The sequence below is a fragment of the Struthio camelus genome, chromosome 5, assembly GCF_040807025.1.
Source record: "Struthio camelus isolate bStrCam1 chromosome 5, bStrCam1.hap1, whole genome shotgun sequence".
Taxonomy (NCBI): domain Eukaryota; kingdom Metazoa; phylum Chordata; class Aves; order Struthioniformes; family Struthionidae; genus Struthio; species Struthio camelus.
The window spans coordinates 38746404-39012257 of NC_090946.1; the positions used below are offsets into that span (position 1 = coordinate 38746404).

The 265854-nt window shown below is 38.4% G+C and overlaps 3 protein-coding genes and 1 long non-coding RNA gene across 16 annotated transcripts; 1 reads left to right on the forward strand and 3 right to left on the reverse strand.

Moving 5' to 3' along the window:
- Window positions 1-18438: 18438 nt before the first annotated feature.
- On the reverse strand, window positions 18439-146182 carry FUT8 (fucosyltransferase 8). 10 transcript variants are annotated; one of them, XM_068945607.1, is made up of 14 exons: window positions 145881-146037; window positions 125324-125400; window positions 116706-116828; window positions 105244-105336; window positions 98023-98067; window positions 87855-88280; window positions 75939-76054; window positions 75653-75818; window positions 65910-66024; window positions 52381-52618; window positions 33996-34242; window positions 32513-32689; window positions 25191-25341; window positions 18439-19391 (listed from the first exon to the last, which is right to left on the reverse strand). In XM_068945607.1, exons 6-14 carry the CDS (start codon window positions 88055-88057, stop codon window positions 19074-19076), a joined length of 1731 nt encoding a protein of 576 aa, XP_068801708.1. In that variant the 5' UTR covers window positions 88058-88280; window positions 98023-98067; window positions 105244-105336; window positions 116706-116828; window positions 125324-125400; window positions 145881-146037; the 3' UTR covers window positions 18439-19073. The 10 variants fall into 10 exon arrangements, with proteins under 10 accessions (XP_068801708.1, XP_068801705.1, XP_068801706.1 ...); XM_068945604.1 differs by lacking the exon at window positions 98023-98067 and adding an exon at window positions 118078-118137; XM_068945605.1 differs by lacking the exon at window positions 98023-98067 and adding an exon at window positions 118025-118137.
- A 1580-nt stretch (window positions 146183-147762) lies between these two features.
- Window positions 147763-162619, reverse strand: LOC138067470 (uncharacterized). 2 transcript variants are annotated; one of them, XR_011141453.1, is made up of 4 exons: window positions 162497-162619; window positions 155707-156363; window positions 151110-155111; window positions 147763-150807 (listed from the first exon to the last, which is right to left on the reverse strand). It is a non-coding gene; the product is annotated as an uncharacterized lncRNA (long non-coding RNA). The 2 variants fall into 2 exon arrangements; XR_011141452.1 differs by having other exon boundaries at window positions 147763-155111.
- Window positions 162620-235899: 73280 nt separating this feature from the next.
- C1QTNF4 (C1q and TNF related 4) lies at window positions 235900-255121 on the forward strand. Of its 3 annotated transcripts, none has more exons than XM_068945613.1 (2): window positions 235900-236010; window positions 253598-255121. In XM_068945613.1, exon 2 carries the CDS (start codon window positions 253603-253605, stop codon window positions 254704-254706), a length of 1104 nt encoding a protein of 367 aa, XP_068801714.1. In that variant the 5' UTR covers window positions 235900-236010; window positions 253598-253602; the 3' UTR covers window positions 254707-255121. The 3 variants fall into 3 exon arrangements, with proteins under 3 accessions (XP_068801714.1, XP_068801712.1, XP_068801713.1); XM_068945611.1 differs by lacking the exon at window positions 235900-236010 and adding an exon at window positions 236187-236359; XM_068945612.1 differs by lacking the exon at window positions 235900-236010 and adding an exon at window positions 251241-251304.
- Window positions 255122-256650: 1529 nt separating this feature from the next.
- On the reverse strand, window positions 256651-261333 carry FAM180B (family with sequence similarity 180 member B). The gene is made up of 3 exons (XM_009682796.2): window positions 260487-261333; window positions 258234-258313; window positions 256651-257603 (listed from the first exon to the last, which is right to left on the reverse strand). Exons 1-3 carry the CDS (start codon window positions 260551-260553, stop codon window positions 257160-257162), a joined length of 591 nt encoding a protein of 196 aa, XP_009681091.1. The 5' UTR covers window positions 260554-261333; the 3' UTR covers window positions 256651-257159.
- Between the last annotated feature and the right edge of the window lie 4521 nt (window positions 261334-265854).

Below are 265854 nucleotides of genomic sequence, written 5' to 3' on the forward strand. Positions count from 1 at the left end.
TTTCTTTCATAACTAAATTAAGGCAGGAGTTCAATGTTCATTCTTACTTCATAGCTAATAAGGTCTGTTTTCACTAGGAGTAACAAATATTCAAAGTCATTCAGAGGCCTTATCAGAATATGTAAGTTTTCAACTCTTAGCATATGCCTACAGCACAGATGATAGAAAGAACTCCAGCTTTTCGGTGTGACAGTTATATAGGCACCTGGTGTAATAAATATGCTTTTGGTCAAGAAAACTGTCCAATAAAATTCTCTCTGTTCTGAAACTTCATATTTTATGCTCATCAAATGCATTTTATTTGAAGTTTCTTTGTGTGAACCAAAAGCTTTTTGATACATGGATATATTTTTGGTGTGTGCATCTATGCCGTTCCCAATGCACTGAAGGCAAGCTTCTAGGTGTTCTCACAATAGAAAGTAAAAAAAGCCTATACTCAGTGAGTTCTATGAACACACATGGATATCATATACAGTCTTTTCCACTTCCCTTAAATAATCTCACAAATGCCATTATCACCTATTACCAATATGTACCTATTTTAGTTATCTGCTGAAAAAAAAAAAAAACATTCTGCATTTTCTACATATACTACTTGGCAATTGCTCTGGCTGCTACTACAGGAAAAAGAAGCATACCAGGCAAAGATTTTCAAATCAAATCCAAAGTCTTATGTTTAAGTGAAAATTGCCTAAACAGTAAATTGCATGCTAAAGAGCTCTCTATTTCTTTTGCATCATCAGCTGCAGTTTTAGCTGAAAGTGGACATGGAAAAGCATAGTTAGTGCTGGAACATTTACTCTGACTAAAATAGTGAGCTGAGTGCATATGTTAATACCACTGAAGAAGCAAAATTTGTGAAGTGGAAGAAAAGCAGCAGCCCCATGAGTCTCTCTTTAGACAATGATTTAAGAGCTTAGATTTCCTGGCTGTAGAAGGCAAAAATATGGTACGTGAAATGTCAAGACTGCTTAAATCTCTTCTCTCAAAGACATAATGTTCAGTGCACAGTACAGAAGGAAATTTAGGGCTATAGTCTTGTGGTCAGGAATATCAGTAAGCATAAAATCCATTGCAGTTCCACATCATTCAGCTTTACTTAGAAGCAACCTAAGGTAGATCTACGTACATGTAAAGTGTGATCAGGCTATGCAAACTCTCACACTAAAGCTGGCTATAAAAAAATTATATACAATTTCTGCGCTTGCCTGGCCTCTTTTCATGACCATGGGTAGACACTTGGTAGACACATCATTTCTTACTACCTGGCTATTTTCCAGGACTGTATCGGGGAATTCATTATGCAAGTCTTCATCAGCAAAAATTTCTTGCTGGCTGGCTGACATCAAAAGGAGCTTTAACAGCAAGGTAAATCTCCTAGGTGACCTTTTTGAAACACACAGACGTACAAGGAGCTGCTGTGCTTGCAGAGCAGGAACAAGCCACTGTTGTTGTTCTCACCAACTATCCTATCATTATTCAGCAACTTTTACAGCTTGGTTTTGAAGGCCTCAGACATTTTGACATTTTCTTATAGCTACACAGGGAGGCCTAGATACTTATTTCTGGGTAAGGAAAGATATTCTTTTTGCTTTACAAAATGTTGTGCTAAAATTTTTCCTGCATACCCAACAGACCGAGTAGGTTGTTTTCCTTACTCCTTTCCTCTTAAAAAAAGATATATAGACACAGGGAGAGAATTTGAAAAATCTATGAAGAAAAATTAACTTACATTTTTTTCTGCAGTTTTTTTTATGAGACATAATGAAAAGAAAAATAGTACTCCTTTCCTCTCATTTCCAGTGCTTAATCAGCTTCAGGTACCAGTCTGAATGCTTAAAGCAGTATCTTCATGTTCTTTACTATTATCAGTTTTGCAGAACCAATCCAGCCTTAAGAGAAAAATGTTACTCTTTATAAGCCTGTTCAACATCATCAGAACACTTTAAAAATACTTCTCAAATTATACTACTTGATGTCTCACATTAACAGAATTAGCACATAGGGGTAAAGGAAGTCTTAAAAAAATAGTGATGCACGGGTGAATTCAGGGTAGCATTTTGGCTAGCAAATCCTTCTTACTGAAAATAATACATCAGTCAGGAAGAAGCAGTTGTGATTCTTACCTCTGAAATGGAGCCATCACTTTACCCACAGGCTGACCCAAGTTCATATGCACTCTTTGAAAAATAAACTTGGAATTCTGCACTGATATTTTTTGAAATAGGGAAAGACAGAGGCCATAGTATTCAAATTAGCAGACAGAATCGCAGAACAATTGAGGTTGGCAGGGATCTCTGGTGATTGGATCTAATCCAATCACCCTGCTCAAGTAGCACCAAATAGAGCAGGTTGCTCAAAACTGTATCCAGTTAGGTTTTGAAGATCTCCAAGGATTGAGATTTTACAACCTCTGTGGGCAACCTGTTCCAATGTGTCACCAGCCTCACAGTAAAAAAGTTTTTTCTTATGTTTAAATGGAATTTCTTGTATTTCAATGTGTCATTTTCCTCCTGTCCTGTCACTGGCTTCCACTGAGAAGAGTCTGGACCATTGTCTTTACTCCCTACCATCAGATATTCAGACACATTGGTAAGATCTCTCCTTAGCCTTCTCTTCTCTAGCCTGAATGGTCCCAGCTCTCTCAGCCTTTCCCTATATGTCAGATGCTCCAGTCCCTTAATCATCTTAGTGGCCCTTCACTGCACTCACTCCAGTATGTCTGCATCTTTCTTGCAGTGGGGAGCCCACGGGACCCAGCACTCCAGATTGCGTTTCACCAGCGCTGAGTAGAGGGGAAGGATCACCACCCTCAGCCTGCTGGCAACCCTCTTCCTAATGCAGCCCAGGATACTGTTTGCCTTCTTTGCCACAAGAGCACACTGCTGGCTCATGGTCAGCTTGTTGTCCACCAGAACCCTCAGGTCCTTCTCTGCAAAGCTGCTTCACCTCCATTCAATCCCCAGCCTGTACTGGTGCATGGGGTTATTCCTCCCCAGGTACAGGACTTGGCATTACTTGCTCTTTCCCTTTGCTGGACTTCATGAGGTTTCTATCAGCCCATTTCTCTAGCCTGTTGATATCCCTTTGACTGGCAGCACAAGCATCTGATGCAACAACCACTCCTTCCAGTTTTGTATAGTCTGCAAACTTGCTGATGGTGGACTCTGTCCCATCATCCACGTAATTAATGAAGAAGTTAAAGAGAAATGGCCCTACTATGAACCCTAGGGGTACGCCACTAGCGACCGGCCCCCAGCTGGACTTTGTGCCACTGATCACAATACTTCGAGTCCAGCAGTTCTGCCAGTTTTCAGTCCACCTCACCATTCACAAATCTGATCTGTACTTCATTCTTTTTTCTATGAGGATTTTATGGGAGACAGCACTGAAAGCCTTACTAAAGTCAAGATAAACAACATCCACTGCTCTCCCCTCTTCTACTGAGCCAGTCATCCTATCGTAGAAAGCTATTAGGTTCGTCAAGCATGATTTCCCCTTGGTTAATCCATGGTGAGTACTCCCAATCACTTTCTTGTCCTTAATGTGTTTGGAAATAGTTTCCAGGATCATTTGCTATATCACCTTCTTAGGGATTGAGGTGAGGCTGACCAGTCTGTAGCTCCCCAGGTCATCCTTCTTGCCCTTCCTGAAGACAAGAGTGACATTTACTTTCTTACAGTCCTCAGGAACTCTCCCAATTGCTATGACCTTTCAAAGATAATCAAGAGTGGCTTTGCAATGATCTTGACCAGCCCCCTCAGCACTCATAGGTGCATCCTGTCCAGTCGCATGGACAGGATTGTCGCATGGACAATTTGTTTAAATGTTCCTTAACCTAATGCTCCTCCACCAAAAGTAAGTCTTCCCCTTCAGACTTTACCAATGGTCTCAGGGACCAGTGAGAGAGACTGGTCTCAGGGACCATACTTACAATTTAAAGTAAAGAAGGTATGACTTCACAAATTCTGTCAGAGGTGGTTGAGGATACCAGTACTGATCTAGCTGCCGAGATTAACCTTCAGTGTGGGCCTTGCTAATTCTGTCCTGCTTATGCCAAATGCATCTGAATGATAATATCCAATGATCACTCAAACATAGTCTCAGTTAATAATCTGGGATACGTTCATTGCAAAATCATTTGAGTGGATCAGAGCAAAGAAGGGCAATTCATTAGCGCTTTCATCTCTCGGATCTTCTAGATTGAGGAGATCACCATCACAAATTAAAGCTTCAGGGTTTAATAGTACAGGGAGCACTATCATGCTCAAATTGTATTACTTCGGTGGGCTCCTCAGTTATGCTTTGCAGAAGAGCACCACTAAAAGGAAGAGCAGAATCTTGTCTCTGTCAGGAAAGCAGTATACTTGTATTTTGCAGGAACTTTGTAAGTAAAAATTAAATTGGTATTTAAAAACTTGAGAGAAAGGAAGTGTGTATCAGAACTCAGATCCCTTCTGTATGACAAAGTGGAGAATAGCCTTTGCCTCATGAAAGAAAGATCCCAAAGATCCCTTGTGGAGGTCCTTCTGTTCTGTAGCAGGATTTTTTCTTTACCTTCTCAGAATAATCATAATTCATGGTGTTCAAATAGTGAGCATCCAGGCAATCAGAATCAGGGATAATGGAGCAGGCTTCAAATTTTTATCTCATAAGGGACCCACCACCAAGACATAACCAGATCAAAAACGATAGGTAACTAACGAAAAGAAATGATTTTATTCTATCCTGCCTTATCTTCTGAAGAGTCAGAGGTGAATAAAGTACAAACGTGGAGAAAGATTATACTTCAATTGAAAATAAAGCATCAATGAATAGGCTTAACTACTCCCTTAGACTTTATTTTATAGAGAGATAGCTGTCACAAATAAACAGCCTTGAGAAATCTTCCACTTTTGGAACAGAACATTAACTTAAGGTTCCTTCACAGGACATAACACTGTCTGCCAAGTTCATCTGCTAAGATGTTTTTCTTTCCGGGAAAAGAAAAACCAAAACCTCCCCCAGGATTATGATATGTTAATTAACCTATCATTTCCAGAATATAATGGCTTGCTGGCAGAGAAGCCAAAATTGTGAACTGATTGCAATAAAACTCCCCGTTCTAAATGGCAAGTATCTTTAATTAGCATTTAAGCTCCATAGATAGCCATATTTTCAACAATATGGATGGTCCAAACAGCTTTCATCAGTTTTGACAGCAGTTAGGAGTCAAAAAAAGAAAAAAAAGCTATACATTAATCTTAGTCTTCAAGACCTATTTCCAAAACAGCAGCAGCAAGGAAGCTGTTGAAGGTGGAGTCAGTTTAACAGTTAGTAATTCTTTTCAAGTGCATCTACAGTTAGGACTTCAGTGTTGTATAGACATGTTTAATCGAGGGTTAAACTGGATTACGGTTAAATTAGGCTATGCTGAGTTTCACGTTACTAGATTGCTAGGTTACTGATTGCTAGACTGCTGTTGGTACTCTCACTGATGTGTTAAAACTGAATCTGAATTATGTACATGCTGCGCTGCTGTCACTGTAGCAGTATAGGGAGTAGACCATTGAGATATAGACATGTATGATGATCAGGACTTCTCTTACAGCTTTCCCAGCTTCCAGCACTTATGAACTACAGCACAGTGAAAGCAAAACTCAATTAATTCATAATTGTCCAGCAATAACGACTATGTTTTCTTTTTCTCCGAACATCTGCCAGGAAATGTCTTCATCTTCACTGAACATTAGTCAAACACCTGCTTCTCTGAGTTGAGATGCTGTGGGGAATTATTCTCCAATAGGGGGCTTAATACGTGCTGAAAAGGGGATCAGTATCTGTGTTTTCATTAAGGAGGAAGAATGTAATAATAGAAGAAAACAGCTATCACCTCTTGGAAGCTGAAAAGTAAACATAAATTTCTCTTTGAAACTAAATGAGATTAACCACATCAAGCCATTTCAAACTAAGGATCAGGAACCAATGACAATTTTTTTTTTATCTATCGGAAAGAAAGTGCAGTGTTTCAACTTTGGCTGCTTCCCTCGTTTTTTTCAGCTATTATTTTTTGAGATGTCCAGTTCAAGATTTGCTTTTCCCATTTCTGATTTATAAATGCTATTTTGCTTTTATAAGAAATTGCCAATTGTTCAGATTGAAGATAGGTTAAATGCACATGATCAAATTTTCCAAAAAAAACCCCATTTTGATTAACTAAAAACTTATAAAATTATTAATGTCAATGAGTGATGGCACAGCATGAACTCAACCATAGGTTTCTTATGCTTCACATATTTTAAGGCTTGTATTACACACTGGCAGGTTGAAAGCTCAGAGTCAGCCTTGCAGCTGCTCTAATCTAAATGATGTCAGGGCAAAGTCAAAAAGAGATCAGTACCTGATTGCATTCTTTTTAGGGAGTAACACTTAGGTCAATTACTATTAGCCTCCATTTAGAAGATATATTCTCAAATTAGGCTCATTTCCCAGTTATTAAAGCTTTATCAGTGTCAGTTTCTAGGGACCAATATGGCTCCTGGAAAATGGAAGAATGAAGAGAGAAATACAGTACGCATAAATGATAATATAGTTGAATAAATAATACTTGAGGTGTGAGGAAAGTAGTGAATCAATTTCTATATGAGAGAGTGTGTGATAAATTCAGTAAAGGAATTAACAAGCTGTAATGGACTGTTGATGCCTTATATACCTGCATGAATAGCTCAGCATATATGGAAGTTACACATATTTCATGTCATAAATCCCAATTTATTTTTGCCACTTCTACTGTCCATAAACTAATAATTTACTTCAGCCATATTTACTTGCAGTCACCAGTGCTACATGCACTCTCTGGTATTTTATGCTTAAAAGCAGGGATGGTTAAGTGCTTGACCTCTCTATTTCCCTTCTCTTCCTTTATCTTCATTCTTCACTTGGGTGAGTCAGCTGAACTCTAGAGATCTCTTGATAACACATGCAAAAATCCAAGACAATCATTAAACATAGTGTTAGACTTCAACTAACAACAGGAAATACTATATTCTCTAAGCTTAGTTTTCCGTTATCAGACTATGATTCTATCATCATGCACCCACAAACTACTGGTACAAATTCCATAGGAGAGAGAAATACCTTGGATTTCTTCTCTAACCAGAAGAATATACAGATCTGTCTTGGATGTGAGGATTTTATTGCTCAGTTGCATTTAGCACATCTCCACATAAAGATGAAGCTCCTTTTTGCCTCCAAGGAATTAAATTTGCAAAGAGATAATGGTCTTAATCTCACTAATATGCATTGTTTAGTTCTGCTAAGTCAGAGAATGAATTCTGGACAACTTCACCCAGTAATAAGACTATATGTCAATAATAGCTACAGCTGACGATAACTAGATGCAAACTAGACTGTAGTATTACTAGGATCACTGCAGCTAGTCTAAGTAATGCCTGAAATTAAATTTTATGTCTAGTCAAAATTCTTGAGACCTGCAGTTCATGTCTCCTTAGCATCTCAAGATAGCATTATTTCTTCTACTAATGAAGAAGGAAAAATAATAAAGTTTTCAAGTAAATAAGTGAGTGGGCTCCAAGTTCTGGCAGGATCAAAACGTAGCACTAAATGCTATAGGTATCACACAAACCAAAAAGACCAAGACTAAATGATAATGAGCATCTACCACTTACATTGGCATCTAGACATCCACAGTGGTCACCATTCTTTGTGAATACCTGGGCAAGAAGGGAACAAATGCTAATGTGGGCAACTTGAGTTTTCTCATAAAAGTGCTCATTCTGCTCTAACAATGGTCACCCAAAATAAAAAGCCTAAAAGCAAAATAGACAGAGTGTTCTATATATATTTTTTTATATGTGTGTGTGTGTGTGTGTGTGTGTGTGTGTGTGTTTGTGTGTGTGTGTGTGTGTGTGTGTGTGTGTGTGTGTGCGTGTGTGTGTGTGTGTGTGTGTACACATTCTAGAACTACCTAAGATGGATAAATCACCTTAAGTTAGAGACAGGAAAAAAGAGAAGAAAACAAGAGTAACAACATGAATTTGGGAATTATATATGTGGCAAAAATGACTGTGCTCGTTATTCCATCTCTTAACCTAGGCCATGAGAGAAAGAACTGACAGTGGACAGGCCTGCTTTTGACCTAGGTCCTCACAAATAGCAGCTGTAAGAGCTAGCACAGATCAAGAGTGCAGTAGCTAATAAGTAAAACATCCATGACACTGAGCATGACCACAGGTTGAAGAATACATACATAAGACAATTGTCTGAAAAGAGCAGGTGCGTACCTCTCTTAATATTAAGCTCTTAGTAAATAAAAAGCGCATACCTGTAAGGTAACCGAAGTTTTCCAGATGTGCTGCCCCTGTGTGCTGTGAGGCTGGGCACACCGTCCTGCACCTGAGGCCTGAGAACTGAGACCCTTCAGTTCATAAGCACATTTCAGCCATCCTTACGCACAGTGTAAAACATTCTACTCTCATTCCTTCTCCGCTATGGACTTCATGAGGTATAAAGAAACCTGTAGCAAAGGTGAAAGTCAGCAAAAGTGGAATACATACAGGAACGTGCTACAGAGGAAAAGCTGTTTTACAGAGGCAATTAAATTCTCTCTTTCTTCAAGCGCTTATTCCTATTCAATTGTCATTTTCTCCCAAGCAGTAAATTAACGAGGTAAGAAATGAGTGCTTTTTCTGTTCTGATTGAATGAATGACTAACCAGAAAACACTCCCAGAACAATAGCTGTTCAAAATGCTTTGCAAAAAGCCTATAGAGAAGTCTATGTTACTGCCTTGTATGTGTCAATGAGAGAAGCTGGTGAAACATTTGGAATATGCTGAGACGATGGCCACCATCAGTGTCTTTAATCATTCACAGCACTACAGTCTGTTGTGTATTTAAATATGTACTTTGAAAAGTTCTGGTGTAAACTGCCATACCGTTAGTCTCTCAACAGAGACAAATATTTCTGAAGGGCTTAATTCAAAAGCAGTTAAAGATTAGGGCCATCCTGACACCTAAGATGTGTATATTTATCGTTGTTTTTTAGGAGCTTTGGTTATGATTTAATGGAAATTTTATCATGATGAAACACAACGTGTATGTGCGAGTGTGTCAGGGGTTCTGAGACAAGAACTTCCAAAATCTATTCTAGCTGTTTCAGTCATAGAAAGCATACATGTTACAGAATGATGCAGAAAAGCAACATACGCACAAAAAACATGGCAAAGGTCAAGCTCTTTTAAAAATCTCACGACACGGTATAAAGACTGAAGATACTGCCCTTTCAAGAACAGAAGGTACCAACTGCTGGCAAGCACACACTAAGTAAATCCTGGGAGAGACCCAAAGCTCTCAATGAAAACTACAGCCATTATCTTCAGCAGCTGTAATTAAAAAAAGAAAAAAAAATAGTTCCTTTAATCTTTATTTCCTTATCTAATTTTTCTTTGTAGATTTCTTCCTACTGCTTATATTAACATTTTAATGAGCATGGTCTGTCTAGGTCAGAAATACATGGAAAAGCAATGTTACTAAGTACAGGAAAAAAGGCTTATAGTGTGAATTTAACACTTTATCTTCAGTCAAAAATTCACAGATATCGAGCTAAATAATGCTTCTGCTGAAAATATGGATCGCTGAGCTAGGGAATTTCCATTTGTGATTCCAGGAGAAAAGGCTTCTGCAATTGCAAGCACACTAGAAATACTTAACTTCAGTACTGACATGGTAATCTGATGATGCACGCATCAGTTCCGGAGCATTCATTTTTCTATATAACAGGTAAAAGCATCTGGGAATTAAGAAAACTCTTGTTTGCTTATGTAGCATACTGTTCTTATATTGCCTTATACAAACACAGTCTTGAACAGGTGCTAGGAATTCTGAAGAACCGTAAGACAGCAGTAACATAAAATTAATATATTCTCTTACAAAATATTCATAAATAGAGAACATGGGTACAATGTACTGTTCTGATGCACACTTTAAAAAATAAATCTTCTTTACACAGAAATTCTGAAGACCCTAGAGAAGAGACTGTTCCCGAATTCAGTCTGAGGCTTTTTATCTATTTTTTTTCTTAAGTTAAGTGATTTTGAGAGTATCGCCAAAGCGATTTGCTTGGCTGCTTGGAGGGTCTCAACTATCCTTTGAATCATTCTGTAATACTATAGGTTTCATTCTCTATTATTCAGTCACTGAGAATGTGCCACAGCAGTGACAGAGCTCAAACTGAACCAATGTGGAAACTGGTTGTTAGACATAGACAGTGTTCTTTAATAAACACTTCCCACCTAAAATGGACAATGATTATAGAAATCATTTCATGGTCAGCTCTGTAATAACAGTGATGCTCCTTGCACTTCCTGTAACTGAAATTAAAATAATTGACAAATCAACACACTGCCTTATGCATAGATAGCTGTTCCTAATCTTTCTGTGTATATTTATTTAAAGTTCTATCATTCATATTATATATCACCCACCAGTGGTTATTAGAAAACTTCAAGTAGCAAAAATGTTCAATGCTATAAGAGAACTTATTAAGTCCAGATCAAATGTTTCTTGTTCATATACTATGCACAAAAATTCTTAGCTGGTACCTAAGTTCTTTTCACATTTCATTTCATATTGTTAAGATTAAAAATATCTTGCAATAAAATTTCTGATAGGCATTCTGCACTTTCAAGAGTCTGTCCAGTTCAACAGATAGTAATTAATTCTGATTCCTCAGAAAAATGCCACAACTCAGATGAGCTAGCTAAACCAACAGGGGAAAAATATTATAAACCTGTGTATTTCTTACTCAGGTATCCAGAGGAATCTTCATGAAGTTCTCAAGAATTTAATGGAATTTCTATTTTTTATTATGTTTGTGTTAGGCCTGAATGATCTAATACCTTTGGAATGGCTTTATTCCTTTTAGGAACCTTTTTATCTGTTATTTATTTTTTCAGGATGAAGTGCTTACTTCTGTACAATAACAAAACAAATTCGTTGCTGCTGAAAGCTTAAAATTCAAAAATTGGGTATGTAGAAGATAAAAGTTGATGAAAAGATTAGATGTGTTGATAACTTAATTGCATCGTTTTCTGTTTTCATTTCTGGAACATATGCAAGTTTTTAAGAGGTCAAGACACAGAGACAGGGATGAAACCAGCTAGAAACAAAGAAATTAAGTTGGTACCAATGGTAGAGAAATTGCTGGGGGAGAGATTGCATAATTGAAGAGATTAGTGAATGTTGCTGTGCCTTGTACACAAGTTTGTTTTTGACCCTCAGCTCCAGGGTCTTCCAAGCACGGACAGCACTATTGCCCTGTGTCCCTGCAGCTGCAAAAAAGAAATTCCAAAATAAAGCGCAGCAGGATAAAACAAACTTAGATATAATAGTGGTTATGTTGGCAGGAAAGGAATATATCACATAGAATTTAGCCCAAATTACCTTTTGTCATGTCCATATGTCTACTGTCAAAGAAGTCGCCACTCTTTCTCAGATAGCAACAAGAGCCAGAAATACTACCTGGGCTGCTCAACAGATTTCATCTCTCTCTATTGAACACACAACTGTCCACAACAGTGTATGCATCTGCTTCTCCACAGAATCTTATTAAAACAATGTGTTATCATGAGAATGAAAGAGGGCTTGAGTAAGCTCTAGCTAGCTCAACAAATGGTGACAAAAACCTATTGTTTACATGGTTCCTACATTGACTCTCCTATATAAAATTTTAATAGCACAGAAATGAAGGACATAAATACATGGTCACTTCCAAAACTGTCACTGACTGAGGTTTACCAATCCAATCAGCAGTGGCATAAATTAACCTGTTTCAATTCACACTGAAATGGACTTAGCATACACGGTGTCAGTTACACTTAGTATACCTGGTGTCAGTCACTAAGTCCCAAGAGAAGAAATGAGAGCAAATTATATAAGTCAATTTCTTAAACCACTGTGCCATTTCAGAAGCAAACTATACTAACTGTAACTATACTACCAGTAACAAAGGTCACCAGCATGTAGAAAGGAACTAAGAATACTTCTTGAGTTTTATTTTGGACATTTGGGTTGGTTTTTTTTTAAGAATTTCTTTTCATACACATATGATGGCAAATAGGTAATATACATACCTAAATAAAATATTAATTCAACAGAAATAAAAGCAAACACTACAAAATCAAATTGACTTAGCATTATAGATGAGATGTTTAACCTATTTTATAGCTACAATTGTTATTCATATTACTGCACTCTCTAGGGACCCTAGTGAATGACCAGGATCCCACTGTGACAAGTGTGGTGGAAACGCACACAAACAGGGAAACTCCTGGATCATATATTTATAATTTAAACAAGGGATAAAAGGAACGAGTAACAACACTCAGGAGTATGAGAAGACGAAATAATATGAATCAACATAATAAAGAGTAGTCGTAACATATCAGCAGTACAAGAGAAATATGTTTTGAGTCTGTAGAGACAACCCAGATTTTTTTTTTTACCTTTAGAAAACGTTCTTTATGTCCTATAAAAACAAAATAAAAATTCAAGCAGAAGAATCCATGAATCCTAAAGGTTCATTAGTGTTAGCCTCTGTATAATCTCTAGTAACATACAGATTTAAAAGTGGTCAACACAGCATAACAAGATTTGTCTAGTTTTACAGAATAATTGAAATTTAGTCATAAGCAAAGATCATTTAAAAAAATGTTTGTGCACAATGAGCTCCCTCCATGGCAAGAAAGGACTGCTTGTCAGTTTAAGCCCACAAATCTTAATTTATTCCTTTCATATAAAAGCTTTATTCTCAAGTGAAATCAAACAAAATTTTATAGATGTTACAAAGTAATCACAGAGGTTTAACATTATGAAATCGTCAGTTCATTCTCCAGCAATAAGCGGAAATAATGAGGCAAACTGTACTCCCATCAAGTAGTCAACTTGTTTCCAGCATTTTGGTTGGACGTAATGGATGCCAGCCAGCTTCCTTCTCATTCACGAACAAGGAAGTAGGTTGTCCTGCTTTTTGGTCTCCTTCCATTCCTCCACCTTGGTTGCCACTGTTTGGAAAGATATCAGCAAACATACCTGGCTTCTTGAATAGACAGATCTTTTGCAGACAGGATAGCAGTCTGTATATTCAGCTGATTCCAAAAGCTGGATATGCAATATTATTGACGCTCTACTTGTAGGAGAGTAACACTGTGAAAATTACATAGATCTATTATATCAGAAAACTTGCAAGGAAAGAGAGCAGGAAGTCTGAAGCCAAGCTAAAAAAAAAGGGATTCTAAGAATGACAAAACTGAAGAGAAGAAAATTACCTTTGCTTACTATCTTATAGCCTCCAAAAAAATGACTCTACACTCACTTCGTCCCTAGCATCATTAAGCTGTTAACGATTAGCTAAGAACGGACAGGCAATGCTGTGGAAGTGTATCTTTTATCTAGCCAAGAAACTTGTCACAGGGTGAATAGTGAGTTTTATTAAACAAGGAACGCCTGCCTATACACTGTAAGCCTTCTAAACACTTACTGGGCACATTTGGTTATGGTACTTTCTCCTTGAAACTTAGAATATACCAGTCTGTGAAAACTGGGAAAAGGAAGTTGGAAAAAACTTTCAAGAAATATAAATACATGTGTTACTATGAAAAATCGAATACGGTCACCTGCTCCTTGCTCTTCCTAGTCAGGTAATGACTACTAGCATTAGCAAGGGAATTGAAATATACTAATCAGAAAGATTTGAAGAAGGTTCATATAACCATGGTAGATCAGGCTCACATGCCAGTAGGCAGCAGAGCTAATGCAAGAGCATACAAATGGCATAACCTTCAGGAAGTATCCATCTATTCCACTACAATGCTGCAACTAGTGAATGCCTTTAGGACAACTAGAGAGATGAGGTAAGGTTCTATACGCTTCTTGAAGAAAATGTAGGATAGTTGGGACTTTCTTTTCGCCATGCTCAAGAAAACCCCTCATAAAGATACTAAAATAATATAAGAAGGCTGTTAGTCTGTAAAAATTGGAAAAAGAAACATTACACTCAACTGAAAGTAAAATCAGTACACATATGTGTCAGCAATTGTATAACATGGTCAGGATAGTCCAGTGGAGATGGCTCCTTCCCTAAGCAGTGTCTCCTAAGAGCCTGGAGTTAATACCAAACAATGCTAAAGACACTCTGGTGCAAACAATTGGCACGTCTTTGTATTAATCCAGACTTGACTAAATTGAAGTAGTAATAGCAATGTGTTGACAAGTAAGTTGAGTCAAAGGAAATAAATATACAAACTAGAAGAAGATTCCACTGAACAGCAATCACCACCACTTCTATATGGCACCAGAAGGGGTGAAGACCAGCACTTTTTACTGCAAACACAACTATGGAAGGGATTCTCAGATTCCTGTCGTAGTGCTCGAAGACACCTGCCTCTAATACTTTGATTCTGAAATAATCCTGAATACACTGAATGTAACCAGGATAAGACTTTATCAACATAGAGTACACCTAATGCAGGCAAACAGACAAGCAAATTTTTTGCAGGCTTGGAAATTTTATACTACCCTCTTAGTTGTATCATGCTGTGTGGTCACATTTCATGCCTTCTGAAAGGGAGCAGGATACTATGAAGACTAACCTAATCTGTTTGCAGTTCATACAGTTAAGTGCAACTTTCTTCTCTTTGGTCACACTTCCTGTAAAGCTGCAGGTACATTCAGGGGACTGTCACGTAAGTCTGCATTCTGCAATAAGCATTCTAGCGGTTTTGAGAGAAATGGAATTTTTGTGCATTTTTAAACGTAATTTTAATTCAACACAACAGGTATCCTGAGCAAAGCTTATGCCTTGGAGAACCTGTCCCAAGCCTCCATCACCCAAATAAGGAATGAATCTGTAACAGAGTAACAGACAATGGCTAATATGACCAGCATGACTTACAAAAATGACTAGGACTAGGACTAGGCTAAATCAAAAGAAGGGTTGCAAATTTTAAGCACTTCTGGCATGGAGCAAAATGATTTTGCTGGCAGAAGTCCTTAAGTCCACTATTTTCTTTGTTTCAAAGCCAGCACTGAGTGTGAAAGATTTATTTGTATCCTATGGCTTTATAAACTGATATAGTAACTTAAATTAAAAATGTCTTCTTAGTAGACTCTCTCCTTCCTATCTCCTAAACTGAGCAAATGATTTTTATCTGGACTCTTCAAACACTTGCAAGATCAAATTTTGGAGAAAAATTTCAGGTTGTGAATGTCTTTCCATAAGAAAGATATCAGCAGTTTTCTTTTTTGAAAAATTAGTAAAGGAGAAAGTTTTCTTCTGGTACTTGCAGGTTTCCTTGAAATTGGGGCACAGGACGGAGAGACAAACCCTTCTTTGAAGATAGTATTTTAAAATGCCGAAATAAAACATCTTTTTTCATGAACAAATCCTTACAACTCTACAGTTCACCAGGATATAAGTTAGGATGTTGGCAGAGGCGGCTAGGCATGCAACTGACTGTCAGCCGGACTGAAAATGCAGAACAGAACTCAGGTTGGTGTAATTACAGCAGCAGTAAACTGAGCAAGATCCCTGTCTCCAGGTGTGCCAGTGTCACAGAAGACTAGTTAACGCGGAATAAATTTTTTAGCCCCTTTGATGAGAAGAAAGCAGAATATTCAGTTTAGAGAGACTACACCTACCTGGAAAATAAGTTATTACAGAAAATATAACAACAATATGTGAAATAGCAAAAAAAAGAAAGAGTACTGTTAGATTGTTTTTTTATATAAACACAACACACACACACACATGCACAAATGCTTCTTAAAGAGGAACGATTTAAGTAAGCATTAGCTTGTTTAAGAGAGTACCGGGTAGTCTTTTTGCTTTATGGACATGTCAGACTTGGTTTGATATCAGGGAAAAATGACACTTGATTGTTGAAGAACTACAAAGTGAATGGAACAAACAAGATGCATAATTGTTTGCAAGCATTTTGGCTGCTATCTTAATGAGTTAACAACTTTCAAACAATCAACTTTCTTTCAGATATCTATCTGACAAATAACTTTTTTTCTGTTATTTCTTTTTTCTATAAGCTACAATAAAAATTCAGGGGTCTCATTGTCCATTACCCACATATCCTTGCGTACTATCAGGATTTCATGGTATTTGAGAATCAAGTCTCTAATATCATTTTGTTTAATATAAAACAAATTCTTTTTTATGTTCCAAGGTCCCAGGATTCCAAGAGCTAACTAATTGGGGTACTTTTAAAGGAGACAGATCTCTAGAGAAAGGTGCATCTATCAAGCCTATTGCTAAGTGTCTTCTGAGAAATACTGCATTATAAGCACTAGAGGATCATATGACCCAGGGGGACAAGGCACCTACAGTAATACGTTTCTTAATTGTTAATAACAATTTTATTATTTCATACTATTTAAACATTATTTTCTCAAACATAAGTAGGTACTTACAATATGTAAGAGGCGGCACGTTTACCTTGCCAAATACTTTGTCAGCTTTCTACTTTGTTGTCCAATTGCTAAATTACATGGCTCTTTCTTCTATAGCATCAGTTTTCAGTTCTCTGGTGGCTACATCAGAAGATCTGCTCTTGACATTGGGCTTGTCTTAGACGTTCCGTTATTTATCATATTCAGTGACATTTTCCATCAACTTACCTGTCTATCGGAGGAATTTTCATATGTTAATTTATGAATATTATTTCTGCATCATTCTCAAAGAAATGACCTGGAACTGAGGAGGTCTGAAGCTGTAAGTTAAGACCTTTGAAAACAAAACATGTATATATCTACCAAATCTAAAAATATCAATAAATATTGTAATATTTGTGGCAAAATAATTAAAAATTAATTTACTCAATGATAAAACGCACTACACTAATCTTTAAAGATCTCTTTTTTAATTTAAAAAACAAAGTACCAAAATAGCTTTATATATTTAACTCAAATTTAAGAAAAAAACATTATGCAGCCTACAGTTGTGCCTTTGATATACCCTAAGTTAGTGGAAAGTTAGTGGAAAATCTATCATAATCACTTAGATAAGAGATAAATGGTTTCCTCTGCATTTCCAAAAATATCTGCCAAAAAACTCAACACTTTAGTCACATAGTCACATATTCTTCAGCATTTTTCTGTCACTCTTATCTATTTTGCCTCTATCAATTTTTCTTTTAAAATATTTGGTTTCTATGTTCATTTTTACTTAGATTTCTATTTGATACCAGTAACATATTTTTTCCTTTTCTTTACATTAGTTTTCACCTTTGATTTTGTTATTCATTTGCAACATGCAAAAGAGTTTTTCAGATGAGGAAAATACATGTAACTGGAAGTGATCTGCTGGATCAGTCCTCCAAATGATGTCACAGAGAATTACTCAATTAATTCCTATATATGCTGATCAAGTTCCATCTTACAACAGCTATTTCAATTAGACGACTCAGGAACTTCACACCCCTCAGGGAATTCCTCGTACTATTCAGCCTAAAAGTTATTCATGGTCAACTGTATGTATTAGTTCTTATGTCAACATTGTCATCTATCTATTTATAAGTATATCTAAATATTATTTTAGCTTTTGTTTTGTTAAGGTCAACAAGCCATGCTTTTTTAATCTCTTCTCATGTGGCATTTTCTCCATTGCCTGAACATTTTCTGCACTTTCACTATTCCAGATCAGATTGCACTAGAGACTTTGCAATGCTATTAATATTTTTTCTCTATTTGGAAATAATCTCTTAATACCTTGTACATATATCTATAAAGCCCAATATCTACAAATTTGTTCCTAAAATTAAATTAGCCTAAAATTAGGTTTTTAAATTGTCACCTTTCTTAAGGCAACAGAGAGCAGAGTAGTAACAGATTTCAAAACACTAATACTAATTACTAATAGTTTTATGTCATGCATAAAAATTCACCCTTGTGCAGATTTTATTGGAACCTACTATCTTCTGGATAAATTGTTAGATTCTGTGAGTACTAAGGCAGTGAAACAGCATCTACTCGCTATTCTGAAATCACATCTTGATTGACAAGTTTTATAAATAGGATAACCTGGAATATCTTACTTCAAAGCAACTACATTCAACGCCAGAACGATAAATGGCTATCTATATTGCCCATAAAAAAAAAGGCTTTCAGAAGAGAAACAGAGACAGTAAAGAATAGTGCTAAAGAGTAAACATAAGAAATTGAGCCACTGAAGTCACCCTGGTGAAACCCATTGTCTGCAGAACAGAGACAACACTGTACCACTGGCAGTTGTTGCACTACATAGTGTTTAAAAATGCGATGAAACTCCAGCTACTTTTTTTTTTTTTTTTTTTAATCAAAGGCAATGTCCAGAAACATTCAGTACTAAAGAAGTTGTTTATGGCATTGTTTTACAAAAGTTCCTAACAGACAATGACTATTTTATTGTTGGATGTATCCTTTATTTTATTAATGATGATGTGTAGTAATCAATGGAATGCTAAAAATAAACTTTTAAAGAAAGAAATCTAGTCTGAAACTTGAATCTGTTGTTTGAAGCAAGTTCAGTGGTCATGGTAACGCCTGTTAAACTCTTGCCCATTAGTGAAACAGGCATGGCTCTCCTAAAAAGGTCACAAATCTTTCAAATATAGGCACCATGTTTTAAATTTTGCACATACAAAATATGCTCATGTCACTCATATTACACAATGCGGCAGTGTCTTAAGTCTGAGAATTATTGTCAATTAATGGCAGAGAAAAGAGCCCAAAGCTCATGTAAGACTAATGATTGGGACAAATCTTGAAAAGAGACAAATAGTATAAAACAACAGTTTTCCTGTTGTATGTGGTTTTGTGTGTGCATGTGTGAGAGTGCATATAACAAAAAAATGTTTAAGAGCAAGTTCAAATAATAGCCCATCCATTTGTTCGCAGGTTCTTATCCAGCTTCAGTACTAAACACCTTCATTTTAACTACATGTTAAAATGTAAATTCAAATCCCAAATAAACCATTCGTTAGTAGGTTGACTGGATTGAACCAATTGGAATTGTGAGTCTCCTCTTTTTGTTCTACTTGTCAGCCTCTGGGTATGTAGGGTATTTGACTGTCTCAATTTTCTCCTTAACTTTATAGGACGGGTACAGGCCTGTTCTTCCTAATTTCCTATTGATGCCTTTTGAATAACCATCCCAGTGGTTTCCAGCTACTCCAATTACATCTCCAGGTTCCATAGGAATTTCATCAGCAGTTCGTGGATGGTGAGCATAAATAGCAATCTGGTTGTGGGCGTTCTGTCCCCCAAAATAGTAGATATCATCCAAAGAATGGAAATACGCCGAGGCATCTGGATGCAATGTCTGCATAATTTCATAGGCAACTCGACACACCTTGGAAATAAAAACAAAAAAGTCGTCATAAATATTGTGCGCACCTCTAATATGGGCAAGAACTCAACAACCAATGTGCAAGAACTCAATTCCACAGAAGGATCAAGTTTTGGAATGTCCAGTTTCTTAAAAAGGTGATAGTAAAGTATTTGAAAATACTTTATATTTGCTAATCAGAAATATACAGTTTTTATTAGGACTCTTGAGATCAAATTTGGCAAATAAATAATTGTCTGCTTCTCAAGAAAAATTGAAAATACCCATATGAGCACTAACAGTCTTGCCTTTTTAAAAAGAAAGTTTTGTAGCCAATCAAATGTAAAAGTAACGTTTATTTTACTTCTTGTTTTTGAAAGATTTCTTTGCAATAGAAATTTTTTTTCTTTTCTTTTCTTTTTTTTTTAAGGAGCTCAATTTTTCACGCTCCAGGAGCACAGGCCTTTAGAATACTATTACTATTAGACCAGTGATAAAATACAACTGTTGGCAGTGTGGAAGACAACTGAATGAAACCGAATTCCAACAAGACAGTAACAACGTTAGTAAGCAGAAAGATCCATTTAAGTGGTATTGTTCACCTCCACGCTTCCAGATTACATTTTATGAAGGGACTTTTCTTTGGACTGAAAAAAAAATTCTCACTAGCAGAATCCTCAGAGTTGCCAGAAACACAAAGGCTGCAGTTACATTCTTTCAACAAGTTAGCTAGAAAGCTCTTCCCAGTAAGGTGTCCGCTTTGGCCACTGTGATCTTTCTGACTTCCAGTATGAATTACTATCTCTCTCTCTCTCTCTCTAATTCTGCATAAACAAATATAGAAAGCTCTTGAAAGAGCTACAGCAAACAACAATACAGCAGATTTCTTCATTAGCAACATCAAACACTAAAGCACATTTCTCAAGGATATCTTCATTCTGCAGGTTCTACATACTCCATGTTGACAGCTTCTAATCCATGAAAATTAACCATGATGTCCATGGAAGTGGGAGATGGGGTTTTCTTAGCAATAGAACAAGGCTTTGGCACTCATAATCAGAAGAGGTAAAGATCATCTCAAATCAATATGGCAGAGGGAGCTATGATTTCATCTAAATGAAGACTGAAGAGACAGAAAGTCTCTTGTTTTAACATACAATCTTTATTCTGCTTCAGAGAGATGATTTGTGTGTGCAGCCACCACATGGCCTTTCTATACATCTCAATTACCGCAATATTGCTGAAACACAGTGCCAAGGTAGGTTGTTCCTCTGAGTCCACACCACTTGGTAGGCCTACTTATTTTATTAGCAGTATTTTGATGAAATCCCTATTCTTCAGCTCTTATCAGTATTCATTTAGTTTCAGTACCATAACTGAAACTATTCATTTAGTTTCAGTACCATAACTGAGAATCAGTATAGGAGACTTCCTAAAGGGTCTGATCCTGTTCACACACACTATCATTTTCTCTTAACACCCCTGTAATGAAGATTTTAACTCCGTTTCCTAAGGAAAAGAATCTGGAAAAAAAAAGTCAGCATACAACTGATTAACGTGAAAGTCCAAAATCACATTGGGAATAAGTTAGACTACATTTTCATCCTTACTTTTTCTTCATACAGGTTGGGCAAAGGGTGGTCATTAATAGCCTGAATTTTGCTCATCTTCAAGCTAAAGTAACTATCAAACTATTCCACTGATGATAATATAGCCTCGCACACTGACAGTAGTTCAAATGTTAGAAGACCAGATCAAGATTTAAAGCCGCAAAAGAGAAAAGACTCCTAACAGTGGAAACAAAGGCTTATAACAGATCTCAGAAAAGCGTTACAAAAGAAAACACTGGAGCTCTGCATTGGTTCATGAGTAGCAAAATTCTTGCTAAATGATTTTTGAGGGAGTTTGCACTACTTAAGCACAAGAAATTGGCCAGAATAAATGAAGTAGATGGCTAGATCAAATTCAGTCTCAGCTACTGAGAGTTACAGCCCATCTAATACAGGTTTTCCTAGATTTTAGAATAATTCTCTGCAGTTCTGGAAAGCCAAACATGTCATTCAGCAAATATCTCTATTGTCAAATACAGGGAGACACAGAATGAGAACAAAGCTCAAGGATACTATGCATCCTAAGGTTACAGAGTTAAAAACTGATGTGTGGTGGGAGGGGTGGGGGGAGAAGAAGGGAGGGAAGAGCAGGACCTGGGGCCAAAACCGAGTCTGAATTTCTGGTGCTGAAAGAGCAGACTGTAGCACGTGCTTCAGTAACAGCAGTCCTCTTCAGCTCAACTGCTCTTCCAGTTTCTTCTCTAGCAAAAAAACAGAATGCCAAGAAGCTAAGCTGATGCCACCTGATGAAGGTGACTGTTACGGTAACACTGATATCATGGACTCAGTCAGTGGTCACTGATAAAGTCGATTATGCCAGATTTGGGTTTTTTCAAATATCTGATTCACAGAGCCAACCCCTGCATTGATGGGGCACCAAAAACTTTTTCCTAAGGCTTGAGATTTTAAGATTTTGAAGCAAAATTACAATTTATAATCTTATTCACTAAAAATCATCCCTTCTGATTCTCCAGTTTTTCCTCTGTGCCTCTTGAAGATCTGAAGATTCCAGCTGGAGAAAGAAACCTGAAGAAAAGTTTGCATGCCCAAAATCTTACACAATTTTTCCAAGTAGTTGGTCCAGTAAAAGATATTACCTTTACCTTCAGATCTTGTCCCTTTTTAAAAACATCATAGCTACAGCAAAGTAACATTCTATTCAAGAAATTATTCAGAGTATTGTTTTATATGAAAGGCAATACAATTACAGAGTGGACACTCCAAACATGCACAATAGGAAAAGGTGTTACTTAAGTTATGTACTTTCAAAAACCGCACTGCATATTACTTGTTAAAAATCAAGTATTTTGTAAGTAAAACTTACTAATACTTAACATTCCCATTCTTAATGTCTAAATCTCTTAAATTCCCAGCCTTTTTTACTATAGCAGATGTATTTAAAGAGGCACCCAAGGAAAATGGAATAAAACTAAAAGAATGACCATTAAGCCATAATGATACAAAGAAAGAATTAAGTTCTTAAAGGCATGAATAGATAACTGCATTATTTTGTCACTGTTCTTGAGATCAAGTTCTGCGTTCATCATTTTACAGAAGGCACACCTAACCACTTAAAACATCTGCTGCCAAAGAATAAAAATGACTCCTCATAGGATATGTTCTGCTAATTATGCAGGCATACACACTAAGCTGTTAATCTTATGTCAGTAAGCTTCAGAACAGCAGAGTCAACATAACCCACGGAGCTGTTAGTTACAGCAAGGCAGCCATTCTGATTTTTCAGCATCTCGGCTGATTTCTCACATGACTTCATTAGAAGCTGGACAGAATAAACAGTTTATTAAACATTTTTCTAAAAATCTATGGACTACAGTATTGGTCTGCAATCCCAGGACAATTGCATTTTGTGGAGGACCATTTCATTAAGTTTAGGCAGAACCTTCAGAAAGGGGCAGTGCAAACTACGTTGTTTGAAGAAGTGCAAAGGAGCCTAATAGCCAGTAAAACTTCCTGGCTCGTAGAGGAAACGTACCTGCTACTATACTTGTGTATGGAACGCAGTCCTATACAACACTGAATTGAGTTTATTAGATTACACAGATTAAAAGACCCAAAAGCAATAAAGCTCTTCCGGTCTAAATTAAGAAAACCCACTGGTTCTGCAGCAAGAATCTCAACATCCTACTTGTAAACGTAAAGCTACACTACAGTGGAATACAAAAGCATCAATACTGAAGAAAAAGTCTAAGTGTCTAACCTTATCAAGCAGCATCTCAGGAAAGACAGAGATATTTGACAGATTTGCATAGGACAAAATGGCAATGGTTCTGTCTTTTACTGTCTTTTATTACAGTACTTTAGCAGCAGTATCATAGTCTTTCATAGCTGAAGATGTACTATTCAATATCAGATAAATATTCCTTTACAAATGAACACGAAGAACAATTTTCTCAAGCTGGCCCTACTTTGAACATGGGATCGTACCAGAGGAACTCCAGATGTCCCATCAACCCCTATCACCATACCTATGCCACTATATAGTCTTCTTTTGAAATTAGTTCAACACTTAGAATAGAAGCGGAAGGTGTCAGTTCCACTGTACAGTATCTTATACTCCATGCAAACCATTTGTATCTATATTTAAATATAAAGGTTTCATCTACGTTTGTTTGTACCCACTGTTTCATTGAAAGGAAAAATTCACCATTTTTTAAACAGAGATATTTAACTACAGTATAGCACAGACTGTCATAGATTTCTTACTAAGAAAAGTTTTTACCCACAAGTGCATAACTCTTCATTCAAGACAGGAACTGTCTATACACCGATATGTGTATGGCACATAAGTGGCCCTAGGTCTTGGCTGATGATCACCTCTTTCACTGTGACATACATTCAGTGAATGTACTTCAGCTGGATCAAACATATAAATGTGGAACGCTCCTCACCCACTTTTCTCAGTGAGGACTCGTACTTTGGAGTTTTTCATGTCATGGTCTGAAGTAGCTTATATTAATTACCTGCTAAATATGCTATAAAAAGGTATTTTCTTCATAGAATTTGCTGGATGGTGAAAAATGTGCCCACAAACATAATTCAGATGCAAGAGGCTTTTCTATACTTTTTCCTGTTATTGCTGTCTTCTTGCCACAGTAACGTGATTAAGAATTCTGTCTGTCAAAGTCAATATGTTACTGTATCAGCCACATATTAGTATTAATATCATGTTTATTATCTAATTGTCATTAAAGTGTGGAAGCCAATCCACATTTGTAGAGAATACTTCTTTTTGAAGTGACTTTTACTTTCAGTTTTAGGCATATATTTTGACTATTGCCACATATGCTCTTAAGTGACACTGCTGGTTAGGAAAGAATTCGATTACAGGCAGTGCCTTGCGGTCATATATAATTAATAGTGCAATTATAGATGACCACAAAGCCACCGTCTGTAATTAAGCTCTTTCTTAATCAGCAATGCCACTTAAGAGCATATGTGACAACAGTAGGCTAAAAAGTCTTCATTCTTTGTTTGATTTCAGTCATCTTCTGACAAACCTGAATTCGGTGGATTATCATATGAGTCAGAAAATGCTGCTTTTCCAATATTTTTTTTAATCCTGCATTAAACAGCTTTTTGTGATACATGAAATCAAATGCAGAAGTATGATGTAACAGAGAAGAAAATGCCAATTACATGATCCAGTCTTCCACTGGGCTCCAGCAAACTTCAGCAAGCCACTCAAGAAAAGAAGCTTATAGCATATAATTATCCGCAACAAGAAGTCTCTGTGGATTACAGTGGTTAGAATTTGCATTTACTGTGCTGCCACTGGATTGCTAGAAAAGTAATTGAGGAGAAACTGAATGTCTCCTTTCTTTACTCTTTTCCATTACATTTCCTGTAATCAACTGAGGCAACAGCAGACATGTTTAAGCTGTAGTAGAGTGCAACAACGTATAGCAATAGATGGATGCAAGTTATATATTAACTTCATACAAATTAAGAAGTGTTAAACACATTCAAAATTATTTTTACTTTCTTAAGTGCCTTAACTAAGCTAATTACCTAAGCTAAGTAATCAACCAGTGCCGAGTGTCATATAAGCGCTCACGTTGCATACAGACTCTTTAATTCTTCCACAAAATTGTCATGACAGAGCACCAAGAATAAGACAGTAGGAGCATGACCACCACTGAGATTTAGAAGAACTGAGATTTATACTCTATAATGTATGTATATTGCAATTTACCTGTGAAGAAAATGTACAGACCAGGAAGTCTGCTTGAGACAAAAAATGGATATCCAGAATAACACCTCTTAGGGAGTTTTCAGTATATCGATTATGAAGTCCTGCTGACCAAGATATGGAGTTATCACTGATAAATTCATAATTTGGATACCTGTGAAAATACAATAGACTGTTAACAGCAAGGTCTTATTTTCTTATTTTTAAGAGGAAACAATCTTTGCTGCAAAGTAAGTCTGTTAGTTTGTTTTAAGTGATTCTCTCCTTTACAGGGTATACACTATAATTTTGCTGAACACTCCATAATGCTACTGCTGCCTCCATACATGCTGCATCTTTATCCAGAGAAGCGAACAACACCTTAAGTCCGTCTGAGATCTTACACTGTAAGATACCATTACCATATCCTGCTAATGCTACTGATTTTAAACAAAAGATACTCAAATACTTTGGCTTCCTCTACTGCTAAAAAGAATGTGGGACTGCATCTTTACTAGGCTTCATTTTTCTTTATTCTCATATTTTCAATTAGATACCAATTATGACATTGCACAAAGAAATCAGTAGCCCATAGAGGGACCTATTAAATTAAAGAAATAAAAGAAAAGAAATTGGTTGCCCTTTACAGTTATTAATGCTGTGTGGAGAACAGATTTTTCAGTTTATTAGTCAAAAGGAAATAAAAGAAATGTAAAACTTCATGCAAAAATTTTTTTAGTACATTATAAACAAATTGAAGTATTTTAAATCAAAATCCAAAACTTTGAGGTTTACGTTAAAATAAAATTGACAGTTTCTAAAATGCAACAACGGTTTTGAAAGCAGAAAGTTTTTTTAAATGTTAAAAAACACTGTTCTCTCAACATTTTTTCCCCTTTACTGGGGAACTGACTGAAATAGTCTGGAAAAAGTAGTGCGAATTTACTACAAAAATTTCATTCAGTCCCCAGCAAAAATAAGCTTTACATGAAAAATTTCAGTTAGCCATAACAACAATTATAATTACATTGCTATTACACGTTAATTACAGTTTATTCATGAAGTATAATGAGTGTGACTAAACTGCCAGTCACAAAATTTTAACTACAAGGCTAATTATTTAATAATTTAAATAAGATGTATTCGGCAAATTTATAACTTTGTAGCAATTATAAAGCAATATATGCATAGCATAGTAATGGAGTTATTATTACATTTGTATGAATTAATCATTCTTAGTGTCTAAAAAAAGAAAAAATCATAATACAGGGCAGGTCTTAATGCTGAAGTAACAACTATCACTGTAGAGCTAACAAGATTTTTCAAAGCCCAGTAGCCCTGTACCGAACATCTTTCAAAATAAGGAAGTTTGCATTCAGAGTTCTTGGAAAGATACTGAAGTTAGCACATGCTTGTATACAACAAGCTAGTACGAGCATATTATGTACATGGGACAGACCTATAAGTACGGCAACCTCTTGTAAGAATATGCCTAATTTATTCCATGTTAATGTAACTGGAAAAATTGTCTTTAGAAGTCAAACAGGCAAATAGAGTAGGCTTTTCCATCTGACATTAACCAGCCATGACTACCACATCAGGAAAATTCATTTCAAAAGCAAATCAAAAAGCTTTATGCAAAACCTCACATCTGGGATTAAACGACACAAGAAAGAATTAGAATTTATCTTCAGCGTGATTTTATTAGAATTTCATGTTCCTGAGAGAAATATCTGCTCTAACACAAAAATGAATACATCTGTGCTAAATTTCCCAGAGGTAACAAGACAAATTTAAAGGGTGCATCTGATCATGAACGTCAGGGGAAGTTCAAGCCACAGGGAAAAAAAATAAAATAAAAGAACACCCCCCCACACACAGACACACGGAGAAGGTAACAATATTATTCATTAAGAATAACTGATAATACCTTTTCTGAGAAGTTATAGTGGTGCAGATCAAGAAAATTTTTCTCTAGTATGAAATCTATCACAATGATCATTTTCTTTCTTATCTTCTCTTTGTGGCTAACGTTTTCTGTCAATATTTAATCAGTTCTCAAAATACAACACATGACAATACAATATTTTTCATACCTTCCATTTCTGTTTCTGTTGTGCGAACCATATTAGTATGCTTTTTTCTTTTAAAAAAAAAAAAAAGTAGCATAGACTACAATGGAAGTTTGTCATATTCCACTGTAAACACTAGCTGAGGTACAATGATAGGCAACGGGTCCTCTTTTAGTAGACCTACACTGAGGTAGCCAACGTGACAAATATGTAGTAGAAGATGCCATTGCTAAGGACAGTGAATACAGTATGCTCCTCAGAAAGTTCTTGGCGTCAGGAAAATTGTTAGAATTAATCACTTCCTTCAGATTTCTAAAGCAGAATCCACGTGCCAAGTAGAGATAAAATATTCTTTCTTGAAGCATTTGATTTCCTAGTAGTAAAAGGTCTCTCCAATACCTTCAGAAATGAAGGACAAAAAAGTCTAATATTGGATCTAGTACCAAAGCTCACCCAATATCACATTCCTGACAACACCATAAGAAACAAGATGCACAAAGCTATTCTTCCCATAAAGTAGGTAGGTGTAGCATCAAAGAATTCAAAATATATTCATTTTCATAGGAAAATTTGAGAATTATGAGTAATGTTTCCACGAATCCCAGAGCACTCCCTATACCAGTGAAAATAATTTTAAAATTATTTTTTAAAAGCACTCCATCATTTCTTTCAATTTCTTTCAAATTTGAGGTTCACTAAACCCCGGAATTATCTATTCATGCATTTGGAAACTTCTCCTTCCTCCACTTATTCAGAAAACACTCTTCAAGATACTTTTCAATCTGGTCTTAACTTCCATTTCATAAAGTAGATCTTAAACCATCTGACAGTTTTAGAAATGATCAGTTCTTCACCTCAGTGATCCCAGCTGAGCACTTACATACTCACTTGATTATGTTTTTAAACAAGCACTTTAATCTCCCTTCCCTCTCCTCCCCCAATATTATATTCATGCTGGGGAAAGGAGGTTTCCGTTAAACATGAGTATAACGGCAGCCATATTCAGTGAGAGCAAAGAGACTTCCATTCCAATATCTTGTCTCCAACACTGGCTACAAAGAGATGCATAAAGAAAAATACAATAATAGGCCAAGCCTATACTTCTTCCAAGCTCTACCATACGTGGCCCAGGGACTTCCTGCATCAGGTGAGGTTTACTTCTCCTTTCCACTCAGTACAGTGCTTTAGATTCTATTTAAAACTATCCTTTATCATGATGACTATAGAAAAATAAGAGAAACTAAACTGCTAAAGCTCCATGGTTAGCTATTGCTTCCTTTTATTCCCTTTTCTGTCTGTATTTATATGATTACTGTAATACTTACCTTGTAAGGTTTTTTTTTTTTTTTCTTTCAATAGACCTTGTGGAGGTCTATTACTAGGATACCTGAATGCTGCGATAAATGAGTAAAAAATAAGAGTTCATATTCTTACTAATAGAACCATCTAAATACCATATTCTGTAGGGTCCCTTCCATCTTTCTAAAGAAATTGCCCACACATCCTCTTTTCTAACAACAGGAAAGGACCAGACTGCAAAGATAAAATAGAATAAAACAGAATAAAAAGAATGGAAACTGGTATAATAATGTTTTTTTTTTTCAGTCATCTAAAAATAATATCCAATTCTTGTTTAGCTCCCTAATAGATACTTGAAAGCTATGCTGAAAGCCAGGCAAGATATTTCTCTAGGAAAGGGAGGGGGAAGAAAGGAAACCAGAGAAAGGGGGGGGGGGGGGGAATTGTTCTTTAGTAATGTTTCCTTCCTTAATCACCAGTCTCAGATAAAGATAGAAACCAAAACAAGACTATTTCAAGTTTCAGTTGGTTTCAGAGGCCCATCAGCTGACTATTTTAACACATTATAGCTAAACTGGGCAGCAGTGCAAACCAAGGCAAGCCCCAGGTCCCTATGCTCAACTTAAGAGGATTGGGGACCTATCCAGAATAAGCAATGCAAGTTTTCTTCCCTCAGAAATCAGATCGTGAGCATGCATATATGCAAATGCACGTACAAACGGAGCAGGAAATAACATGTTTGTTCAGGTCTTGCTCCAACAATGCATAAGCTGCTCAACAGGCCCAATAACTTTGAACCACTCCTGGATCCTAAAGATTAGGCAAGACTATCACTACTTTCCCCGACCACACACACAAGCCAAAAAGCTACATCTATTACATAAGGAGAAAAGATGTCTAACTTGCTATTGTGAAAGTAAAGGAACAACAATGAAATACAGTGAAAAAGCCTTCAAAGCATTGGGAAAAAATGAAACTCATGAGGGAGGGAATAACTGTATAAACTGAAAAAGCAAAGCATAGATGACATTACAGGTGAACAGCCTGAAGGGAGGATTTTAGTTTATTGAATTTTAATGCTTATATAGTAGATAAAGAGATCTAAAAAGATTCTTATATAAAACAGACAGGTATTAAATAGGCTTCCTTAAGAATCCATGTGCGTGCCCAGCTGCATTATTTTGAATGGTTCTATCTTGAGAGGGAAGACGTTGTCAATAACATCATAAACTAAAAACATGTAAACTAGAAAATTCAAAACACTGGATGATTTAATGACTGCTTCAAGCACAACGAAAAAACAGTTTATAGCGTTCCTAACAGGTAATGTGTCCTCTGGCTTACCAAAAGTTGCCAAGCGCTTTATCCCATAACCATTATAGCTATTGAACTCTCAACCCTCCTCCTGTCTAATCACATTGTTCTATATTATCCTAATTCTGAAAACATACCATAGTTCTTTTTGGTTTTTTGGGGGGGTGAAAAGTGGGGGATGGAAGGGAATCACTCGCACTCCTACAAACTGATACTACGGACTCCGCTGTCTTTAATACCGTACTTGCAGTTGATAGGCCTCTGTGACAGCAAAGGAAGTTTCTGAAACTTAAATCAAAATATTATTATTTCCATGGCTGTAAGTAGTTTTGATACACTTCTCTTAATTAAAATGATACATCTATATTCAGCTTTATGTTAGTTTACTTCTAAAACTTCATGATCATTATTCAAATGCCAGCATTGTTTCACAGCCACGCATACTTGTACGAAGGGAGATTAATATCTAGTAGCTACTAATACTACTGCAGCCATTAATGAATGCAATAAAAGCCATTGCAGTATAGTGCAACAATTGTTTCTATTAAAGTTTGACAGTGCAGTATAACTAGAAGCTTAAACGTTTTTGGCAAAGCGTAATTTGCAGTTCTCTTTACAAGAAGAGGAAGAAAAGATGCCTCATTCCTAAAGTCTCATCACAGATGTCCTTAGATACTGAAACATCAAAGTGTCTCTCGCCTTTTAGGAGATCACAGGAAGCCTCAGATGCCTTCTACTCCACTGCAAGTTGACAGTTGCATGCAAGCAACTTAGAAAAAGTGTTTCACTGTAAACTACGACACACTAAAAACTTAGGAACAACATATCAAAAAAACTTCACGACTAACAGACTCTAGACTTTTATTAAAAAATGTAGAAAGGAAATGCTATATTAATGGGCTACATATTTTCACAAATAAATGTAAATAAAATTGTGATTTGGAATACACCTTTAACTGCCTCAGAAACTGTAACGCTTGATAAAATTCAGTAGCAATTGCGTTGCTACAGAGGACTTAGAAGAATTGGGTCCCTGTGTTTATACACCTAGTGTATCTGGTTATTGACAAAGTTAAAGAATACAATGCTAAGGTTTCAGATTTGAACACAAATAAAGAAAAAATACGTTCCTGAGATTGTTGAAACAATATCAAATTCTATTATGCTAAAGCAGTAAATAAAATTATTTAGGACAATGTCAATGAATTAAATTTTATCACCCCAATTTGGTATTACCTGTCTTTTCAATGCTCAGATTTGCACTTTTAATGGTATGTTATCATAACTTTTTCTGCTACTGTTCTTGTCTCTACACATACAAAAAAGGAAGGATTACATTGCCATCATCTGGAGTTGTATATGTTGGTTTAGTTTTTTCAAAAACTACGTAATTTTAAACAGCAGGCCTTTACAGATATGAAAGAAAAATAGAATAGCAAAATTGAACTACATAGATTCACAAAGCTGTAATAAAATTCCTCTACTACAAAATAAGACTTTTTGCTTACCTTGCATATGTCAAAGAAATTCTGTAATCCAGTATGTTATCTTAGATGCTTTTCCAAGCGTGTCTACTAAGAGTAAAACAGCTTGAAATTTGCCATTTTTGAGTAACCTTGATTTTAAAAAGTCTTAATTTCCTTGCCTAAAGGAAAAAATATTCTTTTGCTCAAGGGAGATAAAATTTTGGAAATATAGATAGATAAATAAATGCTACTCCAAAGAAAAACATGCTAGCTTGTACTCAGTAACACTTATGTTTAACTTCAATATATCTGAAGTACTTTCACTAGTTTCGACAGTGAAGGCAATAAGCATTTGTGACATTTGTTACATCTGTGACACCAATTATAATCTAAGAAGGATACAGGTAAATAAGAAACATTATTCTTCCAGGTTTTGCTATCTCAGTGACCCTTTGCTAAACACGTGACTTAATGAGTTTGTACAAGAAAATACTGGTCATGTTTGGAGTAAATGGATGCATACTGCACATTTCCAGGTTTGAACAGTTATACGATTTTTTAGTTTAGCTGCAGCTAGGATTAAGTTCTCACTGCCACATGCTGCAGTGCTAGAAGACAACAAAGATCAAAAGAGGGTTAAAGACAATGTTACAGACTGATAATCCCAGATACATTTAAGGACAAACTCTACATTTATTCCACTGGTAGGGTGAAAAAATGGCCTAAGTAGTCAATACAGAAGTCTTTCTGAAAGAGTCATCAGAAGTTTTTTCAAACGGTTTGTGAATACTTGCCAGAGAAATTATTACAAAGAGGTATGATTTGGACAGGTAAAACTTCTTACTACTTTAAGCAGTTTTAAAAATATTCCTAAATAGTTTCTTTTTAATTTGCATGTTCTATAACAAGTTAGTTGGATTTGTTATAATTATTTTTCCTTCCTTTTTAAAGCATTAGTTTATTTTTAAATAGTCAAAGACTCAACTCTTCTTAAAGTTTTAGCTTTAAGTTTAGGAAAGCACACCTGGAAAAAAAGTCAGCCAAGAGAAAACCAAAATCCCTGGAAGCTGAAATGCAATCTTATATAAGTGAAAGATAACAAAAATAACTACACTAAGATTAACACCCACAACAGTGAGAGATTGTAAACCTAACCAGAAGGAACTAACTGCAACATAAACGTAACTCATCTTACTTGGATTTTGCCTCTTGCAACAGTGAAGGGTCATCTGTAGCCAAATACACTCTTTTTTTGTCAACATGCATTCTGCGGGCAAGAAGTTCAAATCGTTCTTCAACGTGTACCATATATTCTTCAATGGGATGAAATGCTGCTTCTGTTCCTACTTTGTCTGTCCTTCGGACGTGAACACTGAAAAACAGCAGAAGCTAAGAAATCAATTTATAAACATGACAGATATGTTAGCAACCAAAATTTTAAATTTAAACTTCATGCCTGCACTTCCAGAACGCATATTAAATTGAACGCTCAGGTAAAAAAGAAGGATTAGAAATCAGTGACATCCACCTGGATATACCAACTTAAGGAATTATTAACTGGAAAATCTGAAACTCACGTGCAACTATTTTTAATGATATGAAATTAGCTGTTAGTCTGTTCTTGAAAACAATGTAATCATATAATTATCTTGCAAGGAAAGCAAAGGGTAACCAAGAAAAGAATAAGGAGTTTTAATTATAGCATATAGGGTACTCCTTCTAGGCAGGAGGCTATGTAATTGGCATGGCTAGATAATGCTTTTTCAATATAGTTCAAAAGCAAAATAAGAGTATTCTCATCATGGGTATATTGGGGCACCACTTAGAAGGCATGATTTGAATGACGGTGGTAAAGACATATCTTCCCCTAGATGCTTGAAACCTAGCAAGTCTTCAAACCTGCCAGTAGTGAAGTGGCCTAGGGGGTCTATGGTCAGAAGCCAGTAAAAGAGCTAAGATTTGCACAGAGCTACTACGTACTCCTTGAACAAGGCACACTAAGGACTAAAGGAAATTTGTGATGAAAGGAAGCAACATGTGCAGGCAGCAGCAAACATTTTTCATGTTACACCTTTCTTCCACAAGCTGCTCTTCATTGCCCATAGGTGCTTTCCTTCTCCCCATAACTCCAAATACAGTCCTTTCCAATCCTTGGCTGCTGCTACTATACACTAAGAAACAACAATAGTGAAACCATCAGCAGGGGAGGACAAGGCACATACCACGTTCAGGTGTGGCCAACAATAACATTGGATATGGATTCTGGTATGTAAAATGTAGGCTTAGCATTTTTTCCTCAAATATAAAGGCTATAGACACTTGAAAAGAATATACAGACATAAAAGTTTCTAGCATATAAATTGTAAAGAAATTATACACTGAAATTCTGTATTACATTTTTAGATATGGAATGAAACTTAAACAAACCTTCCATTGAGCCTCCATTTATATATCTCTGCATAGCTATATGTACACATGCATGCTTTAAAGAAGTACTTGTGATCAACTTGCGTTATGCACAATTAAAAAATAAAAACTTCATTTAGAAAGCACCCTCCATCCCCGCGAAATGCTTGAGGTTCTTGGAGTACTATCATAGAACAGTTTCTCATAAAAGGAAACACCATACACACACATATTAAAGCACAAGCATTTAAAAATAAAAATTAAATACCTACCCAATCACTGGATGTTTAAAACCAAGTTTTCTCGTGGCTTCCTCTATTTCTTTTTCTAACCATGGCTGTGGACGAATCAAGTATTTGACAAACTGGGAGACCCACCACACTGCAGGATCCCCGTGGACACGAATTAGCCGATCAGCCAGGTCTTCGGGGATAGCCAACGGTAAGTAAGGGGGCCGTGGGTGTAAACTGTCAACAATGGGAAGTTCCACCACCTGGACATCTTTATCATTAGCCTCACCTGTGGTAAAATAAATACCAGGATGAGTCAAGTGGTTTATTTTAGTAATAAACTTCGCAATTTGTATGTAACATTTCAAATATATCAGCTAAACAGTACCTTCAAGTCCAAAGAGACTACCTAACTCCCCACTCCACTTTTTTAAAGCGTCATTTAAAATCATAGTTTTAGACTAAAATTCTGTATGAACTGTATCTAACAATTTATCCCACTAGAACAAAGTTGAAGGTCCTTGAATTCTTAGTAGCTGGCAATTAGTAAAATGTGTTCCTTTTAATGTACTAAAATCCTTTTCATACATCACTACACCATTAGCATGTGCTCAGGTTTACTCAGACATAACTTGTTATAAAAAAAGATGCATGAAATTCAATTGCTTGCTTAAAAATAAACAGAGAAACATTTTAAGGGATAAGAAACTTAAAAATAACTATACAGTCCTGCTAGGTTTTTTTTGTATGGGAGTATTTTTCATTTATCTCCTTTTTTTTTTTTTTTTTTAAAACTATGATACTACATTACAGTACATCTTTGCATTTCATACATTACTAGAACCATTGAATTAGCTACTGTATTGACAGAAGGACAGAGAGAGAAAATTCCTGTCTTGAAGAACTTAAACTCTGAAGGCAAGCAGCAAACCAGCAGCACTGTACAGCTATGTGATTTACTTACAGGTAAGAATTCATCTGTTCTGTATCAACTAACCAAAGTAGAATACACAGATATTTTAGATAGAACTTTCTTTCAAAGCTCAATAGCCACTAACCATTCTTTTAAATTAGAGTTTTTACAAATTACACAAACATGTCTGCAGAACTGATGATTCAAGGTTATTTTCATATGATGAAACTAATAATGATGATCAATGATGATGAAATAATGATCATAAATGAGAATATAAGACAATGCATCACATTTTAACAAAACCCAAGGTTCCAGATAAGACTTCTGGTTTGCTCATTTGCTCTAAAAGGATATTTTCCAGTGAAGACAGCTATTTCTCTGGTTAGTGCTCACCAGCCAGGAAAGAAAACATATAATTGTCAATGACTAAGGAAACCTACTGGCTGACAAAACCAACTCAGTGCAAGGATAGCAGGTCTTAAGAACGATTACAAAACCCCAATTTTTGAACTCTTTTGTATGCACCGAAAATCTCTTCAGTATATTTGTCAAAAGGCCTAGAAATAGGACAATCACACAACTAAGACATACATTGCCAGAATGTTTCTCTAACACTGGAGAGTTTGGCAAAACTAGTAGTCAAAACTCAGCAGTTACTGTTCAAGATACAGGTATTTAAATAAGGATCTTGTTTGTTATGGTCCGGTATATTTTCAACTAATTTTTAAAAGACTTGGAAAATTTGTCCGGAGACATGCATCTGTATCTTAATATTTCAGCACTGTGCTATATTAACACCATTATAAAGGGATCCGTTACAAGAATTTCCCATAAAACCTGTACTGCAGGTACGGATGATATTATTCAATTCAAGAAAGCTATTCATAATTTAATCAACTGTAATGTCATTCTTACAGGAAAAGAATAGCTACGAATCTAGTAAAAATACTGAATCTAGTAAAAATACTGAGTGTTTACATTTTCTTATAATAAGATAGATAACATTATATCAGTATGTCTTCAGAAAGCTGCAATAAAGAACTGACTTGGCATCAAAGAAACCAAAAGCGTTGACAGATTTTCTCAAAATTAAGTCTGGGACTTTGCCAACAGTTTCTTTTCTTTTTGGTAAGACAAGTGGTTCAAAAACTTTTGTTTGTAGCACACCCGCAATCCTCTAGAAGCAGAATATAGAATAGCACACAAGACAACCTGAAGCTTGCTTAATAAAATGAAGATATCCCCATAAAATTAATGATGTGCATATTCAGACAAGGGCTTCTCCTCAAATACCTGTCTGAGACATATCAGCGTAATCAGCTCTCATGTAGCATGAACGTCTATTTGTGATTATTTTCCTTTTGTCTTGCACTCAAAAATACCATATACTGACTGATTTGAAGCAGAAAAGTTAAAGCACATCCTGTTTGCCCTCCACCCAGACATACCACATGACTGCTGAATTTACAAGTAGGAGGTGAAACACTTTATGATGTCTGCTTGCTTGATTAGTTGCCTTAAAATAACTACAACTGAGATAATGTTACCCAGTCTGCGACTCTTACAAGGAATCAGAAGGCTGGCACACCTTTATTCTGTTAACACTATATTTTTTTCTTGCCTCTGCACTACAATGCAAAAGGAAAGAGGGGATGCGTGTATTTTCATGTGGTGGGAAGATCCTTGAACCTCTTTTATCTCCACCTGGTACAGATATCTGCACTTAATCTATAAACGATGTACATATTTTCCAGTATTCCTGTTTCTCCTTCCTTCTTCTAGCTACACCTGTTGGCTGATACTGGACTAGTCCTTTAAAGTTACACTGTTCATCAGCTATGACATACACAGCTAAGTTTTTATACTGCTTATAGCAGAAAGCAATCTAAGTAAAACAAACTGTCAAAAATTTCACATCTAATTCAATGGTGCATTTTTTTCTAAATGTTAGAACTATTAAAATTCTTTGGAGAAAATCTCACTTAAGTACTCATGACATCACATTTAGTAGTCAACTCGCTGACTAAGGAATGAGTATTGGTGGTACCAGTGCTATTTATCTTCTGGAAACAGTTCTGCCAATACTGTTGGTTTTACCTAGAGAATATGAGACTGAAAACTGATCTTGGTCTCTTGCAGCATTCTAGAGAAAACTTTCAGTGTTTGTTGAAAGATTGCTAGCAGGTAATTTCTTTTTATTTTTCTTTTTTTTTCTTTTTTTAATAAATCTAGAACTGATCTTCTCCAATTTTCAACAGGCATAATTTAAAAAAATTCCATGGAAATTTTAAACAACAGAGAATATTGTTTTAGTTTACCAAAGAAACAGAGATGCAGATATAAAGAATTAACGATACAATGAATAACCAAACCTTACCCAGACTGACAGGCAAATATATATGTCAAAAAATATTAAGCCACATTCTTGACTGACACAAATTGTAGCTGTTCTACTAAATACAGTGAAGTTGGATTAAATGTACAGAATAATCTGTTTATCCACACATTTCCACAGAAGTTTTTTTAAGCTATGTAGTCTCCAAATTTAAAAATTTTAATTTTTAAAAATTTTAATTTTTTTTCTACTTAAATAGAAAACTGAAAAGATATACTGCCAATTTGAAGCCTCACTCCAGCTGAGTGGACAATTCCAAATTCAATCACAAAAACATGGCACAGGTAGGAATTCTCTCAAGGCTCTTCATTGTCTTGCTAGCTACTGCAAATGTATTGCAAACACAACAGGTTCATGCTTCATTGGATTTCAATATTTCAATGCTTTCCTTTGCAGAGCAGATAGAAGAATAACTAATGGAAACTCTGTATTATGCTATTTATGAAATGGCAACTACTTCAGAAGAAAAAAAAAGTACAATTTTATCTGTTCTGTACTACAGACTTCACCTCCTACAGCTATTTCTAGGGCATTTCCAAATATCATTACGGTAGTCACCAGTAAGGACTTCATGGCATGGCTGAATTACAAAACGGAATTAAAATGAAATTAAGAATTCGATTTTTCTTTTAAAGTAGTCAGTCAACATAAAAGAGAACTTAAACGAGTTCATCCCCTTGCATTTCTATGTCATTTTTCTCTAAAATTGTGCTTTGTACGTTTTTAATATGTCTTTGAAATTGAATCTGCATTATTTACTCACAGCGGATAGAAAGGTACAGCATGTTGACACAACCTTTGCTTTCTTAGGAAACTCAGCTAAAGAAATTCTCTGCTGAGGACATCATTCTACGAGCCCCTTCCTCACCCTCCAAGGGGGGAAAAAAAGAGACAGTATTCTTACTTCTGTTCCGGCACAATGCTGACCTCCCAAGCTTTTAAATTACCAAAATGTCTTGTAAGCACAAGTTCCATGGATTTTCAATAGGATTTACTTTCCCACATCATTTTGGCACTTTGAAAATCCTACCCGTAATCAAAAATGCAAAGATAACTAGAGACCTTCCCTGTGCTAGCAAGTAATACAATTTCAATGCATATTCTCTCTCTCCGACATAATGAAAACAGGAATTGAGGATGTGGATTTCTGCCTTTGAAATAGTTGTCTCAAACAAAACTACAGCAGCAGCACCTATACTGCCTGCCTTTTTAATAAGCTCAGATCAGCTGCATTATACTTTAGTAGCTAGTTTTTTGTTTCACTCTTTGAAAAACTCTCGTCACTTAAACACTAGAAGCTTTTTATGGCCATTGATATATATTGAGATATCATTTTCAGAGAAAATTAAAATATAAAGATTCCCCCCTCCTCAATCATTTAGATACCCAGCATATCAACTTAAAAGTTTACAGATGAAGCATTTGATTCCATAAATGGATTGCATACAATAGCCAGTGAAGGCATTTTCTGTGGAATATCAAAGTAGAATTCAAGAAGCTTACGAGTAATTGATTTTTCTTTTTACGCTTAGATAGTCAAACGGCTCTTAAACAACATCCCATTTCACCCAAACAGCCTGTATGAAGACTGGAACCTGTTTAAGAGCTCAAGCTCCCTGACTGTAAAAAAATATCATAAAATATATTTGCAAAGGCAAGTACTGATTTATAAACACAAAGTTCTGTCTGCTGTGTTATCTAGGCTTAGTCATTCCTCCAAACAGTAATCTGAGTTGACCATTTAAAAGCAAGATCTTATATAGGCATACCTAAAAATGTTTTTGGAAAAATATATAAAAGAGAACTTCACAGCAGTACTTCAGAAAAACTAATTTCAGACTTAGCTTGAAACAAATACACTGAAAACAATTCTCTCTTTCAGTCTAATGTTAGTTACTATATATCTGAAAATACTTCCTTTGCCTTGTCTTTTTCTGGAATAGAAGATAAACGGTTTATTTTTAAAATAGTCCTTCACAGCTGCAGGAACTTACCAAAAACTGATCTGCCTGCCAGTGCTGACTGGACATATGCACAAGTCAGTAACAGCTATGTCTAAGCATGCAAAGACCACCACCGCCTCAAGGAGGCTGACGTTTTAGGAGGCCTGTAAGTTTTCAGCAGGTCAGGAGAGAGGACCTTAGTATTTGGACTTGGCTGGTCCAGACTTCTAGCTGCTGAGGACTCCCTATTTAGACAAGACATTTTTATCTTTCTGAGTAAGTGATTTATAACCCCAGCTCCCAATCTTGTCTTGTTCTGCATTTAAACACTTGAAACGTTGGCCAAGGGCATATCTTCAAATAAATTAGTAAAAATGCTTTCATGTGCGAGTCCAGATGGAACACAACCCTCAAGGTACACAGACAAAAAAGAGGCTTTGGTTAGTCATAAATAAAAGAGCAGAGAATAAAAAAGTACTACGCAACTTGCAATTCACAGCAGGGAGGCACACATCATCTGAATGGGGCGGGTGAACGAAACTGAAAGACAGAGGGGTACATTGTACTTCATATGGTCTACTAACATCAAAGAGGGAAAAATAACTGTGCAACTCTCCGGCAGTACTGTGAAAGGAAAATTTTCTGGTCTTAAGTCATAGAGTGTATGCTCATTTTCAAGTGGTCTACCGTTTGAGGACAGAATTTCATTTTTCAAAGAAAATAAGAGAAAAATTTAATGCCAGAAAAAATACGAAGAAATAAAATTCACATAAAAATATAACATTTTTCTCCTTAACTATTACAGTAACATAGTATTATATTAGTTTCCACACTATCAGAAACTTTTTAAAAAAATATTGCTTCTTATCGCAATGAAGGACGCGTACAAAAAACCAACCATGTCTTTGAGATACGTCTTAAAACATATGCAGTAGCAGAGGAAGGAAAATCAGCTCTAATGATTTCTCTGCTAAACATGTTAAATGGCATTCACAAAAATGTGATGTCAGAAATATGAGACCCTCACACAGGTTAGGTTTTTTTCTTAGAATATTAAATGTTTATTGTTTCATATGATATTTTAACAAAATAAATGTGCATCTTCCAATGTAGGTAGAAGATAAAAGTAATAACATACAGGTTTTCAAATTTCTTAGCTGTTCAGAACACTGGGAAGAAGTCAGTGTGCTGAGCACCTAAAGACTGAGAAACAGAAATAAAAAATGTAAGAAATGACTGCAGTCTTCAAAGTCTTGGCAGAATTTTCAATTATTTTACACGATAAAGAACAGTATTCAGCACCATTTCCCTATTTAGTTGATTCTTCACGTCTAACAAGAATATACAGCAATAAAAGCATCTTTTCAGTATTAAAAGTATGACATTCTGAGTATATACAAGAAACAGATCTTGAGTAATTAGCTAACATTTTAGGGGCTTTTTATTCATTACTCAAATGCAAAAAAGAATCCTTTTGAATTTCACCAAGTTATACTGAAATGAATGAAATCTCCAGCTTTGTATATAGAACAAATAAAAAAGAATAAGTTCATATAAAATGATATATTCCCAAGTATCAGAATGATTCTCCACAGTGAGAAGTGGGCGTTGCTCTGAGATGCCCTTCTCCCACCTGGAAACGGTAGTAACAGTTTTCCAGACACAGGTCTTGACCAAAGACCTAAAGGCATTTCCCCGTAGGGTTTGGGTGAAATATTTTCAGCACTTGAATCTGATCCCACAGCTGCCAGTTTGGATTACCCTTATTTAAAGATTACTTAGACATGAGCAATACTACATTAATATAACCATAATGTAACAGTGCTGACATCGTATTGGTTAGTATAATACATTAGAGAATAATTTAAAAAGTGAATATAGGTGATAATTTCTCCAAAATCTGAGAAGCTTTCAGTTTGGATTGAAGTTCATGCAAAATTCATTCATTCACCAGAGAATATTTGAAACTTGAAGGACTGTTAAGATCCAACACATTTCTAAAATAATTTTACCCTCAGGTTGCCCTGCTGTCCCTTGATATTCAAAAACATACGATTTTTTTTTGTTTGAACACAAAAAACACTTACATTCTTCCCTAGTATAATGCTACAGTACTACTGGTCAGGTATAGTACGGTTATCTTAAATCCAATGAACTGTGATATTAGGCCCGTATGTAGCTTTTTTGCTAATGGAACAATTCTTAGGATAGTGATAGTTGTTCAAGGAACTTCTGAAGTTTGTAATGGAAAGATCACATTTGTTTGCCTGTCTATGACTTATAACCCTAAGTGCAATGCTGGCCATAAAATTTGCTAAAAATTGATCCTCAAGTCTTAAAAGTTTTCCAAAACTGACAAACTATGAAGCAGAGAAGTACATAAAGTGAATTTTAGCATGAAAAAATAATGCTGGACAATGACTAAAGGCTGCAGCAACAAAGACCACTGAGGATGAAAAAAAAAAAAAAAAACCCACCCCAAAAGCCAAGCACTGTACTGTAGTACAGGTTGCAACAACTGGAAAGGGTATCTATAATAAAAAAAAAAAAAAAACTTTCTATCTTTTCTCCTTTAAATGGTGTATTATAATCTTGAAATTTTTACTATGTTCATATCTACAAAACTGACATGGAGAAGACTTCACTGAGACAACATTATCTTCCCAGAAGTGGTAAGAAATTCACACCCTAGGAACATCTTGATATCTACTTTTCAGTTTTTGCAGTTGTTTTCATTTTTGAAGTGGCATGACATTTTTAACAGAGGGGAAAATATATGTAAAGCTGACACACAAATACATAATAGGATAAGACTTAAAGGACAAGTAGAGTAACATCGAGTTAATTATGAATTGTTAAGGAGATGACTAATACCTGTATGCTGATATTCAGAACGTTTAAATTAACATTGTAACATCTTCCAAGTATTTTCTCACCGTGACACTTCTGCTCATTTTCCCTAGAGTCCCAATAGTTTCCTCAAGCTCTCAACTCTATTGGGAGTTTCCCTAAAAGTTCTCTGAAGCCTGATCAACGAAAGGTTTCTTTTTTATTCTCATTCTCGCTTCCGCATCAGGCACAGAATTCACTTTTGCACGTATCTTCACTTCTCTGTAATGTCTGCAATGAACGGCAGGCTACTAAACAGCAAAATGGGACTACAACGGTCAATAATTTTGCTGTCTACTGTATTTAAAAATTAAGCCAAGAGTTAAACGTCTTCATTCTGATTTCACTAGGCACATAGTTACTCATCCTACTGATATCTTCCACAGTTTCCCTCTCATTTGTCTTAATTTTGATTGCAAGATTTTACAGTCTTATTTTACTATCGGCCTGGAAAATACCTGGCTCAACAAAGCTTTCAGGATCTTCGGTAACACAAACTGTAACACGATTGTAACCCAAGTTTTCAGATAATGACCTGTATTATATAAATTGAGCTTCCTTACTTTACACTTCTTTTTTCAACCATCCCATTGTCATGGGATTGTCAGGTATGACAACAGGACAATAGCTTTTTTTTTTTTTTTTTTTTTTGGACTGTCACATTTTCACAACAGGGACAATGCTATAAAAATGTAAAAATAACTAAAAAAAAATTCACAAATTGTGATTTGTGCTAGAATTTAACTTATTTGGAGGCTAAAAGGAAGCCTTGCATCTTCATATTTGCTCCATAGGCAGATGATCTACCTAAATAAAGTCTTATTTAACAGTTCTCATTTTGTCACAACTGACTGAGTTCCATTACGTTACCAGGTATTTTCAATACACAATTTCAATATATCTTCAGTGTTCCAAGTAACTTTTTTTTTTTAATGTCAAGAACTAACCTTTCTAGAAACTGTTTTCTGTGAAAACAAAATTAAATGTGAATTGGTGCATAGCAGCAAAGAGCTACAAACTTATCTACCCATGTTTTCACAACTAGATCAAAATAGTCTTTTAAATTGCTTGGAAAGCAATAGAAAAGCATGGTGTTCAGCTTCTCCGAGACCCTAAAAGCATCAAATTGTGTTTTGTAAAGGACATACATATCATAAAAAGCAGCACTAAATACTGAACCACAATGATTTAAAGAACAGAACAAAACAAAACATTGAATGCCTAACTGTAACTTAAGAAGTGATAAAACTGAAAATGGCTGGCACAAAGTACTTTTATGTGGACTGCTGGTGATAATGTTGGCATAAACATATTTTGAATTTTTAAAAAGGCAGTTTATTTTACCACAACAACATTTTATCTCTCACAACATATGATTTCTACCAGGAAGGAATGTAATTGCTTTGGGAATATACTCAATTCTTTGCCTCATTACCCTTGCTTGGGATGTTATCTTAAACATTCGTTGATCATCACACTGAAACGTGTGATTTTGAATTTAGCTCTATCAGTTTCATTTTTACCTCTGACTATTATATCCTCGGATTATTTTTCACTCAAATACTTCTAATCAAAACAGGGTCTCAAAATGTCCCAAAGCACCTCAACTTTAAATAGTCTGCTTTTAACCATTATGAAAGATCTTTTTTCAAAATTTATAAACTAACCTAACTCTTGTTAGGAGATCTGCAGCCACCTTAGTGACTTTACGTCTACTCAACAACACAAATCTCTCTCTCTCTCTGACTCTCCCCCGCACCCATCTGTCTATATAAAGTGTTTTCCTTCACTCTAAGATTTCACTTCTAATTTTGTCTTAGAATTTGCCTCTTTTATTTGACTAACACTTCTGTTCATAAAATTAAGCACTGGTCTGATATTTACTGGGCAGAGGTATTTTGCACGTTTCGTGACTGCATGTAAAATTAAAAGCAATAATAAGCTATACATATTTGTAAACTAGATATTAGTAAATATCCTATTTATTTACATTAAAACTACTTAGTTTACAAATACGTATAGCTTATTATTGCTTTTAATTTTACATGCAGTCACGAAACGTGCAAAATACCTATTTATTTACATTAAAACTACTTTAACAGATACCTTGAAGAGGAAAAGGCCAGAAAAGAGATATTAGTAAGCGTAAACTCATCTGTCAGAAGGAAACTTATGATCTGAAAGAAAGCTCATAGGCCTTCGCTGAACTGACCCGAAAACAGCTAACTCTACATGAACGAGTATGGCAACCTCAGCATACATAATTAGATACTGGCTGTTCTCTTCTGCAGAAAGACAGCACTGAATTTCAAAAAAATCTCCAAAAACCTGTAATTACTGGAAGTTCACTGGAAACATGAAGAGACATGTACGCCAGACCTACAGTAAGGACAGCTGGGATCACTGTGTTCTCAGGATGCCTTGTTTTCCTGTATATCAACAATAAAGATTCACTATTATTACCAGCAACCAATCTCAGACTTTTGGTTGTGTTAACATACAGTGTTCTCTATCCTGTGCACCCTTTGTACTACTATGACACTGCATATGGACTGGAGATGAGAGTGAAGAAGTGTTGCTGTCAGGTTACAAATTCCAAAAGCTGCTGAACGTCTTCTGCTGTGCCTACTTATGCCCAAGTATTAGGTTCCAAAATCAGTACTGACTTTCCAGAGACTGCCCAGTGGGTAAAACCATTCCCTCCCCCACTTTGCCTCCAAGAAGCATATACACATTAGAATATCTGTTTAGAGTGAACCACTAAAGACATGCAGATAACCAGTTTGATGCAGTCTCATATCCACTTACACTGATCTACTTTTGCACTGCCACCAAAAGGGGGCGATCCTGCTCTTCCCACGCTCCATATAGTCTCATCCTCCCTTGTGCTGGGCTAGCGGTTGTGCCACACGGTTAGCTGTATCTGGGAGCTCATTTTGGCTCCCTCCTAGCCCCTCACATAAACAGTATCGGTTCTCTTTGGGGCTACTTGAGCCTTTAGCACAGATACAAGAGGGTGATAACAATATGTGGGCTTTATCTTCTCAGCCCCTATGAGCATCTAACACCAGTCAACACAATTCAGTGAAGTATCTCCTTGCTCTCTTTAATTATACCTTCTTATTAATGGCCTCCTCTTGCTCAAAAATGTAAAAAACATATGTATATATTAAATATATATTTTTTAATGTGACACCTTATTTTCCCTTCTGTTGTTCTACTGTTCCAATCTCCAGAGGCAAAGAGATTGGCAAAGGACTGTTTAAAATGAGTGATGCTACTGCAGCAGACCTAGCGTTTGTGCAGGGCAGAGCTACTCAGCTCCTGATGGCTCTATTCAACCTTCCTCATCCTAGCCTGTCTACTGTGTTTAGTTACCCAACTTCTACCGGCTAACTGAAATCACAGTAACTGTATATAGCACATATGCAAATTTTTAATAGACTGAAAAGAACATAATCCACAGTTTTTAAGAACGTATATGATCTTGATGAAAAAAAAGACTAACTGATGGAGAATCTACCATATCCGTGAATAAATTATTCTAGTGGTCAGCCAATCTTTCTGCAAAAAGTATCCTATTTCCACTGTGAACAGTCCAGTCACATGTCTTCATCTAAAAGCAGATTTTTTTTCCCCTCAAATAAATGCCTATAAAATGTGATGGGACTAGCTTTTTAACTTGCTTCTACGCTAAACTGAATGATGTTCTTTAATCTTGTACTATAATGCAGATTTCCCGGCCCTGAGTTAGCGTAGTTCTTCCTGAAAATCCAACGTGTATTTACCAACATGTATTCTGAACACTGAGTAACAAAACTTGACACTGAGCTGCAGCTTGGCCATTGCTGTACAAAGTTAAGAATAACTACTACTTTGTTATCAGTATCCCTCCATTTACACATATCAAAGACCACGCTTGCTTTCTAAGGCTACTATATCATTCTGAAAACTCACGCTTTCCTTCATTGCAACAGAATTCTCAGGTCCTTTTTGCTTTCTAAAATATTTTTCCCATGTTCACTTACTCAGAATGACTTCATATAGAGCATTTTACAAAAACAAAACAAAAGACACACCACATAATAACAACGCTTCAGCATAAAAAACCTGCACTACCTCAGTAGCTTGCTTTCAAGATTAGCTTTGCTGAAACAAAGGGAAAATAGAAGACAAACTGCTTCTCTTCTCTCTCAAATCACCATTCTCTAGTGCGCCTCACACTTAACGTTAATTCATCCATACTTGAATTAAAATGTTAGTAATAAAAGTCAGTATCTAAAAAAAAGATATAAAAAATAAAAATAGAAGTGGATCAATTTCTACAAGGTTCTATCAAGAACAGTGAGCTATGGGAGCAAAATATAATTCATACAATTGTAAAGGGAAATTAATTAAAGTATGTAAGTTAAAATGGTTTTTTTAACATCAATACTAAATATCCAAATGAATTATGTAAAAGAAGAGCTACTGTCAAGGAAGATGTGGTACAGAGAATGAAATTTTTTTTATTTATTACAATTAATTCTGCAGAATTGTTTTTTGTTGTTTGAGGTTGTAATTTTCACTTAGTCCTTTTGATTACTTTGTTTGATTGGCTTTAATAAATTAAAAATTAACTTTGTGTACACGCAGAATCCTGCGTCTGGGATTATACAGATAAACACATTAGTTAATTTATATTTTAAGATCATAGTTCAATGAATACTTAAAAGCTGGCACTACCACCAAAAGGAACAGCTTCTGCCTTTTTTTTCCCCTCCAGCAGTGCTGCCTTAAAGCACTCATTCATCAAACCATAGCTAGCGGTAGCAAAGTCAACCTCAAAATGTAACTACAGGAAACTGTTTCAGATTTCCTTTTCCAAGTCATCTTTTATCTTAATGGTTTGCAGACCTTCTGGAAAGAAGCATATAGTATTATTTCAAACACAAGTGTCTTCTTTAGCTCTACATCCCTTCGCTCCCCACTATGTAATACAGATATGACTTGAAATTGCATATTAGTCTGTTCTGTCTTGTGATCTGTTTTCTTTTGCCATTTAGTCTTTGGTTTCAGTATTTCAATTTAGTTATTTTATAGCCTTCCTTAAACATATTAAAAATTTGCCTACTGAAAGATTGACATATCAGGATGTCGCAAATCAGCAAGTGAAAATGAAAAAAAGAGGACAAGCCTTTTTAGCGTGCTGCAATGATAATAGAACATTATGATCCGACAATTAAAAATATTCATGTCCAATATAACTAGTGATTTTCAGAAGAATTAATTAAAAGTTTAATAATAAATACATCTTCATAAGATCTCTGTATAGGTTACCTCTTATTACCAGAAGATCCTACATATATTACTTACAACAACCTCTACCCAAATCATTCACAAATATTTTGGCTACAGATAGCAATAAAAAAAGAGCTGCAAGTAAGTTACAATTGCAGGTACTGTATAATTTTAAAATGAAAAAGAACATACATACAACCATCTCTTATTAAGACAATTTTTTCCCTTCTAGATTGACAATACACAAGTGTTTAAGAGAAATGAAGGAAAAAGTAAGATTGTTCTAGGAAGCAAAATAGCTAATATATTTGGAAAAACCTGCCATACATTCCTAATTTTTTCACATAGCTGAGGCTAGAAAAGCTAAACTTTACTTACAGGAATAGCATGTCAAATGCAAAAGAATAATTCCTGTCAGAGATGACAAGGGCTGAGATGACCTCCAAGTTCTCCGTACATATGGAACAATAAGTATTAGTTAACCTTTTACTATCAGAGTAACGTTAGCTTGCTTATTAAAATTCATCCTACATCCCAAATTTCAAAAAATATGCTAATTTTTCTGAAATACACAGGCAAGCTCTTATGAATAACTAGGAAAGGATTGCACCCATAATATTTTTAAAAGAAAATGTTACAGTCACATAAGCCCTTCAGTTCTTTGCAGAACATTTACTATCTAAATTGTTTTGCTCAAGATAGATTTCAGAACATTAAAACTTTAAATGCTAGTTCAACTTAAACAAAAAGGGTCAAGCAGAGGCAATTCAATAAACAAAGATAAAAGTCGGTATTTAAACAATTTTTTTGCCATGACAGGAAAAAGTACAATTTACTAATTAATCTGTGCAGCGTCTGCAAATCACTTGAAAATAATTCCATGAAATAAGGTAATTTTCAGACCTTTTGGCCTATTTCTGTAATTCATACTGATATCCCGATACAAGTATTCATTTGTATGAATATTTTTGATCTATAATTAAAAAACTACTGCTGCAAAGCACCCATATATACACCATAGTGTGTACACCATGTAAGAGATGCATTTTATAAGTGGAAATTCATAAATTTCAATGCATTTTTATACATTTATTTTTAAAAATTAGAAGTTTTAAAACTGATTTCAGAATTCCTTTGGAAAACTATTAAAGGTGTGGTTTTGCAGACAAACTTTTTTTTTCTAAGTTAAGAATTTCAGACTTATTTGTATCTAGAGAAGGAGAGGCAACAAAAGAAAAATGAAAGCAAAATCCACATAAATTTGTGGAGACATAAAATACATTCAGAAATCCTTGGCAAGAGGGATCGTCTTTCAAATTTACCAGCAATTATGGATCCAGTGAAGATCCATACCAAAGCTAAACTGGAGGTAGTAAAACAGATCAATTGTCAGCAGTGATTGTGCCATTTTACAAGGTTAGAATTCAACAGTCTATAAGTGTGAGTGGTTAGCCAGTAGGCATCCTAGAAAGACTGTCTTTCATAGCTGAATATTTTATATCTCTAGAACCTCAAAATTCAAAGTGATGGCATTCACTAGGTAGAACAGATCTGATTATGTCAAGAAATTTTATGCATTTAGCCTTCGAACTATTTTTCCTGATGTAGAGACTAATTAAAAAAACATCCATAGGGAACTAAAAGGAATCATTATTTGTACTGTCACAGGAAATGAAAATCTGTGAAAATAGATCATTAGATATAAGATTCAAACTTAGGAATGAAAAAATATGGCCTTTTTTAAGCCACGTGTGCATAAGTGCTCCAAAACTGTGATTTACAGCTTATTATACCAAAGGCAAGGCACATAAAACTGCCTATAACTAAATTGCGCAGTACTTCTCAGTTGAAAGCACTATTTCAGTTGCTAACTTTACCAAGTGCGAGTAAAACTTCAGTTGAAGTTTTCGATGTCAGGTTTCTGTTTCGGCCTAGTTATTTTTAGAAAACATTCAACCATTTCTGAGAACAAGTTTTTCAAAAAATCCCACATTCACAAGAAAAGCTAGAATTTTCAATAGGAAGTTTTCTAGCATCTTGAAGATTTGAAGAACTGACCTAAAATATAAATGCTGTTTTAGTGAGTAAACACTGGTATTTGGCTAAATTAAATTATGTCCAAGCACCAGTTCGTAAATTTGTGCTTATATTTTAATAGTTAAATTCCCTAAGATTCCACATGCACTGGGTATGCAGAGTGTCATGTTGAGAAGATTATTCTCTGCAACTTAAGCTTTTGATATGTGCTTATTGCCAAGTATTTTGAGAGGGAGGTAAGATTCACCTGCATAAATGAAGTTGCATATGAACGATCAAAATCTAAGTTAACTACTGAGCCTCAGTAGGAATTTCTCTTTGACACAGCTTACCCCTTACCTGCCTACTGTTCTTGTATTTTCACTGACTTGCAAAGCAACTGGTTCTGGTCATTGCCAGCTTATTAAGATAAAAAATCAGGTTATTATTAGCCATAATCAGCACAACACTTCCCACAGTTGAATTTAAGTTTGCCCACATCATACACTCATAGGAGGTCATCTACTTCAACCTCCTGCTCAAAGCAAGGTCAGCTATGGGATCAGAATGGATTGCTCAGGGCTTCATCCACTTGAAGCTCGAAAACTTCCAATAGCGGAGACTGCACAACTTCTCTGGGCAACCTGTAGGGCTGTCCTCATGGTGAAAAATATTTATTTTGAATCAGTATTGGTTTTGGTGAGATATCTAAAACAAGGACTCAAAAACATTCTTTGAAGTCCACAGAAGACAAAAGACTAGCTTATTGAATTATAGATGTGTGATTGCTTTTGCAAGGCAAGCACTGTGTATTTATTCTATTGTAAATTATGGCTCCTAATAACGTTTTGCCCTTCCCCACCTTCCTCAGAGTCTGGTAAGGTTGTTAGTTACTAGTTAATACACTTGAACCATTTAAGAAGCCACAAAGAGCTCATTGCAAGAATATTTTGAAGCGGAGAATTATTTGTAAAACCTATTCCACAGAGACAGTAGTGGAAACTATGGGATCTGGTTGACACGTATACATGTCAGATCAAGGAAATCTCTGCAGCACTTAATCCTGGTTGACTGAACTGGATTGAAATAGGCTTTGGGCTGAATTACCCACTGCACAGGCAGTTTCTATCAGCCCAGGATCTAAAACTTCAATTTACTAATCCAAACAGACTGTATACTGCCTCAATGATACTTGGATAGTAGTGGTCTGAGAATGTCATGCTGTAGCTCCCATAATCATAGAGAGAAAAATTGTACATTACAAAAACATCTCATCAAAAAGTATCTCTTACTCAGGGGTGTGATCTACACAATAGTCTATTGAAAACCTCTAAACATTTTTGTAGATATCTCAATGAAATCCAAGTTCCTGCTAAATAAGTCCTTCAGGTACTTATTATTCCACATACAAAAGAGATTGACCAAGTCTTGTACCGCTCTAATTTCTGACCTCCCCAACAAGTAGAATATCTTGAGAATACTCCTCCTTCAATATTTCTGTACTGAGTTCAACTATGAACAAGCAGTTTCAGAAATAAAATTGAAACTACCTGGGAAAACCATCATCTCATCATTACTGTACACATATAAGCGTAAAATATAATAACAAAAATTCTTGTTTTCCTAGCTGAGATAATATTTCCTTTCTAGGATAATCCCACATGCTAATAACCAAAATATGTATCTGTGCAATAATCTGAAGTGCAGCACAGTACTCTTTTCCAACTCTAAATTGTTTTTGTCCATCATCTAGCTTAGCCCATTCTCTACCCATTATTAGCTTATATGGGCTATAATTGCCAACTTTTTTTGTTTGAGAATCTACATTTATTGATGAAGGCTGAGGTCCTATTCACCTAGGTCAATTCAGCTAGGTCAATTCACCTAGTTTTGGGTAAGGTCAGTTGTATTCTTTTTGATCAAATAAGGGCTCAATAGCCGACACTCTCAAATATTTGTGTCTTCCCTGCATTTATTCTAACATTTATGAACTCCTATTTCAATACTCAAATTACAGACTTAGAAAAAATAATAGGTATGATTAACAAGAGAGGGAGAGTCAATAACATCTATCAAATATTCTAACAAGCTGACAACTGTTCACAGAAAAACATCTGTGCAAAAACTTAATTCAAAATTCCTACAAGCATTTATCATAAATTTAGATGAAAATGTTAGCATATTGCCAATTATCTCCAGTTCTGCTGTATACCTACTCAATTTAGACAAATATCTGAAAAACATCTCAAATATATAAGGAAAAACTATTAAAAAATGCTAGGTTTACAATTGCGTTAATAACTCTTTAAAATGTTGATTGTGAGATTCCCATCAAAATGAATACTCTGTTTACTTTGAGACAACTAAGCTAGCTGATCCTTCTGAACACGGATACCCTTTTAGTTTTTGTAGTAAAATTGCTCAGTATAGTACAAGAATGGATCGACTTACTGATCTACAAATAGAAAGTCATTTAATGTTGCCACTGTTTTTATTTGAAAATTCAACTTGAAATTGAAATCAATTTAGTTTGTATTAAAATTATTTCAACACTGCATGATTTTGTTGGTGGCTGGATGCCTATTGGATACTATTTTCTTTGCATTTCTTTTGCTTTTTATTTCAAACATACTTTGGTATGTCAATGATTATCAACCATAGCCTCCACTTGCTACTCTCTTTATCCTCCCACAAAAACTGGATTCACATCTGGCACATAACAGAGTCTGAAAGACTGCTGAAGGATCATACTTGAAAACTCAAAGTTTTTGTATTAAGATCTAGTAGTAGTAGTAGAAGAGTTTTCTTAATAAGGATATTAGTGCTCCTGTACAACGAATAAATAAAATTTAAAGGATGCTTACGCATACAATTCCAGTCGTAGTTATCATGCTCCACATAAAATTAAAGAAAGAGGTACCCAAATAGCTCTAACATGAGAGAAACTGCAGAAAATAAAGAACACTTATTTGGGCTCTTAAGTCTTACCTGACCAGTGTCCAGTGGTCGTACCTGATCTGTCAGTACATGTCTCACTTACAGGCCTAAAAACAGTTTCCCAGCCGCCAGTAGCATAGCGCCAATTCTGAGACTCCAAAATGAGTGTTCGCTGAGTGCCGTAAGCGATCATAAAGCAGTAGACTACATGATGAAGTTGACAACCATAGCCACAGCCTTTGTTGATATTACACACAAGTTTCTTAGCTTTGCTGCAGTCCTTGGGGTTCTGTAAGTATGGACAAAAAAGCAAAGTTGAGGAGAAGATATACACAAAGGCATACTTTTTCGTGAAAATACTGACAAAATGTCATAAATCACACAAGTCATCCTGCTATAATGCATCTCATATTAAAATGAATGAGCAAGCTTCAGGTCAATGAAAATTTTATGTGAATTCTTCACAGCAAACATAAGCAGCTATTGAACATACTTCACTAACCTAATGTAAAATAAAATACCTTCTTCAAGATTTTAAATTACTTTCTCATTTGTAAATCTGTCAGAATAACCTAACATTTGGACTCACGGCTCATATTTAATCAACATGATCCTCAGTGCTGGAATGCTCTTTCTTGATTTTTCCTTGGGCTTTCTTCCAAGTTTTTTAGTTCTCTTTCAATGAGCATCCATGACAAAAAATTTTTTTTGCCTGTTTACAGAATAAAACAGACACTTCCCAGACTAACTAACTTACCACATACCAAATGCAGAATATAATATACATGGCTGAACAGACTGATAAAAAACAGTGTTTTAACTTGAACACACTCTCAGTGCAATAATATTCTATAATTCTACAATCCAACTCCTTAGAGAATAAAGGAAGTAAATGTGTTTATGATGGGAACGCTAAATATGTTGAAAGTTATAAAATATTAAAAAATTTTTAGGTATGTGAACAACACAAAAACACAATCTACACAAGGTTTTTTTTCCATAAAATACAGTACTTTGCTGTGTACATTCACACTTGCATGTCTCCAGACATCACTTCCGCATTCTCAACAAGTTTTTTAATAAAATCTCTCATATGAGTAGTTAGTTTCAGGCTAGGCTACAAGACTAGTGATATCTGAGCGTCAAGATAAATTCAGTTCCTCTCATACCCTAACATCTTTCAATTGAATTTTCTGCAATTCAAAATTTGCGATAAATCAGGTCCTTCCAAAGTCAAATGACCACGTTCTGGAAAACTGATAATCCAAATGCTTTGAGTTCTAAAAATAGTTAGTAAAAATTTAAATTATTAATTTAAATTTGTTCGTTCATTTCTGTAAAAGAGGGTAGAATAGTTCACATCTGAAAGAAAATAAACCGTGCGAGTTCAGTATTTGAATACAACTTTTTTCATTTTAAGGAAAAAACATCTGATTCAGAATCTAATCAGCTATGAAAATAAATAAATAAATAAATTGTCCAGTCCTAACTTTTGTTCCTTATATCAGTACTCTTGCTATCAAAAAAGCAATGGTTAACTTGGAAACTAATTCTAATTAGTAACTTCGAGACTATCATAAACCTATTTTCCACAGTTTTTCAGCAGAGGAAGGGGTTTTTTTTTTTTTTTCCCAATATTGCATGCAAGTTCCTAGAGAACAAATTTCATGTCAAAATGTCTCCTCCCTACCTAAATTTACAGACATATTTACATCACGCAATGAAGTGCAATGATGATAGGTACAAATAAAAACCATTCTCTGCTGATAACTCTCACAGCGTAGAAAATCCCTAAATTCTGCCATCATTTCTCTACAACAAAACTACCTACGAAATAAGAATCAGAGAAGAATAGAGGTGCCACAAATCCCTAAAAGCACTTTCCTGTAAGATTTATAAAGGACATTAGCATTATCTTAATTGTCTAGCAAAGCGAAAATACAAGCTAATAGCCAGTATTTCAGTAAGCCAAAAATGTGAAAGACCTCACTGTATTTCAACTCATAAGTTGGATATGTCCATATAACCTGCTCATGCTCTAAGGTAAATATACAAACAGAGCTGAAGAAGATAAACTTCAACATTTATTGAAAGATTATTTTATTTAAAATATCATTGTAAATCATTCTTCTGTTATCCAGTCGTTACTTGTACCTTTACTAAGCATGCTCTTTTTTGTATGTAATGGCTAGAGCAGATAACCATATACACTGCTGCATTGTTATGTTGCTGTTTTTAAACTGAAATATCAAGGCTAAGAAAAATTATAGGCAACTTCTTTCTGTCATTTAGAAAGTTGTCACAAATGGCAAGAGAGAACAGAGTCACATACAAAGAGATATGAAAATATTTATCTTGTATTACTTTATCTGTTTTATTCTTGAAAGATACATCTAGATGTTTTAAGGGCTACTTATAAAAAAATCGTATTTTATACAGAGTATCTCAGAAGGCTTTTAGTACCACTGTGTAACATACTCTAACTGGACTGTAAACCTAAGGCCTATTTTGGCCAGAAGTAAACTATTAGCAAAATGTATTCGTCAAAATACAGGACACAAGTCTGTCACTAAGTATTAACTGGCTTACATCGGTTTTTATTTCATGTTTTAAAAGGATATAATGACTTTGCAAGATGCTTTTTTTCAGATGTAAAAAAATCTTGACTTCACAATTTTTTTTGCACAAAGAGTGCAACAGGAACATTAGCGATGTTAGCAGGACCATAAAGCATGTTATTAAGACTAGCTTCCTCTCTCTTCCACATAGCAAAAATTCTTACCGAAAGTAACTTTTTCGTAACTATTTAGAAAGGGATAATCTCAGAAAATTTTTAGAAAATATTGATAGTTAATGTTTCCTACAGTCTTTCTGTTACTTTCAAATGCCTGTTTCCTATTGAAAATGAAAACATTTAATCAATTACATATTTGAAATGGTGTAAACTTTGTATAAGGTGTACCTTTCCAAGTGTGTTGCATCTAAAAGCAATTTTCATATAACAGCTTATTCGCATTATTATAGAAATAGAATAGGAATCACAAAAAAACATAATTTGATACCACAACTACCCGCCAATGTTAAAACCCAAGTCCATTACACCAGCCTTAATTAGGGACTTAAGCAAAAACTACATGCATTAATATTAGTTGGCAATTTGACTAGAAAGCTAGCAATTTCTTTACTGAACTCAGAAGATGCCAAGCTTCCCCTCCAAATGATTGTGATTTTCCAAATTATTATACTTCTAATTTAAGCTTAAATCCTGCACTGACTTAAAATTTAATTTGAAATCTTAAAAAACAACTTATACAAAGAAAGTAGAGATACTTAGACATATTGCAGTCTCAACTGGAATTTTCTGAAAAAGAAGAATTAGTAACCATCAAGAAGGAGGAGAAAAAATTACAGTCACGCTGCATGCATTACTGCAGATTGTACATTCATAAACTGAAATCACCAGTGAAAGTGATGAAGGCAAAGGTATTGCTTGATAAAGGATAACAACAAATCCAGCCAAGACTGACAGCAGATCTTTCCTCCTAGCATAAAGTCACAGACAAGGATTATAACTCTGACTTGAAAGAGCAATGCACTCTGTTCCCATCCCTAATTACACTACTCATCACAAGCTTTCATATCCAGTTTACTTGTTTACATATGGAAGAGCCGGAGGGAAAGGGCCTTCAAGATTTTCGAGTCCTGTAATATAACAGCTGCATTTAAAAAAAAAAAAAGAAAAAGAAAAAGAAAAAGAGGGAAAAAAAAGAAAAAGAGAAAATAAAGAAAAGATTTAAACGTGTAGGTGAAAATAGATTATCAAGCCATTGCAGAGATTATTTATCCTTCAGAATTATTTATATGAGCATCACAACTGAAATAGTAACAAAATTTCAGGAATGTAAAAGGGTTAAAATGACATATGCTTGTGAAAGACAATTTTACATGACCTCTAAAGTGAATTCCTGTAACTGGCAAAAAGGAACTGGTGGTCTGTCATCACCAATGACACAGGAACACACTTCTTACAGAAGTGTGCTCTTACAGAATCCGGGGTTTCCACTAAAGAGATACAGTTGAACTCTCACCCATCTAAATGCAATATCCTATTACTCTCTACCTCGTGAGCATCAGTAGATTCCAGCTGCTATTTTCCCTAAGAAGTTGTACAGTCCTATAGTCTGCACATGACCCCTCTCTTCTAAGGGAGAAGGAAAGCAGCATATCCAGGTTTTCTCTGCAAGAAATCCATCTCCCTAATTCTTCCTTAGTACTTGACAACCTTTGTATAAGGTATGTGGACCACAAACATGTAATTAAGCTGACAACAGTGCAGCTGACATCTCTTTTTCTGTTGAAGATGGAAAATCACATTGTAGACTTATAAAACCACATTAGTAAACAGAGAGAAATAGTCATGATTACTCTTAGATTTAATTAACATTCACCAGTTTGCCTGTTTCAAGGAATATCCTTGAATGGCTTCTTTCGAATAATTGACTTAGGCAGTTACTTTCTCTTCACAATAATTATTTAGAATTGTTCTTCCACATCCGTTTAAAAACTATTTTAACTAAGACACACCAAACAGAAACAACTGGCCTTTAAATAAAATTATTTACAAGTTACTTCTAGTTACCTGTGGTTCACCAAAGGAACGCTGACAATATAAATCTTCACAAACAACTAATGAGGCTGAAGCAGATTCCATGCTATTGTGACTGACTGCTCCAACTACTTATGCCTTGTTAAATTTAACCTTAAAGTTAATTCTGCAAGAGCAGCATAGTAATAGAGTCTTGTCTTCAAGTATCTCCTCTTCAGAAGAGAATAGAAGAGAATAGACTGTTGTTCTCTACTTACTTTCTTCAGGGTACTCAAGATTTTATATAGACCTTTCTGTATCATATCCCCTTCTCAGTTCTCTTATTCAGATTGAAGTCTTGACCTATTTCGTCTTTGTTCTCACAGATATCAGGTTCATATATTTCATCATCCACATTACTTTCAAGTTTTCTTGTTTTTTATATCCTTCCTGACATTTAGGCACTAGAACTGCACATCATATGCTTGATGCAGATGCACCAGGGCTTTGTACAGCAGCCCACTGTTGTAACTTTCCATTCAGTTGTTTAAATAATGTTGAGCACTGAAATGGTGTTTTCATAAAATTAGCTGTGGTAACTACAAGAGCTTGTTACTCAATAGTATCATTGCATGCATGAAGGTGTATTAAGGACTGTCTTCCCCCATGTACATTTCTTGAAATTCAGTGCATGTGACTGTAATCTGCTATTTTATTATCCAGTCAGAGATAACACGACTGGGATATGAGCTAATATTTTGAAATTCTTCTGCAATTGTCTCGCAATTGTTTAGCAGAAAGTTGCTAGTATTAGAGTCAGATATGTTGAAATAAACAGTATGAAATGCAATAATTTTTGTCTTACTTTTCTAGCTCTAATTTAAACAAAAAAAGGAGAGAGATTGAAATTCTGGGGAGATTACTATAAACTAGGATTGTCTTGTAAAAAAAAACTGAAAATCTGCAAAAAGTTTTGAGGGAAATTATAAAGTTTACAGTAGTGCACATTTGTTTTTCCCCTATACAAGCAGCAATATTTTAAATGGTATAGTCAGCAAGATGTAAATATTGATATATAAACATATAAATGTTGATAACAGACCATATTGCTAGTCACAGAACTCTACATATTCAACAAATGACTAAATAGGTCTAACCCTCTCTAATAAATTATTTCTACCATGAATTCAGTTTCATTTCTTATTCCTACTGGGTGATTGAGTACTCTTGAGTAAAAAGAAAAGATACTACACTAAGAAGTCGGTAAGTCACAATATTTTCTTAATATAATATCTGGCTCCAAAACTAAAGTTCATGATATTTTAAACTCAGATTACTAGCATACAGCAATAGCAAGTGATAACTCAACACAAATAAAATAAAATCCAAATTGCTAGACATATGATAATCTAAAATACATAGACTACATCTCTACTAGCAAATGAAACGTGCCCAAGACTTACTCTAACTGGCACAGAAAAACCTGCATCTATGCTATTAAACTCCCGTAACCTCTTAAAATAGGGTGGCCACAAACAGTGCATTTATGAAAAGGGCCTTGTGCTAACTCTCAAACAGTGCCAAAGAACTGTTTGGGAGAAAACCATTTGGCATGAGTCAAAAGCATGCCAAGAACACTTCTCACAGCTTAAGAGCATATTACATTTCAGTGATTGGGAAAATACCCAGCCATTGTTTGGCTAGAATAAAAATAACATTAGGACAATTTCCAGGTCCCCGTCTTCCACTAGTATGGTAGAGGTAACGGTCTCTCAGTGGCTGAAGGACCCTTCTTCTTCAGGGTTTTTGGATCACAACATTCACAGAGTCAGCAAGATCAGAGGGGAAAGGTTTCAGAAGTGCTGCTTCGATGACATTGTTTCCAAATGTGTGTGAATCGTCAAAAAACACAACAAACTAGCTGCTTAACATGCATTTTACTGTAAGAGAAACGACTGTGTTGTCTGTTAATATTAAAAAGTTTAGAGCAATGTCTTCTCATCCTATGAATCAGGAGAAATTAATCAGAGCAGAGTGGGCAGGCAGTCTGCTACAAATTATAAGGTAACCTGACACACCTGATATAATGTTCATTAACAGAAGTGCTCATTTTTGCATTTTCAGTAAATACTTTATTCCTTGATGCTACACAGACTTTTGGAGAACACAGTCCTGCCCAAATTGGGGTTTTGGTGGAAAACCCCAATTTTTGATGAGAATGATGCCAAGGAAAGATGCTTGTCATCCTAGATACCACAAATTCATTTCTCAGTTCTCTATTCCCCTTTCTTTGTTCTGTCACTTTTAATGGGTCCTTTTCCTACTCAATCCACTTCAATCTTATCTGCCTCTAATGTTAATACCTATAACTCTCACTTACCCTGCTCCAGGAAGCAATTTCACCTTGACTACATCCCAGCATGCAGACGGACTAACTGCTCTATGCTACTCAAGCATCTACAAGTTCTAGAGAAAACTTTATACAGACATCAGCAGTGATCATACTTAGTAAAGTGGTTATTACCCTAATAATGGTATTAGTATACTATTAGTATATTAGTATATATACTAATGGTATTAGTATTCTAGTATACTTTTAGGCACTGAATTACTAAATAGTTACAGAAGATGACCCAATACATGTCTCAAGATATGCTCAAAAGTTAAATATTAATCACATTTTCTCATAATAATATAACTGCAGAAAGTATTCTGTCCCTTTCTAAACCTTCTCAAAATGTCAGAAAAATGGGCTTACCATCTGATGACTATTTTCTCATTTATTCTTTTGTTTTATCTTAGGCCCTTTTATTTTGCCAAAAGATTAACTTTTTAAAATGCTTAGCCTCATCCACATGCCTAATTTCTTGTTTTATTTTCATTTTTAATCTAACAGGGAAGACTACTCATCTAGTGCTGTGTAATTAATTCAGCAATCTGTCAAAAATGGGAAAAGAACTGGAAAACACAGATGAGCTTATAGTATCAAATAGTAAAGATTGCCCGATATACAGTGAAAGAAACTATTTACAAAAAAAACGTGGTAAGTGCCAAGGAGATGTGCAATGAAAAAAATAATCCACAGACTACTCACTGAACAAAATGCTGGATTACAGATAAAATCAAATTTAAATTTAAATCTACCAAAGAATTCCAGGTGATAATTTAAAGCTATTAAAATATATAGTCATGAAATAAAATGAAAGATATACATTTGAAATTACAAACATTCCTGAGACTCTATTGCAAATATAACTAAATCCCTCACTGAGTGTTTTTCAGCAGGGATATAGGGCAAGGAGGACTGGGCGTGATCCTCCAACTACAGTTACCAGTCCCAGAGTTCCTGGGAAATTTTAAGTGCAGCTCAGACTTTTGAACCTGAAGTCAGCCAAATACAGAAACCCTTCTTGACAAAAAAAAAAAAAAAAAAAAAAAAGGTGTTTTTTAAGAGAGTTAAATTATTTATCAACTATTTAAAGGATATAATTTTCTATCTACAAACTTCATCTCAAGCTAATTCAAGTAATTTCTGTAAGTACCAGAACTACAGAAAATAAGTTTCCTGTAACTTTTCAGCTCATGAATCCTTTCTGTGTGTATTCTTTGGTACCTAAAAAAATGCAAATTCTCCAGCTGATGCACTATTTCGTGCCTCTACTTCCCTACTTACTCATCTAGAAAAATCAGCATTAAAGAAAAGCTAAACTGCAGATGCTGAAGGAAAGATTGTAGCATGGTAACAACAACCAGCTGCTACATGCTACATTCATTAAGCCCTACTAGTCTGGCAGTAGACCTGAACCTGAGACAGAATCTATTCATTGTTCCATTTAGTGACTTCCTCTTAAGATATAGACAACCACATGACTGTCATCAATTCTACTGATCCCTTCAACTCTATTGACTTCTAATGGAGCTTACTCATTTGTAGGTAAATATAAGAGCATATGTAGGTCAAATGATAAATTTATCCAAATAAAGTTGATGACTGCATCTAGTATTAAAGACAACCAGCAGATACAGCCAATACGTGTTAATACTATGAATTCATAACCTAAAATCTGTAGTGCAGTTGCAGTCCTATCTAGATAATCAAGTAGCACTTGTGGTCAGGAATGCATCTCAATTAAGCTTAAGGATATTGCCTTCTTCAACAATCTGTCTTGCTAGCATAAATCATGCCTGTACCATAACAACATAAGATTAATAAAACGTGCTATGCTTGGATCTACATCTTAACTCACTCAGAAAGTAGAACTGGCATAGATCATACTTTACGTGTTGAGGAAGTGAATTATATATATATTTGCAGGATTATAAGTATTTGCAGTAAATGCCAGAAAGCTTTCAAATAAACTTGAGGATGCTGAGTCTATCACAGAAAACTACAGTGCTACAGGGTCCACCCATCACAGAAATCAACTGTTCTCCCAGAACAGTGCCCTCACTCACAAAGTGCTCAAGTCCTTCAGTTAGAGTCCCCCATCTCCATAAAACAATTTAAAGCGCTGATGGAGAATTTTCTAAGTGACTCCACTTTGGAATCTACTTTTGCCTTTGGTTCAAATTAGTTTGAATTTATCAAACTAATAGAGCACACTACAACTGCCATTAAGTGGAATAACTGGGAAAAGATATAATGCTTAGATTTGAATTACTGAAGGATATAACCTTATACTTTTCAAGATTGCCAGTTGTAAAGGGCATATCTCTGCATGTATAATGGCAAAGTGCCCAGAGCCTTTTTTTTTTTTTTTAGCATGAGTGCTTTTACTAAAAATACACATTGTTAGCTTTAATGGGAGAGAAAGAGAGAGAGGACTTAATATCCTTTTTAAGGCAGAAAAAAATATGTTAGGCATTAAGTCATCACAAATACTAGAAAATCTGGAAACCTCAGAATAAAATATTCTAAGCAACTTTCTTTTCTTTGCATATCTAACATTATACACATCCCCATGCAAATAGTATGACTATGGCAAACCCAACTACTATAACTGATGACATTGCTGCGTACTGAGCAACCATTTCCATCTTTTTTTTTCCTGAAAATCTGAGACAAAAATATTTTTCTGTAGCTGAAAGACAGCATACTGAATCACAAGCTTCCTTAAATGAATAAGCAAATAAAAGAAATCACTGTAATTTAGTCACTCTACCCCACTTTTAGAACATACAGTACCATAGCACCCTCGTCTAACAATTTAAATATCAAATTTCTCTTGCAAATTTCTCTTCCAATTGTTTGATGACTAACGTTTCTGAAAATAAGGTCTTCTGCTTAAATATAAGCTCCTACTTTTTAAAGCATTGCCTCTTACTACAGAGAACTAGCTAAATGTTGCCTCATTAAATCACATTTATGGTAATGCCATCCAAACGAAGCAGCAGTCATCACTATTCACAATCATTCAACTAAATGATTTCCCTAGATGTCCTAAAATAATGCAGCTGTCACTATTCAACATGCCCCAGTAAGAAAACTATACTGTACTATTATTCTTCAACAAAAATAATGCTATTAATATGTTCCATATAGTTCTGGAATTGAGTGCGTGTAGGGGGGAGGGGGGTTGTTGTTTTGCTTTTGTATACATTTTTATTAGTAATAGAGGTGCATATCTGTAGTTTCAGACCACATATCATTATGTTATGTTATGCTACATACTCCCAATCAGCACTATACTTTTCAAAATCCTGAAATCCACATGTGTATTTTTAAACATAATCACTTGAAAACAGGTCAACTTGTCTTCAAGACATGTAGTCAAAGACATATTCCAATTTAGGATGATTACTTGCAACAGTCATTCAGGACAGGAGGCATTTCAGTCTTTACAATAATCATGGAGGGTCTCCAAAACCCTATGTGTAGCTCAGGGCACAGACATGTAGGCAAGAATTTCCACCCTTCTGTTTCTTTCAGACAAAGGAATAAGAGTACAAGGGAAAGAGAGGTGACAGTAATTGTACATGTGAATGTCCCATCTCAAAGACTGTAACTACTCATAAGGAACAATATTTTCCAGCTTTGAAGAGCAGGCTATGTCTAAACTCCAACTCTGGATAATTCTAAGACGTGTTGCACACATTCAGAGTCACCTCACCTTGGGGTTTGAGTCGGTTATATGAACAACGACAGCAGTATAGGCTTGGACGTAAGTCATCATTCCTAACCATATTTAGGCACTAAAACATCCTCTTCTCTTAAGATGACATTTTAGCTTTTTCCTACAGTGTAATTTTTGTAATTTTCATATAAAATTATTTCTATCTTTTAGTAAACAACCTTCAAAGAAATAAAGTAGGCATGGAGTAAGAGCCAAAGTATAGTTAAATCCAGACTATAAAAGTAGTAAGAAATGACAAGTAAACACAGAAGTGGCCTCTAGTTGGCTCAGTAGGACTACTACTTTCATATATCAAGCCTGGAAAAAAAAAAATATTAAAAGGTAAAGCAGTTGCATTAAATATCTAACAAATTACTTTAATTAGTCAAGTCTGGAGAAGATCATCACGGATTGCAGAAGAAACTAACCAAAGTAAGCATGAACCATATGACAAGTGGAATGTTGCAATGATAACTAAATTTAAAAGATGTATAGTGGAAGAAAAAAGGTTCAAGATTCAAAATTCAGCTGAATTAAAAATCTTGGGTATCATTTTCAATAGCTTCATAATAACATGCATTCAAGGGAGACCTATTATTAGCTAAACAAAACCTCAGGCAGGCTGCATAAAAATAAGATAAGAAAAAAACATACATTGGTGCTCTTCTAAAAATCAATAGTTCATTGTCACCTGTCCACTAGTGAATGCCCACTTCTAACGGCCTAGTGAAGAATTAGTGTTCATGGAAAACACCAGGAAGAATAAAATACAGATATTATAAAAATTTGCACATGAAGAGTGATTGAGAAGATTAGATATGCTTACCCTGAAAAAGAGACAAATAAAAAGAAATATAGCAAGTATATGAAAGAAAGAACAGTTTAGCGGGAGAAGGCTCACTCACCACACGTTTCTATTTCACATTTTAGTATAACATCAACTGAGCATTCAATACAGCTGAAATGCTTCAATTTCTAAACTGAAAGACAGATATAGAACAAATAGGATAATAACATTTGTTCACAAAATATCCAATTACTTTTTCAAGTGTGTTGCTGCTGTTAAAGCCAAGGATTTAGTGATATTTTTGAGGAACTGAAGAGTTACATTGCTAAAAACATCAATATTTATCAAAGCTAGAGCTACAGTTTTTGGAAAATGTGTATCACCATTCCTTGATTTAAACCTCAAGGACAATTACTAAGGAAGCACATGGCCCTTCTATATAGTTTCTAGATCCTTACATCAGAAACAGAGGGCTAATATATTCAATGGAATTTGGATCTGATGCATAGTGGCAATATAGCTTTCCTAATTTTCATCACCTAGCAGTCAACTCTCAATTACTTCACTACTGGTTTTTAAAAAACAAAAAAACAAAAAAAAACCACACACTTCGTGAAAAGCTTTAACTAACTGCGCTACTAACAGGAAATATTATTTAAGACTCTATACGTGTTGTGAATTGGCACTGGTTTCTTTTTTAACATTGTTTTTACATTCTTATTAAATGAGAATAAATGACCTCCATAGACTGGAAGCGCCTTTGTCATAGACTGTACACATCTAAATCAATTTTAGGAGAAGTTAACTGTGTTCCTAGCTCCTTGCTCAATGAGTAAATTTATTTCATTTTCACTAGAAAACAGTGCGTTTATTTAATGTTTCAGTTTTGGGCTTCCATGCTCTAAGATTTCCATTACTTCTGTTATTCATTTTATGTACGTGGAGATCCCAATCTTGAATTTAGGCCCTGAACACAAAATGGAAAGATGATCATTCTCCTGAAAAGTACATGCTTGGATAATAAAGACAGCAAATGGATACAGAAGAGAAAGAGAAATACAAGGTACAGAAAGATCATATTTAGCAGCATGAAAAGTAGTTAGTAGTTACAGTACCACATTGCTAAACAGTGACATCAAAAACAGAGGAATGAAGAACAGCTCTGAAGGAGGAGCTGAAGGAAGACAATAAAGTGATACCTCCTGCGTTACCTGCACAGAGTTTTTTCCATGAGCATTTTTTTTTTTAATTTAACAAACAACAAATCTGGATCTTAGTCACAGAGAAGGAGGTTCCAACAGTTGAGCATGAAATGTGAAATGATGAAAATCTGGTGAAAAGATTTAGCTGTTTACACAGACAGAAAAAGTTAGACAGTCGGGATGCTAAACAGAAAGGAGAAGTGAGGTGCATACATATCAGAAAGAACAAACTGTATACAAATACAATGGGCTGCATTAAATATATTTTTGATCACTATATAAATAGCTGCATGCATTCATGTATGAATGTAAGTCCCAAAGTGTTCATATCATATTTTGTTTCAAATTTTACACATACATGCACACACTTTTTATTTTCATATATCAAGGACTTATGCCCTCACACATATGCACACATGTGATCTCACATAGTGGTTGAAACTCTAGGACTGGATAACATACTATACAAACAGGTCAATCTTGCATATCGTATTTTTCAAAAGGACTTTCATATATTTAGCAGGGTAGTTATGCATTTTGATAGTCTAAAGAATCAAAAATATAAAACAGAGATTTGTCTATCTTTTAGAAATACAGAACCCACACAGCAAAGTACAGTCCAAAAGAAATCATGAATCCATAAACAAGTAAAAGAGATATTTTTCCCTAGTTACAATTAAAACTGTAAATAGCCTTGAAATACTATTGTTCCACAAAGACATAAAATCATGTTTGAAATAAACATCCTTATTTCTTTTGCATGCAATTCATTTATCTCTAAATAGTCACTTTAAAATATCACTTAATTTTTCTATTACAAGGGCATAGTTTAGTGCTATACCAATTTTTTTAATGCTTCCCTTTATTTAAAAGGTCTTCTGCACCCTTCTTACCTGAAGGTAAGTTATTCTCCTCTGCACCAGATCTGTTAGATCTTTGGCCTCTTTTTCTCGCCAATCTCCTGCTCCATCTGTTTGACTGAGGTAGTACAAGTCGGTCATTATTGACCTATAAACAACAGTGGGAAACAGTCTTAATATTACTAAATTAGGACGTTGGATGAAAGAAAAATGAAATAAACATTTCCGTTACCCTGATCCAATTAAAAAATTTAAAAAGTTACAGGGACACCCTCACCATGCTAATCTGAACACTGATACATCTCAGCATCAGTATAGCCTAATAGCTTCTCCATGTCATCTCCTACCCGACAATCCAAACAACAGCCAAGAAAGATCGTGTCCTCCATTTACCATATGTTCCCTACCCATAAGTAATTATAGTGTTAAACAGAAGATGGGTTAGAAAAGCTCTTAAGCCAACTATAAAGCATTTGTTTCCGGCATGTGCTAGGGAAACCAAAAAAAAAAGAGAGAGAATTAGTTCCATGCTAAATGTGTGATCCAATGGCCCAAGGAGAGAGGAAGTCTTACAGTGATTCCTACAGTAGCTTCTATTTTAATGTAATGTTACTTGGCCTCTTAGGATCATCTTACTATTCCCGTACAGAATATAATATTACACACTATTCCTTCTATTTTTGTTAGTGAAAATTAACTATACGTTAATATAACTATAACTAACTATATTTAACTATATTTTAATATAAAGTATTAAATGTTATCTTCTACAGCATACAGCTCCTTTTGACTCTAGACATAGGTAAGCGTTCTGCCTGCTCAGAAAGACTGCATACATGCTACTAATGCACAATAGTTTAAAAAAACAAACAAACAAACATACTGAGACAGACCCTTGGCTCTATTACAAGTCTAGACTACAGACAGGACTTTCAGGACCTATCAGCTGTTATATTGAGGTCATCTAATACACTAGGGATCCTCTCCTTAGGATGACCACAGTTCAGTGGCCAAATCAGAAAATAAAGGAATCTTTGTCATGAGAAGAAAACTGGTATATGACATTTATGCCACGGGACTAGTCAGGAATTTTGTGAAAATCATTAGTTTAGCCCAAAAAGTACCACTCAAAAAAACAGAATTTTTTTATATCTGTGGCTTTGGCAGGAAAACAGAAAACTAGAGGCAAAACATTCAAAATATCTGTGAAAATATTAATGTCTCTACCACAAGTAATAGGCAGCCCAATTTGGAATTAGTAATTCCAGAGCTGATTTCATAAGCCTGAGAATACTTAAGGTTGATAAAAATTTCTCCATAATGATAAAGTTAGTGTAGTGTTTCAAACTTATAACTACTTTCAATGACAGAACATGGAACTGGTGAATATTGAGCTAAGTCAAATGGGGACAGAGCTGTCTTTATCAGCAGAGCTATCGGATAACTCTCCTTTTCGCACTAATAACTGGATTTATGCATCTGTGTCCTTCCATTCTCCTACAATTCTTCTGTTTTCCAGATGCATACTTCATATAGGATGAACAGTGATACTGACTAATTATGCCATCTACTGTTGTTGCATTAAACATTAAACCTAAACCCTTCTGCAGCGGTAATGTTCCTCTGATAGCAATCAGTAGTGCCAAATTTACATTCTATTCTCATAACACATGCACTAGATTTTCTTTTACCAGGTAAACTTAGGTTGAAATATCCTGCTCTGGCGTCATATGATCAAACAAACAATTAGACGTATCACTGGCTAACTAGCTTCGAATCACTAACTATTAAAGATGTGTGTACTCAAAGTAACATATAAACACAGTTTAGGGACAATTAGAACAAAACTAATTACGCAGTAGTTCTAGTATAACGGATTGCATATAAATAACTGAACAGATTTGACTTTTCTTAAAGCAGTGTTTTCCAATTTATGAAAAGCATTACAGGCTTGTAGGCAAACAAAAAAGAAAACAAATGCATGAAACATTCAACTGCTACTGAGCTCTGTACTGAATGAAGTCTTAGTCCCCAAAATATGTTGATCTAGTCTTTAAATGTTTTAGAATGAAAATTTTTCCACTATTAACTAGAATGCAGAAACTGTCATCATAAATCAGAATCACTTTGTAGTCTCACTATGGTAGTGTTGATGCTGAGCTACACCATTTCATTAGCATCCTTCAAATAATTAACCAGTGCATGAAGGTTTATACTCAGTCTAAAATTGGTAATTTTTTACACTGATTCAGCAGTTTACTTAAGGACATACTCAAATTAATGCATGGAAGTAAACCCACTGAAATCAGACTTCTTACAAAGAATCTTAGGCATATACTTAGACTTTTTTTTTTAAAACCGTGGTTAAGGATTCTCTTTTGTCATGCTTTCTTGAAAGATAATGCATCCATGCATGAAACCTACAGGCCAAAATAAAAAATAGTATGGAAAGAAATCATTGAGGCCATGTAGCTTAATTATCCTTTATCCGTGGTGGGCAAAAATCCATTTTATCTAAATGCAATTTGTTTTAATTATAACTATTTTAAAACAGATTGATTGAAGGCAATGACATAATACAGTACACAACTTATGTCATACAAGTTAATTACAGTATCCAAAAACGGACATTTATGAAACACATTCAAGTATTCTCTTTGATACCCAAGTTCAAATCAGAGTCAAATCTTACCAATAAATCAGGAAAATAACAAATAATCTTATTTTATTTTAAATTTGAGCTGTAATGGAATCCTACTTAACTGTTTTAAAAATATCGTAACACATCCCAGAATACATTTGCAGATCTCATATCTCTGGAGAGGACGAAAAACTCAGTATTGATACGTAACAGACTCTTTCAGTCAAAGTATCATTGAAACAGCTACAAAACATTCACAGAGAAAGTATAATTATTATAGTGTCAAGTAGAAAACAAAGCTCGGCTTTCAAACAATACTGCTCACCCTCAGCCAGAAGAACTAATCTGAATTATGGATAAAAGTAAATTGGCAGATGAAGCATATAGGAAATCAAACTGGAAACCTGCCAAACATAAATGCTATATCTACTAAACCAAATTCCTCCTTTATAATCATCGCACAAGTTACTAAAATAGAAGATAACTGAAAAGAAACCAAGGCACTCATCTGTTCCATTTCAAGAGAACATTTGAGTTCAAGAGAACAACAACAGTGTTCATATCCTTGCAAAAAAAAAATGCACTGATAAAGATAACATATTGCAAATACACTGAGGCTACAATTCTTCAACAGATTAAGCCAATTCAAATCAGTGCTGTTGTACTCTTATTCCCCGGTTCCCAATAAACCTCTCCGCAGCACTGCTACTGGCGTTCACGTCAGACTACAGTGAGCTGGTTCAACAAGCTAAACTGACAGAAAATTAACCCCTCCACATTCCTAAAAAAAAAAAAAAAAACAAAAAAAAAACCATACTTCTAATTCAGCTTCCTGAACCAGCTCACTACAGGATCAGATGAATTTCTGAAACAACAGAACATGAGGGTGACAACATATTGTTACAGTCAAAGAAAAGGAACTACTGAAGTCCTGGGATTCACTTAGACTATCATGGAACTGTGCCCCTGATCTGCTGCCATGGAAGCTACAGTTCACTGCAATTTTCTGTAGAATCTGAATTTCTATTACCTCAAAACTTTATTTATCAGTACAGAGAAGTGAATTTTACAGAATAGTTTACTCTATGCGTATTTTACCATAATTGCTAGGTTTGGAGAAGGATGGGATTACGTATTGTCCTCATGGCTCAAGTGAGAAGGCCTAAGCCAAGAGGTAAGTGTACATGTACAGACACACCAACCTAGCATGCAATGCATCCGTTACTACAGTTTTCAGTAACACTGAAAATGAGTATTGCACAACTACAAGTATTGCGTCTAGACTTTTTCTATCCCATCCCAAGAGAAAAATAAAAATATTCAAAGGCTTTGAATTCAGCTTTTTTTGCCTTATTTGCTAGGCAGGCAAACCACCCTGAATCATACTGGTGGACACTAAAGATGATGCTTATTGAATGCACAGTCATGATACAGTGACCAAAAGACAGTGAATATTGTCCTGAGATCATGAAAGTTTATGTATGCTTTTGCTAGCATACTTTATAAATACTAATTACATTCCTGATAAGTCCTTTAGTCTGCACTGACATTGGAGAGGACTGTTCTTCATTTAGCATGAGTCGCAGACTTCTAAAGAAATGAAGGATGTTATTCAAAAATTGCTGAACTTTATTGAAAGTTCTCTTTTTCCCTAATCAATAATCCATGATATTGGACACACACTGGAGTCCCAAAGGTCTATTATAATACCCTTGCATGGGAAGGAGTTTTAACACGCTGTACTGACCATTGCTGGTGATACCATGAACCTGGGAAAGTGGCCTTGACTTCAAAAGTAGACATTGTTCACATGAAGAGCTGCAAAGCAATTTCCCATATGCAGTGAATGTACCAGTTATAAATGGATGTAAATACAGGTGCTAAATTTTAAGTGCAGGCTTCATCTGTTTTAGTCCTAGGGAGGAATATTAAGAACAAAACCAAAACAAAAAAACAGGCAAAACATAACACACAGGCATATGTGAGCCTTCCATTTTCCCCTTTGTGATCTTAGGCATTTTAATGTTGCCACATCATGGCACGGATGCATGAGACCAGAGGTCGAGGGGGAGGGGTTCCTGTAATACATGTGAGATCTGTTACATTTTTCCTTTGTTGAAAATAAAACAGGTATCTGCAGATCAAAGCACAGTCCTAAAAGTTTGCTAATACACAGAAGTAAAGGTAAGGACAACACAGAAGAGTCTCTGTGCCCTCAGCAAACAAACTGCAGCAGCAAATATCTCACTAGCAATAATTGCTAACTAAGGCGGAGCGGGGGGAAAATCACCTCTTTTCCATTGTAGCATGCAAAGACCACAGGCATATTTAAACATTTTTTTTCAAATGCTCTCTTTCACTGGCCTCGGAAAGGTATTTTCTGTACCCTTTTACTTTAGAGAGATATATTTCTATCAAGTATTGGCATACAATAACTCAGCAGTTAAGCCATTTCCCTATTTGTTATCAAAATGAATTTTAGGCAACAGGTTTTTTCCCATTTTTGGCTGTGGTGACCATGACTAAAGCAAGGCAGAGGGTAAGTTAAATAATCAGCTCTTACAGATTAACTATACATCTTTTCCATCTTTCTTGAGGTAGAAGCAACAATGAGTGAGTCCTTACACAGTCTAAGTGACTTAATGTTTTAAGGAAAGGCAGCTTTGCTCAATACTGAAACATGTCTAATAATTCCTGTGAAATCTTATGAATTAATTCAAGAGAATTCAGAAAGTATCTACAATCTTTTTTTAAAAAAATTAACTCTTGTAAAACTTCGAACTAAATCAGGAACTGAAAAATTGGCAGGTGTTATCCCACAGAAATGATAACAGGCTAGTAGTAGATTTAACATGCATTCATTGTGGAGACCTCTTTCTTTGAATGCTCTGGCTAGGAAAAGTGCATTCTTTTAAGTTTACAGCTGTTAGGGTTTTTTTCAGTGTGGCAGACCATCATGACATCTTATTAATACAGATTTCAAAGACACTGATACCAAAGACCAGAGACAGCCTCCATGTGGAGAGCTAAAGTAGACAGACTGGTCATCCATGAGCCTAAGATAGCTAAGTGCAGACAAGAAATGAGCCTGAGCAGGACTATTAGGAGGCTACTGTGGGTGGTAAAACACTACAAGGGCAGATGAAGCAACTGATTTGAAAAGAGCAGAAGGAATTACAGATATTTAGTAAGTCAAACTTAGTCTTTCACTGAGCTACTGATGAACAATATTAATTTGCTGTTGCTGCTTTTGTTTTAATAAAAACAATTTGATCATAAATCAAATCTTGGACTTGCTCTTGGAAGCATTTTGCTCTTGAAAAGTTGAATGGAGGACAAAATCTTGTTCTGTATTTTATCTGCATTTGCTTTTCACAAAAAGGAGGCATTTTTAGCACCATTTTTGAAGATTAGTCTAGACATTTATTCCAGCCATGTGATAAAAATGACACTTAAATCGCCTAGAAACTTAATATCAACACATAAAACTCAAAGAAAAAAAAAGTTACATGTTCTACTAAATTGAAAGGAAATAATGCAGAAACATGCCCAAACACTACGCATCAAACGTTGGCCAGCTACCACAAAAACCCTGATGACAGCTGTTCAACAGAAGGAGGAGAAGGAACAAAACTAGCACGCGGAACAACCACTTCACAAATAACAGAATGCCAACAAAGGAAACAACCAGGACAGTTAGAGGATTAATCTGTTCCTTTTGGCTCACTGTCTCAAATAGTTTTTCCACAATTAAGATGAAGCTACTCTCAACGACCGTCTTCCCTTCCGCCACCACAAAAAGAACACAGTTAGATATTCCATAATGCAGGAAACTGTACTGGGCCACATTGCTTCTGAAAAAGAATTAGTAGTCAACTATTCAACAAAAACAACAATTGCCAAAACCTGCACCCTCAGAGTGAAAATCTAGACAATCTATATAATACAACTACGAAATAGTAACTAAGGCATCAGACGAGAAAGCATCCATAGTAATAGGAGAACATTTGCACAACAGCACTAAGGTTAACAAAGAACTCTTGATACTTCTTACCTGGAGTGTCAGAAACCGTCCATCATCTCTAAAAGAACAAGTCTCCTATATAACACAACAGGCTTTCTTTACAAACAAAAAAAAACATTAGCCACTTCCTTTCAATGGCCATCTTGTCATAAGATCGTTGCTAACTCTTTTATAAACTTTCCCACATAATAAAGGCTGAATCCTCAAACTGCCCTGAGTACTTACAGGTAACAATAAACTTTCTAATCCAAATATTAGATAATAATAAATGTATCTGAAATATATAAATACATGTTTGTTGTGTATTTACATATATTGTGTGTTTGTGTGTGTGTGTATATATAATATAAAATCACCTTCACATACAATGTTTTCTTTATGTAAGATAAACAGGTAACATCGTTTTAGACTTAGCAATCAACCAAAAACTACTCATCAACTTAATAAATCCTCTACTTCCAAAAAAAAAAAAAAAAAAAAGAGCAAAAACTAAGAAAAACAAAAACTAATTAGCAGAGTGAGTGACTATATTTGATTTGCTCATTCTAAACGTATGTTATGTTCCTTTCATGAAGGAGGGGGAGAAAGATGAACCATGTGCAAGAAGAAAGAGAGTGTTCCTTCCCTTGGGAGCTACCGTGCATCCTAAGGAACATCCCAGAGATAGCAAGGCACCACAGGCCGCAGCACATCCACACAGATCCGCACACATCCACACCGGGAACTTGAAGCTCATGCGAGAAGATAGAGAATACAGTGAAAGGAGCAGACAGCCAGGCCTCATAGGTGAAAGAATGAACCTCCCAGGGACCAGAGGCAACCAAGAGCAGCATTCTGCAACACAAATCTTTTTATTGCCTGAAGCCAACATTTCAAGTACACCAAGAACACAGGCAGAATATTGTAGAAACATTTTTGGATCTGTTTTCTCTTGCACAGCTGCTTTGAATTTCCATATTTTAAAAAAATTAGTCTACATTTTACTTCAGTAAAAACTAGCTTTCAGTTCTTTGGTTTTAGTTAAAAGACTTTTGGCGTTCTTTGGGGATGTCAACAGAGGAAGGTCCACATAGATCTACTTCAAAGGTTTAGCAGATGCAAGGTCATTCTGCTTTTGATACCCACCTTATCAATCTAAAGACTACTTTCATTCAACAAGAAAATTAAAAAAAAAAAAAAAGATTGTCAGCGTGAACAAATCTATCGCATACAAACTTATTACGGTACAAAAGAAAATCACACTGGTTTCGGACTCCTACAGTGGGATTCATCTCAACTTCAGAGGTCTACAATGTAGACGCGCAGATTGGATTTAATCACATGAACTTCTTAAAAGACTCAGTGAAAAGAAGTATGCATTCCTGCCATCGGCTTCATTTCATCCTGAGGTAGAAACAGCACCGAGCATAAGGCTGTCAGACAGAAATATGAGTAACTTGTAAGTTGGGCTCAATGCATTAATATTCACTGCTGTTGAAAAGGAAGCAAGGAAGGAAAGGAAGAAGAAAAGGGTGAATCCTGGGAAGCACAGAGATAAACATAATCTGGAATTAAACACACAGCGACATTAATCCATATTTCACTGCGACAATTGGCAAATGTGATCTAGGAGATATAAACAGAAGAGGAATATGTACGAAAGTGATTTTGTCCCTGTATAGGACATCCGTGAGTCTGATGCTAGGCTACACGTTCCAGTTCTGGTAGTGACCATTTTCAAAGGTGTAACAAGAAACAATGATTAGAAGTTGAGTTCAAGAAACCCAAACAGAAGTAACTTCATAGGCAAGAAAATATTTTTGAGTGGAGGTAACCATTGAAAAAAAATATCTGGGGAAGTGAAAGCTTCTCTATCAGTTAACAGTTCAAAAGAAGACCTGAGGTTTTTCAAAAAATTGCCAAATACAACTATTAGTTGTTAAGCCATTTAGCCATGTATTTGGCCAATAGCCAAATACAACTTTTACTTCAATCAAACGTACATTATTGCACTCAACAGAGAGATGACTGGATGAGGCATGGTGGCCTGTTTTATATAGGCAATAACTCTGCACCATTAAATGGTCCCTTCTCACTTTAGAGTTCATCAATCTGCAACAATCTGATTAAAGAATTTGAAGATTAATTTACAAAAGTAAATGGACTAAATTCTTTGCCCACACTAATAATTCCAATTCATATTATTTTTAAACTTTTTTAAAAAATAGTATTTTCCTTCTACAACTACATCATCTTCAAAGACTCATGCATTACTACTGATGTTCATGCACGAAGATCTCAGCTTTGTTGGGAAAAAGACACTTGATTACTGTGGTAAATTCAGTTAATTCAACAATTTTCTTTCGACTGTTTACTAATGAGACAGTAATGGCCATTGCAATCCTTTTGGGAACATAGTATTTTAAATAAAGTAGGCTTACAGAGAGATTTAACTGAATTTACAATATTTCCTTGATTTTGTTCTGCATGTACAAAACTAATACTGAATGTTTCAATTTAACACAAAAGGTGCTTCAGCAATGGGGAGGCCAGAAGATCAACATCAGCTGAAAATATAATTCAAATGTCTTTCAACAACATAATGATGACAATGTAATTAAAAGTAATTTGTATCTGATATATTCTGTTGAGCTTTAATTAGGAAGAGAAACGACTCTCTTTAGAATGACAGTTAATCCAGAAACTAAGATATTCCCCAGGTTTAGAGTACTTCCAATTATACAGTACCCTGATGATCAATACAACTTATGCTCTAGTATTTATGAAAGGCACAATTAGATCCCTAAAATAAGTATTTTGAAGGCTTTGTTATATATAAAACATCTCTATACCCACATACATAGACAGACACAATTGAAAAGCAACAACTGTCACCCCCCCCAAAAAAGGACAAGTTAGAAGATCCTACCTTCAGTTCTAGAGACATAAACTGAATATATACTCTATGTCCTATAAAATATAAATTATAAGTTTATGTCCATGCCTTAGTCATGATAATATAAATTACTGTTGTGTGGAATAAAATAAGAGATTTAAGCAATATGTCAGTAGTCTACTTAAATCAATGTATGATTTCTACAACAAAAATGCACTAGCAACTAATATACGTACCTTTCCTGATGACCCAAATCAGACAGAAATTCATCAACACGTCTTTGCAGTTCACTTCCTTCTAGATTTTTCAACTTCTTTAATTCACTTTGCAGGAAAAACCAAAGCTCCTTAGCCCCATTTTCAATCCTCCTCCTCAGTATTTCATGGTCTTTTCCCAGGCCTCCTGTTAAAAAAAGATAAAAGAATCAGCATTTGTAGCTGGGCCTGTTTGCTAAGAAACTAATACATTTGTGATACGGAATACCAAAATTTTTTTAAAAGAAAAAACAAATTATCTACCAACCATCTCCTGTCCGCTTCTTATAGTTTTCTATCTGTTCTTTGGCCTTTAAAAGTTGCTCTTCTAAAGCATGTACCTTTCCTGCAGCTGGTCCCTGATCAATAGGACCATCTGGTATCCTAGAGCAGAGGAAAGAAAGAAATTACATAATGTATAAATGATATTTGCCTCCTTTTTGAAAGTAATTACTGGTAAATTATTAGCATTAGGAGTACAGTTCTCTTCATTTTGTTCCATAGCGATTTGCTGATACTTGTGAAAGTAATGTTTGTAGCAGCTTAACTCCTTTCCTGTGAGAAACAGAGGAATCATAACCATTTCCTGGACTGACTGGCACACAGACGTAACCTAATTCAGGAATATGCCCGCACACGTTCGAGCTATTTCTTATATTCTCACATGAAATACACTCTGGTCTTGAATGCTGGTTGTGTATTCGTAGAGGACCAGAGCTCCAGCACTAGAATTCTACTTTTTAGTTGATGTTGTCTTACATACAGGCACCAGATGGTTTTAGCGTATGTTCTGGACTCAGCACAAGGAGCTAGCTTGTTAAATGCCCCATCATTGTAATTTTTTTTATGACAGCTCTGGGGATCTAAACAGCTGATGACCCAAAATAACATGAGCAAATGTAACGTCCATGTGTGAAATCTCAGGTGTATGAGCACAGAAGAAACATGAATCCTGAAAATCATGAGCCAACAGATCAGCCCCAAGTGTATTGCTGAGGTTCGGTCACCATCTCAACTTGAATCCACAAATTAATAAACTGAGATTATTTAAGTGTAGAAATGAAATGCCATTTTCCATTTGTCTTAGGAATTAAAAGTTAATGGAAGGAAAATAAAAAATCCTGTCATCTACGTAGAAGTGACACTTCTGGTTGATCCAAGAATTAAAAATTATGCCACCTTTTGTAAGATTTTTTGTAAGAACTGATCCCAAAATGGAAAAGAGGAAGTCGAATGTAATGAAGTTTCTAGGATTATAAAGAATACAGAATTCTTGCAGAATATGAAGGTGATTCTTCATTCATTACGATCATAATGGCATAAAAAGGAAAGGACATCCTCTGTACGCCCTCCTCCCCGCACACAAAATTTCAAGGCATAATATAGGAAGATCCTTGTCAGAACAAAGATGATTCCATCACAGCGAAAACAGTGGTTAGAAGGAGTATGTTTATACTACAGCAGAAACTACATCTCAGGAGGACGCTTAGAAGGCCATAGTTGACTTTCATGTTTCAGATTTTAATAATTTAATAGCAACATATGTATAGGAACTGATGGGAAAAAAGACCATTTTCACCAGGGAATTTGAAGGGGATAAACACCTGACATGAGCACCAGAAAGGCATTTCACTTGAAGGACAGTTATTAAAGCCCCTTTCTTCAAGAAGGGAGAGAGAGGGAGATGGAAGAGGAAGCTATGCAACAGGAAAAAACATTACCTGACAGAAATTTAACAGAGTCGAAACTCCTTACTAAAAGCAACTTCGGGACAATTAAATTAGTGCAAAATATTTGTTTGGGTTCTAAAACTCTCACTATTCTACCACGGTAAAGAGAAAGAAAGGATCATCAGCTGCTCATATATGTTTTTTTATCCACTGGGGGAGGGGGGGGTTTAACCATGACAAAACTGGGTGAAACACTACAATTTTAAATATGTGCATTCCCAAAATATACTCGTCCTTGTGTGGACAAATAAAGACCACAAATTTGTGAACCTAAGCATACAACAATTATATGCTAAGAAATTATACTGAGATATAGTACTGTCTTTCCACACAGAAGATAATACAAATCAATCTTTGAAAGAAATGCATCAAAAAATATCTAAGCTCCTGCAGTGGTTTAAAATCACAAGTTCAAAATATAATATTTGTGATCTGCGAACCTGTTTTCACTATGTGGATTGTGAGAAGACAACTAAATACAAAATTACCATACAGTTTCTAGGAAAAATGGAATGGCTTATCTTGTATGAACCCTATTCTCTAAAAGCAGAATTTGTGAAGGACAATAAGGTTAAAAGGTATGAAATCATTACTACGAGAAATCCCAGGAGAGCCTACACATCCACCGGACATAAGGAAGTCTGCTAAAGAAGTAATTATACAATTCTGCAGAAAGATGGTTGTGCATAATATGAAAGAAGCACATTAACTCCAATCATCTGATATAGTCAAGATTTATTTTAAAAAAGGTGCACACTATTTAACATTCAACTTGCTTTGGTGTAATTAGGTTGTTACATAAAAGGAAGGGAGAAAAATTTTCCTAAGCTAGTTGTTTGGACTTTTGAAAACTGTATCATTTTAGGATAAAACTAAAATAACTAGTTTTTTTTCAGTTTTATTTTCTGTATATCTGTCACCTCATCAGATTTGGAATTGCTGTCTTCCTCACTTTCACCCAGTGTCAAACTTATGGAAAACTTTCTTCTCTGCAACCAGAGCAGCTTGCTTGTTACTGCCCTCTACAAGTACATCTACTGACTTGGAGTTAAGGCAACACTTGAGGGAAAAGTCTTTGAATTACAATTCTTATTTATACATGTGGCAACACTGCAGATAACTTCTAGTGCAGACAATCCTGAAACCCATATGAATAATATGTATTTATTTATAATTATTCTTACTGAAAAACATATACATCAAGTTTTCAAACCAAAATAAGTGCTGACAAGTGACTTACTCCTTAAAATCATGAGTTCATCTAAACTCTGATTCAAATTAACAATCAAAGAAAACTTCAGTAAGCATCTAGCACATAATATCCTTCACCTACTGCTATCAAAGAATCACACAGAATGGCTGAGGTTGGAAGGGACCTCTGGAGACCATCTAGTCCAACCTCCCTGCTCAACCAGGGTCACCTAGAGCATATTGCCCAGGATCACATCCAGACGGGTTTTGAATATCTCCAGGGAAGGAGACTCCACCACCTCTCTGGGCAACCTGTTCCAATGCTCTGTCACCCTCACAGTAAAAAAGCTTTTCCTCATGTTCAGATGGAACTGTCTCTGTTTCAGTTTCTGCCTGCTGCCTCTTGTCCTGCCCCTGGGCACCATAGAGAAGAGTCTGGCCTCGTCCTCTTGACACCTTCCCTTCAGATACTTGTACACATTGATGAGATCACCTCTCAGTCTTCTCTTCTCCAGGCTGAACAGGCCCAGCTCTTGCAGCCTTTCCTCATAGGAGAGATGCTCCAGTCCCCTCATCATCTTTGCAGCCCTCTGCTGGACTCTCTCCAGGAGTGCCATGTCTCTCTTGTACTGGGGAGCCCAGAACTGGACACAGGACTCCAGGGGAGGCCTCACCAGGGCTGAGCAGAGAGGGAGGATCACCTCCCTCCACCTGCTGGCAACACTCTGCCTAATGCACCCCAGGAGACCATTGGCCCGCCTGGCCACAAGGGCACATTGTTGACTCATGCTTAACTTGTTTTGTTGTCCACCAGCACTCCCAGGTCCTTCTCGGCAGAACTGCTTCCCAGTAGGTCAACCCCCAGCCTGTACTGCTGCATGGGGTTATTCCTGCCTAGGTGCAGGACCTTGCACTTGCCTTTGTTGAACTTCAGGAGGTTCCTCTCCGCCCACCTCTCCAGCCTGTCCAGGTCCCTCTGAATGGCAGCACAGTCTTCTGGGGTATCAGCCACTCTCCCCAGTTTAGTATCATCAGCAAACTTGCTGAGAGTGCACTCTTGTCCCTTCATCCAGGTCGTTGATGAATACACTGAACGAGACTGGACCCAGGACTGACCCCTGGGGGACACCACTAGCTACAGGCTTCCAGCTAGACTTTGCACTGCTGACCACAACCCTCTGAGCTCTGCCATCCAGCCAGTTCTCAATCCACTTCACTGTCCACTCATCCAACCCACGCTTCCTGAGTTTACCCATGAGGATGTGATGGGAGACGGTGTCAAAAGCCTTGCTGATTGATAACACTGTAAATTAAACTATAGATATAAAATAAACAAAAATAAAAATGACCTGATACAGGCAGCCACGATAATATACCAAATAGTCGTTTTGTTTGAATTATATTTCCGAGGACATACACTGTGTGATTTTGTATGCTGTTTCCTACCACCTCAGAGTTAAATATAAATGATCTTTTCCATAATGAACTCATAGCAACTAACTTTAAACATCAGAGAGATTATGTTGCATAAATAATTATATTCTGCTTTGCCCCTTTTTAGCAATCCAGTTACTCCAAGACAGAAAAAGAAAATCCTTGTGGATCATCCATCAGTGAAACCATTTTCTCATGACTTCCAGGTAACACAGATAGATAATGACATAGTAGCAGTATCTAATGTGAATATCTAAAGCCAACAGAACCACTCAGAAATTCATTGTAGTGTCATTCACTTTAGCTGGCAGAAGTATCATAAAATGTAAAATAGAAAGAAAAGGAAAGAAAGGAAAGAAAGGAAAGAAAGGAAAGAAAGGAAAGAAAGGAAAGAAAGGAAAGAAAGGAAAGAAAGGAAAGAAAGGAAAGAAAGGAAAGAAAGGAAAGAAAGGAAAGAAAGGAAAGAAAGGAAAGAAAGGAAAGAAAGGAAAGAAAGGAAAGAAAGGAAAGAAAGGAAAGAAAGGAAAGAAAGGAAAGAAAGGAAAGAAAGAAAAGAAAGAAAAGAAAGAAAAGAAAGAAAAGAAAGAAAAGAAAGAAAAGAAAGAAAAGAAAGAAAAGAAAGAAAAGAAAGAAAAGAAAGAAAAGAAAGAAAAGAAAGAAAAGAAAGAAAAGAAAGAAAAGAAAGAAAAGAAAGAAAAGAAAGAAAAGAAAGAAAAGAAAGAAAAGAAAGAAAAGAAAGAAAAGAAAGAAAAGAAAAGAAAGAAACTACCCTTCCAAGGTACTTAAAGCTTATAACAATTTATCTCCAAAAGGAACAATGTAAGATTCCACATGTTTTAACTCAAATATTTTCTCAGTCTTTCATGCACGTCTTTCTGCGTTCTTCGTCTGGAGCTACAAGCTTTATGAATAACTAAATCCACTTTACAATTTCCTTTTTTTCTTTTGACATTTTTTCTGTGAGAAGAAAACAATATTTGATTATCAAGGACTACTAACATACATAGACAAACAAAAGGAATATAAGTTGTCCCTTCATTCTTCTAAGGTCACACCTCCCCAGTAACTAAAACTGAAAGGAAGTATTCAAGGTGACCTGCAAATAAAGATTGAGCAGCCTCCTTAGTCAATTTAAATCAGCATAGCCCCGGCCAATGCTGATTTATATCCATGGAAGATGTGTTTCTTCTCTTAATTCAGAATTGCACAAAACCTAATAGAAACAGCAGAGATGCACACCATATAGTTCAATGATGAGTTTTCTCCCTCACACGATGACCCTGCTAGATAGCCTTAGGTTCAAACTAGAGACATTTTAAATACAGCTAATGGAAAACAATACGTTAAATTACATCTAATAGATACACTAAATATAGCTAATATAAAACAGTATGTTAAAATACTATTTGGAATTTTATCAATCCAATAATGTTCTTTTTACCCAAGTCCCTTTCAATGCTTTATTATAGCAAGTTCTACCAGTTTACTGGACCCAATAACTGCTAAGAATAATTGATACAGGTAGGTTAATAGATTGGTTTATGATTAACTGATCCTGAGGTTGGATTCTATCCCAGCATCAGCTCCAATTCAATTAAAGTAATTGTAGTGCTCTTCCAAAACTAAAAACCTTTCTCCTCTTTATGAAGTCACACTCAGAACTATGGCAATAATGTCCAGCGGAAGATAGGTGTTTTATTTGCTTGATTACATTTTGTCCTTTTCCTCTCCTGTTCCACTTTCTAGCACATGATCCTATTCAGATAAGAAATAGGTTATGGTATTTATTGAAATGACTGCATGTTCTAGAAAATGCAATGTTTAATAGATTTTAGGAATTTAATATATATCCTTATATATTTAAGGAATGTGATGTACTAGTAATATGAACACAATATGAATATATTTAACAACTTTCTCTATTTCCCAGAAGAGAGCTCTTAAATTAATGGGTCCTACACTGCCAGTCATATCTGTCAGGTGAGGATGTCACTGATGTCCAATAAAGGATACAATTTTGACTATCTCCCAACAGGACACAAAGGAGTAAATGAATACCACGAACTGTTAATCTATTAAGTCTAAGACATACAAGAAGTAATACACACAACTTTTCCCGTTTCCCTACAAGAAAATCAGAAATTACAAAAGTAATAATTTTAAGCTTCACTTAAAAAAAACCCTTATAATATCTAAGTGTACAAGTGACAGTCTTCAGCAGTCACACCGTAATTCTAGTAAATTCAAATTTCAAGTAATGCAACATTACAGGCAAATAGTGAAACAACATTATGCAATACTTTGATTATTACCCCCTATCAAGTCTCCTTTAAGCAACTATAAAAACTGCAGCAAAAATTTCTCTTTTTGCTACAAGATCTATGAAATTTGCAATAAGTGTTCTGGAAAATGTCCATTAAATTCTACTAGAAACAGAAAAGTAGGATAGCAGTGTATAAAAGAATGCCTTTTTATTACCATTTTGCACTAATGATAGCCAAGCTACTTCTAAAATTAACCCAGATTTGTTCACATCAATATTATTTATAATTATGTAAGGTGTATGGTAGCTGTCCAAATCTCATTATACAACAGTCACGTACATAATTTCTAAAATTGAGGCAATACAAAACACCTGTTATTTTACTTGTTATCTTCTGCATCACTGATATACATCTGTGCCTTTTTATAGCCCACAAGTAAAGTTTTTACAAAACGTCATATTGGCAGAAGAAAAACTACAGTAATTTCCCACCCAAAGCTTTCCAAATGCACTAAGAAAAAGAAGTGCTGCCTGAACTCATTACAAGTCATCAGAAGTAGCACAACACAAAAGCGTACTCAATTTCTAAAGGACAAAAAATGTGTTAAATTTAGAAAATGCAAAAAGATAGGACTGTTTCAACTTGCACTGTTGCAAAGACATACCTTAAAAAATGGATCTCAGGATAACCTCACAAAAATATAAACTATTCTTAAACAATAACTGTAATCAATTACAGATATATATATATATATATATATATATATATATAGCTAGACAGATATATAAATGTTAGAAAAGTATTATTTATTTTGTGAAATCAAACATACAAAAGTTAGGGGAAAAAATAGACAATTTCTTGCCATGAAATCTTCATTCTACTCCTCATGCATCCTGCATAGGAGAGAGGTAACCAGCAGAAAAACTACATATCAAATACAATTTAAGTATCATAATCCAAAAAAGGGCTTAGCTAAGATTTATAAGGGTAGTCTCTATATGCCATTTCCCAAGTTTTAAAAGGTTGATTTTGTATGCATGTGAATTATCTTCTTTTCAAATACTTTTTCTTGGCTGTTCTGTTATCTTTAGGGACGGGGAGTTTCTTCATAAACTGGTGGCAAAAGAACATTCATATCTGAGAATGGAAAGATCACTTCTTGGTGCCATATGCTGGCCTTCATGGATGGCCAGATGCAATTAAGGACAGCCCAGCTCCTATTTTCACCATCCCAGAGGATTCAGCACTTTTATCAGGCAAAGAGGAAATCAGAGAACTCACAAGAACTGTTATAATGGAAAATGCTAGGCAATTTAAATATAATGGTCACGATATAAATAAGGTATCCATATAATTAAAGATCAAATATTTTGAAGCTAGTTTTCTCTAGATTCAAAATGGAAATTGTTTCAACAACTTCTACTTTATTGAACTATTCAGTTCTTGTAATCTTACATGCTTTCCCTCTCTTTCTTCCTGCCCCAGCTAGCTATTATTAATGACATAGCTCGGGATTATGGTAATTTTCTGCTATTCACAAAGCTTCTTTACACCCCAAAAAATCTGTGAATCTGGAGCTTTCTTTTTAATCTAAAAGTTACATCTAATTATGTCAAAAGGCTTTTACTGGTATACTTAATCAGCTTCCTGTTTATTGTTGCAGTCTTCGATGAAGACATTCCTGTTTTGTTTAAACTCCTCTAGATATGACCTTAAGCTGGAATTACTATTGAAATAAGTTTAAATTAATGCCTTAGCTTATCCTTGCTGCACGCTGCACTATATTCTGTATCTTCATTGCAAAAAGTGTGCAACTAAAAAGCCTATTGTGGAATTAAAAAGCCTATTTCTTTAGATGTAAAATCTAAATGGAGACAGAACAACAAAAACAAGATAGAGTTTTTATCTCAATGTAGCAATATCCAAGCTGGGAACAGGGTTGACCATTACGAGCTACATTGATAAAGCTTCTTAACCTTCCAGATTTCACAGTTAGAATCAATAATTATGAGTTTTCAGTGTAAAACCACACCTCCTGGCAATGAAATCGTATTCAAATAATAGTTCCAGCTTCTCTGTCTTTGATCGGCAAAGCCTAAAATAACATCCTAAAGTGAAGACATAATTTATCTTGGGCAATAGCAATCTTCTCTGTCTGAATCTTTGAAGTTAGGAGATATTTTTGTTTGTTTAATAAACGTTCATAGTACCAGTAATCTCTTCCAGGAGATACCAAATCCATGGACGGTGGATGGCCTCATTTTAAATAGCTGCATTGCTATAAAACTGTATATGAGCTATATTTAAGCCATTAGTTGTTTTTAACACCACCTGTTCTATTTAGCAAACAAAGAGACGAGACACTGAAAATCTGTATCACATTTATGATGGAATACTTTAATGATTAAGGTTGACCAAGAAACTTTTCTCTAACCTATTTCTGAAGTTTCTACAAAAACAACTTTCCGAGCTTTGCTCACTATAAATAATGAAAATACTGCCTGAAGAGCTTCCACGCCCGAACTGGCTCATTTTCAGCCAGCACTGACAGCTGACCATGTAGATGTACTGTTATTCAAATAGGCATTTAAAGTCACTTCAGGCTTCTTGTGCAAGAGTTTCAAATTCTCCTGCGGTTATATACAATCACTAGGAAGAAAGGTGTTAGAAATACCTCTCAGCACACAAAAGAAGCTGGGCAGAGTCCAGATAAGACAGTTTGGGATCACCTGTTCCAGAAACTTGCAGCAGTTAACTGGAGGACATAGAAGGAATGTTCCATCCTAACATGTTTAGAATAGAACTAAATTGATGTTTATCTTTGTGTATATCACAGAAAATTGTCAATACAATATTAGCTATTATTTAAAACTTGGCCACCGGAAATATATTTTCCAGAATATAGAGAGGCTGGAGAAACAGAGAGGTGGTTAGAAAAAAATCATCATTGCCTAAAATATACCTTAACCTTTGTCAATGCATCTCCTCTACCAAATGCCTGTACCCTGTCATCAGTGAAATCAAGTACATTTACTCTTTTCTAGGCACTACACGATTTGAAATGGTCCTATTTCAATGACTGTGCAACACATCATATTACTGTTCAGGTCAGCCAAATGTGGGGAGTTGAAAGCATGGGGACTGGTAATCTTGCATTCAAGGCCAAATATTACCCCCTCTGAAACAGACACAAACCCTAGGGTTTGCCTATTATTGTCTCATATTAAAGTAACTTAAGGTACTGTATTTTATTCAAATATTGGATCTTGCTTAAGTTTCTTTATGGCAGGAGACTCTATATTACATCATTTTGGCAACAAAAATATATTAAACTGCTGGTCAGTGCAGTTGTTGTCATATATTAATAAATTAAGTTTAGATAACTACAGCCCACTCAGTCATCCATTGCTGTATTAGTCAAGATGAAGACAATCTGTGCTTAAGGTGCAGAGACAGCTTGGGTCTCTTTCTCTGTGCAGCACCACATGAAAGCTGAGGCACCTTTTCCAGTGCTGACATATGTTCAAAACTAAGATACGTGTTTTTCACAACACAAATCCCGAGCTAAGAAGCCTTATCAGCACCCAGCACCCAACAGTGCATTCCATAAACCAGGAACAGAGTGCAGTGATAAAGACTAAGGCAGGGAAACCAGTTCCTAACCTACCAGATGAAATAGGCTTCACCTTTTTCCAGCTTCCAAACTGACCTAAAGATAAGGTAACACGAAGATGAAGAACAGAAAAGTAGCAAAATAAGGAGAAAAAGAGAATTGTGCAATTCAGTAATTTTTCCCATGATGTATGAAGGAGTGAAACAAAACAACGAGGTAAAAAATCAAAAGCAGCATCTGCTCCTAAAAGGTATTAAAAGGCAAGTCCAAAATCAGTTTGTCATTGCCAACAAAGAAGAACCCAAGAGAAGTGAAGAGGGCTCAACTGCCAGTGCCCCTTGTCCTCCACGCTGCACACAGGTGATCCTAGCCAGACCACTTCGGCACACATGTCCTCGTGCTTGTGAGTATAACTTCAGCTCACATAAGAGATTTAGAAAGAAATACTACCTTCCCATTCCATAAGACCTTCTATTGAGCTTTGTTACTCTGGTCTCCTACAACAGCATATGAAGCTACCTCTTCTGCGCGTGTTCCCATGATGCAGTAGGATTTTCAGGTTGTGTGTATTGATGTCCACATACTTGGATCCAATTTGGCATCACATCCAGCGTAAGAAGCTGGGAAAAGTCATACAAAGACACCCAGAAGTCTACGCAAAAAAGCAATCTGGCCGGCACTAAGCAAGATGGAGTATTAGAGGACGACTCTAATAAGAAGTCTGGAGGACTTATTAGATAGTAAAATGTAGAGCTGAGTTGGTTCCAAACACTTAAACTGGTATTACAGCAGTATAACATGCCCTGCAGAACACTGGACAGCACAGAAGGAAGACCTCACACTACAGGAACTAAGGCCAAGAAGGACCAAAGCAGCGCTGCTGAACTCAGCCTGGTTCCTTAGGGTGATATTAAGAAGTCTCTACACCATATTCCAGAGCACCTATATTAGCTCCTATCAGTCTTCAGGCACTCAGATTAACTACTTTTTGCTCACATTAGAAATATCATAGCCCCACTATTATGGATACTGCACTATTGACAGGGGTACAGATCCTCTGAAAACAAGATTTAATAATGGCTCTGTAATTAATCAAAAAAAAAAAATTGGATTCCAAAATGAAAAATTCTGCTCTTCTCATAAATCTTTCTCATCCAGAGGTAAATTAACCCATTTAGGCTAGTTTAGCAGTATCCAAGGAGGCAGATAACATTATCAGAAGCTGGGAAACCTCTCATTTTCATTTTGAATATTAATGGCTTTCAGATAGAGAAATAATCTCCTGATGCTTATATAGCTTCTTACTAGTAAGAGGCGCTGTCTGCTGGAGAAGGTAAAAGAAAGCACTTCAAACTGCAAGTGTACCCATTTATAACGTAACAAATAATTATAAAAAGGGAGAGGAGCTTCACTATTTTACAAGCATCACTACAAGCTTAGCTGTAAGGCAATAAAAAAAATAGTTATGAGCATTCATATAACGTGGCAGTCTATTGCAGCTCATCTTCAGCAGGCCACGTTTATCTTCAGCAAGTTCTACAAACGTTCTCACCACTTCTAAAATGAACTCCACCAGCTACCGCATGCAAAAGCGTAGAAAAGTCACTAGCTCTTCTCATTGGTTTAAACATCATAAAGATTGTTGAAGTTGCTGCAACTGTTAAATCCATGATGGTGAGGAGTTACTCTCCTACAGAATTCTGGTGTTCTGATAGTAACACTTGAACCGCATTGAATAGTGACCCTAGGTTAGACTAAAACTAAATGAAAAAGATTACTTAGTTTGTTTAAAGCTTTTTGCCACATGTTTTCATTTAGTTATAGCATTGAACAAAATACTTCTCTATGTTTTTAAATATAACAAAAATAGGTTTAAAAAAACCTTTCAATTTAATTTTTTTTAACTTCATACAACCATCTTCTGAATAGTTTTATTACTTTTTGAATCTTACCTGAGAGATTCTGCCATCCGTCTTAAGTCTTCATTTTGCTGCTTTAAACGTTCAAGTTTAGCAAGTATCTTGGATAATTCACGACTAGAGTGATCTGGGTGCTCACTGTCTCGTACCAGATGTCCACCAATATAAAAGAGTAAAGTTCCCCAAGCAAAGAGGATGAGCATAATCCAACGCCAAGAACCAGTCCATGGCCGCATTTTCAGGTGTTCGATTCACTCAAAAACTGCTTCTTCTCACAAAATAACAAGCATTTTAAGTCCTTAGCCTGTACAAAAGTGGACAATTTCAATTGCTCTGCTTCACCACATTGTACTGGAGAAAAATTATTCGCAGTGTTTGTCCTACAGCAGCTCCTTAGAGGAGATCTTTATGTGGTTGTACATAGAAAGCATTAATATTGTATCAGTCTTGGTTTATATTCTGTGGAAAGAATAAAAGAAATATGAAGTTATAATTCTGATACATAACAGAATACATTGGAGTGCAATTAAGCTAAATGTATTGTTACTAACACCTAGGAATGCTGATGGATAACGTTACTACTTTCCACCAAAGAGAAAAAGAAAACGCTTTTAAGTTTCCACAATAAATACGCTGAGTTTATTAAAGAACACAAAATTAATTCCAGATTTGAAATGGCCAGAGGAAACGCTACTTTTTTTTTTATAAGAGGAACATTTACCAAATTACCAGTATTTACCAAAATATTTATGTGTCAATGCACACATTACAAAAGTTCAATAAATCAGAAAACACACTCTCCAGGAAACTTAATATTCTCCTTTATCATCAACATAAAGACTTTTTATTCGATTATAAATTCATCTCCTTTTTTTCCCCGCTACGATGATCTCTCTTCTCTCTGCTGTCTTGTATCGTGACTCCCGCTCCAAAAGAAAACAGTTTTAACAAAATAAAACAGCCATTCTATCAACAGACGTCACTGTTGGCAAGTAGATTGGCCTAGTACCAGCTATGATACCAATTAAGCAACTTGCAAACGCTGCCCAGACCATAAGCAATAATTTCTAGGTAACAACTCATTGTATATGTTCCTCTTCAATTTCTAGTGGCTTCTAAAATGGCTGTCTAAAATTAAACCTAAAACTTTATTTCTTCATTAAAATTGTAAGACAGCACAACTTCACTCTTTAGCCTTCCAATGCACTTGTTAGAATAGTGAAAAGAAGAAACACTGAACATTTGAGATACGTAGAAAAGAGGAGAATTTCAAGTAAAACTCATAGTTACAAGAAAAAGAAATTGGGCTTCCTAGGAATTGTAGAAGAGGAAAAAGATGAGAAGGAATTGAGGTTTTGAATAGAGTAAATCAGACACAGCAGTTTTCACACACCACTAAAAGTCTTGGGCATTGTTATAGTCACATATTCTAAAAGCAGACCTGAGTTCAGAAATCTAACTCTTTAGAAACATCTTTAAAAATATCAAACCCATTTTGACAAGTTTTATTATTAAAAATATAAAAACGCCAGAAAAGCTTAAAAGGTAATAGCTTCTCTCATCTAAAACCACTGCACCCACTAAAAAAAAATGCAAACAAAATCACCTTAACTCATTTTCTACTTGACAAGACATCATTTAATGACTGTAAGAATTTCCTCAATCTATCTAGGATGGATCTTAAGATTTAACTGATAAATGTGTCTAAACTGTTCAAAAGTACTATCACTCCTTTTCCTCCCTCTTTGCATAATACAAGGCATACTGAAAAGATATATTCAATTCCCAAAATAACCTATACTTCCAGTTCTCGAATCTATAAATCTGCCCTATTTTCTTTGAGATACTATCTGCAGCCATATTCTCCCAAACTCTTCTTCTCCACTTAACCCCTGTTTCACCTGGACTTCTATTTTCTTTAACCCATGCTTTTGTTCCATTCCAACTCCATTTCAAGTTCTGAGAAAAGATGTTCCCTTCTTGCAGTACCATCCATACTCATCCAGTTACAGAGTTATGTCTAGAGCACTGACTTCCAGATACAAAAATTCAAATAGAGTATTAAAAATGCTGACAATTATCTCTTGTTATTTTGGGGTAGGGTTTTTGTGCATTTTTGATAGAGGCACAAAAATTACATTTCAACTAGCAAGATGGTAGACAAAGTAAAATATCTGAAAACTGAATATCACTACTCAAACGGAAAACATTTGCAAAAACTCTCTCAGTTTTTCCATCTAATGCATCTGTGACAAGATAAGTTATAGGTGATTCTTTGAAAGTAATTTCAGATTCCCCTGCTAGGAGCAAATGATTTTCTACAGATCTCTAAGAAAGCTTCACGTAGCTTTTCCTCTAACCTAGTAAAAGTGTGAGACTGCCTCCAGGAATTTTTCTACAATCTCTCAAATCACAGTGTGAGAAAAAAGTGCTTTTTATTTCTTTTCTATTTCATATTTCTCCTGAGGAACGACAGTTAACTTCATAGTGTCCGGTCTGTTCACTCATCAAGTACTACAGATGTCAAGATATTCCTTAAACAGTCTAACAGGGTGATTAGTTGGATCTGTCTCATTCATCAGGGTGGCCAAACGGTCTGGCACTGAAACAAATTTGTGAATAATTCTTTTTACTTCCCTAGTGAAGACTTTGAAAATCACTGCAGCTCTCCCCGTTAAGAAATGAAGGAACTAAAGCAACCTGCTACCAGAGCCTTATCTCAAGAAGAAAATAAGATGTTGGCTAGTGCAGGTTTTTCTCCTTGATTTCTAGAAGAGGTGGAAGACTTCTCTTGGGTCTGCGGTCTTAATCGGGTGGCAGAATAATTTTCTCAGAAAAGTCTGAAAGGTGATAATCTATAACCAGAGTTCACCACCTCAAATAAAAGAAGCTCTACTTCAGCTGCATGATATCTCAATAAGAATATCAGTTTCACTCATTATAAATGATAAGTTTTGAAATTCTATGATACTAATATTTAGGTTTATACAGAATTAGTGTGTTAGCAAGGTAATAAATTCTAAAAATATTTTGCCAAATTAGTTTGTACACAATGTGCTCAACCAGAACAGATGGGGTGGGGACAAGCAAGAAAGATGAGAGAGTCAGAGCAGGGAGACAGCCAGAGCAAGAAAGGGGAAAGAGCCAGAGAAAGAGTGGTAAGTAAAAGACAATGATAGGGGAAAGGCCAACAAAACTCAAAAAAGAAATAACAAATATGAGCTTGAACAAATAAACTCTCAATTAAACATGACACAGAGGCAGAGCAATAGTATATATGCTTTTACACAAAATCTACTAGCTAACAAAAGGTTCTGGGAACTAGAGTACCTGGTTTTAAGAGGCTGTTGACACAGTGCAAATAGAAACTCAATGGAAGGAAGATCCACAAGGAGACTAATGCCAGGGTACACGCTATATGAAACAGAACAGGCCATGCCCAGCCCATGAAGGATTTTTTCTGTAAGTGAAGCAAGCTGAGAGACAAATCAATTATCCTTAGGAACAATTAATATAAAACCCTTATGGACTGAAGCTTGAGGTCTACGTAGGAAAAGTGTACTATTATTGTGACTATGCTACCAATCACCCAGTATATTGCTGACTGCAGTTGCAACACACTGAGCGAAATCAGAAAGTCAGTGAGAGCAGGGGAAAGAAAAAAAAGGGTAGCAGACTTCAAATATTCGTCTGTTGATTGAATAAATATTATGCCGGAAATTATACTGAGATTGAACAGACATCATAAAACTGCTTAAGAGAAAAGCTACTAAGAAAATCCGTAAGAGGAAAAATAACCCCTCCCTTAGTCACAGACAGTTTGTAGAACTTAGGTCAAAAAGTTTCTGCTGAAGGACCACTTTATAGTAGTTTGCATAATATACTTCCTTCTAGGAGCAACAAAAGTAAAAAAATCCACTACAGTTGTCATTAATTTCAAGAAGAGAACGTCATAAGAAGAGAAGTGGCCTCCATGCCACCTGGAAAGATATCATGGTAGAAGTTCTTAACTAAAATGGCAAGTATAAAGGAGACCACCATAATTAGGAAAGTATTCTTAAAAAATTAAATTCATGATCAAAGGATGAAATAGATAAGACTGTAAATTCTAGTTCATTAAAGGCACGCAAATTAATGTCAAACCTTTTATCAGAAGCGGACAGCCTATCAGAGGGTTTCTAAGGCCAACAAATGATCAGCATGTAAAAGAACTGTTCAGAGTCCTTTGCAAGGAAAATAATAATTTTCTTTTGTTAACCAGTGCTCATAACGGAAGAGCTTAAAGCAGACTCACAGACCATGCATCTTCTTTATAGAGGAGCTGCTGATATGTCTCAAAAAGCAGAGTTAATAGAACAGGCTGTAAAGCAAATCCATAAAATGAATATAAGAAATCAGCAGGAAGAGATGGCATTCTCCCAATAGTTTTAAAGAAGTTCAAGGATGAAATAGTTTTGGCTATTAACTGTAGCACACAACCTCTCACTTACAATCAGCATGTAGATGGAAAAAGCAAAAAGAGTAAACTCAGTTCTTCATAAGGGCTACAGCACAGATCCATGCAACTATATGCCAAAAAAAGGCATTCCTGTCAGGCAAACTGGCAGAAATAAAAATAAGAAGAAATAGAACTGTGCACATAGTGATAAATGTGATCAAAGTACAAAAGAAATAACATGGCTTTGTAAAGAGATATTGTGCCTCACAAATTTATTAAAGTTATTTTGAAGCAGTAACAAGACACACAGGCAAGAGATCTAATTGTAATGGTTGCACAGCTGATCTAGTCGATTCGAGTTTCCAAATAGCATTCAACAGGGTCCCTCATAATCTTTTAAAGAAACAAAGCTGCATGGAAAAAGAAAGGTCATCGTGTGACTCAGTGCCTGGTTAAAGGACAAGAAACTTGACAGTACGTTAGGAAGTAAGGAGATCATCAGCACACAAACCCACTAACTCTAACCTGAGAAGAATCATTGTATATATGGTTATTAACATCTTGTCTGAAACTGAGTATCAGAACAAGAGCCCTCCAAGCTTAAGAGATGTGGAAAAGCCTGACTCTCTATTTAAGAGCAGTACCAATAAATATTATCTATTAAGAAGAAAAATGTCTAAATAAACACTGATTAGTGGGTAACATTACCATTAATAATAATGAAGAGCCTTTATTTAAGAATATTATAATTTTTATTTATATATATACACACACATATATGCACATATATATGCACTATACATTTTTAATTTACTGGTTATTCCCAAAGATCTACCTAGAATTCTCCCCTTTAGGAGATGTGTCATGATTTAAATAGAATTTACAATACAGCCAGAGCTTTTGCAATATTGTCTGAAGCATCCTGAAGCATCATAAGCTGCTATGTGAAAATATTGCACAAATGAATAACCTTCAGCGTAAGTACACAAATCCTAATCATGCACCAGGATAACCGCTGGGTTAATCAAAACCACAGAGAAACAAAATGCTCTGAGTGCTAACAGTCAACTGTTGAATAGACTTAGCCATCTGACTTTAAGTTCCAAAATCCTGGTAGACTTCTGACCTGACTCCATATTTCTGGTCTATCTTGTCTCCCGTGAGACTGGCTTTCCTCATACAGACCTCCTTGCATTTTCCAATGCATAAGTATGCCAAAACATAGCACACTGATGATTAGCTAACATCAGTTCTTTGCTGAAAGTTTAGATCAATTCTCACCTCCTTTCTAGAGGACTCAGACAACAGCTGACTACCATTCTCATAGCAGCACTTTCCAAAATATTTAAAAAGGGTTATGTTCCTTCTTCCATCTCCTCTCTTTTCTACAGAGAAAAGACCAAGGATTCCTGCTTTCCTAATAGATCTCATTTTCCAAAATTCTTGTGATCTTTCTTTCTCTTTCTTCTACACTAGTTTGTCTAAAAGAAAAAAAAAAAAAAAGAAAGAAAAGCTCCTTTTGGCAGATCTCATGCTGATATTTACAGCATCTTCACAGATGCAATAAAGCACCTCTATCTACCTCTTTGCAAAAGAAAGGGCTTAACTTGGGTGTTTTGGGTGAAAAAGAAGGTATGCCTTTATTCTCCTCAACATCTCTTGGAATTATCTCCAATCAGTGATCTTCTAAGCTAATTTAAGTTTCATCACTACACTCATTTAAGAGGGATTTAATCTGATCTTTCAGGGAAAGAATCTCCTACACATAAGAATCCAGCTACTGTACACAGAGATTCCAGTTGCAGCACTGATGTAGGTGCTAGCCATGGACTGAAAGATGAAGCTCAGCAGAAGCAGCAGCATAAAAGGGGATAGTGGCAAAGGAGACTTAAATGCCAAAATCAGGGTGAGGCAGGAGATGGCCAAATGAAATTGGTAACCTTCAGGGACACTTGAATGTAGGGTAATAAAGACACCAAAAAGAATATAGAATTAAGTCCTTCCATGAAATCTTTATCTGTGGTGAAATAAAGTAGTTTGGACTTCTATGAAATGGTGAAAAAATCTTCCACAAGTTAATCAAAAGGGTCTCTTGGTTCCACAGGAGTATGAAGATGAAGAAACTACAGACAATTATGAAATCCTCTCAAAACAATGAGAAACAGACAGACATGTGGTAACTGACATTACATTTGGGGGGGGGGTTAAATGTAAGAATTTTCTGTCGCTCCTTTTAAAACTGTGTTATTAAAAAAGTGCTGTTTCAAATGCTAAAAAGGAAAAAAAATGGCATAGAACAGGAACAAAATAATATTAAAAATAAATGTTAAATTGAAAGTAAAATATCACCTACGGTAAGCTATTTTTTCAGGTTTAATTCAATCCTCTAGTTTTATTAGAAAAAGTCAACATAAAATATGTGATATTATTTAATGAAGCAGAAAAGTTTTTGTAAGTACTTGCTGTTACAAATCATTAGGAATATACAACCTTTAATGCATCAGTTGGATGGTAACTAATACTGTGTGAAAGGATGTCACATTAGGATTTATTTACTGCTAGTGCATAGTACAGAAAAGGTGCTTAGTGTCACAAATTTAGACAGACTCCATTAAACAGAAGGCAGCATATTTACATAAAAATAAGGATCTGCTTCAGCGCTTCAGTCAGGAGATCAAATTATTCATACCACACGTAAGCCACAAACAGTTGTAAGTATATAAAATGTTTTATTGACAAATTAACAGAAAAGTTTTGATTAAAAATCGTTACTTCAAAAGGGGAGAACGTGCTACTTACAATATAGCTAAAGGAAATAAAGACAACACTAACTTAATTAAAATGCTAATAAAAAAAAGACAGAATTGTAGCTCCAACATCACCAGGAAAAATAAAGTGCATCCATGCCAAAGCTCTTCTGCTAGTAAAAATGATTAACAAATTAAAAAATAAGTATATGCTATCTTGTGTCATCTTCCCCCCTAATTTCTTATTGTTATTTTACAGCTTATAAAGCTACTTGTAAATAAGAAACTTGAATAGCTGGACACCATCATTTAAAGTGAAAAGATGTCTTTCATGACTTAATGAAAGTCCTGATTCAGACTTAACTATTCTCAACATACTTTCCATAGTAAATCTGGTGATTCAGTTCAAAGTATGCTAACTGCAAACATCTGGGGCAGGGGGACAGTCAACCACATGGTGATCTGGATTTACTTTAAAAAAAGTATACTCCAGTATACTCCTATGAAAATTGAACATAAAAATATTAGTCATGAAGCAAAACTCACACACCATTAAAGCTATGACATATTTAATGACATTTACAGGATTTACAGTTCTTTTTCACAATGTAAAATAAAGAATTCACCCCAATGCTAAGGGTCATCAGAATGACTTCTCCTCACTAAATGTGAAACACTCAAAAAGCACATACACTGTACACATGTGACTTAGACTGGGCTTCCATATAATCTTTGGCTTTTCTTAAAGTAAATAAAATATTCAAGGTAGCAGCTTTAACATTTCAAAAACATAAATCACTTTCCTAAGAGAGCATACTAGTCAATGTAACTTAAACCTGTTCCGCTCTACTTTAAAAAAAAAAAAAAAAAAACACACACCTGATTCTACAAACTGAGCAACAGAGATGCATTTTATTCCAAAAAATATGGAACAAACACAAGGGTGCTGCCTCAGCAGAACTGGAGCCTTAATGAAAAATTCATTTAGAAAACTGAAATAAACTAGGGATCAAAATACTAAAATTGCAGCCAGAAAGAAAAGTGAAAAAACGAAAATGACTCTCCGTAATGGTTGATACAAATAAGCAAAGAGGTTGCAAATACTATTCATGGTAGGTAATGTATTCTTTATGAAGGTTTAATATATGGTTTGGCTAATGAAACACCATCTTCATAATTTGAACTACTTAATGTGGGCTTAGAAAAGATTTTTTCAGCTAAATCCTATGTCCTAGTATTTCAGGTAACCATGTCATAGAAATATCGTCATAAACTGATGAAGTTCCATCTAAAAAATAACTGAATTTCCTTTCCCTGTTACTGGAAGGCTGTTCCAAAACTCATTTTTTCAGTGCTTAAAGGCTTTCTTAAATTTTCAAACTAAATCTAAACTCTGCTAATGTATAGTTGTGATCTCTTGCTTTAGTACAAAATTCAGCTTACAGACTTCACTTCTTGCTCTGTTCTTTACCCAACGGTGTGTACACATAGCAACCATATCCCTCCTCAGACTTATCTGCTAGTCCAAATAGGACCTGCACTTCACTACAAGAGGCTTACGAATTCTCTATTTCCTGCACCAGTTCCCATTCAGATTAAGTCTTTCCAGAATTCAAGGAATTAAAACTGCATACATAATACACAAGATGTTGCCAGTGTCTTGTACGAAATAAATACTTGCTTTTCTCTCTTCAACCTGCTTTGTCTGATATAACCTAGGACAGGATTTTTCTTTTTCAAGGGTACAATGCACTGGCAGTCTATAACCTTTCTGTGAGGACATAGCACCTTCAAATCCTTTCACACCTGTATCTCTTCAAATTGATTAGCTTCCATCTTATAAACAGGAATTCTTATTTTTAGTCCTTTTGTGTTATTCCATTTCCTCCCATTTTACTACTCCAGTCCCCCTAAGTAAAACAACTCTCCTTACTTATTATCCTGACCCTCATCCTAACACTTCTCCACTTTATGAACTCATTTTCATTAGTACGCATTATCTTTTTTTGACATTGTCACTACTGAAAATACCTAAGATGAATAATATGTAATCCATGAGGAAGAGCACTAATAGCTTCTCCTCCAATCCAATAGCCTTCCTTGCAGCACATATCATCACATCATCCTTTCAGAGACTTCCTTTTCTAATTTACGATTCTTCTTTTCATCCACATCTTCTCTAACTCAACATAAAATTTTCTATGTACCAGAAAAATGCTTGCAGGAAGTCAACATATATAGTAAAGATTTACACTTCTTTAGGAAATTCCCTTTCCTCATCAAAACAGTTAACAAGTTAGACTAAAGCAATCTAGGTCAAACAATCTTTGGCAAACCTGTGTTGCATTTATCTCATTCTCCATTTAGGTTCACTTTGTTAATTAATACCTTTTTCAAAATTTGTCCCCATGCTTTGCATACTATTGTGATCAAGCTACCAGCTATATAGCCTCACAAGTATGGAGCACAAAAATAAAGGAAGTACGCCTGTAACTTGGATTAACTTTATCAAAATGTATCCCACAATCCCCTTGGACCGGCATAAAAGGATTGTAATATTAGGAATCAGCCATTCAAATATGAGAGCATCACCATGAAACGCTGGAGGATATCAGAATGTCTATTAAACTATAAAGCTCAGCAACGATGTGAACTTTCCATACTTAAAAAGATAAACGTCATCATTGCAAGTGGCATAATGACCACATTTTTAGAGACTGTAAATTACTGCTTCTGGTACCAATCTGAAAACTCATGGTAGAAGTCTTGAACGGTACACAAATCCTGGTTCAAGATTACAGAATCACATGAGAATACACCTGGAATACACTAACAGGCAGCCTTCTGATCCATTCCCTAGCACCAAAGTAGGATCAGCCAAACCTCTGTCACCCTTGGTAAATATGAAGTTACTCTTAAAGACTTTCAGTGATGGAGATAGCAGAACTGCTGCTGACAATCTATTCAAATGCTTCTCCATCTATCTTCTGTAAAGAAAAAATTCTTAATGTCTAACCTGGATATTTCTCCCAGAAGATTTAATGGAATCGTAAGTATCTGCCTATGAAGAAAAAGAGACAAAAAGAAAAACAATCTTCAGTCGTTTAAAACAGTGTAACAAAGAGCCACCCCTCTTTATGGAGCCATAGCTATAACAATATACTTGAAGGAAAGAAAAAGTCATCCAAAAAACCACACCTCCCTTTCTAGCCACAATTAATCTCAGAAGAGCAAGCTACATAAGGAATAAAGATGATCATTAAAGAAAATTTAATTAGTTAAAAATAATGTAAGGTTTTTACAGATGGAATGGAGAATTATTAAAGACACTAACACAAAAAAATATGCACCTGCAATCATTTGGAAAAGATCAAAACAAGGCAGCAGGGTTAACAGAGCAAGAAACATTATTAGAGGGAAAAAAAAAAAGAGTCTAAACAAAAAAAAAACAAAGAACAAACTGAATATAAAAACCACAATGAGGCAAAGAAAAAAAGATTTCAGCAAGACTCTTGCTAAAAGGCATCAAAACTGATGAGAAAGCCTTTTCCAAATGCATCAGAAGTATTATATTAGACAGAGCTGCTCTGTTCTCACTTCAGTGGAAGCCAAGAGAAGTCCCCATATCCAGAGTCATTCTTCTAATGGGACAGCATCTGAAGAACTGCCTCCAAGTAAAGGTCAGTATAAGATATTTTAGAATAGGTATTTGCAATAGTAATAAATATGAAGCTGCAGAGCCATGAATTACGGTTCGTGGCTTACACATGAATTATGTGTAATTATTCAAACATATCACAAATTATGATGTATAACTTATTTTTTATATGAGCAGGTAATTACAGTAAGAAATACCTGCTCAGCTCTCAAATAGACTGCACCATGCAAAGAGTTCCCCCACATTCTAATTCATCATCTTCATTTGAAACGCAGAAAAAGTGAATTTAAAAAAAGGTATGGATGCCTAATTTGGGGTTGGGGGGGTGGGCTAACATAGCTTTATTTTAATTTTCTTTTATGGTACGGCTAACTCGATTTGGTATTCATTCTTTTTAATTTTATATTCATCTATTTCTCACTTTAAGACATAGGTTTCTTCATTGACCACTTCCTTTCCCCTCCTGCCCATGTTTTGTTAAGCTCTGGACTCACTTCTGACATTCTTACTGAGGATTGTATTAATCTAATATATCCACAGCTTACCCTTAAAGGATTTTTCTCTTGGCTAGGATGAAAATTCACAATGGATGTGGGGAGACTTAACATTTCATAAGTCAGTTAAAGATGTAATTCCATCAACTTTTATAATAAAGGTCAAGAATTAAGTTTTCATAATTTATTAGTTTGTGTTTTAAGTCTAAATACCATTATTATTATAGGTTTTTTTTAATTCTTTTATTTAACTTCAAGTCAACTTTCTACTTTGAGAGACTTTCTACAGCTACTTCTCAATTACTCACTACTTACTAGAAGGGAATCTAAAAAGAATACAGCCAACAAATGAAGGAAAGACGTTCTGAAAGACATTCTGGTAAAGAAGTCTGACAAACATCACGCTCAGAAATAGCTAGACACTACAACTTAATGTCTTACAATAGTCAAAACTTGTACAAGGAAGAAAATCTCCAACAAATAGCAATGTACATTTATTACTTGCTAGAGTAAGGTACATGTATGCAGAGGAGCCAGATCATTCATGGCTACAAATTTCAAAGTACCAAGCAAATTTTTTCTAGTTAACTTTTTAAACCGTAGGGATGAACTAATGTAAAATGAAACCAAGATGGATAAAGAGAACAGAACGGATGTGCAGGATAGTGTGTCTTGTCACAGAAGGGAGAGACTATGGCTCCAGCTCTTCAAGGATTATATGCTACTTCATTTATGCACACTTGCTGCTCAGCTGAAGCTACTGAAGTCTACTCAGTTACTAAACTTATGCATATACCTTTTTGAAATTGCAACACCAGGCAGAGTAGGGAAGAAAAATCTCAAGACAGCAAGGAAAGCAGAGAAGCATATTAAATACTACTAAATTGGCTTTAAACAGTTACATGGGCTTTTGAAAAAGAACTTAATTTTCCGTTGGCACTTTATTCAAAGACATTAAAATCATTATTTCATGTTTTGATTTACAACTGTGATGAGACCACCTCTTTAAAAAGCTGTTCCAGGCTAAGAGTTGGCATTAATTAACCAGATGCTCATTAGAATAGCACATCAGAGTAAAAATATTTTAGCATTAGTTTATAACATCTGGTTATTATACATTTATTTATGAGTTCTAGCCTATCTTTGAGAAAGATCTGCTGGTGTCTTGTCTTTCTAGAAAGTTTAAAAAAAAGTACCGTTTAATAATTGTTTAATATCTTTAAAACAATGTTTAAATGAACATCATACTTTTTTACCCCCAGTGTAAAGGACAAGAAATTAAATTCTTTCAACTCCAGAAAAGATTTTATCGATGACTTATTCCTAATTCTAGCATTCATCTACACTAATCCCAGGAAACTTTACCCAATTTGGTTCCAAACTTTTCAAAGTATTGATAGGAAAGAGTTTAAAAAGTGTTTCACTCATCCATAACTTTTTAATTTCCTTTATTAATAAACAGATACTATATAGAGTTTATATCATTATTTCCTTCAATCAGGGAGTAGATCCTATTCACAGAACCGTTATTATAATCACCTTATTCCAAAACTACACAAATTCAGTGCCTCCGGTTTTCTATACAAGTTCACTATTTCAGCCGTGTAATTGTACTCACCTACTCATGAAAATCATCTACTCCCTGCCTTTTGTGGAACGAGGAGGTAAACTGTGTAGGATTCTACATGCATATTTAAGTACTGTATGATGTTACTTCTTCCTTTTTCTTCTTAACTTTTATTCATGTTTCACAAGGGCATAATCAAACATAACAACGAACTATTACCTCACTTGTTATTTACTCCTACATCCACATCGTGATCTTTACTATTGTTTCCATAAAAGCCTAATTTTGTATCTGTATAGATTGCTGTGAGCAATCTGTGTGATTTTCTCTTGGTATATTCCTTTATAATTTCGCATGATAGCAGATTACTCTCAAATTAAACATTCTCTTTACAGAATTGATCATCCTTTTGAATTCCATTGTAAGTGAAGATGTATTCAATACCAAAGCCTTCAAATACTATAATTTCGAATCTTCATCACAGGAAATATCCTAGCAGGAGGAGGTGGTTCTCAGGAGACTTCCTTAACTATATGAAAGCTACAGGCCCACTCACTTTACTCAGTTAGAAAACAAAATCACAAGCAGCAAGAACAAAGTTAGGAGAAAGGTACAACGTGATTTATCCTTACTGAAATTTGGTTAGAGAGATTCTGCCACTGAAGTATAGAAGCTTGATGAGTTTTCAGACTTCCATAGCTTACCAAGGAAGTAAGCTACCAAAAATGGAGGTGTTAAAGCAACAGTCTGCTAGAGCCTAAAAGCAAGATCATCAGCTTTAGAGCAGTCTAAAGATTCATATGGAAACACTAGCAAAATTCGTAGTAGTATAACGCAGTCAAGAAATACAAATACCAGAGGATCCTGGTATTTTTTCTGAGTTTCTATTACGTAGTCTAAAAGGCCCAGATGACCAACACATCGATTACTTTCAATTTAAGTGCATAAAATTTTATAGCTGGAAACAACCTTCCCTGAACTTCAAAAAGAAAAGAAAAAAGAAAAAAAAACTTCAGAAAGGAAGGCAAAAGAAAAAAATAAACAAACATTCAAAATGTCCCATAAGCAATCTTCTTGTGCTAGATTTCAGTTCTTCTGTTAGGAAGACAATACTTACAGTTCGTTCCTACAGTAAGCAGCTTCAAACAGAGGTAAGTTTAGCTCTGTATAAACACTTTTATCCTACAGTCACAGACAGGAATTACTGATGCAATTTGGTTTAAAATAAACCAAAGTAAAACAAAAGATGAACATATGTGTATTATAAACAGAGTTGATTAACAGCTCTAAAGTCTCAGTATTTGTGAGCCAAAGAGCATCAACAGATTCCCTAAAATGATTGATGATTAACGAAGATACGACAAAAGTGTGCCCAAACTTACTTCTACTGTTCTTTTAAAGTTATAAGCAAAGGGTATAGCAGTCAAAATAAACTGAAGAGAAGAAAAACAGTAAGCTTAATTTCCTAACTTTCCTGGCAAGCCTAAGTTCAATCAGAATCCTGCTTTACAGGAAAGTAACTGAGGAATATACGCATTTCTCTTCTTTTCTATAAGCCTCTTCATCAACCAGCAATCTCTTAACTACCACAAATGTTAGAATCATTATCCAGCATAATAATCCTGGTACCATTACCGAACAAGGTCTTTACTCTTACACCCTAGCAGAGTTTCTGAGATTACATTATCTTCTTGCTGTCCACAGTGGCAAACATTTATCTAGGTCTTGATCAAACTGCATCGAAATTACCATATTTTTCTCTTTGGCATTGGTAGCTGCCCATACTTCCCTCATCCACACTCAAAGAAACTGGTAAATATATATTTATGGTTTTACATTATATCTTTATAACCTCCTATTTTCGAACACCTCCGTAAGCTCCCTACAAGCTTCTAGTTCCACAAGCCAAGAGCAAGATTGTTTCGTCATATCTCAGGCTCTCAAGGAAACTACTCATTATCTACTAGCTGCTTTAAGAAGTTACTGATATTCACAGGGACATATTTTTTACTTTCTCTTGCCCTTCACTGATCACAAGTGCTTTTGCTTCTACAGGTACCTGTGACATCTTCCTGGACTGCCAAACTGACTAAATCATACTCCCTTTCAAAGTTCTGTCATGGCAATTAGAAATCAGTGTTTCAAGGCAGTGGCCTGGCAGATGGTAAACCATGACTAAGCATTACTTTACTGAAACATGCTTTAGTATCTCATCCCCTTCTCTGCATCTTCTCTGCATGTTCAAATAAACAATCTTCTACTTCTCCCTTTCCCATGGTAGCTTATTGTATGCAACTTGTTAAATTGGATGAACTTTGTATCTAATACATCATCGCCAAAAAATGTTCATATAAGATCTGTCCTACATCCATTAGAAAAAATACAATAACAAAAAATAGTTTTGAAGGTTTCTTTTGTAGCCATGAAAATAAATGATAGGTTTTTTTGTTGTTGTTTGTCATTATTATGACATTATTGTAATTATTTGTTATTATATCATGAATGTAGGCATTCAATATGAAATTCTATCCTCTCAAGCAGCAGCTAATAGAACTGCATGCTTGCGAAAACCTTTACCGTAACTACATCCAGATGTTTTGTAAGATCCTAGACCTGAGGCAACAAAAAGGGGTTTGTGTAGACAGCTAGTGTATGTACCACAGCAAAACATGTGATTCCCTAACAGAAAAAGGATTAGCTAGCTTTTCTATGAATGCCTTAAAATTAAGTTAGGGATATCATTAGTACAACAGCCTTCAGAGCTGTTTTCTGTAATTCATTAAAGGTCTGTATCAATTTACTGTAAAAGCTGATTATCACTACTATATCAATAACAACTAGCTTACATCTACTTGGTAAAATAACAAGAACCAAACTGAAGGTGAATGCAGGTAAAACTGAGGTGATCCTAAGTAATAGCTTGGGAACTTTCCTCATCTTCCCATGGACTGTTATGAGATTCGGAATCAATCCCACGTTGCACTTCAGTATCTGAGCAAAACTGATGGAAAACTACACCCTTCCACCTGTGACATGGGAAGTGCTATTCCATATATTTTCTGCTCATAACTGGATTTTTGGATTGTGATTCACCTTGGGGATCTTTATAGATTGGGAATTCCTTGTCAGCAAGCTCTCTTGAAAAATCTTTCTTGTCTATATGTATATATATATATATATATATATATATATATATTGGACATTTGAATAATGTCCATATTTGACTTTTTAAATTCTTTGCAAAAAAATCTATAGCAGTTTCAAAATTTAACATTCTAATTACTCCAAAATAAAGACTTCCGAAAATACCCTGCAAGAGTGTTAGAAGTTATCTGTATAGGTTTCAAAACAGAGTGGTTTTACTCAGTCTAACCAATAGCTTCTTCCTGGAGATTCCCATCATTTCTAACATGTGTGACATTAATTTCAGTTACCTGATAAAGAATGAAAAGTTAAATTAAATGAAATGTCATTTATTTGGTTGATGAACCAGATGGCTGTGCTCTCATTCAGAGGAACCTTGACAGGCTGCAGAAATGGGCTGATAGGAACCTCATGAGGTTCAACAAAGGGAAAGGTTATTCCTCCTGGGGAGGAATAACCCCATGCACCAGTACAGGCTGGGGATTGAATGGAGGTGAAGCAGCTTTGCAGAGAAGGACCTGAGGGTTCTGGTGGACAGCAAGCTGACCAGGAGCCAGCAACATGCTCTTGTGGCAAAGAGCACCAACAGCTTCCTGGGCTGCATTAGGAAGAGGGTTGCCAGCAGGTTGAGGGCGGTGATCCTTCCCCTCTACTCAGCACTGGTGAAATACAATCTGGAGTGTCGTATCCAGTGCTGAGCTCTGCATTGCAACAAAGACGTGAGCATACTGGAGTAAGCCCAAAGTCCAGCATGACAATTAAGGGACTGGAGCATCTGACATACAGGGAAAGGCTGAGAGAACTGGGACTTTTCAGCCTGGAGAAGAGAAGGCTTGGCAGGATCTTATCAATGTGTCTAAATATCTGATGCGAGGGAGCAAAGATGATGAATCCAGACTCTTCTCAGTGGCGCCTAGTGACAACATGAGAAGCACCGCGCACAAACTGAAATACTGAAAATTCCATTTAAACGTAAGGGGGGAAAAAAAAACCCTCTGCCCCACACTGTGAGGGTGGTCTAATGCTGGAACAGGCTGATTAAAAGGGTTGTGGAGTCTCCGCCCTTGGAGATCTTTAAAATCTGACTGTACATGGTCCTGAGCAACCTGCTCTAGTTAATCCTGTTTTGAGCAAGAGAGTTGGACTGGAAGATCTCCAGAGGTCCCTGCCAGTCGTAGCTGTTCTGCGATTCTGTGAAATAACAGAACTCACCAGGAATTTAATGTAATCAACATTCTTACGACTTTTGATGTGAAAAAAATAATTTTTAAGATGCCTAACATGCAAATGTACATTGTGTATTATCTTTCACATGAACAGTTTCAAATTTTTAAAATATTGTATCTTGAACAGTATTTCTGAAAAACAACTTACCTTTGCTGTAACAGTAGGAAATAAACACAACTGCATCTTAGGCTTTGCGATAAACAAGTAATTCCACTACAACACCAGCAGCCACTGAAATAACTGTTGAGAAGAAGAAAAGGAGGAAAGAAGTAGTAAAACTCTCGGGTTTCAGATTTAAAAAACAGTATTCTATTCCACATTCCATAAAAACATTTTCCTTTCAACTTCCCCTTGTATTGTAACATTGAGAAAGAACCTAATTTTTGATCTTAAAATATTATACTTCCTAGTTTTTATTTAACTAATTATGGATTTTCCACACAGATCTGTTAGACTTACATTAGACCCAATGTGATCTAGCAATCCAAGAATGAAAGAAAGAACCGTTTTACGGTCTGTATTGATTTACTGAGTAACTCAGACAAGACAGTCTCACTAGGCCCCAGTTTCTCTTGCTGATATTTGTCAATCACGAAACGATGCTTGAAGCCAAACCCATTGATGCTGACAGGCACTGTTAAACCCTTAGCTGAAAAATGTTATAAATTTTGAATGAAAAATATAAATCTGTTTAATCAATTAAACTGCTTCTGCTGCCTAACAGTTTGACCAAACAGTTATGTTTCCCCATTTCTAAGCATTACTCACTGTTCAAAATACCAGACAAAACTACTAGTGTGAAGAATGTAAGAAAAAATTTAAAAATTTACCTTTAAACACTTTTTTAGTAAAATATATATATATATATATTCATGTATATTACATTTTATAAAAAAATATGTTAAGGAAACACTGTAAAGACGGTTTTTGTTCTTGTTTTGTCTTTTTAAATCAAGCTCATCTTCTATTACATAATAAAAATAAAGGCCACCAGAATAATCATAAAATAACTTAAAAGAAAATCACAGAACTAGAGATAGGGAGAAAACAAAATACAAATAAATTTAATAGCCCTTTAAAAGAATATCACAATAGGAGAATAAAACTCCCAATATTTCAAGAAAATTCTTGCTGTCAGGGAAAACAACATAAGCTTTTTCAAAACTTCCTTAACCTAGAAACTAAATTCAGCTCTTAAGCTCTTATAAGAAAATTCTTCTTTATTCATTTTAAGATTTATTAGAGACAGCACATACATTGCTCCAAGACCTGTCTTTTGTGAATTCCAGTAACACATTTAAAAAAGTAAGTAGCAACATACGTTTTCAAAATGTCATCTATTCTTTTTTGACAGACAGCATAGAGGGTTGGGGAGAAGGATTCCACCTTCTTGTTCACAATCATTTTATGCTCCTTTAAGATGACTGGGTCATGCAGGACCTCCTGAGAGTCTGCATTTCTTGGTGATATACTGACCATGCTCAGGCAATAATGGTTCAGGAAACTGTAGGGTATGGCAGCTGAAAATAATGCAATACAGGAGCTTGCAGTCTAAGCAAACAGACAGGAGTAAGGTGCAGGGAGACAATTACTTGACCTTAGGCATGACAGGAAAAAAATTCCAGTAGATCAGAGGGCACTGTGCAATTCGCAGCTTAAAGTCACCGAGTTAACTGCAACCAGGCCTGGAAGCAACAGCCAGCCCACAATGACAATGCAGGTGGGTTTTTTTCTTTTTAAAAAAAAAAAAAAAAAACTTTTCCATCTTCCCTATTCGCTGACTTATTAAGTCAGTGAATCTTCACTTCTTTAATTAAAAAGCTTTTGGTCTTCTTTAAGGAGCTAATAACTATAAGGAGAAAGCCTAGGCAGAATCACATCAAAATTGTGGCCAACTCAGGACCCCATGCCACATAAACACCTAGTGGTTTAGTTATCACAATAGCAGTGGTTCAGAGAGATCCATACCCAACACTATTTGGGTTTCTTCAGTTGAAAGTATATATAGAACAGCAAGCTTAGAACAGTTCAAAAGAAGTTAAGAACTATCAAAACTGAAAAATTATTTCAAACTAGATAAAAGACTTGCATCAACAATCAAAACAAATACTGTTTGAGAACACTATACACCCTTCGTTGTTTTAGGTACTGTAATAAAAACAAGTGCTCAAATGCAGTATGTTACAGAAGTTATAAGAGTTCAAAAAAAATAATTTCTTAATATTGTTTTTTCATGCAAGCAACTATTGCAGCTTCAACAGACAATTTATGCAACTTTAAACAAAACAAGGAATTTTATTTTGAAAGGAAAAGGGAAACGCACTTCACTTTTCAAATACATTTGAGGTTCTCTATCAGTCAGATGAAAAGTAACTGCTGATTTTCATTTCAGACTGATAAATGAGTGAACTGCAAAAACAATATGCTCTTCCACAGGAATGATATATAAGGATTCATTTTAGTAAGCAGTAGATACAGCAGTCTTCAGTTCTATAATCCCTCTTAACTATTAAAATAATACATTAACCAGAAACACAACCAGGTGAAAAGTGACCTTTGTCTTATCTGAACTAACCAAAAGTCTTTGGAAGATAAAACACATCTCACCAAATGAGCAGGACAATTATGTAAGGTTTATTTTTTCTTGTTTGCTTACTGAATTGACTCCATACAACTCTACCTTAGTATAGTCACAGTCAAGAATGAATTCTTATACTTAACTATCAAGCACCATCTTCCTCCAGTCATAAATGAATAATCTATTGAAAGCCTTTGCAAAAACCTGACTCCAAAAGAAAATAGGAAGAATAAGTGTAAATCTGTGGAAGCAATTTAGTAAAAGAATAAATTACAGAAGTCAACAGATTTTAATTTATGTTAAGAAAGAAAGGATTTCTGATAATGAATTGCCTGCAAACAGAAACATGGCAAAATTCATTGACTAGAAGCTTAACCTAGATAAATTCAGGTCACAAAGAAGGGGAAAGGAGCTCCTAAACCCATAAGTCTGTAACAGCTACAGGAATCAGCTGTAGAAATCAATAATTTAAGGAGGTAGTGGTTTCTCTGTCACTTATTTCTTTAAATCAAAGCACTAAAAATGCTTACAAAAACCTTATCAGGAAAAAAAAAAAAAAGGGGAGAGGGGGTTCTTTGGCCTGTGCAAGTCAGGTGAGATTGGATGAACAGAAATGACTCATCCATTTCTTAGCGGAACTTAGAACTAATAACATTCTTAACAGAGAACAGAACCTAATGTTCACAACTGTATGAGATATTTCTGGAGACAGTAAACCTCTAGAAAGCATATCAACTGACCTTCTTTTTTTCAACTTGACAGACTAAGAGAAAAATCTTAAGATGATCAATAGCCAGAGGTGACATGCTACATATTTTGAAAAGTTACAGGGATGGGAAGCATCCATGAATGAGGCTCAGTGGAGCCTCTTGCTGGATCTAACTGCTGCTGGTTTACTTCTTCCAGCATCTAAGGATTTATACAAAACAACAGTCCCTGCGTCAGCATGATCCATTATTGATCACAAGAAGTACTCCTGATACATGAGTTGCACTTAAGCTGCATATAAACTGCAGGTTGACCATCACTTCTCTAAAATAGGCCCTAAGCACTCTAGCATGACCCAGTTAAATGTATGTGCAAACACTTACAGAGCTTTCTAATCTTTCAGACAACGTTTTAGCCACAATGGCCTAACGTTTGATTTTTCCCCCCCCCTCAAAGGCCACAAAAACCCTACCTGATTTTAAAAGTAATCTAATCCTCTCCAAATTTTGTCTGATATTTCTCTTTATATGAAGCTGAACTCACATTGATTAGAAGATTAAAGAAGAAAACAATAGACTTCGTTATCACTCAGAACACACAACAGTAGATAACATCTTTTGTAATACATGTGGTTCAACAGACATGAAATGTAAGTAGTGAGATTTTTCCCCCCAAAACTTGTTACTTTATTCCATACTTTCGCATTAGAACGCAAACTTGTCACAATCAGACATATGAATACCAAACTACAGCTGCCTCTTCTAGTTTCCATCATTAATTGAAACATTAGTTCCAAGAGCTGAAAAAAATATATACATGAAGCAAACCATTACATATGCTATCAGCACTATTTAATACAGTAAGAAAAGACACATCAGGAGACAAAAGCATATGTAAGAGTCCTTAACCAGCAGCATAAGAAGCTTTGTGTGAACTACACAGAACATACAATGCAGTAAGTTGCATAGAATCATTAACTTCATCTTATAGCCTTCACAACTAGCGATGGAAGTGAAGCTGCACAAAACTGTAGAAGAACACAGAAGAATGGAACAGGAAATAAGTTTAGTGGAAAAGTCTAAGAAAAAGAATTATAGCAGCAAATGTGTATACAGGGCTACCAAGGCAGATGAAAACTATACAGTGCTTGGAGGTACTGATGGAGGTGGGTAGGTTCACAAGCGTCACAGTTTGACTGATCACACCTAAGCCAGGGGGAAGACATAACAAATCAATTTATTCAACCATAATAGTTTGTGGGTCTCAGTATAGGTGTTATGGTTGGTGACAAACAGATTTTCAATAACATGCAATAGTACAACAACAAGGAAATCAACAATAACAAGTGATAGTTTGTCATTATAATAGGTCAATTGATTAATTGATTTACAAGGAGCTCCAAACAAACACATCAGGCAATCTCTGAAGATCAAACCCAGATTACAAAACTTGTTGTGGAAGAAGTAAAGAGCAGGTAAATAAACATCAGAGAAAACAGAAGTGGTTTGAGGGGCAGGGGGAAGGCAAGTTAGAAATTCTGGATAGTGGATTAGGGATCCCAGATGTCAGTACTGTCAAGCCACACTGGATATGCATGCTCTCCCATGGGTACAAGACCCTTGGATTAACGAGAGTTATGGGGATTGATTCTTGGATAACCCTTCAAAGTCAACCAATACACTCACATGGTCTCCAGAAGCAGGGACCACTCACCCAGGGGGCAGGGGAGGATAGGCACAGTGGTAGGATCCTAAATGTTCTTGATCCAGCATCCCAGACCAAGGGGGCGAGTCCTGGAGCAGAACAAGTCCATTGTCCTCCCAGTCTGCAGTCCAGCTGCTTCAGGTCAGATGCTCTTCAGCTGGTCTTGCTCAGCAAGTGACTTCAGCTCTTCACCCAGCCAACAACTCTGCTGCCTCTCTTCTTCCCATCCAACTCCAAGGTAGCAGTTAAATGGCTGCTCTGTTATAGCCAAATCGAACTGTGGGTGTGGTCATCACCTGTTGCATGGTGGTTCCTGATTGGTCAGTTTCTGACTCCTTTCAGTGACTAACAATCATTCTGGAACATTCTAATGATTGACAGCTACCATCTGTTGTTATCACATGGTGTCGACTCCCCAGTCATCTCCTGTTCATCTGGCAGGAATCTTCCAGAGAATAGGTCTACCCAAGTGCCAGGTGGGGTCAAATACAGGGCAATCTAATAGCTAACAAGTCTACCCATTGTCACCTATGGTTGGTGGGGGGGGGGCTCGAACCACTACACCAAGCACTGACAAATTAGAGCAGCTCATGTTCAGGAAACTGACTGCTAGGAACAGATGCTTGCTGGAGGCAGAAACTGGAGATACTGGTGAGGGATAGGGATGGTGCTTGTGGGAAGTGCAGCTTGCTATTGGCAGCATAATCTAGATACCTTGGGTGAGGTACAGAGTGGGAGAAAAAAAGATGGACAACCTTTAACTTTGATCTTTCAATTCATGTTGCTGCTGAAACTTTCCACTAAATCTTCTCTTCCACCAGCTTCCCCACATCATTCCTTAATGTCTGCAAACATCAGAAGCAAGAGCAGAGGTAGGGTCTGTCTGCTCTTGGCTGGCAGCAAAGTGACGTGCAATACTCAAGAAACTTAACTGCAGCCTGTCCACAACTCAGATGGATGTTTATAAATCGAGCTGAAAAACAGACAGATGAGAGAGAGCTGCCAAGTTTGTAATTGCTATGCAAAATGCATGACATCTGGCAGCCAGAAGAGAAGTGGAGTGTTATTTGCAACCAGGAGGTTTTGCAAATTGCAAGTGTAGACAAAGCTATACAGTAAATCAGAAGCTGGAAAAGGAGTCACAGAAATGAGCTACAAGCCTTCCCTGTCACACACGGGAGATTCAGACACTGGATGATTTGACAGCCAAGTAACAGAAATCCTAGAATATGATTTTGAGTGGTCCACATCAGGGAGAAAATGTCTAAAGTGATCACTATTAAAATGAACTGATTCATTTTGTATCACCATTTTCTAATTTAAAGTGAACTGTGTTTTCTAAAGCTTTTTTTATTAGAACAAAAAAAACTTTATGGAAGACAATAAATACTAATATTGACATGACTGGGCCACAATATAGGTATCTTAACCTCTAAACGTTTTCCTCAGCACTCTGATTTTCTTATAAACGCCTTTCTATTTTCACAGATAAAAAGCTTTTACTTCAGGATACTGAACCCTACACAGTACAAAGCACAGTAGAGATACCTAATCTATAATAACTAATGAGCTAATTCAAGTATGCAAATCAATTTACCTGCGCCAGCATACAGTTTCATATTATCAAATTTACACTGCTTATACAGCTTTCATAGAGCTTCATGCCACAAAACTAGGCTGCTTCCTGCATCTGATCCTGGCTATCACCATACACAAATGCACTGTGGCTCTATACACATTTTTACAAAATGTATGTATATGTATACACATTTTATACATATGTATGTGCCTACACATTTTAATACAAAAAAATCAAAGAACTGAAACACTCAAAGTATTTTTACAATAGTAAGGCTAGGAATAAACCAGAATGGTAGAAGTTGTCCGTCCAAAATTTCAGATAAAGTTGCCAAGAGCTTTTCCTCTCAAAATTAACATGACATATCATTAAGGGAAAACAACAGATTAGCTTTAAACTTATGAGTTTTAAATACTTCTGAAGGTATTTAGCTTTTTGTTTAATTCTACTTATGTCAGGTATTAAGATCACACTGTTAATAAAACTTTCCACCTATGTTTGTAATATCACCAATTCATAGTGCTAGAAGCAATCATGTTTTTGTCCTAGTGAGCTATTTTCTTTAACATGCAAGAACATTTTTTATATATGACTTTATCAAAAGAAACAAACCAAGCAGTTGTTTGTAGTTTTTTTAAAAAAGAATATTTTATAAACTAAATATTCTAAAAGTAAGACCACCTCATTTGTTATATAAAATCTGTAGTTATTAAATATGAACACTGTATTGTACAAAAGATTAAATCTGTATATTTTCTCATAGCTATTCTAGTGAAATCCCACATAAGAGGTGGTGTGGTTTAAAATATGCTTTTTCAAAAAGGTCAAACATGAGGCAAAACCTACCATCATGCGTTTGTCTTACTTCTTCCTAGGCAAGTTTACAATACTATCCACAAATAAAGCCATTAAACTTACAGAATCATTGCGTGTGGACCCATTATTTGGGAGAAAAGGAGTATTTTACTTGGTGGTGAATGCCTTACTTCTGCAGTGAGGATGTAACTATATCATGATCAGCTATACTTATGCTTAGTAGTCCTCCAGTGCCATCGCACAATTCCTAGAACTTGCAAATTACACTACTTTCACTACCCTTCTTTTACACTAGATACTACCTGCTTGTTCATACTTGCAGTGTAATTTTTTAGTCCTTGCATTCAGCTTCCTTCATTTCTGAATTGTTCAGCCTAACTTTAACAGTTATATGAAGAAAAATCCCGTGTGCTGGTCTTTGAAGAGCTCTCCATGGTTCTGAGAAGCCTCCTGCAGGGGTCACTCCCCTCTACACTAGCAGCAACTTCGCTGAAGAGCCTGGCTAAGGCCAGGTCGCAGTTAATAAATCTAGAAAAAGTCTGACAGATTCTTGCTTGAGCAAAGAGTCTCTTAGAAAACGCTGGGAAGGAGCTTGTGATTGCAGTCCAAATCCACTCCCAGAAACAAGACAGGAAGTAGCAGAAAAGTCATTCCTGGACAACAATTTAAGTTGCTTTATAAAAGATTAGAATGACCACGGGTTTGCGCCTTATGTCACACAGAAGCCAAACAGAGGGGCGATGATGAAGCTTAACTGGAAGCTAAAAAATAGGTAGGCCACAGAATTTTTGAGAAGCAAGTTCTCACATGCATAAGAGTTGTAACAACACTTTTAAAAAAATATATTAGAAGAGCCTTAACAGAGATTCTGAGGGGGTAAATTATATTTGGATGGTAATACAACAATTTAAAGAAGACAGGGCCACAGCAGAAAAGCAAAATGAAGTACATGCATGAGCATTCTCTGTGAAGGAACTTAAATTGATCCCTACACCTACACTGAAATCTTTTTTTTTTTTTTTTTTTTTTTTTTTAAAATCAAGGACAAGACAGATGAATCCTCTCAATCTGAAATGTCAGTAAAATGACCAATAACGGATCATTGGAACCAGACTGTGAAAAATGTGCCCATACAACTAATGTAATGGAACTCAAAAAAGCTACACTTAAGAGTTTCACAGTATCTTATCACTTAAAACAGATTCCAGAACAAAGGAAAAGAATATGACCATCCATTTTTCAAAAAGGCTCTAGGGAGGGACCTAAGAAATAAGAGATCAATAGGTATGACTTCTTCAGCAGGTAAATTAGAGGAAACTGCAATAGACATTAGAAATAGTAGGCACGCAGATAAATACAATATGCTAGAAAAGACTGCAATATTTTTTAAGAGAAGTCATGCCTCACATATGGACAAGGTTTTGTGAACAATTAAATTAGCATGAAATTAAGGGAGACCTGGTTGATATCATGTATTTGGATTTTCAGAAAGCACTATTAAATTATGAAATTCATTGTAATTTGGATGTATTTGAGGACAAAAGTTTGGATATGTTCAAAAATTGATTAAAACAATTCCTGCAAGAAAAATCCATCCAGCGATATTATGCTGCATTTGTCTCAGAAAGACCCAGCCACTAGAAGCTGAGAAAGTAAGCCAGAAATATCAGCCAGAAGTACCACTGCAGGCCTGGTTACTTTCTTACACTTCTTTCACAGATAACCAGTACTGACATCTGAAGATAGGAAAGTGAACTAAATAGAGTTTTGAAATGAATTTTTCAGACAAAAGCTCACATTAAACAAACTTTACCATTGACTAGTTCTGTTTGGATCATGTAGTCATGGTTGTTGCTGAAGATATATTTGGATATGGGAAGAAGAGAAGTGAAGGAAGTTGCACCAATATACAATAAATCAACACTGCCACAGAATTCAGAGCTTTCTGGTAGGGTTTTGGTAAAGCTGTTCTTACAGTCTTCGAGACACCAAACATAGGTAGGGAAACTATTTTTATTAGAATGATTGCAAAGCTCATCAGAAGGATGCTATGATTCATGGTTGGAAGGATATATAGTGCCTGCATATGCATTTGGATATGGGAAGAAAGATTAGAATTCTGCACATATACCACAGACCTGCCAGATAAGTTAGGGCCTTTTTTGCAAAACTAAGTCTTATTGTGCTACTACTAATCTCTGTGCCTACAGAGATTAGAAGCTAGTAGAGAAGATAAATTTTACTTTTAATATGTTCTTTCACTCTTAATTTCTGTGAAAAGAATCAGCACACCTTAGAAAGAAAGAAGCCACAATGTGTGACTGCAGTGATGTAAAAACAGAGAATAATGAGGGGATATCCCACAGCCTAAGCATTTCTACAACAGAAATGTTATGGAAGTTGTTTGGATAGTAAAATAAAACATGAAATACACGTTTCTACCGAAAAAAAAGCCCTCTTACCCATAGCAAGTAGTAAGTTTTATTGCTTATAGGAAAAAACAAATAACAAGACATATTTGGTCTGATAACTTTGTTCTAATTTGACAGGCTAGCCATTCTTCACAGCAAATTGATTGAAAAATTCCAATAATTATTTTTATATATGCAGTAATTACTATGCTCTTATCTGGAAATAGTGCATCAATAGGACAATCTCAGTTAATGACCCTGAAAAGCAGTGTATTCAGAAGACAAAATCAAACAAAATTTGTAATTGTTTCCATCCAGTATATTATGCTCTTTGATTCTAAATAAGAACACACTGAAACACACAAGCAAATGGAGAACAGTAAGCGCTACAGAAACAATGTTAAAATTATAATATATTAGGTGATGCTTCAAATAGTCATTAAGATAGTAACTATTTCTTCCCAAGAAGTTCCTATGGTCAGCTTAAAAATGGCCTATCTTAGGCATGCAGACCCTTGTAGATGAATCAAACACTTCTTTCATCATAACAAAATAAGCATAAATGTAAACATCCCATGTTGGAGCAGGAAGGGTAGGTAAGTTGATCTCCTGACTCAGAAGAGGTAAACTTATTTTTCTGTGATTTTTACATCCTAATGAGATCTGTGTACGTTAACGCTTTCTGTCGACGTTCCATTTACAAAACCATTTACAACATCTTCACGTGCCCACTTGCTATTTAAAACAAAGGCAGATAGCACTTTTCAGAACAGGCTTATTCAGTGTAATAAATAAAGCTGTGCTCACGGGGCAAAACAGTGAAACATCTGTATCACTTACTGCTGCTGGTACAATTCAGCCCTTCTATATTTAAAGGACTTATTGTTCCTGCCTCACACCCCTGACTTAGATCCTGACCCTGTAATTGGCATCCACAGAATCATCCATAAATACCCAAAACGTCAACTGCAATGAATACGCAAGCATTCTCAGAAATGAACAGAACCCCTGACTACCTATGTGATTTCATACATTTTCATTTTGCAATCAAGTTATTTTTAATTTGCTCAGAACAATGTTCAGTCATCAGTTTGGAGGAGAAGAATTCATTTTCCCTTTTATATTTATATATATTTATGCAAGTGACATCAAATAAGCAATTTAGTAAATTAAATATACTGGGAGGGAAGGGGGGAAACAGAACAACGTTTTCAATGCGTTAGTGCCTAGTCTGTTTACCAATCATGTTAATCAGAGTGGAAGATTGAGACCACCGAAACCCACAGGCTTCATCTGAAATCCAAGTAATCATAAAGTATTATATCTCATGTCTATTGGGGGGCGGGGGGGAGAGGGGAAAAAGGAGAGAGACACTGAAACTTGTTTTAGAATTTCAGGGAACACTATGTAATTTAGATTCTAAACAATTCTTGATGTTTGCTATTCATATATCCCAGAAGTTTAGTAAATGGAGAACCAAAAACTGAAAACTAGTCAAATACCATTAGTGATGAAGAGGTAACTGTGAATTTCTCGCAGCTCCCCGTCCCTCACCACAGTTTTAACACAATACTGTCAGCATCAGAGGCATTGGAAATTTTTCTTTAAAAGGAAACATTTATGTTGGATTGAATTTTTCAGACAAAACAATTCTCCAATGGCTTTTGCCTTCCACAATTGTGTATGCTTTTGTAAAGACAGAATAAAACAGCCACAAATATTTTGAATTAATTGTGTTTTACACAAGTGGAGGATAAGAAGGTTACATGTAAAAACATCAGAATCAAAGTATGTAAGTGTATCATTACAGTACCTCAGATGCAATTCTAATTCTCTCTCTTTTTGTTCTTCTATGGAAAGCAAGAAGAACTTCAGATTACTCAAAGCCTGGACCAGATACATCTGCTATTTTCATATTTTTCATAAGGGCAGCAACCTGAAATTAAAAATAATAACAATTTGAACATAGAACACAAAAGCATTTGTGAATTAGATCCAGTTTTTGAGATGCTGAGCAATAACAATTTCAGCTGATGTTAAAAAGTGCTATGATGCTCAATTTCTCTAAAAAAAAAGTTCTACAATTCCTTAAGCCAGAAGAAATAACACCTTTTCAGTTATTGATTAATACCACATACGTGACACACTGTTAGTAGGTGCCACCTCATTTACTTGAAGCAGAATCTTAGCCTTTCCCTTTATGTAGTTCAACTTCTTCCAGAGAAAGGGGAACACTCACAACTTGAGTTACCTTCAGAAAATGTATCACAACTCTATGTTAACATTTCTTCTCTTTAAATTTAAATTTGGAACAAAATCAAGAGCGCTAAATTCCTCCATTAAACTATAGCACCTAGGTTAAATAAGAATGCTGTGCTTGTTTATGTCTCTCTAGAGCGGCACTGCTAACTACTTCTGTCATTGGTATCTTACCTGCTACTGCCACAGTGCCTACTTTTACACCTCAACACACATAAGCATTAACTTTTTTACTATGGTCGCAGTAATGCTTCAATAGTGTAATTTTGTCTCCCAGTCCTGTAACTAATTTACAGTTCTGAAGATTGATGATCATAGCTTAAGTGTTGATGGATATCAGCATCCATATACCAGGAGATCAAAACTGATTTAAGTTTTCTTAAATAAACAACAATGGAAAGAAGCTACCTGAATATGATAGCCAGATCAATTTCTTCATTCTTTATTTACTCAATACACTTCAAATCAATATCAAAGATAGCAACATAGCAGGGAAAAAGAGTGAAGAGAAATGTAACCATGCATGTATGAGAAAATTCATGCAGCATTATGACCATCTATTGCCATAATTGACCAGGCTATTTTTATTAGTGAATGATTTTTAGAAACTTATTCTCAAAAACTAAATGTTTGGCAGGATATTTTTGTTTTCCTTTGGAAAAAAAAAAAAAAAGAGACTGGTAAGCATGTAATTTACTATTGTAAACTGTTAATGGTTATTTCAAAGAAATATATATCATACCATACAATTTTTTTTTCCTGTTTAATGGTTTCATTTTAAAAAAAATAGTACTTTGTAAGTTTATACACCCTCATTTATAAAAGGTCTTAATAGTTATGAATAGACTTAACATTTCTGTGAGGACAACTCACTATGTAAAAATGGAAGGCAATTTATGTAGACTGAATATCTGAGGTTATCTCACTTTGATTTGCATAGGTAGCTCTGGAGATAAACAACATATTTCAGATCCAGTTCTCATTAACTAAAAAAAAATAAAACAAAAAAAACTTGAGTTTGGCAATATTTATTTATTCGTTTATTTCCATCATACACAAGTGCTTAAACTTTAACATACAAATGTGTAACACAGTTTAAACAATTAGCATACCATACTTTTTGTAGTAATGATGGTAGAAGAGAGTCTAAACTAGCAACGAGTGATTGAAAATTCAACTCTAGTATTTTTAAAAAGCCACTATGTTGATTTCCTTTAATACAATTGTAAAAATTCTCAAAACTTTAGGAGATCCTCATGCTAGCAAAAAAAAAAAAAAAAAAAAAAAAAAAGCATACTGCCAAAGAGATCTACAAACAAATGAAGAATGTTTTCATTTGTTTTAGATTATTAAATAAGAATGAGTTAAAAAAACAAAACTCAGTTATGCACAAATATAAAAACAGGTATTTGTTGTCAAAACTTGGAATAGGCTTTTAAAAGAGAAAATTTGCATTACAATACACATAAAAATATGTACAATAAACAGCAACAACTGCTAGATAAAATAATATGCCACAGTTCTTTTTCTTAAAGAATACATATTAAGGATCATAACCAAAAAAATGGGAACATTCAAGGCCACTGTTTTTAAATTATACGTTTAATGCAGTGGGTTGAATTTAACTCCATCTAAAAACTCACTTAAACTCTTACTTTTCCTTGTACCAGAAATTAACCTGAAGCAGTATTTTGACATTTGCTAAACCTGAACCAGAACAAATTAAACTAAACTGAAAAATTTGCTGGTTGCTATGTAAGTGCACATAAAACTGTATTAGTCAAGTACAGAACAATTGCAAAGGGGGAGACAACTAAAAACTGCTTTGCTACCAACTTCAGCTTTATGTTTATGGAGCGTAAAATATATTTTTTTTTAGTCTTTTCATGTAGTATTCAGAAAGGTTTTCACATACTGTTGTGAATATCACATACAGCCATTTTCTCATGAACTTCTACATGCATAGATTCATTTAGCACCATTCAAATTTTTTTTTTTATTCATTACCTAAGCGCAGGAAGGCCTCCTCCGAACTCACACTATGTACTCATTTCTAACTTTCTTCACTCCTACTCTGTGTTAGACAAGCCCATAAGAAGTTGGCACTGAAAATAACAATCATTCCATATGAATGAGACACTTGATTACTCATCATAACAGAATAAATTGCATTCAGAAAATATTCTGTAGGTGTATGCAAAAAAAGAAAATAAGATAAAGCATGTTAATACTCTGCCTGCTAAAAAAATAACTCAGACTCAAAATTCAAAAAAAGAGAAGGAAAGATTAGTAGTTTTGCATGTACACACATATACATGCTTTAGGAGAAGGTGACTAAAGAAACAGTAGAGATTAAGATCGTTTTGAAATACAAGACCCTAACAGAAGTAGTTGCCAATGACTTGGTGAGCGTCTAAAGGGAAAGGAGATTTGGAGGGTGCATACATGTACAGAAGTACTAATTTGCAAAAAAGTTCTACTCATTTTTTTCTATCAAGTTATCGGCCAAATATTTCTTCTGGTGCTTCTTTAGAGCCTGTTTTGAGCCTCACTACATACAGAGCTGGAGAAGATCCACACATTTCAGGAAATCATACAGAACAAAATGACTATATTTGGTATGCAATGGGAAAATCTCATCCTCTCTGCTATCAGCTCCATCTCCAGATGGTTTGTTTACAACCACTTACTAAACCATCCAAGAGTAAATGCAGAGGAATAAATGAAATGCAGACAATGAGTAATCCTTTGATATAAGGTAATTAGAAAATAAATGGGAAAAAGCCACAAGTGCAGACAAATCTGAGGAATTTACAGAGCTCAAACCTGAAAGACCATTGTTCCAAAAGGCATGCGGAAGAAAGACAAGTAGACTGAGGGGGTGAGAGAGCTTATGTTATTAAGATACTCCCGAAAGCCATTAGAACGAATGAATTGCATTCTAGTAGTTTTATGAACAGAGCCCCAGAGTTTCCCTTTTCCTTAGCCTTTTTTCATGTTATAGTCCCTGTTCTAATGAGACATCAAAACGATAATTCACTCTAATATTAAACATGTTGCTGTAAAATGTTCCCAAACTCAGAGATTAGTTTACACTGGTCGCATCCCAGAGACGTTCCCTGGAATGCTTTTAATGCACTGAGTAGGAAAGCCTAAAGAATATAAGTTACTAGTTGAAAGAGCTAGAGATTGGTTGAATACTCCTAATGTAGTGATTTTGTGGAATGCTCAAATTACATTCTCATGCCATTACTGAGTACTTTTGACTCAAGGTGTACGTTCCAGAACAGAAGCAGTTTTCAGAAATGTATTGCTCCAAACTTACTGTGAAGCACTGAGGTAGCGTGTTCAATTTTCTGTTTGCACAAAATAACTTCAGATGCATCAGCATTAACTTTTCCCCTGCAACAGGGCTTAGTAATACAGGTTGGTCATACAAATCATTTCATATAATAAAATAGTTTATTTAAGAATTATCTGGTAGTTAATAGCCACAATAATTAACTGAAAAACTGAGAGATTCCAGGTATGCTTGACTTAGCTTTCTAGAACATCCCAAGAAAAACAGGAAACATTACTCTAAAGTGGTAAAACACGGAAAACATGGAACATGAACATAAGTAGAAAAATTGTTTGAATGAAACCAGTGGAATAAAATTAGCATAAGCACCTTCAATCTGAATGTAGAACAGAAATGTTCTAGTAACAAAAAAAATTTGAAAAAAAGAATATTTTAACCAAAATGACTTAAGAACCTATGGCTCACACCAGTTTTCAATCATTCTGCCACTCTCCAGAAGAAATATGAATTCTTCTCAGATTAGTTGAGTGTTATGTACATATAACAATAGCACACACAATTTTTCCAGATTTGCTTGACTTCTACAACTAGCAAACCATGTTGAAACGAACATGAGATAATCAAGGGGAAAGGATGCACGATACAGTTGGTGCATTAAAATCACCAACTGCTGCAAGCATTCATTGACCAGCTGCACGGTGCTGAGTGGTGCTTTTGGACCTGTGAAAAAAAGCACCACGTTATAATATCATTCACTGTCACAGTTATAGGACAATCAGCAACCTCCTCACATCCTTCAGACAGAGGAGATTACATACATGGAGTTTCATGCCAAATACGACTGCCACATAATACTATTGACGACAAAACCGACATCCTTTGTCAATGGGGCAAAAGGGAACTAATACCCTCTGGAAGCTTCCAGTTCCAGACTGCAATCAGTCACCAGACAAACAGTCGGAGAGTGGAAACCTAAAGTAAATAGCTATCATCACATATAAAATGTCAGTAAAAGCATGACCTCCTGCCCAGCACCGCAACTATAGCATGCGAGGAAAAGAACATTTTAAGACAATGAAATTTCTAAAATATGTTAGATCAAGAGGAAAGAGACGTGCCAGTTTTGCCTTCCCAAGTCAATCTTAAGCATGAAAGAAAAAGAAGCACTCTTTCCATGATTAAAAATGAATGTCATCAATATTAACATGGTTGGGCAGGAAAGTCCAAAAAGAAGAGTCTTTTAAAAATAGGACTTTCTGAAAACCAAGTGGCATTTTGCTTGGAAAGGCAGAACTGTAATGCCAACGTTCATGCTGAAGTATCTTTAGGCTGCCATATGAATTCTACACAGTGTTAAGAGATGAGAAAGGAGTGATTACTACTGCATAAGGTGCACCACAGCTCTTGAATACACATTTTATTGACTGAAAAGTAACTGGCAATGCCTTGAGACTGGGCTGGACCTCACAGAGTTAATTATTCCTGCTACTGCTATGCATTGTATTTTACACAATGTTTGAGACAAAGGGTTAAAATATTACCAGTAATATGCCAAATTTGTAAGAGTAAGGCTGTGTTGATAACTGTTGGCAGAGGGGAGTGCAGTACAGAGAAATGAATTGGGATTGCTCTGCAATAATCTGTAACACGCCTGCTCCCTGAGAAACAAAATAAAGTCTCAGTTCCACCTTCAAAGCAAATGTCATGGATGCTGATAACAAACCCTATGCCTCAGGAAAAGATATGAGTAACCACCACAGACACAAGCCCGACAGTTCTTTTACAGAGGAGAATCAGAGTACTTTAAGTTGGTATGAAACTTGGAAGAGGCTGCTCCAGTATCTTCACTGATATTCCTGCTTGTTGGCATGGCTTGTTTTTGCACGAAAGGCATTGTTAACCTTTGCTGTTGCAAAGTGCTATCACTGTAAAGTAACTTAAAACTACAGTAGGAATTCAGAATACGGATGAAAAAAAAGCTAATCAGTCATTGAGGTTTGTTGCAACAAGAGCTGCTTCTATCTACATTTACATCATGCCGCCAAGGTCTAATTTGGGAAAACATCTTCCACGTTCAGCTCAAAATTCTTTGCTCTTTAGGAGGCCCAAAAAGCACAGGCCTCCCCTGGAGAGTTCTCTGCAATATCTCAGGGTATAGACCACCTTAATTCCATCAAAATTGGCTTCACCAACTCCTTACATTTTACTTCACATTTAAAAAATAAATTTAAAAAACTGTGATAATTTCTCATCTATTTAAGAATAACTGCAGGAAACTGTGAAGCAGGAAATACCTCCTAGACAAAATATCCTTGTTGTCTGGCTATTTCCTCTGATCTTGTCTCCCTAAACAATTCCCCAAAATTCAATTTTAGTTTAGCATAAACATAAAAAACATAAAATAGGTAGATAGATTAAATACAATTTTTTTCCCAGTCAGACTGTGATAGCAGAAAACAGTTCTGAATGCAGTTGTTATGCAATCTAAGAGTAAGCACAAATCCAATACAATCCATAGGTGTTGGAATCAAGTAACAACAGAAACAGTTAGTGAAAGGTATCCACATTGTTGTATTACTTACTTTCCTCAGCCTAACAGCACTACTTAGACCTTACCTAGATATTAAGCTCAAATCAGCTTTCATCCACTGTCCAGTTTCCCTTAGCAGGGGACACAAAACCACTGGCTATATCAGTACTCCAGGCATTGCAGTCTATGCACCTTCACAAATCCTCTTAATTATCCTCCCACACAAATTGAACAGAAAAGGCAAAAAAAAATCAGTTTCCTGCAGTTCTCAAGCACAGTGTTCCTTCCTTTATCAGGGAAGGACAGTACCTCTAAGAGATACCAATGATGCAGTTTACAGATAAATCAAGGCAATGTGATAACAGTATAAATGAACCATAGTGGTTAAATATATATAATCATATATGCATGTATCCATCCTTACACTTAAGCCAAATAAAGATCATCTTTATTTTTAACTTAATTTTTTTTCTAGCAGCAACTACAAAAGCAAGCCCTTATAACCAAACAAGAATATTAAAAAAAAAAAAAAAAAGGTAAACCAAGATACAGACCAATTGTTATTTTATGCTCTTGATGTGGGAAACATTATGTATCGGAATTGGCTAGTCCCTCCTAAGAAGCCAGGTTTGCACAGGTTATGCAAGTTTACTATATATTTTTTTCATATATTTCCAGGGCCTGGAACACACACAGCCATTCCCAACATGGGCAGGGAGGGAAGAAGCCACATCTCACAGATTTTCCAGTTATCTGCTGCTAGGAGTCTTTCAAAAATATACTCCCTACAAATCATTGTTTCTTTTCAGCACCAGCTGGTCACTCCTACCAACAGCAAGAATTGGGAGGAACTATTTGGCAGGATTACCCCATTCTTAGTCCCATGCTGTCATGGAAGTATCATGTAATACTCAAAAGTCAAATTGGCCATTCCTGTCTAGTAAATTTAAGACAGCCTTTCCAGAAACTGCTACACAGATCTAGTAACTTGCTGCTGCCTCTAATCTGAGCTGATTCAATTCAGTAATCCAACAGAAAAACTATCCACCTTTTTTTGCTGGGATTGTGAGATGAATCAGTTCCCAAAGGCATTCAGCAGGAGTCAGAGCAAACTGAAGTGTGAGCAGGGCTGGAGATGGGGAAATTGAACCAATCCCTTTCAGCAACAGCAAGCTCTTACATTGGCCAACCCAGCTTCACAAAACCTAACTGATGCTTGGAAAGCTTCCTCCGTAACCTTTGTTCTCTCTTGCCCATGAGGTCTTCGGAACTATTATCATGACATTGTTTTAAATCCCACATTTTCTTTTCTACCATTCATTAAATTCTTAAGCTAACAAAATAGTTCAAGAGTTCTAATTGCATAAATACATCATAATAATTCAGAGCACTTGGGTAGACCCCAAGTACTTTAGATCTCTTTAGCTTAATTCACAACCATTACTGAGGTTGGAGGAACAGTAAAGCATCTCATCTGCAATAAATTCAGTTTAAGCTGTTTGTCTAATATTAATTGAAGAGTTCAAAACAACTCAAATAACTTTCCTATCCTTACCATAATGAACAATGTTAATGATGCTGATAATAACAGCCTTTCCTAAAGTTGCATCAAGAAAGAATAATGCTATAACATGCTTGGCTGCCAAGTTCACACCTGAATTCATGTTTCAGTGAAGTTCATTACATGCTATAACCACCTTTTTGAAAGGAAGAGAGTTACTATTCTTCTAAGATTTACCTTTAATTATTCATTCATTTAAATGGATATTATAGTCCCTGCATGGACCTTTAAAAGCTTAAGAACCTTTAATATTTAGTTTTTAAATGCTTGTCGTCATTTGAGAAAATCTAGCACTGCATTTAGGATATCCCACTGCACGCAATAGTTACCAGTCATAATGGCCTAGTTACAACTCTCACAGAAAGAAACCTCACAGAGTAAAGCCTATGCCCAGTCTTTGTGCATAACACAGAATAAGGGAAAGAGGCTTGCACATAAGGCAGAGGATACATAATATATTAAAGATTTTCTCTTTTTAGGGAGAAGACAGAAACGGGTGCATGGAGAAAAGGAAGGCAAAGTGGGCATCAGATTGACCCAGTTAAGTCAATAACCTGACATAAATAATGTATTCTTAAACTGGATCAACAAAACATCTAGCAGAGGACTCAACAGCTCTATTGCAAAGTTTACCTTTTCCAACTGACAAGCATTTGTCATCAGAAGGGCAGTTTTCAGTTGCCCTTTTGGTAGCACAGCTCTTCATCTAGATTCTTCACAGCTATCTAGCTATTGTGTCAGGAGAAGCAACATCACAGAGGAAGAGATGTACTTACTTACCAGAAATAATTATTGTTCAAATTAATACTTTTAGCGACTCTTCTTCCTCACTTTCATTTTGAAGCCTAGTTGATCCTCTGGAAGTAGAAGAGGAAAAGAAAGAGCAGTTAGTTTTTATCCTTTTTTACTTTATCCATATTTCCATCCTTTAGCTATTATACGCAACATTCAAATGATGCATGCACACATTCTTATTAAAAATATCACTCAGAATTTTGTATGATTTGTGATTAGACAACTGACTTGTAGCACAACTTTTATGAAAACAAAAATAAATACATGTGAACAAATTGTTTTTATACTGAGGTTCAAAAAATAAAAAAGTAACTGCCTATTTCACTTCCAAAAAACTCAAAGGGAAGTATAAGCTCTCCTTGTGGCTGGGAAAATAAACGTAGGAAGTGAGAGAGAAAAAACAGTTGATTAATCCTTGGGCTAGACATAGCCAGGCTTTAGGAAAAAACATTGAGGAAAATTATAGGACCAAGATCCTAAAATCTGGTCCCGGATGCTAAAAATAGGAAACTACTCAAACTGAAACACTTGCCAAATGGAAAAGAACAGGCTGTGCCTTTAAACCGGATGTAAGCAAGTCACCTTGCTCCGTACTACTTGTTTATTTATGTTTGTATGTAACATAGTATACTTGAAAATACTTCAAAAAATTATTTCAGAACAATTATATACTACTGGACTATGTGCTGATTGTTGGCCATCTAACAGGAAAAGCAACCAAAAGCTGCAAATAATCTTCAAAACAGTAATAAGCAGGATGTTGAAAAAGTTAGTTTGTGAACCTGACTTCAAGGAAGGGGACAAAACTGGGGAACCCTGTGAAAAGAAAATAAATAGGAAACCAATTAAAGTAACAGCAGTACCAGGAACAGGAGTGAAGAGAAAAAGACAATAAACGCTGCCAATAGTTGTCCTTCACTGCAATTAGAATTCTGGCAAATTCATGTTATTTTTGAAATGAATGTTATTAAGCGACTTTATATTTCCAAGAGAAGCTTCAGCAGCTGTACTGCCAAATGAGCAAGTTCAACGGGCAACCCTAAAAATCTCACAGGTTGCAACAGAGCAGTAAGGATTCAAAAGAAGAACAAGACTGTATTCTGTACTTTTTTATTCATGTGATAAATTATTTAAAATAATCAGCAACTACAAGGCCAGAGCCCACAAACTTCCACTGAGGGAATTCCTGGGGGAAAGAGTAAGATGGCCTGTTTTCATTTCCATTGGAGATGCATAGTTGGAGTACACTTCAGCTACGGTGAAATACAACACTGTTAGCCTGTGTATAGGCAGTAACATGAGCCTTCTAACTAGTTCTTTTATTGCACCTCTCATCAAATTAACTACACCACCATTGCACAAAAATGAAGAGGTGAAACTATCAGCTAAAGGCCAGTCCATGTGCCAAGCAAAACTGAGTACGGGGCCTTTCTGTTCCAAGAGCTAGCCCTACAGTGTCCCTATGGGAGCACTACCTAAAATGGCGGTTCCTTTTAATTTTATATGAGTCATTGTGCTGTATCTTCTTAAACTTCCCTATCCATAACCCCAATAACAGATAAAAACTGTATATTATGTGAACAATATATGTGGGAGACCAGATTTTGACAGACTGGCTCATTGTAAACAAAGTAGAAATGAAAAAAAAATTATTAAAATTACATGTTGATTTACCTGTAAAGAAATTGAATTACAAGCAGTAACAAAAGGTCAGAGTCCCACTGGGCCGGACAATTTACCATGCCTACCAAAAAGCTCACCAAAATTTTCAGCTGAGGGACACTAAAATAGATTAAAAAACACAGAGAACAATGAAAAGAAAGCAGGTGTGTTTGGGTTTGTTTTTTTTTTCACACTGACACACAAATCAGAGTGAAGTAACTACTCAACAGTTGTTGACAGAGTTGAGGAGAAAAAAAATGAAGTTCTAATTTTTTTTTTTTTTATATCTTTACTCCATGCAAATTCTTCTACAAAGTGAATAACTCCAAACATTACAAAGTAGAGCAATCCACAAAGAAGTAACAAATGCCTTACTAAAGTCAAGGTGCAAGAGACCAGCAAATTTTCTTCTCTCCATAAATCTACTATTATGTTGCGGGGGGGGGGGGGGGGGGGGAAGCAATTACCTGTTCCATTACCTTTCCAGGAAAGTTGGGAGGAGTTCAACCTATTCCCAGTCATTTAAAATTTAAGAACTACCAAAAAAACTAATGATTTTCCAGCCTAATGTCACTAATGCATCTGTGGCAACTGAGGTCTATTTATAACATAAAAATTACAACTACTGTTTCTGCATTTGTTTTTCAGTCTCCTCAGCAAGACTTATAAATATTACTAGATTAATTAGACACTGGTGCCTTCTAGATAAGTCTGCCCCTTTTGCCTTTCACAGAGATATTTTTGGAGATAAATGTCATGACCTGACCTAACAGATAGGAAACTTTAATTACACTCCTGATTCAACATTGAATTGCTGGATGAACATGGCATTATCTCTTATTTTTATATGAATATATAGATATATCTATATAAAAAAATATATACTTTCATAAAAGAGTCCAATACCACCTAGACTGTTTAATCCAGTCTCCTGCATTACAAGAGCCCATTCAAACAAAGTCCAAAACATTTCATTAATACTTTTCATGACATTTAAATGAATTTGAAAAACACATAAAACTTGGATGTATGACAGCAAGACAACAGAATGCCAACGATGCCAACCACATCACAGATGTGATGAAACGACAGAGCACGTGTTAGAGGAAAATACCAGCGTGGCCTCAGGAAAATAGAGAGAAAGCAAAAAGCGAGCACCCACTGCCCCACCTGACTGAGGCAAAAGGTTTTAACTTTCAACATGGACACTAGACCCATATGGCAGGCCAGGACAATTTTCCCAATACCACAGGACAATCCAGAACACCTTACTCCAAATCTCACCTTCAGGCAATAGCAAATTGCCTCTGCTTCACAAAAGGATGGAAGCAACACCAGAACGTAAATTATGCATCAAGGAAGGGGGAAAAAATATATATTATAACTATTCCCTCCTGTTCTCTGCAGGCTACCAATAGAAGGTGTGAAGAAAAGGATTTGTAAAATGAAAAACATTATGATAAATAGTCAAATCTTTTCCCAATTCCTTTATCCCCCTTCTCAGAGATTCCAGTTATTTTAGTACCACGAAATGTCATATGCTCTTCCTGAATGTCTACCTCCAGGCTCTCTCCTTACCACCGTTTACATAAATGTACCAAAGATCACCTTGAAACACTAAGTTCCTTTCTCTCCATTTCTCATTTGATAAAGGTATTTCAAGATCTCATCCTATGATTTTCAAATAAGATTTGTTACTAAATTTTATTTATTAGATTACTTATATGGGGATCCTTTACATATCCCTTACTTTAGTTCTTCTCTCTCCCGTATACTTCCTAACCCCTTATCAAGAGTATTTTTATTCCTTCTCAAGACTTATTTTGCCAAGTTCTCTTTCATTCTTCTTTAAGAAGGCAAGTTCCATTTTAGTGGGATCACACTACTAGTTCTTTTCTTTCCAAATGCCTCAATCTTTTCTGCGTGCTAGCATGATCAGAGCTATATACCACGCCCTAAACGCAAATTAACCAATTCTTTCCCGGCTGGCCCTGACAATCTTTTCTAAAAGCTAAGAAACCATCTGCATGTCTCAGAATCACGTTACTAGCACACAGCCACAGCGTCTGAGAAGGAAGCAGATCAGGATCTCTCGGTCATGCAACAACCACCTCACTTTGATTAGCAGTCTAGTTATACCTGGCATTCTTGTTAGCACTCGAGTATGTGACTTAGCCATTTTTTATTACTAAATTTAAACCATTTTCTATTACTCCAGACACACAAACCATCCTCTATTACTAAGTGTGATAACCCTGTCTTGGCAATTTCAGAAGCACACACACTGTTTTTGCACCATGGTCACCGATTTGCTCTTTCAGTGCTGGCTTTATTGTTTCAAGCAGCTAGCACAGAAGCAACTAAAACTATGTTATGAAAAATACTAAAACGAAAGAATCAGTTTATTCCAGCAAGGGTTTTTGTTTTGGTTTGTTTTAACAGCTAAAATATTACAGTAAACATTTTTTCATGTTTGGTGAACAAAAAAAAAACCCTCCTTCTGCAAACCGAGTAAAGCTTACAAGGAATGTTTTCCAGTTTTGAGATAAGAGAGAACGTGGTTTTCTAATGCAGAAACAGTTATCTAGCTGAAAAACTGAACTTCATTTCTCATGTACCCACAACCTTTCTGTCTGATATCAGTGTTGTTTGCTGATACTAAGCAAGTTTCCTTAAACAGACATGGAAAGAAAATAATGATCCAGGGGAAGAGAGGAAAGAGGCAGGTAACCTGAAAAAAGTATTTCGGTCTAAGATTCCTTACTGCTAAGAGCTAAAGAAAACCTGTAATACAGTTAATCCATAAGATGTAAGGATCAAATACAAATCAGCTAGCCTATAATGCACAGAGGAATGGCTCTCAAGAATTAGCTGTTATCCAATAAAGTGCACAGGATTCATTCTGCTTCTCTACTTAGTAGAAATGGTTCCCCCTCAAACAAGCTGACCTGACCACTGCAGGTGTAAGGACACAAAATTGTTCAGTAAAATTCTACTTCAATCAAACAAGATACAGATTGGAGGCGTTACACCTCCTGTCAAAGTCCTCAGAAACAACTCTAAAAGACAGGGCTCACATCTGTTTCTCCTTATCAAACAGAACTTTGCCACTTTGATCTTGTTCTAAGAGTATGCCATTCTCAACTGCACAAATAGTAATTAGGTGCCAAACTCAATATCATAAAGTGCTTATCCCTACTGGAAGATAAAAGTTGCTAAAACGTATAACGCCATTTCATGATACTGAAAACTTCACACATAATGGTTTCTCAAGGCACAAACCGAAAACAGTATACAAGAACAGGTCAGAACAGGGCAATCCAAAGATTTCTTTTATGGATATTTTAGGGATCAATCTAAGAATTAAGTTTTTGAATAACATCCCAAATATAAAAACATTTTAAACCTATTTGCTTCCTAAGAGGGGGGTCACCCTGAACATAATAAATCAACACAGCATTTTTCCTCCTGCTCAAACACTGCTGTTCCCTTAATCTCTTTCCTGCTGCCTTTCTTCAAGTCACACTGGCCCAACCAATTGGCTCATTATTCCACTTTATTTCAAAAACACATGACCCTAGTTGACACATCACAATATTCCTAGAAGACAGATTTCTATTGTTCGGTGCTCCCATCCCTACATTTTTAACTCTACAAAGTTTCATCTATGCTATAATAACATTATATTACCATATCACACACGCGTTTGGCACTTTTGGGGGAAATTTGGGAAAACACACCAAGCACTGGACCCCGTTTAGCTGCTCTCAAATCCAAGAAAACGTATGCTGTGCTTCATTTCCCCCCGAGTCCCCTTTCTCCTCAGCCATGTGAAGTACCATCTGTGCTTCCCAGCCTTGCAAGCTAAAAATCTGTTGTCATTCATATCACCAATGAGCAAATTAAAAGACAAAGACTGTCCGCTTTCCCAGACAAGGAAATTTAAGTGGATGAGGGTTTTGAGGAACTGTGGGGCAGGTGATTTGTTTCTTTTTGATTCTTTTCTTTTAGTTTTTCAAGACAGCTAATGCAATCATCCAAAACACAACATTTAGTATTAATGATTAACAGAACAGGGCTTTCAGGAAGCACATCATAGATGCAACTGAGTTAATCTCTAGCTGGTAACTGGGCTGACTATTGGTTTTGAGAAAGTGAACCTAAAAGTTTACATCTACATCAATATCTAATGTCTGAAACTTTCCCAGGCACTGAAATGTAAGTCATCTTGTTAGAACAGGCCCTGAAATATTTCTGGTCAAGGCCAACTGCACTCTCCCAAATAACTCCTGGGAACAGTCTGAGGGTTGTCACATAGCAGGGAAAACTTCCAAATGCTGGTGTGCACGCAGCTACCTGTTCTGAAGGCTGAGAGTTTAACAGAAGGGACAAATGTCCTTCCACGTCAGCTGGCCTCAATGCTAGAGAATGGTCCTAGCCACTGTTCACTTTACTAGTGCTGATGTAGCCAAAAGGGATTTGAAACTAAAATAGCTTAAGAAAACAAAAAATAAGTGCATATAAAGTCTAGTACAGTACACAAAGCTAAGAAAGAGAGTGCAAAGGGGGAAAGTAGTAACCCTCTTCACCCTTAAGCTCCCTCCCTCTCCACCTCCCCGGCCCCCCCGCCCCAGCAGACTCCCAAAACCTAGAGGCAATGAAAATACACAGAGAGCACACTCTTTCTAGATACAGGAAACAAAGAAAAGACTCCAAATAAAGCTGTCAGGAAAGTCAAATTAAGAAATTTGTTACATAAGAATACAGATAACATGAAGAAGAAAAAGACAGAAATGCTGACAAAACTTGTCCTTTTGAAATAACCTGTGTTTTAATTCAAGGAAGGAGGATATTTGTGCAGTACAGACTTATGCTTATTTGTTAGACTAATTAGAGCAAAAGCAAAGGGCTATCCAGTATAGGAATACAATGCTGGACAGCCCCAGGAAGGAAAAAACCAAACATGTATATCAGCAAGCTTCACAGAGGAGGAAGGACAGTACCATGCTCATGACAGTTACGCTGAAAAACAACAGTTACACTGAAAATACAACAAACAGGAATTTGACTGTAAGCCAAAGAACTTCCATTTTGTTTAAATTTTATATTTATATAGAAAAGCTAGTAGTCCTTGCTATTAACTAAGGGACTATTTTAAACTGGGAGATTTACTTCAGCCTAGTTAATTTCAGATATAAAAGGAGATTCATTTTTAAAAATTAAAGAAATATACATCTTACTACCCATTGCAGCTATCACTACAAGTATCAAAGCATAGGTTACTCAGTCTTTCAAAGCCAGAGAAACTTACATTAAAAGGAACATGAACACAGAAAGCAAGTACCAACATCAACCGAATTACTAAGAATCCCTTATGTATGTATTAAAACAATTCATATAATGTCAGGTTCAAAAAAAAAGAAAGACTAGCATCATCTTCTGTGCCTTAGACCTTGTTATAATGCATTCCATGTTCCTTCCTCTGTCTTATTTTTTTCTTCCTTCTGAAAAAGTAAGTACTTCAAATCTGCCCATAGCAAGCACACAGTTTGATATTACTGTTGAGGTTATACTAGGAACATGGATATAATTTCATCTTTCAGTGTAAGTTTCTCAAACAAGAGCCAAATAAAGATCACAGCATTCTCTTCCAAAACCTACATCAAACAGCTTCAGTGACTCTAATCAAGTGGCAGTAAGGGGACATTAACAAGACTGTGGTCAACTTCAGCACTGGTATTCAGAACCCCACTAGCAGCTGTGAAGATTTCAAAGACAGCATGAATTTCACATGGCAAGCTATGAACAGCTGCAAGCAGTGTTCAGCGTCTAGGAAACTGAGAGGAAAGGAAGGCACACTTCTTCCCTCGTGGCTAGACAGAGTTGCAGCTTCACATTTATTGGACACATGCTAATCAAAGGTGGATCTTGAAACAAGGTCAAGAAGAGTATCACAGCAGAGATTCCAGTAATTAAGAAGGAAGAAGTGATCAGGATTTTCAGTAAAATACTGCCCACAGGAAAAATCTGAAAGACCTTGTCAAAATCTGTTTGTTAAGTGCCTGACGGTGCCTGATAATGAAGAAAGCTGAAAGTCAGTACTGAAAGTGGCTAAGCACGAATGCCCTTAGCCTGAACATTACACATATCACGCCCTTAGCCTGAATATTACCCCCCAAAATTATGCAGTTCGTAAGTTTCAGTACACCAGAGGCTACTGAGGCTGTCTTTGAGGTTGCTCCTCAACACTATGCACCAAGCTTTAAAGAGTCTGCATGTCAGGGAAAAAAAAAATCACACACTAATACTAAGGTACATTTTGTTACAGAGGTTTCAGGTCTTTAAAGTTGCTCATTTTTGCAAAATCTTTTTGTGACATGCCTTTACCTTGAGCATGAATCACCATAAACAGACTAAAATAGCATGATATTAAGAAGTGACTACTGCAAAACGTATGCATGAAGGTTTCTTCTGATGTGGTTTTTTATTTTTCCTATCCTCTACTTTTACTATCAGTTGGGCAATCATGGCTTCCCTTCTTATTCTTCTGATGTTTAATTTATGATGGAAATTATAGAAAATTATAGATATGTATTTCCTACTTAGTGGTGAGAAGCAAATATTTTTAAAGTTACATGCTGAGTTTAATCCATCTAAATTTAATCTTTATCTCTTCCATTCTGCAATGTATGAAAGAAAATAAATGGGCTCACTGCAATGAACTTACTATGAGTTAAAGAATCTACAGTTAAGAGTTCTTCATTCATCCCTAAAACAAGTACATACTGTTATTAAATCAGGTTTCCCTATACTATCCAATGACTGCTACAAGCTAACTTGTGTGACCAGTATTACATTAGAGAATAATTTTGTTTTCACACAGTAAAAGACTTCATGAATTACACCAATCCTATCCATTTTCCTCCACAAAGACAACTTTACTTAGGCATTTATCACCCTTTTCTACAGCAGTCAAGAGGTGCTGACAGACACCATACAAAGAAGACAAGGTGGTACTCAAACACCAAGAAATTCAGACTCATGCAATCGGGTTTCTGCTAAACCCTGAACGCAGGAAGAGAATGGTAGAAAAGCAAAAGTTGCTACTTGGAAGAACAAAGGGAAGCATGAAAGGGAAAAAAAAAATATTGAGACAATGTAAAAAAAAACTCTGACATACAATCTTAAGTCTTAGTACTTTTCATTACCAGCACAGTTATACAGAGATACAGTGACAACAGTGCTGTCCATCATTGAACTCATTATAGAGCCTACTGCATACAGAAGGACAAGCTTTTCACCTTTTCACAGTGCTTGATAAATCTCCATATGGAAATAGGAAGTCTAAAGCTACCAAAAAAAAAAAAAAAAGCAGCAGATGATAGACAAAACATTTGGTTGGGGCCTAGACTGCATCTTCAAGAAATGACGACTCTTCCTTCAAAGTATCTCTACTCCACACACTACACATGCTCACCAAGTAACTGTCTTCAGTGCTTATATCTTCTTCTACAACAAACACATGTAATATGTGCACCTCGGGGAAGACAGACCCATGCAATATTGCAAATTACCTTACAAACTACAATTGCAGAGACCATACTTCATTTTGGTTTTCCACACTTCAGCGCAAACTTTTCACACTGATCTATGTGCTACTAATACACCACAAAACAAGTCTTTACACTGATTACCCTGAATGCTATCACACTGCGTTTTTCATTTTGCTTTTTTCATATTAGTTCATGCCTAACTGCGCACACCTGGGACTATTCACCTTCAGAACACAATAAGCCTTCACACAGCACATCTGAACACAGCTGAAGAATTCTCAAAAGGGAATTCACAGCTCACAGCACTTTCTCTCCATAATCACATCTGACCAAGCGTATAAATACAAAAAATGCCATAATCTAAGGAGACCACAGAGCTCCTGGTAGGACACGAGGTCTAGAGGCCCTTCAACTCTGGGCGCTGGCAGCTGAAAATATCACACCAGCTTGCTTTTTATGAAGCAACAAACAAGAAAGGAACCAGGCAAGAAAGCATTCCATGCAGCAACTAAGGAGTAGGACACAATCTGTTTGCATTAAGTGTCAAAGCACTTTGATTTCCGAAAGTGCTGTTAAAGCTGTTACCTATTTTAATAAGATATATCTAAGACAGAAAAAGAATCAATCTACTTGTGGTTACTTCTGCCAGGGAAGGTAAGAAGTTTAAGCAACAGCAATACTATACATTTGTAAAAGACTTCAGGGGAAAAGCCACTAACCAAGGTTATCAAGGTAAAGATGCCCTAATTTTTATGACCCTGAAAAGGATTTGAATAACAGAAAAGGCACAGAAGAACATTAAGTCCACAAGCAGCTCATTACCATGCTAAAGTCAGATCAACGGAATCAACCAAAAACTGTACAGGCAGAATATCTTAGATTAACTACAAACCAAGGAAAACCCAGGAGTCAAATACAGATTCTTATGCTGAAGTGTCTCTGGGGAGGTGGGGGGGGGGCGGGGGGGAACACTTGCAGGTGTCAGTGAATTGGACCCACTACACATAACTTTCCCAGGAGGAAGGAAGCAATAGTCTTCATGAACTCCCAGGATGCACCTCTGCCATCTAACACGGTGTGAGCATATTGCAACATTTTACAGAATATTTAAATACACCAAAGACTCTGAAAAAAAGTTTCAGTGTTTACATTAGTTACATACAGGTTAAGAAAGTCATAGGAAGGCTCTTTAGATACTGTATGCATTTTTGAGACAGCACTCTGAAAACAATGGGAAGTTAAATTTCTGCTTCCTATTTTTCAAGTTTCTTGTCAAAAATAACTTTAATTGATATTGTCTGATACTTCTAATGGGACACTAAAGCATATCTCAATCCACTATCTTAAGTTCTTAGAAGATAAAAAATTAGGCATATAAATCTATAAGAACAAAAAGCCACTGAGATTAATCATTTATTTTCCTAAACAAACTGTAGGAAAGCACACTCAAAATTTTATAGACATGTCTTAATCAATATGGCATGGCTTGGCAATACCTGAAAATCTTTACTACATTGTACCACGGCCAACATCCTTCTTGTCTCCTAAAATACATGACTTTCACAAATCTACTCTAGTCAAAGTAACTTTAGAGAGACATCTCCACCTGGGAAAGCAAAATACGTTACTTAACCAAAAGCAAATCTGAAATCTGTCAGGGCAAATTACTGTACTAGGGATTCCCTAAATTAACAGACCAGTAAACTTAATATTATATAAAAGGACTAATCAAAAATCAGTTTGGAATAAAAATGCCTAACTAGTTCACCAGAACTACATGAACATGCCACATTAACAAAAATTGCAGATAAAAAGGATTTATATTTAATCTTTTCCAAATATTAACTGATGTCAACCAGACATAAAAAGTTAGATAAAAGCATATTTTAATAACAGACTAAACTAAAAATTCTGAGCTAAAATACTATTCAGAAGCAATAGTATCCTGAACTACTGGGTGTAAATTAATCTTAACAATTCAGCATAAAGACTCAGGCGTTTAGCCTGATAATTCAGTTGAACTACCTTCCAAAAAATAAAACAAGTTTCTCAAGGAAAAATATAGAAAACGCTACAATTATGATTTCAGATAAACTAAAGAGAGACCCTCATTTGAATAATTAATTTCTATCATCCTCCTTACCTGAGCAAGAAGATGACATGATCCTATCATGTCATCACTACCCACCAGTCCCCTACTTTTTGCAATGGCTGTCACTAATTCCTGAACAATTCACTTTTCTAAAGCCAGTAGGTCTAATCTACCATCAGAATTCCATTATAGTTATTATAATCAATGAAAAAGCATAGGAAGATCAATTCATACTACATGTGACTGTATTTATGAAATATTATTTCAGCAAAGCCAAGCAAAAATGCAAAAATTATTTAACAATACTCAAAATTATTCTTGTTATACATTCAGACTTTCAGTAGTTACATACCACAGGCATTTCAGACTAATAATTTTGTGCTCAATCTTTATAGCTCATTTACCCTTTCCCAGGTCTACTGATTTCCATCCTGCACCTGACACAAGGTAAAGCACACTCTACATCCTCAGATTTTCTCTATAAATTTCACAAAAATCCAAAACAAACAAACAAACAAAACACAAAAAAAAACAAAGCTATGAAAGAGAGGGGACAAAGGAAAGAAGTTGATTGGTATCACATTTGGTTTGTTGTGGCATTGTAAACTATCTCAGGAAAGCAGAGCCAGTAAGATCTTATCTCCTGTAGGACTTTAGGAAAAAGTGGATTTGGAAGGACTGATATATCAGTCTTTCATTAAATGGTATCTGAAACTTATTCAGTAGCGAGCCTAGGCTCAAAACATCTCTGCCTGAGAGATATCAGCATATCCTGTTACAACTCAAAACACGGTTTCATGACCTTAGTACCATTTTTCAGGACTCAAGATATTTCCCATTCCCAGCCCAAATGCTTGAGTAACTGCGGGCATACCTCAGATGTGTGCCCAGCATTCCTGAGGATGGTTTGCAGGCAAGTGATTCTGCGTTCACACATGGACAGCTCTAAAAAGCAATCAATGGAATACAGACATTGTTCTCTCACCACTCTTGTTGACACAGAATCTGTGGCAGTACTACTATCATTACCTCTGCATGACACTACCACATGTTGCGCAGGAAAACCAAACAAGTGTCTGAAATCATACTGAACTCCATAAATTTTAAATTTACGTCTAGCTCCTCAGGAGACCAGCATCTCTCTGCTCTCGGTTGTCTGAATGAATCCCTCATAAGAGATACCCTCCACTGAAATCAGGTGGAGCAGAGGGATAAAAGAGCTTGCTTACATTCATTCCAAAGATCCTGCTGCCACTGAAGGAAAAAAAATACATCAGAAGAAACTACCAGCAGCCTGCTAAGAGGCAGCATCCCTCCTCCGTGGGGAGTATACAAAGAACATTCACATCTCTAGAGTTTGAAGATGAATGTTGTCAGAGGGTGAAGTGTAAGGTGTCTTATTACCCAGATTGCCATCCATCTTTACAGTCTGGTAAGGTAAACTCAAGGCAGTAGTGATACCAAGTCCAGTGTGGGCTCACTGAAGTTCAGAGACAACAGAAGTTGAAGAGAGAATGTTTAGCAGTCTACCCCAAGATCCAGAGCACTGAACAGGTCTAAAGGCATCTGCAGTGAAAAAAAGTCAAGAATATCTTTTAATTGCAGCCATGTCCTAAACAGTGGGCCATCTCAGGAGAAAAGTGCAACTTATAGTGTCCTAACTAATTTGAAAAAACATTGAGCAACAGTCAGATCAAAAAGTAGGATCTTATATTGTTAAGAGTCACGAATTGTGAAATAGACTTATTTAATCAAACAGAAACGGGAAGACAGGCATCCAGGAGTTTGTAAATTGTGAGCAAGTCTTTCTAAACCTTTTCAAAAGTGAAAAAAAAAAAAAAACACCCACAGGAAAAGGAAGCGCAGAGACTAAGCATACCAAGACATGGCACAAGCAGCACAAAGATGTCTCAGTGAAACAAAATCATTAGTAGGAGAAACAAAATAGTGACTATATTAAAATATAAGAAAAAATGGAAAGAATATTTTTCTGTGAATTCAAACAAGAGAGAGAGAGCACCAGCACACTACAGATTCTCAAATGGCAAAAACTTTTCAATTTAAACGCACAAAAATCTAATGTGTGAACATCCATACTGATTATCAAACAGAGAAAGTTGCTTAGCAAACATCCAAAAAGAGCCAAGATATCAGCTAAGTCTAGCATATCAGAAACTTGTATATATTTTTCAAGTATATTCCTTATGTTAGCATCATAAATAGAGACAGGGAGCTAAACACAGACAAAGGCCCCAGGCAATTTTAATGAAAGATCACATTTTTGAAATGGGTCATTTGCTTCTTGGTAAACAGAAACCTCACTATGGACAAAAAGCTTAAAGGAGAAATTTACTGTAATTGAATAAACTGATAATTTAATGAATTCACTTAAGAAAATGTAAGTTTTATAAACCAGTCAGTAAACAGCATGTTAGGTAAATACTTACTTTAATATTTATTACATACATGTACACAAACACCCCCCTCAAACAAAAAACAGCTTGAAAAATGTATTTGTACCCATACAAATCAGATTTATCATAAAAACATTATTATAACACTATGTAAGTTGTAACCAAATTATGGTGAAGTTTACCATAAGTAACTAAATAAACTATATATTGAGATTGGAAGGCGGCTGGAATAGAATTATTGTAGTCATTTTATTTAAAAAAAAAAAAGAAAAGAAAAGAAAACTTTGAAAGAGTAATGCTATGAAGAAAAGATTCTAACACAAGCAACCCTGGATTAGCTTCCATAAGATATTCACAGCAATATTCCACAAGCTTCTAAAAACAGCCTTTACCTTGTAGAATTAATAATGTCATGGTGGCATTCATTGTTATTAACTGTCTCACAAAAGATGCTCTCTAATATTCCAGAAAACAAAATGATATTCACTTTACCACGATAAAGTTAGAAAAGCAAACATATAATGAAACCACACTTCTCAGAAGCATTTACATTCAGAATTAATACTGCTGGCATAAAGCAATTGTACAGCACCAACTTAACAAATTCTAGAATGACCAATACTTAAAGTTTCATTTTATTTTGAAAGAATTATATTTGAAAAGAAACTACATAAATTATGCTTTATTAATGCCTAATATTGAAGGAACTAAGTAAAATGGGTGGATTCACTAGAAATTATGCTTTGCTACGGAAGTTACAACATGTCTTAGGAAGGGATCCCAAAAACTACCGACTGACAAATACAAATAAAGTGGCAAAAACTTCAGAAAAGGATCATCTGAATACTTTCTCAAGTAGCATCTTATACTAGAATAAAAACAAAAACATCCCCAGACACGCATCTTGTGATTTGAAGACCTAAGCCAAAAGTCTTCCAGAACAGTTACTGGGTCCTTTTATTGTAAGACTGCTTTCCCCCCTTTATTTGTTTCCCATCTCCCCTCCTCAGGAAAAGTAGAGCGGAAGGGAAGCAGGGGAGAAAACAAAAGGAAACATGATCATTTGATGGGACAAGTATATCAAGTGAGTATTTAAAGAAAAAAAGAAATCAGCATTAATTGCAAATGATTTAATAGATACTCAGAAAATCATCATCTTGATATGATGCATTATGAGCTGCATTATATGAATTTACATACACATTATGACAAATGTCCTCAATATCTCTGAGGCTGCCAGATACTTCCTCATAGAAGATTCATTTTTCAATTTAAGTTGCCAAAGGCTTTCCAAGATGAGCCATTCTGTGCCAGGTGTCCATCTCAAAGCTGAACTACTTCAATGTTTTTATTTTATGCAACACATTGGTTTTTTTCTCCCTTTCCAAATACAGCTATGGAAAAATATACTATTTGGCCCAATTACAGAAGGTAATCTTTTATTTTAAAAGTTTGATCACCTGCATGCTTTAAGGAAATCCACACATCTTCCTGAGAGACAGCAAAATGCATATCCTGACACGCAACCGATGCTTTTGTCAAGCTCACTGTAACTTTGTTGTTACTCAGTTTGTTTTCATATGTTGAGTTGAGTAACCAACACCCTCTCTCTGTACTGACTACGTTCCAGCTCAGGGTTTCTGAGAGCTAGGCAGCTGCAGCTGTAGCCTCACAGGATACTTCAGATTGGAAGGGACCTCAAGATGTTTCCAGTCCAATCTCCTGCTCAAAGCAAGGTCAGCTATGAGGTCAGACCAGACTGCTCAGGGCTTTACCCAGTCAGGTCTTGAAAACCTCCAAAATGGAGGTGGCACAACCTGTCTGGGCAACTTGTTCCACAGCCTGACTGTCCTGATGGGGAGAAAGTTTCTCCTTATACCCAGTCTGAAGCTTCTTTTTTTCAATTTATGACCACTGTCTCTTGTCTTCCCATCGCGCACCTCAGTAAAGAGTCTGGTTCCATCTTCTCAGTGACTTCCCCACAGGTACTAGCAGGTTGCTGTTAGGTATGTCGTCTTGTCTCCCACTACCCGCGCCCCCCCCAAAGCCTTCTCTTCTCCAGCTTAAGCCCAGCTCCCTGTCTAGCTAAGCTTATCTCTTGATATGCCTGCCTGTCTTCCTGAGTATCAAGACGGACCACTGGCACCTAAGCTGTTTCTCAGTGACATCCTGCTGGGCCCAGCAAGCATGGAGGGGTAAGCTATCCAGTTGAATAAAAGGCTGGAAAAGAGGGGGACCAACAGGATTATCATGAAGAAAGAGCTGCAATGTGGCAACAGCTGATACTGAGGCAGTGAACAAAAAATTGAATTTGGGATGCACAACAAGTATGAAATGGGTGAGAAGACCGGTAAGGAAGGAGAAACCAAATTCAGATGACAGACCAGCTAGGCAGGAAGACGCAAATGAAGTACAATCTAAAGTTAGATGACAAGTTCAGAAGACAGAACAGGAGGCAGTAGAAAGGCAGAAGGTAGACAAGACAGCCATGATAGCAGAGTGGATGTCAAGCTGATGACAGTGAACAGAAGCCTGAGACCAGCAGACAGGAGTAAGAACAGCTGGGCAGAGTTCAAACAGTAAAAGAATACTGGGAGAAACAATGTATTAGTCAGAAGGTCCCTGTCCAGCAGTCCTGGATTTCAAATGAGAAGCCCTACGGCATGAAACTAACATGTGGAGAACAGGACTGTGATAAAAATTTGGGAATGTGAAAGAAAAGGATTGGGACAGATATTTAAGCAGATATCACAGAAATGATAAGCAGCAAAATCAGTATCCACTAGAACATGCTCACTCCCTTGAATAGAACCCAAGATTCCAGAGTTTCACCACTACTCTGTTACCTTTAAGTGTCTGGTAAACCCATTTATAGAGCCTATCATCTGGACCACTGAAGGATAACAAATTAATAATATCACACTGTCAGCTCAAGTAGCAGAAGTCTGTAAGTGGCAACTTAAAAATTTCGACCTTCCTAAAAACTTACGTGGTATAACACAGTCCCATATGATAGAGGGCTCTCTCTCCAGCACCAGGGAGGTTGCTTTTTTAATCTAGCAAGTTGAAAAAAATTGATTCTGTTCAAAGAATCTTAATTTTTCCACAGATGAGTACCAAAAATCTAATCCTAGGTTAAAAAATATATATTTGATCATGTTCTGTGTTTCAGTCATGACTTAGTCCTAAGTACACAATAGTATACTATCTTTTGAAAGGGCCATAAGGTTCAGTATAGAAGCTAGTCTTCCTATATGAAGGAGAGAGCTCTGTTAAAAAAAGCTTTTAAATAACAGCACTATGCTATGCGAGGACCTTGCCATATCTGCTGCAAACATTGGGAAGTGTGCAGGGATTACAGGAAAAGAAAGGGAATTAATATTGTCCTGGAAGACTAGATTTTCTTCCTGTCCCTTGCAAGCAAATCATCTAAGGAAAACAACAAAAAAGCTTTTAATGGGTGATCCATTGTTCATCAGAATATTGTATCTTGGGGTTAACTTTACAGCAGATCTAGGTAGTCATACCTAGAGTCTAAATCAATAGAAACCATACTACAAACAAAGCAGTAAGTTCTTTCTTAGCGTAGGTATCCATGGATTCCGGTTAAAGGCTCCACAAAAAGGTAACAACGACAAGCCAGGTTATTGTTAGTAGACTATATAGGGAGACAGACCCTTATGACAAAACATTTAAGAGCACGCAAATCATAGAAACTCTGATAGTTCATTCTGAAAACTTATGTCATAAAGGCCTCAAATTGGATATTAAAGATGAAGGGACACACCACACATCTCCAGAGAGTTCTGTGAAAACATTACCGGTGAAGGATGCAGACACTAGAGACCAAACGTAATGAAACAGAGAAAGAGGAAATTAGCACGGTGCAGTGGGAATGGCATGTAATAAATATCAAGTGAGGCCACACATTATTTGATACCAAGAAAAAAAAAAAATCAATATTGCTCATTAAGTGAGCACAATCTTTGCCAGTCTATGCTAAATACTGAACAAAACATTGCATGGAAAAGTGTAATTTTTAACCATAAATTTACAGGCCAAATTACAATTTTACAAGCATCCCTAATCCTGGCATTTCATGAGGTACGAGTGTTTGATCTTGCACCATCAAAGTTCTTTGAAGACAGTTTTTGTTACATAATAGCAAAACACATCATTTCCTTAAAATACATCCACATCTCTTTGCTCGCAGGTTATACACATACATATGATTGCATTAATATGCATCTCTTATATATAGCATGCATCATCTATATTTGTTTTTCTTATTGTATTAGAAGCATGCTCTGTGATCAAACAGCAAGCTTTTGAATGAGTCTAGAAAAAAATCAAGTCACATTTCGCTTTGACACTAGCTCCCCCTCCAGACCAGCCTAACATCATAGTAATTACTTTTTATTTTAAACTCTAACTATGCAACAGGATTTACATACTCAAGTACAAATCTCGTTTATTGCCTGAAATTTCAATGAATAGACTGATCACATAATGTATACGCAAAATTATTTTTATTAACTTTTACTGTACATAAACATCAAGACTATGAAAATCATTCAGTTTAAAACAGAACTGACAGATAAGGCAGTAACTGTATATAGCTACAGAAAACTGATCAGAAATGTAATTTTTCAGGTGAATCTGACGAGTTGTCTGCAATATTTATCACATGCAAAATTCCATTATAGAAACAAGTACCTATTTTTGGAGTCCCAATATAGAGATGGAACGTGTGGTTTATGACCACTATGTGGTTTAGTACTACCTTTGCTAACTCACTTAATGTATGTAATGTTTTCCAGCATAGCTAACATTTTATTCTTGTTCTAACATTAACATCTTTTCAGTTGCTCAGTTAACATAATCTGGACAGATTCTAAACAAAACAAGACACATGAGTAAAAGGAAAAGTAAGTTACAACTTCTAACTGCCCCTCTATATCTCCCAGTTACCAAATATCTTGGCAGCTAAGTCACTAAGAGTGAATTTGCATGATTCAACATTCCAGGTTGTGGTTCTTACTCTCCCCTCATCATTGAGCTGCTTGCTCAGAAAATATGAATAATTGATTACACTTTCAACACTGAAAGAAGATTGCTTCATTATGTGTTGTTCAAAAATATGCAAACTTTGTAATATGCTACTTTGCCAGTTTTAGATAAATCTATGTACACATATATATACACACATCTATATATGCATGTAGATATGTGTGTGTGTGTGTATATATAAAAATCTCCAGATGAAACCATAAAAAGTATCAGTACAAGTCTGGTAGTAGGCACACCTGAAATAACCAGAGAAAAAGATGTTACCAGAAATCAAAAGCAATAACTTCTAATAACTAGCTTTTCTTAATAATGGAAGGAATTGCCACAAAACCTTCTGTAAGACCATCCCAAGCATCAGCAAGGACTATGTGGGCCATTCATTTGCTTTTGCAGTTTCTAAAGTTTTTAATAATCTGTAGTGGAAAATGACAAAAAAAAAAAAAAAAACTGAGTAACACTGTAAAATCCAAAACTCTTTTCACGCCTAAACACTCTTTCTAAAGTACTCCATCTGCTTTCAGTTGATGCCTAGAAACTAAGATATTAAAACACTACTCCAGGGGAAAGGGAGTATGTGTATACATGCGTCTATATGTATATACATGTACACACACACATATACGTATGTCTACACCTATATGTATATATACACAATACACACACACACACAAAAGCTAAGTGCTAATATAAGATATAGTGCAGACTGAAAGTAAAGACTCGGTTCTTAAACACATTACCATTTTCCACATCCACTTACACATGGCACGTTGACCACATCATACTGTGCACACAAGGACAGTTACTGTCCCTACAGTCTTCCAACAAGCAGTTTGTTACCCAACATCTGTGCCCATACGCTTTTTGGTACAACCTGGACCACAGCATGCTACGACAAACACCACTGAATAAGTAAATGAAGATGCTTAGCCTAAAAAGCAATGCTGAACTTGCTCACCACTCGTGCCCTTTCCTCTAGCCTACCGGTCTGCTCTCCAGCCGTGAGCTTCTGCAAGCAGATGGCCACAGCTTGGTCTTGGGGAGAACATCTAGAGCGGGGGGAGGTGCGCGCACACGCACACACAGGAGCGACCCACGCCTACGTTAAGCAGAAACTTGACTGGAGAAAAATCGCTGCTGTCTTACCAGTCACTGAATCCAAACCCAAAGCCCGAAACGTGCCGAAGACGCGGCAGAGGCGGCCGTGGCACAAGCCCCAGCCAGCAACCGACGGCCGCCCACCCCGGCGAGCGCAAGCCCTTCCTCGAGCGCCCCGGCAGCAGAAGCGCTCCCAGCCCGTGAAGCCCCCCGTTTCCCCTGCGTCTCTCAGGCGGCCCCGGCCCCGGCGGAGTTCCGGGGAGGCGGAAACTTGGGAGGCCGCCGGGCGCCCTGCGGCCGCGGCGCCTGGCACGGCGGCAGCTCCCCGCCCGGGCTCCCCGCCGCCGCGCCGCATGCCGGCCCCGCCGCCCCTTCCCCGCAGCCTCGGGCCCCCGCCGCGCTGCTCGGCGGCTCAGGCCCCGCCAGCGCCGCCCGGGCGCGGGCAGCCCGCGCGGCCCCGGCGCCGCGGCGCACGGCGGGGTCCCCGCTCCCCGCCCCCCACCCGGCGGCGGCGGCCGTTGCCGAGCAGCGCCGGAGTCGCAACAGCGGCGGCGCCAGGCCCGGCGGAGGGATGGGGGACGCCGGCGAAGCCGCCCGCTCCCGGCTCGGCACCGCTTCCCGGCCGCGGCTCGCGCTCAACCCCCGCATCCCCTTACCGAGTGCCGGCGCCGCTGGCGGCGGGGAGGAGGTGGGGGGGGGAGCCGCGCTGCCGCTGCCGAGGGTGCCCCCGGGCGCCGGGAGGGGCGGCGGGGGGGAGGGGGCGGCGAGGCGAAGGGGGCGCCGAGGTGCGGAGACGGAAGCAGGAACCCGCCGCCGCTTAACGGCGCCGCCGGCCGGCCGCCCGGCAGAAGGGACGCGAGGCGCTGACAGCGCGCGCCGAAGGCGGGGAGCGCGGCGCGGCGCCGGCACTGAGAGCGGGCAGCGGCGTCCGCCGGGCAGCGCGCGCGGCTGCGGCGGCGGCGGCAGCGGCGGCGGCAGCGGCGGCAGCAGCAGCGACCGGCGGCGCCCGCGGCGGCGCGCGCGCCCCCGCGAGCGCACTAGGAAGAGGTCCGCAGCGGGCGCGCGCCTGCCGGGGCAAGGCAGCCTATGAGAGCGCGAGTCGGGCTCCTGATGCTGGTGGAGCGCTCTCGTCACGGAGCGCTGGACCGGGCACTGCGCATGCGCCCCAGGGACCCCGTCACCACCGCCGGTTGCCCCCCCACCTCCCCTCCACACACTCACCCACCCACCCACCGCCGCAACGGCCGGGGCAGCCCTGCGGGAGGGCGGCGCGGCATCCCCTCCCGGCACCGGCCCCCGGCGGGCAGGGGCCGCCCGTGCGGCGGAGCCCGCCCGCCGCGCCTGCCTCAGGGCGCGGGGCTGGCGGCCGTTGGCCAGGGCTCCCGCCGCGGGGGCCCGGCCGTTGGGCTCGGCCGTTAGCGGCGCGCGCGGGGCGGCAGCGCAGCCGCCGCGGCGCTGCTTCTTCCTGCGAGGGAGGGGAGCTGCGCGGCGATGGGGCACCCGGAAGGGCGGTCGGGGAGCCCTTTCTCACTGCTGCCTAGGCCCTTCCTGAAGAGATCCGTTAGGGTGGCCTTCAGCCAACAGAAGTGATGCTGTGTCCGGAGACGGGGTCGGCTGCAGCCACCCCTTGTCAGTCAATGCACGCTAGAAATAACAAGCTCCCAGGCAGCATCCTGAACCCCCCCCCGACTGCTGTTACCATATCTCACCCAAGAAAAAAGCTTGGCAGCCTTTGTTTTGATTATTTTAATATAATGATCCCTGCAAAAGAGAGCAGTAATCTTGAAAGATTTTATGATAAGGGAGTAAAAGAAACGCTCTGAGTCTGTGGGGCATGAGCGGGACTTGAGGGAGGTCTGCTCTCTTCAAGCATTTTCCAAAGAGGCCCCGGACCCTTTCCAAGCAAGCCCCTACCTAGTCCAACTGCTACTTTGTGCACATGGCTTGCTCTGCTTCTGCAGTTTATCCAAATGCCTCCTGAAAATGTACATAGAGACAGGTCAATTAAACTACAACCCAGGCAGATGCAGAATTTCGGGTCGTTTAGTACAGTTTAGTAAGCATTCACATGTGAAAAATGCATTTCATAACAGTTTGTAATGCGCACAGGAAACATTGTCATGTTCTTGGTGGGAGATGAAATGGCTGGGATAGGAAGGCGGTATGCGAAGTGGGAATCGCAGTAGGACTGTTGCTTCAGTGTTCTAGGAGGCTGTATATTGCTTAAAATCCAGAGCTGGCAGGGATGTGCTTTTTAATAACTGTATCACAGTGCTCCCACCTTAGCACCCCTCCTATTCTTAGAAGTGCTTTCCTGCGTTTCAGTATTCTATCATGTGTTTGTTCATACTTGTCTTCTCCAGCTTGCTCCACATCAGCCCTCATTTTTATTTCCAAAACCAGTAAACATTCACAAATGGACTTATAAGGTCTATGGAATTGTGTCCAATTTTTCTCTTTTGACTTCATATGTTTTATGGGTCAGTTGCCTGCTAATATGGGGTTTGGGGCACAGCTGCTGCAACAATTGCCTGGGGGACAAAGAGAAGAATTTTAAAAAACTCTGTGCCCCTAGCAACCTTCCAGAGAGGTCTGGAAATGCAAAATGATAAATATATCTGTTTTCCCCTAGATTTTAATTCCCAACTGACAATACCAGAGCTCAGCATAGAAATTGAAACAGTAAGTAGATTGCCAGTGGCTGTCAAGTATTCAGTTGCTTCTGCTAGCCCCTATTTCTGTGATAGTTATTACTGTAATTACTAACAATTATATTGCAGTAACGCCTACAAACTCAAGTCAAGGATTTGGATTCCCAAATGCATTGTATTAGGTACAATGTTTGTACAGGTATAAGAACAAAACAATTGTTGCCTCAAAAGAGCTTAGAGAGGTTTTCCATCTGTGATGCAAATTCATCAGTGAAGTACTGCTGAAGCATGCATAGAAGAAAACCAAGACAAGCTAAACTATCATTACTAACCTTAAACTTGCTATCCAACCATCCCTTAGTGGAGGGAAAAAAAAAAAAACACCAACAGTGCCACAAATCAAAACCATTTGAAAGTCTGAATATAAGCAGAAAGGCCAAAAGTCCATACAGTGGAGGTAAGGGAAGGAAGTTACATCAAGATGATCCAGAAACAGGCACAGGTTTCCAAATGATATATTTAACTGCAGGTGGCCTTTGCCTTGGACTATCTCACCTAAGCTAAGATTCTGAAAGAAAAAAAAATGTCCAAGGAGGCATCTGAAAGCTGAAGAGCTTCTTCTGTTATGTCTTCCTTGTCTAGTGTGAAAATATTGTTTTATACACCTAAATAAATATGGCCACTAAACCACAAAATATTAGGTTATGTTTAAGGATGAGCACTTCTGATATACAGTGTCCTCAAACTGGCAGAAAGTCAGGGCTAAAGTAAATAGGCTGTTTCATTAATATGCCTGTGGTGATTTCAGTTGTGCTTACTATGGTGTGAAATGAAATGCATTTCAAATGATTGCTTAATGCAGTGATACTACTGCTGGTTTACCTGCTTCCAAGTGCCTAATATTCTGTGCTATAGTTGTATTATCTTAAACCAAAGAAAACCATACAGTATTGACCCTATATTCACTGGAAGCACTAGTGGATGGGGTGTGATCAATCTGCACACAACTTGTGCAGTTAAGGATTACTTTAATTTGTATTCTAGGTCTAACCATGCTATAGCAGCTACTGCTATAACCCTCATTTTTATTTTGAGGTGGTGGAATTGGTGACCTGGGTAGCGCTAAGCCATGATATAATAGGAGAAAAAAAAAGTAAATGAGTAGTGAGAGAGATGAAAAGCCAGCGAGGGAAGTGCTCTCACAGAGCTCTGTTTACCGTTTTACAGATGCTAAATGCAGGAAGTATGTCAATTTAGAAGCACATTTCCCAAACCAAATGAAAAGACCAATACCTACATTCTTTTCACCACAAAAACGCTCATTATTAAGTGTAGAATCTTACTTGAGACTCCAACAACAACTCCTTCATACCTTCATAGAGTGACGTGGGGTCACAGCCTTAGTTTGTGGATGCTCAGATACCCTTGTTTGTCTCTGTAGTCATGCGTTAGCGCAGTCTTCCTCCTCGCTAGGTTAATTGAAGCTATTGGTGACTGGTATATTTAAAAAAATTTGAAGTCTAGAGTTTCTCAAGTTCTCTGAGGACTCCATAGTCCTCAGAAATGAGAAATACACATTTCTGAAGACTCTCTTTTAAGTGACTTGTCTGATATCAGTCAGTATCATAATCACAATATCTTGCCACAGTTTCATTTTCTATGCAATCCTTCCTTATTCACATCTACCCTTTGCACTGAACAGAAATTTTTTAATGTGAAATTTTAATAAGAATTAAATGACATTCTCCCCTTAAGAGAATGTCAGTAACGGTTGTATCTGAGATTTTTAAATGTACAGCAAAAGCTTCAACTGCTTGAGCTAAGGGGATATCCAGTAGTTTTGGTAGGCCTTAGTTGCTGCACAGACTTGGTGGAACAGTATGCCCTTTGCCCAGTTTGCTAAATAGCACTGAATTTTTTCAGTGTTGAGAATCCCTAACTGTATTCATGTCCTGGACAAAGCTGGTGATTAAGGAATTGGTTGTACAGGTAAGTTAACCACACACACAGAATTTAGCACATTTACCCTTTTGAAGCTAAGGCTGATCCAAATAAATGAGATGGGTCAACTGTATGACAGAGCTGTAGTGTTTTCCCACAGCTGCCAAAATCATGCACAATGATCAAGTTTGTAAACTGGACAGAAATATCAAAATGGAAGACAAGACTGAAGCATAAACTTCTCTCTGCAAATCAGGTGTCATCCACTAGACAATGATATTGTTCCTATGGCTAATGAAGGTGTTGATACATGAAAGTGAGCAAGCGCTGGCTAAGCCACCTCAGTGGAACCATAGGTTCAATTTGTATTGTTGATGTCCTTCCTATCAGCAAATTCAGGAACAAGTCTCTAATAAAATCTGCTATGCATATGCAAATCAGGGTTTTTATACATCGTAGAATCTATCCTAATCTTGGGAGATGTTTACAGTGGTCTCACATGCTGAGCTTGTCCTCATGCAAAAAAATTCAAATAATTTAGTCAAAGTTCCTGACTGCATAGGCCTAAACCCACAATATTAATTTCAGATCAAAGATGTAGGTGAAATTTTGGGCAAAAGTGAGATCATAAATAGCTAACCATATATTTTTGTGAAGTCTGAAAGCACTTATATTTTCATCGCTTATGTTCCCTGCACATTCCCAGAATTATTTCAGTCTTTTCTAAGTCATGCCTAATCCACCCTGAGTTCCACAGACGGAGGAGGTCACGTCACACACACATGTGGATTATCCAGGCAACATCAAGACTGTCACTAATTTTATTACAGGATCAGTGGAAACGTGTCATCTAATAAACCAGTGCTAGAGATGTAGGAGACTTGTCTTCAGTTCTGCCCCCTGCCATATATTGTGTGTTGACTACAAATTAATGCAACATCCAGATCTCTTTAGGTACCTTGCTGTGATCATTTCAAAAGATTTCTTTAACCTCGATATAAAAAACAATGGCTTCCTTAATGTTGTTAATATTCCTCCATTTCTGTCGTACCCACCCATCCCCACCTCCACCCAAATCTTTAGTCCAATGGGGAAACTAAACAGTTACTAGTTCACAAAAAGTTTAAGTAGCTGAGAATGGGAATTCGTGCTAGAACATGGGCTACTTTATCATGCTTACAGTTAGGAAACAGACTATGTTAAAGATATCCGCAGTTTTAAGGTGGGCGCACCTAGCCCCAGTTGTCCAGTACACATTTTCTGTCACTTAATCTCACAACCCTAGTAACTTACCTTTAACTGACATAGGCTCAAAATCTCTTAGAGTCAAGGCAATAGTTCTTTCCTTTTGGCAAGAAGGCAGCAGCACTTTTACATAGCAGGTGAAATCTCAGCAGGGCCACTGTAGTCTCACTCTAATAAAACATCCTGCGACCTGTCTCAGAAGTTACTCTGTGTGGCAAATTCAGTGCAAAAGATATGTAAAGATTTTTAAACTCGGTCCCCAAAACGCATGGAAACATACTAAAGTCCACATTTTACCTTCCCAGGATACAAAATTCTACTTTTGGGAACTGTTTCTTTCTCTATGCAATGTTAGTTGTCTCCAGTTCTTCACTAGCTCTGGCCCTTAGTGTCAAAAAGGAGTCTTAATGGATACCACCAACTCCTATAAAAATACCTCATTTCTTAAAACCTAATCCCTTTGAGTTGTATGATGACCTCAAAATCCTGCATTTAAAAAACAACTTCCTGCATTTAAAAAACAACTTAAGTTTTTAGCTATCATAATAGTACAAGCAAGCTGGAAAGGAAGAACCTTATAAGCACAAAAGCTATAAGGCATTTTAAAGCACTTTCAGAATGATTTGGGGATTTACTAAACATCAAGTTTTTTTGGCTTGGGGGTTTCTTTGGGGTTTTTTTGTTGTTACCTTAGGATTTCTGCACACTTTTTATTTACTACTATTTGCAAGGTACGGTATAACTGTACCTTGCAAATACTTCACTTACAAAGATACCCACTTCTACAGATGACATCAGACTTAAACCATGCACTCATCTGAATTCTTCCATATGCAGCTTAGGGGTGCAGACTGGCTTACTGCATACCAGCTACTCTATATAGATCTGTTGCAGCTCACCATAAATTAGTAGAACTCAAGTATTACCAAAAAACATAACAGTAAAACCAGAACAAGGGAGGGTTACAAGCCTTTTTTTCTGTGCTGGCTACGATAAAGAACAACACAGTTCCTAGCCTAGTTTATCCAAGCTTTGTTTTCTCATACAAGGTAGGAATAAGGCAGGGGCAAAACCAGACTTTCAGCTCTAGATTCAGGATAATTCAGGAAATGCATGTATAAATCACATTGGAAAAAATGGAATTGGAAGGGGGAGGGAGAAGGGGAAGGGGTGTTAGACCTTTATCCATCCTAAATAAAGACTGTACGTATTGAGAGAGGAGGATGAATTGGGAAAGAATATACAGAGATCTAAATCAGTTCATTTATCACTTCATTTAGAAGTCAACTTGTTATACATACCCAGACATTGTACCAGTCAGATAAATTATATGCTTTTATCTGAAGAAATGCTACCAGAACATAAAAGTTAAAAAAAAAATGTTACTAGGGTTAAAGGAAATTCGAGGCACAATCAGCAGGGAAATTACAGAAACTGTCAATATTAAAGTAAATTTTAAAAAATATTTAAGAATATTGACAATTTTTAATATAATTCTAAAGAACGCTTTAAAGAGTCCATCAAATAGTTCTCTTCTAGTGCTCAGAATTTTTCTTGCTGATTCCACTGTTTTAAAACCTGATCTTGCACTTGTTGAACATAATTTCAAGTAATGGCAAAAACATTCCTTAGTAATGTTATAAGAAGCATTTTAAAACATTTTAACTAAGATTCACATCTACATCTGTCAAAGAATATCAACCAAACCAATATTATTTGTTTTCCAGGTACACATTTGGCAATGCCAAAATTGCCAAAAGGTACAGCCAGTCACTGTAAGAGGAGTACGAGCTAATGGTTCCTCTTCCGTGGAAAAACAAAAAGCTTTTTTTGAATTGCTGAGGAGTATTGCTGTTACAAGATGTAAGATAGCAGCATCTTAGCATAACGTACAGAAGTACCTGAAGCTGCAGAGCAACTCAACAAACCTTTGAGTCCCATTTATAAAAGCACTTTCAGTTTCCATCTTAAAGCAGGTGAAACCATAACAAATATTGCACAAGGAATGTTTATCTGTATCCAAAGCATTTGAATAAAGTGTTTATATGAATCAGTGTAAACTTGTTCTTTCTTGACACTTCCACTTTTACAATGCCTCACTTTGAATTCTGACTGGTTTTGATGTGGTATATAATTTTGCTTTTGACTGCGCACTGGTTTTATAGCAAGCAAAGACTTAAAGGTCAAAAGGAGTGAAGTGCAAATACTATTAAAATGAGCTGGGCAGGTCGTGTAATCAAAAAAATCTCATTGTGGATGCTCACTGAAGATCAGAGAGATCTGCACTTTTGTGGAAGTTGTTGCTGTATAGCGATACCTTCTCTGAGCGAATGAGGCAGGGGCCACCTTCACTATCACAGCAGCAGCCTCTGTGCCTCAGCAGAACAGAGATGATCAGTTCATAATATTGGAAAGACAGTTCTGTAAAAACAAAGGCAAAAGAAGCTTCTCTATGTATATTTGTGAGATCCAGCTACAAATAATATCGCTATGTAAATATAATCATGTGCCCCTGTAGACATGTAATTAAATACAAATTATTCAAAATGTATGTTTTGGATCATCCAAAATTATGCATAATAAAGGCACTTCAAGATTAAAATTCAACAATACAACCTGCATTACAAACAGAGCTGGCAACAGTGTAGACACTGCCTCTTGAAGTCTGCCCTACGCTTCCCATTTTAACAATCTACTTCAGTTGCTTATAATAGAAATATTTGGTTTCATTAACTGCTAACCATTTTGACTGGCATTTTCAAAGCTCCATCGCTTTTCTTTGAAGTGCCTTAAGTACTGGAGCAAGAATTTCAAATTTGTCAGGATTACTCTAGCAATAAGAAAGTGCCTTTAGCTTTTCCTCTAAAAATCTCTTGTGTTTAGCCATGCCAATTTTATGAAGAGCAAGGGGAATATGTAATTTTTAAAATCAGGTTTTTCACATCCTCAGAAGTATCATATAAATAAATTACATTTTGCAGCAATGCTTTGCAACTGAATTTCCCAGAGTTGTCAACTATATTGCATATGATCTACTCCATATTTAAGTAGGACTTCATCTGAAACTGAATTTCTGGGCTAGGTGTGAAGGAGTGTAAAAGAAGGAAGTCTTCTCTCTCATATTTTTGGTAGTCTCCCTTCATCTCTTACTCCTGGAAAAGTTTACACATCGTTACAGACAAACTCATCATTTTTCCAGTCTGAAAGACTAGAAGAGGCAGCATTTCTAGCATTGATTAGTGATTATAACCATCTAAATATGTAAATAAGGTTTTCCTATGATGTTAATTGCTACTATATTTGAAAGTTGTCCTTGTTCAGCCTTATTTTGTAATAACTGATTGCATGACACTCAAAAGAGTTCTACTATCTACATTATTTGCAGAGCACATTAAGGCTATATTAATTTTCTCATTTAGACACTATTTCCCTCTACAAAGTAGTGGTGATGTGTTTGCTTATTATTAACACATTTTTAAAAAAAAAAATTTGATAGCTTTACACAGCTCTTGCTTTTGTCAACAGAGGAAAGGGGAAAGTGAAATTTATTTTTGAATGTTTAACTATGCAATTATATTTGTCTATGTAGTTTTTGTGTTTTGTATATACCCACAGGCAAATAAACAAAGCTCTTGGATAGTATTTTTGTAAATCAGGTCACTCTTTTTCTTTAAAAAAAACCTTGGCTCCAAGATTTGGGTTTCTTGCTAACCTCCAGTAATTTATTCCAGATTGATGGTTTGGCTTTGCATGAGACGGGACATTATAATTCCTACTTGTGAGTTTGCTTCCTGACTCAGACCACGTTCTCTACCCTAAGACATTCTAGCAAATATATTTATCATTTCTTTTAGGATTTTCAGTACTGGAGCTTTACCACTCACATCATCAGATAATTTCTAGGTATACATGCCCACTGGACAACAAGACCTTATCGGAGAGCGTCATCTGTGTATGCACAGGGGTGTGGTGATTCCATTAGCTTTCCAAACAATGGATTTCCTGTAAAGGTAAACTTACACTCAGGAACAGCCTGGTCTGTTTTACAACCTGAAACAGAAACGTGGGACACTTTATCTGTGGCTTATATGGAAAATGTTATCACCTATCCAAATAATGCCCCCAACTGTCCTCTTTCCCAGCATTGTCTTTGCGCTTGATCTATGCACGTACTTCCAAAGGCTGATCAGCTAATAAAAGGTTTGCCTGTGAAAGACAGTCTGTAGCACTGGCCCAGCATGTCTTATGAAGCTCTGCTGAGTTCTGCACACAAATACTTTCAGAAATCAAAATCAGACAAGATAAACACATTTAATTCTGTTAAACTTTCATTAAATTCAATTATTATATTTTGCTTTTGATTAATTTCTGTGTAATTATGACATCAGCAGCTACAATTGAAATAGTTCTGAAGTTTCCCACAGGCAGTTCATTCCTATTACATCTACCAGTATTTGGCAAAATGGAAGCACAGCAAATAAGCAAGCAAAATCAATTTATCGGTACCATTTACTTATCAGTCCATCTTAGAATCACACACCCCACACGTAACCTGAATGACCTGTTTTTTCTTCCATTACTAATTATGTTAGAAAACGGATCTACCTCCCAGGAAGAACCTGATAAACCAGATACTGTATCCTACCTGGAAATTAAAGTTATACGCAGGGCCTTCAGCTGAACTTTATTCCTGTTTCTAGCAACAGCAGCACAAAGCAAAAAACATGGCTAAAAAACAAGTAAAAAGCATAACAATGTGTATCCTAAAATAAATAACCTCCTCCCAATCATAAGGCATCTATCAGAAAAGAAACACAGCCTTCACTTCTACCAGCAGGCCCTTCTCCTGCCGCAACGAGCCAGCTCAGCAGCTGATCCTTCTGTCAGCTGTAGCCTGTCTTACTGCGAGCACTTGAGCTGTCTCTCCTCCTCCAAGAAGCAAAGGGGAATTCCCAGCACTAATACATTTCCAGGTAATTGAGGTAAAACATCCACTTGCAGCTCTGGCAATGAGTCTTGCTACTGCGATAGACATATCCGGAACCTTCTTTCTTAATTATTAAACTCCATTATATCTGGAAAAAACTCTAGCTGGTTCAAAACATATTGGACTCTGCTAGGAATCAAAGGTTGTTATGAACATGTCACTCTGGTACGCCCATCTGTGTGGGCTCCCTGCCAAATGCCAAGGTTATTCAAGGTTTTTTTCTTCCAGCATCCAGCTTTCCCACTCAGTAGGAACTTTCTCTGCTCTGTTGCATGAGCTCCCATGGTGTCCTGCTGTAACCAAGAAGCTGTTAGCCTGTGGGAGAAAAAAGCTTTTGTCAGTAATGCTAAAGAACTCGCTTCCACAAAAAAGGAGTCACTGGACTGTTATCAGTTTTCAGAAGCAACAATCTAATTTCTTAATTTTCTCTGGATTCTTTTGATATGCAGTTGCTTGTAACCTTGAAGAATGAAGAATGAGACTTGAAATAGTAATAAATGCCAAATTACTCAGACTTCTCTGGTAATTTTGAATTAATTTTATGTTGCATAATTTGAGGGACTGAAGCTGACTTTTGGCACTAACCTTTATATTAACTCAAGTGATGACTTCACAGCATCTCTGACAGTCAGCCAGAATCTTTTTCTACATTGGTAATCTAGAGTTGCTGTTTTTGAAAAGTTTCACAGTTCTTAGAAAAATATTTAACTATGTTTGTATCTTACTGTAAGCTGACCTGAACTTCTTTTCTTTTGCCAGTTATGCCATATTAAGACCACTTGCTGCAATGCCTTTTTGCAACACCAAAAGCAGCAGAACAGGGGTTTGTTTAAGACTACTGATTGCTACCTAAGGTAGTTATTGATTTGGCCATTGCTAAACGAGGGCTAAAAGGCCCACTCTTTCTTTCCAAGCAAATCTGTATTTGACTACTGCAGTAATGTTTTATTTGTGAATAATAAGCTATCCACTGTACAAAGGCTTTTCTCAATCCTGAATTAAAATCTGGATATGAATATGGTACATATGAGATTAAAATGCACTGTATCTAAAATGGTAGCATAACACTTCAGTTTGCATAGAGAATCCAAGGAAAAGCACTTTATCAATCTGACATGTAAACAACAGAGAATGAGCAGGGTAAGTGAAGATTGCTGTCGCATGGGGACTCAGAACGAAGGAGCCTCTTTCTGTGCTCTTCTCTTCCCTCGTATACCGCAGGTGGCAGACAAACTGAACTGGAAACACAGAAGGATATAATCTATCCTGTTTTATATTAGCAAAGGTAAAGTAAAATACCTACCACCAAATCCACCACACTGTATTTACCTTGGCAGAGTGGCTGCAGAACTGCTGATAGAAGGCAACACGTTTTACAATACCGTCTATTGTGGCTACTGCAGCAAAGCAAGCTTAAACAGCCTACATGGTACATACTTATATCATATTCATATGAGACTTGCCATGTGTTTTGAGCTCACTGTTGCCTCCAGGGAAGGGTAGAGGGCAGCTTAGCTCCTCTGTCATTGTAGACATCATAGATGAAAAGTTTGTATAATCTTTTATGAACTTAATTTAAAACAATTTAATTTATTTCCTTCCAATGTTTCTACTTCCCGTTGATCCTACAGCCAAGTTCATATGTGATAAAAGAAACAGGAGTGCCACGAGAGTGGACTGGTGAAAACTAATGTATGTAGATACACCTTCATCAGTGAGAAGTCAAAAGTGTTTTAAATGGCAACACAGATCTCAGAGCCGCAGCGTTTACACAGCAAGTTTTAATCATTCAAGGGTTCCTCTATAGGTGCTCCCTGAAGGATGGTCACTATCCAGGATGGCTTCAAAAGTCTCGTAATTATTATAAGTTTTATTTTTACTGCCTCTTTCACACCTGTATAACATACAAAGCTTTATATAGGCAAAATGATGCAATTACCGAGTTAAATAATAGATTATATGGTTGCAAAATACAAAATACAGGTATTTCTACATTCTACACAAGTATAAATAACAAAATCAGTCAAAATCAGAAAATGATTTGAAGGCATAAGCAACAAAAAAGTATTTTCTAGAGGTAGTCAGAGTCCAAGAGGCTGCTCAACACCTCTTGGGAAAAAATAAGCCTGTGCCCATTACACTGACCGAATATTCTGCACATCCAGGAACAGTGCATCAGCTTCTGTTCCCACCTAAACAGAAAATACGGGTCATGTCTGATCTGCCAGTTGCTTTCTCTGAGCTCTGTGTAGCAGTCAACCATACCTCACTCTCCCACCATCAGTAAAGCCATAAAAATACATACGAAACCTTTGACTATTTCACTTCCTGAAATGGTAGGGCCACTGTCATACACCAAAAACTTTCACACACTTCTAAAAATTCTTAATTAGAACATGTACAAGCACATTTCAAATCTCTATTTCTGAATAGTTTTAGATGATTCAAAATGTCCACTGACAGAAACCAAAGAGCTGCTATTACCACGTGTGATTTTTGGTCAGCGAGTGGAAAGAAACAGTCATGCCATTTTGTTATGCAAAGCGTCAGTAGCCTCCTTCCCGCAAGAAAGAGAACTATGTGAAGTGGGTTTTGCTAGTTTTGTGGGACAATCCTACAAACAGTGTTTTGGTTAGACAGACTGCTCAGTTCAGCTGGAATGCATACCCGCTCCACCAGCACTGTAAAATTGTCCTAGAATTCCTGTCCCGATACATTGTTTTCATCCACTCTTCTCCAACTTACTCTGTTCACCGTTCTCAAGTCATTGTTAGGTTCCCTTGAAATTTTGTACAAAGTAAATGGTAAGTTTCAACTTAATAACTTTGAAGAACTTGCAAGCAGTGCTATGGCAGAGAAGTGGAGTTGTGCAGGATAACCACCTCTAGCAGGGCACTTGCACGAAACTCACACATTTCATACAGAATACATTCACCTAACAGGGGAAACCGTGTTAGAAGTATCTTACAGATGTACATAATTACAGCTACAGTAGATGAGCTGAATAAAGACACCTTGTTTCTTCTACCAGCTCTGCTGATGATTTGTTGGATGACCTTTGACAGCTTACTTTATTACTCAGTTCACCACGACTTCCTCCTGCCCTCACCTCCCCAATGGCAGGATAACACACACCTCGCAGGCAGTGAGTCAGTGTTTGCAAAAAAGCTCTGAGAGGACAGCAATGGTATATATGAGCTGTGACAAATACTGGCACTACAGTTCCTTTTGAAGTAACGTTAGACATTGGGTTTTTGACGTAAGTTATTGCAAATTTTTATTTGTCTGTTGGCATGAAAAATTTGGTTACTTATTGGTTTGTGCTGTTTTTTTAATTATATGAAATCTTTTGTTTGATATTGTAACTTCTACCCCCAACAGTAAATGGAGGTGAGCTGCTTTCTTTTCATAAAAGTTCACAGAGGACTCTTTCTGGCTCTTAGCAGATCCTTTGCTTCAAATTTTATTTCAAGAGATTTTGTATCGTGTGGCAATGCCAACTTTCTTGAGTTCTTACTGAGCCCCGCACTACGAAGGCTATGACGTTAGCCTTTATGCCTTTTATTGAATGGGTGGAACGTTTATTCAGCTGTAAAATGCAGATGTTACTTATTTAAGAAGCCTCATACAGCACTAGGTAAATGGCACTTGTATATTATTTTGGAAAAGGCTCTGAGATCCTGCAGGGTGAACAGTTAAAAATATTAGCTGTTGCACGGATGGCATTACATAACAGACCTCAGGAACTATTGAGTCAGTTTAGAAGTCGAAATAGAATACAAAGCTGCACTTCCCAAAATGCTGCTGTGCACACACTGAAGGAACCCCCCCCCCCCCGCCCCGGCTACCAGCTCTCTTAAGGCACACGGCAGCAACGTGGACACAGAACAATGGAAGTATAATCCCAGTGTTCATATAAATCTGAGTGGCACTGAGCTCTGTGCAGCTGATTGCACCTGGCACACTATGCACAATTTAAAATAAGTGCTCACAAATTAAGGGATCAGGTACCACAGAAGGCAGTTTGTTAGAGGCAGCTACCCAGCTTAATTCTAGCTGATGTTATGCCCCTGGCAGTACTTTTGTAAAGAATCCGTCCCGGTCTTTGACATGAGGAGGAAGATTTGGCCCAGAGTCTGCACTGAGGGGTGTGATTGAGAACTTGTTTATAGAAGTGTTGCACTCTGTGCCCAGCTGCAGGAAGGAGGAAAACAAAAAAATACTCGTTTGTTGGATCAGCTCATTGCCTAAGTACCTGGTAGGCAACACAATCGGTACCAGTGTCCAAAGCTGACACTACAAAGTAGCACAGAAGTACTGCAACTGTCCTGGAAGCACGTCTTCTAGGATCCAGCGCTCTGCATATATTGTGACTTGCCCCAGCCTGTTGCCATTCCTTTTTGCTAAAAATAGTGCAGTAGGCTCTATGGTTCTCTATGAAGCTGAGACTGACAGATCTGCTGTTAAAAACACACTTCTGCTTCTGCAACACAGAAATATATTTTATTTCTATAAGAAGCACAGGAATTATCTACCAGATACTTTAGAGAAGAGCACAAGAAGTTCTGCCTCTAGTGGTTATCATATAAGCTGCCTCCTAGGGCAAGTGTTTCCCTTTAATTTTCATTAATTTAAGACAGATTTAACTACTGAAGTATAAGAGACTGTATCCCTGATAAAACTTTAATTTCAGTGCTTACATAAAAGCAGCTGATTGCAACTGGACCTTTGGATCTTTGAATGAAAGGAAAATAGAACATGTCAGCAAATTCTTCAGGTTGCCACCTTTTGCCCAAAATTTACTGGCCAAAAGGAAGCCTAAATTCTCTTTCAGAAACGCACAGTGAAAAGACTGAAGAGACAACCAAGTATGATAGCTGCTTAATGCCTTAAATGTCAAATAGTTTGGTCTGTGACAGGTTGGAATGTAAAACTCAGCTGTACGACTTGCATCCTGTTAAATGCTATCTTGTTCAGAATTTGTAAGTTTTTATTGTATAGCTGCCCTGGATGATTCATCAAAACTATGAGATATGAGCATGTGTAGATCGCAGTTAATATTTACATATTGGATTCATGCAGTAAGAGTGTCACAAATCCTACAAAGCAAAGTAACCCCAGCTACACGCTCCATCTGTTGATTAGGTAGCTGGTGCCTGGATTATTGCAACATTGACTGCAATGCTCTTATTCCCCGAAGCTCTAGCTGGCAGTTTTAAGGCATGATGTAACACGTCTTGCCTGGGTGGAATGCTGCCCGGCTCTAAAGTAGTTTGCTTGGTTTAGTTTTGACTTACTGTGACTTCTGCATAAACAATCTGCATGTTGATTTTTAAGACAGTAGTTAAAAAGGCAGGCTACGCCTATGCCTCATCCGGTTTCTTGCTGAGGCTCCTTTCATAAAGCTGGCTTTACTTTATTTAATTTACAATCTCTTTCTTTGTTTCAGTTCGTAAAAGTTCACATTTACCTTGAATGCTACTGAATGTCCCTCCTAAACGTGCAAAATTTAAAGGATTTTCATGTATAGAGGTTAGTTGTCCACCCTAGTCACATGGTTGCTATCATATTGGCATTGAAGTATTCATGGTAGAAATATTCAGTGTTCTCATGCTCTCCAAGGGATAAGCTGTATGAGGCACTTTTAGGGAATACACTGTTTTCAAAAAACAACTCAGAACCCCACTTCTCACCAAAACAGTTATTTTGGATCAGTTTCGATTGGGAACTAGGCCTAAACTCAAAAAGGTAAAAATACAGCTATACGTTGTGTTATAAACTTCTCTTTACCATTCAGTAGAGATAATATTTTGAGCGTTTTAAACCACTGGTTATTTTTAAAGGCAGCTAAATAGCTCCAAAGGAAGGTAAAAAATCTTCAAACACCTATTGAATTTACATCACTGACAATAAACGAAAAGATAAACCCTGGGTTAGAGCCGCATTTGGTCTAAACAGGTATACTTTCCTTGAAACCAGCAGGCTTACAGATTTATATCAGTACGGAAGCTGACACAACCGGTATATAGGAATATATAGGAATTATATGTTTTGATGCAACAGGAATTGTGGGATTAACTGTCCCAAAAACTACTAAATAAATTACCAGTGGGCAAAAGGCACTAATTTAGCAGTAACGAAGAAAGGCAAGAGCAAAGGTTTCAGTTTGGAGAATGGTTTAAATTAACTTGGACACTTCAGTCTGGAAAAGACATGAAGCTGATAGGAGCTGGGTTCAAAGCAAACCAGAAAGGTAGCTCTTCGTGTGACAGGAGGCAGCCATGTGCAACTCCTTGCCAAAAGATGTTGTAGATAATAACAGCTTACATGGGCTCAAGGAGAGATCCTCTACGGGTTGCTAAATACCTCCAAATGACATTCAGCTCAGGAAGTGCCAGAAGTGAAAATAGCTGGGAGTGCAGGAATATATTTAGGGGAAGTATCGTACCTGCCTGTCTCGTTTGTATTCTTCCCCAGGCACCTGCGGACAGCCACCACCGCAAATGCAACTCCCAGCCAGGTTAGCCCCTGCGCTGACCCAGAACACCCAACGCAGGCTCTTATGTGAAACAAAAGCATCGGTGGTGTGTTTCAGAGTAAACAGGGTCTTAACTCCTCCCCTTTGTTTAGTACTAAGCTTAACCACCTCTCCCTGCCTAGACTAGAAAACCACACTGCCAATTAAATCTGTTTTTCAATTTTGTTGCTAAATCACAGGGGAACCCCAATAGTCATGGTATGGCAAGACTTGGAAATGGTAATTTTTTAATCAAATGAATTACCTTCAACTGCCAATTTGAAATACCGGCAAATACCTAGTGGTCTAATATCTTTGTAGTCTGACTAACTGGTTGATTTCCAGGTAACCCTAAAAAGGTCATCGTACTACATATGATATGCAGATTACATAACAGTTTAGTATTAAAAGGCATCCTCACCTTAAATTTAGCTTGATTGCGTTAGTCATGAATGAGCTATGCAATTACTTAAATGCTGATGAAAACTTGTATGATGGTGTGGTGTAAAATCATCTTCACGTGCTGCCAGGAGAAAAGTGCAGGGAGGGATAAATCATGATTCTAGTAAAGTTTTCTGGGTTTTTTTAATGCACTGGGATTGACTTTTCATGTTAATTCACTTGTGAAGTCAGGTGACTCCATTATCACAAGTCCCACCGCAGAGTGTTCAGGAGAAATCGTAAAAATAGCTAAAGGAGACTAATGGCCTTGTCCACCAGGGGTAATCATTTCACAATAGAGCGGGAGATAAATTCCAAGTGTGCTAGCCAGCTTGCAGGAAGGAACTATTCTGCTCTATATCAACATGCAGGCAAAACCTAATGTCACTGCATCTTGTGTCTGATAACTTACACTTTTCTGAAGTTCTAAGTAAATGCCAGACCCTATGGGAAACATCATAAGCTGTTTCCAACTGGTAAACACCTTATCTCTGTTGCTTAAAAATCATCATCTTCAGTCACATAAAGTCTTTCCATCTTCATGCACAAAAAGATTGTATTTTCCTAAACAAGGCACTGGGCAGAGGTAATTTTAAGAGGGAATTCCACATATAAGCAAGAATCATTTTCCTTTGAAATATAATGTAACTATTAATCATAAAGTTCAGGGGCTGTTGGGCTTAACTGGCAGAACACAGACTTCCTTACAAGATACTGAGCTTGTCTTCTGTGGACTGCTCTTCCACAAGTGCATACTCACGCAAAAATACAGTGGTTTCCTGGTTAGTAATTTGGGAGAGAAGAGTGACAGGACCTCTAGTAACAGCACCACACTGAATTTGCATCACTAGGGAGATGGTGAAAAATCAGATCCATGAAGTCAGGCTTTGTGGGTGAACTCAGTTTTGCAATAGGTCCTTCAAACTCCAGGTGAGTTTCAGGGGAGCTGCATGCTCTGAGGATCTGCCTTCTGACAGTTTTATGAGGCGGGCAATTTCCACTCAGCATGTCTGCTCCCTACACACAGACACACATGCACTCTGAATAAACAGATCTCCCATAGACTCTGTGATGCTTCTTGCAAGTACTATCAAAAAACTAACTAACTTTTAAAACAGAGCCTGATCAATTCAGAAGGGAAATCATATGAAGCGGATTCAGTGGTCTAAATGGTCCCCATACAATCCTGCATTCCTCAACAGTCCAGATACAAACTAAAATGAAATCAAGTGTGAATTAAAACCATTGCCTTTATTCTAGTACAAGCTGACATGGACCAAAATCTTATTCTGTAATAAAAAAAATCAAATCATTTTTACCCTCCAGTCAGTGTCCATTTGCAGATTAGCTGCAAAAGAAAATCAGTTCTACAGAACAGATTTTGCTAAAAGTCTGTGTGCAAACCAGTACTGTGTCTTAACTATTTAAAAGGGCATGTAAAACAGGAATAAAGGCATGCAGTGTTATAAACCTGATCCTTTATATTCTCTTTTAGCAAGGTGTTTCGCTATTGTATTTCACAGACAGCTATCCAATTTGTAGTTGTTAATTACTTGTAGAAACTTCACCTTACTATGGCCCTTGGTAGGATTATGGCTCAGAGAACCCTTGTTGTGAAAGAGGTATATAACATGCAAAGAGATGAGCACAAAACACTATGACTTAAACACCATTGTCATTAAATTCATCACATATGGCAGCATCTTCCAACAACCTGGATTACACCGTAGTTTGTAACTATAGTTAGTAGACAGAGATTATCTTTGCTAAGGTGTATTAATATATTAATGTATCTTTGCGGCAAAGAAGGAAGGAAGACGGAGAAGGGCTCATTACCTCCTCCCCGCAAAAAAGAAAGTAGCAAGCAAGAGGAGAAAACGGTGACCCTGATCATACTTCTGGATTACAAACAGGAGAGCTGAAATGCGCGCAGAGCAGAACTCTACTTGGAGACAGAGCTACCTGCAAGAGAAAAACCTACAGCAGAGAATAATTTAAAACCAAGTACCCAGCCAGTATTAGTTGTTAGAGTCAGAAGCCCTGGAAAAGATTCGGTAAACTAAAAGTTCTTGTACAGACTCTAAAATAAAATATGGATAATTCTGTATAAATAATTAATGGCTTCCTCTTGTGTGCAAATTAATTATTGCAAGTGTTTTTGATTAATCAATCATTCAAAAATCCTAAATCTGGAAACTATGATTTCATGCAATAATACAGAGTTCTACAGAAGCTTAAGCTTACAACTACTTTAACTTCAACATAAAAAGCTTATGTTCCGTTTTAATTTACTGTTCAGAGTTTTGCTATAATTTTGTGCAAACAGGCAATGAGGGACCACTAAAATGCAACTAGTCCTGCTGGCAGAATTCTGAAATGAATTTAACATAAAGGTCTGTTCCTCTAATGCTAGTTTAGTGAGGTTATAAGCTGAAAGCAGAAACAGATTTTAATGAGATAATGGTAGAGTTTTAAACTGCTTTTATTTTCTGCTATTGGAGATCTGGGGGAAAATATTCCACCTAAGCGAGCTCTCTTCACTTGATTTCCTGGAGATCTTTTATTGAAAAAAAAGCCTAGACATTTAAAAGGAAATGTCAGCAAATTGGAATCAATAACAGACAGACTTATCTGACAACCATTCAATCAATCAATCAATCAATCAGTCAAGTGGGGAAAGACTTGGCACTTAATCCAGGGGCAATGAAATTTCTGGGGAGACGTAAGAATTTAAGTTTATAGGGTAGGTGTGCTTCTAGTGTTTTCACTAAAATGGTCTGTGGAGAGAGAAATAACCTTGTGATAATTTAGGTTCAAAATCAATGCTATTTAGATGAAATGAAGTAATTTACATTTTTCTCAGAGTATTTAATTCAAGCTGTCTACAAAGTCTGTGTCTGGTGGGTTTCACTGGACGGATTCATTTCAGAAGGTTCTTATGGACAAAATAGGCAGGCATTTTTAAAAGACTGTGCTTAAATGTACCCATAATTGCTTTCTCTTTCCCCTGCATTTCACGTAGTTAATGTTCCTGGTAACTGAAGTAGGCATTTTTAAACTACTTGTCTGTACAGTCTCTAGGAAAATGGTGACCTGATGGAGTTCTCCAGACTTGTTCACAATTAGTATTAGCCTCAACTGCAATCCACTTCCAAAGGCCATTTTATCATAAGCTGACAATTTCATAATTCCCTACAAGCAACATGTTGGAAGCAATTGTGAGATAACAGCAAATAACTATTTGACCAGAACACTGAAGTCTGATGGCAATTACATGAGCAGGTGTCTCTCTGTTTGGGATTAGTATACTTCAAGGCAGCTAGCTAATATAAATTTAAAATATAAACTGCCATCTCCACAATAAAATTTGAAATATATGTTGAATAACCTTTTTTGGAGAAGCTTTCTTATTTAGCCTAGGCATGACTTACAGATTAAAATCCAAGTAACAAAAATAATATTTCAAAACTCTCCACATATTAGTCAGAACTAAGGTTACTGTTTTCTTTGTCTGTTAAGTATGATGTGCTTATCTATTTCATGTTAGTATAAGATTCGCAATCTGATATGATGGTACACAAATAAACAGCAATTTCCATATTCCTATTTGCTTGTCTTTTTTTGCTCTTGTTTTAGATATGAAATTAGCAGCTACACATACTATCATGCCGCAACTTTACTTGTTGTTGAAATGAAGCTTTCTGTTGCAGTGATATACCTGCAATATTTCACAGTGTTGACTGAAAATTGTTAAAAAAAATTTACTATGGAAATTGCTCAGGGCAAAATCAAATTCTCACTTTGTACAGCATCTATTATATAGATATTATACAGCATTTCAGCATGTTAATTCCACTTTTAAGAAGACAGCTCTGTGTGGTCTTTAGGATTTTGGAATGATGACTGAAAACTCTGCTCAAGAGATGGCTTTTGTGCTATTGGATTGAAAATGAGGAGCATCCCTCATAATTAGGCTCACTAGAGAGCACTTTTGTTTTCTACTGATTCTCATTATCTGTCACATAATTATAAAAGGCTTCTATTTCTTGCACCAGTTGGATTTGTATTCAAGGATGTAAGAAATTCTCTTTGCAAGTATGTGATTCAGGATCTTACTTCTGAAATGCTGAGTTTAATTCATTGCTGGTATTTCTGAAACAATTTGGTTGAATGCCTAGAATGAAAGAATAATTTATCCTCCTTTTTTTTCATTTCTCTTCCAGCTATTTTTTCGTGGAAGGATTTCCATGACAAGTGTTGATATTCTTCTAATCAGATGGACCCAACAATACTACTATTTTTTAAATATTTAGCTACCAATTAAAAGTCATTGAGAGTTAAATAAGCAACATAAGATATGTATGACTTGTAAGCCATACATCCTTCTTATCGCATAAACTCGAGTGCAGAATAACTTTACATGGTTCAGAAATGAATTCTCATCTCAATCTGTAACAAGAGAAAAATGTATTGTGTGTATATGATCATGGGATCTCATACAAAGACTTGTATGAAGATTTATCAGCCAAGGCTGACAGCAGACCAGCTGAATTCTTATTGTGGCTACATATTAATGTATGAAGTTTCATAATGATATTATATTCTTCCCTTCCTTTCTAGAAAAATCAAGTCTTTCTTTAGTTTTCTGGGGTTGTTTTTTCTTTTTTCCAGCTCTCCTGCATTTAAAAGACTATTTTCTCAATTACAGAGGTCAAGATCACAAGGAAAAGTTGCTGTTCAGGGAGGGTAGCAGTGCTCTGGAGCTACAAAGTTATAGAACTGGAAGCCACAAGAAGAGTCCTCAGATGACGGTTAAACAAGAAGAAAGGGATCAACACTAAGGGAGAAGATATTGTATAAAGGAGAACTTGGAGGCTGGAAGAGCAGTATTTTGGAGAAGACTGAGTCAAGAGGCAGAAAGACTAGGTCCACAAATCGAGGTCAAGCCACAAAGCTGAGTGACTGAAAATTCATATGAGACATTGTGACTAATGAAGTCAACCAAGACAAAAGTAAATTTGAAATAAAAAAGAAAGATAGACCTCAAAATTAAATAAGTAAACAATTGGTAGTAGATCCTCACATGAAAGAATGAAAAATGAGCAGTTCAGTGAGCAACAGGATTCCTTATGTCTGGTTTCTCACAGATTTGTGGGTTTTGATCTGATTTGCTGGTGTCCAAGAAAGTGTGATCTCTGACTGAAGTTTTTCCTGGTGTTGAGCATTAATAATAATAAATAACTGGATTCTCTGGAGAGTGCCTCCTTCAGCAGAGACAAGTAAAGAGCTTTCTTCTTCAGTCAGTCACCAGTGATCATGAAACTTGCAGGAAGTTGGTGCCTTTAAGACCTTTACTCTGTTGTCACTGAGGTTGCAACTTACCAGTGGGTTCAAAAATGGGTCATTAGGTTTGGATGCTCACATAAACATACACACAGCTGAATCAAATAAGCCTTAAGAAACAAGACAAATTGGGTGGAACAAATTCCAGAGGAGGAAGAGCTGTGGTTATTGAGTGGAAAGGAGATGAATGAGGCAAGACACAGAGAAAGCTGACTTTGTTATGGCTTCAGGACAAATGGTTAAAGAGGAGGTAAGATATATTGAGACAGCATTTAATAGAAAGAGAGCTGGGAAGAAGGCAGAAGAGAGAGATTTATTGAAAAGCAGGAGAGGAAGGGATAGGAAGTTAAAAGACGGTGACTTGCAGAGTTCTGAAGAAGGAGCAGGAGAAGGAAAGGGGAGATGTAACTGTGGCTCCCCAAAGACAGGCAATAAGGAAAGAGAGGTTTGAAAGGCAGGAGAGAGATCAGTAAACTGTGGGAGGAGATAATGAGATAAGAAGAAAAGTGAGAATAAGCAGCAGTGGGAGATAGAGTAGTGCCATATGACTGAAGAAGGCAGCAGGGCGCAGCTGGCCAAGGACAGAGACTGGATACAGGGAAAGGATAAGTTGACATAAGGATGAACTGTGTGAAGAAAATTCAGTAATGGGCATTAGATCACTTCTGCCTTGCAACTGTGTGCCAGAGCGTGAGGAGGAAGGCTGGAAGGGGCTGGCAGGCCTGCACAGCTTTTATGGGTTGTGGAAGCTGCCAAAGGGGCAGGTGGAGCATAACTGGTAAATGCTTTGTTCATGAGAGAAATATTGAATTAAGCCTGGTAATTACATAGCAAGAGAACTAAAGATAATGATGTGTCTGTGCATCAGTGTCTTTGGGAGCATCGATTCATCACTGTTCCAGTCCAAGCTGGTTGCAAACTCTCCAATAAGGCACGGCGTCATCGGAGCAGACTGGTACACTGCAATCAGCATCTTGGACGAATCACGGGGCAGGATTCCAGGCGACCGCCAGGCATCCAGCTCCTGCACACAAGGGAGCCAGCTGGCTCAGGGGCCTAGAAACCCTGAAAACCACAGGGCGGTCCAGCAGGCAGACCCATCCCAGTGATCCAGACCTTGGAAGACTGGCAAACACTGAGTAAAATTAACACGATAGTGAAAGTCACAGCTGCTATTCAGGAGGTGGGCGACACTGAACCTGACAAGAAGCACACCAGTTTCAGTCAGCAGCTGCCAGGGATCATACTTCATTTCAGAAATCCCATGTGTTGGTGTTTTTAACGGAAATTCCAGCTTAAGGAAAACATCAGAAAATGGTGGCTTTCCCAGTCGGAATAAAACAGAAATGTTGACATATTAGGATTTTCTACATATTAGTAATTCTAAGAGCTGGCCAACTTTGCTGGCCACATCATGCTTGCAGGATCATAGTTTTTCCAGTCATGTTGAATTGTTAAAAGGTTTTGATACTTGGTAATTTGTGCATCATCCTCCCACACATATCAATAATATGATAACGGAAGCAAAACCTTTCCGCAATGAAAGGAGTCTTTTGAAATGAAAGACATGTAGAGGGGAAAAGATCCTCTGCTTGACTCCAGGCCACATCATCAAAAGTGCAGAACAGACACAACTACAAGCCAAGCCAATAGACTGCAAATATTCAACCCTGATGTTCAGTGAATTAATATTTGGTGTTCAACTGAGAGGTTCTGAAAATTTCAGCCAATAACTTTCTGTACTTCAATGTCCCCATCTGTAAACGGGGAACAGGTTTCTTTACTCTCAGAGGTGATGTAAATAATGTTAATATACTTATAGGCCCAAAGATGCCGGAGTATAGATATTGCCTATAAAAGTGGGCGTTATCTTCAAAACAGTACAGAGCAGAAATAGCATCCTTTGGTTAGACAAAACTTTCATTAAAAACTAAACTCTCTGAACATGCAAAAGACAACAGAGAAAGAAAAAGGGTTATTCTTCTTCTAAAGTTTGCTTCAGTCAAATTGTCTCCCTCTCCCTGTTTATAGCCAGCCGTTCTACTTGCCATACGGAGAGGTTTCTCTCTGCTGAGGTTACTGGAATGTCCTGTTCTTGACAGTCAGATCCACAGCAACGTTACAGGAGCCCACATGAGGAGGAAAAACCAGACCTTCCTCTTTGCCAGCCACCACTGAAGCATAGATATTAAAAACTGTTTTAGATCATAGGATTCATTTCTTGTGATAAGCTGCAGGAGCTCCACTCCACGTTCCTTATCAGAAAGAGGTTAGCTGCTTTTCACACAGTTTTCCCTTTTTGTTGTCTTAACTGTTCTTTCAGTATCTTTGTGACATAGACCAAGTGTAAAATTCTTATCACACGCCACATATTGTAGTTTAGAAAGAAATATTATTATTAGAAGAAAAATTGCCCTACTTATCTATTTTTAGGATGGAAGTACAAAATGGAAAATATAGAGAAAAAGGAAAAAAAATTAAACTTTTCAGTTGTGAGTACTATGTAACTGTAAGCTTATCTTTACTAGTACTATTTAGTGACTACCCTTATTATCTCGCATTTCAGGTATCCATGAAATACAATCATTCTTATAGATACAAACATTTTCCCCTCGTATTACTCATATGTATAGTGTTATATCCAGGTGAGCTTTGGAACTGGGGGGTTTTACAGCAAATTCCTTGTCTATGTCAAAAGAGAAATAACGCCCAAGCATATAGTCCCCCGCTCAGAAAGGTTCATCTGGAAAAGATTAGTTTGCTGAAATAACCACTTGTGCTCTTTCTCATGGCTCTCATGAACAACCCTAGCAATTAATCTGCAGCTCTTTCATATATATAGGAGACAGATGTTTTACACAGAATAAACAATATCTACCAGAGGTTAGATAGCTCAGAGAAACACACATTGCTGGATGCAGTCTTGACAGTCTTCTGTAGCGCGTAGCCTTGGATGGGTAACTTTCCAAGGAAGCTGTATTCACAGGTCAGTCCAGAATGATCTAAGAGAGAGAGATGCAACGGGTGTAAATGGACTAACAACAAAGACATTTCAGCTATAATGGACAAAAGTGTTCCACCTGCCACTGACTCTGCTGTTTTTCTTCCTGTTCCCAAACAGTGTGAATCTTTTAATCAATAAATAGATAGGACTGTACTGGTCTTTCGTCTTCAAGAAGCACGCACAGCTGTGCAGGAAATGCTGGTGGAACAATACAAAAACCCCAACTAAATACAGCTAGGACTATGGCCATTTTGATAAACTGCGTTAAGCTTCTTACAGAAAGTCACAAGTAACTATTAACAAGTCTGCAAAATTAAACAGGGAGACAGAAGCCAACAAGAGCCAGCAGGAAGAAAAAAGTGAGTAATTTTGTGCAACCATGACATTTAGTAAACAGTACATTAAAAGAGAATGTGATGGCTAAATATAACATATTAGTGTCCCACCTGCTGATGTGTATATTGCTTTTCTCTTTGTTTTCAAGATGACTTTATCAGCTATAAATAGATTAAACTGCAGAAGTTCTTTGTCTACAAGTAGCACATACAATTCTGCAAAAAACACCTTGCTTACCCTCATCTGAACAAAAGATGTATTGCGTAAAGGTGGAGAGGATGTTGGTGACAGTTGATAGCTGCCGAGCCTGAAATCTTCCACTTAACCACAAAACTGGTGCAGTATGACAGCAACAGCACAAGCTTCTCCCCATGCTCTATCGTTACTGTCTTTCTACCTTGCTCTGCAGGAGCTAATTCTGCAGGTGAAAGATATGCTCATAAACCTTGCCACCTTCTTCCCTTAACCTCTTGGTTGCCAAATGTTAATCTTCCTCTGATAGCCACGATTGTCAGAAGCAGTGACTCTCTTTAAGGCTTAGTTTCTCCTTAGCAGCATATGTCTCCAGTCATAAAAGAGGCCTGGAATTTGCATTTGAGTTAGCTGATGCTTCAAGAGTGACTTTTTCCTTCAAAAGAGCTGTAGCGCTTGCCTCTAACTCCAACTTAGGGCAGTTCAGAAATCCGTCTTCCTTTTCCCCTTCCTACCCTGTTCCTCTTCAGCCACCTCTTCATCTCTCACTAATACAGCAGGTTACATCCAGCAGTGCAGAGCAAGTGACACTTGGCCTGATCCACTCTGTGTCAGTCCTCAAGGAAAGCCTTATTTACCACACTGCCAGATCCTCTCAGTGATCAGCCAGACTGTGCTAATTCATATGGGGGGGGGGGGGAACCCCAGCTGTTGGGCTTGTGAGAGCTGGGCATAATAATTCGGTCAAACCTGCAGCACTTGGTCTTTCATAACAGCACATAGGTTGTCAAAGCACAGAACACTTGGGCTTCCGTCACAGGCAAAGACACTGGCATTTCATCTCCCTGCTATCTGCAGCATTTGTATTAGTGAGAAATTCTACTTAAGCTTTCTCTCCTTATGCTGTGCTAGAAAATAAAAATTTATTTTAGATACTTTAAGCCTAAGACAAGTGAGGAAAAATGCCTTGAAGCAGCACAGATACTCCCTTATTTTAAAAATCTGTAAGAACAACTAGTTCTTACTTGTTCCAATGAGTACTTTTTCTAAATCAAAGTGTTTTCTGTTTTCACTACTACTTTCATTATGATGCAAATAGAAGACACATTGATCTAGAAAAGAGATAAAATATTTCAACCATTACTAAGCAGCTGCCTCAATTCATTATTTTTAAAATAAATATATCTCTTTGTCAGATCATGGCACATTGCAGTAATAGTATAAAACGTTCACTACTGGTTAAAGGCTAGGAAAAAACACAAAAAATATTAAAAGAAAAACATCCAATGCTTAGTGAAATTTCCAAATTCTGAAATGAACTTATTCCAAACTAGTTTTCATTCCATCACATTTTCCTGAGAAGTATTTATTGACATTTGTTAAGGTCACAAAGAATGTTCTTTTGAAAGGTTTTTTTTTCTGTCAAGCTGCTTTAATTGCACTTTCTGAATAAGCCTATCCTTTTACAGAGTTCTCTCAGACGGGAGTGGAGAAATCCCCACTCAGCTTTCTGAGGATGAAAGGACAGTTGTATTGAAATTAAATGCTCTGAACGTGGGTGTTAGGGATGGCGGTAGAAGCTCAGCAGCAGTTTTGCCTCTTAAGCACAAATGATCAGTAGGAGCTCCTGAATCATACCAAGTTCAAATCCAGGAACTGAGGAACATCTACCTCCCAGAAGAAGGAGAAGCTCCTAGCCTTTGGTCCTGTAGCAGCTCCTCTCTGTGCTATTTGACATATTCCTTCATACTGCCTTTAGCATCCGTCTTGCTGGTCAATGATCTGTACTTTAGGTAAACAGAAGGATAAAGTGGTTACCCTTCTCATGCGGTAAATAGCATTCTGAAATTCTAACAGACTAATCACATTTAATGTTTTCTTCTGTAAAGGATTTCCAAGTTTAGCATCTCTTGCCGGCTAGAAAATAGTTTCAGTCTTCACACCTTCTCTATGAAGTGCGCATAGGCTGACCAAACAGTGAACAGAGTCTAAATGTCAGAATGTGGCAGACAAGGTGGTGCACTTGGTTGAGATTCAGGAGACCTACTCCTGGCTACTTGTATCTATCTTCCTGTGCCTTAATGCCTCATCGATGCTGTACGTCAGGAAAGCAAACAAGCTCCAAGTACCTCTGAGTCTGACTGACTGACCCTAAAGCTGGGCAGAATTTTCTCTACAAAACAACATTAAAAATGAAGAGTTCTCATTCATTGATCCCCAAATACATACTTCCTTTTAAACATGTCAGGCTCTACAAATGTTCATCCGTCAACACCTGGATTCCAGGAGGTCTTCAAGCAGCCCCAGTGCTCCCAGATTCATAGTCCTGGAAGCAGCAAGCCTTGCCAGAGGTTGGCACAGCCATAACCATAACTCGTTTCCCACATCCCTATCAAGGAGTCTGGAAGCCCTGTGTACTTTGCAGGCTCTCTATTGCAGAGCTGACTCTAAGCCTGAAAGCCATGGGTCAGGCTCCTAGGTTTCACAGCCATCTTACAGGGCAGGCTAGAGACCCCCTCCCTCCCACCGCCACAGGCCCCTGATCAAACTGATGAGCCATATGAAGCAGGAGGATGGAAGCGCAGTGGCTTCCAGCCCCAGGCCATCTGCAGGGAAGACAGCCTCCAACCTCAGCAGTCCTAGCAGCAACTGAGTGGAAATGACATCTTGTCCCTTACAGATAAGCACATTGCTATGAAGGTTTTCAGTGGCACTGCTGCTTCGAGTAAGATATGTCTCTCTTAATTTTTCTATGTTTTGAGTAGCTATGCTGACAAAACTAGTGTATGGTTTAAACCAAGCCTTGCTTCAAAGCAAAAGTATACTACAGTCATCCAAAAAGACCAAGGAACTAATTCACTGGATGACACATTTCCCAAAGCCTAAGTGTGTAACTACTTTTTTATTATTTTTAGGTGGGTTTTCTTGCCTTCATAAAGATCAGTGCAGCTTCCACTTTGTGTAATGACCTTTATAGAAACAATGGTAGAACTGCAGGAGGCCACAGAAGCTTTCTTGCCTTTAACACTTCTGGTAGAGTCTTACAACAGACAAACCCAGCAATTGAAGGGATGACAGAGTAAGATGATAAAAAACAGTATCAGTATAATAACATTTACCATTTAGTGTCCTCAAAACTACATTATACACTAGGTAGCATTTTCACCATCTCACAGTGGGCTCGGCAAAGCACTACCCTCACTGTGAGAAGAAGAAACTAGAAACCTGAGTCACAAGCAGAGTTGAAGGAACCCTTTACCCAGGAACTCTGTGGGAAAAAAAAGACTAAATGACTGGATGTCCTGCATCCAGGGGTTTTATGTTCAGCAATCACACCCCTAGTTAGTGAGTTTACAACATTTACAAGAGCATTGCATATTGTCTTATGATGGTATCATTAATGACATCATTCAGGATTTGTAAGAGGCGCTGTATGAATGCAGTAGCATTACACCAGCTATCCAAACATCTCTCTCGCACCTACAAAATACATTTTCATTTTGTTAATTTCTCATCCACCAGGTAATTGTTTTCTATGCTATTTCATGTTAGGAAGAATAAAGCCTCAAATTTAAGATAGTCAATCATTCTTTATATAGTTTGTAAGTAATAACTTTACATCTGATTGAAAATCTATCACACTGCTTCTGTACCAAAAGTATTTGTTATTTACTTATTTGAAACAAGAGTTAACCTACTCTCCATTCATAGCATCTCTATTACATTTCCCAGCGCAAGAAGATGAAAACTTACACTTAGGTGGACCAATAGTTCCTCACGCTTTGAGTCTGCTGTGGTGGGGTTGGGATGATACAAGCTAAATACTGTATACATGAGAATACAACATGAGAATCGTCTTGTTTGAATTCCAGTTTACTGAAGCTGAAATATGAATTGTACTTCCTTCTGTCAACAGTGCCCTTGTTCATCCACAAGGATTCACCCTCAGAAGGGCAAAGAGGTGGTTTTGTTACCTAACTTTCTGCTGGGAGAAGACACTGTCTTACGAACCTCAGCTGATAAACGCTACTGATAAACTACTGAAAAATGTCCTCCTTGGTTGCCCTAGCCCTGCTCAAATCCAGGCACTGCAGCACTGTTCCGCAGCTGTTCCAGCACACTGAAACGGGGGAGCTGATGTAATTCATGCTACAATCACCTCCTCTCCTGGGTGAGGTTTTACTGCCTCAGCCTTGCTCTACAGTTTATGTTGACAGAAGCTGACTTAAACAAGGATTAAATATAGTTATGCCTCAGCACGGCCGTTCGCACATACAAGGAAGGTGATGAAAAATGAATGAAAAGTACTATTATTTTACTTTTCAATATATTTAGAAGCTGTCTCCTACTGCTATTCCTATTTTTTGAATTTAATTGAGAGCCAGAAATGTATTTTTCACTGCTTTGCATTTTTACAGGTAAAAATGTTATAATTATTATAGGGAAGGATTCTACAACACTCAGTTTTCCAAAATGTAATTTCAAGGGCTTTCCTGAGAATTGGGCCCAGACACACTAAAGTCAAATGCGCTATGCTGATTTACTCAAACCAGTTACCCAGATTTAGTCTTTACCTAATGTTCCGTGCCTCTCCTGTTTGAACTTCCCAAAGATATCTGGCTGTAACTGGCTGACAAGTCTGCAACTGTGTAACAAAGCAGCTTGCACTTCTCATTTGAAATCACATCAGGTTAAGAAAAGCAAATTCTTCCTATCAGTCATCCTAAACGGGCACAGAGAACTTAATACAAAGACAATCATGGATAGATTTTGCCACATATCCATGTCACTTGAAGGCGGAATTATGTTTAACTACCACTACAGTGATTACTGATTAATGCTAAATATTTCCATTTCAGCCTTCTGGATATGCTTCTGATGGTCTTTGTCAATTGTGATTTACCAGAAATTGATCCCAAAATACTAGATACCAATAAAGTTGAGTGTTTCCTGTTCATAAACACATTTTGAGAAGCCTTTTTTCCCTGTCAGTGCTCACAAATCTGACTTAAACAAAACTTCATCATTATATCATACATAATAACTGACAAAAATAATTGCATTGGCTATTCGCAGGAAAGCTCAGTAATTTCTCAGGCAATGTAGCAGGGCTTAATTTTAATCTGACGTATATTGGTATTTTGTATTGCTTTTCTTACTAGTTCTTGTCCCATTTTGTTTGAGGGGGGCTTGCTGTCCAAGGAAGCAATGGAAACATGATGTTGACTTTTCTTATTACTCACTCCCCCCAAACTTCACACTATCATCTGGGTTGCATAAAAATACAACATGACTAATAATGTAGACTTGTTCCAAGAGATTAAGAACGTGAAAATAGTATTGATAACACTGATAGCAGGAAAAACCCAGACAGCTCACCTGTTTGGCAAAAACATACTCTATAAATGGGGAAGAAGTCACAGAGATTATGGGTTTGAGTGATTTCAAACAAACGCGTCTGAACAACCACACTATACTTTAAAGACAAAAATGGAATATTCAAAAAGCAAGGCTATTAACAACTAGAATATTTTAGGAGATATAATCTAGTAAACATGTAAATAACAACAGTTTGTTATGCTTAGTATGAAACAGATTTCAAAATGTTCAGATTCGAATACAATGAAAGAAGTACTAAGTAATCTCAGCAAGACAATGAGTTCATTACAAACAGAGGAAACTCTAACAGATGCACATGCTGGCAAATGCTGTAAAATGTTTAAGATATAACCTGCCTCCTAGTTAGAACATTTCAGTCTTCTCTGATGACAGAGGTTTACTGATCATCCCTTATCATGAGGATGCAGTTTTAATACTTAAATCAAAAAGGGATTTATTAAATCCAGAGTCCTATAGACCTCCCTTTTAACGTAAATGTGAGATTCTCGCTAAAATGCTGTTAGGCATCCAGGACTGAAGACGACAATACTTACACCAGTGCAACAACACCGAGCAGGCTTTATAAAAGACAGAAGCTCTTTTGGTAATATGAAAGAGGATTTCTCCATATAGGACAGCACACCTTGAGCAGGAAGTATGCTCCATATTCTGGAGAACTGATTTTGGAAGAGATGTGCAAATGAGGGTCAAGATTATCTATAAAAATTCTCTGGCCAGTCCTGGAGAATAAAATGGAAAACTAAATGAAAGTGATGATATGAGAGAACAAGACAAAACTGACGCTTGTTATCTTGCTGTTTGATTTAATTACCAAATCATTATTAATAAAATTCAGAGACACTAAAGAAACTTATGAAATAAGTGCTATGAGAATAGAAATCACTTTTTTAGAAGCTGTAAGCAAGAGTTAATCAGAAAGCCCCCACCAGCTGTAATTTACGGTGCTGCTAAGTCAGAAACCCTAATCTTGGGTCCATGAAATATTTAAAACAGAACAAATGCTTGGTGAATGTAGTGAGTAATAGAATGAAATATTTAGGCAGTGATTCAATGTTTATAGCAAAGATTAATATAAATGAAATATTAAGCCATTAATTAAAAACATATGCAGAGGCTCAAGCAGGCGGTCACTATTCTCTGGTAACATTCAAAAACTCAAAAATTAATTTCTTGCCCCACCCTGGTCAAAACATCAAACCAAAAAAAGTTAGTACAAAGACATTTTTCAGAAAGATTCCTATGGCCAAGAATCAAACACAGCTACCTAGAACATGTAAAAAGGAGAGGGGGTAGGATGGAAAACCCAGTGTTAGCAGATTTCAAACAATATGTTAGGGTCACATGCAGCAGACCCTCTGTGGGATGAGGCATTAAGAGGCAATCTGTAGTAGGTACAGATGAATCATAAAATCACAAGACAATTCTCATTATAGTATCATCCACAAGACTTAGCCTCCAAAATTCTGGCACCCATGAAATATCACCTCTTAATTAAAACTGCATTTACTAATTGGTCATATAAGAGACAAGCTATTAAGTTAAAAAAAGAACAGATCTCAGAAATGTATCTTAATTAGAGTGAAAATAGAATACTTTGACTGAAGGTGTAGAATAGGGTAGAGTAGGGTGAGGTGGGCTGTGGTGGGGTGGGGTGGAGCGGGGTGGGATGGGACAGGGCAGGGCATTCAATATAAACTTAAAAATTTATACTGTTTGCTTACATTATTAATAATATTTCCAGACAAGAAACAAACTAGGCTAGCTTTATTAGAAAGTATAATGCAAAGGCTGAAGTTTCCGTGATCAAGATTATGTCTAGAATATATGACTCATAGCTGTTTTTAAAAGACAAACTGCATAAAAGCTATTAAGTCATTTAGTCCAGACTGTAAATATGAAATAACAGCAAAAGACTGAGATGAGATCATGCAGATGATAAACACAGGCTCCCAGACTAACCAGCACATGAAGATTCAGTACTACGTAGTTTACTCAATGCGTATTTCTCCACCATTATCTCACAAAATACATAATATTGCCCTAGATGTCTGTATGAAATGCAAAATAGTCTGGTCCTCCTTCGTACATACAACATGGGAATACTAGATGGTAAAAATATTTTGAAAAATCCATCTTGAAAGCAATAAAAAATTGCCAGGCACAGAGCTTGAACAGGACTTATAAACATGTGGATTGGGATTTGGTCCATTCAGAAGATTTAAGACAGGTATAAGGAAGCTACTCTTGCTGTCACTCTTTATAGGAAAAAAAAGCAACCTTAAAACTATGGACCCAGGCAACAGCTCCCACTGCATATCACTGGAAAAACACTATTAGTAGAGTATCTAATAATGAAAGACTTGGCATATCTTGTGACAACAGTGACAGACAAACTCACAACAATAGATGAAAGTGATAGTATGCCTTACAAAGAAAAAATAACATAGCAGAAATAGTGATCTCATGGAGAAGCTTTGATATGGATATTATAATCTTGTGAAATAAAAAGAAGCAAAGAACCTTCCAAGGGAAAAATAATTGAATTTTATTATCCTCCTCTAACTTTCCATACTGCCTGTCTTCCAAAGCATTTCCATCTCCTCCATACTAGCAAATAGTCAGCTCCACAATAAAAGTCTCAGAAAGCTAATACAAATGGTTAAGTATCCATATCAGGTTATGGTTTTGTTCGTGTCATTTGAAAGCAGAGGTGAGGTACACTCACATAAAGTTGCAGATTGTTAATCATGTAAACGGTTAGGACTTAATACCTTAATACCACAGCATTTTCAGTCGATTTTTTTTTATTGTGAATTGCTAAAAATGTATTTTCTTTTTTATTTTGAAACCTCTTTTTTCATTTCTCAGCTGAAGTATTATTTTCTTGGCTTCTCTATTTCTTCTTCCCACTCAAGTGCTTAAATTTACAGAGCACTGATAAACAGTTAATATGCAAAGAGATACAAAGAGAAATTAGTTCAGTAGTGCAGATCAAAGCCTGTCTCAATTTTTTTCGCAGTGCCAAACTTCCGTCCTTCTTTCAGCACCTCAGCTACTCAGATTAATTCAGGACTACACTGTCACACTGGTGAGACTGTACCTATGCACAATCTTCTTCTTACACTTACTGAGATTTGTACTGAAAATTGCAGCTGCATATGTACCTTCACAGTAGCTCGTACAAGTCAAGCCAGTAAAATTACCACAGCTACGTATGAAATACAGATGTCAGATGAAAATGAGGAAGGAAACACAGCCTGGCCAGAAGGTTAGACACGGGGCGGGGGAGGACTCTAATTCCTGTAACTGGAAAGCTCCCTTCTCACAAAGAGAGCAACCTTCTCATAAGAGAGCAAACTTTTGTTAGCTTTTGTTGATGTTGTGCTCATTTTAGGCCTAGCCTTACACAGCTGTGATCTTGCCTTCTTTGAGTAAAGAGAGAACAAAGTCAGGACCTCGGCTGTAATGAAAGCAGAGATGAGCGGAAGCCCCCTGTACCAAGTCCAGCCTTTCTACCTGTGGGCTTTGTTTCCCAAAAGCATGAACAGAAATTAAAACAGGGGAGGTCCCTCTGCCCTGCAGCACTGGCCCGTGCAGGCTAAATGTCATGCTATTACTATGACTGCCAAATCTGATCATCTTGTCGCCTCTGCACGTCTGGAGTTCATAGCTTTCTATACAAGAATGAACTGCACTGGGCATACAGAGTTTGTCTTTGCATTTATTAGTTTATTTAACACAAGGAAATCACTTAAGTATTGACATAACGTTCCAAATACCTCCTGCTTCATAGTCTACAAATTAACCATCAATGCTAACAGCTTTTAAATGTCTCTTTTCACACTAAAAAGAAAAAGAAAAAGAAAAAGAAGCGATACACTCTGAAACTAGGCAAGAAAATAGTTATCAATACCAAACAGTTTCCATGTCTTGAAGTATTTTGTGCTTCAAAACACTGTCAGAGAAGTAGCATTAATGGTAGGGCAAAAAATGCACCTCTAACCAGTAAATGGTTGGAAATTAAATAGAAAAGCATTTCTTCTGCAGTTTCTTTCTGTTCAGGAGAGGTAGATGACCTTGATATTAAGACTCCAGACCATGCTTATGAGATTAGGCCTCCGTTCCCAGCCCCCACTGAAGAGCTGTTATCTTGAGCAGGTCACTTCCCTCTTTGTGCCTCAGTTTCTCATCTGTACTGAAGGGGGAATATGCCAGTCATACTCCACTTGGCACCACTTGTATTCTAAGTGGTAACGCAGGTATTGATTCTTGCTGCTTGTTTTCATGTAGGCACAAAATAGTTCCAAATTTTGTCTTGCTGCTATTCAGGCAAGGAATTTTGTTGTTTGCTGTACCCCTGCATTTGTGTGTACAGCCTAAACTGCAAATGCCAATATACCAGGAGGAAAACTAATTTCTTAGTATTGTCAGAGTGTCTAGAACTAGAAGATACCTAGAAACATATTAAGCTCTCTCTCCCTCTCACACACATACACCAAACCACCAGACTGCACCATTCTGATAGCCAAAGGAAGTTCAAAAAAAGCTCACAAATTCTTCTGGGATTATCTGAACCTATCTTGTGAATGCTTCATTTCAGTAGTTTTATTACAAGCAGAAGGATTTATGAGTGCATAAACTGCAAGTTAGCTACTGTACAGCCTAGCAGAAATAAAAAAAGGTATTAAAAAGCTCTATGAGATAACCATCATGCAAGTGTAGTGCAATCCCCAGATAAGCACAGTACCAATCCTTGCTTCAAGCAATGAGATCCGTGCTCTGAAGTCACAAAAGTTACATGTCTCCCACCTAAGGGATCCAAACAAGTAAAATGGCTATGGACAGTTGCTTCAAAGAGCAGAAAAGGTGTCTTTGCCTCACATTTCATATTACATGACACAACAGTGCAAACACTTTAACAACACTTTAACACACTTTAACAAACAACCCTGTACTAGTCACTTCGAGACTTGGTGTGTCAGTATCTTTCCTGTCCAATTCTACTCTTTTAATGAACAAGCAGGGAATCCAGTGTCATCTTTGCTCCTCCTTCCTATCAACTCATGGACTACAGGCCATCCATCAGTATCCTTCGTGAAAGCTACAGAAACATCTACAAGTGATTCTGTTCTATACAGTTCTCACTCTTTAATGCATTCCCTGCTGTATGTGTGTCATCTCCGTAAATCAGCAGGCACAGAAATGTGCAATGTGCGATGTTTGTTTTGTCTGGTTTTAATATATAGGTATATCATTGCACGTTGGTGAGAAAAGGCAGGCTAAAGCAATGGATTTTGATTTTGGAATGGGAAGAGGTGAAGTCTGTGATTATCCAACCTCTTGGGAGAATTAATTCTGTAATCTTAGGCCGGTCCCAAAGAAAGCCCCTTTCTCATGTACAAAGTCTTTAATCTTCCTGCTTAACTTTTTTCATGGCAGAAGAATGATGTTGCCATCTATACCCCTCCTTTTATAGCCCTCTACCTACCCTCAAGTCCATGGATGCCCTTACGGGCCTAAAGTCCCTGTCAGTCCCAAAGCCCGTGGAAACTTTCTGCTTTACTATCAATTGAGACAACAGAGAATGGGTCTTTGTGCACCTGAATAAGACAATACCTTTCATCCAAACAAGGATGAAAGAAAGGGATAGTTGTGAACTATGTTCTATGAGACTTCAGCATCAGCAAGGAAAGCGTGACTGCCCCTGAGCTAAAGGTTAAGAGGAACACTTGAGGGCTACATACCTTCAAGCAAAGAGAAGTACAGCTGCTAACTCTTCACAGTGATTTCTTCTAACTACTTATCGTTTTTGGGTCCATCATCACCTTTCTTGGTAGGTTCAACTTCACCCAAATACTCTTCACCAAGACATGATCTTTTATGAGGAACAGACCACCTAGAACATAATGGTGTACTGAAAAAAAAGTCTGTATATCATTTATTTACCTTTGTGGCTGTTTGTGGAGAGCATATATACTGTATCTTTTGCTTCACAAGCAGACGTTTTTGCAGCGAAAAAGTGCGCTATTTCTGCTGTATGTTTCCTTATAGCAGTAATTCTTCAAAAGACTGCCTGTTCAGAGAAGCAAGGCCATTCTTGATATACATAGCTGAACCAAATTCATACACAGATTTAAAAGATCTAGAATAATCTCCTATATAATGAATTCAGCACAGGCCCCCCTATCTTATTTTCCACTGCAGAGATGAGAGTAGAAGCCCTTGTTATAGGACTACTTCAAGAGAATTGCTTGGCAAGAGCCCTTTCATAGGACTGCCATAGAGGTAATATTAAAGATGAGGCACAAAAAATCACTTCTAGCCAATAAATAGTCCAAAAATAAAATAGAAAACAGTTTACATTCTTTCTCCTGCAGTGTCTTTCTCTTCAGCAGAGACAAAATGACCTTGGCAGTAGGGCTCCAGCCATCCCAGTGAGATCAGTTTTCCCTGCCCAGCTTCTGATGAATAATTATAAGACTTAAGAAGTATCTGCTATTGCACAAAGATTGAATTACATCAACATGAAACAAACAAACCAGGGTTCAGAATGCTGCAAAATAGATCAAAAGGTTGATTCTTCCTTTGACGAAACAAGAAAGAGCTTTTAATACTTTAGAATAGCCACAATGCTGATACTGAAACCGAATTGTGAGTTTGTCAGTCACAGCCTGAAAGGTGATAGCATTTGCCACTTAAAGCAGAGTTGGGCCTGAGTCCTGACTGGTGATAAATGTGTGATAAAGCACTTTCCCTGACAAACAGCAGAACACATAAAATGCATGAAGATTTCATTGCCAGAACATAATATCCCCAAACAGAAAAAATAGCTCTCTGAAAGTAGCTTTGTTCTGAGAAAAACAGGAAAATAACCCCAATGGGCTTGAGTCTCTATGCTGGCTTTCCATCAGTGTCTACAAGATTTCACCCTACCTGGCTGGAACCTGATTGTTCTTACAGGCTTTCCTTTTCCCTTTTTCTTCTTTTTTTTCTTAGCAAAGTTGACTGAATTTACTCTAAGTACTGCCAGGTAGCTCTAGAGGTTTCCTCATAGCTCTTTTATCCAGGTTGCAGGAGCATTTATTGATTAAAGGAACTTCAGCTCATCTCGTACTCACTGGAACACAGGCTAACATAATAGTCTCCCAGTGAATTACAGGCTGGACAGAAAATCATTTTCTCTTTGGACGTTTTTCTACAAAAACAGTGTTTTTGTTGAATTTTTTCATGGACAACCCTGACTTTCAAAATTGCCAGACTAAGAAAATTCTTGCTTCTTTTCTCTTAAAGTGAAGTATTAAATGTTTCACTGTTCCCAAAGTGAAGCCTCAGGTTCAAAACATCATAGAGCGAAAGCAAAATATTTTGTTTTGGCTCAGTGCAATGTCAACGCATGACTCCCTGAACTAACACAGGCTTCATGTGCACGCTGTCCCCTGGGTGCTGGGCTCTCAATCAGCTCACACCTTCTCTGCCTTCTGTGAGGCACAGTGACCTCCCTTCTTGATCTTTTCCATAATGCAGGTACTATTCAGCTTGAGAGACAAAGCCAGGGACTGAAAAGAACTTCCTAAATCCATTTTATTACTTAAAAAATGTTAACCGTTTGCTTCTTTTCTCTCATTGAAAACTATTTGCAAAAAGAAACTCTCAGCAAAATCTGTTTAGCTAAAAACCTATTTTCCATCAGGTTTTTCTTTAGATTTTCTATTGAAGATCTAGTTTTAGAACACAAATATAAACCCTGTTTCGATATGGGCCTTAACTAGTAAGCTATCAGCAGAGCTGGGGGTTAGGACAGGACAGAGGGGAATTCTATTTTAACCAATATGTCAAGCTATTGGCACAGAGGCTATTGAGATCTCGCATAATAATCTGGGAACCAGCTTGAAAGCTTGCTTTTGTGAAACAGATATTGCTGATCCCTGAATGTTTCATTGAGGTTACTGAAAAATTGCTTCTGTATTTAAAGTATGGTGCATGTGGCTACTGTGCCAGAAGGCAAATGCAAAAGTACCTGCATTTTAGAAGGTTTACATCAGTCACTGGTCACGTCAATGATTTTAAAGCAAGACAAATCTCAGTAATTTTATCTTAAATCTATTTGTTAAAGCACTAGCCGAATACACCAAAAACACCAAGTGAGAGAGAAAGCGGCTCCAAATGCATCATTCCCACAGCTCAAAAGTTCTGTAGAAGGTCTACGATAGACAATACAATGTATGAGTGCAAGGATTTACTTGAATCAGCTGAACCTGGATTTTTTTTTAATCTAGTGATTAACTGCAACAGGCTTTGGCTGATGTCATATCTTTTGGAAATTTCTGTTGGCAGTTACTCTAAATCTGACCAACACTTTGTTACATGTTGTGGTATACTGCAGTTTACTGCACTAACCTTTTAGATACTGTAAAGATACAATGAGTAGCATCAGACCTGCTCTGCTGTATACATTTTGCTTTCATTCTTTCTCCATGAATCCTGCATTTACATATTTTAAATTACTGAAATAATAGTAATAATAATAATAATAACAATTTTAAAAAGATTCTGGAAAGCAATGAACTAAACTAGTTTCATAACTGCAGGTCTGAGCTTCAGCCAAAAGATTTGCTGAACTGCCTTAATGGTCACTATGGGAACAGATGATGGATAAGGGGGTGATAAAGACTGTGTTGCCAGTGCACTTAGGAGACCATTAAATATTAAGTGATGCTTTCACAATAGAACCTTTTTATTCAGTCATGCCCACAGGCAGCTGGAGGCCCAGAATAACACACACCCATTTTATGTGGAATGGCAGCCAACAGAGACTCAGGATCTCAGGATCTGCGCTGTTATACTCTAAGGATCCTCCATTGGACCATATATGAGGTACTGCATCCTGAAAACTGCAGTTTTTGCAAGCCGCACTTCATAGACATGGTGGATGGTGCCATTTGCTTCGTTTTTTTGAAAGTGTTAATTCTTACAAAGTAAAATGTTAGTGCATATGCTATCTGGAAATCTGTGAAAAGGTACAGAAGAGGAAAGCTCTTGCATGATAACTTCCCATGCTTTGGTCTTTCTGGAGTTTGCAAATGGCTGGCACTATCATGCAGAAAGCTGTTATACCTCTATCCACCTTCACGTAAGTTTGAACGATCTCCACCTGCAAAGTGGGACCAAGATTTCTTGGTTCCCACTTTTACTTAATCCATCAAGGAAAAACTATCTCCAGGATCTACTGTAACAACAATCCAAATTCTGTTGCAGCTCCCTGACAGCAACTTAACCAATACACAGTATCTAAAAGCAGTATTCTCTTAATGATGCTGTTCCCATTTATTGATGAATCTCGTGTGTATAAGATACTAGCACAACATTTTGAGAATAACTGCAGTCCCTTACAAGGAAATATTCATTCTATCTCCTTCATCTTTATCATCATCTTTGGGTGATTTTCCCTCTCTCTTTTAGTATAATTTAGTTGGATCCCTTCCTCTCAGCTATCAGTCCAGATCCAATGAAGGGAAAACAAGTGGGAATTAACTCACTCCAGAAATGCCATACACAAAAGAATATTTTGGGTGCTTTCAGAGAGAGAAACTCTGAAGTAGAAGTTTGGGGTCTTGTTTCAGATGCCAGGTAGCATTCAATCATCTGGTCAGTTTTTAAATCATATAAAGCAATGAGCTATCACATATCAGAATCATTTTTTAAATAAGCCCTTCCAGCCCTTACAAACCCATAATAGGAAAATATCATGTAGGAAAAATTCTGACTTTAGCTGATGATCCATTTACAGCCAAGTGCAGGCACTCTGTCATTTTAGTCAAACTACTGTCTCTGCAGGTGCTGTTCTGCAAAAAATAGGATCTGGTTCTGAAATTAAAGCCTCTGGCCGAGTACATGGTTCCACTGAGCTTATGCTTACACAGGGGAATCAAGGCAGATATCCTACTTTCTAGCTTTTAACCCTGGAATGAGCAGAGGTCAGCTCCAGCTCAAAAACCTTCAGGGCACTCTGTCTACAGATTCCTTACAAACCATTTTTCTGGCCTGGGAATGCTAGACTGCATTGTGTTCTAGCTTCCCCCAGTCCTGTCTTCAATATATTCCTGAAACCAAAGGCAGGGATCAGGTATTATAAAGTCTATTGTGCTTATCCAAGTAACCTTGGCACAGGAACCACAGCTGACTGTGGAGAGCACTTCCATGTCACTACCCTAGTTTAAAGGGATCTTACCAGGGACTGAAAATCCAGCCCTTCGTTTTCAAGCGTTTCTCACTTGTGAAATACAGTATTTCCAAGTGGAAAGATTTCTTACCTAGATCAACCCTTATGCTGCTGTGATCAAACAAACAGGGATCAGAAGAAGAGCTTCTTACTATAAGAAGGGCTTAGCTTGAGCACACTATTCTATCGTGCCCCAGACTGTCCTGGGCACCTTGCAGTACTGACAAAGAGCAGCAGAGGTTACAACTGCACCCCACACTAGGCACAGCCAACAGCTCGAAAGCAGTGGGGAGGAAGTATGATAGGAAGCAAAAGGAATGCAACACTAACACTGAAGTTATCGGGCAGGATGTGGGCACAGCAGGGCTCAGTGTTCCTAAAACAGAGCTCTGGTTGTCTCCTGTTTGTGGCAGATTCAGTTCTCAGGGAGAGATTTGAACTTGATGAGTGACAACAGGAAGGTATTCTTGCCACACTGAGTATACAGCCATCCCACTGACTACTGTATAGCACAGAAACATGTCCAAGTTTAAAATTATCTATGCTGGGCACAGCTAGCAATATTGGTTTTACCAAATAGAGGTCAGAACAGGAGCAAAACCCAGCTAAGGAGCTGAAAATGAGCTTACATTGGGCTATATGTTGCACTGGATCGATAGCAAAGTGAGCCAATGCAAAACTAGCTAGGATCCATCTGTGAACTTGTCATGAGGTTGAGTGCAGCATAGATATGTCATATCCTAGCTGGGGTAGGCCCAATGGAGAAAAAGACTTCATTTCTCACTGTCTCTCTCTCTCTTTCTCTCTCTCTCTCTCTTTCTCTCTCTCTCTCTCACACACACACAGACACACATACTTTCGATTTGAGAAATTTCCCTCTTCCTTCTGCAGCCCCTCTTGTGTCACTCCACATTACTTGCCCCAGAAGATATTACTCTGGCATAAATATGTTTGGAAACTGAAGTTCTTCTCATACATTTCCAGAGGCCTCTCTGGGACTAGGAAGCCTCACAAAATGAATTTAGCAAGCCCTAAGTTAGCGCTTGCAAGCTAAAAACCTTAGCAGGTTTAATTAGGCAGGGCACAGATCCATACCACTTCCAGTTACAGAGCTAGTACAGCTCTTGTTACGAACTGGGGATCTATGGGGATCTATCAATCTATTGAGAAGTATACACGCCCTTAGAAGCTGCTAAAAGGGGATCTCACACTGCACACTGGGTACCAGTATCCCTAGCAACTTCTGTATGCATTCAAGGAGAGTTATCTTCCAGTGGGACAGTGTGAAAGCCTGGGAGCTTCTAATTTCCTTCAGTTGTCTGAACCAAGGTAGTGGATTATTTCTCTAAAACCAACTCTGGCCAAACTTACTCAAGTAACGTCATCATTAATCCGTGTGGGCTATGTGAAAAAAATTATTTGTGCCAATAATAACAAACTTAGGGACTTAGTGTTGGTTTTCAAATCCATGAGGGGCTTCCACATAAAAGTAGCAAGATTTTCATGGACGATATTTCTCAAAATATGAATGTAAGTTACTTAATGTTGGTGTCTGACTTGAAAAATATTGCTCTTAGACTGACAACTTAGAGGAGAATCAAAACTAACAGGGCAGCACTCGCATCTTGCAGATGAAGTATTCACATCTGGACATTTCCTCCTGGCTACTGCATACCCAGTAAAAGCATTCTGTGAGATTCCCAAGCAATTGGACTGCAGGCCTTTTACTGACTAATCCTGCAGGGATTGAAGGACGTTGTCAAAGAATCACAAAAATTACAAACTCTATTAATTAACATCCTGCCTATATGTCTGCCAAAGAAGGGATTATTTTCTTCATTCCTTTTTCTGGGGTTTGACTCATCCAGTTTTAAAATGAATAAGAAGATCCCATTTCATTACAAAGAAGTCCTCATTAATGTGCATTTACAGCTCTGGACGCTTAATTCCAATTCTGAGCTACATCTACAGCATTGCAACTACCAACTGAGACACAATGAAAGACATTGGAGTTCCAGAGCAGTTATGTCTTTTTCCTGATATTTCCCTGTTTTATTCCCTCTCTCTCTTTATTTCTGTTATCTTCTATGTGAAAACACGATCTGTTGTTTACCAGCTTATCTGCTCCTGCTGCATAATCCTCTGCAACATCACTACTGGCAGTTGGGATAATTATGTGACAATGACGATTCTGGCAGCAGGTAGTGCCCGGCGGCAGGAATGAATGAACTTGAAAAGAACAGTTTATTTCCATGCACAGTTTCCTTCTAGAAAGAAAGAGGAATGCTGAGAAATCAGTGGGAAGGAATGTCTTTTCAATAAACCACAGAATTTGCAGGCAAGATCCCAAATCTGTCTAACCAGCTCTGTCACAGCACTCTGACCAAGCCATTTAACTTCTCCATATCTCAGTCTTCTCAGCTGCAAAGTGGGAACAATGTGCTTACGACGAGCATGTTCTCTTTCCACCTTATGGCAGGGCTTATAACTTGCATTTTCTAAAGCACTTTCAGACTCCCAGAACCAGGTTTAGACGTTATTATATGTAGAAGACAGCTGAAGTAAAATAATTTTTTCCTTAATAGAATGTGCTTCCAACAGCACTCAGTGTTTTCTTAAAGGGCCTTTGTATGGTAATGTGACATTTTACAGCCTACATGTAGGCAATTATCTTTGAAAGAAAAATGACCAATTTATTTTTTTGAGAAGAGGCTTTGATTAAAACACATTTCTGGGGGAGTTGATATCCAAGGACTGAATGTGGATACAAAGCTGATTCAAGAGTTGGAGCTGTTATTAAAGTATTAGAACTAAGGCCTTAACTAGAGGCATTCAGACAGCATTAGTACTAGACTCTGACACTGACTGGAACTGGTGTAGTCTGCTGTGTCTAGAAAGCATTTATTAATATTCCCTAGAAGATCTTCCCCAACTAGACTGCTACACTCCATCATGGTTCTAAGTGAATGACAGCAGATAACAATTATAGGACTCATCGGTGCTGCTTAACATCTCAAAATCACTTGGACTATTTTGTAAACAGGACATGCAATGTTGAATCTTAATAAATCTGCTGATAATGGTTTGTATGCAAATTTCCTGACAACTCTCATTCTCCTCAGAAAGAAGCTGTTATTACTTGCCCCTACAGCAGTGAAGTCAGTGGAGTTTTTACCACTGCTTTATCAGGAGCAGCAACAGGTCTTAACAGGCTTTGAAACTGCAGTCCAAAACACGCAGATCATCTCCAACCATAGCACCTTCGGTATGTGAGCAGAGAATACTTCTTGTGATTTAATTCATAACTGGCGCCAAGAGGTAGGTAGGCTGTCACAAATACAGCATTTCCATTCACTATATGCATGGCATACAGTGTGATGGCAGGCAGTAGGTGATGAGTTGCATTCCCAGATCATACAGATACAAGAGCCAAGGAATCTTGAACTCACAGTCTTCAAGGCAGGAATATATTACCTGTATTCGCAACCATTCCTAACCAAACCCATAGTTTTTTCCACATACATTCCTTCAGTTATAATCTGACACCCATCTACCATCCCTACAGTTCTACAGTAGCACCAACGAAAAAAACAAATTTAAGTCCCTTCAAATACTCCCCTTCATCATTGCCTCCCTCCATACTCTCTTTTTCACATAACAATCATCACAGTTATAGAACTATGGTTGAGAGTTTTTGCCACAAGGCATAAGGAGGCAGGAAGACAGGTTGGGCAGCAAACTGAACAGACACTAATGCAAATCTGTTCAGGATTCAGCCCTTCACTATCTGTGCTGGAAGTGAGTGCTTTGCAACTAATATTTTCTCCATCTGCTTTCCTTGGTGTGAAGTCCAGGAGCCTTGAAAAATGACAGAAGCCTCACTTAAAAGCACAAAAAATGACAACTAGCCTACTTCTGAGTTTTAAGCTAGAATCATGGGAACATAAATTCCTGTCAGTTATTTGTAAGTTAAAGGGGACTAAGGGAAGACAACACTAAAATTCAGTTTTTTAAATTAGTTATTTTTCGTTTAGAGTGAAATTGCAGTCGGTTTCTGGGCAGCTTCATTCATAAGCCTTGGCTTGTAAGTGCCCAAGTCAAATAGAGTAGGATACTTATTCCTTCTCCTTTCACCTTGTATTTCCTGGATTTTGTATTCCTTAGCCCTGTACCCAAAGATAAAACATGAACCAGAGAACAACCAGTGGTTCGGTCCAGTAATACTCCAGCCCTATCAAGAAAGTAAGTTACTCAACTCAGTTACAGAACCGTCTGCTGCTTCTGTCCGTACGAAGAGCAAACCAGGTTGACAGAACAAGGACTCCAGTGGAGAGCAGCAGGCTGCTTACATGTTTTCCCATTACCAGAGAGCCTGTCAGAGCAGTGAGGTGTTTATTCTACTGGAAAGCAAATCAGGTCGGATGATGCTCTAACCTTCTGACTGAATTACCTCTAACATAAGAAATCTATTCCCCTAACTGCTTTGGGTTTTGGCCTGTTTTTCAAAGGAAATGAGTTAACATCTTCATACTGGTATACACCTATTCCAAAACCCTGTTAGCCGATTTCAATCAAATTCATTAGAGGGTATGGATCTCAAAGATCTCACTAGTGTTATGAAATTAGGCAGCCAGGTAGAGAAATGCTGGAAAGCCCCCACTGATGGATAGGCAGGCAAGCAGCTTAACTTCATCCCTTATAGAAAACAAAAGGGTCTATGGGGGAATTGTACCTTAAGATAAAAACCTCTGGGAAATCAAGTTTCATTGGTTCCACTGCTGCTGGAAACACTTTTTTGACCTTTTCATGTCAAATGAGAGATAAAAAGGCTGTTAACAATCCCTTTTATTGCAAGAACCATATCATAGCCTTCTCATAAGCTGATCACATGCAATCTTAAGACCAATTCTGTTTCTTATCCCACAAGTGCATTCTTAAAGGCTGCCCTTTAAACTGTAACTTTAACCATAAGTTCAGTTCTCTTGCAGGTAAAGTGAGTAACACAAGTGCCCTTCTCAAAATATCGCAAGAGAAGGAAAAGACAAGAGGTTGATCAGACTTTGTTTGATAACATTATTGTTTAACAAAAAACGTGTTCCTCTCAGAGTAGTTTTTCTTGGGAATTCACATAAAAGCAATTAATGAAGAGTAGCTATCTTTAATACTTTCAGACAAAACTAGATTGCTAGGAGATTGGTATTTGCAAGGCACTTTTTTCCAGCAGAACATAGTCATAGATTTCTCCAAAAATGTTGTTAGCCCCCAGCCTCTATTTCACAACGTGGAAGTTGACAACTATCTGCCCTATAAAATGAATTAGTCATGCATTCAAGAATGAAGTAAGAACATTCCAGTAAAGTATCATTTGTACAGGTTTGCAGTGATCAATATCACTCATTTTGGATCACAATTAAAACATAGTTTTTTCGTAGTAATAAAACACACAAAAAGGTGCCCAGCTCCTCTATCAAACATGCTTCTGTAAATATAGGAAACAATTTTTGAGAGTTATCACTGTAAGCCTTTTACACTGTCCAGTCTCCTACTGCCTTCAAGCTGTCTTTTACTTGTCTTTTAGCCTAAGTGGAGGATGGTCACTTATTTGTGGCCACTGTTGAAGACAGCATATTGAGCTATATGGATCCTTGGTCTGACCCAGTATGGCTGTTTTTATATTCTTATATTTATATTATTATACACAGCATTTTATATTTAGGCACATCAGGCTCCATCCCAAGAGATGACTGGAGCAGGAACAACATTAATGCTGGAATGCTGCAACATATTGCACCAACAAAAAGCTTCTCTAAAATGGAAGATGATAGACTCGCAAACTATATTTGGTCATGCAGATAGTTACGTTGATTGTCTGAGAAATTAGCACGCTTGTAACTTTAAAAAAGTCCTCCAACTTATGTTCTGTAAAAATCTTGATTAATATTTTATGTTTTATTACCATTCTTTTGGTAAATTATTCAAAAGCATAGCTCAGCAAAGCACATAGGAAGTCCAGAGTGTCAGGTCAATTAGTTGTTTAAGCATTAGGTAGAATTTCAAATATTTGTTTCAAACTACACAATATAAACGTTATGATTGGGGAGCAAGAAGAAATAAGGTAGGTTAGACATAAATATTATCTAATTAATAATATCTAAAAAAATAAATTTAAGTCAAATATTTGGGGATTACTACCCTAAGAGTTAGGCTTCTCCATGTCACTATACTGCCTGTAGCAACAACTGTTGCTGAGGTAGAAATCTAGGCTACTGAGTGCTAGAAGAGAAAAATTAAGATATGTAACAGAGGACTTAAGTTCTGTATGCCTTTATTATGATTAGGTGAACAAATAGATTAGCTTCAGAAGCAACTACTTCATTAGGGATTGTTTAAAAGTCTCTCCCAAAATTTGTGGGCAGCTTGTAATTTCAGAGAGTGAAAAAAACATCATTTGCTGATGCAGACCAGCTCCCTGCTACTGCTAGATTGTTCTCTATTTTACATCTTCAATTGATCCCTCCAGACCACGGAAGCTTTTTAAGTCCCATATATAAGGAATAATGCTTCCCTTTGAGGGCTGCTTACAACACACCAGAACTCATCAGGAAAGACAGCTAGCCCAAATATTGCTCTTCTTAGTTCAATCCAGCTTCTGTACAGTTCTCCCACTCCAGAAATAGTTCTAGTCATTTCAGCAGTACATACGTATCATTCCAATATGCAAACATCCTCAGCATCCTTAGCTCTCAATTACTCCAACAGTTTCACTATACCTCTGCGGGCTTCAGTTTAGGGATAAAATGTTTCAGCACTTTAATGGCAAGATCTGTAATTATTCACAATTTTCTTCAATGGCTATTGAGATGGTCCCCTCATTTCTCCTCAGTCCTTGACTACTCGTTTGTCAACACAGGCACGCCTAGCTGTACTGCACTGAAAAGTTAATAAATAGTCCTGAAGCAATAAAAGGGAATGGGAAGGCAAAGATCCTCAGTGTCATCATTCAAAACTAAGATTTGGATCCAACCCATTCATCCAGGAGCTATTCAGTGTTCTCCTGTGCAACACATGTGCTTTTGTCTTTTTTTTTTTTTTTTTTTGCCCTTGAAGGAAGCCACTTTATCTTTCAAGCTGCAAATCCAAAGAAGCCTGTCAATGCAGATTGGATGCATTGAATCACCACCTTTTAAAATGGCTGCTCACCCTTGCACCATGACAATCAGCCTAAGTTAATCCTGGGACCCTCCTTCTGCGCTTACCTTTGCAGAGTTTGATACAAGTCATGGCTAAATCAAAATATGTATATTCCCCAGCATCCTGGAAACTCCTGGTTGTTCCAGGTTTCAAAAGCAAGAACCCTTTGACTCCTGTCCCCACTGACAGCACTTCCTATAGTTTTCTGCTCCTTCTACATAGATCAGGGACAGACAAACATACTTTGGCAACTACTCTGTCTGTGATTACACAGTCACATTAATGTAACCTAAAACCTAAAAATTTGTCAGTGTCAAATGGCATGATCCTGCCCTTCTCCACATCCCTAAACACTTATTGCCACTGTATCCCTTGTTTTGGTGCCAGCGTCCATGCAGGTTCATGGTGAGCTAGATTAAGGGAGCTGGTCTGGCAGAAAAATTGAAAGATAACGAAAGACAAGGCAAGGTGAAACAAGGAAAGAACAGAAAGAATACAGAAGAGAGGAGAGAGGAGAGGGTGAAGAGGAGAGGGAAAAGATTTTAGCCAGATAGTTTCTCTAACTTTGTTTATGTTGCCACACGAATGCTAGTGCCACGTCAAGGGAGACAGAGGATGGGGGGACTACCCCTTTCCATGACAGCATAGACCAGTGCTAGCTTACACTGAATGCCTAACCACAGCTTGAATGGCGCGAATCTCCAGCGTTTTTGACCAAGGCAGCAATCCACCTACATAGGAACATCCTGACTTCATAGCTGAAACACCTCCCCTTTTATCTCATGATCAGAAATGAGCAGGCAAATGGACTTGTGCACATTTCAAGTGAGAAGCAGAAAATACATTTATGATAGTGTTGACTACAGGTAAATCCAATGAAGGAGAGGAAGGAGTGTCTACAATGAATGCTTTGGGCTTGCAGCATAAAGGCAAGCCAATGGTACCATTCATGGACTAACTATACAAGTTCCAGACATATTTTGAGCAAGAGAAGCATACAGATTTCACACCATTCTCCACTCTCATTTAACAAGAAAATTCTATCTTGTCCTCCAAAGCATGAGAAAGACACAGCTAACAACCAAGCTGGCAGTGCAACGGTCTGATAAAGTAATTCAGATAACAAATATTTCTAGTATTTGGCATTTCTTCAGTTCAAGAGACTCTCAAAGTTCTTCATATGAAGAATGAAATTAGGTTCACAGCGAGTTGGTAAAGTACAAACAACCCTATTGCACAGTTGGAAAAAAAAGGAACAAAGCGTCACTCTCTGTAACCACACAATGAAACAGCAGCATCACATGCGTTATGCATCTATATCCGAATGCAAAACCTTTTATTGTCAAATTCACCAAAAGCAATGGTCATAGTGACAGTTGCCACCACTAGCTGTTGCAGCTTCTGGGTTGACAGACTTCATGCCACTCTGAAATGGCTCACTCCATCTGCCATCTCGCAATCTAATATTTCAAACACTGGCAAGAAAACATTCTCCATGAGATATACAAAGTGACTTTATGATCCAATGTTTATGCTTTCCCCAAACACAGGCCCTAAAGAGATATTTGGTTAGCCACAGAAATGTCACCGAAATATGGAGCCTTGTGGGCAGTCACTGATTAGTTAAGGGAGCAAGACAAAAAGAAAACAGATGTTCTTATGAGAACCTGCATATTTTTCCTTTACTACTTTCAGAACATTTTGACAAGCCACACATCCTTTGGCAGATTGCTTTCTATTTTGTGCCACTGTGAAAGATAAGCATTAATCTTTGCTCCTCGGGCAGCTTTTCAAATTGTGGGAAGCAATGACTAAGAATATGGAAGCTCCACTCTGTCCAACTGCTCTATTTCCAACTGCTATCTGGAGGTGAATCTATATATTAAAAGATAATGGAAACCTCAAAGAAGAAGACATAGTTCCCATCAAATTTCATCCTCTTCTGACTGCCCTTGCAGAAATTCATATGCCTGACAGCTCTGATCAGGTGGGTTGTGAGTTTCCTTTTTTTCCATTGCCTGTGCCTGTAGGAAATTACATCCTTTTGAATCATTTAATGACGCTGTTTAGTACTCTGAAGCGCTATCCATTCTCCTTTTTGGCACATGCAATGTAGCCAACCTTCCCAATATGCCAATTCAGCGGCTTGGCTGCTATTAAATAGCTTTTCTTTACATGTCCTTCTTTCTTGCATTGTGGTACACACGACAGCTTCTTTAAGTGAAACTGTTCTTAAGCCACAACGGAACATGAAATAACCCACCTGAACGCAAGAGGCAGAGAACCAAGTGATACAAATCCCAGCCTCTGCCTTGCTACATTGCTATATTGCTACCACAGTACGCAGCAGTGCGAATGGACTGGGCCAAGCTGTAGTGTGCTGTATCTCTAGAGCAACCATCCTGTGCCAGAAACGCAGCGTGCACTGCTGCTGAACATCCTCTGCAAACACTGCAGGGGATTGTTCTGCTTATCCCAGAATTTGCAGGCAAGCCTCCTTGAACCACCCCCAAAGAAGGACAAAACTTTCATGATACATTTTCTCACATTAACGTTTCCAGTTGATTCTAATTGGTCTATCCTTTACAAAAATAGATGCCAGGTTTTTGGGAGACCTGTGCACAGTATTTCTTGACAATGACTCACTGCAGCTCCACAGGGATGCACAGTTTTCCCCATAGAGTCGGGAGCATACTTCACACATAATTCAAAAGTAAGAGATCATGAGAGGAAATAGGGACAGCAGAAGGAGAATCACATTCTGGAAGAAGAATCTGTTGATTTAATCTTATACTTTCTAACTCTGGATGCTTAGCTTTGCAACTCTAAAATTATTTTGCGTCGAAAATTCATATTAAAACAAAGATTGTATATGCATAGATCTCATGAAACTGTAGTAAAGCATGATAGCAGGGGAGAAACAAAAATTAAGAGGGACCAAAAACCAGTCATAATTTTAAAAACTTTGAAGGCTCTGATACAACAAAGCTCAGCTCCAGACTTTCACATGTTTTTCACATCACAAAAAATAAAACTGATTAAGGTTCTACAAAACCCAAACCCACAATTTCCCCTCTAACAAAAAATATTTGGAGTAATTCTCAATGCCCTTAAAGGGAGGCTATCATCCTGTCCCTCCATGAACATCATGTTGCAAATTCAAATATATTTCAGCTGTTTCACTGGTTCCTCAGTTTCCTTGTTAAACTTTAGCTTTACTGTTATTTCTCTCACTATCATTAAGAGGATCACACAAATGAAAAAGCAATGACTTTTTCAAGTCATGCACACAACCGACTATATAGGTCAAACAGTAAAGATAACTGTATTTCAGGTGTTAACAAACTGGAAGAGGAAAAGATTATAGGGGGTAATACTTTCTACTTAAAAACTCTCAGTAAGTTTTGGCAGTACTTGTGACACCAGGCAAAAAAGCATTCAGGTAGGATTTTATAACCTAATGTTCTTTCAATGGGAAACCACACATCACTGCATCCTCACAACAGAGAAAAGCTAAGGTACATTCAGCAGCTATTCCAGTTTTACACCAGACATGCATGTGGGAAAATAATACAGAAGAACCTCTTGGTAGTCTCCTCCTCAGGATGAGTATCATCAGCAGCGTGTTACTGGCAAAGTGCTCCACAGAGTCTTGCACTCAAGTTTCTCATTCTATAAATTCCTCCCGGAGCACTTCCCAGCACGCTCTCCGCACCACCAAAATGTTACATACAGCTTTGAAACATCTGTTACAAACTTTCCCTGACAGGTAGCCTGAGCATTTCATACTTTAGCTTCAGGCTACTGCTTGTTGTCCTTCCAAGCTTAGGGACTGTGAACAATTCACTTCCATCTGTTATTATGCCTTATAACACACATGTCACTTTAAGCATACATGACGCTTTACAAATAAATAAATGCAATCCTTTCTTCCAAGTTACAAAGCATTCACACAAAGTTTTAGTTCAAGGATATATTCCAGTAGTACAAAGGAAGTAAAGGGAGTACAAAGGGCTTTACCATTGGGGAAAGATGTCATTTTTAAGAAAGAATTGAAAGGAAAATGTGATCACATTGTACATTTGTGTGTGTGTATGTGTGCGCGCGTGCACACACCATGCAGATTTTGGAAGCTCCACTGAGTTAGAGAGGAATCCCACCACAAAGTTCTGTGTGGGAAAGACACAAAAGGAGCAGTTAAGAGACAAGATTAGCAAAAACAGCATGCAGTCCTGTGGGCAGAAAAATGTGTGGGCAGAGCTGTTTACAGCCTTGAAGGCAAGGACAAGCAATATGAATTTGATGCGGAATTGAAATAAAATACATTTTTTTACAGATATTCAGCTAACATTGTTAGCCTATTCTACCCTCTAATCTCTTTTAAACTGCCTAGCCTTAGCATCTTCTAAGTTATTAACCTTGAAAAAGTCAGTGTACGGCACTGATACAAAAGGAGGAAGTACTGCAACGGGAAGCCAAAATGCCTGGTACATGCACAGACAACTCTATATGCAGAGATTTCCCAAGCAATGTATAAGTCAGCTCAGTTGATTTCTAATTTGGTTCCCATGTTATTTTTTAGCACAAATGTAAGGATACATTTTTATTAATTGTACGACAGGCAGGTATCACAAGGGTGAGTGACAGCAAGCTATTCACCCTTAAGAAATGCATTTGATAAAGTTCTGGAAATAATGACTTAGTTTTTACTAAGAAGGATAAAAGGTGAGCTGCTGACTCGTGGAAATGAGAATCATTCAGGCAAAGGATGACAATCACACTCCTATTGCCACACTCACCTTCTGGAAAGCAAGTATTGCAAAATTACCAGCTAAATCTACAGTGAACTACAAAGCCACATCGGCAAGGGAACCAAGAGCCACCTTCCAGCTGTAGCTATCCCATGTTGCTCCCTGGCCGCAGGGCACCAGGACCAGAGGCATCGCGCTCCAGGCCACCTCCTGTGGCCCCACAGCAGTGCTGTCGCAGGGAGGCCAAGCCACCCAGGAGCCCAACCACCATGGGACCTTGCCAGCCCCCACCACAGGGAGTCTAAGTTTTCCCCCCACAGAGAACCTCACCTGTCATTTGACATAATGAGCTCTGAAGGCAAGAAAGCAATTCAATTTCCACAGTGTCTTGATGTCTTCGTCTTTTCTGAGATACTTCTAAAAATCAGACTAAATTTCCTTATGTGTAAGATGTGAATGTCCATCAGCTGAAACTCAAATGAGATCAATAAATTGCATTTTGTTTGTAGTAATAAGCACCCATAATCTATGTGTTCTTGTCCTTCAGAGGCCCAAATGGCAGTAGTTAACACACACTAGTTTTTATGGCCAGCAGCACAGAAGGGAGCATTCTAGCTACCAGCTTGTCCAGTCACCTTTGACACCCCCCCAAATATACGTTTGCAGCTAGGTTGACAAGAGAGGGTGACAGGTCAAGCCCAAAGACAAACATAGACTCACACTATACATCCAGACACGTGATGTACCTGTACCAGGTTATTTGCTAAAACAGTGAAATTACCAACATCTACCAATGCAAACCAATACCATATTGTGTGAATGTCAGCTCTTCCACCACTGGCAACAAGCTACAAAAGAGTCAGCCCCTGACACAGAGTTCATCAATATGGTATTGAAGTAAAACCTATTACGCTGGTGTTGTCTGTGCTTTAAATGGAAAGCAGGATGGGTGGGAGGCTGAGGGAAGTGGACTCAGACGCAGCCAGAGACCTCAACATGGTGTTACAGAAGTTGTCTCTTCTGTTGTCTTCACATAGCAGAGACTCTCCAAAATACTGCATATGGTCCAGCTGTGCCCCACTGACACAACCAATGTCTGTTTCCCTACACATTTTTTGCCAAGTAGGTACGCCCCTTCATATCATAAGGCGGGACATGGGCTCATATCCAAGGAGTCCTCAGGAGAGAAAATGTTTGGGACAAGGTTGCAAGCAACAAAATTGTACTGGGGAGGCTGAATCTGGATTGTAAGCTATTAATTGCATGTCTTTTTGCCAACCCGGTGCTGAGCATGTTTTGCCTTGTCTGCACCAACCAGCTGCACAAAGCTTCCTATCAAACTCTGAACTGGGTCTATAAATGTTTTTGCTTTGTACCGTAACACTGCTATGTTTTCCTCTCCACAGGAAAACAACAGAAAACAGATGACAATTACTTTTTTATAGAATCTCATTTAGTAACAAGCAGCTACATCTCCTAATCTTACATTAATTGGAACCATTTTCTTGCAGGCCTGGTTTTATTAACAGATTTGCAGAAGACTTAACCAAGACCATTTCAAAACATCTACCCACTCTTGGCTGTTCAAAGGGATTTTTTCTGAGCACAAATCCTTCTACTTCTGTCGTGTCTCTCAAAATATACGCCTACTTTCCTCATAGCTGGACAAGGTTATCTGCCACACTGAATCAACAGCGCTCATTTAATCTTGGCCCGGCGTGTTCAATAGCCGGGAAAAGGTGAACTCTCTCAATCAAACATTACTAGCCCGTTACAAGGGCAAAAAGAAGAGTGGCATTATTTCAGCTGCAGCGTCACAGAGCACGCAGTGAAAAAACACGTCCTTAGCATTTGTGAACCGAAAATCCCAGCGCCGAGCAGCAATCTCCATGCCGCTCGGCAAGGCAGCGCCACGGCCTTCAGAGCCGGTCTTCAGAGCAGCCTGCTCCCAAGGCGGCACAACGCTGGGGAAAAAACGACAACAGCAGAAGTTTGTCTGTAACTCTGGTTAAGTCTGTTCCCGTCTTTCTCTGCCCACCTCTTTGGGGAAAGAGAAGGGGATTTCTGCGAAGGAAAAGGGGGCGAACGGCAAGGGGGGTGAGGGGGAAGCGCCGGGAGGAGCCGGCGCCACCACGGCAGAGGCGGGTTGGACGGAAGGTTCTGGAACAAGCCCCTCCCCCCCTCCCCCTCCACCCCGCAAGGGCGGCAGCGCACAGGCCCTCCAGACACCAGCCCTCTCATGGAGACAGTGGTCTTACTGTTTCCCTCGGGAATTTGCCCTGCTCCAGCCTGCCCCGTTGCTCTGCCTTCCCTGCCTCCCCTCTCCCAGGGAAGGGGCCCGGTGGGCAAAGGAAACCATTTCCACGGGAGGGGAGAGGGCAGGTGAGCAGAAACCACCCTGCTGCTCAGGGGAGCGCTGCCCTGTCTCTCCTCTGGAGAAAACGAGTCAGCTCTTCTCTCCCTCTCGCTGCTTCTGGATCATGGCCTCTTCCCTCCCTCACACTGCCACACATCTGAGACAGGAGGGCTCTTTTCGGAGTTGTCCCTGCTCCCCTCCCTCCCGGCCCAGGCCCAGCAGCTTTTCTCTCCTCCGACCCTGCAGAGCTGTAGTGGGAGGGTGGGACTGGGCACACTGGAGCAGATGAAAGCGAGAGGAGAGGCAAAAATATGCTTTGGGTTGGCAGCGCATAATAAATAGCTATGCTGGGTGAGTTGAGCTGATGTGGGGATAGCACAGCACTAAAGGACTTTGGAGAGCTGGGAAGACTCTAAAAGCTCCTCTATGAGACATTGTCATAAAGAGATCTGTAGAACTTGGTCTCAGATTTTAGGCAGGGCTGACATTATGTTAATTACTGTGTTCTTCTGAGGGTAGCACCCCGTCACCTTGATCCCTCACTAGGGTGTCCCAAATTGCACTGTTTCAGCTAGTCAAATCAAGAGAAAACATTCCCTTTCGAGTCTTTTCTGCGTCTCCCTGCGTTGGCATGGCACCTGTGACATCTGTCTCACACATTTATTTTTCCTTGTGGGCCGACTTCCCTGACTCAGCTACGTAACAGTTTTGCATTGAGCTGATCATGGGAGTACCAAAGTGATGTTGCATTGCAGAAGAGGATCCTTGTCCTGTATTTCACCAAGGAGGCATGAATTAAACTCCCAAAAGCAGCTCCCAGGGATATAGTTCAGTGTCATACTGAGCCACACCAAAATGTTTCAGTATTTGCACAGGGAAACTTTTCAGAACTTTCTATTGCACCAAAACAAAAAACGCTATAGCAACTCTTTATCACAGTTTGAGATGTGTTTTTTTTTTACTACATTGGAATTTCCTGTGGGTTGGGAATCACAGTTCTGAGACTCTGATCCATTTCCACCCTCCTCCAGCCAACCCTGGCTGTCTCATGTTACCCTGATACCTTTGGAAGCAAACTGAGGAAGCTCCAAAGACCTTTTTTTACCTCATTAAACAGGGCGCATGGGTAGCCTGCTCTGATTGCTGATATTTTAGAGTTGAACATCTCATAAAATTTCTCATGTAGACTTACCATTCTTTGTAGAAGACAAGAATGAGAAGTATCCCCTGCGCTACTTAATCAGTTCTCAGGGCAGGCTGCAGTCACTATATATAATGTAAGGTTGGCTATTCCCCATCCCATGATGGTTGTCATCTTCTCTCCGGAGATGACAGATAATGATTTACTAACACCTGTGCAATTGCAATGTCAAATTCCAATTCTTGAAATACAAGGCTCTCTGTGATATATGGCAAGATATCTAAAAGTACATACATCTCTGCAAAATCTGCCAGGACCAGTCCTTTATCAAGTCAGGCATCAGGATCCTTCATTAATGCAAATTACAGGTGGCTGAAAGTTAAAATACAGATTGTTTTCCGTTTTACAATGTCAGCCAATCCTGAGCTTCCTTTATTTTCACTGAATCTGTTTCTTTTTTTGAGCTCTGGGAGTAATAGAAAAGACTTCTTCAGTTAAATATTCTTTAAAGTAAGGAACTGAAACAGCTGTCAAAACAATCACAAATATTGACCTATGGGCAATAGAATTTATTAACATGGCATTTGACAGCCTGAAAATTCATCTAAATTATAACAGTCTCCCATGTAACTGGAAAGTAAGCAACATATCTACTTATTGGAACAAGTTCTTGACCAGTCAAGCTATGTTATGAAAGGGTGATAGGATGATGTATGCATCCTACTACAAAATTCCTTAAATTTCTGTAGGAGTAGCAGCCAAAACATCAACTGATTGTGTTAAACTCTTTCTTTCCTGCTCTGCCTATTCCTCCAAGCAGTAGCTGTAGGGACTTAACATTCATAGTCAGCTTTTTTCAGTAATGTCCTTGGAATGAAAAATGATCTTTGGCAAGAATATGAAAAGACAAACACAGACCATTGGCACTTATTATAGCTTTTCATATAATTATGCAGTTATATAGTAAGCACTTTCACTGCTGTTCCTACAGTCTGTTCCAAGAATCTCAGAAATTTGCAAAGTGGGCTATTGTTTCTCTTCCTACAGTCAGGAATCTGAGGAATTAAACATCAGTTCTTATTCCCAGTGTACCTAATAATTCTTGACGTTCTCAATTAACAACAAGAACAATAGCTGATGTTACAATATTTAGGCTGATCCAAAACTTTTTAGTCTCCTTTCCTAAACTATTTGTTTACCTTTTGATCCATCTCCCGCCAATAATTATTTAAGCTGAAAGCACGTGTTGGTATCATCCAAATTTAAAAGAATGGTGGAAGTATCAAAGATAATTAAGTTTCTACGTGTATTGTGCTAGACAGAAGAAAACTAAGGGAGAGGCAGGAAGAACTGAACCATTATACATTCTGATTGTCAGCAAATGGCTCAAAGTCCATGGATGGCTCTGGACCAGATGCAGAATGTGGGGACAGCTAGGAGTAGGCTGGGGGAAAGAGGTACTTCGCGATACAAAGTATATAAATCCACAAGAAATTGGGCTTTATGTGTTTTGTGGCTTTTGGAAACCCATGCTATAGTTCTGTGTTTTACAAAATGGTTTGGTATATATACCAGGATGAAGTTTCTTTGTCTTGTTTTTCTTCCATTTTTATGCGTACATCTAGTATATGGGGGTCTCATGCAAAGTAAAATCCAACTTCATCTTGCAGTTGTACACAATAGTAAATCTGTCTATTGCACTGTCATGCTTAGTTTTCTTTAAGAGATGTTGCCCTCTCTCAGCTTCCTCATTATTCTGAGGACACTTTGACAAGGAAGAGATGTGCTTGAACCGGCAGATCTTACTGGGTGTCTGAAACTCTGCCTGAAAGTCAGTGCTCCCTGTCAGTCCTCAGACTCTTCCAGTTATCCGGCCTTGTAAACTGTGGTTTGATCTCAGAAATCACCACTCCATAGTTCTGACAGCTTCATGAGTTTAGAGCATAATTCAATTAGCCATAGATACATTTATTTGTCCTATTCAAAATAAGCCTCCATCTCCAGATTTTGCTCTGATTTGTGCCAGAACTCATTGCTACACATCAGTTCTTTGTTTATTCTCTTCAGAAGCAATTATGTGTACCATATTGAATTGCCTTATATCTTATATGAATGATCCTTCTAAGTGGAATGAAATACCACTTCTCACTTGATTACATTTTTTCTTTTCCTAGATGGCTGGTTTATATGTCAGCAGTTACTTCTTTTCTCTATGCTGCTAGGGTAATCACTTCTTTCTTCTTTTAGCAAAGTGCCCACCTGAATAATTTATTCCTTAAGTTGCTGGCATGGTATCAGTTTATGCTCTAAATCTCTGCTTTCTTCTGACCATTCTTGTGAAATTTCCATTTATGCTAAATAAAATCCCTCCAGTTCCACTGTGAAATTCTGCTAATTTTGAAATTATGAAATGAGCATGCTTCACTACATAAATTTCATACCCATCAATATCTCTTTCATGTGGTATTGATCTGTTTATCACCCTACTCAAGAAATCCATATTTCCTGCCTTATTTATATTCTACAGAAAAATCATGTCCCTGTAGCTTCAGCATCATATGTACAATTTTAGCTGGTGGTAAACAGGAAAGTTTCTTCACTGTAAGCAAATTCGGAATTCTTGCAGGCTTAATAGGTGTACTTCAGACAAACAAACTGGAGACAGTTCTTACTAATTCCTTTTCAACCCTTAGGTAGTTTCTTCCAGAGCAAAAGGGATGTCAGGGAATACACAACTGACCATTCTTGAATAGCATTTAGATCTGTATTTCTGGAAGATTCCATGGCTGAGAAGTACACCTGACACAAGCAAATCCTTATATTTGCTGGTTTTTAATGTGGTAAACCACTCTGTCTGTCTTCCCAGGGTCAACAAAGCTTCTAATATGGAATGTGAGGCCTCCATTTGGTGTGAGCGTGTGAAGAATTAATTTATTAAACATGCTTATGAACATATAGTTCGTAAGATGGATCAGATAAGCAAAGCCTGCCCTTCCAGTACCCTGTGTTTATGAGATCAGACTTTCATGGGAGGAAGGGCAAATAAATATTCTCACTAAAAAAAGAAAAGAAAGTGTTTCAGGACTTCCATCAGTGGATTACACCATATGAGATTGCCACTCTTGCTCAAATTAAAGACTTCCACTGCATAGATCAATCCATTTCAATATTATTTTTTGATTTTTTTTTATTTTTACTTTCACAAGCAAAAATATTTGAGCAGTAGGGTTTTTAGTTGCTGCTCAACTACTCAGAATCTTCTAAAGTTACTTTGGCTCCTTGGATTCCTCAGGCAAACAGAGTGACTTTAACTGAATGCAGATGATTCAAAATAGTTTCTGTGGTGCTGTCCTTGCGGTGGGAACCAACTAAGTTGCAAAAACGTCAAGGCCAGCTGCAGGGCAGGCAGGGAAGAAGGTGAGAAGCTGTGCTGTACTATAATAAAAGGGGAGAAAGAGATTTCAAATGTAATCACCCACTCTTACCTGCAGCTTTCTATTACTTTTCGTTCACAGCATGCAGAGAGCAGCCAGCAGACCTGAGAGAAGAGACAGTGCTCCAGGCAGCCCCAACATAGTCCATTTTAGATCAAACCTACTTCTGCATCATCAACCTCTGCCCCATCTTTTTCTTCAGATCAGAACTGCACTTGTGCACAAACAGCAATTTGATAAGCCATTTATAACAGCCTGAAACTCAGGTGTTGTTGCCATTTTGGTATACCTGGCTGGATAAGTTCCTATTACACAGCCAAGTTGCTATCCGAAGTTTAGCGTTTGCAAGCCAAACTGAAGATATAATTAATAGCAACCTGGACAGAGGCCTGGATTATTCTGAACGAGGTGTAAATGTGGACTCAGTAGCATGGAAAGGAAGTGCAACTTCTCATGCAGACACTCCATCTAACAACCTAGACGCATACAAGAAGTCAAAATTTTAAAATACATTTTACAGCTTCTCCTTTATTATCTTTTCTTTGGGACAATGAAATAAAATAACTACAGCCAGCTGGGGGCTGCTTTTGGATGATATTTTAAAACAGTATGTTTTGGTAGAATGCCCAGTCTTTGGTTCTGTACAACCCAAATACACAGAACAGTCTTTGGGAACCAGCTCTTACTCTGTAATTTCGTGGAGAATGTAATGTGAATATAATTTTCAGTATTTTTCTGCTGTGTTTGCAACCTATTCGGAGTGGCCTTATGGTAATGTAAGATGGTAAGAACAGAAAAGTGAGGTCTCAAACAAAAATGAAAGTTACTGGTCTATTTTCAGCCTGCAGTACCCAAAGATGAGTAAAATGCTAAATCCAAACAGTGCTAACAAAGGAAAGTGAATCATCTTCATTCTTACAGTACTAGCTGATGATTTTAACATTTTAATATGATTTGTATAGCGTTAGCATTTCCTTAAAATAAAATAATAGCTTAATTAAGAGAGGAAATGTGTCCATAAATATATGCATAACAAATTAAATTGCCCCACATTTCTGTGTGACTGAGAGGGAGGGAGAAAAGTAATGTACAGCAAGAGGCTGGTCTGTTTTGTTTTGATGAGCGCCTGTACGGTGGAAGAAGAGGAAGGGGGCAGCACCCATGGAAGTGTGTGCATTTATATCAAACTTGTTGGAATATTAACCTATTGTAAAACAATTCTTTGAACCAGATCCTCATATAGCTGGGGCTTACATCTTTAATGGAAATAAATGAACTCATCTGACATCAGAGGAATATTTGATGAGGGTGGAAAGAATGCAAGGGCTTTTTGAGTAATCAGGGTTTAAGCTTACAGGAAACAAATGTCAGCTTGCCTGAGGTCACTTCACCTTCCTATGACAGGTGTTCATTGCAGAGGAGTCAGAATCTAAGCAGTGGAAAGAGAATGTTGTAAAGGAGTGGAACGTTCCTTCCATGATTCAGGAGCCCAAGAATAATCTCAGCTGCAATGCATAGCTTTGTGTCTGTAAGCAAACAGAAGTAGGTTGCATATAAGTAGACATCTAAAGGTTTTGTGTGAGGTCAGTTAGGCCTTGGAATTGGAAATAACATGTCAGTGAAAGTAAACCTGCACCATAAACTTTTCATGACAAAACTGGAGAGATGCCATGAGAAGGTCTTCTGACAGCACCATGGCTGGCTGCAGAAATGACCTGTCTATTGAGGAGAATCAAGGGAGAAGTTTACAGAAGAAGAAATCCTGGGAAACCAACAGATGGTGCAGTTTCAGAGGCGGATGGAAGACAGCCTGACTTCACAGGGCGTAGGGCTTTCAAGCACTGGCTGATTAATCTTCCCTATCCTTCTGAAAAAAAGATAAATGTAATAGAAAAACACAGATTTAGAAAACATTAGTGGATCCAGACTAGGCCACAGCCGAGTCCAGAGTTAGAATCTTAAGTCCCCTTTTTAACTCAGATCAAGAGATAATGATTCTCATTCCTGTCAAATTTATAAAAATAAATAACGATTTGAAGACTATCCCATTTAAAGTGAAATTGGTGCAAAACAAAGGCTACAGCTAGGAAGCCCTGGAGATTTTTCGTCTTTCAGGTACAGCGTAGATACCAGACAAGAAATGTCACAGCATGTTTCCCTGTCTCAGAGATGGGAAATTGCCCATGAGCCAAATTTAGTTGGGCCTTGGATACTTTAAGCTCACAGCCATGAATAGTACTTTTACTGATCTGAAGGGTCTCAGCTGCTCTGTGGCATTCTCCTGCCCTAATACACACGTGCGTCTGGTCTCTGGTGCACTTTACTGCCCCTGTATAGCTATGATGGCAAGTGCAGAACAGCAACCTCCAGGAGTCTAGTGCTAACACTCTCCTGTTCTCTCATCTGTTTATCAGCCACAGGCAGCGGGAGGGGCTTCAGGGCTTTGAAAAGGACAGGAAAGGGAAAGGCATCTACAAGGCTCCCCACCAGTTTAAAAAGATATCAGGCTTTCCCTGCTGCTGAAATAGAGAACGGGATTTTAAAGCTGCTGCCTCCCTTCTATCCTCCTGCAGGCTAGGGAGGACTTCCCATTTCCTCCCAAGGGTAGAGAAGCAGCTGCAAGATTCTTATCCTATAGTGTTGAGATAACACCTAAGACTCTTGCGAGGAAGAGGACTGAGCTCTTCTGGATCTTCCATGCCACTCAGGGGATCAGGAGCGTATCCAATGTCCTCTGAGTTAAGCAGGTCAAGATACAGCACAGGGAACACTTAAACAAACATCCCCTGGTTCCCTACAATTATTCTGGCTGCTCCTCTGACTGCTCCCAAGAAAGCCAGCTTGAGTCTGAGCTTTGTATGTGTAGATTCACCAAACACGCCTGCATGCTCTGTTCTCCCTCAGTTATTCTATTTGGTCCTCAGGATGGCGGGGGTCCTCCCCACATGCAGCTTTCTTCAGTCTTTGCAAATACAACTTTACACTGATCTGCTGAGACCACCTGTAAAAGCATGAAAGAAGTTTGGTCTCCAAGACCTGTTAAGCTTCCACCCTCTGCCAGGAACTACTATATGACTAATTAATACCAAATTTGATGACAGATTTCAATTGAGAAATTGCTCAGGGACCTGCCTGAGCAATGAAGTATGCAAATGTAACAGAAATTTCTCAGTCCTTTCTCTCTTGCATTTGTGTGTAAGTGTGGCCTTTACAGTCTCCTCTGAAAAACGTGGGCTGATTTGCACAGTCTGTAATTACTGCTGAAGGAAGAGCAGACAGCTTTTTGAAACCTCAAAAAGTTGAGAGAATAACATAAAGCACCAACAGATTGATTTATGCTCTGGCATATGAAGCTGAAAATACAAAAACTTTCTGTAACGCACAATCGTTATCCTCCTCTGATGGCAGTGTTGAATTGTGCACAGTGGCGAGAAAAGCAAAGATCCCAAACCTACTAACTGCTGTGATAAGAGGGAAAATTCTGAAGTGAACAGGACTGCAGTAGGATTGTGACATTTTAATGATAGTTTAGAAATACAAAAATGTCTGAAGTGGAGACAGTCAATCTTCTATTCATTCTCTTTCTGTGTGAATAGCAGTCCTGTAGGAGATGGAAGCATAAGGTGAAATTCGTGCACTAGCCTTTCAGTTTTGGAGACATAGATTTAAGATACTTTTAAATCACAAATTGTCTTTATCCGAAAATTATGTAGTGAGTTTTTACTTTGCTTTGACGAAGATCTGTCTATATTCAGTGATACAAATACATTCCACATAATTTGGCATATCTGATAGCCTTTTCTGTTCTCTTTTGCACTGGCCACCACTCCCACCTTCTCTTTGACAGTGTATCTCCCAGTTTTGCTGTTCTGGACATGGCGAATATTCTGGGCATTGAAAGGCTCCTCTGTTTCCCCTAAATAATACCATTCTGCTGTTTCTTCTCCCTATTTAATTCTTCCTGAACCAGTATTCCCTTATAGCTCCTTTTCTTCTTCATTCTATTGGTGTCAGATAGCTCTACTCCTGTTAGCAAACCCCCTTTTGAAGTGGAGAGGCAAAGACAACCCTAGGGGTGGGAAGAAGATGGAAGCAAGGGAAAAGGGAAGTGGGATGAGGGGGACTAAGAAAGACGGGAACTGAGAGTGCAGGGAGAGGGAGAGGTTGGCTATCTACAGAGGCTTTACGACTTGAACTGCAAGTTTGATGTCCTATCATTTAATCAGGCCTACCTTTACATATGTAGATCCTTTGATTAATTTAAGCCAAATTCCACAGTAGCCAACCCTTGAGTTGGCAGTCATTTGGTGTTTGGTAAATATTCTTAAACTCACAGCTCCTGTAGGCCGATGTATATGTTAGAACATAGAGTCTGATCTCTTCTTTTTTTTTTTTTTCTCAAGTTCGTGTGACCTGAGCACTACCTAATGACTCAGAAACACCCAAACTAATATCTTCATAAAATTTTAAGATTTTACACTAGGTCTCATGATAAGAGATTAGAAAAGCTGCCAGTGTGACACAAAGCTATTATAATAGGTTGTTCAATACAAAAATTTACCTATCTGACTAAATTAGTAAGTATTGTTTTGTAATTGAAACTACTGCAACTATGTAGGTAGATCAAGGCAGGGAGAGAGAGGGAGAGCCTGAGTCCAGATAAGAAAGGTTCCAGATGAAAAGAGAGATCTCATCTAGATTAAGGAAATAGGTTGTGTTTAAAAATGTGATGTTTTGGTCACTGCTGACTCTGAGCTCCCTTCAGGACTCATTAAAATATAGTTTTCCCTATTTCCACTAGGGCTTTAAAAACACGCAGTATTTCTTGTAACAACATTTTTTTAAAATACGTCTTTTATCCAGGCAAATTGTGTAGTTTTGAGAAAGTAGTGGAGGAAGAACTTGTGGAATAGAGAGTATTTCGTAGTGCATCTGAGAAAGGAAGTCAAGCATGTATGTGAACTTTTGGGGAAGGATCTGTGGCATGAAGGTCTGTTTGTGAAACATTCAATTTGTCTTGCACCCGGTCATACCACAAAACTGCTCCATTTTACTCAGGAAGCAAAATGTTTTGTAATATCTGCTTGCTTGGTATAGTTGCAATACAATAGTAAAACTGAGATAACAGTACCCAATCTGCAATTGTTTGAAGGAATCAGGCATAACATTCATCTGGACAAGCCAGAATGAGCTGGTTTTGACCTATGAAAAGAGGAAGTAACCTTTTGGGCCAGGCTGGTCTTCACCTGTGCTAAGGTATATACAAACAGCAGTGATTCACTGATGGTTAGGGGAAGAGAGCTGGCCACTTCAGTTCCAGCTTTCCTCATCAAAAAGCTCTCACTGCAGGCCATCTTAATCTTGGAAAATAAGAACCAAGAAAATGGCCATCAGATCCAAAATGGTGTCAGAGTTGCAGCATTGTATTCCTAAGACTTAAATAACGGATTTGATAAGTGCCTGCATTTTAGTTGATAAGGGATGAATTTCCTAGTAGTTGAAGTTTTGAGACTTCCTGCTGTCTCATTTTTGCAAGTGCCCTCACCATAATGGTTCCCCTTCCTGTTAACAGTTGCAAGAGATCCAGTGTGAGGATGGAGAGGAATTGTGAGGTTTTGGGAGAGATGGCTGCCATGTTTGAACAGAGTGTGAGAGAATGTGCATGTATTTCTTTAATTTTGAGGGACAAGCTACAGAGTTTGAAAATACTATTGCCAGAGGCCTGTATAGCTTTATTAGAGCAGAGGTGCTGCAGAGCTGTGAGAAGAATCTTTTAACCAGTGCCTGCCTGTATGACTCAATGTGCCAGGAAGAGGTCAGTAATTTCTTGAATTTACAAATCACTAAAAAAAATAGAAATTAAATAATGCAATAAATGGGACTGTCGCTGATTATATGTCTCAGGAGAAATATCACCACTATATTTCAGAAATTTTTTGAGGTCTGCTTTCAGTTCTATTCCACTGAATCATGGTGTTCTTGATTATTTCCTCAGATCATTCTCTCCTATTCCAAAAATTCACACATTCTCTCACTATACCTAGTGATACGTTGAAGGTCTAGTAGTTCTATCAGATGGGATTTAAACTAGGAGACACAAAATGCCTATTTTCCCCAAAAAAACATTAGAGGAAGAGCAATCATGGTTTTAAACACCAATCTTTTGCTTCCCTTTGCCTATGTGAAATGTGTTGTGGGAGCTGGGAGCAAGAGTGACAGCAGGGCAGGCAGGGCACTGTCCTTACCAGCAAGGGCACAGGCCACAGTCCCCAAGCAAAGAGAGCAGAGCTGGTCTAGTGACACCAACCAGGGTCCAGATCAGTCAAGGGTTAGGATCAGTCCGGTGGCTGCCTGAAAAGTCTGTAGTGATGAGGCATATCCACAGTCAAGCCAGGGATTCAAATCAGTGGATCTGGATCAGTGAGTACATGGCTGCAGCAGAACTCAGGCAAGGACCAAGGAGGGGCAAGACCATGAGTGTAAGGGGAGGCCCCTATGAGGCTCCTCACAGCTCTCTCTCATAACGCTCTTTCCACAGCAGCCTGATCCCAGGGTACAGCAGCACGTATCACAGCTGGCTGCAGGCACAGGCAGCCAAACCCCTTCTGGCGGTGCCTGGGGCCCTGACAACTGACACCCAGGAGGGTTCATAGAATTGGCATGCTTATCTACAAGGGTGCACACACATTTAGCAAAAAGTGAGTTAAAAATTTTTGTCTTTAGAGGTGGAAATTATTTATCTTGAACTCATTCACCTTAAACCTGATTTATCAGTTAAGCTTGCATTGGCAAATTTACAATACAGTCAATCCCCAGGTAATCCACTTTGATGAGAACTTTTGTCTATTCATACTAAAACGGGGTGGTAGTGACTCTTCCTTGTAGTTAGAAGTGTGAATCACAGCTGAGATAATTGATAATCCAAATAGGGATAGCTAGAAATAACGTGGTGTTATAGGACATCCAGATTCAGTTAAAGTAACATTAATTTTAATCCTTGTCTGGTCCACGCTTGCACAGTTAACTGCCTGTTCTCTAATGTCTTAAGATAGTTCAGTCCCTCCAGTAACACAAGGAGATGCCAGTTTCTCAGGCCACATGGACGTGGCGCTTATAGGTGCTGGGCCATGCTTCTGCAGGGAAGGAGGCATGGCTGCAGCCTCACCCTTTCCTCCCATGGAAAGTCAGCCCCTAACTTCTATGGGCACAAGCTGGGATGTTTATCTGCTTGGGCAAACAGCACGCACTATCCAAACACATTCGTCTACTCTCAGGAAGCGGAGATGGCCTAGAGTATTGCATAGTCCCTAGACTGCCACTTGGACCATGCTGTATTCAAAGAAGAAATTCTCCTAATCCTTATTTATGTTTCCCTGCCAGATCCCTTTGGATGGCATGAAGACATGAATGAGAATTAATTCTGCAAATGGGCCATTATATTCCTCATATTTACAAGCTTGCTCATCACTCTAAAACTAGCATGCATTTTGTCGTACCTCACCTATACAAATCAAAAAAATCTTCAGATGCAATCTGTGACATTTTATTTGATGGTCAAAAGCTTGAAAAGAACATTTTTAAATATTTCAAGATAACACTTTTTAAAATAATACTTTTAAGAATCCAGATTAATGGTCAGAAAGTAACATATTTTCTTTTTTATTGAACTTTGGGGGGGGGGGGGCTTTTTAATTTAGTGTTTTTCTGTCTCTATTGACTGAACATTTGGAACTTTGCTTGCTCTGATTAGCCCTGATAGTTTTTTATTTCTCTTTTTTAATCTCTCAAGCATGTTTCTTTTCTGTTGTTTGTAGTGTGACTAATGGAATAAAATGCAAATAACACAGAAGTAAATATTTCATATGTCACAGAACCTGATTTGTAAGTGTAATGTAAATGAAAAAACTTATGAAACTTGTCTGTTAAATCTCCAGGCTCATCAAAAAATTCTGGGATATCGACATAATTTTGAAAGACTAATCTTTTAATAACACAAGTTACATTAAAAAGAAATAAACCTCTCAACAGGAGAAAAATTACATGCATTAAGAATGTCCAAAAACATAAAAAGGTTGCTATAAAGTTATTTTAAATTAAGCATGAGGATCTAACAAACCTAAGTGCCAATCAACTTCTTTCCTTCCATGAAGATGGCAATGAAATTTTTTGATTAGCTCCTGCCATCTACTGCATGGTGTAGGAAATGCAGTATAACTATGTCAAATACAGGTATTTACTGACAGTTCAGCATAACAGAAATACTCCATACACTTCGAGCTACGCCCCTTCTTTTTTTGCATTGGAGACAGAACACAAAGAGGGAGGAAAAACATGTGTTTCGTTCAGTAAGCTGATGAAGTTTGATTCCAAAGATCTTGCTCAAAGCAAGCTGTAATGCTGCACATTATATAGTTTAGCAGTGTGTCAACTATGAAGAGAAACACTTGTTAGATCAGTTAATTCCTTGCTTAAGAAAGAAGGCAACACCTGTGTGCTGTTTGGACCTATGCTATCCAAACAAACAGTGTTAGCCTTAAGGGATCCAGGATTCATTTTAACAAGTTGTGTAATATCACTGATGATAATCCAGTCTACTTCATTACCCCTCAGTAGATTTTGATATTCTTGTGAACATCATTTTTGTAACTGTCCTTACATGGCAGGGCAGTCGCAGTCATTCACCCTCAACCAGCTTTAACTGTTAGTCATTGTGAAAGATAGGAGATAGCTTCCAAGAGTGATAACCACCCCGACGAACAAGCAGGAGGATGCAGTAGGACCTCTGTTCTCTCCACGCAAAGAGCTAAGGAAAGAACATCTGTTCCCAGGAAAATGTAGTACATGATTCAGACGTCCCCTGTGTTGACTAGACTGGTTATAGTCTGTTGGGGCCCTGAGTGCACTAACACGCCTTAAATGGCCCTCATGACCCAATGACCAGCTTCACCTGGGTCATCAAAGGTCATTTAGGTCTATGGGCCTAGGGGCTATATTTAAGGTCAGACCTGGGCTTTCACTCCCTGCTTGTGCTATTTTGCAGGTGTGTCTGTCTTCAGCTCTGTTACAGCTGTGCCCATGCCTAGCTATAGACACTGCTGATCCTGACCCACAGACTGATTTCGTGGTTTGACCTTGGACCTGCCTGGTTACTATGAACTTATCTGGTGACCTGGACCCTTGGTTGACCTTGGCTACTATCCTCAGGTCTACCCTGTTCACCGTAACTGAGGTATGGAGGGACTGGGCCCTGGCTGGTGAGGCTGTTGTCCTGCTGCCTGGGTTACTGTGCTTGGCTCCCTGTGCCTTAGAGAGCAGCCAACTCTTGCTGCTCCCCAGTATGGCCCACTGCAGCTGGGGACACCTTGCTGTGCTGAACATACTGCACTTCTTCAGAAACTTCTCTACTGCACCTTGCTACCCTTTTTTCTTTTTAGGAAGCAATTACAGGGATGAGAGAAACCGAAATCTCTCTTCCTAAAGTTCAAAGGAAGAAGTGAAGCTTGATTTCCTCAACTTGGAATTAAGAAAACTCTTATATAACCCTCTGTTAAACTGTTATGTGTGGCAGAAATATCCTGACATGGTATTACATATTAGTAGTAACTGTTTTACCTTAGTTGCCTCTTCTAAAAACGTGTTGAGTCTTCAAATGAGATGTGGTTAGACTGACTGCATTCTCTAGGTGACAGCTTTGGTTAGAAGGGGTAGTTCTAGTTCCAGATAAAGTTTGGAAAAAGCTACAGATGTGGCTCTCCTGTTTTCGCAAGATAGAAATTAGATTTTCTCGATTGCTCTGCGTTGTTCCATGGCTCTGGCAAAATTAGACTCCCAAGAGCCCAGGACAAAAAAGAAGCTAATCGGTTATCAAGTTTTTGCTATCACACACAGTCTTACTTACATTTAGATAATCCTATAAATAAACTCCTACAGTTTCCTCAAGTGTAAGGAGGAGAGAGCCTCTTGATTTTTCTCTCTTTAGAATTGCCTTCGCTTATGCGGCATTTCAGATGAAACTTTGTGATGTCAGTTAATGGCATACTTTTGCTAGTCAAGTAAGTTTCCAAATGAGAAAGTGAATCACTTCTAATACCCAAACTTGCAAGGCCCTCTCCAGGTTACAATTTTCTACATAAAATTATAGTAATTAGAAGCTACCCTCTGTATATTGCCCATAAGATGTCAGCATTTCAAGTATTTAATCAGATAATAAATCTTAACAACTTAAGAAATGGTGGATTTTTTCCTTAGGGCATGTTGACTAGGCATTATATAATTGGGAACAAGTAACTACCATGAAAATCAACTTAAAACCCCCCAAAAAGGAAACGTGTATCATAAAATATAATATAATTCAGAGGAGTTTGAGACTGCTGACTGGGTGTATGAAACTCAAACAGAAATTCAAACTTCCGATTGGCGTATATGTATTAGTATCGCCATAGAGAGTGTGTCTGCACATGCATGTCTGGGTAGGTCTGCATGCATGAATGTATTGCTGTTCTCTAATGACGGGAGCATCTCAGATCAGGTAAAGTTTCATAAACTTGCAACTTCTTTAGCCAAGGACTTAGAAGCCTGAAAAAAAGAAAATACAAGCTGCAGTGTTGAAGGTAGTTCACAGTGATTGTCCTACAGTTCAAGAGGGAGTCTGGCTGCTTTGAGATTTCTAAGAGTTTTTGGATGTCAGTAAGGACCCTCCGTTAAAGTGTGGAACATGCTTCGCGTTTCTATTCTCTTCTGCAACAAAGGACTGTGAATGTGAGAAAGCCCCAAGTAAAGCCCTTGGCTTGCTACCTTTTTAGCAAAGTTGTTCTATGAGTAACAGGAATAATGGAGCCTAGTAACCTACAGACTTGTGTCCTGTGATTTTTTTCCTCCCTTCTTTCATTCTGCCAGTATCCCCAAATTGCTCCCAGGTCGTCTGCTTCCTTAGCTGGACAAAACGTAGCATGATGCACGGGGTTACTACTTTGCAGTTACATTTGAGCTGACTCCGCTCAAGCATGTCCCGGCTGACTCCATAACTAGCTAATGACTCCTAAATGGATAAGGGGCTGTCTCGCTCCTTGTGACCATGTGATCTTTGTTGCATTAGAAAAACAGGCTAAAGACTCAAGAGCAATCACAAAAACCTGAAGGTTTAACCTAGCGGCCTCTGTCTGAATTATGCCGTACTGGAATTTAACCATGTTGGATCAAGTAGAGAAACCTTATGAGATCTGTTTCCTCCTTTTCTGGTAACTTCCTGAGAAAGTTAACACACTATTAAATTTGGAATGTGTTGGGAGAATTCTAGTGAGGCAAAGCCTCACGTTTGTCCTTCATAACACTCAAAATATGTGATTTCTAGAAATGTGACACAGATTAGCATTTGCATAAATGGGATTTCCCCCTGAAAGTCAGCACCTTCCTAAAAGGTAAAGGAAGAGTACCAGTCTATCTGCTCAGTAATTCTCTTAGCAAGCTTCCTTTTCTTTTACAACACAGCCTGCATCATCTGGCCATATAGAATGACAAGCAATATTAATTGGAGAAGATATTTTAATATGTGGGAGGGGTTATGGCCATTTTATGTGGATGCATGGGGTCTGGGGGAAGAAGGCAAAGACTATGAAGGTTTGTGCAAATCTTAGCCTTTCATTTGCAATATACTTTGAATTATTAGCAACTGACATGTTTCTCCACTTCCCATGTTTTATTATGAAAGATGGCTCTGACTGAAAATTTAATCCCAGGATTCCTTCCAGGTAGTCTTGCACAGGTCTGACATCTTGTGTTGTAAGCTCAAGAGAGATTTTAGGATCTTTAATTTTACTTGGCAGTTTTTCATCCTGCAGCGTTAATGGGTGATTGTTTTATACGAGAGATGGAAAGATTTTTTTTTTTAAAATCTAAGATGACCTCTTTTCATCCTTTAGGAACCTGAAATCAACGGATTTTGAAATCCATTTTAGATTTGTGTTTTAAGATGTTTCTCAGACTCTGTTCCTAGGAAACACAGTGTGTAGGCACTGGAGCAATATGCCTTTATACATTAGCTGCTCATGGGTACTTCTACTGTCTTTGGAAGCAGACATGAAGAAATTTGAGATAGTTTACCTTTAACTTGTGTAAATGTGTTCAGAGAGATGCTTGTAAGTATAAAAGATGTGAAATATTTTTTCCATATCCAATACTAAAAATGAATGTAATGATTCAGAGCTGACCTAGTTGTGGGTGTATAACAATTTTCCTTTGAAAGAGCTCACATTTGAATAGGCTTCTTGCCCAGAACTTTTGGTATCTTTCCTGCTTAGATTGCTATCAACCTTTCTGGTATTTTCTGAATTTTTGCAACCTCTCCCAGAGCTCAGTTTCTGATCAGACTGCTATTCTCTATAGCTTCTCTGTCTTACAAAGCTACAACTGCATGCCTGTATGGTGATACCGAATTCCCTCACTAACAGAAACCCTCTTACGGAGAACCCATCAAGGAAGAGACACTACATGTGTTTTGTAGAGCTGCTCTCTTCCCATTTTATTGCATTAGGTTTGATTCCTGATAGGTCTTCACTCATGATACTAATTGCTGGTATATGTTTCTTTGTTTGTTTAAGGAGAAAGTACATCTTCACTTTCAGACAGCTTACTGTGTCCCCCCTCCTCCTCATCCAAAAGGAGAGAGCAGAAACAAATGAAGGTAGAAATGGTATTAATGACCCGCTTTGTTGATGAAGACGTTGAAACACAGAAGTTCATGATTTACCCACGGACTCCTGGAAAGTCTGATGAAGCATCGAAAATCAAGTTTGCATTACCCAAAATAAGTTTATGTAGATGACTGAGTCATTTTAAGAGGTTAAAAGCTTTGACTCTAAAAGCTCTTTGTACGACCCTCAGCTCTATTTCTAACTTGGTATTTTTTTCCCCTCAAAGCAAAAGAGATTAAATATCTATTATAAATCCCTTTTTCATTTCAGTATGTGCTTTGGGCAAGTATGAAAGTTTCTTTCTCTGCATCTGGTGACACATAGTTATTCCTTTGACTGGTAAGTCTTTGTCTTGAGAAAAAAACTCTGACAAAACCTCCCGGTTTTCCACCCTATTCTTTTTTCCTCTCTCTCTCCAACAAGCTGATATTTCAGTTGCTGCAGGAGTTTTCCCCAAGTGGTTTTGGTCTTCCAACTGAGTAAACTACTGGTTCTTGTGGATGTCCACAATCATCATCCTTTTTTAAAAGGAAAATGAGAGGCATTAGGCCTTTACCTTCTAAAGGCCTATGTGCAATGGACAAAGGAACCATCTGTCTCTTTCTGAAATATAAAATATGGGCTGGCTCTGACCATCATGGTTTCATGAGTCATTGGCCAGGGGATGTGTTACTTGGCTTGTGAGCCTGTTTGTCTGCCAGAAGGCTGCCAGTCTGTTTGAGCTGTTTTCATTTCTGGACTGAAAAAGTGCACAGCATTGCCCTGCAAGAGTGAAACACCACATGTGTTTCATTGTGCCTTATCAAGCAGGCATCAACAGCAAGGTGAACTTAACTCTCGAAGTTTTCCAAGCTGTCTTTTAGTCAGATCATCCTCTCTTGTGGCACTACATATTACATATACTAGTTTTCTGAATTATCCACAAGATGAGAGAAAAAGAGGAACAGTTATACATACTTGCAGGCAGAAACCTAAACTCTGTTCCCCAGATACACGAAAGGCAGCTCTATTATGTCTGACAAAGGAACTGTTACCAGATAAGTCCATTAGTAGAGTCACCTTTTCTTTGTTTCCTACCCTTCTTAACTGGGGACTACTATCAAGATTGGAAGCTGTTAGTTTTGGAAAATAATGAAGAATAAAAACAGAGTCTCTTCCTGTTTCTTCTTATGCTATTTTTTATTTTCTTGCTCCTTGATTGTGTTGATTGAGTGTTGCACCACTGTCTGGCTGGACTTTATTAGATGAATGGAGAAAACCAAAGAAAACAGCTGCAAGTAATACCTCATTTTTCAGACAGGATTGTGTTTCACTGATTTGGAAATCAAGAGTTGCAGACGTAGGAGACTGTACAAATCTGACTAGTAGTCCATTCACACCTTTGGCAAATGATGCCTTTGAAATCTCTTTTGTAAAAGACTCTTTCTTAGAAGGGTAATTGAAGAGAGGAGAGAGCAACAAAGAAATAGAAAGAGGCAATGTGGGTTCTCAGAGTCATTCTTTATTAAACTTCATGTTGAAACCAAACTGAAAATTGGCAACACTTCCAGGAAAATTTAGCAGACGAACAGCTTGCAGTAATCTAGCAACCAGAGTTGCTATGGCAATAGCAGTACACTGTGAGATATAGTAGGTATAATTTTCCATGATTCACTGTATATTTTTAGCTATTTTTCTTTTTGTTCTCTCCTGCTAATTGCCTTTCTAAAGAAAAGGAAGGACTGAATGGTTAAATCCTGCCCTCAGAAAAGAAAAAGACGTGTCAGTTGGTATGTAAGGGGAACCTTTGTACTTCAGCCTCAAATGATCAACCCTCCTGAAGAAATCTTAGGGTCTCTACTCCATTCTCATCCATCTTGTCTTGACCCTTTAACACTGCTGACTGTTCCCTGCTTCTTGAAATCTTTTCATCCTCTATTAGCCTTAATTTCCTTCTCTAGAGCTCCTCCTCACTAATTCACAACCAATTTTTACGAATCATTTTTCTCCTTTCCTTATTTTTTCAGCAGTTATCCAACATAATTCTTTTCCATACCACTACCTCTGTTCTTTGTCATGGTTTCAGCTCAGGGACCCACAAATCTAGCTCCCACCTCCTGACCTCCCTCCCTCCATTCAGCACTCTCTGTGCCTTGTTGATAGTTTGCGATGAACAAGACTCTAATATTCCTTTGTTGGCAGTCACATTGGTCCAATTCTTAGACCAGTTTCATTCAGTTCTTTGACCAAATGTCAAAACTTGTCATCTGAAGCCTTCTCTTGTTCCACTGCCACTGCAGTCTCCCCTCCTGGGCCACACATGCTCACACTCATTCAAAAAGTTGCTAACTTCATGACTTCAATTATTAATCTCCCTTGTGTTATTCCTTCTCTTCTGCTATGTCAGGTTCTGCTTCTCTTCCTCAGCTGCGTGAACTTATAGTTAAGTGCCCTCTTCTATACTGGCGCTTTTACCGTATACCCTTACTAATCATCCCCTTCACTTCACCACTATCTTCATCTTTTTGTTCTTTTAGTCCACAACCTGTATAGGTATCTCAGTGCTTTGTCACACAAGCCTTTGTACAAGACATGGGTAATGGAAAAGGTAAAGATTATTTCCTTTAAAGATTATTTCTTTTTTGGGATTCACATTTGCCACCTTATATGAAGCAGCAGCAGCTTAGTAGTGTCTAGGCAACTAGAAAACTACATCAAATCACAGGCAATCAGGGGAACATGCTTGTGCTATAATCACTTGTCCTTCCTTACTCTTCACTTCCAACCATACGCTAGTTGAATTCACTTAAATCTTGTCATTATTACGGTTCTAAATATTTTAAAGCTGGGACTGTCTGCCTATAATATCCTATATATGCACAACTTAAGGAAAGGAGGCTCTGTGAAGCCTCTATGAACATTAGAGGGAAAGTATAAATAGCAGTGGTAAAAATGCTGACAGTGAGCCGTTCTTTAAGTTAGTCAAGGCTAGAGAGGTTTCTAAGGATCTTCAGAGGACTTAATAAAGAGCCAGAAGTTGGATACTCACTGTTCTTAACTGCTATTGATTTCAGTACTCGCTGCTAGGATCAGCATAACAAACAAAAATAAACACATACAAAAATAAGAAAATGTATCTAGGAATTAAAGTTAAAAACATACAGACAAATCAGTTTATTAATGCATAATATAATTACCCAAACGTCCAACTAAAAAATACAGAAAAGGTCTACATGTTCATGTATATTAATGAGCAATTAAAAGGACTACAGTGCTTCATCTCAATATCATCTTATTTAGTTGATAAATAGCTGGGGCTGTGGTGCAATATTATGTAACACAGGCTTATGACGTTTTCCTATCCAGCATTTCTGGGTATTTTTTCCCCCTGTTTAGAAAGCAAAGTATTTCAACTTTCTGTGTTTTTACACTATGTAGGACATACTAGATGCAATCATAGTGTAAAATATAACAATATTAATTGACTTATGTCACAGAGGATAGCGGACAGAAGTTATCCTAATCTGTTTTGAGCATAAGGCAAAATAAAAGGAAAAGCTTCCCAGTTCTGAGTGGCTCCCCATGCATGAGGAAAAAGGAAGGAGGAAACACTCCATCCCTCAGAATAATCTTATTTTAGACAGGTATTTAACGCAAAACCTGAAGAATGAGAATTCCTATCACGAGAATCAGCAGTATTTGGACTACATTGTCTTCGTTGTAGCACCAAAAGCTGCTCATGTTACAACCAGCTCAGCTGGGTGAAGGGTGTGCTGTGTTCTGGTGCAGCAGACGGTACCGCAGGACTGTAACTCTTGCTCAATCCGCAGCATGACTTCTCATCGAAACATAGGGCCTTCTTCTGAGAACTAACGCATTGCCCTTGCTGAAAATTTCTCTAGGAATACAGTAGTAACAAATCATTTTTATCAAAGCCTAATTTCAATAACCTGTTATAACTGTTTATGCTTCTTAATCCGTTAAGTTTCACAGAGACTTAGAACAATTCTGCTAGAGTTCCACTGATGGTATTTTTAACAGTCTTTTCCATGCACATGAAGTGCATCGGTCTTTCAGTCCACCAAGCTGGTGTCCAATATCCATTACTGCCAAGAGATTCAAGACTTCTATTTCCCACTGGCTTTGTTTTTTTCTGACTTTATCTGATTTCCTTTCTCCTTTCTAAGGTAATAGGAACTGTTGTCAGATTCTAACTGTAAACTATTTTTCTGAGGCTTTTTAAAGGGGCTCAAAGACATTTGGTCATTAATGCAGGTTTTTTTTAATAAAATTGATTGTTAATGATGTTGTTACTGTTCTACAGCTAAACACCTTCTAGTAAATGTCCTATTTGCAATTAAATGCAATAGTGTAACTTCAGAGAAGTTTCCTGTTCCTAAAGTTATCACACAACACTTTGTGCTTCATGAAACAATGGATGTTTAAGGCAGAAAACCCCTGTTTAATCCCCATGTTTTACCAGAGAAACATCAGAATTCTAGAGAAGAAAGCAAACGTGAGATGTTAGGAAAAAGGGGGAGTGTGAGCTGTTCTGCTTGTTCTGAATGGCTTTCCAAAATACAGTATTGCTATATATCAAATTTAGTATCATAGTTTCCAAACTGTATTCCCTGCACTGTCCAGTAGATGATGCTGATGTATTACAAACTATTCTCTGTTCGATTTTAGTCAGAGGAAAGAGAATCAAATCAAATTTGTTTTTGTTACATTCCGGACACTTTTAAAAATTCTGATTGCCCTTTTTAATTCCTGTCTTTTCTAATATGTGTAATTCTGAGTTTCACAATGTGTTGCTTTTTAAGTAGAACTTCTGTTACTAAGGGTTAACTCTTTCGGACATCTACTCATCAATCTTCCGTAACTCTCTGGCATTCTAGTGAGTTTCACAAAACAGTGTGACTAGTTTCAGAAGTCCCTTGGGTATAGTTACCGTCTATTTATTCAGATGTTGTGATACACAGCATTTAGTTTTGTGTTGTCAAGCATTTATTCTTGTTTTAAGACTGCAGTAAATATGTGAAGCCAAATCCCTGCTCTAAAGGGAAAAAAACTAGATGTAAGAGGAAATAGATGTTCCATTCCCATATATAAAGAAAAGGACAAACCTGAGTCTCGATGAATATCCTAGGGTAAAGAATGATCAGTGATCCTCTGCCCTTCTAATCTCTTTCCCTAATGTAAGCATAACTTAATTATAGACTATGGGAGGAAGCCTTATAATCACTTTTACTTTGCAGTGGATTCTCAGTTTCTTACTGAGAGAGAGTTCCTCCTAATTTTACAAGTCTGTTTAAAGACCCTGGAATTACTTGCAGAATGAGCATGCTACTAAACATACATGTCAGAGGTCAGGCTTTTCCAAACAAAGTGACAGTGTTTACATGGCATTTATAGACACTGCTTACACTTTGCTGTCGAAAGGAAAAGACAGTATGAGGAACAGATCTGCCAAAGTATATGGAGAAAAACCTGAGCTCACTCTGCTTGCCTCACTCTTGACCTCATTTTTGGAAGTAGTGAGATCCTAGCCAGCCTATCCAGAAGCTAGGTAGCTAGTTAATATTTCTCTCATGTTAGTAGACTAGAACTTGTCCCTCCAGCCACTGGATCCTCTTACAGCTGTGGTACCTGCTTACTCAGTTGCTATACCGCTAGGAGGAGAAGAGCCAAGAGGAAGCAAATACCACGTTGAAAGGAGGAAAGAAAGAGTGCAAAAGAGGGAAAGAGCTGCCTTTGCCCTTTTTTTCTTTCTATCTCTTTTTAACTCTACTCCCTTGGGAAAAGTGTGGGCACCTGAGAAGCTGGAGAAAGAAGCCTTGTGCTTCCTGCAGCAAGCAGGTCTGACTGTCTCTTCTTTCGGGACTGCAAGGCTAAGGCTAATTAGACCATTTGGCTTTTCTTTGGCATATTCCCCCAGGAGGGCTAAGTAGTGAGAAAGTTGAAGCCTGTGTCACTCAAAAACAGACTGAAGGACAGGCAAAAACCATTACTGATAATTGTATTGCAAGAGTGGCAGCAGAGGAGGTCTAAGAATGGGTAGACCCACCGGCAGCCAGAACATGAAGCAGACTTGGGAACAACATGAAATGCAGGATTCAAGGTGTAGGCCTTAGGTCATGTGCCTTAAACTAACAGCTGGGGAAAAAGTGCTGGAATGCACCAGTTAACCAGCAAGAAAACACCTTAGCAGAAGCATATTTAGGCATATAAGTCATATAAGCATAGCTGCCAGGTTGGTGGTTGTGTAGTTGTTGAGCAAGGGACAATAACAAGTCATTGGGTGGGCAAATTGTTTAAACAGAGAACACAAAGGCATCACCTGGTCTCATGTTTCTCTAGTGTCAATCAACAACAAACACCTGTGTCACTATGGGCGAGGAAGACAAGGGGGAAGAGAGAAAACACAACGCTTCAGCCAACATGTCTTTTCTTCTGCCCAGCAGTCTGGCTCAAACGTATTTTTGTGATGTCTGAGTCCCTTTGCATGTAAGCAAGCTTCATGCAGCCTTCATAGCAAAAGATTCTGTATTAGTGCATTGGAGGCAAATTATTGAAGTACATAAATTGTATTGACAGCGTTGAACGGGCAGCTCTAACAATCCCAGTAAGGTCAGGGCTACTAAGATGATCAAGGGACTGGAGCGTCTCTCGTATGAGGAAAGGCTGAGAGAGCTGGGCCTGTTCAGCCTGGAGAAGAGAATACTGAGGCTGGGGGATCTGGTCAATGTGTGTAAGTATCTGAAGGGAGGGTGTCAAGAGGATGGGGCCGCACTCTTCAGTGGTGCCCAGTGACAGGACAAGAAGCAACGGGCACAAGCTGACACACAGGCAGTTCCATCTGAACATGAGGAAAAACTTATTTCCTGTGAGAGTAACTGAGTGCTGGAACTGGTTGCCTAGAAAGGTTGTGGAGTCTCCTTCCCTGGAGATACTCAAAAGCCGTCTGGACACAACCCAGAGCAGTGTGCTGTAGGTGACCCTGCTAGAGCAGGGGGGTTGGCCTAGATGCTCTCCAGAGGTCTCTTCCAACCTTAGCCGTTCAGTGATTCTGTGAAATGGCCAAATTAGTAGTGCAATAAAAAAGTCTGTCTTTCTCCATAATGTCCTAGTATATATTTGGCTGGTAGGCCGCAGTATAGGAAGTAACTGGGTTCCTCTGTGCAGCACTTGCCTCTGTGAAACAATAAAGAGAAAAACTTCCTATAGAAATTTAAAAGGAAGGGAAAGGACTGAGAAAACATAGACCTTAGAGAGAGGTTGCCTTAGCCCCTGGCAGGCAAAAGAGCCATCAAACGGAAGAGAAATATTGAAGACCTAGATCTGTTTTGTTTTGTTTTGACATTTGATACACCCTGCAGCGGGACAGACTTTTGTGTAATTGATAGAAATCCTAACATACAAGTACAGCTAGATGATGAGAAAGAAGCTGCTGGTTGCTGTAGCTTAACTTGATAGAAGTTGCCAGAAATGACTTTGCTTGCTGTGATGAGCACACACAGGAGATGTTTGATTGCCACTGTGGAGGCTGTTTTTAATTCATTGGAGACATTCAGGCTGGGAGGCTGAGCTTTATGGGGCATTGTATTTAAGTAATTTGGAGCAAAAGTTTGGGGTATTGTAGGGGAAGCTAGGTTTTGAGCATCTTGATAATGAGGAAGAAATGTTGAAGTTAGCTTATGTAAAGCTTTGGAGTAGTATGTGGAGCTTTGTGTGCTTCGATGTGTGTACTGAGATGGGTATTTTTTAGTTTAGCTGAACGGATTTGCCTTTACATGGTTTAGATTTGCATATACAGGCATGGATTCCTGGGCTATATGCTTGGATCTGGTGAGACCTTCAAATATAATAAAGATTCAGCTAAAGAAGGCAGATGGTGAGAAATGAAATGTAAAAATTTCCGAAAGATGAAGATGTCCAAGACAGGTCATCAAGAATGGCCAAGAACTCCATAATGGGAAAGAATTTTCTCTCAAAGTATTAGCTATTTCTTTAAAAGAAACTGAATTTTTACAGGGAAAACGTTTTATGATAAACATCCAGTTCATGCAATGTTAAGCATTTAGCATGCTGAAGGAACAGCACTGGGTTCTGTCATTTTAAGCAGTGCACAGAGAGAGTATACACACTATAATTGATATAACTTACTTGTATGCAATCTCTGCATGTGTAAATTGCTTAGAAATTGGTATAGCTGATGATTTGGGACTGCATGATTCACACGCGGGGGGTTGGAAAGAGTTGAGATTTTGAACTGGTGGAGCATTTCAGATAAGGAATGAAACATTTGAATATGAATGTTGGGACGGGATGTTGAGAAGGACTGTAAATATTCTAAACAGCTTAATGCAGGGGAAATATGTACAGAGCTACAAACTGCCAAATAGAAAAAACCTGATCAAGTCTCCTTTTCCTATGGAGAAACGAATTAAAAATGTAGTTCTGTTGTGGAGAAGGGAGAAGAACAGAATAGCAAAAGTAGGGCATGATGAGTTTCTGTCCAGTTATGTAGAATATTTGGAAGTGAATGGAATACATAGTTGCACTATGATATTTTTGCCTCAATGACTAACAGGCAAAGTAAAGTTCATCCTATGATTTCAGTTATAGATACAAATATCATGAAAATATTTTGATTCAGATAGTGAAGCCCTTTGCAGATAAAGAAGTTTGCACAGATGGAAAGACGAAAGTACCTTCTTTAGCCTCTTGAGGTAAATGCATATAACTTAAAACAGATAGCAGTTGTGTAGGAAAGTTGACAGTGTTAGATAACGGAACAGCAGCAATGAAAAACATTGAGGAAAAAATAGTTAATGAAAACATAAGGAAGGCTTAGAAGATTTTTGAAGGAAAACTAGTTTCTGAGTGACAAAGCTGACTTGGAGTCTGCTCCCACAGCACCAAAGTGTCAAGAATGAGAGTTCCCAAATATAGGAAATGTCTTTGAGCAATATGCTATTCATTTTTTCCTTGCAGTTGGGAAAAACACTGAGTTACAGCAGATGCACTAAGAGACAGCTTTCCCGCAGTATGTGAGAAGACTCTGGCAACATGAAGCTTATTTGATCTTTCTTTTTTCATGATTTGCAGGACAGTCATGAATACTGCCAAACTGTATATGCAGCTTCATGAGATAATTCTCAGAAAAAGGAACGCAATACAAATTTACAGCACCCGTTTGGTTTTCATTTGGTGCTGACCTCTAGCGGTTATACGGCATCTGCCTATTAGCCTAATATAATTGTAGCAAATTTAACACAGCCGTACTTAATGAAGCAGATTTTGGAGAAAGATAATACATGGACAGCTTTTCTTCAAAGTATTTTGTCAAGCTGCACAAAAATTTTCTACTGAAGCTATTTTTTCAGTTTCATTGAGCCACCATACCACAAAATCTGTCTGCTTGCAGTAGAAAATTCTTATATGTTTTTAAAGGAGTATCTAGTGTACGTTTGCTTTCAAATAAAAATAAACAGAAAAATAGTAGCACCACAGTAACTCCAGGGGGTTATTGCTGGGGTGACACATGCTCCTGTACTGTTTCAATATTCCATGAGGCATCACGGGAGACATAGAAAAGAAGTTCAGATAGAGAACCAGCTTAATACAAGAGGATAAGGCCCAAAGGGAGCTGAACTGAAATTCCTATTGCACTTTGATCTGACAGGTTGATGTTTCTCTACCAGGCCTAATCTTAACTAATTTGCATGGCACCAAGGAACATTTGTATAGGCTACCTAGCAGAATCTTTTACGATCTTTCAGACTTTCACTGAATTTCTGCTGATTATCAGGAGAATATTTGCGAAGTTCTGTTGAAATTTGTAGTGTGAATGAAGAGCTAATCAGAAAATACAGAAACAGAATCGGAGAGGAATTGTCTTTAATTTATTTGTATCAAAATTTTTGGATTTTTCACGGAGGATATCAGCGAACATGACAATTTTTTAAAGTCCTCCCCTGAGTAAAGTGGAAAATGGTCTGTGAAGTGTTGCAGTCAAACATTCATGTATTTCTTTGTCTAAAGGTTGCACCCGTCACTGGTGATAGCAATTGTATGCAGCTTTTATTTCTGGCTCTACGACCTGTGCAAAATGAGGCAGTCGAGAATGTTGCCGCCCTTTGATCACTGATTCTATTTAGAAACACGCATGTAATGAATGACTAGGATTTTGTTATGGAGATGTGGGATTTGCAGTCAGCTTTAATAGAGAAGTGAAAGAATCTGGTATTTTATAGCACTGTTTGAAATCACAAATAGTGAAGAAATGAGAATTTATGACTGTTTCATTCAGTGGGCAGAGTAATGTGGAGGGGTGCTTTATTGCAAACACTTCTGTTATGTCGTTATTCACTCAGGATAATGTGCCTTACCACACATACAGACCCGTAGCTTATTTCAGCAGGTACAGTTAAGTGCTAAACTGAACTATGGAAGCAAAAATGCTGTCTTGAACAGTTGGAGTGTGCATGCACACTGATCATTGGCCTGGGATCAGATTTAGAGACAGGGGAGTTCTGTCAACTGTCTTACATGGCCGCAGAACTACCTAAACACATCTGGAAGAATTATATAAGCCTTATGAAGAGACCTACAATGGCATTTGCAGGCAGCTGTGTGTGTCAGTTGACAAACATTTCTTCTAATGGCAATGCTGCCTCAGGCTGCCCTTGCCCGTGCCTGATTTCTGACAGATGCTGCTCCCTCTGTTGTGCCAGGACAAGAGTTTATGGAACTGCACAATGAACAGGACCAAGGAACTGACCCAGGTGATGAATCACCTTCTTCTTTCTCCTCAGGGTATTTTTCAGATAGATCTATTTCCTAAGGTGGGTTACCATGTGACAGCAAATATACTTATCCTGAAACATTTGAGGACACATTTAAGGGACAAGAAAAATTGCCAAAGGGTAGAGGTTACTTAGACTGAATCTTTGTTCAGTTATATTTGCAGGAGGTTCAGAAATGCCCAGGTGTGTGGTTATCTGTACGAATACTTTGGCAGGCTGTTTGTTTCATAATTTCAGCTAGTAAGGAAAGATCTTGAATGCCAGTGATGCCTAAAGGAGAGTTAATAATACTAAAAAATCGTCGATTTACAAGTTTAAAAAATGTGAAGAATCAAGTCTTGAACCTGCATAGGCCTGAGGAGTATGGGGTGATATCTGATAATATGCAAATTGTTAAATAGATCTATTAAAGAATGAAGTTACTGAAAAGGTTGATCAGTCCTGCAAGGACTTTTCTCAGCCTCTTTGACTCTTCTTCTGTTCTGGTCATTCTCTTGGAGTAGGTATGAAGAGTTTAGTATTCAGATCTTAGGGAAAAACATCTGAGTTATAAAGTAATTTTCGCTATTGTAGATAAGTGCACCATAATTCAGAACTCAATCAAGAGACTTGTAGGAAAATCAAAGGCACATGTGTATCGAAGTATGCATTGAAGACACCATGGCTTCAGTGTTGTTTTAGAATGTATCTAAAATACAGAATTACACTATCTTCATTTGAATATAAAATACATTTTTATAAGAAGATTTATGAGTTCTTAATTTCAGGCATACTTTATTAAAACTAAAAACTCTGGAACTTAGCTGTCAGTGGATACAGTTTCAGTTAAGATATTTATGCATCAAGGAAGTAATTGCCTCTCTGTTTATATAGTTACTATTAGCAGATTGTGGGGTTTTATTTGGGCTTCTGAACGGATGCAAGTACAGTGATATTGTTACTCTTTCATACATGCATATAGTAACTGATCCTCATCTTTACAAGCTGATACTGGGACATTGCTATTGAAGATAACCAGCTAAGACTTGATTATCATATTTAGTTGTGTCAAATTATCCTATTGATACATGAAAGGATTAAATCTTCCAGAACAATTGAAAGGAAAAGGAAGAAAGATTGAAGGAGAAAGGGGCAAGAGAATACCTGGAAAGCTGTTGTTTTCTTCTTTGGCAGTTGGATAGGAATCAATTGTTAAGCAAACTTTTTTAAAGCAATTGTTGAATGTTTGGAGGCTTTTTAGGTGACTTAAATAGATCTGATTGTGATGACAATTAATCCACTGACGGACATATACAAGGCCTGTATATGTAACTGTAGTGTCCTAGTGGAATTCAGAGTTGCACAGCTTTATAGTTTAGTTAACTACTTCAAATATAAGGGAGGATACTTAGTTTCTCTCAAAAGGATTTTCACTCCCCCACCTGCTTTGGTCCTAGTGAAATGTTTGGTAGAACCTTAAATTTTGTGAGATTTTTAACCGCATCTTCCTTCCTTCACTGGTTATGTGAGCCCTCAGTATTCCAGTCATGAAAATCATCCTGACATTGCAGTGCTGCCAATTATATCAAATTCCTTTTATCATGGAGAATTGACATTTATACTTGTTTCCCAGGCCCTAGCAGTAGAAGATGAACAAGTGAAATGTTTTTTCTCTTTAAATTCTTTGATGCATTGTGTGCCATACACTGAGTTCAAACAATACTTTTTCTGCTTTCTTCTCTTGCGCGTTTTGTGTCTTCCTGCCTGCTTCTCCAGTGAAAAAGATTAGTTTTCTTGTCTATCAGGCACAGCAAAAATGCAGCAAGTTGCCCTATTATCACTGTGTCATCGGCTTCATCTGTGCTTTTTGTCACGGAGTCACCAGCAGCTGTTGCTCGCCTTCTTGCAAGAGCTCCCAACAGATATTTCCTGCAATTTTCTGTTCCATTTTGCTGGGCATGTTCCTCAGTAGGTGGGTTGCTGGCAGTCTGACACCCATTTGATAAGTTGAGTGTTTTCCAGGTGTCTTTTCTCCTCATGTCAGAAATTGCCAATCTGCTATGTAGGTTTCCGGTCTTCTGTGGTTTCCTATTGCTGACCCTTCTCCCTGTAACCCCTGCTAGTCATGCCTGAATCTAGTCATTCAAGGAATATGAAGGTGCTCCTATGGTACCCAAGACTACACTTCAATTCCAGGAACATATCTTATCCCATGCTTCCACTGGCTTGCACTATACGCACCCCAAATCTTTTTTCAGTTAGCAAAGAGGTAAACAGCTCAGCCAACACTGGTTACAACAGTTGTTCCCTCCTTGTTCCTGCACATGGCACAGAGCTACTCCTGTACGGAAGGAATCACAGAGTTCCCCTCCATTATACAGTTCTAGATGCACTTACTCCAGTTTGCAACAAACTGACTTACCCCGAATATGTGCCCCCTTAGCTTTCTGCCATTGTAACACACCCCAAGCACCAGATATGATCAGTGACCCCAAGGCTCAAGCTTTGTAGCTTTGTATTCCTCTAAAGCCTATGACGCGCAGGTATCTTACGTGGACTATTCAGAATCGCAGAACCCCAGTCCATGAAATGAAATAAATCAAGCAAAAACTCACCAAATCGCTTCATTTCCAAGTACAGGATCTGCAGCTGAGTGCTCAGAAAATCCTGTTAGCTGTGCAATGACCCATGATGGTCACTGATGATATCTTTCCTTTGTTGTTGAGAGACTTCATTGTAAGTCAGGTGATGCTATCTGCTAGCAGCTGATCATTTCATTTCCAGGTTACTAATAAATATACAAATCAGCAGCAACCTAATACAGAATTTTGAGGCACATAACTATTAACTTACCACATCAAAAAAGAACCATGTAGGTTTATTTCTCTTAGCCTTACACTGTCCTACTATAAATTAGTTTTCCAGTTAGTAATTCTTTACATATTCTTGGCGTATTCTTTTTAATCTTCTGGCTTCTTTGAATTACTAGTTACTTTAAAGCTTCTCATCTTTAAATTGACAATATTAGTGGCTATCAACTCAGCCTGGAAATTCAGAGAATGATTTTTCTCAGTTACTCCTCCTTAGTATACAGTTTTCCTAGTTGAAGGACACACCAAGTTTCTTCTCAAGGAGGCAAGGTTTTTACAAGTCAGGCAGATTTATCATAGAATTATCTTATTCTTATTATTATATTTATCATATATCAAGAATTCTCAAGCTGCTTGTCATCACAGTACTTTAGGAAGTTAAGTATTCAGCATTGTCTGAGGCATAACAGAAATACTAACACTGGTTATAAACGAATTACGAATAGCAATGCCTGTGTGTGAAAGCACCAGAAGAAACTCTGCAGACCAAAGGTTAAAACAATGGCATGTGTTAGTTATCAAGGACACAGTCAACAGCAATAAGACTAGTAAAGAATAAGGAATATGCATATGTCAGGACCAGAAGGACTGCACTGCAGGAAAACCATAGCAAAGATGCCTTAGCAGCAGAAAAAAATGGGCTCTGATAGCAGGAGGATGGCAATACAAGTTACAACATGTCATACTGGCCATTCCTGTTATCCCAACAGGAAGGTAGACGAAAATATACCCAAAATGAGAAGACAAAGACAATGGGCACCAGCCTTGCCTAAGATTTATGGAGGATGTGTGGAGCAAAATTGAGGCCATCGTCATAACTATTTGACTCCTAAAGGATATAAAGGGCTTGTCTAGTTTATAGTTTGTGTCTAATCAGTATGAGCCTAAGAGACATACCAAGGACTCAATAGCTGATGTCCCTTGTCCTGCGTCACACATACATGATCCTGACCAGACGACTTAGACACATCTCATGGTGCTTGTGAATCAGTATGAGAGAATGAGTGAGTGAAATCCAAGAGAAGGAGTGCAAGTGACTGAAATCGGTTTTGTTAAAAATAAGTATCACCATACACTTCCATAGGGCCTTGTACTGAATTTTGTAACGCTGATTCTTACACTTCTCTATCATTTAGTGATGAGTTATACCATGAGAATTTTCATGATACTAAATACTAACACCAAGAAGCACCGTGGTGCTCTCAGGGGCCTTCTTCAGGGGATATATCCTTGTGGGGAAGATTGCAGTGAAGGCTACAGCATGAGAGGGCACTAGAAGATCTAGCAGTTTTCCTTCTTCCCTTCTCAGTTTCTGGGACATACATTCCCTTCCCTTCACAAAACCTGTGCCCTCACCTACCTCCTTCCTAGGGACAGATAAGGCAGCTCTGCTCTATTTTGACACTTTTCCAGGAAAAAATGAGTCAATTTGTGGGCTGGGTACTACTGGATGGGAGAAGTGCAGTCCAGTTCTCCCCCCTCTGCCTCCCCTGGGCTGTGGCAGAGAAGGCATATTGCAACATGATTCCAATGAGAAGGAAAAAACTGGTGGAGAAGAGGCACAGCTGGTCTAGGCAGAGCAGAGCTAGTTTACAGAGGACAATTCAGAGACTTTGCCTAGTTCACAGATATTTTTATAGTACTGTCATATCTTAGTACGCAATCATCGTGGCCCCAGTAGCAACATATATATTTAGAATGGCAACACTATCATACTGTTGATAAATTACTCATCATTGCTGTCATTGCTAGGTGATTAAAGGAATGCATTTATCAGGGCTATGCTCAAGATGAGCATGCTCATCTCCTGGGAAGCAGTGGTCCACTCATTCCTCCAGGAACCGTAAATTGGGTATTGGGTAATCTATCCTTTGAAATGTCTGAAGAAGCTGTTCAGAGAGCACAAAATATGTTTAGCCAGCAGTACCAGCTGGATGTGAGCCCACCCAGGATACTTTGTTCAGCTGACTGTTGTTACCAAAACCACATGAAGGTTAGCCTCTAACTCACTCGCATCTCATTCTGCTTGTCACCTTCCCCTTGGTTTTGCTCTGTAGGATGGCAGAAGGAGGAGGATATAACACACAGGCAGATGCAACCACTGGTGGGGAGAGGGTTAGGGAGGATTTATGTAGTAGCATATATTTAATATGGTGTGGACACCACGATAGACATGCTATTGGGGGAAAGGGTGGAGGCAAATTCTTGTGATGCTATAAATTGCATCCTTGCAATAAAGAGGAAATCACTTTCTGGTCATTCCAGCCCTCTTCCTGTCTTTGAGAAAAGCTATTGCTTTCTCTTTTCATGCTCTCACAGTCTAGGGTTGGGGATCAGCCTCGTGACTGTGTATGCGAGCTCTGGCACCTAGGAAGAGAGTGGAAAGGGCTGATGTCAGAACTGGTTCATACGTGTTGGTGCACAAGTCCAGCACCAGCTAGCACAGGGGGAGATCCTGGCGCCTGCCAGAGCAGTGCTAAGTGGCAGCCGAGGTTGGAAGGTGGCACAGGCCAAAGGGAGGGCAGCAAAGGCACAGCATCCTCTAGGGGAAGCATTGCCAGGGGCCCTGGGCATGCTCTGAGATGGGTGCACTGGCATCTACATCTCCTAAAGCAGGAAGGAGAGGAAAAGAAATTTGGTGTTGGAGAGCCAGAACTTTATTTAGCCGTTCAAATCTCTACATTTTCTTTCTGGAAGTTGACCTTAGAAGATTTTACTGGACTAACAACAATAAACATGCTTTACAAAGCCCCAAATTTGCTGTTCAGCATAGAACAGTAATGTGAAAAGCCTGCTATTTTGCTGTCAGCAAAAATCAATGCAGACCTTACAGGGAACCAGTATTAACCTTGCTGTTCTGAGGTGATGATCTAAGGCAAGACAAGCTTTCCTGAGAGAGAGAGAAGAGCTTTTGTTAGACCAAACAATACAGCTGGTCTATAGAGAAGCTTTTGGACTCACAGCTCTTCAGAGCGCGAGAAGGTCAGACCTGAACAAGGTGTCGGGTAACCAAAAGCTTGTCTTTTCCCCCTCTTATATCGTTTAAAGTAACACAGTTTCCTCCCCTCCATAAACTTGCCCGAGGACTCCCGGGCTGGCGGCGCTGCTCCGCCCGTCGCTTCGCCCGGGACGGGAGGGCGCGGAGCTGCCGGCCCGCTGCCCGGTGCCCCCCGGCCGCCAGCACCGCCCGGCCGGTGCCCCCGCCGCCCCGCTGCAGGGCGCTCCTCCCCGCCTCCCTCCGCCGCCGCAGACGCCGCTTTCCCGCCCGGTGCACAGCCCCGCCGCCCAGCGCTGCTCCTTCCCGGCAAGGTAACGGAAAGCCCAGCCCGGCTTCCCCGTGCCCCCCCCCCCCCGCCCGCCCTTCCTTTGCCTCCCGCTCCCGCTGGGCCCTTGGGAACCGGCGCCTCCGGAGCGCCGATTTGCTGCCGGGTGTGACAGGGGAGCCGAGCCCGCCGCCCCCCGCCGGGCCCTCCTCCTGTCACTGCTTCGGTGCCGGAGCCCCGGGTGTCGGAGCGCCCCCTCCGCAGCCCCGGCCCCGGCCCCGGCCCGCGGCGGCGGCGGCTCCCGAGCTGTCAGTGCGCAGGCAGCGCCGCGGCTCCGCGCAGAGCCCCGCGCCGCCAACCGCCGCCAACGGTCGCCAACCGCCGCGCGGCCCCAGGTACCGTCGCGGGGGAGTCGCTGCCGGCGCGGCCGGGCTGCACCTGGAGGGGAAACGATCGCGATTGAGCTCCCCCGGCCGGGCAGGGGGCGGGCGGAGGGGGCGGTTATGGGGTTGCGGGGGGGACGCCGGCCGGGCCGGCGGGCGGGCCTCCCCCGCGGCGGCGCCTGTGCGGGGGGAGGCCGGCGGCACGGAGCGGTACCGGCACCGGCGCCGGCGGCACGGAGCGGTACCGGCACCGGCGGCGGAGGCAGCGGGGCCGTCGGGGCTGTCGCGCCGGGAACGGCCGTGGTTGGTGCGAGGCGCCCGGGCGCGCTTTGTTGTCCGAGCCGCCGGCCGCGGGCTGCGCCCCCTGCCCGCCCCGCTGCGAGGCTGCACAGGCCAGCAGGTTAGCGGGAAACACCTGAATTAGCACCTCTTCCCCGGTCCCCCTCCCCCCCCCTTTTTTTTTAAATCGCCAGTATTAAACGGTTAGAGTTTATGTGGAAAAGGGGTATGAAATTTTGGCCCCGCTCTGCACGGTTAGAGCACTTTCCCGGGGCCACCGTGGGGGAGGCCATCCTGGAACTTCCCCCAGGGGCAGTTTCCCAGATGGGAACTTGCGTGGATCCCTGCTTCAGCTTCCTGAGGGAACTGAGTCCCATGGGTTTTCCGGAGACTGGTATACCTGGGCGATTCTGCGAAGTGCAGATAATCTAGCCTAATCCTTGGCCGGGTACTTGACAATCACCCTGTCGTCTCCTCAGCCCACTCCCTAAGAGCTCCTAGGCAAACGGGTCGGCATCTCCCGGTGACTCCTCTACCAGGCACTCAGGCAGTTTCTGCGCTACTGGCTGGCTAGAAGGCAGCGTTGTGGCCCTTCAGTTTATGCACATACTGAATGAGCCTTGCTTCAATTATTCGTTCAGGTGTCATTGCAATCTTCTGCAGTTTCTCTTCTCTTGGGAGATGATGCGTAAAAAGGCTTTGAAATACTTTGCCATTGAGTCTGTGATGCTATCTAGGCACAATGGCAGCTGTTTGCTTGAATAGCCGTCCTCAAGGGTTAATTTATGACAGTAAAAGGTATGTCAAGGGAAAATGAGGATGCCTGGTCGGGCAGCATTACCCTTTACATTCTTTGTGTTCCCCCCTAAAAGCCATAATGTAGCTGTGACCAGAACCTTGAATAGGTATTACACTAGATTCTAGAAATAAGATTCATATTTGCTGTCTGGAGGAATGAATGCCTTCAAAGCGCATGTGGTCTCCATAGTGGAGGACCTGTGCCTTCAGCATGGGATTGATTTAAATGTGATGATTTGTCAGTGCGGTGGACATTTTCTGTTTTACAGATAAAGAGACAGGTGCAGAAATGGCATACACTGGAGACAGAGAGTTGGTGGCAAAACTTGGAATCCCATTTGTTGTTATTTATGTTTTACTAGCGTGATCATCTGTCGGTTGTGCTGTGCTCTTCTCCTTTGGCTCCAGAGAGTGCCCACTGATAAACTGAGAGCCATTCACATTTTCTAAATAAGGGAGAAAGAGTGGACCCACAGTGGTCAGCAGCTATACTTATCAAAGTATAGGATTACTGTACTTTGATCTGTGGTCAAACAGGTATACTACAGCTTTTATATTCTCATTTTAGTCTTAGAGGCATTTCCAAACAGCAGCAAGGCCAGTTGTTGATCTCCAGTTCTTGCAATTTTCACTCTTGTGTCGGATAGTAATCCAGATGAACACAGGCACACAAGCAGAGAAATGCTGTCGCTCTAAGGTGTGAAGAGGCTAGATAGTTTCAACCTTCTGTATGCAACACCCAATATCATGAAGATTAGAAGAGAAGGACACTAGTATTAGTGCAAAGCAGATATGCAGTGAGCTTCCAGGTGTTCACTGTCATCGTACCAAAATTTCCGCACTCTTACTGTTAGTTATAGGCAGAGTGCATTGAAGTAAAGTGACCTGATAGTGGCAGCTGGTGAATTTCCAAGATGAAGAGTACCTCTGGGAAGTTAATGTTCTCAGCTGGGAAATATCTCCCTCCAGGAAACTTCAAGTCAGGACTTCATTATTCCTTTCAGCTTTGCTTTGCGTTTTACTTTGCCCCCTCCGCCCCACCCCGCACTCCCATGAAAGGACATTTGCTCAATGCTCAGATGAGATAAGCCAGTATTACACAACTGCGGTGCTGCTGCCTCTCTTGTCAATCACTTGTCTTCCCCAGAGTGCATACTTCCTCCAGACAGGTTAGAGAACAGAGGAGGAATTCCTGCTGCATCTAATCAAAGGTCTGAGGTTTCTAGCAGAGGTGACTCAGCCAGCATCGGGAACTGATCACAGAACAAAGCAGTAAGTGACTACTCCAGAGGCTGGTAATCAATTGCTAACACCACATCAGGAAACAGTGCAGGTTGATAAAGTCCTCTTTCTCCCCTTTCTCCAAACATCTGGTTCACTTGTTCCAGGGGTATTTTCTGCTGTGTCAGGGCCTCAGCCACAGTGCCAGGAAAACCTTCCCTCAGTGGGGTAAGGAATCTGGAGAGGCTACGCAAGTGGTTACTGGAGTGAGAGACAAAGCCAGACGAGAGATTCAGGTTATTAAAGAGTTATTAAAAGGAATACCAGACCATCTTTATTCCTGTGCATACAAAGGATTACCTATCTATTATGTGCCTGCTTGTGATCACCCTGACTAGTGTTTTGAGCTCTGAGGACAGAACTTGCAGTCCTTTGGTCAAAGGCAGATGCAAAGAAAATGTTTAAAGTCCTCTGAAATCAACCAGGTGCTTCAGTGCACTTCTTCCAGTATGTGCTGCTGGTATAATCCACAGTGAGTATAATAAATTATGGCGTTTTAAATATATCCCTAAGTCTATGAAGAGAGCTGGCCACATCTTTCCCATTCATTGTTTCAGGATTCCAACAGATTCTGACAGAAGTCACTGAATTGGCTTATGTTCATTTTACATATTAAAATATTTTTTTGTGAAATAAGGGTGAGAGATTTAATTTGTTTTCAAGGAAAAGTTGAGATTCTCAATCGTGGTTCTACATTAATTTAAATATTTGCCGTGGCGAGGTGCAGAGCATAGCAGGTGAAAGAGTCTATGGACCAGGTAAACCTGATTTTCTGAACAGGAAAATCTTCTTTAAATAAATACAGGAAGATTCGTTATCTGTGTATTTGTAGGCTATTCTACTCCTTTGGACAGGCCACAAACTGCCTAACATTGATTTGATAGCTGTATCAGTGTGTCCTGGATTTGCTTCTGTTCAATATTTTCTTGGATGACCTGGATGGTAATATAAAGAGTGGGTGTATCAGATTTGCCAGTGTCATGCAACAGTGAGACTTGAAGTATGTTGGAGGAAGAAATCAGAATTCAAAATTATTCCCACAAATTGGAAGAACTGCTAGGAAAATTCAGTAGGGAAAAACGCAAGGCAGGAGTAATCAACTGCATAAGCACAAGAGAGAAGCAAATGACTAGGTGGCAACTCTGCAGAAAAGAATCTGAGTGTTATAATAGATCACAAGCTGAACATGAGTCAATGTCATGCTGTTGCAAAAGAAGGCAAACATCTTGCTAGGATATGTAAAAGCCTGGAAGACACGTGAAGCAGTCCTCCTGCTCTGCTCAGCATTGCTAAAGTGTCAGCTGCAGCTGTGTTAAGTTTTGGCCATTACACTTTGAAGTAGGTATAGACCAATTGGAGAGGGTCCAGAGAAGGGCAGCAGGACTGATCAAATGTCTGGAAAACATGACCTACAAAGAAGGTTTGAAAGAACTGAGATTGTTTAGCCTAAAGACAAGAAAGCTAGTAGGATAATATAACAGAAGGTAAGAAATAGCAGAAAGAAAGACTATTTTAGACTTTAGGAATAACTTTCTAGGTGCTAGGAAAATAAAACTGTGGAATATTTGGTCCAGGGAGGAGGTGAAAACTCCATCACTTTAAGCACAAGTTAGACAATTATCTCTGAAGAATGAAATCAGGATAGTAATCCTATTGTGGGGAGATACATTGGACTATTTGACTTACTCAGTTCCCTTCCAGATATATTATTTTATCGTTTTGTGAAGGCAACATGCTTGTTTAATGTAAATGAAGTAAAAGCTATCTGCTAGCCCCATTCTAATGTTTGCCTAATAACTCAAGGGTAGCACAGTCCCTATACAACAATGCAGTACTTTCTGAAAAAAGCCAGAAAGAAAAGGAACAGCTTTCTAGAAGACGGTTAAAAGAGCTCTTTTTGGAGAAGACATAGGTAACGAGACACTCTGATTTCCCTGGAGCAGCTGCTTGACTGAGTCTTATGAATGCTGAAAAGAATGATATGGAGAAAGAACAGTGAACGAGGCTCATCTGTTAGCAAAATGATCTGAACTGAAAATACAAACTCTTACCTTAATTCTAATATTTTACTTCTCGAATGAAAGACCATAGTCCAAAAATGTTTTTTCAGAGACAAAATGAAATAGAAGAGCAGCATTCGGAACGAGAACAAAATGAAACACAGTTCTACAATTGATGTTTTTAGGCATCTCTCCAGGGAGGGAAAATCTAGGTCCTCTAGTACTCATGGTTTAACATATATTGTTTAATATAAGTGGAACAGATGGTCCCCTGTGCACAGTGAAAAATACTGGATCTCTGTGAGGAGTTAGGTAGAAAGAATTAAGGGAGAAATGATCATCTCTTTTGGATGCTGTAGTGATGAGCTGTCCATAAGATCCTGAGGAGAGCACACTTTGAGTCCAACCAAAGAATTTTTTAATCCTTTAAGGGGAGAAAGATTTCTCTCCTGACTTTAGACTCTTCCACTCAGACAAAAGAAAAGGTCTGAGAGAAGCTAAAGACATACCGGGAAGACTGGAAGTGTTTTTTATACCAACTAGGCAATTGGGAATCTTTTATATGAGAAGACATACTCCTTGGGACCAAAAGGCTACAAAGTGACTGCTAGAAAGAATTTCTGTTGAATGAACAAGACAGGAGAAAATGAAGAATTAGGCTCTGCTCTTCAGAAGGTTATTTTCACTGAGCTGCTGCTCAATGAACCATAGCGTATTACCATTGGAATCCAGTGCAGTTTAAACACTCTTGCACTGTAATTACTGCAAATTGTTTGAAACCCTCATATTTTGATTTACTCTGGGATATGTGAGTACAAAGTGTAACACTGTATAAGCTCTGATTGCCCTTTTTTTTCCACCCTCATCTTTCATGGGTGCTTGACTACTTAGTGAAAAATAATGATTTATTTAGAAAGCTGGTCACTTGGTGCTCCAGATATTTTGGAGTAAATTCACATTCCCTCCAAGGACATGTCACCAAGGACTGACCAGTGATTCACATCAGCTCCTACTGCTTTGTATGGGTTTCTTTCAGCTCTCCTCCTTCTCCCGTTCTTTGCTTTGCTTTCTTCACTTTTTATATGACTGTAACTGATCTCCCAATCCAGTCTTTATTTGAGAGAGGGAAGGGGTATCCAAGAGAAGGTTTCCTGTAGCCTGATACGAGGCTAGGTTCAGCTTTGGAACAAGGTGGTTCTGGAAGGAGAGGGACGCAAATGATTCATAGTGTAAAAGAACTCCTTTTTTTAGTAACAGGAGGAGGGAACAACACGGAAGGTTTGTTCTCTGTGAAGCCTGAGAGGAAATCTGAGAGAGAGGCTGGGCAGAAAACCACTGAACAAGCTAGAAGAGGTTCTGCAGAGGGTAATATGCTGTTGGAAAGTCTTGAAAAGGTGTTGATAATTGTCTTATTAGGCAGAAATAGCTGGAAGGAAGATGTGGGACTGAAAGAATTTGGGTAGAGAGAGCACTGACTTGGAATGTGAACTGAATATCAACATTTGGTTTCAGGGTGCATGGCTGAAATTTCCCAATGGGTTTGAGAGGAAAATGTGTAGGCCATTGCAAATGGCACTTCGGACAGTATATACCACATTTACTGTAGTGTAGCAATATCCAAACCAGCTTTAAATAAGGCATCTAAACAGCAGTGTTCAGACCAGGTAAATCCCGGCTCTGTGTTGCTGCCATTGTTACTTTCAGTATTCTAGCAAAATTCTTTCAATAAGAAATGATTAGAGGCAGCAGCTTCAGGCTAGCAAAGGCAATTTTGTCTAGGAAGAAACTGGCTGATCACGCATATGAGACTGGAATCTGTGAGCACTTGACAGGCTGTGAGCGCTTTCTCCCTATGAATGAGGAACTGAAGAGTGAACAGCAGCGTCCAGCCATGTTTTTTGATGGTGATGCAAAAGCCTTCCCAGTGCAGATGATAAATTTTACAGAAATAGTCACACAAACATTTATATCCCCAACAAGAGAAGGCTGGCCTTCTTGAAGTACCAGAAATAATGTAAATCCAGAAAGCAGATATTGATAAGCTTTGTAAAATTATATGAGTGTACTGAAGAGATTGTTCAGTAAATGCTTCTCCCTGTTCCTCCAACCAGGGCAGTAGATTGTACTGTGGCTTGTGGGCTGCAGCACCTCTCTATCAGATTTGCGCAGGGAAGTCCAAGCTCAGAAGCGAGGAACTTCATAGCTTCCTGTTGAAAAAGAGGACAAACTAGTTAAACCTGTGGACCAAAATATACTCAAGAGTTTCAAAAATGGAAGCAGAAACTGGGGCTTTCCTGAAGATATCAGCTGTTGACTCACAGCCTCGGAGTGTCTCATTTATACCAGATGCAGCACTCCAAGAAATTGTTATCAGTAAAATGTCTCAAAAATTGGAAGGGCCCAGGTTCCAGCTCTCTACAGGCATCCCCTGGGTCACTTGAGAGTTATCATTTCCCAGCGAGATCTCATTACAAGTGATTTGGCAGGACAGGTCATTGGAAATGGGGAACTAGACATTGCTGATTGTGAACGGTCATTATGAACAAGCATTACAATGACTAACATGAAGTACTGCTTTGCTACTCATGAGGCTGTGTATGCAGACATAAAAGAAACAGAATGCTGCTGGACCTAGAAATTGATGGACCTGATTTGTGGAAAGCAAGTAATGCTAAAGAGCATTATGTATACTATAGGACTTCTTTGTTGACCACCCCAGGGGTCTCAACAGACTGGCTGATGACAAAGATGGGAGAAGTCACATGCAATATTTATTCCGTAAATGATTATTTATTGATCCATCTACCAATTTGCTGGGTATGAAAGCAACAGGATTGTCATGTTAGACCATTTGCAGAGAATAGAACCAGAAAAAAAAAAAATTCATTAGTATATGTGTGCTTTCATTGACACCTCCCTTTCTCAAAAACAGAGCTTGGGAGAGCAGAGTTTTTATCCTGGAATAATACTGGCCTCTGCTTTGGTGCTGAGTGCAGGATGGTTGTTTCTTCTTAGTTCTCCAGCTTCAGGCCTGTGTCCTGCCCCAGCAACAGGAGCAGAAAGGAAGATGCTAGCGCAGAAATAGAAGTAGGGCTTATGGATGTATACAGATCTTTAGTGCTTTTGATCACCTTCACTAAACCAGAGCTCAGTGAATTTCCAAATTGAGATGTTGCAGCATGTTGGCAGTAAAGAGCAGCACTGCAGTGCAATTCACAGTGTTCTCTGAGTATCTTCACAGTAATGAAACAGCAGGGTATGAAAAGAAATGAAGGTGATTTTTTTTGGCCGAGTATGATGGCAGATGTTAAGAGACAGCATGCCTTCTTGCCTTACCTGTCAAGACAAGAAAAACAACACCCCAGAAAAGCAAAATTCCTGTAGGCAAATGCCTCAGTATAGGATAGGGTTTGTCCAGAATGATTTGTGAAGCCTACTGTCAGAACACCAATCAATGGCATGTGACATTTTCTTAAAGTATGTTAAGCACAGCATTTGATTGGATAAAGTGGCCAAAGCAATTATGTTTTCATTGGTGAAACACAGCATTAGAAATTGGTCTGTCGAGCTGCACTTGCTGCCGTCCAAAGGGAACTGAATCCGATCCATTCTGAAAGTTTTCTGTTATTATCTGCAGATAAATAAGGAGAGGACCAGAGGTACTCGGTTTGTGAACCACATCTTTGGTTGCGTTGCTAAATAAACTCTTAGCAATCAGTGAGCTCAGACATGACTAGGATACAAAAATACTTTTGTTGTCTTTGTGTGTAATCCCAGCTGGCACTTAGCTATCCATTAGTTTCCTTAGGGGATGGTTATTGTACTCCACAGGCTAATGCTAACTTGTGATCTGATGATCAGCCGGCAAGAACCAGCATATCCCCCTTTGCTTTTATCCAGGTGGGCGATGTGGCAGGTCTTAGAGCAGAGACCAGAGGGCAGCATTCCAGTGAGCTGGGGAACAGATGAGCTGGAAGCAACTACACCAGGCACAAAGTTCCAGGAAAAATGAGGATTATGTGTCCATCCAAATAGAGAGGGAGAGAAGATGTGGCTATACAGCTGGAGAAGAAAGCAGGCAAGAAAAATCTAAAACATGTCCTATTTTTGCGTAGGACCTTACATAGCAGTTAAACTGAAATAGTATCTTGACTGATACAAAGTACAGGAGCACCAACTCATGGAAGAGAAATTGAGCACATATAACTATTCCAGAGAGGATGAAGAACAAACCTTGGTAGTATGCCACAGGTTCCAACATCTCATAATGGTATCTCCACAGCCTCACACACAACAACCTTCAAGAGGAAAATGTAAAGAGATGATGTGAATCCTGTAATCTAGAGACAGTCAAAAATGGCTTTCCCGTAAATGTTTAGGGCACCTTAGTGGGTGGCAGGTTCCATAGGTTCCTAGTTTAAGAACAGATAAACCTCTCTTTACAGTTGTTTTCATTCTTGCCGAGGGGACGAGGTGAGAACGCATAAGGCTTACTGTGAGATCATTTGCCCCAGTTGCTGCTACTGTACCTGGCAAGTCTGTTGTTGGCTGGCTGGGGATGCGAATGAAGGTGGCAGTAAGGAACATGAAATGAAACTAATACAGCCTATGCCTAGCTGGAGCAGTTACTCTCACTGTGATATTTGCTTTTATTTCTATAGGTCTTTATTACAACTAAGGAGTGAAAGAAAATTGACAGATGGGATATCAACTTTGAGAACAGAATAAGAAGCTCCTTTTTGGTCTGCATGGTGGGAGGATGAGGATAGAGAGGCTGGAAAGATGCCTCACTCAGTTACAATGAAGGAAACTGCTAATTAGACACAGAGAGAAAAGCATAGTTAAGAACATAAAACAATAACTACTATGAACTATGCCTATGTTTCATTTGTTAACAGAAGGAGCGGGGATTATCCTGAGAGCTAAACGTTCTTTCGCTGGGGGGGAATATATTTAAGGCAGTGACCACAACTTAAGCCAAGGAAGGCTACAAAGGGGTGGCAAAACTGAACCATAGTAAATGACGAAAGAATGAGCGAGCTGCACCGCTATTTCAGGAAAACCTAAGAATGAGCTTGTGTTTAGTATGGCTGTCTAAATAGCTTTTTCATTCTCCGTCAGCCCTGTAAAGTCCCCATGCTTCTTTAGTTCTCAGGAAGAACATTTCTCTCTTTCCTGTCCAAACTCTTATTGTAAGAGAACTCTTAACCTCTTAAGAGAGTCTCCCATTACCACCTTCTTCTTCACATTCTCCTTTAACGCTGCTGTGGTACTAAAAAAATCTTGCCTGTTGATTCCAGCTGGTCAGATGATGAAATGGAATTGCCTTTTTGCTGACTCTTTTATTTTAGCAGCTTTAATCCTACAGTTCTTTTTTTCTCTCTTATGGTTGTAAAAGTTGTATGGTAAAAGTAACAAATTTTATGATTCATTTGCTTGTTATTATCCATTTCCTCTATCCTACATCTTCTCAACTGTAAGCATGGATAATCTTCTGACTGCTTTTCTATAGAGCCCAGCAATGTGCACTCCAGCAGGCTATCAATGTCTTTGCAGGCTACCATAATATAAATATCTTAATATAAGCAAAGTGAGAAGTTTAATGTAAAATCATCACAAAGCCACCCCCCATAATTAAGCCTTGTTCATTTTTAAATATTTTTCCCATTTGCCTTCCGAATAGCCTGAATTGTGCTGCTTATGTTAAGAATTCTCTCTCATAAGATGTCTAGGTCTGTCACCTCAGTAGGTCTATTGCAGGACCAGTCTCTTTTGCAGCCTCCATGTGCTTCATATGGTTTTACCTCCTGAGACAAAGGTCCTAGGATAAAAAACTAGGACTTCTGTGAAAAAGTCCTCCCTCTACTTGGCTTCCTTGAAACAAGGAAGTTACCCTCTGCTCCATTTTCTAAGGTCTCTGTGCCTATCAGTCCCTTTAGAGCTAGCTTCTGTTCCAGCCAGTTTGCCTTTTGGGGCTTCCCTCTCTCTCTCTCTTAGCTGAGGTCTTCTTTATGGTATACGCTCTCAAAGTGTCAGTTACTTTCTTCCATTAACCAAAATGCTCCTGGTATTCCAGGCCAAACCGTCTCAGTTAATCCTTTATGCCAGCGTGATCTGCCTTCTGGGGCAGCAATCCAGTTCCTCCTGCAGAGATAGGATGCTTCAACAAAGCCTAGTTCCACAACCTTAGCATATCTTATGCATACTAGAAGAAAGAAATGCACACATGAATCAGGCTAAAAAAGGAAATTAGGTTTGAGGGTGGGAAAAGAGGTGGTTTAGCTTTGGCATTACTGTAACTGCATCCAAGCAAAAATTCCTTCTCTTGAAGTGGTCTCAGTGATCTATGTTTAAAGGTAACAGTGTTAAATAAATACTGTACGGTAACAGAGGCTTCTGGCTTTCTAAAGCTGTGGTTCCCAACCTTCTCTACCCTATGCTTTCACATAAACCGTTTACCGCTGAACTCATTCCAAGCAATGGCTAGTTTTTTCACTACCTACTGCTGATGTGATTGCAGCCATAGTTGGTTTAACTGCAAGTGAGGAACAACTTCGTAGTATTCAACACTCATTTTGTAATTTAGAGTTTAATGTTCTGACAGTGTTTTCCATCCTTTTTCAACTTCTGATCAGTGTCAGAGTATGCTTCTTCTCATTGCCTCTTTTAGTCTTGTTTGCTAGAGGAGTGTGTATGTGGTGGAGGCTGGATTTATGTAATTTGTTCGCTTAAAAAGTCACCAACATTTGAAAATCAGTAGCACATTTTAGAGCCTTAGTCATTTGGAATAAATCCTGGCTCCTATCTAGGGTGTGTTTCAACCATCTTCTCTGTTAAAACTTCACTTTGCTTATCTAAATTAATGTATCTACATATATGTAAGTAGTCAAAAGAAATGACACATTGTGTCACCCTGGCACTACAAATGTTTATACCAAATTTTCCTGAATGTTATTACAGGAAGAACAGGCTTAATATCATGGCTATTGTGGTGCATATGTATTATCTTATATATCACACTCTAGCTTAAACAGAGTTGTTAGGTGTTGTTTGAAATGTAGCAGGTTTCGTTAATATTCGGGAGTGCAGACTACCATTAGAAGTTTCTGCTAAAATACAGTCTCTCCATTTCCTTCTCCTGAGTATGCCTGGAGTTGGGGTACTTCAAAAGAATTTTTTTCTCTCCACAGATCTTCAAGTACACAGAAGCCAGCTTATTACGTTAACAAACTCCTTTGACTCAAGGAGACATTTAAAATGAGTAGCTTTATATTTTAGTACCCTACAGTTCTGCGGTTCAAAGTATTGCTTATAGGTTCAAAAAAGCATCTGAAATGCTTCAGACAGTGTTTTATCCCTGAGGATTGTTCCAGAGTTCAAAAAAAATACATTCATCAAAAGCAGAGAAAGGCCAAAGCCATAAGTGAATCACTGAATTTGTCACAAAGTACCCTTTATACAGATTTTGCTTTCGAGGAACTGCTGCAACTAATTTCTCTTTGATGTTATAAGAAGTGACAGGTTTGCATCATTTTCTGATACTTGTAATCTGTATCTGGTGAATGGAACAGACAGTGTGTGGTATCTGGGAAGAAAAAATCTTGCTAACCAAAGGCCAGGAAGGCTGCTCATTACACAGGCTTCTCCTGATTAAAATAATTGAAACACTTGCAACTGTCCCTAAGTATTAGAGTAAGAGGTGAGAAGAGCTGGGTCCCTCTTGCAACTTACAGGATTCTATGAACTTTTACAATTAATCCAACTGCAGTGCCTCACTTTAATTTTACGTCTTATTCTTCACTGCTCATATGGGAAAAACTCCCACTGAAATTAAAGGACTTTTGCATAAATTAGGACTAGAGAATCTAGCTCATTAGTATTCTGGGAAAAAAAGGAAGGGTGAGTTTTTTAAGAAGATCTGGTCTGCAAGTCTAGAATGGGGTCACCTTTCTATTATTGAAAATGCCTTTCTAAATCTGTGCATTTCGGTGGAAGGATAAAGCTAATCATCCTTCTGCTGGTGGATTGATTCTGTTCCAGGACAGAAAAATCACCTCCAGCCAGCACAGAGCTATTCATTAAGTTTCCTGGGTCATGCAAATGGTGAATTCTCTCTTTCTTTTCAAAAAAGGTTTGCAACTCCTGTCTTGCTGTGTGAGTCACTGCCATTTTAGTACCTTCTTTTCAGGTCATTAATTTAATGTCAGTGCCTTTGAGAACGGTTTAGCTCCGTCATGTGCTTTGCGCCTCCAATTCCAAAATTAGTTTCTTCTCTTCTTCCCTGTAGGCCACTGTCCCCTGTTGGTACAGCCTGGTATAAAGGCACTAGCATATCTTGTTTATCCCATGGGTCTGCTTAGCTTCACTGTGTGCTTCTGTGGTAACACTGTAGGTACTACCATGATAAGGAACAGCAGGGCTGGGGACAAAGGAGTAGCATAGCTGCTTTGCATGACCCATGCATGACCCATGGTGAAGACGGATTTCCACCTCTGGCCTGGGTCTCTCACATTACTCTGCAGTTGCAAGACTAATGCCATAGCATGAACTTAAGGCTGATCCCATAGTGCCCAAGACCAGCCTCAAACTCCTGATGCTGTCTGTTCCCTGACAGTTCGCTGGAGGAAAGTCATCACAGTAAAAGACTTGAGCAACAGATGCAGTTGCTGGGGGAGCAACAGAGCATTTTGGAGGCTGTATCTCTCAATCTTATTGCATGAACACTCAAGCCCAAAAGTTGTGAGTTGCTCCTGTTTATGGCACCATTATAGCTGTCTGAGTCTTCTTAATGATTGGCAAATTAGTCTTAGACTTGTTTAGTATGAAAGGCTGCTATCAGATGCTTTCTAAGTTATTTTAAATAGGTAAAGAACCTAAATAGTACTAAGAATGGTGAGTAGGAGCTGTCAAGGAAACAACATGCTAATGGCAACGCAGCATAATTAACTGCCTTATTTAAATTAATTGCCAGTAAGTTATTGGGAAGAGCTGATAAATAAGGGACTCTGCAGCAGCAGAGAGTCCTTGCAACTGTAACTGACTGATCTAACCTTTTTCAAAGTGACCTTATTATAGAGAAATTAGTTTTGGAACTGAAACAAGGGTAGTTGTCATCTGAAGGAACATTAGGCCAGATTCACTGGAGGGTTTATTAAACTGCTTTGTCTTTTTGTGTTTGTTTTGTCAGCAGTGCTCTGCTTAGGATATATTCCCTGACTCCCAGATATACTAAGCAAGCTCCAAAACATAGGCAGCGCTTTAAAATCAGGCTGGTTAGAGTGGCTGAAAACACAAATGCCAAATCCTTTCCTGTCATTTCTCATCTCAAGAGCTTGCAGCAATGTCACAATCATCCTGGTACTCTGTGCAGCCACACTGTGGTGATCAGTGCAATAATAATGGTTGAGTATGAATCAGAAAGAGTTCTAACAGCCCTTTGAAGTTTGCCTAGGGCTTGGTTTTCCAAGCTGGAAGCTGACACAAGCCTGCAGTGCTAGATGTAGAGCTCTCTGCAAACCTAATTCTGCTGAAGCAGAGGCTGAGCTCAGAGTGTGACTGTCTGGGATTTAGTTCTTGGTGGGATGTTAGGGCCTATTAGTGTTGTTTAAACTGCAACAGTGGCCAAATGCTGAACAGACACAGGAGAAGACAGAATCTTTGCCCTGAGGAGCTCTCAAACTAAAAGGCAAAGGGAGGAAAAATTAAGAGCATGAAAGCAGATGCATGGCAATTAGCCGTGGCTTAACAGTTCCATTAAAAATGCTTTCTTAAATTAATTTGCTAGATAAAAGTAATCTCAGAGCTGCCTTTAGCTGTATGTGTCATGGGTAGGGGTTAGTAGTGCCGTGGATTTTCAGCTCTGAGAAGGCAGAAGCTGTGGGAATCAGTTGTTATAGAATCAGGAATCATGTCTCAGGAGGTCTCCAATCCAACCTCTTGTTCAAAGCAGGGCCAACACTGAATGCAGATCAGGCTGCTCAGGGCTTTATCCAGTCTGGTCTTGGAACGTCCAAGGATGGAGATTCCACAGTCTCTCTGGGCAAACTTGTTCCAATGTTTCGTTATCTTTGCGGTGAAAATTTTTTGCTTATACCCAGTCTGAACCTTCTCTTTCATTTTTGACTACTGTCCCTTGTCCTCCCACCATATGCCTCAGTAAAGAGCCTGGCCCTGTCTTGTCAGTGACCTCCTCATACTGGAAAGCTACTAATACGTCCCCCTGAAGCCTTCTCCTCCTAGGGCTAAACAAGCCTAGTTTCCTCAACCTTTCTGCACAGGGCAAGTACTGCAGCCCACAACCATCTTGTTGGCCTTCCTGTGGACTCACTCAAGTATATCCACTTTCTTGTGTGCGGGAGGTCTAAAATTAGATGCAGCATTCCAGGTGTGGTCTAATGAACGCTGAGTAAAGGGGAATAATTACTTCCCTTGGTTTACTGGCTAAACTTGGTTGATACAGCCCGGTGAGTTGTTAGCCTACATCACTTCCATGGCACACCACTAACTCATATATAACCCATTGTTCCCTAGGACCCCCAGGTCCTTTTCAACAGAGCTGCTCTCCAGCCTGTCAGTCCCCAGCCTGTATCAGCGCAGAGGGTGAGTCCATCCAAGGTGTAAGGCTTTGCATTTGTCCTTGATGAATTTCATAGTTTCTGTTGGCCTGTTCTTCCAGCCTGTCTAGGTCCCTCTGAATAGCAGCTGTAGCCCCAAGTTTGTTGACTGTCTCCTCTCCCTTGCCGCAGTTTGGTGTCATCTAACACTAACAAACAGCCATTCTGTCTCCTCCTTCAGGTCACTGATAAAAAATATTAAAGAGGATATCTAAAACAAATGGTTAACCATGTCCCTTTGAGTCTGACCACCGAGCCAGTTTTTCACCCATCTAGTAGACCACCTACCTAGATTGTAACATCCTAACTTGGATACAGGAATGCTTTGGAGGACTGTATCAAAAGCCTTGCTAAAGGGTAAATGGCCTCCACAGCTCTTTTCTCATCCACAGATACAGTCATTTTATCATAGAAGGTAATCAGTTTGGTTAGGTATGATTTACCCTTGGGTAATCCATGCTGATTGGTCCCAGTCCCTTAATTATCTTTGCGTCCCTTACTGGATCCCAGTCTTGGATGTACCAAGACCTGCTCCATGATATTTCCAGGGCCCAAATTGAGGCTAAGTGGCTGTTAGTTCCTCAGATTGTCTTGCTTGTCCTTTCTGAAGATGGTGCAACATTTGCCTTTCTCCAGTCATCAGGCACCTCTTTTGATCTCCACAGCCCTTCAAAGATGATGCAGTGGCCTCCTATGGTATTGGCTAGCTCTCTCAGCACCCTTCAGTGCAGCCTGTGAGGTCCAATGGATGTGTTCAGGGGAAACATTTTAAGTTAGGAAAAGCATCTCAGGGGCAGGGAGGAAAATACTGAGATGTTTGTGAGATGTTTGTGATGTAAAATCAGGACATGGATGGATATTTCTTTTTGTCTTTGCTGGTATGTCCTTTTCATGTAATTAGATGAGAATTTAATTCATTCTTGTTTCAGATTTCAGTTTTATTCTCAAGTATGAAGGAGCAAGGACTGTAGGTCAAACTGAATTCCTGCTAATGTGTTTTTTTAGTTAGCACATCTTGCCAAAGTGGAGTCCCATTGCCATCTCACAGTCTGTGTGGATTCCATCTGCTTTACTTCTGTTACTAGGTCATCTCAGTTGTTTCAAATGCTTATCCCTTTATCTTTATCCTTTATAATTCAGGATTTATCTTCACCCCTCCCCCCCAATAAGTAACATGTTTTACTCCTGTTCTGCTGGCCTGTGAATTCATTGTTTGCTGTCTGGCAAGGCACCAGTTCTAGGGTGACAGATGGGGCAGACTGCAAACCAGGCAGTCGCCTCCCAGCCTGAATGATATTTTAATAAGCACAGAGAGGTGACAGAGAGAGAAGCTTCTCACTGGAATGACTGGCAGTTTTGTTTTCAGCTTGAAAGCGCTAATAGATGATTTTTGGCCTCACTCCAGAAAATCACAGAAACTAGAGGCAAAAAATCCCAGTAGCTCCTAATGTAGCCCCCCTTTTTAAGGGTCAAAGAAGATTTTTCTCTTTGATCTACTCTTCAAATAGCAAATTGTTTCCCCATTTCTAGTATTTCAGTCCCCTCTCTGTGATACTGTACTTTGGGAGACTTGCCTTTTCTCTACCTTTTATTTTCCTTATTTTTTTCATTTCATTTACTTTCTCCATTTTCATCCTTCCTCCCTAAACAATCCCTCTTCCCACAGCTTCTCTACACCCTTCACAGATTCACAGTGAAGCTGGTTAAAACCCGTCAGTCTGTCTGAATAAAGGGGCCTACCAACTTTATTGGCTTCCAGCTTCTACACCGTGTGAAAGCTAGTGCAGTGCCAGGCGGTGACATCTGCATGGGAATCTCTGGAGCATATGTCCTCTTCTCCCTGCCCTTCAGCTGCATCTCAGTTGCATAATGCAGGTTCTGTGTAGGGCTTTGTTTCTTCCTTCGTCCTATGAACAAAAGCATTACAAAAGGGAGCTCTGGCAAAACCCCAGCAAGCTGTGAGATCCTTCTGCATTGTGAGCAATGCAGTTCTTTGCTGAAAAGCTGTAAGATAGCCAGGGTGTCAAAGGAGAAGATTGTCTTTCTTCCAATGAGTACACGACAAAAAGGTCCAGTTATTACTGGGGAAATTTCAAAAGGTGCTGGGATCTGAACTGAGATATGGTCCCAGACACAGATCAGAGAATGCACTGGAGACCTCTCAGTACTGGACATAGACCTTGATGTCTATTTTGCAAGAGTCAGGTCTGGGTCTCAGCTGGTGTATGAGCTGGAAATTAATGAGATTCCTGGTAAAATGTGCTTCTTTTTCCTTTCAGATACAATGATGACCCTGAAGGTTCAGCTGCTGTTTGGCCTCCTCTGGTGTGTGCTTTTTCTGCCTGCAGATGGCTTCCCAGCAGACACAAGTACTGAGTTCCGCTCTGCTTTCTCTGTAGCCAGAACCAGCAGCATGGAAGGAAGCTCTGAAATGGTCATTACATTTGACAAAGTGTATGTGAACATTGGCAATGACTTTGATCCGAAAACTGGGTTATTCCGGTGTCGGATCCCTGGAGCCTATTACTTCTCCTTCACTGTTGGGAAATACCCGAAGAAAAACTTGTCTGTTATGCTGATGAGAAACAAGAATGAGGTGCAGGTGATTGTGTACGATGAACATCACCGCAAGGAACGGAAGGTAGCCAGCCAGAGTGCCATGCTGCAGCTTGACTACGGTGACACAGTGTGGCTGCGTTTACACGGAGACCCCAAGTATGCTCTTTACAGCAATGTGGGCCCCTATACAACTTTCAATGGCTATCTAATCTATCCAGACACGTCTGCCTTCTTCCAGAATGCTCTGAGCTCTCAGGAGCTGGGGCCACCCCATCACACCATTCAGCAACTTCCAGGAGAGCAGAATGAGGCTTCACAGCGACACATGTTATCTGATCAGCCAAAGAGGGAACAAGACCCTCGCTCTGCATTTTCTGTTGCTCACTCGCAAAGTCTCCTGGGGACAGATGACAAGCAAACCCAGCACGAACCAATCACATTTGACACAGAGTTTGTGAATATTGGAAAAGATTTCAATTCTTCTAGTGGCATCTTCTCATGTCGTATACCTGGTGCATATTATTTCTCCTTCACCATTGGTAAAATGCCCTTTAAGACCATGTCGGTGAAACTTATGAAGAACCACAATGAGGTGCAGGCCATGATCTATGATGACAACCACTCCAAGAGGCGAGAGATGCAGAGCCAGAGTATCATGCTGCCCCTGCAATATGGGGACACTGTGTGGCTCTATAGCCATCAGCATGATGGCTATGGTGCCTACAGCAACCATGGCAAGTACATCACCTTCACAGGCTTCCTGATCTATTCAGAGGCTCAGTCAAAGCAGCTTCTGGGTGCCAGCTCACCCCAAGGGTCAGAAAATTAAATGCAGGTGTGATGGGAGCATTAAGAGAAGCCAAGGTGCCATGGACTTGTGTGTAGCTCCTGTTCAGGTATCATCCTCTACTTTGAGCATGCTGATATGTGTCCAGTGCTTTCCTTATGCCGCGCGCTTGTGCCCTGGCTGCAGGGCCATTGCAGTGTCTGTCATTCATCCATAGAAAGGTCTTTTCAGGATGTATGTGTGTGTCCCGTGTTAGTGTTTGATTTAAGCATAAAGCATGAGGTAGTTTTAGGGCAGGGGTGGGGCAGTGTAGTGAGATGCTGAGGGTCAGAGAGCCACTGCAGTAATGTTACTGCAGATCCCTAGCATCCAGAAAGCAAAAGATGTTCTTTGCATATCTGGGGAGGGAACAAATGTAATGCAAATGAATGTAATAAAATACAAAGAAAAGATGTAAGATTTGCTGAGATTTGGCTTTGTTATTACCTGTGAGACCTGTGTGCTTGTAAATGCCTGAGGTACCAATTCAGGAGAGAAAGAAACACGGCGATTGTACGAGCTGTGGTATGTGTTATGGAGCCAGTCTGTCTGTGTATTCTATGCAGGATCAGCTGTGTGTGTGAAGTGTTGGTACTTCTTATGATTTTATTGCAAATTTCAAAATACTTGGGGTTTTTCTTAATCTGAAGTTGCTGAAGTCAAGAAGCTGTGTTTGAGAATCTCAGCTTCCATTTAATGAAAATAATAGTAAATTTAAAAACAAACAAAATATACACTTCTAGCCCTTGTAAAGGAGTAAGGACCAATTCTATGAACTAAATGGACCCTAATGAAATCCTGAATTCAAAGCAGTACATTTGTATCTGAGTCATGAAGCCAAAGCCTCACCTTTATCCAGACATTCACATAGCTCAGACTTTATGTTCTCTAGCAAGACAATATTTTCATGAACTGGTGCCATCCCAACCCAGCCTTTTAGTCAAGTTCTCTTCTCAAACTGAACTTGTTTGCAGCCACTCTCTGCTTCCATCGCTTCTGCATGTCCTAGACATTAAAGACTGAGAACATATTCAGATAAAGCATGAAGGGTGGAAACTGAATGTGTACAAAAAAAAAAGCATAAAACTGGAAGACCTTAGCTGTCTTGAAGTTAGAATTTAAATAAGACATAAATCTTAATTCCTACATCCTTTGGAAAAAATATGCCTTATAAACGGTACAAATCCATCTTCTCCAGTTATAGCTCTAATCTGACCTCTAAAACCATTCTCTATGACACCTTGCTTCCAGGCTTCTCATTCCCATCTCGCTGTCTCACCTCTCCATCTGTTGGGTAACCATGGCATGGAGAAAAATAAACTAGGTCAAAAGGTAGCAGTTCTCACTTTGAATGCCACACATTTCTCTTTTGCTGAGCGTGACAAATTAAAAGTATATTGACTCAAAGGGAATTATGGCTCCCACCTAAGTGCAGGGAATGGATGTTCAAATTTAATGCACCTATGATGGCAGCAGGAAACCCAGTAGAAACAAATGAAAAATCAAAACTCTCCTGGGTAGTTAATTACATTCACTTAATTCTACACTACAGTGTGTAAGACAGAGAAATGTAAATGCTCTCTTTCTACAAAATAATTACGTTCCTGGTTTTGAGGACAGAGATTGTATATTTATTATACTTAGCTTGTAAAGTGCCATAGCTGAACAGAAAGATTTCACAGAAGAGGTAAAATCTGCTGAAGCAATAACTAGGTCATGATCCTTAGGAATTTAAATGAGATATAAGGAAGTGTATTCCAAAATTATAACTGATACAAGCAGTATACATATGCAAATGTGATATATGTATACCAGAAAGCTTCACGGAATACGTATATTTGGGGGTGTGAGTGTGGGGAGTTGTTTGTTTTTGGTTAAGGAAAATGAATACACAATATGAGAAATGACTGTAGACATATAAAATGTGATACCACACGAGCAGAAATCTGAAATTAAATGCATCACCTTTATGGTGAAACACAACAGCATCTACTCAGTTCCCGGCGAGAAGAGAAAATACTGTCTTCAGCTGAAACCACAGAAAGACTATAAGGAGGCAAAACTAAATTACCGAGGATGAATTCAGCTGGTACGCCAGTGCTAACACCCTGGAAAAGACAATGCCAGGACCCCCCTCCCCCCCCCCCCCCGGCCATTAAGCATCAGGGATCGAGCTAGGTAACACTTCTAAAGAACCCGGCCTCCTCAGCATAGCCCACTTCAACAGCACAGATGAAAGGGTGAAATACACTTTGCAGATTTGTCCTATTTCATTTAAAAATGACAGCTTGTGGATATATCCCTAGAAGGTTGGCAGCACAATGCAGAAAGCAGTACAAAGACGGGGTGGTGCACTGGCACAGCATCCTGCATCATGTGGAATGATTGCCTGCATTGAAAACAACCGAGCTTGCAGCTGAACTCAGGTGTGTCCTTTGCTAGGGCAGTTTCTCTTACTAAGTGTCTCTCTTGGTCCCAGCCAGGTTGGAGTGATAGAACTGCTTTAGCGATGCTAAATGGAGAGGCTTCTCCTTCCAGGGCCAGGAAGCCAGAAGGAGGGTGGAATCTGCAGGGCAAAACCCCTTGCAGAGATCGCGAAAGATTTCATCAACTAGCTGTGAGAAAAGACTGATCCAGAGATTTTTATCCAGACCCTGAATGGAGCGAATCTGATAGGCACAGTAAACACTGGTGAAAAGGAGACGGTCAAACTCCCTTAGAGGTAAAGGGGTATCAGTCAGCGAATAATATCTCAGTTGCTGCTCAATCTGTGTCGGTGTTTTGGGAACTTCATCCACCAAAATCTGGAGGAACCGCCGTGCTGGGCGCAGGGAGGCCAGCTCTTCATCCCGCAGCCGGACCGTCATGTTGGCCTCAATCTCCAGCCCTGCCCAGAGCATCTGGAAGAGAAGAGCAGCATGCCAACAGGAAGCCCAGCCCCAACCTTCACCGAGTTGTGAGGCCCTCTGCAGCTCTGACCAGCCTGGGCTGGACTGGGAGAGGGACGCTCTTGACTGGCTGCCCAGGACCCTCCTCATCCTACCTGAGCCCATCCCTGCCAGCCCCAAACCCCTTCTGCCCCACACCTCGCCTTCCCTTTGGGGCTCTCCCCCGCCCCGTCGGCTCCCCCACCCCCAGGGCCGCCTCTCCCCCAGCCCTGCGGCTGTGGCAGAGGCAGGTCCTGGAGGGCAGTGGGCAGGCCGGCCCCCTCCTCCGAGCGGGGAGACGAGCCCAGGTGGCGGGGGATCAGCCGCGGGTGCCCGGCGGGGATGTCACCTCAGCGCTCGTGGACCCTCCAGCGCCCCCCCGGCAACCTCTGCTGCGGCCGCGAGGGAGAGGGCAGAGCCTCGCTGGGCTGCACCCCTGCTTCAGCAGGGTGAGTGCACATGCAATTAGATAATCGCTGCGGCGCTTTCCAAGCGCTGGCGAGCGAGGCAGACAAGCAGCACGGGGGAGTTTCTCCGCGGCGGCAGGGCGGGAGCAGCAGGCGCTAGCAGTGCCTCGGCCCGCGGGCCCCGCGCCCCGGCGACCTCCAACAGCACGTCGGCGTCCTCCGGCCTGCCGTGGCCTACGTTCACCCCGGCACCGTCCTCGCTGTAAAGATGCTCATCTGGAAAACATTAGACAGAGTTTGGGAGCGCGCGAGCTCGGCCCTTGTTTGTTTTTGTTATTCGCTTGTCAATAACGTCTTCAACGTTTTTGAGCTGCTGCTCACAGTTTGCCAGATACAACAGACGCTGACCACAGGGTTTTGGTGGACAAAACAGGCGCTGTAAGAGGGGCAGAAGTGGTTAATGGGGGCAAGTGTAAGCTTTAGGGATGATGAGCCTGCCTGCTCACAGAGCGAAAGCCTATGGGAGCGAAGGCACCTGCTGTGCTAGCCGGGGAGGAAGCCCTGCTGCTGAGGGCTGGTCAGAGCGGGAGCTTCGACCGATGCCTCTAGTTTTTCTAGGAGAAGGTAATTCTGCCCAGTGAAAAGAGGGCGCCTGGAAGCTATGAGAACTTTTGGTGGTTTTATTATTTGACGCTTATCCTGGTTTTATACTTTTTCCGTAAGCATCTGCAACAGCCACTGACAGAGCCAGAAGAGTAGGGTAATAAAAATCAGTTTAGATCCAGCACGGCTGCTCTTATGTTATTATGCTAATTCCTTGGTGGGCCGCCTGACATCATTTAAAGTGGGGGAAAATTGCTACTGCGTCAGAGGAGTGGGAGTTTATTAATAGGAGTCGTATTAATCGTAAAAATTCTTCAACTTTCATTTACTAATTCTTCTAAAACTTCTACTCTAACTTTGTGCATTTATTTTGCCTTTATATATAATTTTCTTTCTTTGTTTAAAGAAAAAAAAAAGCAGCCTCAGTCCAGCACCCTGAGAGGGAGGCTGTAACCCCTCCCTTTTCTGTGTTATCAGGGTAGTCACGTAACCAAGACCCTCTCCTACGTGTTATAGGCTCATCCTTCCAGTCAGGAGAGATGAAAGAGAGGACCATAGGCAGCCAGTCTGAATCACAGACTGGCTCTGGGCATGAGGACTGAAGCACCAGAAAGGGAAAAGCTAATAAAAAATAGTAAGCTCTCTGGCACTTTTTTTTTAATTGTTTTTGTACTGATAAAGGTTTTTTTTCATAAGAAAGAGAGAAAATTTATGTTAAAAATTTATGTACTCAAGAGTTAATGTCAGAAGGTGCTTATAAAAAAAATGGTTTAATTGTGTATGTGTGTGGTGACTACTACCAATCCACTTCCAATCTTCCGTCCTTGATTAAAGCTTCTCGGGGAGATGTGTGAGCTGCCTGCAGGAGTGTACTGCTCTCCCCTCTGACTAAGGAGGTTTGTTTCTGTACACAGCTGCAGGCTCCCTGATCTAAGCCAGCTGTGTTTTCTGGAACGCGAGCTGGGATGCTAGCTGCTGCTTCCTCCTGTGCTGTGGATGTGCTATTAAGGCTTATAGCTCAGGTAAAAATATTACTTCACCTGAAACTTCTGCTAACTGATCCACGTTTCACCCTCCTGTAGCTAAGTTCACAGATACCTCTACTGAAAGACATGTAATTGGCTGCAAAGTCAGTGAATTTGTTGAAAGCCACCAAACTGCTCTTATTAAAACCTACTAAAATTGTCTCATAAGTATATGCAGTGTTAGACTTTTTTTTTTGAGTAAAGTAACACAAAAATTAAACAAGACATAACAAATCATGCAGTAAAATAATAACATAAATGTCTTTTGAACCTGGCAGGATAGTCCCTTATTTTCTTTATCATTTGACTTTTTTTTTTTTCCAAAAATCATCTAGCAAATCCACAAGCATTATTGCAGCGGCAGACTTTTTCAGCAAAGACCCAAGAAAAACTCTCCCCCTGCCACCAAAAGTAGCACAGGTTTTCATCTTTCGAGTGGGCATAAGTGTCTCCCACACTGAACATGTGGGCACACTATAGGAGGTAGTGCAGCTAGTAATCATTTGTGACAGACGGGTAAGACATTAGCACAGACTGTGAAAGGAAGTAAGACACTCAGGGATCAGATAAGTAGTGTATACTCAGAGTAAGACATCCTCAAAACTCTGTGGAGATAAACTCCTTATTTCTTTCCCTCATTAAGAACAGAACCCAGCTGGGACTCCAGTTAATATGCTCTCAAACCCAGAGCTGCCTATGTCAGCACAGCTTACTGATGCGTTTGGCTGTATTTGAAGAAGCAGACAAAATGTAGCACCGCTGGAATTGCACAAGCGTTTGCCAAACCAAGAAGCCACATCACTAACAGATGCCCTTCCTACCTGTCAGTCTCTGGAATCCAGCAAATGCATACAGGATCAGCCAGGCCTTGAGCTGCACCTGGGCCATAGTAGCTGTGCCCAGCAAAGGTTCACATCCACTCTGCGGATAATGCTGTGTGCGAAGTGCGAGCTGTTTGCTGTGCTCTCTTTCCTTGCTTCTCCCGATCCCAGCAGCCTCTGTTGGAACAGTTCCATCTTTCTCTACTTCTGGTTCCAGTCCTGGGAAGGGCTTGCAATTGAACTTGAACCCCGAAGAATACTTTCCATCATGTTTTGGAAACTTGAAGACTTGTTGTAAAGTTTTTGGCAGAATCGTTTAAGCTCCTCTTCAAAAGGATCATTTTTCCACTGCGACATATTATAGAAAGTTGTTAGTTGCGAGAAATTTCACTAAACACATTAATGCCTCCAAAGAGTAGGCGGACCTCCCAGTCCCTTCCCCCTCTGCGCAGTGCCTCCATCCCATCTCCCTGACACTTCTACTCAGCTCCTTGGCTTCGTTTTCAGTTTTCCCTTTTACTGAGTTTGAAAACCTGGAAACAATCCTGAAAGGACACAAAAGGAAAAGGTTGGCAGTCTGTGCAGATTCATGGTGGGGCAGTAGCAGCCAAAATGTACAAGCAGGCAGAAGAAATGTCACTTGTTCAGTTCTGTAACAAACCTCCTGGAGGGAGAACTTAATATAATGACCTAGCAAACAGCAAGGATCAGAGCCAGTCAGGCTTTAGCACCGTATCATCTGCTCCTGGGACAAGATTTCTGGGTCACATTGAGCAAGGTCTGCCTTAGGTGTTGTGAAGTACATAGACAAAACTTCATCTTACTCCTTTCGCAGCAGGTGTCTGTCCTAGCATGTGACTGTAATCTGCAATGGAAAAAGGAAACAGCAGAAATCTACACCTCTAAGTATGCGTTTAAAATTGAAAACCCCAGAGACCCAAACAGGGTAAAGAAGTAAAAAGTCTGTACAAACAAAATAGTATCTACTGATGCAAAGAAATAACGATCAAACTGATGATCTAGGCACACTTTTATTAGTGCCTAATCCCCCCTCAGGCTGTTCTGTGTTTCTACTCTGTACGGCACAGTGCTGTCATGGGCTCACCAACAGGTTCTTGGGCGCTAGAGTTATACAAATAAGTAGTAATACCATCTCTGTCAGGTTAAAGTTGTCCTTTAGGGAAAGAAGTCTGCCTTCTGATTAAAAAGACAGGAGGTGGAGCTGAGACACACACCTTTCTCAGCAGGTTAGAGGATGTCAGTTTGCAGTGACTACCGTCACTAGATATTTTATTGAGGGTAGGGATGATGTACCAGTTAGTAAGTTGTCAGTGTGCAAAGTAAGAAATCTTCTGAAGCTTCCAGGATCTGTAGCTGTACCTGGCGATATGTGGACTAACACCAGCTGTGAAGAACATCAGCTCATATTGAAAGAGATCCACAGATTTATCACGGCAGGGCGTTTGTGGATTTTGAGGCCCTCAAAATCTGGAGCCGTTCCTACCCTCAGTCTGGACTGAAGTAAGAGTTGTGTTTCTGTCATAGCCTTGGCTAGCTTAAAGTGACGCTACCTTCTGCCAGCTTCGATTATTTTCTGCTACTTCTGCTTTAGTTACATCCATTTCTTCAAGATGAGATAGCTTTTATTGAACTGTGAATAATAAGCTACTCAAGAGGCAGGCTCCGATGACCCGTCTGTGCAGTGACATTGATGTGCCTTCGGTTTTGTGCCAGACTCCCCTGACAGTCCACAGTGTACACCTGACCCTATCTAGAAGTTCCACTGCAAAAAACCCTGCCTCTGATGGGGGGGCCATGAAACAGCCTCTCTTTACCATGCATCTTTGGGGTTTTGTAGGATGCCAAAGGAGGAGACTAGGGTTTTGGCCAACATCGCAAGGATCACATTTGACTTAATTAACAGGAATATTTCCTAGGATGCAACTAAAATGTCTAAAGGAAGATACCTGTGCTGGTGAGGGAGAAGAGAGGAGGCACATGGGTCACTGATGCAGTAGCAGTCAGAAGACGAACATCAGTGGCAGGCGCTGCCTTGAGCTGGGGGAGTTTTGCAGAATTTGCATCTCTCACTATCCCACACAGAAAGGTGATTGCAGAGTGTTCATAAACATATCTTATGCCTTACTTGTTTGTAAAGCAGCACTAACTATTTGGGAGTTGTGCACAGAAACAAGTCTGTGTTTCTGAAGGCTGCACGTTGTCCCTGCATGTGCAGTGTCAGGTGGTGCACCTGGTCCTCCTGAGGGATTTTTGTCTTGACCAGGTATTCACAGCTGAGTGTGCACAATCCTGCCCCCTCCAAGCTCCCTCTGGTCATACAGTCTGTTGTAGAAGCACTTTCAAAGCAATATCACATCAGGCCAGCTTTCTGCAGGGCCACCCTTGACTGGTTGAATCATTTCCACTATGAGTTCTTGAAGAAGGAAGATGGAAAAGGAGATCAAGATCTGCAGAATCAAAATTGGCAAGAGCTGTTTGAATGTTGATCCAAACCTTTTTTCCAGGTAGCTGAAGCTTTGCCTGTGAGAGGAGAGAGAGTGCAATGGAGTGAGGAATTATTAGAGGAAGAGACTAGTGAGGTACCAGCCACCTTAACACCATGTTGCCGGGGTCACAAGCGGCAGCATCTCCTGGGAAGAATGGAGGGACAATGTGTGAAGGTGTCTGATTCCTCTAGTTCTTATATTATAGATCTCATAACTTATGTCTGTTTGTTGGCTTAATCAGTGCCCCTGTCCATCATTACTTTGTTTGTACAGACTTTTGACTTCTGTACTCTGTTTGGGTCTCTGGGATTTTCAATTTTAAACACATACATAGAGGTGACTGTACAGTTGAAGTTACATGTTCTCTTGGCACTGTAGGTTTCTGCTGCTTTCTTTTTCCATTGCAGATCACAGCCTTACGCTAGGACAGGCATCCTGCCTCAGGGACCCACACATGCTGTGCTTAGAGACATACAGGGCAGTGGCAGGATGCACAAGGCCTGGTTAACATAGCACCAGAAGAGCCCCTTTGCAGGGGAGGTTTCTTTGAGATGGGACTGCAAGAGATGGGCAGCATCTTCATGAAAAGGAAATTCTGCTTGTAAAACTGGAGAAATCCCTTGCTTCACATGTCTGAGCCAGAACCTGGGAGCTCACAGTCCCCAGCTTGGGCCTGTCTAGCAGGTGCTGAGGGGAGGAGGATGAGGGGGAGAGAGAGGTTGAAAAGAGGGGAAAGAGTAGGATATATTTGTCACAGGGAAGGGGCGGTGTGAGTCACAAGAGGCAAAGAAGAAAGAAATGCTTGAGGGAAGTAGGAGGGAAGCACTGTCTGTAACTAGGCAGGGCCTCCACCATTACGCTGATATTTTACAGATATGGTGCTGTTGGCCCTTGAGCAAATTGTTTCTTTGTCTTTTTCTTTCAGTCTGTGAGCCAGATCCACTGCTTGAAGCAGTAACAGGCTGCGCAGCAGTGGCAGAGTGGGCCCTATCCCATTGCACCTATACACAAAGGCCTCCCCTCAGGCCTCACACCACCTGGGGAGGATGTCACGGGATGCGGTGTTACACGTGATACTGAGCGTGCTGACATGTAGCCTACCCTTCAGCAATGCCATAACCTCTACTCCGCAGGAGTTCAAGGCCCATCTGAAATTCTCGTCTGGATTTTGACTGTAGATCGTAAGGGCCTGTGCAGATAGCATGGCCACAATGCAGGTGGATGCTCTAACACCATCAATAGCCACATCCTTGGCAGAGGGGGGGGAGCCTGCTGGCCCCGCTGCAGGGATAAATGCCAGAGTTCTGGAAAACTCCAGCAAAACACACTCAGCTCGGGTAGCTCAACCTACTGTCCACGAATCATTATGTAAAGTCTACTAGACCCTACAGTATCAGGAAACCTCTCTTCTAAAGAACGTAGCTATAAGTCAGCTACAGCAGATACGTGTCTCATCTGTTGTCCTCCCACGTTTGGAGCACCCAGCTCAGGCTCATGGAGGCTGACAGCGTGGGGCAGGCAGGGAGAGAGGATTTGGAAGTCATCTTTGTGCTTTGACTGGGCGGACACCAGGCTTGGCCAGCATGAAGCGAGTGCCTACCAACCACTAGGAACCCAGAGCAAGTACGTGCCATAGGCAAGGACAGCCCTTGGGGCACAGGAGTATGGGCTCCGGAGACGGCGTGCCAACACTGGCAACACTTTGCAAGGTTGCATGGCCCCTAGTCTCCTGGGAGAATATTTCTGGGTGAGTAAATTGTACTCTTTGTAAGCTCCCAGACTTCTCCGATTGGGGTCCATTAGCAATTATTCTGCATATAAAAGGCCAGCTGGAGCCAATGCTTGTCCCACAGGGCTGGCTACTCGAGTACCCACATTCTCTAGCAAACCTTGCACGTTGTTTAACTTGACAAGGCATTGTGTCTAACATTTCTCTCTGTTATGTCAATCAAATTCTCCCTCTGCACACATATTGTGTATAAATGGCAGTTTTCCTTCTGTTCCAGCTACCATCAGTCTTCTGGCTTATCACAGTGGGAATTATGTATTTTTATGATACGCAGACCATGAATCTTGTCAGAGTGCCTCAGGCAACCTGGGACGGGGGAGGCAGAACGTAGAGGAAGAATGTGCTTTATAAAGCTTTTTCACAGTAACAGAAATGATGGCAGGAACTTTTCTCTCTTAAACAAGAGTTATTGGCATGCAGGAAGAGCCAGTGCACCAGAAAACAGAACCAGCTGTGGAACATGTAGGAACAACTAAAAGTACATTTCCTACTTAATCAGCTCAATTGATGGGAGTGGGCAGATCCAGAGTGGAGCTAGGAATTGCATAAAGTCTAGAACTTCTGTTAATTTCTGAGTGTTCTCTCCTTCCCATAAAGGGCTACAACTTTTAAGGAGCGTGGCAAATGCTATTAGCTTTAAGTGGAAAATGTTGCTCTGAGTAACGTACCAAATACTGCCAGCCACAGCAGTCTGAAACAAATTAAGGGGAAAAAAAAATTAAGAAGTTAATGCTTACAAGACTAGGGTAGAAACAAACAAACAGGAAAGTTGTTTCTTACCATACAATTCAGCTCTGGGATTTCGTTCCTGCACACGAATCACATTCTAGTCAAACTGATTAACTGTCCTTTTTTTTTTTTTTCTTGTTTTAATTGAATTTACTAATTGTTCTATCCCACCCTTCATCCCAAACCTCTAATCTCCCTCAGCTCCTCTTTTAATTAATCATCGTCTAATTTTAAAAGCCTTAAGTGGTGCTGTGATGATTCAGGAGATCTCTACAAACTGCCGGTGAAGTATTTTATGAAATCTCCTATATGACCATTTTCACACTTTAATGAAGGCAATCAG

Bases quoted from the DNA above. Each gene is read 5' to 3' on its own strand.
- FUT8 (XM_068945601.1), bottom strand. From the start codon at position 88,057: ATGCGGCCATGGACTGGTTCTTGGCGTTGGATTATGCTCATCCTCTTT. The intron at 66,025-75,652 runs GTACGTATATTA...TGTTGTTTATAG, and splicing joins GATTTGGGTCATCAGGAAAG to GTCAATAATGACCGACTTGT. The intron at 25,342-32,512 runs GTAAGATGAGTT...GTATTTTCACAG, and splicing joins TTGCAAGAGGCAAAATCCAA to GTATCCAAATTATGAATTTA.
- C1QTNF4 (XM_068945613.1), top strand. From the start codon at position 253,603: ATGATGACCCTGAAGGTTCAGCTGCTGTTTGGCCTCCTCTGGTGTGTG.
- FAM180B (XM_009682796.2), bottom strand. From the start codon at position 260,553: ATGGCCCAGGTGCAGCTCAAGGCCTGGCTGATCCTGTATGCATTTGCT. The intron at 258,314-260,486 runs GTAGGAAGGGCA...AATGTTTTCCAG, and splicing joins TGGATTCCAGAGACTGACAG to ATGAGCATCTTTACAGCGAG. The intron at 257,604-258,233 runs GTCGCCGGGGCG...CTTCTCTTCCAG, and splicing joins ACGCCGACGTGCTGTTGGAG to ATGCTCTGGGCAGGGCTGGA.